Raw genomic sequence first — 288,358 nt, 5'->3', positions numbered from 1 at the left:
ACTAATTAGCAAATATTAGCATGCTAACACGCTAAACTACGAAGGTGAACATGGTAAACATTACACCTGCTAAAAATAAGCATTTTAGCATTGTGTTCATGGGCATGTTAACATGCTGATGTTTGCATTTAGCTCAAAGCTAAGTACAGTCTCACAGTTGCTAGCAAGATCATGTGTAGAAACAAAAACAAAGTTGCATGAATTAGGTTTGAGCACCTTTTAGTATAAGTAATAGACACAGGTATGGTGGCAAGTGGCTCTAAATTCTCCTTTGAGATTCTAAATTGATTACTGTGAGCATAGATACCATTTAAGCTGAGCATCAGCAATAGGAATCCAATTTGTCATTATATTGGAAGGGATGTGGCTACAACCTTCATGTATCTCATCCTTGTTAGTGTGTCCATTAGCTAAATACTGTACAGTTTTGTGATCGTAAGACAGTAAAAGTTGAATGTACATCCCACCCATCATCCAGCCACCACTCCCCCCCCCCACACACACAGACAGATTCAGCGTTATTACAGTGTTCAACATATCTAACCACAGTAATTGAAATCATAATATTCGGGTGCCTCTGACAGGATTTTTGATGGAGTTTCACTAGAATAGGAGGCTAATGGCTTCCACATAGATTTGATCATTAGAGAGAATGAAAGCTAGCTTTTGCAGGGTGCTGGTGATTATCCACCTGTTCCATTTTGAGCCGAAGAAAAATTGGACCTCCAATTTGAATCGGCATGGTTAAGGTCCACGATGTCATCAAAGGATGTGGAGTGGTGCTTGTTCTCTTGTGGTGGGACACAAGAAAGCCAATAATATTACTACACAAAGCATAATGATGGCAGCTGATGAGCAATTTATACAAACACAGGTTTTTCAAAACACCCCCCACCTTATCTGTATTTTACCATACAGAGCGATGATTCACCATCATTATTATGAACATTATTCATGTGACACAAAGCTTTTGTGATGTTATTACAAAAGAAAAGGCCTGAAATTATGCTCAGCAATTTTTTTTCAAGACTCTATTTTTACTCTATTTTACCTCTTCGCTCCTTCCCTTAACCTTAATTTTTTTCACTTTTTCAACATTCTTCTAAGTCAAGTTTCAGAAAAAAAAGCAAATACATCAGGGGAGATACAAGAAGCAGGATAAATGATCTATCCCAACAAGAAGTGGATTCCAAAACTTAAGTTCTGAGGCTTCCACACTCAAAGCAGGATGTGTTTGGAGAATAACCACGACCAGCGGCTAGCTGCCTCTCTTCAAAGGCAATGAACCAGGAGGGGAGGTGGTGAATAAACCCTAAGTTAGGCCATGTTTTTGGCATGAAAGTTTTTTTTTTTATTATTTCCATAAATTGTCATATTCTCTGCTTATTACGCTTCATGGGTATTCTAAAGGTAGCCAACTCAGGTTTTACAAGCTGCGAGGTATCCATGAGGGGCTGAAATCTCTATTTTTTTGGCTTTGTAGTAAAGAATGTAGCAGGGCTCACGAGCTGCGCCTTCCCATCCGCCGGGTTGATTGGAGTAGAGGAGCTGATTCCCCCTGTTTCACTCTCAGTCTGACTAGTTCTCATAGCGCTTTGAAGTACCTCACCCAGAGCTCTGGCAATCGGCAGGAGACAGATCTCCAGACATGCTGAAAGAGGAGGAGCAGTAGAACTGAGACGCACGTTCGGCACGCGCTCACACATGCACAGTGTGCACATGTAAACATACCACACCATGCCTTTCTATATGAACATCTTCACATTTGAACACGCTTTAAGACTTTTTCACATGCAAGTACTTCCTCGAACCTGAATCCTAAATAAATGTCTTTGCTCATAACTGCAGGCAACACTACCTGCACTGAATTCGCTCTCAATTAATAATAAATGTAGGTAGAACTTAGTTCATTATGACAATAATGATAATAATTTTTCAATTTTTCATATTTAATTTCAACTTATTTAGAATTTGAAAAGTTTCCAAATTGCTTGAAATTACTTAATTGACTCCAATATGTTGCCGCACTTCAAAATCTACACTGATTCTCTGGCTTGAGTTTGACTTCCAGTCGGCCCCGCTGCAATTTAGCCTCGTTCTCCCCAGTAATAATATTACCATCATTACACAGATGACTATTCCCTCCACTTGTCAGCCTCAAATGTTCCTAAAATCCCCAAATCTCTACCTTGAAATGCACTTCCACAGAGCTGTGAGCTATACACCCCGAGCTACAATCCATCGGGGCAATAATTCCATTACTATACAGAGCATAGCATATAAGGGCATTGCTTCTGCCTTAAAACACACTGACTCACCGGATTGAAATGTGCCTTCAGTCTGCATTACTTCCACAAAAAATAATAAATAAATGACAAAGTGTACAATAAGAGCTGAGCTGAACTTCAGCATGGGACTTATGGTAGATTCATGTGCATGTTAGATGCCGTTTCCCCTATTTTGTGAACTGGAACACTGCTTTCTGGTTGGAACTACTTATGCATGATAGATTTATTGTTTCTTTACATATTTTATTGGCCAACACCCTGCTAATATGCACCTGCCGTGCTGCTGTTAGTTAGTTAAACGATGAGATCACTTAGTGTGAATAGCGTACTTCAGTACTGGCATCAGGCATTACTGTTGTCAGCATTGTTTGCAACGGCAGCTTCATCTCAACTCACCTCAGACTTGACCCGCATACTTGTAATTACAAGTGCCTGTACTGTCGGCGGGATTTTCCTATATAGTCCTATATCTACAGGATTTTCGCACTTGTAAGAACATAAAAGCAGTAAACAAAGCAGAGAATCCACTGATTGTGGCGGTTTAAGGCATTACCCCAACCTTTAACACAAATCAACCAAAAACTTATAAAGTGAGAAATTGCTGATGTAGATCTGTTATTATTAATTATAAGCTCTATGACACAAAGCATTCCAATGAAAGAAAAATATCACTAGTGGTAGTGTGAGAGCAACACTGAAAAGACCATTATAGTAGGAATGCTGTTATAACTGTTAACCACAGCTTTTCAAAGATGTGTAAGTACAGTGTAGGTGTTATTTTGTTGAAAGACCATTTTCATCACTGGTTTGTTCAAACTGTTGGAGATTACATTCACTCATTTTGGGTGTATTGTGCAGCAGCCGTGCCTTAAGTCTATATGTTTTAAATGTTAAAGTTTGAATACCATCGGTGGTCATGCTGGTAAAAAAATAGTAAAATAAGGCCCTGGTTGAAAACTACCAGAATTCTGCTTTGTCATGATCAGTGACACAGCAAATCTAATTATAGTTGAAAGCAATTATTCAAACTCACCAGTCAACTGTTGTACTGTCAGAACAGATATCCTCACAGCTTTGTGGAAATGAACTGAAAGACTTCTAACCTCAAGTATACCACTGTCCATCACGCTTTGAGCAGCAATTCCTCCTCAGAATTATACCATCACTACAAATAACCATCCACTTTGCTCTTTTACCTCCAAATACACTGACTCACCCAACTGAAACCCCAGCACATGTTTTCCGTCACAGCTTTAATCCTACATGGCAGTTTTTCAAAAGTTTATGGGACAGATTGTTTGCCGATACCAATACGCTAACACATAAACACACATACGCCCACATGTATACATACATGAACACAAACTGTTAGAGGATGCCCAGGGGCCATTACTATTCAAGGTGTTGCCAGTATTTATGCCCTTCCTCTGGTGTGCAGTTGACCCATAAAATTACTAAGCCAAATGGATGTTTGACTCAAACAACACCCTTAGGATGTTTATGCTGCACTGCAAAATGCAGTCAGCTTCAAATCGCCCTGGAGTAATTGTGGGGATTTCCAAAAAAACCCCACGATTGCTCTTACAAGCTCCAGCATTAACATGTCTGATTTGGAACTTAGCTATAAAGGTGCTTTGAATGTAGGGATGATTTGGTTAAGGGATGGTTAGAAAGGGATATGCGTGGTTACACAAAAATCCACACCTTGGGCGATGTCTTATGTTGGAGCTAGAAAGGGGTGGGTGGAGGAAGCAAGAGCTTTGCAAGCTATTGCACACGGGGACAGGGAAATGATCCCAGGCATCTTGTTTGCATTGTCTTGCGTGGCCATTGTTTGTGAATGTCAGGCAGCAGCTTCCAGCTCTCAGTGTGCTGGAGAGGGTTGAAGCTTAGTACTATGACAGATACACACATGTACGGGTGTGTACACACACACACACACACACAGTTTCAGCTCCTCTCCGTTCCAGAGGGTTGAAGTGTAGCTTACAGCTTTCCCCCAAAGCCGCAGTCTGGAAAAGCTCCATTATAATGTGTGTACCACTCTCTGCTGGCCTACTGTATGAACTGCACCTACACAGCTCCACTAACTGACCCATATTGTCTCATCCTTAATCCTAGCATTGCTTATTTCGCCCATGTTTTCTCATAATTGCCAGTTGAATTCACCAACAGGTCTTTTTGAACCTTACATTAACCCCAGTGTTCTGTTTGGGGTCCTGGAGACCACGAGTCCTGTTTAATAGCGCAAAAAACATACTTAACATTTATTATCTCACCTCAATTTTATGAGAATTGCTAATAAACGTGATGTTTCAGAAATCTGCTACAGAAACTGAAGCATTACTTCTTTTTGAGTTTTTCAAGACCCCAGTCATAAAATATGGTTAAATATAGTGCATTTTCACATGTTCTGTATCTGTAATTGGTGCTGTCAGAACTGTTTACGCAGCACTGCACCTCCCAAATCCTAAGTAAGTCTATTTGAATTTCTCTTGTTTGAGTTTTCACACAAGGAATTTAACCTCGCTGGGGTGCAATTTACCCCAAGCATAAGTAACGTCACCATGTAGGATAAAATACAGTACATTTATTTTTTTTTGTGAATTACGTTTTTGGCAAACAAGGAATATACTGTATGTACTGTCATGTATAGCCCATATAAGATATAAACCATATATACTTTATTTGGTACAATGTTTCATGGTCATTTCTGTATTTTGTCACCTTCATCAATTGTGCAATCTCAATTTGTGGCAGAGGAAAGGGTTACTACTTCAATTGTCCACTTCTCTTGCAATTATTAGTAGGTCTGTGGGAGTAGGAAGGGGAAGTAAAGCCAATGTTAACTAAACCCAATGGTTAATAGTACTGCTTACAAATGTTTCAATAATGTTAAATGTATGAGTTAGCAGGAAATAAATCAAAAATAAGTTATTTAAAGTTTGAGGATACTTAGTTCCTGCAAGAAACTGAAGATATGAGCCTTGCTTGTAAAAAAAAAAAATAATTCAGAACAGGTACCATATCTGTGTAGTGGTAATCCTAGATCAGCTGCCCTGCTGTGCAAATCACTGATTCTCTGTGGGTCAATCAAGGAGTTCCAGGGGTCCTTGGCAAAATAAGGAATTTAAGGAATCAATAAGAAATATAAGGAATTGAGGGATTTCAGTATTATTTATTCTCATGACAGAAAGATGTTGGCATTTACAAACCTAAATCTCCTATTTGAATTCTCAAAATGCAAGCGTTACACACAATTTAGAAGTTTTAGACCTTATTTATATAGCATTAGTGTTACCAAAGTCCATACTGTTGGTATAGTACATCAACCACACTGTGATTCTGTGCTAGTAAAAATACAAGGACCACTGAGTTTTGAGCTTAACCCTGTCACCCATCATCTACTTCAGGCCCACCACGGTTTGATGCATACTGTGTGTAGAGAGGTATGTAATTGAATGTTACCTATACCTTTCACTGTGCACAGGATCCCAGTGAGACTCAAGCTCTATCAAATTCCCTACTCACAAACAGCCTCCTTGGCTGTAAAGGCATCCGTCAGTATGAGCATTGTCCGCTTTGTTCATATCGACTGTGATTTCCTGGTTTTATCTTTGATAACAGGTAGCATAAAATATGAGGAGATAATACAGCTTGCATTGGACATGATAGCTATTTATTTCCTCCTTTTTTGTGACAAGAAAGTAGACTCATTTTATGTACTCATAAGTCTTCTTCTAGGGTCACATGAACTTAAATTGAATCAACAAAGCTACACTACAGTTAACAAAAATTATTGACAGATGTGAAAAAAAAATAGTTTTAGACATGTGACCTTTACCTGATTGTTTTAAGTTCACTAAGGTAGTTTTTGAGTGAGGTGTCTGTGTTGTAAAGGTATTTTTGAACAAATTTCTTTCTGTCATGTAGCCCTGATGAAGGGTTTTCTGCCAAACTGCCTTGGCTTTTATGTGACAATAAAAACATTTGTTGCAGAACATTTATCACCCTCCATTTGTAGCAGAATCTCTTTTTTCATATTTTTAATGGTTACACTGAGCCAAGAAAGTCCAGAATTTTTCTACAAAGTATATTCAAGTAAATGAGGGATAGTGTTTAATACAATGTGTGAACTCAGGGACAACCTCACCAAGAATTACACATTGTCATTCACTTCCCTATCTCACCTTGCAGTTGAGGGGCATTTATTTAAGTCAGTCAATTATAAGGAAGGTACTTGCAAGAGGACATATTTCACTATCAAATCAATAAATGTTCCAGCAAAAAGACTTCCATTCTCCACTTTCATACCAAGTTGGATTATATTTTTTCTTTGTCATTATTGCAAAAATGTTTTATTTGAATGAGTAGAATGACCTCTACACTTTCTACTCTCTATAAGCATGGCAATATTGAAAACCCTCCCGGGGAGTAACTGTTGATAGCGGTAACTGTCACTGTTTGAAATACTAATTTGCTGTAAATCAGAAAACAAGCTTATCGCCGACTGAGAAAATTGCAGCAACCTTTATTTTTCCCTCCACCGAGCATAAATCACGGCTGTGATAGCAAAGAAAAGTAACAGTAAATTTGTGGATTTGAGCTTTTGGGGTGACATACTCCATACCGTGAGTGGAATGTATAGTGTGAGTTACTGATTTCTAATGGCTTAATGAGATTGCATTATAAAGAATTAATTGTGTGCCCAAAGCTAACATCAATGAGTAGAGGAAAAAGTAGCCTAAAGGGGAAAAAGTAGCCTAAAGAAAGTGTTAGGCTAGTTTTCTTTAAGCTGGAAGCTTGCATACTGGTACATGTAGAATCTGTTAGAAAGGCTATCTGAGCTAGAAAATGTCTCAATGCAGTGGCACTGAAGTGATTCTAGTTTTATTGGAGCACACAAACCACCTGAATATACTGTATGTCAACATAATTAGCACCAAAATGTTCCTGTAATAAGTCTGTCAACTGTTACCACATGGAATTGAGCTGAGTCATAGATGATAGATTTGGAGGAAGTATGTGTTTGGTGTGCGTCTGTGTACACTGTCAGTGTGTGCGTGTCATAAACAGCTGTGACGTCTTTGGATTTACTTCTGTGTGAGTCAGTGAGATGATGAAGAAGACAACGTATCCCCTTGGATCTGCAAACACTCACACACAAGCACAGACACACACACACACACACAAACAGGGACGCATACAAGGATACGCGCACATCAGGCAAAGCAAAATCAAACTCTCGCTCAGACCGGATATGAACATGATTCAAGGAGTCACCTGGGAGTGTCATTTCTAAGTATCTCCAGTGGGACTCACCTCAGGTAATCCATAAGCAATTATTCTGGGGAGACAACAGACAGGCCTGTCATATCCGTTCTCCTCTGTGCAAATGCACTCAGGCAAGAACAAACGCTGCCACCAGCGTGCACACACCCACACACATACACACTCGCACACATTTGCAGATCCATATACAAATGCGCATCTTCCTCAAACCTTTTCTCCCTCCTCCTCTCTCCTTCACACACAAATACACCTAATGTCACACATACTCTCTTTGCTCCTCTTCTTGCTCACACAAACACACCAAATTCAAGTTTTCTCTCTACTCACATTCTGTCTCCCTCTCATCCTCACCTTCTCTCCTTCACACATGCACACACACTCACACACTCACATAGGAGTTATATTTCAGTCCTAATGAGGTCTTTCCACTGACCACATTCATTCCTTCTAGATAAACTTAAAGGGGCACTCCACTGATTTTACGCAGTTTAATTGTCACGAGGAGTCACTATTCAACCTGTGAAAACAGCTGTATAATGTCTTCTGCGGCTCTGAAGGGAACTTTCTAAAGTCTGAGGAAATAACGCATGTCATCAGGGTTATGTTGGATGGGGCTTGAGATAAGACTTTTTTTTAACAGAAAGCCTGTGTTAAAAACTTGAGGCTTAGAGTTTCAAAGACGAGAGCATAATGTCATCTGATTATGGGCTTTTGCATTGACAGCTGGTATAATTAAGCATTATCTTGATTCTGTCCACACTGTGATGGGATCTCAGTATGGAAATTCCACTAGACAGATGGAACCGGTAGACTAAATGTGGTGTGTCCCAGGTCCCAGGCTGCTGTATGTGCTGTACTTGTACTTGTTTTTCCTTTGTTGAAGAAGGTTGTCTGTAAAGAAGGAAGAGTCAGGTTATGCTCTAACAGAACTAGTTCATGCGACATGTTGTCCCACCATGTCGGAAAACAAGAATGTTTATAGCTGATCCGAACACTGGAAGGTAGAGTGAAATCATCATAGAGAGGGGGGAGGCACGATATCGTTCGACTATGGGGATGACGGTGTACATTTTCAGACTCTCTCCAGAAAGGCTTTCATAGCGTTCACATAGTAAGTGACAGAAATAGTAGTGTACAGAATTTTTTAAAAAGCAAGAGAGGAGTTCAAACCCTGGCTCCTTTCTCAGTTCCACGCAGCTGACCAATTACAGCGTGAGGTGGGTGTGAATGTAGGATTGTCGGTTTCAGAAAGTAACAGAAATGGTGGGACACAGCCCCCCCCCCCAGTCCGACCTCGGAAAGGTGTGGGGGGAGTGGGTTTCCGAAGCTATTCCACCATCTGACCAGCACTTCTGAAGAAGCATACTGGCAGCTTTAGGTGGCTTTTCAACTTGTTCAACTTGCATATTTTTTTCTTAAGAATGTACACACTATAGAGATTACATTTACACCTGACTGAGATCACAAAACAGGTGAGACCAGATCAGTGAACCTTGTTGAGTTTGGCTCTTCATACTGAAATCAAAATGTATCCCTAAGTCTGTTATATTTTTCTATAAATATATATATTTTTTCTGCTTTTCCTTATTAATTTCAGTAGTGGGGAAGTATGTGGTCTAGCTGATCAGATAGTATTCTGGTTGCAAAGTGTTTTTCAGGCATTTGCACCTTGCATTAACATGCATTTTTCTTCATCCAGATAAGATATTCAGATCAGATGATAATACCATGTATAAATGGAGTTGACATCTTTTATATTCAGCCAAATCTTTAATTATACATTTTTAAAAATAATTTGCACTAATTCTGCATGATGAACAATGAAATACTGTCAAAGGGTGGAGTTGTCCTCTTATCCTAAAGGTAAACTACCCCAAACATATTCTTAATGCTAGTTAACTGTAATCTAAAATACTAATTCTACACTGAGGACCAAACAAAATCTACTCACGTCTCAGAAATGTTGTCATTCTAAAACTCAATTTGTTTCTCACAAGTACAAAAGTACGAGAACACACAAACACATACACACAAAGAAGCACAGCCGTGTTTGTTCTTCCACCTTGCCGGGTCAGAGACCCTCTCTAGTACTTTCCTTATAAAAATGAAAGGCGATGTGTTGCTGATACAAGCGACGCTCCCCTGAATTTTAAAAGCAGATATGAAAGACACCTGAGTCCTTAGACGACCTGCGTTGCACGCTGCCCCACTAGGACTCCTTTAGAAAAATATTCAACTCTTGGTTCGAATTTAGTCAAGGGTTAACCCGCTGAACAAAGCCTAAACCGTGCCCGTGTCTGCTACCTTTTAATTCATGCCTTTATCGTTTCTCGTCGCTTGGTTGCTCCCCTCTCTTGTCTCCCTTATATATTTTTTCCAATTACTTGAGTGCACAAAAGCCCTTGCCCGTTTGGAGAGCAATAAATTACCGTCTCTTAATTAGGCAGCGAGGCAGTAAAAGCGTGTCTGTCCAAGTTTGTTTCAACCTGACTGAAGATTTTATGATTGAGAGGCGCAAACTAATTGGATTCTTGACTGGCTGTCTGGATAAAATTGCTACAACATCAAAGAGGGATTGAGTGAGTGATTGAAAAGGTAGGAGAGAAATGCAGTGTGTTAGTGAGTTTTAAGAAGAGAAACCTAAGAAAGGGAGAAGTGCTGAGAAATGCAGATTGTCAGAAAAGAAAGAGGGAGATGGCAAAGGATGAAGGGAAATGGGAAGCAAGAAAGACATAGGCAAAGACACACATTACTGTTATGAAACTGTTTCATTAGTAAGGAAAGCATAGTTAGAGGGTACCAAGATCAGCCAGAAATTCAGTCAACAGAAGGTAATCTCTTATGATCAAAATCAGGGTCACACAGATTAAGTATTCTTCTAATTATTATTTTTTAAATGATATTTAAATTTTGTAGCTTGTGGACTGAAAGTTCAACTTTCTACTTCCTCGCTGAACTTTCCAAAAGCCCTATCATTAGTAAAGTGGTCATTCCTTCCGTTGGCTTTAATTGTGCCCCAGGCCTTGTCTGATCAATAAACTAAATTGTTCATCACAAAAGCCTTTGGTGCCTTGTCTGGTGCAACAGATTAGAATGCAAGACTGGAGCATACAAAATAAGTCTCTGATTAAGATCAAATGCATTAAAGTAGAAATGAGGGGTGTAATTCCAAAAATCGTATCAAGGTTTTGGCAAGAAGGGGTATAGTTGGTTGAGCGTTATTTGGGAGGTAGTGAGAGGTACGGGGAGTCCTGATAAGAAGCTGCACCGGACCTGATTCTCATTAATGACCCTGTATCTGTCTGCTCACCTGTCGGGGGATGCTGGGCTTGGGAATGAGACCAAAGCTAGTGTGGGAGTAAAGAGTAAGCCACAGTTGTTTTTCAAGAAGCTAATGTTGCTATTAAGTTATGAGCCTTAAGGCCTTTACACACCGGGAGCGTGACGAATAAACGGCACGAAAATGCAAAGTACTCGCCTGCATATTTCGCATCAAAACTATTCATACCGGCAGCGATCCGAATTTGCGACAGTTGCGACACTTGTTTAATAAAAGATTCGCCCCAGCTCGTACTAAAACTCACTTGGAGTTGGAGCTGTTCCAGTAGACAGCGTGTCTGTCAAATAGGATCTTCACCTCTGCCCACACACACACACTCAGGACACGATGGTCAGCAGCACCACCTCCATCACACACTTCTGTCCGAGCTGTCACAACATCATAGACATCCAGGTGGAATCTCTTTCTCTCTCTCGCTGGGATCAGGCTTTAACTGCGCTGCTGCTGCATAAATCCTCTCTAGATCATTAACAGTTAAAAAACTGTTTGCACTTGGACAAAAACAAAATCAAGCACAACTCCCATTGCCATTAGGAGTTGTGACATCTGTTCCGCGCAACTTCGTTGGATGATGCCTTTATTCACCATACGAAAACTCGTCCTCGTTTTTTTTCGCTGTGTAATATTTGCGTTCTGTGTGAACGTACTCATGACAAAAACAACAGTTTTAAACAATATATTGACATGTGAATTAACCGCACGAAATAGGCCTGTGTAAAGGCCTTTATACCTGAAAGGGAAAGACGAATTTGTTGTTAGAAGAACTGTATTGATCAGTAACAAGGCTTCGTGGTGCTGAAAGCCATAGATGAACAAGCAACAATGGAATTACCTGCTATCTTCAAATTCCCCAACAGCTGGCCTACAATTAGCACAGACTGTGAGAGGGGTAATTGCAGGCTAAAGAAGTGGACTGTCCTCTTTTTAGCTGTCTAACCTCAACATCTTGAGAATAAAGCCAGGCAACGAGCTCTGAGCTCTTGGAGGATTTTCCAGAGGTCAGCAGTAGGTATGACTGGCCAGAAAGCCTTTGGGCTCTTGTGGCTACTCCACCTCCTCACAGGTGAGGCCCAGCTAGCAGCCAAAAGCCTTGCAGCATCCTCCCAGATGTACTTAGCCAAGTGAAGAGAGCCATTCTACATCCAGACCAAGCCCTGAAGTGCCAGAAACCTGGCCTTCACGGGCGTCAGCCAAGTTCCTGGATTCTTGCTGGCAGCAAACTTTACAGCAGTGGTGGTCATCAAGATGCAGACGCTTGACCAAAGGAGATGGCTGACTGCCTTCAGTGGCAAATCTCTGCCCTACAGCAAACAGAAGACCATATCGTCTTCTATTCACTGTCAGAGACAGCCAGAGCCCATGGAGAGGTCTGCAGCTGCTCTCTCCACCTCTCTGCTAATGATTGACCTGAAACGTGTTAGCCACAATAGCTAATAACTTTCACATAATAATGGCAATTTTACCCTCACACTAGCAATTATTTTGTCAGAGCGGGTGTGAGATTTCTCAAATAGTGGCTATTCAGTATGTAATATTTAATAATACTGTGATAGAGTAAAAGGCACAAATCACAAAACAGCATCTCTGGAGGTGGTACGGATTCAGTGTCTTGCTCAAGGACACCTAAGAAAGGGCATTATGCTTGCTGACATTGCGCATGGAACTGTTTGTGTCTGGTTAAGGACTGGTTGAAGGAGGTTGAAAAAATGCTGCTGCTTCAGGAACCTGCTTTCGTATAGCTCGGAAACACAAATAATAATAAAATGACTGAGTTTTCTACATAAGGCATAAGGCAGATCTGTGATCCCATGAGATATATACAGTGTCAGCTCAGTCAAGTGCACAAAACCACACCAAATTATTCACCTCTGTTAGATTTGCTGTTTGCATATGATGATACTGATTGGGTGAAATGATGAAGTTCCTCCTTGCTAGACCTTTAGTTTGAAAAATGTTCTTCACTTCACTTGTTAGGCTAGAAAATGTATATATTTTTTCTATTACCTTTACTTTTTCGAAGCCGATGTATGCCCTTTTTTTTCTGAGGCAATTATTATGAAAGCCCAACCACATGCTTGCAGTTTGTACCAGATATACATTCTGTGTTCCTTGAATATTACGTGCAATTAGGAAGTGAGTGCAGGTTGCGCTCTTACACAGACACACAAACACACTCAGTCTAGCAACTGAACCCCCTTTAGGAATAAAAAAATGGCAGATGCAAACACCTGATTGCATATTGATCTTTTCAAAACACTCATGGAACATTATGACTACAGCTTCATGACTGATTCTAGCACATTTTTTTCTGCCCATACCTTAAAATAGACCCAACTATGGTCTCTATTAGTGCAATGTGAATAACAGACCTTCCAAATTGAGGATTTAATAGATAGTGACTTAGAGGAATCAGAGAATGCTTGATGGAGATCCTAATGAGTTACTGACACCACAGTGCTTGTATGCTTATTTTCCTGAATCCTAACAGTGACATCTGCTGGACATTTAGAGGATTGATTATCCTATGCTACAAGAAAACATGGAGAGAAAAGCTTTTTGCATAGACAGCCACATATGAAACATTCTTTTTTAAGCTTAAAATAAGTTGTGTAATAATAAAAAAATCTTCTTCTACCACCACATATTTCCCATTAGTTCTTTACCATATGGATTGGATGTGGTGTATAATGGCTGATCAGAACTTCATATACACAAAACTGGTGTTGTGCAGCATTTTCATGCAAAACGGTCGAGTTAAACCTAGTAACACAATAGTTAGACCTTGCTTTCTTTTGTCTTTGTTGTTACTGAATGACAACAGGTTGGTGCTTCTGTACCAAAATCTGTCCTATTTTCCAGAGCCATCCCTGAGGGAGTTACTATTATTGCTCCTCTGCTTGTGTCTCAAAATGCTGCCATTGCCTATTTGCTTGAAATGCTAAATTGTTACCAACAAGTAGTTACTGTCTGTGTTCACTTACCACACACACACACATACATCAGGACGGCAAGTGCCTATAGAATACATGCACAGCTCCCCCAGGAGCACAGAGGCTGTGTCTTTTGGAGTCTTGTCTCTGTGCTGTGACTTGGCTGTTAAAATCCTCAGGGGAATGCAGAGCCTCAAGACTGCCCATACAAGTGCAGTTGCAGTGGTAGCAGCACAAACAGCAACACACTGAACCAACTCTGGCCTTATGTTATGTACAAAAGTGGGACAGTGTTTGCCTAAAGGAGAGTAGAGGGGTCTTGTGAAGGGAGGTCAGTGGTTCAAATTCCGAGGCTCATGGGAAAAGACTGTAACAGTAACATTTTCTGCTTCGTGCTAAAGTATATTCAAGGTGCCCTTGAGGCAAAAAAAAAAAAAAGGCCTGAGCTGTTTAAGCTGCTGGACCTTCACACCAGTTCACACCAAGTGTGAATACAGTGGTACATTACTGTCTGTGAACCAAGGCTGTGTAGAAAAAACAACACACAAGCTCAGCAAATCCTTCCCTTGATATAGGTTAATAAAATAGTTGGTCCGCAACCTTTTGTGGTACATTTCAGCCCAACCGCAAAATCCCAAGACACATTAAGTTACTGTATCGATTGTTTGAAATGTCTCACAAAGTCCTGTATGAGAACACAAGAGGGTCAGTAAGCATTTAACTGCTGAACTCGGTTCAAATTGTATTAACTTGGAGGAAAAGGTCAGAATTAGGGGTCAGGAAATTTTATTTTTCATTAAATGTTATTCTTTGACAGTGACTTCAGAAAATCTCAAGGCACACCTGCTGTAGGCCAACGATGAGTTAATTCTATCAGGTCATGTAAGGGAACAAGTAGACATGTCACTTAAGAGCAGAGCCGTGGAGTGTGATATACTGTGTATGGAAAGTAGCAGGTCTTCAGAAGATAATTGCTCTTGATGGACATCCAAATTTCAAGGAATGACACGATTTATGCTTGGCTTACTCCTTTTTGAGAAGCACAGATGGCCTCATACTGTGACTCATCATTTTATACATTTAATGTGCAATGAGTATAACTGTCATGGATGTAACAACTTGAAACTGGTTGTGATGACACATTCTACTAATTAAGTCAGTAACCCTGATTTATTAGCTGTGCTTTCATGTTTAATGTTTCTGTTTGGATTCCTACACACATTTATAAGCATATATGCCAAAAGTAAATGCATATTGTGTATCCAGCAGCAGTTGTAGAAAGTAGCACTATGCCTGGTGTTTAGACAACAGTCTACCCATGCTATCTTCACCATATCCTCTGTATTACAGGTTGAATTACAGACACACCTCCATTATTTACGGATGGTGACCTGTAAATTGTCTTTGTGTCCTTGTATTGTTTGCTCAGTGGAGCGCTGGGTAAACTCATTTTTGCCTGCTCACACCACTGAACCGTGTGAACGACACACACAAAGCTTCAGCTAATGCTAGCAGTTCAGCGGCGATACCCCAATGAAGCCCGGCGTCTACAAACAATTGCTCCTGGAAAATCAGGAAGAGCCCCTGATGTCCGCGGGAAGTTCACGTGATAAACTCAGCAACTTCCTCTTCCGCAAGAAAATTCAAAAACTCAAGTTAACTCTACAAGTTGAGGTATAAACTGAGTTTGACAGACATTAGCATCTGCCTGGATGATTCATCATGTGGAAGAAAAAGTGCAGATGCTCTGTGCAGCATCTGTTCCCATGGTAGTTGAAGTTTCCTTTATTTTGTAGTCAAGATAATTAGAACCCACTTTGATAGATAAAGCTAACTAAATCTAACTACTGCAGATTCAATGTTACAATGATTCAACACCTAGGGAAAGTGGTTTCGTGACCAAGCTGATTGGAGAGAGATTGGATACCAGAAAAACACGTTTCTGCTACACAAAATTACACTTATTGTCTTGTGAATTACTGGGTAATTTTTACCTCATTGGGCCTCTAAAAACGAATTAAGACAAAGCACTCTAAGAAGGAAAAATCATTGTTTGATTAAACTGCTCACAATTGTAGACAGAGACAACCGGTGAGGAGTTGCAAGTGTAAATAGGCTTGTTTTTAAGTTGTCACCTGCCACAAAAACTTTGGGAACCACTAGTCTTCAGGAGGCCATCCATTCAGAGAGGTTTATAGTGCATGTCTGGGAACAAAGATGCTGGATTTTGGCTAAAATTTAGATTGGAAAAAATTTAATAATGATTTAAACATCTAACAAATCAGAAGAAAAGCTTTTAGACATACTGTTGCTTTTGTTTATGGCAGATTTCACCACAATCCACAACCAAAATTTCCAGCAGTTGTCTCCAGATATGTTTTCTCTTTATAAACAAATAAAATTACAACTGGGTCCATGAGACTATGTAAGATAATATTGTTTTGTTTAAACCTCCAATAGCAGACTTTTTGGCTACTTGGGGGCAGCGGAAACTAGCTGTAAACACAGCACTGACATATTATCACCTTTTATAAAGTTGATATCCCAATTTAGTTAGCAAACAGTTGCATATTTACACATCCAGCAGAACTTTAGCATTCATTTGACATGGTGTTTCTGATCACCTGGCGAATATAAGTCCAGTATTCACTCTTCTTTTACCTCTGTTTTGATCCAGGTGTTGAAGGAAATATCTGGCTCTTTAGCTGCTAAATACACTGCTATGTTCACCAGCTGTTTTCAAACTTTGTGCAGTGGGTTCTTAGAGCTTTTGTGTTGAGAACAGCTGACCGCTGTGTCCAAAAACAATGAGCTGAAAGACGCTATAAAGCTACTTAGAGCTGAGGGAAACTGCAGAGTTGGGTGACAATTATCTGTGCATTAATCACTTCGAGCGACCCCTTTCACATACAAGTAGTCATGTGATCCATTGTTAATATAAGAATATTGATTATAGCAGCTTTAAATGTCAGGTGACTGACAAAGTGTCTGACCTGAATTTGACTTTTTAACTGGGCAGGCAACTGAGAAGAAGAACATTCATGTTTATAGCAATACATGCAGTGCCTTCCTGAAGGGCAACAGTAACTTTACACAGACCAAAATGCCATAGCCTAAACTCACTGAATTCGGGACTGTGCTTGAATTTCCTGAAAATGTGAACTTTGTTTCAAAAAGAAAGAAATGGCTTCTGGCATTTCACCCTGTCCTGCTTTATAAGATCGGCTCTTGACATTCTCACACTACTGGATAACAAAAAAAGCACACTTTAATGTGAAAAGGAACAATGTTTATTTTTGACCTTCTCATAGACTTATCTCAGACGACAGTGATGCAAGCACTCATATCCTGTTTTCCATAAAAATGTCCACAGAGACAGAACATATAATACCATGGTCATAAAGTTCAAATGGAAACATTAAATTAAGCACTACATATTCGCATCAGTTACAATGAAAATGTACAGTTCAATTAATTGCAAAGGAAACACAGAAATTAAAGAATAGATCGTTATTTATCGTCATACAAGTTTACCAGGTATTGAAACAAAGCGACAGAAATACAACCAAATTTTTGTATTTACACTTAGGAGCGCCGTTTTTGTTACTATTAAACATTATTACATATAGAAAAAAACTGAATTATAGGATATAGAATTGACAATATCCCTTTGGGAGGTTTGTTGGAAGGGGTCTTGACCTTTGAGTATCTCATTTAGGCCGTTTTGTCCCTTTAAAAAAGCAAGGAATTAGGGAAAATCCAAATCAAGATTCAGCCAATGGGTGAAGTGAAGAGTGATGTGAACCCTACTGACATCATCAATGTGCAACAAGTCTGAGGACAGCCCCCTGTGCATGGCTATGTTGTCTCAATACAGTGAAGGAGGTGTGTGTTTTTTATAGCGAATTCAACCTTTTCAATAATATTGAGCTCCAATAATAACCTGGAGCTACAATTGTAACACAGCTCACATATTATGTATCACATAAAATGGCAGGACTCTGGCTGCCAAAAATGGAAATGAACACTATTTCAAGCAGAACACGACACTTCCCCAATATTAATGCATCTTAATTACACCAAAATGAATTAGATTTTTAGGCTACAAAACCATGAATAAAGTATGAACAATGTGCAAAACCAAGGTCTACATTTAAGGGAATCCTGCATTTAATATTAGCATGATGCTATTACCTCTCTGTCACTTTTTTAAAAATAATTCAGCATTAATTACCTTAAGTAAAATGTATGTAAAGACATCTGAACAGACAGCAATGGCTACTTTGGTTCCTTTTTTAATGAAAGATAATGGGGGGGATGCGATGAATTTACAAAATATACATCTGTTATTCTGCTCTTTCCAGCATCTGTAATTGATTAAAGTTGGGGTGGTATGTGTGTATTCGTGCATGTTTTTGTGTGTGTGTATGCAGTGTAAGTGTATGTGTGTGTACTTTGAGGGATTTTCAAAGTGCTATATCTGATAAGGTGAAAATTAAAAATTGATTTGTGGCTTGTTTCCTAGTTGCCATGGTACAAATATACCCATCATGGCCCAAAGTGCTTTAGAGTAGGAATTTCTGGCTCAACTCTGTCCATTTGTCCAGGTCTCCTCTGGATCGACACCAGCTTACTGTCATACATCTAGAATACATTTTCACTCATATTTGATTTTAGAAATCATAGTAAACAACTGAAAATCACTTTTGAGAAGCATGATTAAGTAATACCCCAGGCATCTCTTCTTTTTTCTTTGCATATTAAAGCTGCACAAGGTAATTTTGCACAAATGGTAGCAAGTGTTTCAATTATTTGGATTGAGGCTACACACACTCCTTATTACCAAAACGGCCGGTCTGTGACAGCATGTGCCAAAGAAAAACCAAATGGGAGAAGAAGAAAATATCTGACACTGATGAGTGTCAATTTAGGTAAATAGAGCAGATCTGTAAGAATTTAAAAGGATAGGACACTCACTCTTCTGTTCTCTTTTCTACAGATGATCATTTTCACAAATCTTGCCCAGTGCAGCTTTAAGATAATTAAGACCAGTTTATGGTGATTTCTTCTTGTCTGTCTGTAGTTTTCAGTCTTGGGTTTCCAGTCCCTCTAGATGGTCAGGGATGGGTAAACCAGTGAGAATCGTCAGACACTTGTTCCACACGTTGAACACAGGACACACGGGCTGGACGAAGGAGACGTGAAATGTGTGCAGGTGCTGGGAGCCCACGGCATCGTAGAAGGTCACGTAACCAGCGTCGTAGTCCAACAGGACCCCGACGCGTCGCAGGTGGGGCGAGGGCTCGATGGCCAGCTCTTTGCTGTTGTGGCGAACCACCCAGGAGTTGTTGCAGCGGCAGAGCACCCAGGAGGCCGAGTTCTTGCCGATCCACTCGTGCTTGGGGGCTGATTTGTAGGCTATACCCACAGCGTACCTGAGGAGGAGTGGAAGATTCCGTTATGTGAAAATGACAAACCTTGAACCTTTACTCAAACAGACTCCTGAAATTAGGACTAGAAATTTGTGGCTCAGTAAAACTCACCATGTGCTCCCTCCAATTAAAGCCTCCCAGTAGTGACGACCACTGTCGATGTAGACATTTCCCACCACGCCGTAGCTGCTCTGGCTGGTGAAACGCTCCTGGCTGTGGCCTTTCTTGGATGTGGTTTCGTCCCGCTCCACTGTCAGGTTGTCGTGGGACACCTTCAGCTTCTTGTGGGCAGATTTGGGGTCCAGCTTGAACGGCTGGCCTGGAAGAGAAAAAAATATTTTGAAATGTATTGAGATCTATGACAGGCAACATTCTTTACAGAACAAACTAATTTATTTTCAGTTAATTGAATTTCATATTTGCCAGTGAAAAAAAATATCTCAAGCACAGCAAGTGGAGCAAGTGAAAATAATAAAGTCAATAAGCTACTTCTGTGGAGGTGTTTAAACATAAGTTTTCAGTAAAGGTCAATCCTATATGGAGTGTTCCTTTTCAGTCTTGTGCTTACTGTTGGTCTTCAGAGTCCCTGGTTCACTGCTCCTGCTTCCCGCTTGGTTAATGGCCTTAACAACAAAGATGTACTTGGTGCCACTCTGCAGACCGTGCACTGTGTAGTGGTTCTGCTTGATGTTCGGAACAATCATCCAGCTCTCCAACGAGTTACACAGACCTGGGAGGAGAGAGGAAAGGAAGGGCGAGATAAGGAGAAGGAGGCACAGATGAGAGGGAGGGAATGATACAGGGTACAGTCAGTTAATGCAATGAGAAATGATTCAGGTTTTCAGTTGTTTAAGGTACCTAAAAATGCATTTCAGCAGTTATAACAAATTTCATGTGCTTTATTTAAAGACAAAGCCTGAGAAGAATAAGAAATCAGCGGAAAAGATATTTAATTAAAACTGCAGGCACTTTCGGCACAAGAAAAACAACACCCAAACAGGAGAAAATCTATTCACTTAAAAGTTTCCTGGAGAGGAGAGATGTACAGCTGTGTGAAAGGATAGGGTACTAAAGGATATGGGTGTGAGCCTGTGGCAGTGGGAACAGGTGAGAGGTTGTGAAAAGACACAAGTGGAAACCATTCACACCTTGTTGGCTTCATAGCTGCACTATGCTCTCTCTGCTTGGTGTGTGTGTGTGTTTTATTCAATGGCGCTTCAGTGCTGCAGCACCACCTCCTGAGGCATGCATGTATAGTTCCCTTCCATGTCACAGCTTTCTTTGCCTGAGGAATGTGCGTAGGAAGTTACCACTATACTGCTGCTCTTTGTTGGCCACCCATAAACGAAAACAATCTTCCATAATGAGCACCCTCAGTTCTCCTTTTACTGGTACAATGTCACATGCCACCTTGACCATAAACCAACCAAAAGAAAAAATAAATGAATAAATAGAAATATCTTGACTTGAAGTTATAATCTTCTAAGATTTCAGTCCTGGTTGATTTAGCAACACCTGTGGTTGCTGGTGGTAACAGGAAGTGTGTATTGACCAGTGGGGGCAGCAAACACACCTGGAGGGGCTACTCTGTCAGAAATGCAACAGAAGAAGAGCTTCTAGAAGCTGTGGCTCTTCTAGTAAGAGCCTTAGCTAAAGATAAAACCTATTGACTTGTCTCTATCTGTTATTTGTTATTAAAAAACATCAACTGGTATTCATCATCTTGGTATTTCAGTACATTTCTCATAAGCTAAATCCAATCATGATGGAGGAAAAACAATAAATTGCCAAACTGCTACTTCAAAGTAACTAGCTTAGCAGAGTAGCAATAACCCCGATGTGAGCTTTTGACTCATGTAATTTGGTGTGGTTAAACTGTCTTTAAATATTTAATGTATTAAATTGTAAATTAATGCATTACATAAACATTAACAGTAAATGTACAGACAAACACCTAGCAAAACAGATACATTCTCTGTGAGAAAGGTGGACAAAGTAACAAAAAAAACCTCACTATACAGAGCCAATTACTGAATGCAAATCCATTAATTGATGTAATAAAAAAATCTTAGAGAAGAATTATGACTTTAGATAACCCAAGAAAATACTAAATATGAATTTATTTTTGTTCTAACCAACGACAACACTAACCAAAAGTGGGGTTAAGAGCATCATACTGTATAGGTACAGTCAATTGTTAAAACTTAACCGTTGAAGTACTATTACTACTGCTACCATTCCTACTGGTATACACTTTCAAACTTAAAGCAAATACATTTGATGAAGCTTGCATATCAAACAGAAATAGCATTTTGAAAAGAGAGAGAGTTCTGACACATCATATTAAGACACAGGAAATCCAATTCAGAAGGCTGTACTGAACAATTACGCATAGGAATTAAGGATGTTGTTTTTGTGTTTTTATTAAATTAACATCAGAAGACCTCTTGCATAGTTATTCATCTGAATTGCTCCAGGGGGAATTTTCTGGCACGTGACTTTGATGCCAACAGCAACATCTGACATTATCGGATGTGAAAACAGGAGGTGAGAAAAATCACAGCATCTTAGTGAACAGACGGAGACAGGGATGTGAAAGTAAAAGGGGAAAGAAAGAGGGAAATAAATGTCACATTAGTTTAATGGCTGTCGGTTCTCCAGCTGCTTTAAACTGTAAAGTAATGAGAAGGCAGTGACAAAGGTGTAACCTCAGGAAAATGGGAAGAAATAAATAAAAGAAGGAAGCAATGCCTTAGCATACAGAGTTGAAGCAGAAGGAAAGGGAAAGAAAATGAAGCAAAAGGGAGGAGGAAAAGAAAGGAAGGCAGGGGTAAATCTATTTGAATCTGAAAAAAAGACTTCTATATAAGAATAGATGAAAACAGACAGAGAAAAGGCAGTTTGATTGAAAGGGAGCAGAGGAGCTCGTCTTCAGATGCCCTGACCCCATTTTCTTCCTTGTAGTTGTTGCTCACTCGAGTGTGCTCATGATTTTCAGGGTCTTGTGTGTATGGGAGTAAGTGTGTGTATGTCGGCGTATATTCTATGTGTGTTGTTGTTCTACAAGACATTGTGTCACTAAGTGTGTGTCTGGGATGCTGATTCATTTTACAGCTGTCATGTCTTACTCCTTCAGTGCTACTTACGTCTTACTACTAAACGTCTTGTATGTATAGACATGCTGTATGAACTCTGTATATCCACTGAAGTCTCGTCTTTTACTGAGTACTCTGCACCAAATGTAAATTCTGTGCTGCACTATCATCAAATCTTTCTCTCCTTCCATCTCCTTCACAAGCTACAGTCATTTGATGTGTGACAGCATCTGAGGGTGATAGTAGCATAAAGGCTAGAGGCTTCACTTCAGGAGGTTCCACTTCCCCTTAACTGCTATCTCAGCTTTTAGAAAAGCACTTCAACTCCCAGCTGCCTTAGGTAAGCTAGCAGCCACCAGTGGAGCACCGTGATTGTACTGCGCAGATCAGGTCTATAAATAGTCTATAAATAGGAAAAATTTAAGTCTGCATAACAAATCATTGTCTAAATGCTGTTTAAAATAATGTGGACTAGACTTCCACCAGGTTGTTAAACACTCAAGTTTCCCTAAAAACATCACATGACTTCAGTTTCTTCAACTGCAGCTACAACCCTGACAATGGATACTAGAAAAGATTTAGAGCAGATTGCATTTGGCTTGTGTTTCAGGATGCATAATACTGCTTCCAAAAACCTGAAAATCCATTAATTTCCTATCTGATTCGAGCATTCCTTTTCAGCCACACATACTTACTGGCAATGTTAGACTGTCCAGTGAAGATGGCGTACTGGAGCTCATAGGACACCACTGTGAATTCATCATCGGACGTCCAGTGGACAGCGATGGTGTCGTAGGATGCTGTGCACAATTCCTCCCTTATGTTTGGAGCACTTGGAGCTACAGAGGATAAAAAAAGGAATGTCATCCAACAAGATCTCTATCCTATATTCCAACTGAATATAATTGCAAATTACATTAGTAATATTCCAGAATGATAACACACTCAAAGGTTGTCAGTTGTTACAACAAACAGTAGCCCCAATTAACCTTGTATGTGTTCATTTGGCTCAATTTAGGAGTGTAAAGGCTTCATTACACACAGGATTGAAGATGTTCTTTCTAGTAGAGTGGTAGGTTGAGCATTAAAAGCAAAGCAGGACAGAAATAATAAAATATTCAGATAAAAAGCAGCTCACATTAATTCAGCGGGAAGAGTAAATATCACAATCCTTTTAACAGTAACAAATGTGAGTCATTACATAACCAGTTACGCTAGATTGGCTTTCTTACACTCATGTATTGATTCATGTGCACTTTATTAGTTTATATTTGTTTTTGTTCTACAGTGAAATCCATAAAACAAACCCTTCTTGTATTCAAACCATGAGGCCTCTAGTAGAAAGAGAATGGACTGAGGTAAGAAATAAAGATACAAAGGCACAGCTTAAATTGATTGTAAAGCCACTTCCTATCTCTTTCTGTGTCTGTCATTCTCTCCCTCTCCCGAGCCTTCTGTCATGAGTGGCTGCACATAGTGGAGTGATTCAGACTGATTCACTTAGTGAAAAGGCCCTCCAGCGAAGCCCTCATGCATCGCAGAGAATAAATACAAGCCAGCCATTTTCAGACCCTCAAATCCACTACACATGATGCCTTGTTTTTGTCCCCAGCGTGCTCATAATTCATGCGGTGACATGTTGATGGGGCTTCGCAAATGGGACATCAGAAATTAATGTTGAAAATTACTTTTAGAGTTAATAGCCTGGGGCCTGTTCCTTCAAACGCAGTGCTTGAAGACAGCAGAGACTTCAAAAGAATTTTTCAAAAATCTGAATATAAAGCTGAAATAGATTTGTAATTAGAAGCAATGTTTGGTTTCATGGTTAGGGATGAGCTGATTTTTTTTTAAAAGTGTAACACTGTAGATCCAACAAAAAGGGACATTTGGTTTGTGATTTTAACCTTGAAGAAAGTAAATATCAAGCGATTGTGGTGCACATGAATTGAAATGCCCACTGATTTTGACAACAAATGAGTCCTCTGAATTTAAAACAGGGGGGCTGAAACAGTTCAGTTATGAACTGTTTTTAGTTTAATAAATAAATGTGCCTCTGAACGGAAAGACATGAAGGTTTACCAGTAAGGTAATCCAGATTCTCCAGCAACTTCTTCTCTCGGGCGAAGTCCAGGGCAAAAGTGTCGAAGGTGTCTGTTAGGTGTATCTCAGGGATCAGCACTTGGGTTGATGCAGTTGCCATGGAAACCCTAGATCAATACCAATCAAAATTGAACAGGTTTTTATAAGTATCATTATCTTTAAAATAAAATAAGAAATGAGGCACATAAATAAGAATTTATAATCTACTGCAACATGTAGAATGAAGGTCTTTTAGCATTTTGCACCAGATCAGAATAGCTGATGGAATACAGTATTAACAAACTGCTCAACAGATGCTAAATTAGAAATACTGAATCTGAATAAAAATCAGCCCCGTAGTTATTGAGGCTGTGCAGATTAGATTCTGATTGAAACACTACTTTTGTTTGAAGGACTAAAGGATAATGATTTCTTTTTATATCTCTCAGCTTTGTTTCTCTTGAGGATGCACATATTGGACACCGGGTTTAGTTCTCAATTGCCAAATCAATTAGTCAGAAAGCTTAAGCAGGGAGTGGAATAAGATTAGGCTAAATAAAAGATGAATTCCCTCTCTACTTGTCTTTGCTGATGGGTAAGTCAAGCATACAAAGTTCTGAAATTGTTTCTCAACATCTATGTGTACACTCTTTGCCCTTTCCCCAAAGCTAGACCTTAGTTTGCTAAGCTGAATAATTCCAACATATGTGGCCAGTGTGTGGGCTGTGTGACCTCTCGTTGATGCTCTTGGCAGTCTGCAGGAAGCGAGCGTGATCGGTTTCTTTCAGTGTCTGATCGGCCTGTGTGATGAGGGCCGAGGACCTCTCGATGCACTGCTTGCAGTTGGAGATCTGTTGGGCGAGCTTCCGAAGCCTTTGTGCCTGGAAATAATGGAAAATGCAAAGAGAAGTCTGAGAACAGTGCTGTTAGGCTGGATCAAAATAATTAAACCAAGAATGCGTGAAAATGTCCTCATCCAGGTTAAGATGTTGTGGATCATTAGGGATGAGAACATGATCAGAGCTGACAGCAGGAAATTAATCCAAAAAATGGGGTTTTATTGGTACAAGGAGACATTTCAAAGTCACTCAAACATGAAAAGGTCAAACCCAGGGTTGACTGATGCACATAGTCACCTATTTCTTCATGTTTTCTTAAGAACATCGAAGATGGTAAATTATAGCAAAGGGCATGAATGTGTCCATCATGCTTAGTTTACAGGGACTGGAAGCTGATTTGTTTTGACCTCTCTACTTATTTCTTGTTCTATGAGATTTTTTTTTAGAAGCCCTGCGTCTTTTGTAACTGTGAAGGTAAATGAACCAGGCACTTCAAGGTCAACTTTTTTCCTATGTTGTAGACCAAATAAAACATACTATGGGTGATTGTATAACTAAGCTTCTAGGGCTGCCCCCAATAGTCGACTAAACCGTTAGTCGATGAGAAGAGCCTTAGTCGACTACGTTTTCATTAGTTGGGTAGTCGCAGGCATAAAATTTTTTTAAAAAACCTCAAACTCCATTTGGGAGCAGCGCCTTGTCACCGGGACGAAACTATCAGGGGATTTTTGCAACACGGACCGTTTCTCTCAGGAAGTTACTTACTGGCGCACTGCTGCCAACTGTATAGTTGCCATTAGCTTAGCTAGTTACCTAACTAATTATATTAGATGACTCTATCCGGACTGGGAGCTTGGAGTACCAGGGGGAGTATTGGTGTTTGTTTACACCGCTAGCACAGGAGCTATGGACCACCGGGAGTGGAGAGGAGTTTTCAGCCCCGGGGCGGGGGATGCTGCCAGGTAGTGGGGCCAGGAACACAGTACCAGAACACAGCCTCCAAGACCGATGGAGGCCAGTTTGATGACAGGGAATACAGTACCGAGATACAGTACCGTGATTTACAGCGGCTCCGACCGTGATTCTCTGACTCCGGGGACGAAGAAGGTAAGGCGGGGACCGGAGAGGAATGAAGCGGCAGAGTGAGTTTATTAAATTAATTTGTAAGTAACATTATACATCATCCATCATATTAAGTCGCAAGTATTTGTTTTGTGAAGTTATTTAATCCCGTGTTTTTAACAATGAGACTTGTATGATGTTATACTGTGTTGAATTATTTAGCAAAATGTTCAGTCTCCTTGCTGGTTGTTCCGACACATTCAGAATCAATCGTTTTGTATTTCTCTTTAATGTAGCACAGCATGAATAATGTTGCTTACAACATTCTTTCTCAGCCCCGGAACTCAAACCATTTTCTGATTCCCTAAAAATATACATTTATATAATTAAATTAATATAATAAACATTCAACTACTAGTCGACTAGGAAAATCTTTAGTGGGGGCAGCCTTCATACGAAAGTTGAGTAACCAAGAAACAGACAAAAGGCATGACAAAAATGTTCGAAACAACATGAATTAAGCTTCTCCCATGTCCCTGCTAACACTACATTTTCTAGGCGTGTCAGTGATTCTATTTCACCTCGTTTGCCCGTCAGATTCATTCCCTCTCCCCACAGTATGAGCAGAGATTTTAAGAGACAGATTGAGGTCAATGGACATTTCATCAGCAGTTTGACTTGTAAAGAGCCCAAAACACAGCAATCTCAGTCCAAATGCATTGAAATATGCAAAGTTATCATCATGTTAAAAAGTAAGGACAGGGAAGTAAGCAAAACAGGCAGACTAACAACAGAAACTTGGTCTTGGAAAAAAGCATTCTGCATCAGTGCTACTGATCTAGCATTCCACCAAAAAGCAATTTGTAGAAATCTGTTGGCCTAAAAATAATTATCTCTGTATCCAATCCTAAAAGCCTACATTACATGGTGAAAAAAAATCCCTAGTGGGTTCCAAGTCTCACTAGATACAGCTTAAAAAAATCACCCGGGTTTGGAGTACAAGTAAACGTGCCCTCCCATATGCTCTGGGATCTACTTTTGGCCAGTTGGACTGTTTTTCCCGTCTGTTCAGGATGTGTCAAAAGGTTTGAATTTCAGGCAGCTGAACAGTTTGCCGTCTGTTCGAGATATAAGGATCAGGTCAAGTGGCTGTAATGGAGTATTGCATTTGACACAAAATGGGGTCTGATGTTAGTGTATGTGTTTAACTACTGATGATTAAAGGTCAGCTGTAGCAATCCGGACCTTGGACTGTGAATGCCTGTCATCCAGATACTGATTTGTACCACATTTGCACATTACATTGTATATACTGCAGGAATAAGGGAGTTCATTTGTTTTTATTGTTATGCATGTGACTGTGGAATATTAGATTTGCAGACAGTATTTTCGCCTTGTTGATCATTATACCTGCTGGAATGGTTCACTGATGGAAGAAAGTATCATTTTCAATGATTAAGGAATTATGTAAATTAGTAGCTACAAAAACATGGCTAAACTAGCGTTAAGCAGCAATAAAAAAACGTACATTATGCTGTTTCTGGTGGAAGAACAAAATAACAAGTGGGCCCATGGGTAGCTTTAAAATGGGCTACACATTTTAGTTTATTCACTGTTTGGCAGGCTAAAAAATCATTCAGAGGTAAGAAAAAGTGAGAGGATATGAAGTGAAAGATGGGTATAAAAAAAGCAAAGGAAAATAAATGGTATCTGATATCATACTCCTCGCCCCTCTGAGTGTTCACCTCACCTTCCCCTCCTTGATCTTGCTGCCAATGATCTGCCTCCTCTGCTGAATAATGTCAATCAGGACATCACACTCCTCCATGAGCTTGCCCTCCTGGCGGGACGCGTTCACCTGAGAACCAATTCGCAGAGAGTATTAGATAAACAAAGAGATTGATGGAGGCTGGGGATGAGGGATATAGAGAGATATATGTTTAGTGGCTCCACATCATGGTGACAGACGGACAGGATGTCATTTTCATCCATCAGCTGGCCCTCCTGTCTGAAGCAAACACTTGAGGAAGACGAGGCATATTCAGCCATTTTGCCTCCTTCTGGCTTAAGTGCTGATCGAGTGACAAGTAAAATAAGCAGGAAGCCCTTTGGCTGGTAGAGAGCAGACATGACACCCAGCAATATGCCAAAGAACCAGACACAAGGACTGTGTCCAAAATCATCCCGTATTTACTATGTAGTGCACCCCCCATCATTTTAATGAATGAGTGAACAAGGGAGTGATTTTGGATGCAGCCAATGAGTATCCCTCATTCCCATGGTAGCCATTTTGAAGTTAGGAAATCCTACTGTTTAACAAGATGGGAATTCAGGGATCAGGCATTTTACACATCCCCCATTGAAAACCATATTAAAATAAAAGAAATGTGGGTTATATATTGGGTAATTTACATTTTATGGTTATATATTACAGTTTAGAAAGTAGAAACTAGCTAACGTACAAGCTCCCAACTAGATTCAAGTAGCTCCTGTAGTTACTGTTATTGAGACTCTTAGACTAAACTGAAGTCCTATATTATTATGTCCCAGCAACCACTGATTTGGTAACTTGTGCTGTGGTCAGACTAAGTAACATTCATGTCAGAGAGGGGTCAGAGACAGGCTTCTGGGATCAGGAATGTCAGCCACCACAGCATCAGGTTGTCAAACCAGCCAAGAGAAGGCACATGATAGTTTCTTCATCAGGGCCTCGTGAGGTGTCCTATGGAACACTTCAGGGGATAAAATGACAAATTGTTGTGCCCGATGCTCATTTTGGTTTACATTTTGGATACACCCATTTTTGTGTTGAAATCATGCAGTCTAGTCCCTGCTTTACAGGTCAAAAATGGTCTAGACGTCTAGGTTAGAACCAGGCAAAATTTGTTTAAAAAAAGTTATATCTTTATACATGACTATATTTCAAACTGAAGTGGGTTCTAACTACATTACATTGTTACATAAAACAATGATATGTAGACATTTAAAAAAAACTTTTAAACAAAATGTATTCCAGTTTTAATGTCCAGACATTGTTTGACCTGCAAATGATCAAACTACTAAGGTGTTTAGAGTTAAATGGTGCAGCATTACCCCTCCCAGATCCTAAATTAGTCTATTTGGATTTATGTTATCGGAGTTTTATAACATTTTCTTTATAAGAGGTTTAACAGGGAGTGTGACCTCGCTGAGGTCTAACTGACTCAAAACATAAAAACATCACTATGTAGGATAACATACTGCACATTTCTTTGTCTGTGAATGAGTTTTTTGAAAACAAATTTGATATTTTCTCATGCACGGCCCATATAACATGGTCATTTCTGCATTTGCCACCTTAATCAAATGTACAAGCCCAATTTGTGTTGACTGTGACTACAGTAATCGTCACATTGTGGAGAACATAAAGGCCAGTGCTGTCCTAACTTTATATAAAAGCATATTTAGTTTTCTGGCAGTGGGTTCAAACATCTGCTTGGCTCAAAACCCACTGATGGCAATTAAACTTTTAAAAAAATAATTGAATTTATTTGGAAGGTGTTTGGGAAAAGTGCAGTTGATGCTGTTGATTACATTTAAGGTTATTTAGCCATGAGGGTCTTTAGAAGAAAAATGCCATCCAGCTCCATTCTCTGAGGTATTTGATTCACTTTGCAGTTGGAACCTTTACAGTCTGAGCAAGCTATAAAAGTTGTTCCAAGTCCAATTATAATACTGTAGGTCCTAACATAATGTGTAATTTCTCATTGTGGTCATTTCCTTGCGGGCCTTTCAGCACCTTGTAAAGTGTTTTCTTGCTGCAGCAAAGTGATAGCACAGGGAGCAATGAAAGAGAAGTCTGCTGTGAGTGTTGCCAAGCCAACGAGGGATTGCACACATACACTCTCTCATACACACACACACACACATGCTGACAGGTGTTTTAATAATGACATCATGGGGAGTCATTTGCCTTTCCTCCACATAACCAAACAAGGCTGGAAAGGACTTCCTCAATATCCTCAACGTGCCCTCCTAAACAGCATTAATGCATTTTTTTCTGGGATCGTGTTGCCAACAGAAACTATTTGCCACCTGGATTACATCTCAGTGCTTATGTGTGACATGCTAAGCTGAACGCCTGAGCTCTGCTGTACAGAGTAGCTGTAACAATGCTGGTGCATCTGTCTTTTCAACACTGCTAATTGGTTTCTTCGGCATCACTCTGACAGCTCTGGGGAAGCTTGAGATTTAAAACTGCTTACTCTGTGAAAAGCTTGTATATATGTTATCCCTTTTTTGGCATTATGTACACCAATTAGCATACTTATACAGATCTAAATACAATGGTGTTTTGGGGTAAAAGCTTCTCTGGTTAAAGACTAAAAAGACACACATTGAAGTTAATGTTTTTTTTGGAAGTTAGCTCTTTTGCGCTCAAGCAGATTTTGCTTATTTTGCTGGTTTTTAATGTGCCGTTGGGTCAGGAATACTTTCCAACTACTAATAAACAACAGTTCAACTAAAATGGAACTATATGTGAACAAGGGTGACGCTCTCCGATATTGCTCATCTGACTGAAATAACCACCCACAAGGCTGCCTGGAAACATCACACACACACACACACACACACTGTGGTCACTCTGCCTCCAAATTTAAGCTTTCCAGTAAGAAAATATATTTTCAAATTCAAAGGAAGCCATTTTGTAGTCTAAAACATTAGAATAGTCATTCTGTGAGTAAATGGTTGACTAAAATTGTAATAAACTAGACAGTGACATAGACACATGCAGAGTTTGTGACTAGAGTGCATCATGTGCCATGTCAAGATGTGAAGCATCTAATGACTGTGGGCAGAGCCCTCTGGAGCATATGATCAGTATGACAGAGTGCACGCTGGCAGGGACATTAAGTGATTCATTTAACCACAGAAAAACATATATAAAAATGACTCAGTCCTCGAGGATATACTTTTGAAAGTTTGTATAGAACCAAACTTTCTGCAAGGGAGGTGACGTTAAACTTTACATGTCTAATATATTCAGTGACACTATGTCTGCTTGTACAGCATCAGAGGTATTTCTTCTTCTGTGGCTTTTGCTACAGTATAAGTATTAATTTTCCCAGCAAAAGCAGTAAGCCATGCATTTTGTTCGAGTGGTTGTTTCTTTATTGCATTTTATAAATAAACCAATTAACTGCCTATAATTATCCCTCTTTGACTATGTGTGATTATTAAATTATACTTGGATTCAAACATAATAACGCCGTTCCCCACAGAGGGGTGCAGATATTGTGTGGCATTAAATTCCAACAATTACAGCATCTTGATTCTATTAGTCGACATGTTGTCAGCTGAAAAAGAATGCTGGGATTTGACATAATGTGGTGCAGGAGCATTTAATCATGAGCATGGTTAAACCACAGCACAGAGAGTGACTCAGAGGAACTGGATGTGAGCTTGCAATCTTTTTTAGAACATCACTCGCCTCCTTTTACACCACCATTGCCCTTGGTATTGGAGGAAAAATCAGAGGATGTCAATTAAGGTTGTCATTCATGCCAACCAGTCATGTATTTGTAAAAAAAACAATCAGAAAAGTTATCCAATTCAAGTTTTCTCTTCTAAGTATGCATGAGTTTTTATAACATCTGGAGTCACGAAGATGTCAGACTCTCAGCAGCCATCTCCAGTGAAGCTTTGGAATAGATAAATCTGATGTGAAATATTGAAAGAGCTGCCTGTACAGTGCTTTTCCTCTGTGACCCTCTTTTTTTAGCCCTGTCACATTCACCCCTATCATGGGCAGCCGAATGTCCATTTCAAACAGCTTCATTTATTGAGGTTATACGAGTTTATGCATTTATTTTTGGCTCATGATCACCAGTTCAACATGAATTTTCCATCTTCTACTTGTGCAATATGACTTTTCTCACCTAAAAACAACATGCTGTACACTCCACAAGCTATTCTAGGGCTTTAGAGTGTGTTGTGAAACCCTACTGTATGTGTAGTTGTGACCATAATGCACTGGGCGGAAGAAAAAAAACAGGTCGAACATTTTTTTTGCCCCTTCTTATATGAATAATTTATTAATTCCTGATTTTTGAAGTGGAGTGTTTTGCTTTTGTTGGTCCTTTTTTGATGATCGAAAGGATCAGAGAGGTTGTTTTTCCTATTTCAAATTCCTGCATCATCAAAAATGTCCCCTCAAGCTTAGCTCACAGAAGACATCTTTGCGTGATGGTGACACAAAAACATACTCACAAAATATCCACACAGCACTTTAGCCAAAAAAAACTTAAATCTCCTTAATAAATCACAATCCTCTTTCCTAGCCGTAACGTCCGTGCTTTGCCAGGCAGAAAGGCTGTTCTCCATTATTTCTCAACTAAGATGTCACAGCCTTTTTAACCCTGTGGCATTGCTTTATTTAAAGCTTCTTAGTGGGCCAGCGTAACATGAACAGGCTTAGCACAGAATTGCCTTCAGTAGAGCTAAATACACAGACATTCACACACATTGTTATTATCCTTATACAGTAATAAACATATAATGGCAAAAAACAATACAATTTCTGCACTGAGCACGCCAGTTTCTATACAAATAAAGCTGTTTGTGAAAAAAAGAATTAATCTTTATGCTAGCATATTGTTTTAAAGATGGAATATATTATGCTAAAGCAGTTTCAACTGTTTTTTCACACCTCATAAGCAAAAGCACAGAGTACAGCAGATATAATTAAAACACAGCACAGTGACTCATAATTAGTCCTTTCTTAGCATTATCATTGCATGTGACATTCATTACAACTCTGCAGCTCAAGTTGCACCTTCACATCTGAAATTTGATATTTAAAGAATAGGGCTGCAACAAGCAATTCTTTTCATTATCGATTAATCGATAATTGATGTCAGAATGCACAAGCACAAGACTCCAGAGCCCAAGATTACATCTTAAAATTTTTGTCTGACCAACACTCCTAAAACCTAAAGATATTCCATTTCCAATTGCAAACAAACGAAAAACAGCAAATCTTCACATTTGAGAAACTGGAACCAGATAAATGTTGGCATTTTACTTTTGATAAATGACAAAAACGACTAATAGATTAGTTAATTTTCTGCCAATCGACTAATTGATTACTTGACAATTCTTTCAGCTCTAAAATACAATACTTTTTCAAATTATATAATAATTTCATCCAACCTCTGTAGTCTTAGCTAAAGCTGCTAACCTTAGCTACATGCTAAGCTAAAGGATACTGATCTCACTCTTGAATCTTTATATACATATTCAGTGCCATTATACATTTGAACAACAGATCAATAAATTCTAAACAAAACTGGCATATTGTCTAGACAATATATAGGTCAGTTGTGACCTCGGAGGACCACGGGGACTCACCTCTACATGTTGACAAGTCTGGATCAATTTCCCCATAAGTGACTCCAGCTCGTTGTTCCTCTTGATCAAATTGCTCAGGTTGGAGTCCAGGGCTTGCTGTAGCAAACACAGATAAAAAGACAACAGAGAGAGTGAGAAAAGAAAAAGAAATTGCTGGGACATAAAGAAACAGACATGAAGGGCAGAGCCGTAAATCAAAGGGGGATAAAAATGCAACGTATTTTCCCCCTTAGGTTTCTCCGCTTGCACAAGTTAAGGAAGTTGTAAGACAACCTGAGGCGCTACATCACAAAACAAAACAAAAAAGTTGTAAAGCAAGTGGAAAAAGACTACATTCTAGAAAACACAAGACAAAATGAGCAAGAATGTTTGATTCCTCAGTGCAGATTCACCAAAAAACAGCAAACAGAAGGAATGTTTTCCCCCAACTCTCCTTCTTCACAAGCATCCCCGGGAGTTGCATAGCTTTCTTTATTCTTATTGAAGCGGTGAGTTTAGTGTCCACGTACCTCTGAGCGCGGGTGATACCCTTCATCCCTGTACTGCCTCCTCATCCTGCCCCGTCCAAGCCTTCGACAGAGGATCCTACTCTAGGAAAGGATGTGACTGGGACAGCCACCCCACTGAGCACCAAGCCATGCGCAGACCCGGCCAAGCGGCAAATTAGGCATCAAAAGCTTTCCCTATGAGAGCACGCAGCAGCGCTCTCGGCTAACGAACCGGCAAACAGCTGACAGCACGTCAGCTCTGTCCCTTAATGCTCCTCCCTGTTTTTTCTTTACCTTCCCTCCGCCTTTTCCCCTTTTTTCTCTTTTCCTGCTTTTCATCTGTCTGGGCACAAGCTTTCTCCTTTGCTTCCAAGACTGTCATATTATTGCCAAACCGAGCGTGCTTAAGCCGCTCTGCTGCCACGTCTCCACTGTCCCGTTGAAAACTTTTTTTCCAGATAAATTTAAACTCAGACTTGGTGAATGCTGAGATTTCCTGCATGTCTCGAAAAACAGTGTGAAGGTGCATTGGAGCAGCGAGGCCGGAGCAGCAAAAGATAGCTTCACTGGGAAAGCACAGGTTTCCAAATACATCTTGAATTTGGGTAAATCATATGCTTCTGTTAAAACTGCAAATTGCTTGACTTTAAATTGAAAAAGCCAACTAGCTTGATATGCTACATTACAATTCACTGAACCTTTCACCACTTTTTAGCAGCAGTGTAAACAAAGCCAGGTTTGGATGTTATGTTGAGGATTAAAAAGGAGCTACCCCAGAGGGAATATTAAATAAACAACGACAGTAAACACAGAGACAGTGAGGGTTTCTGTGTTTTTGTGTGTGTGCTGTAGTGGCACTGGGGGCTTAATGGATGACCTTAATACGGCGATGACACACAAAAGCAAAAGCAGCATACAGGTCTCCGAGAGGAATGTGACGCTGTCATCACTAATATCACCCGTAACGATAAAAATAAACTAAACCTCTTGAAGGATGATGAGGAGGACAAGCATCACAACAATAAGTCAGCAGCTGTGTGACTCATGCATAGAAGGAGAAAAACATTCATAATTCTGTCTACATACTAGCATACTGCATAAAAGCACATGTTCAAATGCAAACTTTACATCTCAGCATGCACGCGATCTTCAGTACATGAAATATACTGTGACATGTACACAAGGGAACAACATACAGCATCTCAGGGATTTAAAAGAATGGAACCTGTCTCCATGCCTCTTTTGTGTGTGTGTGTGTGGGGTTGCATTCCTGTTTGTTTGAATGTGTATACAAAGCAAACACACATTCACTCTGTGTGTTTGTTTGTGGTCAGAATTGGACATGAAAGGGTTAACCCACATCTACAGCGTCTATATTGCCAACTAGCATTAATCTCTTGGAGCCCGCCTGCCCATCAGGTTGATCACCTGTCAATCATCCTGCTTGTTTATCCGCAGTATCTCTCTCTCTCTGTCCGATTATCCTCCTTTTCTGCTGCCAGTCCGAGCCGGATTTTCACCCCCCCAAAAAAACAGCTACTGTGCAAAGTTAATCTCTGCTCTGAACCAACTAGGCTAAGCCATGTTGATTTGATGAGTTTTTAGATATACAGTAAGCCAATGGATTCAGATTAACTTAGCGCTGAGCTGCATGGATGCTAAATCATTTCACAAACTAAAACCAGTGGCAGAAAGTACATGCACTCAAGTACAGCACAATTTCGAAGCAAGTCCATTTTATGCAACTTCCTGCACTCTACTCCATTTCAGAGGAAAATATTTTACTCTACTGCACTCTCTACTTAATATAAAATGCAAGAAAAACAAGAAAACATTTAATTACAATAAGTTTAGAACAAGACATAGCCCAGAAAGAGACAGAAGATAAGCCAAGAGTCTGCAGCTAGCTGCTCTGTGAGGCTTTAATGCTCATTGTGAAGAGAATCAAACTGTTAGATGGATAAAAGTTGAGGTCCAAAATTTGTTTTTGATCTTTAGCAGTCAAGTGAAGGAAAGTGGCCAGAGGGTGGTGTCAGAATAAAGGTCTATATCAAAAGGGTTTTTCATGTTGTGAGCATGGAAGTGTTAAGATATACTGTATGTATTAAATAGTTTATTTGTGTAGGCAGAAAGGTCAACATGTTACAGTCACTTGTGAGATGTTATATCATAGTGTTGGGTGAGCAAATATGTGGTAAAATGAGCTTGAGAGATGTAAGAAATGCAATCTTTATTTTATCTGAACATTTAGGCCTGAACTATTTATAATATGTATGGTACTGGTTTTCATTTCTGTACAGCTTAAACATCATCTGTGTCTTCATCAGAGCAAAGTAGCATAAACTGCAAGTTAATTTAATACTGACAATGTAGAACTAATCTAGCACCTCTGTTTTAAACTTACTGCAGCTTTTGCATATCCTTCCAGTTTGCAATTACTGTATGTACTTGTATTTTTACATTGCGGTATTGCAACTTGTACTTAAGGACTAACTTAGCTCCAGGCTGAACAGCAGTGTTTTGCTGTTCTCTCTGGCTGAAAGTTTCAAGTCAGTTTACTGACAACACCCATTGCATGTGCTTCGTGGCACCTGTAACCACAACACACTCTGGAGTACACTTGTACATCACTGCAACAAGGTGAGAAGACCACTGGAGGTTACCAAAAACAAGATTTTTAGCTGTTTTTTAAGTAATGGATCTGAATACCCAAAAAATTTGAATGAAACATATACATAAACATATATTTCTCATAGGTGGGGTAGCCTGCCATGCCTTACCTTTTAAAAAAGAAATCCTAATAATGACAGGGTGGTCAGTCTCTAATCCACACAGTTAGATTCATGGCCACTTGGCAGCAGACACAATTCTCCCTCAATTGTAGGAGACGAGACGAGTAGTGAAATTGCTTGAAATGTAAATATCCTTCTAAAAATAAGATTTATTTTCCTAAAGTATGGTCAGCTGACAGAGTTAGTCAGTTTGCTGAGTTATTGTTTTGGGGGTTTTTTAAGAAAGCTGGCTCCTTCAACAGCATCTGCTCTTAATCAGTGGGAAGCTGTTCTGCTGCAGCACACTCAGGTCCTCTCACAGCTTCTTCTTATATCACCCAACAAGAATCCACTCTTTGACACAGAGGCAAACTTTGCATATGTTTCCTCACTTAACGTCTCCCTGTCGGCTTAAAAAGAAAAGTTGCGCGGCTCTATATTCTACACTGTATCAGTTTTTGTTTTTTTCCTGGATGATTTGTACCATTTCTATCTAAATGTGTAAATCCCATTGTCATCTGCGTATGTACTGTTCATGTGTGCAAGAGCGGCGGTGGGTGTAGGCCATGAGTGAGCTAAATCACTCTAAAGCAGTGCTTGATAAGCTAAGAATGTATGCAAGGGGATCAGACACACACACACACACACACATTCAACCATAGATGGAGACAGGTAGGCAAGTGAACTGAAAACTTCAGAGGAGCTACTTCTTTTCAAGATTTGCTGTAACACTGAGCAGGATTGTGTTCTCAGGAATCCTCACCTAACTGACAGAATTTCACTTCATTTTTTTCTTTGTTGCTAGTGTGTGTGTTGGTGTGTGTGTGGTGTGTGTGTGTGTGTGTGTGTGTGTGTGAAAGAGAGAGATCAGAGAAACCTTAGTCATAGAGATGAAGACAGAAACAGTGAGACAAATACAGAAAGGTGGACAGTTGAACAGCAAGACAGAAATTAAAGAGAGCTCTAATCATAGGATTCATCATTTATTTGTTTACTGCTGTGCTTTACAGTGTGTCAACCCATCTTTACACACATCTACACTCCATTCTCTTATTGCTAAGTCATCATTGTATTGGGTGTTCTGTATCTGATGGAGGGCACCGATGTGTTTGCTCGACACCCAGACCAGCAAGCTCCTCTGTAAATTGGAAACAATACGTGCGAGTGTGTGTTTGTATCAGTCTGAGAGAAACAGAGATGACTCCTGCAGGGGGAAAAAAGTGGCCCTGACTCAAAAGCAAAGCACAACAGAGAAAAAAGAAAATGCAGCAAGGAAGGAACATTGTACTGGGGGAAATTGGGAAAGGATGTGTGTGTTTGATTGAGAGACAAGAAGGCCCCAAGCAAAAGGAACATTCAGACAGAACAGAAGGAAAGAAAGTAGACAGTGAGTGCTTAACAACGCACTGTAATAATGTAAATCCAAATAATGGTTTTTATTTACTTCAATTTAAGAGGGGGGGGGGGACTGGGACACATTTCATGATACCTGAGTTTACAAAATGAGTATTGACGCTTCACTTTAACACGTGATGGAGAGTTAACAGACAATGTACCAGGTTAATGGTAAATATATCCACACAACAAGAGCAAACATTAGAGTTTTTCACTCCCATTGTTTATATCCTGCAGAGGCTTTTTTTATTTGTCCTGTTTGAGTAATATATTACCAGTGATTGATGACCTCCTAAACACAAATATCTGGCAAATATAATGTTGTTTCCTCACTTTATGAGTTGGCAAAGATTCCCTGAATGCTCCCTTACACAACAGACATTAAAACATGGGATAATAAAGGTCTGCAAAGGATGTAAACTGGTTGTATTATTCAAATGAAGGCAGAAAAAGGCTGTATTTCGCAATTCCATTTGCAAGAGCCTTTGAAAGACAAGCCTTGTCAACCTGTTACTCTTTGATCTATAAATGCAGACTTTGCAGGATCCCGCCCCTAAATTAGCACCCTTACAGTGACTACAATCAAGATTTGTATATTAACAATAGATCACATGGCTACTTATGTGAAAGGTGTCGCTTATAGTGACGAACACAGAGAACTCTCACCTTTTCTTTTCATCTTTTAGCTTATTTTTTGGTTTTCGAGCCTGCAACTTTACTATGTTGGTTCGCTCTCACTGCTTCCAACAGCAGCAGGCAGCTGAATTATGCTGCAAAAAACCCACTGTACGCTACAGGCACAGCACCAAGCAGCACACAGATAAAGTCAGCGACTAACTGGTGAAGAAACTAAAGCATTTAGCAGCTAAAGCGAGAGTGAATATTGGACTTCAATTTGCCAGGTGGCCAGAAACACATCTCCAAATGAATGCTGATGATGCATATCTGCTGTATGACTAAATAACAACTGTTTGCCAACAAGTATTTTCACCTTCATCAGATGATAATATCAATGTTGTGTTTACAGCTTGTTTCCACTGCCCCCCAGAATCAGCTATTGCAAGTTTAAGGGACCTTAGCTATAAGGGGGGTTTGTGATTATATTAAAAGATGATTGAGCCATTAAGCTTTATTTTAAAAAGTAACTTAATACCAGACTGAAAAGCTACTTTTCATTGCCCTCTGTGATTCAAAGTTTCAAGTCTGTTGCACCTCTAACCATGACCTAGCACTCATGGATTTGATGCCACATTGTACTGACACACCCTTAAGTACACTTACCTACATCACTGCAGCAAGGTAAGCAGTTAAACCACTGGAGGTCAGACAAACAAGATTTTTAGTTGGTATTGCTCTTTAATGATTCACTTTAAAGGTCCAGTGTGTAACATTTGTGAGGAGGTACAGAAATGGAATATAATATGTAAAATAAGCCACTATTATTTACATGGGGCGTTTTTTTTTTTAAATTGTCAACATAATACCATGAACTATATTAAGGTAGTAAGTAAGAAAGTGTTTTCACAATATAAAAGATGAATGAGACAGCTGGAGCTTATCAGCAAAGCTGTGAATCAAATGTTATGTTTTGTGTCAGTTCATGTTTTATTGTGCATGTTGGCACTTGGCAACCTAAAGTATGTCACACTAAAAGGCAGCTGATTAAACCAAATGGATTACTACATAAACACAACAAACCTATGATTTGAAACTAAAGCTAGCATACACACACACAACAGTGCCTATCTTTTATCCTCATGGTTCTTTCTCCTCAGACCCAGACCCAAGGACTTTAAAAGCTATTTCCAGCAGCCTTCTCAGTCAATTTCCTGTGACGAGGGTAATTTTATCTCTGAAAAGAGATGGGTGTTCCCACAATAACCTCCACAGCTCTTATCAGACACCCCACCACTGCCACTGAAAAAAGGAAACTATTCCAATCATCTGATAGTCTTTTTTTCCTGTGCCGAGTGGGGATATCTCAAATTTCAGTGGATCAGGGCAAAAAGTGATATGCATGAAATGGTCCGGAAAATATGGCCAAAACAGTTTCAACTTGTCAGACTCCAAAATGAAAGAAAAACATCATATCTGAGTAAAAGAGGGGGGGAAAGGACTGCCTGTAACATCTTAAGTATTTCAAGTTTTAACCATTTGGGTTACCTGACAAACAGAAGCTTCCGTGCCTGTGCTGTGCCTCCTCTTTTAAGAAGTTCCCCCCAAAGTTTTCTGTCTTTATGAATTGAAAATCAAATGTGTTGTACAGCATAAATATTGCATGGCAGTTGGGTTGTTTCCCATGGTAATTAGCCTGGATCGAGACCTCAATTTATTTCCTACCCTGTTTCTGTTGCTAGTTCAAAACTCTAACTGTATGCTACAAAACTTTACCTCTTAAAAGCCTCAACTCAATTCAGCATGGCTAGTAATTAAAAGTAATATATAGGCTACTGTACAATTAATCTAGTTGAGGAATTATTTCAATTAAAACTGACATTTTATAAAAGGCATAAAAAGATTACATTAACATTTGCTTGTTTAACATAATCATGACTGAAAGTGAGAATACTGTTTCAGTCAAGGTTTGTTTGCTTAAATAGTGTGTGGGTTTACTGCAAGCTTTTACTCTAAGTGTGCCACAAAATGTTGCCATGCACAGATAAAACAAATTAAGTTTATTGAAATGAATTAAGGTTTAAGTGAACTGACATGTACAGAACTCTGCTTTCTTCTTTGAAACTGAAATTAGCCTGAGGCTGAGATATAGTTAAAGCCTCACTGTTGTTGAGGAAGCAGCAAAATGAGTCAGTCAGTGATAGAAAAAAGTTAGATATTCATTTTGTTTGTTTGCTGTTATTTCATCCTGCTTAATACAGCCACCACAATGAAACTGAACTTTTGTCTTTAAAATTAATAGCTCCATGGTCATTTCTGACATTGACGACTCTGTTTCAGCTGAACAGCAGTGATGATAAAACCCATCTGCAAATATAAGAAAAAAATAAAAAACCTGATGGAGTTAGTGAGGAGGGTCAAAAAAGTGTCAGCTGATTACATTAATTCATCATGATGCCAAAACTTCGATCTAAGAAAGGCAATTATCAGGGTTTGTTAATAATGACTTTACTGTGCAAAATCATTGAAATAACACAATGTAAAGCCTGTTTTAGGGTTAGCTGTTCCTTTTAATAGAAAAAAGTTGCATGTTGAATGTGTTTCCTTCCCTTTAATGCTTAGCCTAGATTTTATGAAGGTCAGCTCAAGGCTAACAGGGTCTTAACCTCGTGGTTTGTGTCAAACTCATGTCATGTGTCAGTTGGCTGCTGTGAGGATTTTGAGGGCTTAACAGGTCAAATCCCCTCCTACTTTCTGCAGAAAAGGCACCTTTGTTTGCTGTGTGTGAGACAGGAGGTGTTGCCTATTTCTATCTTCAGATTAGTGTAAGGGTAGAGGGCAGATGGGGGGGTCTAGTGCATGCGGTTGCAAACATGCATGGCTTGCGTGTGTGTAAGTGTGTGAGAGAGCATGCTTAAAGGTTATGAAGCAGTCATACGTGCTTTGTTTTCCCATCTGCTCTTACTGTCCTCACAAGGTACAGTGACTTGTGTCAGACGGCAGCACATGATTTATTTACTTTGAGGATTATAAATAAAGCATTGTAGGCTACCAATAATTGGTGCATACTTATGACGATTACAAAAATAATTCATATCACTGTTTTTAGATCTGCCAACACTGTGGTTAAAGTTTGGTGAGAAGCACAAAACCTACTTGGTTAAGGTAGGGAAGATCATGGTCAAGGTTAAAAGAAACTAAAGTTGACTTTTGGAAGGAAACGTAATGTGAACAGCACTGCACAACAAAGACAGAGAGCAGACGCAGTGAAGTTTAGAAGAAAAAGTTTTAGTTCTGGTCAGCAAACTGTGACACAGAAGGGTTGTAATGCATTCATCTATGCCTTTTGGGGCGGATTATTTTACCTAAAAATAATTGCCACAGAACCTACGTATATTTAGCTATATTTAGCGGATAATACTTGAATGCAGTACTTTTACTTGTAGTGGGGTATTTTCACAGTGTGGTATTAGTACTTTTACTTAAGCAAAGGATCTGAAAATTTCTTCCACCACTGCCACTCTGGCAAAGCCTCCAGGCCCTGCTACCATTCAGACTACTGCCATACAGTTTTATTTTCATTAATGAGAAGGTAGTTATGTTAGCTAATATGCACTGAATATTTCAGTTATTCAAATTCAGTACAACTCAATAATATACAGTTTATACTGTAATCTAGTTTGTCTACTTCTTTTCCTGTGGTAATGGTACTATTTTTTCCTTTTAGAGTTATTAAAAAGGTCTTAAAAGTCATTAAATTTGTACTACAATTTGCAGATACCCTGAAGATGTCAGTTCATCAAAATGGATACTTTTCAATTATCGATGACAGCTGGGAAAAATCAATAAGTACATTTAGTTTTAGCTTTAGCTAAGGCTAGCTGTGGCTATCTCACCAGCTAGCTTTAACTTGATATAGCTCTCTTTCTTTAGCTGTCTAATGGGCGGTCTCTGAGTGCAGTAATATTGCAGAAGAAAGTTTTTCTCTGCAGTTCGTATGGACAGTCTCCCAAAGCTGTTAACCCCCAATTGCTTTATTTCAAAGACATGTTCTCTGTTCAGCAGCTGTAAAGGAGCCACCAGCAGGGATGAGTGTGTACATGAAGTCCTTAAGCAAAGGGTGTCACATACAACTTGCACCTGTGCTTCACACCCTCTCATACAACCATTCATGCTACTTAAAGTAGAATATTTCTTCAGGGGTGGGAATATACATGTACTGCACATACATGTGTACATGAGATTCCCAGTATGTCATGTGATGTTTGTTATAATGCATCTAAGAGGCATTATGGTTGTGCATCTCCTTTACTTACATTTTGCAACCTGTGAGCATATCAGGCGAGGAGGAATCTGCTATTCCTTTGTTTCTTGCGTTATAGCAGATAATTAGCCTGTATGATAACTGCTGGGTGCGCTGACCTGGGCTATGCTACGCTGTCTCTCCGGTTGAATGGCGAGAGAGGGGGAGAAAGAGAAGCATGGTAATTAGATGATGCACTGACCTGTAGCTTTCCTGCTAATTATTCTCCTGTGCTTAAATTAGCTGAAACACGATGAGAAGGTACAGACACACACATCAACTGTGATGACAAAGGACATCACACCCATCACTGGTGGCAGTGATGTTAAAAAAACAGCATTTTACAGTTTTACAGTCATCACAGTTTTTGAAAATACTAAGTATTGGAGGAGAATTTTATTACAAAGCTGCTATTTTCAAATTAGGCACTAATGTTTTAGTAATCAGAGCATCAGTACCTTTCCTTCTGTGGGTACCGCACCTTGGAATCAGTTATGATTCAATTTCTTCCATCACATCACTAAAGGCATGCCTCCTCTCTGAGGACGTTTTACAAACTACTTCACACTTGAACATGTGTTGCAAACCTCTGGTAAAAGGAAAAACCTGTTTCTCACAGGAGTCACACCATGGCATTTCATTTAAAGACGCTTAGCAAGGCTGAATAAACACTTTGAGTGAGCGTGCAGTCGGGTATTTCTGAAACTGTTCCCCGGCGCCTTGGAAAAGTTAGATGCATTTTCTCGCTCATCATTCGGCGAGAAAATCTGTAATGTGTAACGAATGTGTGGGGTAATCAGCATGGTCGAAAAATGTTTTTGTTGGATGAGTTAATCAACGCTGTTTCTGAACCTGAAGAAAACTTTTGACTTTGTTTTCACCCACATGGTCAAGTTTGGCCCTAATAAAACTGCAACTGCTGCATGTTAGGGGTTACATAACTGGAACCAAGAGATGAGTGTATATATTACCCTGCGCTAGCCAACTTAATATGGCTCCCTGGTATATTTTGCATTGATTTTAAAATTCTTCAGATTACTTTTAAGGCATTAAATGCCCTTGCTCTAAAAATATATCATTGATTAGTTGACCCCGTGTCAATGGATGGGGCTGTGCTAGTCTCACATTTCAGCTGGTCAACAAGGGTGAGCAAGCAAATGCAGTTAAAGCCCCAGACTTTAGAGCACTCTGCCTATTGAAATTAGACAGATCTTTTGTCTTTTTTTCCCCTAAAACATTCTTAATCTACTTAACATTATTTCTATCCACCTTGAGATTCATCATCTCATTGTTGTTGTTTTTTTGTATTAAGACTGCAACCAACAGTTATTTTAATTATCAAATAGCCTGCAGATTTTTTTTTCTCGATTAATGGATCAATCGCTTAGCCTATGAAATGGTAAAAAGAACAATTGCAATTTCTCAGAGCCTTTGGTGATGTCAGATAGCTTGTTTTGTTCTACCAACAGTCCAAAAAAAATTGAATTTCTTTCAATTTACAATGATATAAAACATAGAGAAGCAGCGTTACATTTGAGAAGCTGAAGTAATTAGTCAAAAATGACTGAAACATTTATTGATTATCAAAATAGTAAAACAAAACAAAAAAAACTATGAATTTTCTGCCAAATGACTAAACTGACTAACTGTTGCAAAGCAGTTAGTAACTTTGGAAACTCCACCAATTTTTTACATTAAGGTCAGCTCACTAGTCACGGGGAGTACGAATCAGCCACAATTTTGAGAAAATAACCCTGATGATGTCATCAGGAGGGAGGGTCTGATGAAAAAATGCTATTGGATGCATTATGTGAAGTGTAGGATGTAGCATTTTTGGAGCTTGAGGCACTAAAAGTCAATTAATCTCAGCCCCTGGTTCTATGATTTAGACCTTTTTTTAACCTGTTTTTCGCAAGGCCCCGGACTTTATCAAAGTACAATTCTAAATCAATGGAGCAGCCCTTTGTGAAAAGCGCTTTATTCTCTGGGGGCAGATTATTTATTAGAAGAACGGCATTCGGTGGATATTCCAAGTAACATTTCCTTCTGCATGAGCTCTGGTGTAACACACACATCTATGCACACACACACACATACTGCCTCTATAGCCATTTTCAGCACACTCTAATAGCCATGCTCAATTAAGCACACCTACACCCAGCAGGCAGTTGGCGCTTGTTAACCTGCAACCTCATTGAAGACACCATGCCTCGTCACTAATGACATTCCCATATTCACTCTGTGTGCATGCCTCTGAATACCCTCCTGGTACACTGGCATGGTGTAGTGATTATGCTAATTGCTTAATTATTCAGGAGAGATAATAAGTCAGCATGAGATGATAAAATCTCACTTGATAATCGAGTTAGATACCTGGGTAAGGATAATAGGAAATTCATACTGCAGAGCAGCATAAAATTAAAGTTTAAAATTCATTATAGGTGATAGACAAATAAGGGAGAAAATCTATTAGCCTGATATATCTGTCGTTAGAGGCCACAGGTTAATTAGAGCTGATTTACAAGAGTTCAAAGGCAAAATCACTCCAAAAAGCCATTATTCACATAGAAGCAAATGTAAAAGAAATTGCTAAAAAATTAAAAACAGTCAACTTCTGTGCTTACCCTGAGTTTTTCATAGCGGTCGCTCAGTGCTGCCACCTGGTGGTCCCTGTGCCTTCCGACCAGTTTGCACAGCGAGCAGATCAGCTGATCATCACTGACACAGTACATGTTGACCTTCTCCTCCTCGTGCTCCAGGCACTGGAGCCCTCTGAGGTGGGAGTCTGGCATGGGCTCGATGAGCCGGTGGCCGGTGAACGGCTTCTTGTTTGGGTGCGTCGCTCGGAGGCACTCCTCGCAGTACGACACCTCGCACGTCACACACGTTTTGACGGCATCCTGCGGCGGGTCCTGCTCGCAGAACTGGCACTGGACCGGTTCAGGAGGTGTTCCTAGGCTGGACATGGCGGCGCTGACGGGGACCAGCGCCAATCGGTTGCTCCCTTCCTCTCCGGGAGAGTTGGGCCCACTGTGGGGCGCAGGCAAGGGCAGAGGTAGAGGCAGCCCAGCTGAAGATGAGGCCCTCTGAACTCTATCAATAATGTTCTGCAAGGTCACGTTTCTCTTAAGTCCTTCTAGTCCACGCTCCGGACTCAGGGAAATGACATATCTACAGGTGGGGCACTGGAAGGCGCCGATGCTTTGAACAGATTCGTTGGTGGTACAGTGGGAGATGAGGATGCGGTGGGCGCAGCCGAAGCACAGGCTGTGGGCGCAGGGGAGCAGTAGAGGGTCTTCAAAGAGCTCCAGGCAGATTGGGCAGGTCAGCTCTGACTCCAGAGTGTCCATCCTGCTCAGAGGAGGCCAGGCGGGACCAGGCGCAGCGTCAGCGTAATCCAGAAGAGCCGCTCAGCTGTCTGTAGGCCAGACAGATAGATGGGGGAAAGCAGAAAGAGAGAGGAAAAAAGGAAAAAGAAAGCACAGGGATTTGTGATTAAATGGTGTGAAACGGCTTACTTCTCACTGCCTTCTTGGGAGGGCTTATATCTCAATGGAGCAGACCACTGAGTGGACTTAAAGAATGGCAGTGTTAAATGCTGGATTTTCTGTTTCAGTTTATCTGCGTGAAACCTGAAAATGAGAAATGATATCTTCAAAGACCAGACAAACAGAATACTTTAAAAAGTTTTGTATGTTTTATCATCAGACATTTAGATATTTTAAACCAACAACAATGATGGAATAATTCTGTATAGATTTCAAAGAAACAGTGAGAAACACACCAGAAAACAACCACGTAGGACTCACACAGTGCATAGTACCAAACTTGATATATCTCTTCACCAATGGCAACAAATCTATTAAAGAAGCAAGATTCAAGATCTTACAAGTGTTAGTGTGTATGGCGGCCTCATTTTCTATGGAATACCCAAACACACCCAACTGCACACTGAAAATACATACATCACATCATTGTTTGTCTATTGGTTCAGCAATAAGAACATCATCAGAAGACCACACATTTCTAAGTTTCAACATTATACACACTAGTGCAAAATTAGAAGTAGTGCAAAAAAATAAGATTAGTACCAAAAGAAGATACTAGAATTAGAACTAAAACTAAATGGAGCATGAGCTGTACTGACTCTTACTGTACTGAACACTGAGGGCCAAACATGCAGTTACCCTACAATTATCCTGTGGCTTTTGTTTCAGTTACAGTACTGACATGCTGTTGACCCATTTTTTCCCTCTCATCATCCTTACTGATGCTGGCTCTGCAAGAAGTGACACTTTCATTTAGAGTAAGCTTGGATTAACAAGACTGCTGTTTCGCAGCAGATGCTAACATTTCAAACGTTGTCATTTTGTTGAATGCACCATCAAGGAAGAGTCCATGCTTACAACTGTATTGCCACAAGCCAATAAAGCAGTCTTTGTAATGGATCTGCATTCGCATTTGTTGACCAATGACTGCTGGGAGGGAACTATTTTGTTTAATCGTATACCCCTAATTTAGAGGTTTTCAAAGTGGGAGGCGGGCCTCCCCAGGGGGGCTCAAAACAGTTCCAGGGGAGGCTCAGTGAATGGAAGTGAAGAAATATTACATTAGTTATCAAAAGGAGATCACATAGAATAGCCTAAATGTATGTTATTTGGTTAAAGAGAGAGTTCAGAGATACAGTAGTTTTGGGGAAGTTAACTGTTTTTCCCACTTTCCCACAGTCAGAAACCAATAAATGCCTTAGGACAAGCCTTTTTATGTATTTGGTGTAGTCTGAACTTATGTCAAACAGCAATATTAGGCTATCTTGGCTCAATTGTTGAGTGTCTATGGGATCAAATAACATCAATCATGGCCCCATAGGTATCCAGGAATTGAGCAAAACTAAGCAAGTAAACTAAGCTTTGAAAACCGCTGGTCTAATTTATTGTGCAAAAATAGCTGCGGCAGCCAAATAAAACCAGGGGCGCTGAGAACTTATTTCTATCTTGGAGTGCATTCTTGCTCAAATCATTTTAATACAACTGGTATCTAGTTTTTAACACTGAGCACTGGTGTGGCAGTAGGGTGTGGTTTTGATATTTGGTGCAGCAGTGGCAGCTGCAGGCACAGCTGTAGTCAATTGGTAATTAGTGCATGTCCGGTTATCCCCCTTGCAGAGGAGCTGAATCCTGCCATGCGTTCCAATACCCATATTTAGTCTGACTCTGCATGCTGTCCTGGTTAAAAGAAGAGAGTCGGTTATTTAGAAGTGGTGGCTGGTGTTTATTTAGTTTGTGTGCGCCTGCAACTTAAGACACAAGTCAGCTAACCTTATTACAACTAGACTGACCAGCCTGCGCTTTTTGCAGTGGATATTCTGAGCTCAAAAAAGTAACAGAGCTTTTGAGAAAAGTTCTCCACTTTAGTTACACCAGCTTTAATTTGAAAGTGCTGTGGCCAACATAATGCCTCAGAGGGAAACCCACACATTCACACAGGTGACTTCAATCTACCTCAAACAGCACCCAGTAGTCAGTATCTTATGACAAGATTTCCTGGTTATCACAGCCATGGTGAGGTTAGAAGATTTTAAATGGGGAGCTGTCTGCTGTTTTGTTAATTGTAAAATCTAATTAAAAACTGTCCAGAAATATTAACATTTAGTGTGATTAAATACATTTGTAAGCCCATAAATAAGTGTGGCTGGATTGGATCTTGATTACTTCATTCAGTTTTATCAATCAGTCCAAAAGTTGTCTTACTCAAAGTTAGAAATTCAATGCTGCATGCAAGTTCTGTTTTCTTTGTTTCATCTTCATTTCTGAACTTAGCCAGAGGGCTGTTGATAAAACATCTGTCAGTTAGTTTGTGGCAGCAAATTGGGATTTCACAAAAAAAGCTTTCAACACACAAAAAAAATACTTTATACTAAACAAATACTTCAGGGAAATGGGATCATTGTAAGCTGAATTAAATGGATCAATGCAGAAGCAAAGAAAACAATATAGATAAGACTAGCCTAAGTGGAATCTATTGAAGATAATACAACACAATTAGAACTTTGTTTTTGAATGAGCGTGAATGTATTGAAGGAAAAGCAACAAACATAGTGAAGATTTGTTTTTCTTAATCTAAATATTATCACGCTTGATCATAGTGGATGTGCAAATGAATGCTATAAACAATGCTCCAATTAGTACTAATTATGGTAGTAAAACCTACAAATCATAATAATGACACTGACAAAAAGTCATAAGGCATCCGCTCTAAACCCTACAGTGTGGTATTTTCAGCAGATGTCACTGTTTACTGAGCTTAAGGCTTGTGTGCATCTGAGTGGACTACCACACTCACAATATACCTCCTATTCATTCTCTAGCCATCATTATGCATGGTTTCCTTTCATCCTCTGAAAAAAGAAAATGAAAAAACAAGTGCAGATAAACTAAGTCGCCCGTGATGTCTGATGCAGTTATCATTCATTTGCAGTGCAGATAAGCTGCAGGATCAGAAAATGGATGGAAGGAAAAAATATTGATATTATAATATTAACAAAACATTTATTTATTATAAAAATATTAACTGATGTGAGTCAAGCAACTTTGATCTCTTCTTTCCAAATAAGAAAGGAAAAGGCACATTTTGAATTCAAATATGGAAGGATACGGAGGGAGAAGAGGACAGAAATGGAGTGGGAAAGATGGAAGGGATTCAGCAATCACACACTTCAGATGAAATGAAATGGGTATGTTTGGAGGGACTGTAAACACAGCAAACCCTTAGAGACACACACTCACATTTACACTCGTGCGCGTCCTCATATGTCTATACACATTGATACACACTCATATTCCCACAAACACACAGCAGTCTAATAAACATGTGAAATGCAGTTCCTTCCACATACAATATTTGCAAAGCGATTTTTTAAAAGTATTTTAAATTCAACATTGTTTACATCCATTATAACTAGCTTGCGGTCTTCTTCCCTGTCTTTGTTGGTCTATTGAAGCATATCTTGGCTTGTTACCGCCACCTGTATATCAGTGGTATAATATGACACTATTGGCAGGATTGTGTATTGTCTCATCTGCATGCGCTCGCATGCGTGCAAGAGCAACAAACTCGGGAACCTGGTGGGAATGAAAAGATGACAAATGGAATTAAATGTCCTTTAAAGCAGCACTAATCAATATTCATATATAAACAATGAATCAAATGTCTATGTATGATGTTAAAGGGGTTGCTAGTAGTGACAAACCCACAGAGAATTATCACCTAACTTTGCAGTTCCCCTCAGGTCTGTGGAGTGTTTTTTAGCTGCTAAAGAGCCTGATAATTCATTCAGAAGATGGTCCAGATGAAAACACAGCTAAAGGAGAGTGAATATTTGACTTACATTTGTTGGGCGGCCAAAAACATGACTCCAAATGAATGCTAATGTTACTTTGTGTGTGCTGGATGTGTAAATAGGCAACTGTTTGCTGCCACGTTTTGCGATAGGTATGTGTCACTGTTGTGTTTTCAGCTTGTTTCACTGCCCCCAAGTGGCCCGAAAACTCAATTAAAGCAGCTTTAAGTGTATTGCAACATAATGCCAAAAATTCAAAACTTATGGCAAAGCTAGAGGTGAGTAGTTCTACCAATAATGAAGTTGATATTAACATGCTGCCGGCCAGCTCCAGCAATAAAATGCACCTGGTTCGTTAAGTCATACTCCACTGACAGTAAAGCTGAGGACAAAAGTGAGCAATAAGCTAAAGTTAATATTGCTTAGTAGACAACCTGGGTTAAATTACTCTTTTTACTCTTCTTACATAGTTAATTTCCCTTCTAATGTGGTAACACCCTATTTTAACTTGTAAAGTCCTGCTCCACAGTATTCTCCTTTATATTACCCACTGTTTCCAGTTAAAATCTTCATTTTTATACCCATGTCTATAGGCTGATCATCAAAACGAGGAAATAAAACGGCCTCTGTTTAAGTCTAAAACTTTGAACTGTTTTATTAAAGCCAGAGAAATCTCATGCAGTAATGTATGGGGTGTGTATTGTACACTGAGCATTGCACAGACTGAATGTTGGTGAATTAACAAAGCAGATTTGAGTCATAAAAGTCCAAGGACATTTTATGTAGTCCATCTCTGTGCACAGCTGTCAGCCGAGTAACATAAACAGCATTTTACAGAAGCAGAGAAAGTACAGAAAAAAAGTTCCCTACAAAGCCAGGAAAGTTCGACATTGATGGAGCTCTGACAGGTTACTGCATGACAGGAGGGAAACCTGGAGGCGCTAAAGGATAAAGAAAATAAATCCACTTCATTCTGACAGACAAACACACACACACAAACCTAAATTTGTGCTTACACATAGACAGACATTGTCACACATATCGAATTTGGCAGGTGAGATGGGGTGAAATGCCTCTCAGCACACCATAGGTGACACTGTTGAACCATGCACTGAGGTGGCAGAGCACTAAACAGAGGAAATAGGAGGAAGAGTGTTACTGAGGGAAAGAGGAGCATAGAAAACTGCAGTAGGGGGGAAAAAGTGGAAGTGAAAACAGGAATGTGAAAAGGGCATTCAGACTGGAGGAAGACATTGGTAAAACCCAGGCGTAGTTGTTTATTTTTCCCACCATCACTTTGTGCCACATGACTGTCAGAGCTGCCACTCTGCTGGCACCACTCAAACGTCAGTACCAATTCTCTTCAGTGGGGGGCAATACAAAGCAGAATGAGTGGTGGAAGAATGCTCCACTGTCTTATTCCTCCTTTTCCCTGCAGCTTCTGTGTGAGCCATAAACGTCTCTTACTAAACAGAAAAACAGCTTCCATATACTAAACATACTATTTATTTAAATTATGTACTGTAGTAGTATACTGCCCCTATAGAGATGGTACAAACAAATTATATGTGATTTGTTGTTTTGTTCTTCCTTCCTTCCTTCCTTCCTTCCTTCTAATGGTTGATACTTTACTCTTTACAAGAAAATATACATCAAGTAACCTCAATGGTTTAGCATTAAAGCCACTTAACAACAAATTGAATATACTGCACATTGCTGCCAACCATTTTCAAAAGCATACCATGACATGTTTATTTGGCTTTATGCAACTTGAAACTTAATAGTAATTTCAGACCCTGTCACTCACATTCCGTCTAACAGTTAGCCCTCAGTCGGTCTGACTAGTAACAGAGTGTTACTTCCAAAGCCAAAGAGCATATCAACATCACAGCTAGCATGTCTACTGTGTAGTATTTCCCCAGTGTGTGGAAGCCAGTTCTGGATGTATAGACTTTAGGCTAGCGTTAGCAGCTCTGTCCTGCTCTTTAATTGCTTTGAGGAAGTTTACATTCCAGCAGCTCGAGCCAATGTTACCTGAGACAGCGTTAACATTGCCAACACATTGGTTGGTCGTCATCCTAAAAGCCTTTTCTTTTGTAACGTTAAAAGTGGATGCATACTGGTTGAAAGTACGAACAAGTATGTAAGCTATAAGCAGCCAAACAGGGTCATGTTAAAATGAAGTCTGCATGTCTAGGAGAACAACTAACGAAGCCCTTCAGAAATTAAACCTCTTTCAACTTTTGATCTCTCTTCCTGTTTATATTTGGGCAGACTCCCCCATTAGTCTGCGCTCTACTTTTAAATCTTTCATTAACTTTGGGTCCAAGGAGGTTGCGGCTTTCCCTTCCACTCATAGTTTAAGCTGTTAAAATTTTCATAGGAGCTCTTTCTACCCATTTTCTAAAAACTCATTCGACAACAGCACGATGCAGACAAAAACAGTGGCGAGAGAGAGTCTGTGTTTTTGAAATGGGAAAAGAATGTGAGTGGTTCTTGCGGGTCTCCATAATACATGGAGCCGCTCATAATGCTGATGTACTGTTAATAATTGTTAATAATTGCGGATATACCCACACTTTCTTCCTCCACTGTTTTTAACAGTAAAGGCTTCTGACTTAGTGATATTTTGTCCTCTTTAAACTCTGCTTCAGGGGAATTTTATTTCACTACTGTTTTAGCTTTTCAGCAAAATGAATAATTCACTTACACCATCGCTTGATAAATTGAGCTGAAAACGTTATGCTCATCCATGGCAGCGGGGAGTGATTCCATTGCCAGATCACTCCCAGTGAATGATGTGACACAAAAACACTCAAAAAATGATTATAGTATGCAGCCAAAAGCTATTTACCCCCCCCAAAAAAACACATTTGGGTGGGTGGTGGGGTCCATTTGGTGAGTTGACGTGAGCGGCTGTGGCAGTCCACGGAGCACAACTGAGAAGTAGGTCATCCCCATTGACCTGGCTCACATAATCAGCACTGTGTGTGTGTGTGTGTGTGTGTGTGTGTGTGTGTCACTGTATGATTGTGCTGTTCCGATTCTCTCTTACCTCACAGGAGGCAGAAAATAGCCAACACACAGTGAAATGTTGGAACCAAGCGAAAGGGGGCAAACCATCTGAAGCAGAGCGTAAACATTATGATTGTGATTTTTGGATCCTGTCTGGTCAAAATTTTACAACTTGCTCTGAAATAAGTTCACAGTGGACCTAAAACTGAAGGTGACCATGACTTTAAAAATACAATTTCTGACATTTTACAACTAAGATTTAAGCTCTTTACAGCTAATTGCAAATATGTCATCATCTTGAATATCAGATTTTCCCCACTAACATCACATACTTTCACAGTAGGGACAGACAGAGAAGGAACCAGTGCTCAATTATTCACATTTCTGTGAAAAAACTAAATAAATGATTGACACTTTTTGTGAATTATAAAACACAACCTCTACTTTTTTGTGTTTTTTTTTTTTTCCTTTTTTAAAAACTTACCTTCCTCCATATTTAACAACACATAAACCTTTCGACACCTTGTTTGCCTCAATCTGTCAAAGAAATTTAAAGATCCCTCAACCGCTTATGGGATTTGCAATTCAGAAAAACCATAATCTGCTTTCATAGCAGCAGGGGATACCGCGCGCTGTGAGAGATTAACCCTCAACCTCACTTAGTCGCCTAGAACAAGTTGTCTTTTCAGGGTCATGCTTTCCGTGCCAAGGTCGAAGGAAATTTCCTCTGCAAATTGATTTTTTTTTACGAAAAAAAGGATTTTATCATCTTCCATACACTGTATAGGTACAGCCATGCAGAAATAGTGCTGATATGCTCCCACGCCATGTGGAGCAAAGTCAAAATATTTTTTTACAGCATTGCAAAATATTTGTCTTGAGCGCTGTTTGTAGGAAGTATGTGATAAATCTTGCAGTGCACTTTTATGTAGTCCACAGCATACTGGCTTGCAGGTGTAGGGGCTAAAAGTCCAATTAGGACAGAGGAAGAGAAAGTATATTTGGGTGATGAACATGCCCAGGGCTAAAGCTTAAGAAGTCCAAACTTCACTTTTAGACTAGTGATAAAAAGTGTGGAGCTTTAAAAGTCAAATTCAAAAGGAGAATTACATTTTAAAATCTCTGTCATCTCTTCACATCCCTCCTTCTCGTCTCCTCTACCTCCTTCTCAGTTTTCCCTCCTCTCCCCCTGTACAGTACAAGGCTGCATTCTCTGGATTGTTAGAAGTTAACACTAACTGATGCCACCCCCCACCCCGCCCCCCACACACACACACACACATAACGTCTTTGTCTGATTCCAGACACCCTGCCATGTTGATCCCTAATCCGCTTCCTACCACACTAGCTGTGACCAATCATGGCCTTTCATGTTCCGAAGCGGTCAGTCACACCTAACAGGATTGGCTGGTCGTAGTCCGGGATGCCGAGGCTATTAATGATTATGATAAAGGGTGACATTTGTGATTATGGGTTGTGTGTGTGTGTGTGTGTGTGTGTGTGTGTGTGTGTGTGGCAGGGTCTGTCTGGAGTCTTGCTTGTGTGACCCAAATTGGGTCGAGTGCCGCACGTGAAATTAGATGTGATGTTTGGGGGCCAGAGATTATAGGGGACAAAAACAAGTCTGGTGTTGTCAAGGAAATATTTCATCAGGGTGAATGATCTTCGCACCCACGACACACACACACACACACAGAGACAAACACACACAGTGACCAGAATATTGAGTGAAAAAATGTCTTGGTGCTTGTTGTAGCTGGAATAAAGCACTGTGGTGGTGGAATTCACTGCACTGCAACAGTTTGAAGAGCCAGTTACTGTGTCAGATACTGAAAGCTGAACATGCTGCACTTCAAGGTTACTTCTGTTTCACTTTTCTTCCTCTTCTTTAGAGCAAAATCCCTCAAGTATTTGGTCTATCACTTACTCGCATGTCTTCATTTAATCTTACATTGGCAGGGTAGGAAAACAGATGTAGAGTGTTACCTGGGGAAATCCATTTGGCATTCCTTTCAAGACACTACAAATTTAGTTAATGCTTCCTTCCATTATTACAATTATTCTATAATGCATTAATGTTGCCTCAAAATATGTGCTCAGGATCCCCTAGTGGAGATGAAAGTGATTAAATAGTGGTTATTCCCCTGAGTACTAAATTATCATTGCAACTTTGATTGGATAATGAAATGTTTTCAACATGAAAGCGGCCCCAGAGAGCTGGGGTAAGCTCGTTTATGCATGTATGAACAGAGCACTAGTGGGATAAATCTAAAGCATGCAACATCTGCATGGTTCATATAGTGAAGCTGCAGGGGAGTCATGCAACAGAGGCAGATTTTCTCATTTGAAGTGAACTATTCAGGTGTGTACGCTGTAAAAATATCCCTCTCATCAAGTTATTTTTGTGTGGTATTTGAATCCTTGAAGTCTCACTTTCGTAAAACAAGTGAAATCTGCCAGTGCAGCAAGAATATTTAAACTTGTTTCCAATATTTCCAACATCAAGTTGACTTTTTCTTGATTTTAGTGCAGCAACCTGATTTTTTTTTTTAAACTTGTTTCAAGATACTTCTAGAAAACAAGATATTTTATTTTATGGAAAAGGTTGAAATATTTTTACTGTGCTGGCAGATTATTTTTTTTTTGTTTGAAAATAAGGATTTTAGGTCTCAGTTATTGTACAATGTGGTCAAGGAGGTAGCTTGGAGTTCTATTTCATCATTAAAATGTTTCTTTGCACATGTGACCTCAGTTTAACCTCATGCATGCCTAAAATGACCCTGCTTCATAGAGCACCTTGCTTGTCATAACACCTAACATATGGCAGCTTTGGAATATGCTTACAATTAGACATGATTTTGAACTGTTGTATTTTTTGAGGATGAACGAGGATTTTGCAGAGAAAAGCGAGACTTGACATGACCCTAAGGAAAGGAATGTCAAAATAACATGATGATATTGAACTCGAGAGGCCTCTCGAGTGGCGGATATTCCAAAATGATGTGACTTTTTAACATCTGCCGGTCTGCAGCAGATTAACCAAAACCCTCGATGCATATCAAATGACTGTGACATATCTTCAAACTCACAATCGGAAGAGAAAAACCAAGCCATGTCTGACACCTGTGAAAGCTTGTTTATCTGGCAGCATTCTCAACGAATCAGTGATTATTTTGCTTCTAATTGAAAAACTGTCAAAGGTTATGTTTTATCAAAGATTTCAAAGGAAGTGAGCTTTGCTTTTGTGGACAGTTTTCTTTGCAGTGGCTTGCAGAACAACAAGTGAGCACTGCAAGAAAGTTATAAGATTGCAGGTCTACTGTGGTATAGTTTGAAATATGATGCACAATGCAACTTGTTTAGCACTTCTGCACTCAAAAAAGAAACAAACATCATTACTTGTATTGCAAATCATACAAAATCTCTTCATCTCTAAAATTACTTGAAAAATGCAGCAAGGATGGAAAGAAATGGACAATGATAATATATTTATAGTTCAAATGTTAAGTTTTGGGTAACACCACACTTGAAATTTGTAAAGCAGCCTACTATAGAGGCTCCTGACAACTGAAAAAAAAAAAAAAAAAAAAGTTTGAGGAGCCACTTATCCTCTCTACAGCACTGCGCAAGCTGCCAAGTCTCACTGAACCGATTGTGCTCATTGTCACAAGTTTCCATGGCAACATTGCACTCTCATCTTATTCGGTTGGTGATTAAAGAACGCACTGGGGTGAATAAAATGAACTGAACTGGAGTGGAAATAGGGGGAGGATAAGAGAAAAAAGTCTTTGTCCTTTTTTGAAGGATGTTTAGATAGCAATTAGCAGTTTGCCCCTCAAGCGTCTGAAGTGGGAGACTGCTGACGCTTTGAAGATCAAATTAACCAATTAGGGAGAGATAAGAATCTCATGAGTTATACCTCCCTATTTTTTTTCATGTAAGCTACACGCTGGTGAGATAACAGGATATTTGGGGGGCAACGTAGGTGGCTAATGCTATCAGCAACCAGCAACAAACTTCTGAAAACATTTTTTCCAACACTCAAGCAACTCCTTGGGTTTTTAATAAGAGCAAGAGTGCATCTTTCCCTCCTCCCAAGCTTACACAAACTGACAGATGCAGGAAAGGAATGACAATACTGCCTTCGCTATATTTGTCTACAAGGTTCCCACAGTCAATTTTCAAATTGAAAAAAAACCCCAGAAGAGTCTGAGAGCTAGGATGCTTTTCTCAAGCCCGCCGGAGCTGACAATGTCAATGAAACGTGTCAGGGGAAACAGGAAAAGAAACAGCAACAATGCTATTGTTGTTATATTGGTCGGCAACGTGACAAGTACAAACCAAACATCAGACAAAGCCTTTTTGTACTTCATAGTGACTATTTGTCAAAGCGAATGTGGCATATGGCAAACTGCAAACTTATGTGTATTGAAAGTATATAAATTAAACTTCATGGATAAGTGAAACATGTTTTTTTAGAACAAAGAAATTATTTAAATGATTATATGATTTCCACAGTCACTGAAGGTGAAATCTTTTCTACAAACACTTTAAGCCTTTTCAAAAACTTTACTGCCACAAAAGTCGCACATTTGGTCAAAGTTACACTCATCCTTCCTTAAACTAATACTATAAATTGCAGTTACAGTACAGTAGCCTCCCTTCCTTGAGTTTCCCATAGTCTCGCAGATCAAACACTGAACCTGGATTTCCTTGATCCCTGTGACCCATAGCAGGTGAGAAGGATCGGCAGTAGCACTGAGCCTGTGGCAGCCAGCTGTCACACACACACGCTGCGGCACATATGAGACGCATGCACACTCACACACACATGCACAGATACGTACTAAACATGCCTCAGCACACAAGAGATGCTGTGAAATTGAATAACCTGACCTCTGGGAGGCTTAAAAAGGCACACAATGACAAAGTTGTACAAATGGATGAATGGATGAAGAATCTCATGCAGAGTGTGTAGCATGCACTCTTGTGGTTGTATAAGCATAAAGGTGTGTTACATTCACATACACACAGAAAATTTAGAAAAAAGTGTCAAACTTCCCTTCCCTCTTAAGTGCAAAAAAGACCAAACATTTGGGACCTTTGAAGCCACCTATACTCACACACATTTACAGCACTCAAGTACACACACATTATAAGCATCCCTCAAGGCCCTGGTTCCTGTCTTTATGCATCTTGAGCTTCAAGCAACCATCAAAACACACAGTTGCTCTTTGAAATTGGGTCACACAAAACAGACTCTCACATGTGACATTACCCCACCCACACACACATACACACACACACACACACACACACACAAGTGTTGCAGTCAATACCTGATCGAAAATTCACAAAAACACAACCATTCCACAAAATTCATCACATGCAGGTCGCACGTTTTAGGGGCCAAACATGGAGAATGAAACACATAATTAAAGTAAAGCTAAAGTTGCTCAGAACTCAGAGAATGACACATTTAAAGTAATCAGGAATAAACGACTCATGCATAATCATATCCACCACATTGGTAAAAACAGACTCCTTGTAATAAATGTAAATTCAGCAACTGTTTCTGCAGAAGTTTCTCCTCGACCATGATACAGATGGCTCCACAGCACTCATTGGCTGTCCCGAAGCCACTGCTCTATCATTATCATTCCAGTAATGCTGGCACTCAACGCTTCCACTCCTCATTTCCACTGAGAATACAGCCTGAGCTGAGATGGAGGGTGAAAGCATGCGGGAATCCCCCAGGGACTCACAGACTTAAGTAAACTAAGAGGAACACAAACTCCCACTGAGACAGCCCCTCAGCCCCTTATATACAGTCTGCATAAGAAAACAAAACAAGCTCCTCACTCCTCCTCTTCGTCCCCTCTTACCTTCCACATGATTAAAATCCCATCATCCACAAACAAAGTGAAAAAGAGAGGAAGAGAGAGAGGTGGGGGGGAGAATGGAGGCTATCTTAGGCTCTCTCTCTCTCCTCTGTGGGACGCAGTAACAGCAGCAGCAAAAGCAGCGGCGAGCAGCGAACTTGGGAGTCAGTGAGGATGTGGATACGTCTCCGTAGCTGTGTCATCACCTCTCATGACATGTTTCCTCCCCTGCCTGTGTAAGCCTTTCCATCCTGACCCGGCAGAGAGAGAGAGAGAGAGAGAGAGAGAGAGGACAAACTAGTGCACCGCCCCCTCCCTATATCCCCTCCCCCCTTCCTCCTCTCTGTCCATCCCTCCCTCTCTGTTTCCCTATATTCAAATCTGCCAGTGGGCTGCCCTGCCTCTAAGTAGGCCAATCACTGAACCACTGGGGGGTGGAGTCTGGGCCGGCTGTGTGCAAGTATGAGTTTGCAGTCAGATGTCTCATGTCTGTATGAGACACGTGTGTTAAGTGTGTGTGCATGTCAACTTGTCCTTGCTTATATGCTTGCTTGCATACAAACTCATATGTGGACGTGTGTATGTACACATGCAAAGTCCAAAGCCAAGTTACGTTTTGCTCTGAGTAAAAAGAAGACCTTACTGTGATCTTCATCCCTTTTACTGTTATTTGTGGAATAAAATCTGATATTCAAATAATAGCTAGCAAACCATGACATCCATTTTCAGGGTTTAGTGTAGGACAATTTCGTTGAACTGAAGGCTAGTGAACAGAAGGCTTATGTGATCACATCTTTAAAACCTGAACTGTAACAGCTTACATGGTTAATTTAGCATAATGCATTAACTTGATCAATACAAAAACAGAGTTATACTCACCACTGTTGCTCTGAGTTTATCTTTTTTAGAGAAACAGTTTTCATTCACTCATATTCCAAACATTTCTACTGTTTTTTCGTTCTTATTGTAGATGTTTCACGTTAAAAGTCCTACAAAGAAATAGAGGGACTGTGCCCATGTAGCTGCTGGAAGTGTTGAGGTCATTGACAGTAACTTATGTTGTGTTCATGTCATATCAAAGTTATCGTAATTACAAGTTTCCAACTTGTAAGAAGTGTTCACCCCAAAATCCAAGTTAAATTTAATTACAATTAACAAAAAAAAATTACAACTGGGAGATTTTCTGAAAGCTCAAATATATCGGACTTGGCACTGAATAGTACGGAAGTGCCTGAAAACCAAACAAATATGTGTTTCACATCAGCCAAAGGCAGTCTTTCAATGTATTTAAACAGAAATGGATATGGTGTTATATTGTAAAAGCACAGTATTTTAATCCTCACACAACCAACTCTGTAATTATACATCCATTTTGATAGTGTGAATGCTCGCAAGTTAACATAGCCATCTATTATGGCATTAACACCATTTGGGGAAAAAGTAGAACTGATTGCAATTAATGAGTGAGTGAAAACAGCATTTCTGTTGGAGAAACTCAAAGCAGAAGTGTGGTGAGCATGACTTGACTATGTAGTTGTAGTGATGGAGTTAGTGCTGTGGAAATGTTAACTATCCTCAATTTATCAAGACAACAGGAACACATGGAGAAAGAGTTGGGTTTACATTAACAGCACCATCAACAACAATATAAAATGGAAACAAATCAAGAAATATAAGATGTCTAAATGTCTCTATTATAAGCCTCTTTCAAATAAAGGCATCTCTCCAGTTTAGGTAAATAACGGCCACTATTGGTGAATTTACTGTATATCAACTTTCATCTGTCTCCTCTTTTGCAGCCATGACACGTCCTCAGCAGCAATTCACTCTGTAATTTTTTTCCCCCTGCTGTCTCTCCCTCTACCTTGAAACCTCAGCTGTTTTGGCCGCCACTTATAAAAACAACCCTCCTTTTTTATGTGGCCCACAAGGAAAGCCGCTTAAATTAATCTTCAAGATGCAAGTCAGTCATTTACCCTCCCACACAAGGCACGCTGCCCTGCCATAACTGCAATCTTTGATCAGAAATCTTCAGCATTCATCAGCTGTCTTGCTGTAAACTATACCTCCCTGTCATGTCTGATTCACTGTGGATGGTGCTCTTAGTCCTGGCAATTGTACATAACGGAAAGCTGCATAAAGCCAAAAAAAGGCAAATCATCAGCCCTAACCATTATTCAGGACTGACTTTACAGTCCATGTGATGTGGAAGCTTTGAAAGTTGGCTGTTCATTGGTAGCTAGATCCAAAATAATCCCTAACATTTTGCCCTAGGGGAGTGAGTCCTGTATTTGGAAGTGTAGAGAGGGTTGCTTCGGAAAGGTTTTAGTTCCATCCTGTATCCTGGACTGCAGGATTGTAGAGCCAGAATTGGCATTTTGGCCCAAAATTAAGTTTTAAGCATCAAATGAAACTGTTTGTTTGGGTCTGATAAGTTCCAGAAAGCATGTACAAAACTGAATGTACCACTGCCAAGCACTGACAGAGATTTCATTTAGATAAAGAATTCCTGTAAGGTCAATTAAAACGGGCTTTTACCACTTTGGCTGTAACATTTTAAATAGAGGTTGTTTAGTTTCCACACAAAAAAAAATCCCTAAAGTTTAAAAAATTCCCAAATTCCAATGATCATGGTTACAGAGTTACCCAAGAAAAAAGGATTTTTTTTCATGGTGGTGGATGGTTAGCACCCTTTGTGTGTGTGTGTGTGTGTGTGTGTGCATCCTGTGGTGGGGAGTGTGGCCGTGTGTTTCTGGCGGTTGGAGTGGGATCAGTCGAGGTGAGGCTGCTGCTAAAGAATGTTCTTCTGGATGAGGAAAGAGTTTCCATCTCAGGTCAGTTCTCTGCAAGAGCAAGACCACTTACTTCCCGAACACTCTATCAGTCCACCAAGATATGAAATATTCCCTCACCACAGCATAATGTGAAAAATAAATCACATTTTATAAATGTTGGGTTGTGAATTTGTATTTCTGAAGGTCATACTTTCAAGCAAACTAACACTTTTGTCACACCATTTTCAAGACTCACAGATTAGCTACCTGTAGACAGATTAGTACAATTTCATATGGAGTCCCAAACTGAAAACACCACTTAACATGTTACCCAAAAACCATAGGTCAGTCACTTTCTTTCAAGTTATCTCTTTCGTCATCACATTCAAAGCCAGCCAAACTACAGTGTCTTCTAACAGGTTATAATGATAGATAGTTTGGGGCCTATACAGAAGATTGATTTTTAAATATTAGACATTTTAAATAGTAATAATAACTATTATTGGTTGACTGTAAGTTTTCCAGCAGCTATACAGTAAGTCAGCTGCTCTATTTCTAAGTCACAAACTAAACTGTAAAGGCATGTGTATGCTCAAAAAGTTGTTTGTGAAAAGCCATCCATCATAGAGAGGGGCAAGATGCAATAATCAATTAAATATGGGGATAATGGTGCACACTTTCAGAAAGTCATTCCTGTATTCATAGTTTTGCAGTTGGTTTAAAAGCAAAAAGTGGCAGGAATAGTTAGAATGGGGGGGAAGAGATCTTTAGTGAGAACTTATAACCCTGCTTACTTTCTCACCTCCGCTCAACTTTGTAAATGTTGGATTCTCTGTTTTGGAAAAGTTACAGGAATTGTTGGATGGAGTCCCTCCAATCAAGATGTCAAACAGATGTGTGGGGAGGGAGTATCAGACACTGTTTGACCATCCAACAAGCTCTACTGTTGGTGCCTTAAGTCAGCGTTTTAATCATAGACTGTATAAAATAGACTGTATAAAAGAACTGTATGTAGCCACCGTGACGTCCCCCACTGGTTTGTGGACTACCATTTTCCTTCATTTTGCCCGTCGCCATCTTGATTTTTTGGAGCCAGAAGTGACCATATTTGGACGAGAGGGTAGAGCTGTGGTAGCAACTTGTCAATCACAAGGTAGCCACGCCCTAAAGCATACCCTGCTTTATCATCTATTTTACACTAAATGGGACCATCATTCACAAAATGAACATCACGTTGTATTGAAGAAGACTTGAAAGTATCGATTGAGACCATAAACTCATTAGGAAAGTGTTTACTGAGGTAATAAATCAAGTAGGGTCATTTTCTCATAGACTTCTATACAGTCGGACTTATTTTTGCAACCAGTGGAGTCGCCCCCTGCTGGCCATTAGAAAGAATGCAGGTTTAAGGCACTTCGCATTGGCTTCACTTTTCACGGCCAGAGGCTTCGTCCACTTCTTTTATACAGTCTATGGCTTTCACGCAAAAAGTATGGTGGCCCAGAGAGCACTGCAGCTACAGAAAGCTTGCAAATATACAAAATACAATCTAATGAAGAAAACATCTTCACTAATTTGACAACAGTTTGTGACAGTTGTGGAGGATACAGGATTAAATTATATTATTTCCTTGATGCCACAATGTAAATAGAGATATTATAGTCATTTCATTAGCAGGTCTTCAGTTATATTTCCCCTTGTAGTTCATTTAACAGCACTCTTCAGAATTAAAGCACACAGACTCAAGACCATTTCATTCATTCGTGTCTCTCAGCAGACGCAGTAGCTGAGAGACCTCAATACCTCAATATACCACAAAGTCGAGTGGCTGTTTTTCACCTTGAACTATATGTTCCCATCTTGCCCCTGGTGATATTTCAATTGTGCTTCAAATGACATTGTGCACATTTTGAGAGGATATTGAGTTCAGAAACATAATGACTTAATTTGCCCAGCACAATGGACACTTAAAGGTACAGTTAACCCCCAAAAATACATATTTTTCCTGTTACCTGTAAAATCAACATTGTTAAACTTGTTTTTTATCGTTTGCTTTTACGTTAGCTGCTACATTTTTTGTGAAATGTATGATAAAAAACATTTGACTCCACTCTTGCCTTTCATTTCCAACCTTCCCATGACAACTCTCTGAATTAAGGTAAGCTGGCCTCTACTGAGTTTAGAGAGGTTTTATTTTTAACGACCAGGAATGAGCGGAATGCAGTGGAGTCCATCTCCTCTCTCGGGGTGAGACCATTAAGGGGATAAAACACAACAGGGTTATGACCAAGACCCTTGCAGAGGGCACCGACGCTGTGGGTAGCCTGGGATTTGTAGGATTTATAGCACACATATGGGCAGATGGACACGTGACCCCAACAATCTTCTAAATGGGTCTTAGTCAACCTCCTAGGTAAAATACATGCAAATAGATACGTACTGTATAAAACAATGCAAATCAGCATCCTTTTATCTGAAAACCCATATATTTTACACTCATACATCAAAACTTTGAAAGTTCATTCAGCATATTATCTTCAAGAAGCATCTTTATGACTTAGATATACAGCGTCTTAAAACCTCCCCAGTCAATGATCACTATCTTGGACAGTACATTAGATATGCATTCATGTTGCATGACTCATGGGAGACTGGAAGATTTTCTGTAGAGCTGTTCTTACATATATTTGCTTCTGAGTGCGACCATGTCTCGCTTCGGAGAGAAAAAAAAAATGTTGGTGACCTTTTTAAAGCATCTTGGTAGTTGCAGCTAAGGGCCTTTTGGAAAATGCCAAACACATTTCCCCTCAAACTGACCTCTGGCCTTTTAAGTGAGTTCACATGCGGGCAGTAAAGCACTGGTTTCAATCAGTGAGGGATAGATGTACAGCTGGTACCAGCCGAGCAGAGACACAGCAGCTGCTTTGAAGCACAGTTTGGGATTAGGCGGGAAGAAAAGTAGGAAAGAAGTTGTATTCAGTATTTCAAAGCATTTTCTGTTTTGGTAAGCAGATTCTGTTGTAGAGTCTGTGAGCTATCTGTCTCTGTCAAGTGACCTCAGTGAATAAACTGATCTAATCAGAGAGAAACTAATACAAAGAAGAGCCCTGAAAACAGATTTTGAGAGAGGAGGAGAGGGAGCAAGAAAAACAGACAGATTAAGAGATATGGAGGGGGAGGGGTGGGGAGAGCAGGAGATAAAGAAGTCTAGGTGATAAACCTTAAATGTAGCTGCACTATTTACTCTGAAATAGATATTTTTGGTATGCAGTGTATTGGAAAATCAACATGAAAAAGAAAATTGAAACAATCTGGACAGAGATACCACTGGGGTTACCTTTTTTTCTTATATTTTGGGTGAACTGACCCTTTAAACATGCCCACTAAGAATAGTTGCAACCACCAAAGAGACATTATTACTCATTATTACTGACAATCACGCATTTACTAGGTGAATCAGCAGACTCTAAACAAGGAATCCATAGGTGTGTGTGTGTGTGTGTGTGTGTGTGTGTGTGTGTGTGTGTGTGTGTGTGTGTGTGTGTATGTGTGCAATCATGTCTCTCTGTGTATATGAACAGTCAAACCTGACAAATGTTCCCTCAGATGCTTCAAGAGAGCACAAACCATGCGATTCTCTGAAAAAAGGACATGAAACATTGTGCACATTACTTCAAACGTCATTGTGAGTCAGAGAATCAAGCAGAGGTCAGCCGATCAACAGAAATATTTTGATTCACTGCTGTTTGTGAAAATCTAACAAGGAACATGAGGCAACTGAGGTTAGAGTGAGTAATAATAAACTCTGAATCAACAGTAGTCAAGGACAACTTTACTCTGCTGGCTCCTTTCAACCATGACATCCAAGTAGATGTGATAAAAACATCATCCAGGATGATGAAGAAAGAAAGTGCACTGCTTGTTAGATTTAATAGTTTAGATAGAGTTGAGAGCATCCAGTAGCACTTCTGTTCATTATGCATGCACAGACACATCTAGATCCATTGCCTGAATCTGACACATTCACCAGAAGCAGCGGCTCAAGGTCATTCTCTGTCACACCAAAGAAATTCACTGCAGCATCATCCAGGCTAATGCAAATATGCCCATGCAAAGTCAAACACACATAAATGCCCAAAAGCACACAAACAAATCCATAAATGCAAGGACGGTCACACACACACACATATATAGATACTGATAACATATACACACAGATGGACTCACACACACACACACACACAAAACACACGCATATACTGTATATGGGTGTCAGGCAGTATCATCATTAGCTGTCAGCGGGCCCACTGTGTCCTCAAACTGTCACAAAAGGAGTCACGTCCTCACTGCTCGCCCTCAACCCAAACCAACACCAGCTGGCACACTATGACAACAACACATAATCCCAAAGAAAACAGACTCAAAATCATAAAAATCAATCATAAAATACACGCCTGCATTAGCATACAAGTCATCTAAAAAACAAGTACAAGTATCAAGAGAGCTAGTGATGAAAACTTTTTCTTAAATTGAGGGGGGAAATAGATGGTAGGATGATTTTATTTCATGTCAATTCACTTGCTCTAAAAACAAAAGCCTCTATATCAGTTTTAATGGACATCTTTACAAAGCAACTACCTTTGAGGTTGTACGAGGACTAGATATCCATAGAAAAAGAGCATTTTAAATCACTAATCCAGGTATGTGGGTATTGAATCTCAGTCTTTTAAATTCTTTAGCTTGTAGTTCTTGCCTGACAACATCGAACATTTGAACACCCAACTGGGCAGTTCCCCTCAGCTACAGCCCGCAACTTTCACTCTCGCCACTCTTATCATCGTCATTTCCACAGACGGCAGGCAAGTGTTTTGCTGAATGTGTAAATTAGAGGTGTTCAGTACATGTACAAGCGAATCTTTAGCAACAAATCTTTAAATTGAACTGACTACGCAGAATTAACACTGTCACTGAATGAATCAGAACCTTTAGCAGTGGAGCTCCCCTCACTGGTGACTGGGAGCAATGTGATACACAGTATGTTACTTCTTCGTTAAAAGCCTATTAAAAGACCTCAAAAGCCACAGAAACAATCCGATAACTCTTTTCTAAATGAGGCTCTTGAGCTATTAACCTTATGTGCAGTGCTTAACAGTGATGCGACCGCTTTGCTTAGGAAAAAAAGTAAACATACTACATAGTCAGTGACTATGAATCCTTGAACTTATCTGAACAATATGATTAGATTTCTACCTCTAGTGTACATAAGCTGTTTTGCTAACATGTTTGCCATAGCAACTTTATAAGATGATAATGTTATTGTTACAGCTTGTCATACTGCACTGTAGCTCAAAAAATCTATCTCAGTATGTGTGACAAAATAATCTTAGCCCAAGTCCAACTGCTATCGTTTCTGGAGCTTTCAACTGCATCTCATGGTCTTCATCGTCAGCTTCATCATTCAGCAAATGGAACTGGCTGAGGTGTCATCTGTTGACCTTTGGACCATGATAACAAGTGGTTGTAGAAAATTTTATGACCAAATTGTAATATGCATTGAACCATCAAAATGGGACCAACCTAATGAATCATTCAGGATGTTACTGACTCATAAAATAACATTTTGTTCATTTATTATTTAAAGCAAATCTTGACCTGTAATAACATTACCAATCCCAATCAATAAATCAATCAATATCAAGACGGGAAGTCTTGACGAGACAAATGGACATCGACACTGTGTAATAAGTCACTGGATACCATACACCACTCCATCAGAGCATCAACCAGTTCTCAGGCAGTCACTGTCACACACAGCTGAGTTTGTCTTCAAGCTAATGTGCTATTTCAAGCGTCACTACATTATATATTAAAATTCTCACACAGAGTAGAGTGCGGTATAGCTGCCATCTTGTATTTAGTGAAATGAGGGTGTGATGAGGCATATCAAATTATCTTCACTTCCCTTCCTTTGAACCCATAGTAAAAGCAAATCTAATTTAAAATATATTTGGAGTTCATAGCAGAAAGGAAGATCATTGTCCACCTATTCTCCTGTGAAATACAGTCATATAACACACAGCTTTTCAAGCTAAAATCCTAAATATGTCCGATGTCTAACCCTCCAATTAGTGCACCTCTCTACAATGCTCTGCTTGTACTTTGCACCCAGTCACCTCTCCATTTTTCCCTGAAAGTTGTACAGCTCAATAACTCCTCATTCTACGTTAAATGAAGGTCAGCACAAGCTCAGTTCAAGTGAACAAGCATTGCCATTCAGTATAATCACAGTCCCTATGTATAAAATCTGAAGTGCTTAACCCTCAGCTGGAGAAAAACTAGCTCAAGTAGAATTAATGTCATTATTTATAAGACCATGAAATAGTCTAATAGTCAGGCTGGAAGTTGATCTATTAGAATCACTTGAATTCTCACAACATGTTACAGGGTCTACTCAGAAAAAAGGCCACACACTTGACCTGATTATCTCAAAGGGTCTAAATATTACAGTTACATCCACTGTAGATGTTGCCATCTCAGACCATTTCTGCATATTTTTTAATATGACCTGGCTCCCTAAGCACGACAATGCAGTCACAAGTAATCATTTTATCCATATGATGCCATAGTGGATAACTTGTGTTCTTGTCAAGTTTTTGGGTTTGTGTCTACTGATTTCCTGTTTTATTTTAAAATACTCTCCTTCCCTCATGTGTCTGGTAGTTTTGCTTCCTGTCATTGATTGCTTTAATTGTTTTCACCTGTGTCAATTAGTTTCAGCTGTGTCTCGTTGTCTCCCCTACCTGAGTGTATTTAGTCTGTGTTCTTCATTTGTTTGTTGTCAGATTGTAGTTTATTCTGGTGTCATGGCCTTTTTCCCCCTTGTGTTGTCTTGGACTTATTGTGTGTTTCTGGACTTTGCATTTTGCCTTCTCTCTTCTTGGAATTATTTGTTTGTTCGGACTGCAACCTGGTTTGCTGCACCTGACGTGTCTCCCAGTTTGCATTTGGGTCAAGTTCCCAGTTTTTTCCTGTTGGACACTAAATGTAACAGTTCTTGGACAAATTGACAGCATTTCACCCACAAAAATCAAAAAGGTATCTATAACACCAAAGGCTCCTTGGAGAAATGGGAAAAGAATAAGTGTTTAAAAGAACCTGCCAGAAGACTGAGCATAGGTGGCAGAAGACAAAGCTGAAATCTTTAAAAATGCATTTAAGAGCTACAACAATGAAGTTTTCTAGACAATCCTACATTTCTGAGATAATACATGATAATTAAAACAATGCTCAATCTCTGTTCTCCACTACTGATAAACTGCTAAATTCAAGAAGATCAATACCTGCCGAGCTCCTCCTCGTCCACCAAATGTCATGAATTTGCCACCTTCTTCCAGGAAAAAGTCTCTGATATTAGAAAAAAATCTAACAATTTGATATACTATGCATCATTTTTCACCTACTACCTCTAATGATTTAGGAGATAGAGCAGCTAAACTCCTCCATCTGCTCCCTTGACCCAGTTCCCACTAAACTCTTAAAACATGTATTCTACTATCGGTCACATGACATACTAAAAATTGTAAACAGTTCTTTACAAGTGGGAGTCTTCCCCTCCTCCCTCAAGCATTCTGTTATCACATCATTACTGAAAAAAAAAACTTAGACCCATCTCCAATATCTGTTTTCTTAGTAAAATAAAATCATCAAGGTTGTCTACAAACAGCTGCATAGTTACCTATCACTTCTGTATGATGTGTATCAATCTGGCTGCAGGACTAACCACAGCACTGAAACAGCTCTCATAAAGTAGTCAATAACCTAAAGATCAACAGTGCTGCAAACAAACCTTCCATCTTAGTATTCTTAGACCTGACTGCAGCTTTTGACATGTCGATCGAGTGACGTTGATCACAACATTCTACTCAATAGACTAGAAAATGCAGTTGGCCTATCCAGCCATGTCATTAACTGGCTCTCTTATCTAACAGGCAGGACATTCTCTGTGTCTCTTGACAACTTTAAAACTGGCAAGTTTAACATTTGTTGTGGGGTCCCACAAGGCTCAGTTCTGGGCCCATTACTGTTTAATCTCTATATATTGCCACTTGGCTCCATCATACAGAAGCACAATGTATCTTACCATTTATATGCTGATGATGCATAATCATATATTTCACTTTCACATGGTAACCTCAACCCCATAAATGACCTTGTCAACAGTCAGTTGACACCTTGTCAGTGACATTAGATTACCAAAAACTTTCTGCAGTTAAACAAAGACAAGACTGAGATCCTTCTGGAAGGCGCTAGAGGTCAGAGACAGGAGATCCACTCCAAACTGATCTCACTGTCTCTGAAACCTGTGAGCAGGTTACAAATCTAGGTGTTATCTTGGATTCAGAACTAAACTTCACAAGCCACATTACAAGTCTAACTATAACAGCATTTTACCACCTAAAAAATATCTCCAAAGTCAACTCCATCTCAGTCTCAGTCAGACTGAAAAAGTGGTTCATGCATTTATCTCCTACAGGCTAGACTACTGTAATGCCTTTCTTGCTGGACTCCCCATAAAGACTGTGAGAAGGTTCCAGCTCATTCAAAATTCTGCAGCCAGAGTACTCACTGGAACAAAAAAACCTGAACATATTACTCCTATACTTAGATAACTTCACTGGCTTCAGATACAGAATTGAAATACTGAATTGATTTCAAAATATTGCTCACTATTTACAAATCACTTAATGGTCTAGCTCCTAAATACATCTCTGATCTGCTCACTGCTTACAAACACTCCAGAACCCTCAGATCATCAGACACTAGTCTCCAAACTGACCTCTGATCAGTAGTAAATCTGGTGAAGGTGCATTCAGTTATTATGGGTCCATTCTCTGGAACAAACTGCCTGATGATATAAGATGTACCACAACTGTGTCATCTTTTAAAGCCTATGACTAGCTAATGCTTCTGTCTGTCTGTCTCTCTCTCTCGCTCTCTCTCTCTCTCTCACTCACTCACTCACTCTCACTCTTTTTGGGTATATGTGGGTAGGTATGTTTTCTTGGTGGGTGGCCAGGAGATGGGTTTATGGTATTCATGTCTTATTTTATTTAGTTCACATTTGTTGTATGTGAAGCACATTGCACTTACATTGTATGAAATGTGCTATATAAATAAATTTGACTTGACTTGATTTGACATCACATATCACGCACATGCGACCTTTGAGGGCGAATCTCCAATCCAATGCCAATGACTCAATCAGCTGAGCCTGAAACTGCTCCAGCTGGGGCACTGATTCCTTCTGTAGGCACAAAAAATGCACTGATAATACTGTACCGCAGTTTGGGTACATTTTGAGCCCTGAAGGAGCTAATAGGAAATACTCTGTGACGATGTTTGAGGAGCAAGTTATTTTAAAGTCATATACTGCTGCTTTTGATGAGCCTCCCCACTGAGAAAAAAATTGACTTTTTCCCAGGTGTGCCGAATGACGGTGTAAAGCATGAATAAGTTATAAGTGAAAGTCAGGCTCTCCGACCTTCTCTGCTCTCGTCCCTGCAGTGTAATGGAACTCTGTGTGTATATGTGTGTGTGGTTAATGTAATGCAATGGTTAATGTGCTATAGTCCACCTGGCAGTGAGAAAATATTCAGATTTATGGGCCTGCCATCACCTGTGACAGGGAGAGTGCACACACTCACACATACAGAAACATACACACAAAAAGTAGGAAGTGGGAACATCTCACTTTGCTCATAGTGAATATAAAAGCTATGTATCTGCTATGGCCATAAAAAGAATCAGAGATGCTAGCTGAGGATGCAGATGATCATGAAATAGAGTGCAAAGTCAGTGAGAGAAATCGAAAGCTGGAACATTAATCAAAGAACATACATTTTGTATGAAGGTGATGAGGGGGCTCCATACAGTGTGATGGCAGTGTGACTACAGCATAAGACAGCAATGAATTATAAATGGAATAAATGATGGTCTCAGTTGGATCATTAATGGTTTCAATTATTAATCAAGTCTTTTGGACTCAGGTGTGATTTGAATAATCTTAAATCATCCATTTAGTAGGTTTAGGTTTAAAGGAACAATCTGTGAGCCAAATGTAAATAAAGGAGTTTGTCTCACCTTTAAAAATCTAAACCCAAGACTGGAATCTGCTATCAATCTTCAAACTCTTCAATAATATATGTTTGGGAATATACTTCAAGATTCAGCCATTTAGGAGTACATATTTAGTCACACATTTTAAAGAGGAGTGTAATGATTTTTTTTACTTGTACCCTTTCATCTGAGCTTTTGAATGACATAGGCATATAGCACCTTTTGATGACTGACGATTGATGCAATAGCAAGGCAGTGAAAAAGGAGACAGGGTTGGCATATGTCCAGACAATGACCACTAATGTTCCAAATTACAAAAAGGCAAGATTATACATCTTTAAAGATTTAAAGAAGCCAGATTTTTGCCAAATGAAGGAGGTTCAAGAGGCAGATACAAATATTGAAGTCACTTCTACTGCAGTATTTAGACAAACAGTCAGGCACACAGACAGGTAGTTTTGCTGGCCCACAGAGATGCATCCCAGGTGACAATGCCTCTTAAAGCGAATGACATTTGCTTCCAACATGGTTGCTTGCCCTCTCTACGTGTCTTGTTTCTCTATCGAGCTATAGCTTTCCCCTCAAGCCAAGCCAACACCTCGTCTCTATTCTTCTAACATCAGCACAGATAAATACTGCCAGCCGCAGACACACAGGGCCAGGCTCACACACACACACACACATACACACTGACCTCAGAGGTTCAATCAATAAACCACCCACAGCACTTTTCCAAAGCTTAGAAAGAGACATTGTGGGACTGTCTGTGAGTGTGTTTTTGTGTGTATTTTGTTACTACTCTCCCAAACAAACAAGGCAATCTATAAGATCATTAGTGTTATTGCATTACTCTCCCTTGGAATGCACAGCTTTATACATCTCAGCAGTGTTATCTGTTTGCACAAAGGAATCCATTCTTAACAATGTAGCTAAAAAGAGAGAATCTCAGTGATTTGTTCAGGTGTTGTGACGCTTCCTTGGAAAGAGCATTGCCTCCTATTTAACACAAATCAAGTTGTAGATGCAGTAGCTTATGAAGAGGCCAACACTGAATGGATCGATCAAACTGAGCACATGGGTGGGAGATAAGCATTGCTTGAACCACAAGTTGACTGGCCATTGCACATCCTGAAGAACATCACATTCAGATGCACAAATACACAATATTTGACTTTTCTTATGCATAGGCAGCATACTAGTTTCCCAGATATTCATAGAACAAAATAAGATGATACTGTAACTTCTTTCATTCTCTGGCCTCTAGTTTCATGGCTTTAAATTGGCAAAAATGACCAATAACGTGCATTAATTAAGTTATTCTAAAAATATTCCAGTAAGATTTGACAAAAGAATATGTTCAAACAGTGGTTCCCAAAGTGAATGCCACGGCACACCAGGGTGCCTTCAGGAGTGGCCAAGGTTACAGCAAGATTGGTTCTTTTCCATTATTTTTACTACACATTTCACTACATAAAAAACAAAGGGACATTTACATTAACTGCATTTTTATGCTGTGTTTTTAAACCTGTCAAAATGGAAGAAATTAGCAATAAACATTAAAAGTAGCATAGGAAAACTCTTGCAAAATATCCTGCTAAGAATGGTGGGTTTTGTAGTTTTACAGATGCACAGCAGTCAGAAATAACTACTACCAAGCCATGGAAAAATTGGTCTTTATAAATACAGTTCAGCTCAAAGAAATGTTGACATATCTCAGAGACTGAACCTGAGCTGGCCAAAGTAAGTAAAATCAGGCTGCACAGTGAAAGCTACTTGGCTTACAGCGTATAGCAGAGAGGAGAGACTAGCTGTCCCACACTGAAATGGCTCATCTGCAGGGAAAAGCTATCAAATGCGGCAATGGTGCCAAGTAACCTCATAAGGCAGTGGTCTCAAACTGGTGTAGTGCCACTGCATGGGGGACATCGATGTTGAGCAAACCTAAAGTTGCATGATGAGTCATGTGGTGACATAAACAAAAGTGCTCTGATACTAACAAGGCTATTTTGCTAACTGGAATCTTTTGTTAATGAATGGTTAATTTTTTTGGCTTCTGAAGGGCGGTGTGACAAAAAGTTTGAGAACCGATGTGTGAAGAGGTTACTTGACACCATTGCTGCATTTGATAGCTTTTCCCTGCAGATGAGACATTCCAGTGTGGGACAGCTAGCCTCGTATCTTAAGACAAAACACAGATGACTTGCAGTATGACCTGTATACAGGAAGTTCCAGTTCAAATTCAGTTAACAGTAAATACTGTTGACTCTGGTGAAGTAAATTCTTAAAGTGGTCATATTATGCTCATTTTCAGGTTCATAATTTTATTTTGGGCTTGTACCAGAATAGGTTGACATGGTTTAATTTTCAAAAAACACCATATTTTTGCTCATACTGCACATTGCTGCATCACCTCTTTTCACCCTGTGTCCTGAACCTTCCGTTTTAGCTACCGAGTGAGGCATCTCACTTCTATTTGAACTTTGTTGGGACCTAGTTAAGGACTACTAGCCAATCAGAAGCAGAGTAGTACAAGTAAGAGAGTGTGATCCAGCCGCTTCAGCCGGTAACTATGGCTTCAGTTCAGCTGTTACGGTTCAGCTGTACATGTTCTAACAACACGAACCAGCTTCACAACTGAGACTGGAGCAAGAGTTTCAGAGTGGTAAGTTATTAATTTGTAACAAATTTATGTTTCATAGGTAACATTTTAACTGTGCACTGTCTCTACATCACAGTAACAACTTTATGCCCACTGACTGCCTGGAGGGCATCTAACATTATAATTTCATATTTAGGTGTACTTGAGGAAACTGCTCAATTTGTGCATTATGACGCGTGCTACAAAGTGACGTAGATACATTACGGAAGTAAAGGCTGGACTACAATCAAGCTGTTTTCAGGCAGTTCAGAAGCAGTGTCTGTGGGAGAGGCTAACTCTCTTTGGGGTGGACTTTGGGCCTTTTCACTTTGCAAACCTATTACATGCACAAAAATACATATATAACAGAAGGGGAGCCATGGTTTAAAAACATTTGGGAACCACTGTGTTAGCAGAATTTATTGTAAAAATATCTAAGTCCCTGTCTCTAAACCACGTCAGAAACAAAATACGAATTAGATTTTTAAGATGATGGACCAAGTGTTTGGTTTTCTGTTCTGATGATCTCAGTGGTGATTTCAAATACCCTTCTGTCAGACTGTGATGAGGTTCATAGCTGATATGGCTGAAACAGAGACGTTATTTTAACTTTGCCCCACCAATTCAGTCTCTTCTCACCAGCTTTGAACATACCGGCTCATATCAAGTGATGCAAGAGGCCTTGGCTTGTTATTTATTTTTTATGCAATAGCTAAAAAAAAATAATAATTTAAAAAAAGATTCAGCATTTTATGATGTCTCCAGTAAACATCTATCAGACCGCTTTGCTTTGTTCAGACAGCACACAAATCCAATTGTTTTTTATAACCGGTCATAAAGGCTGACTTCTCTACTTTGTATTTTACAAGCCTCCACATTGGAATTGTGTTTGGACAATGTAATCTTTTGTTTTCATTACTATATTGGTTGCCTTGGTAACAATACATTTTTACATTCTGACTAAGATTGTGTTTTCTGAAAAGAAACGCTGGATGCACCACAATGTTTGGATTTTTGGGGATTTCTTGGTGGCTGTGAGATGTGGCATGAAACATCTCAACTTTGTCTCCATGCCTTTGCTGGCTAGTCTTCATTTGTGTTGTCCTGTTGCTGTTTTAGTCAGATCAGATTTTTATCTTCTTTCAGTTGGGCGGAACAAGTCGGAGCATAGCTTGAATTTTTGTTGTCACCCCAAAACATAATGAATGAGAGCACACTGAGCTTTGAGGTTTTGGTTACAACTCAATGCTGCACCTGGAAAACCCTCACCCCATAATTAGGCAGCATCTTTTCCTGGAATCACATGGGGGTGCATGATGTAATATCATGATACAGTGATAAAAGTGCTCATTTGTAGCTGCATTTGTAATGTTGAACTAGACTCTTCCAGCTCTGGGAACAGCTCTACCAAAACTGCTCTGCCAGTTTATGAATTCTCCACAAGGACTCATCGATCCACTTATGCTTGTAGGCCAAGCATTGACTCTGAGCTTCAGCTAATCAAAGAGCGAATTAATGCAGGCAGCAGTATGCACGTCGAGCTGCACCGTTAATCAATGGCATACTAAGCTCCAAAGGCACAAGATGAGACAAATAGTGTCAGCTATTATGTTGTTGAGAATGATCTTTGAATTACCCTCTGTTGATATTTAGGAGGTATTTTCTATTGTATTCTATTCTGTTGACCATCACAGATAAGGTTTTGTTGACTCCAACGGCAATGAAAAGGATCAATCAGTCAAATCAGTTTCTTCCCTCAACACTCTAAACACCACAGACCATTCATTAATTCATTGTCTATATGTTGTTTGGGGTCACATGGGGCAGCAAACTATTGCATGACCAAGAAATGGGCAAAGCAATGGAGACACATGTAAAGGTTGCAATTTAACCAGAAACCACATTTTGACAGAACATGAAATTACCACTTTCCAAAATCATGAAGTACAGGACATTGTGACATCTTACAATCCACACTATTCCAAGAGATGTGCGTCAGACTTGACCTCCTGTTTTTTAACGCTCCAAGGTTTTCTCTGGTGCACTTGTCTTCCCGTTCACGCCTCATGGAGCCACTCATTTATTTCAATGAGACTGCTGAGTTGGCTGAGCAGGGGTGCCAATGCAGAGGGCTCTAAGAAAAAAATGCTGAATCATCTGTCAAAAAAGTCCATTAAAATGTTTTCGTAATGCAATGCAACGTTACGGCAACTGGCCAAAGAAATACGTGCAAGTGCACATCCCTGGTACATTACTTTGTAACGTGAACCCTGTATCACTACGGTTTACCTGATGATTGTCGTAATCAAAGAGAAAATGATTACGGCTGTGATAACTTTCCAGAGTTGTAAAATCCTGTCTCATAGTATTATAGCCGCTGTGTAGTGTTCTGGAGTCTGATTCACACTCATAGACCTGCTCCTCAAATCGGCCTTCCTGGGCTGTATTTAATGTCTCACCGGTACCAGAAACAAACAACTGTCTAGAATATTTCACCTTATAATAAACCTTGAAAATAATAATTCATGGTTGATCTTGGGAGCATGTTTTAACACTTATACTGACCCTGGTAATTGTTTATGCTTTGCCTCAGTCGCAGGTCCATTCATAGTAACATTATGTCCTGTGTGTGTCTATGCGTGTTAGTATCTGTATAACTCTGTTATTTCAAATTGTATTCTATTTGAGATTATAGTCATTCTGAGTGTGAGTTCTCGTAGCGGTAGTGCTATCTGTACAAGGTTCCCAGCACATTTAACAATAGTAAGACGCCGCTTTTGTCCTGTAGTCGCTGGCACAAGCACAAAATGCATTGAGAGAAGTTGGATCTCCAACACAGCCAAAATTGTAGTACAGCCAAAGCTCTATGTTTAGCAGAGATGGAAAAGAACTGGGCACTTGACTAGTTCACGGTCCATCTCATCACCAAGTGTCTTTGGCTCTCTCAAGCTTTGTCATTGTGCAGATAAACATGCAAGTGCCATGTTTGGTCACCCATAGAACAAGCCAGCCCATTCATACAGTCCAATATCCCCAGGGTGAATGAAAAGGGGTCATTGCAAATAAAATGCCTCTACTTGCATTTAAACTCCCCCTACTTCTCTCCAAACTCTCCAAACTCTCCCCCTGTCCTTTCTCTCTATTCAAACTAATTTTCTTGAGCTTTGGTGTAAGACAAGGAGGTGGCCGGGAGCCAGAGTTCGGCTGTTGGTGAGCTGGAAATTGAATGCCAAGCCCTCGAGTCCTCAGCAGAGAGATGGGATTTTATAGCTGGAATGTGGGGGGTTTGGCTGGACATGAAAAAGACTGGACGCATTGGTGGCCGCTGATGCCAAGGCCTCCTAGCTTGATACCCTGCTGGGCTCCAAATATGGCAAAGAGGGTGTTCAAACTGAAAAGAATTTGAGCATACTGATAATAGTTAAGACTTCAGAAGAGACATTTTTAATGTGTGTTAAAGTAACATTCTTTTTCATAACAAAAAAAGTGATTGAATCTACAGTCTTTAACAGGGAAAAATTAAAAAACAGCAGTGTGAGGAATAAAGAGACAAATACATGGGTAGCTGCAGCAGCAGGAGCTATGGAACAAAGAGTGTTACCTCCAGAAACTCATACAACTCAGGTCAATGTCACAGCACTGGGCACACACTTTGATTGCAAAGTGGTCACGGAAAACAAAAATACCAGAATCTTGAAGATGATTGCCTTAAATTACACAAATACCTCTGCTTTTAATTCACTATCTAGCCATCTTTGGCTTTCTCCACCACCTCAACTCCTCACTGTGACTAGCACAAGAAGTCACATCTATGCTCCAGGTTAGTGTCATGTATCCAAACCTTCCTCCACACACCATTTCACTTCATTTTAGCTCAGCGCCAGTAGCTCCAGGTACGCAACTGTCACATCCTGCTGCATTCACCAACACTTCCCTCTCCACATGTCAGTACTGATAAGGGAATCGACTGTGTGGAATCCATAATGGAGAGGGGTAGGGACTGGGAATGTTACGAAGTGTGAATAACTCAATGACCACAGCAGTAATGGCTACCTCAAACGGTTTCTGTTGGCTCGGCTAGAAATGAATAATGAAATATTTCATCCATCTTGAAGCAAAAGGTCAACACACTACCAGGACTCCTGAAAACCTTATGTTCAAAAGATGAGCATCATTTAAAGTGCCTCAGGCTATATGGAAAAAGTAAAATAGTTCCTCAGAAAACTCAATATTGTTACTGTCATGTGAAAGGTCAAATTTGGATGATTCATTCTCACATTTTTTAGCTTTTTGTCTCACAAAAACATTTCAAAGCCCACTTGCATGAAGTGAAACATGAAATGCCATCAATCTAAACTTTTCAGTCCACAGCAAAGTGTTTCATTTATCTTGCACTTAAGTTAGTTGTAGATTCATGCTGCTCAATCAGTCATAGATAAATCCCACTGACTGCACCAGCAGCTAAATGCATTTTACATCATTATTCAGTATTTAGAGCTGGAACCAAACTCTTTGCAGAATACATTGCTACTGTGTCAAATGTTCAAAAAAACAAACTCCTCAGTAACATTTAAAGTAGGAAATCACAAATATAACCTCCTAAAGAGTAGTGTAGGTAAACACACATGTTCACCATAGACCTCTATGTTCAGCATTCAGCTTAGCAAAGTTGTCCATAATTGATAACAGCATGTATACACTATTTGCATTATTCATTGGCCATGTCAGTTGCAATTCATTTCAGACACATTGCGTTGCAGTGGGAATGTTTAATGCCGAAACCTCACAGAAATTCATGCAGACCTGAAGGAATTAAACTACTTATCATATGAAGTGGAACTGTACTTTTTAATCTTTGCAGAGAGTGAGTACATATTTGCATGCATTAAAACCCAGTGGTACAAAACAGGGGAAGAACTGAATAAATCCACAGAAATCATCATTGTAGTAAAATATAATGAGAAACATACCCGTCTGTCAATCAAAGTTGTTGCTTTCATAGAAGTTAGGAGTGTGCTTGTGCTTTCAAGTCACTGCTTACATTATTTAGCATTAGCAACTTTTGACAGTTCATGGAAAAAGCTAGTAGATCCCTTGCCTTTGTATTTACAGTGTCTGTCCTAATTAATTTTTTCAGACATGAAGACTTAAAAATAAAACATAAGATAGTACATATACTTTAATTTGACTAAAACGTAAAATGCATCCTCATAATTCAAATACTCTGAAGTCACCATAGAGACTAACAAAGCCAACAAACTAGGCCTATTATACTGACTGGCGGAAGATTTTGCTTTGTGATATATCCAGTTCAAATGTGAAACATTGGCTTCCATAACATGGACATGAGTCCAAACAAGCAATTTGTCCATTGGCTCATGTGCATGGAGAACAAAGCATAAATTGGATAACATTTTACTATAAATTAAAAAGACTTGCAGGGTACACTAACAAGCTAGTAGCAAAACACAAACATGGCATTCTGTAAATTTTGCATGCAATACAGAACAGATAGTTCTTGTCTTCAATTTCAGTTGGTTGAACTATGTTTCAAGCAGTTGTAAAATACTCAAACACACACCTTGACAATAGTTAATTATATATTACCATAAAATACTACACAGGTACGAATGTATGATTGTTTAGTTAATGTGCAGGGGTTATATGTGGACAAATAGCATTTATATATAATGAAATGGATGGATGGAAATAAACATGTCTTTCTTGTACCTTTTTAAAATTGTGTATAACCATTGTTAAGTAATAATAAAAAAATTAAAATAATAATAATAATAATAAGTCATTCAAGTCCCTAATTTACAGTTATTATATTTAAATAAACTATTGAATGTTATTGTTTACATATGAAATAGCTCTTTTGTGTTGTGCTTCTACTGTTCATTTCAGAAATTCAGTGCATCCTTCACTTACAGTTAAATTAAGAATCTTGTACCTATAAAGAAGCATTTTGAGTTCCTGTTTACCAAATACAAACAATACAAAGCCAATCAAAAGTCAATGAACAACACATGCAGCAAATCGAGTTTAAAACTAAAGACAAAGCCGTGCAAAAGCTACGCTGAGACAATGACAGCAGCATACACGTGCATTCAACTACCACGCTTGGACCACATGGAGCAATCAAGCCCCCTAAACCCCCCCACCCGACCCACTCCACGCCTCCGATGTATGACATCCCATTGTGCATGTGCTACGAGGAAGAAGAAAAAAAGACCCTAAACCTATTGCCTCTAAAGGAATGGTCCCAATGAAAGTGAATTAAGCAACAAAGGAGGAACTTACATTCAAGAGCCTTACATGGTCCTCCGGCAGAAAAGAAGAGAAGCGTGCAATGATTCCAGTGGTGAGTAACCTTGGAGAGAGACAGAGAGAGAGAGCGAGAGAGAGGCAGAGAAAGTGAGGGGAAAGGAGAGAGAGTTAGAGAGATGGAAAGGAAAGGTGAGAGAGAGGACGCAGAATCATGCATCCACACACCCAGCACACAGGCAAATCAAAACACTTAGGATCTTTTCTTGCATCTCCCCTCCTCCTCCTCTTTAGCATTTCCCACCCCCCCACCCCCAACTCGTGCCTTTGGGTTTTTACTTGTCATGTGTTCAGGCTCAGGCAAGCGTGAAGGCAGCTGAGGAAACCAGCGCTGCAAGTGCTTTGTCCAGCAGTTGGGAAACTCGTGCTTCCATTACGTGGAACATTGAGCTTCTTGGCCCCTTCTGTGTGTTTGATCCACAGCAGATGGATGGTGAGGCAGGAGACGATATCCAGCATCTTGGCTCGTCTATCACACCTTCCTGGGATCTCATCCTGAAATAAAAAAAATTAAAATTCATGTCTCCTGTGGAAAGTGTAGATAAATCTCTTTCAGAGGCGTGTGTCCAGTTTCCACAAACTGTTGGCTATCCCAACAAGGATAATGAAAGTCCCAAGATGCATTTTGAGTGCAGAGACACACTCACATTACCTCAATTCAGTTAAATGAAGCTCTTGCTGTGGTGCCATTTGCTGATTACATAAGATATTATATTCCATGTATCTATTTTTTTTCTCTCACTTAAAGAGCTGATGCAAACCTTTGCAATTTTTCCCAGCTTTTTCCTTGCTTTTAACTTTTAGTGGTTTTCATCCATAGAATAGAAGCACACAGCAGGGGAATCAGCTGATGTTTTGATATTCAAACTCAAACTCCACAGTTTAACTTTGAGCACTTTAGTTTGAAACTGGGCAGACTAATATAAAGTATTTAATTTACCACTTGGTGGTGTTATATTTTCTGGCATGCATTTAGACCATCATGGGACAGTGAAGCTCAACATTTCAAGGCAGACGAATGAAAATACTTCACTTGGGTTGTGTCCAGAATCTAAGAGTTTGCTAACTGTGCTGATGTGCTAAATGCTAACATCAGCATGCTAACGTGCTCACAATGACAATGCTAACATGTTGATGTTTAACAGGTAGTGTTAACCATGATCGCCATTTAAACTTCACGTGTTAACATGCTAACATTTTAGCTCAAAATACAAAGTACAGCTGAGGCCGATGGGAATGTCATTAGTTTTATTTCAGATATTTCAGTCTGAACCAAAGTGGTGGACCGACCGACTGACATTGAGAGACACGCCACTACCGTAGCTAAAAACACTAGCATTAGCTCTAGCTCATTAGCTCTGAATGTCTCAAAGTTATATATTTAAGAGGATGAATTAATTATGTCTCCTAACCAAGGGCACTTCTACAGAGCAAGTCCCTAATGTTAAAATGTAGGTATTACCACATGATCATAAAATAGTTGCAAAGATGGGTACCAATTACAGGAAGATGCTCCCCATGTCTTAACTCGGAAACGTACCTTGCAGATAAAACACCCTTGATATTGTGAGCATGGAAGTTTATTCTTGACCTTTGGGAATTTTTTCTGGGCTTCCAACCACATCTCACAGTGTTCTTCAGGGAACACTGGTTTGGGTTTCATCGCGTGACCCAAGTGTGGAAACTCCGTCACATGGTAACAGGTGGTTGTATATTGGGGTCTTAGTTTTCTGCAAATGGCCAGAGAAAGATCAAGGAGGCCATTCACATCCTACGCCAAAGACAATCCTTAAACAGTGTGTTCATGTACAACCCCATGGCTTATATAAGAAACTGATTGAGAAAATAGGATTTCAGGGCCTATAAATTGCAATTCCGATAATAGCCACTGTTACCACAATAACAACAGGAACACTTGAAAATATGATATCTAGAAGTATAAACTTATTACAAACAGCTGTTACTTCTTGTGACATGGGTGTCTTGGTGGTGATTTAAAAGGTTTTGTTTTTGTTAATAGAATAGCAAGGGTTAAAAAGTGGTCTGTGGGCATGCTTGATTGACAGGTGTCTCAGACTATCACACTCAACTATGGTGTTTACCCCAACTCAGCTTCACCCAGTATTTGGATTATTTTGGTAGCTCCAGCAAAGATGGTGAGAACAGATACACCCAAATCCAAGCTTCAAAACATTTAAACCTCAAAAATGTCAAAACTTCAAAACATTTCTCGACAGCATGAGGCAGAAACCTTTTTTTGGCACGCACTGCCCTGTCTCTGAGACCTCAGAAAATCAGGCTGGAGGTCAGTATACAGATTTATCCAGACAAACCAGGCCAATGACAAAATGAATGAAATGAAACTGAATGAGGATCCTTTCCACTGCCATTATACAGCCAACACAAATGTGTCTGGAGAGGAATACATATGGCTAAGTCATATACAGATTAACCCCTTTGCCCATATTCTGCTTAAGGAAAGCAATTTGGACCCCCCTTACTGACAGTGGTTAGGATTTGAATGACCTAAGATGTTCCAACAGCCATGATCAGCAGCTAAGTCAAGTGCCACCAGGGAGCATAAGACCTGCTGATGAGGGCAGGCATGCCTAATCATCTGCTTCAGTGCTAATGAAAAAGAAACAGATTAAAGTGAATACTGAATGTGCCAAGCTTTTGAGTGATGACTATTTCATACTCCATAAAGATTACAGAGGATGTAGAGCTGATTTTCATGTCTGTATCTTCTCTCCTTCATGCCCATGGACGTGTAGGGAGATAATCTTGAGATGTGCTAGCTTGTGTTAGGATAATATTACAATCCACCCAGGAGAAGGCCTTTGGTCTTTCATGCGTATTATCTTAATCAGATTATGCATGTGCATCCATTTTTGTAGTTTTGCTGAAAGGGTAACTTACCGAAATGGCCCTCTTGTTGCACATTGCTTTGATAAGAGCTGTTCTTATGTACTATAAACAATGCTACAAGAGCATGATCATTGAGGGAGGAGTAGACAATGTACAGTGTAGCTCCCATGAGACATTTCAAAGGCATATTGCTTTTGTGTGGGTTGCAGCTGTCTCAATATCTCCCCAGAACTCAAAGATCAGTCAATATATGTTCCATGCCTCTGGCACTTTTTAATACTTTCATCCTTTCCTGCAATGGAACATATTATGAAAGGCCTGTTGTGTCTTACATTACTTCAACCTAGAGGTGAGTGGGGCATTTGCTTTCATTTTATTACCAGTGTGCCAGCTGTGTCAGGCTGTTGTAGTTAAAACCTTTTTTTACATTTTTGTCACCCAGTTATGGTAAAGATGGAAGTGGTGGTAAATATACCTACGGTTCAAAATGAACAAGATGTTTATGTAAAAATACATGACTGCGGGGCATCCCGGTGACCTAGTAGTTAAGACGCACTCCATATAATCGCAGCTTTCCTGGTTTGATTACATGTCTACATACATTTCTACACCTAAGAATGGTGTCTGCTACATCCCACCAAACAGACTCATGACGTACATGAAGCATGTAACTTAAACATCACTCGAGCTTCCATTGAAGAGATGAAAAACAAACATCAGATCTGTGGAGAAGACTAATGTTCCTCAAATGAATACATTAAAAAAAACTAGTAAATGCCGTATTTTGATCACGTTTTCATTGTTTTCCATTGTTTGAGGTTTGACTGGCACTCTTTTATTTACATCTTCTTCTGCAATGATTTAATGGCACCTGACTGGAGAACTAGCATATGTTTATCTTGATGCCCTTAACACCTAATATTCACATAGTGGATGGAAATGCACAGTAATTAAAAATTTGTACTACATTTGGATGGAAAGTAGACTATTGTCTAAAATGGAAGTGCGTCTGTTTGGTCAGATACACATGAGACGACTGTGGCATAGGCAAACAGGAACGCCTTTGCTGCTACATCGAAACGTGGATCTTTATTCTATAGTTGCAAACCCATCTGATAGAATAAACATTTTTGTGTAATCGCTATGTTGACATTCAAACTTAGCGATCACAAAGTAAACTTTACCACACAGCCGACCACATCTAATCAGATGATTAGATGTGCAACATCTATGTTGTTACATATGGTGTATTGGGCTTTATCCATTATGGAGAGTCTTTGAAAAGCCTTTCTGGGTGTGCAAAAAAGCGAGCTTAGTGTTGATAGAAGAAAAATGTGTTTTCAGATTTAGCCAACTTAGCGTGGACATGGTCAAAACACTTTTCAAATAACAAAAGTTGGAACAGAAGCTCTGCCACCAGCCACTAAGGAGAAATTTAATAGGAGAATTCAAGGAAACTGCAGCTTAATTACATCTTGTTAAGTGACGTCTGGCTACTCAAGTGTCACAGTTCACTACCTCGCTGCCTCAAGGTGCAAACCTGCCCTCATACAGCAGGAGTTTGGTTTATAACCTCCAAAGCATTGTACATCAAAGAGAATAATTAATGGGAACATATGTTCCAAAGTGAGGTTAGTTTATTTCAGTGCCGGCACACTGTGCACAGATTCCAGCTGTGTACTGTATACAGTTTGAAAGTGAAACAAACAGGTCAAGGCTGCTTTTAAGTGAGTATCAGCAGCTTTTTTCTCTGCTGAATCTCCACAGGCAGGAGGTCAGCTCTGTACCAGAAGGGAATCACTGACACACATCCACCGTCTGTTGACCCATTTAGCCCATCTGTACAGCAGAAAAAGGCAAAAAAGTACATTACCGGTATTTGGAGGTGATAGAGACGGGCCTTTCAGGTCACTGTTATCAACATTATGTCCTAGTTACTACTGCCTCTCCCTAATGAAATTGCCTATTTCACCAGCATCAAAAAAGAAAGAACATGGTGGTGACAAGTTTTTAGTTTGGAGTAATTTTTGTTTTTAATTTAAAGGGAAGATTTTACAATAGTGTTTATTGTTGCCCTCCTTACAGCAAAAATAAAAGCATGAATATAACAAAAACAGTCAATGCTACACTACAGCTATGTTCCTTTTCTGTCTTCAGGGCATGAAGAAAATTGATACCAGTTTGTTATTGTCATATTCATTTACAGGAAAATTTGGCAGGGTTATATTATGCCCTTCCACTGAGTCATTTCATAAATATTCACATACTGTATCAACTGAACCAATAACAACAAATATTCTTTTCTATTTGAAGAGCCAGTACATGGCTGACTGCAGAGCCATCGGAGCGTCATGGCTAGGGGGCTGCTCAGTGCAGCAGAGGAAGTTCAAGGGGAAATTAGTGTTAGTTAACATATTTTTCTGAAGAATTGAGGGAACAAAGAGGGAGATGTTTTACATAATATGTTCTAACAAGGCAGATGGATTGTGATCAACAACTTGAACAAGCAAGCTTCCCCAGTTACCTCACTCTTTTCCACAAGGACTCTCCTTATATAACGCAAAGAAATCAGCAGGAGTCAAAGGCTATGATGGCTGAGGGTTGATGCAATGTAGAAGTCGCAGTGTCCTCAGGGACTAATCATAGTAAGTACAATATCATAGCAAAGGACAAATGAGATGAATTCCCAGATATTTAAGTGACTGTGTTGCCTGTAGCCCATGCAACAGCGCATGGGTGACCTATTTGCTTTTAGTAGTGCAATACAGTATGTCTAAGTTTATAGTATTACTGTGAAAACCCTATGAATCCAATGACAATATTTTGTAATAATTTGAAAGCCCTACTCTCCACTACCAAAACAAAAGGGCGACATTGGTAAAAAGATGTCAAATGGGGGAAAATACATGAGCAGTCAGACTATCATACAAGCTTTAAACAAACCCCCAGGTTAGCCAAACTTATTTGGAAGAGAAAACGAAGGCTACTAGTAAAATGATGAGTTTACAGACCAACTTCCCAGGTCAACTCTGACCTACCATGCTTACCATAGGTGTGCACATATACAATTCTTCTGTGCAATAAGGATTTATTAACAACATTTTGGCTGCACTCACTTTTGGTGTTACCTCCAAATGACAACCTAACTCAGACTTCATGTTCATGTTTTATGCCGCATCAGTTTTACGTTGCAACAATGTCACCATGTTCCCAGATCTCAGCACCTACTTTGGTGAGTGCAAGGTCATCAAACCCTATCTCCAAACAGGCTGATCACACGTGCAGAGTCAAAGTAGCAGTAGCTCTCACTTTTCTCTCACTTCTCTCTCGTCGTGGTGCCTGCCTGGTCCGGTCGATCGGGCTCAAGGTCCGCTGCTCTTTAATCGAAACCCCAGCTTCCTTTTCTGATGATGAGGATGTATTTCTGTCATAGGTAATACGTGTTTCAGCAATAAAGCTGAAAAATTAGACTAGATTATACTAAATTACACTAGAATTTAAAATAAATTTCTGTGGATTTGAAAAGTGTGTGGCTGCACAGCATTTGTAATGACTGGCCCATTGGCAGATCAGTTTAATTTAATATAATACAGATTTTAATTTTGAGGCTTCATTACTGCCTTCATAGAGCAGGTTGTGTGCATTGCTTATTCAAAGCGAAGTTGTTATGTCCTGACCTCTCCATGTCATGGATGTTTTGGCAATGCTGCTCTCTCCTCATGTTTTCTCCCCTGCCACTGTAATGCAACACCACAAGAGAAATTGGCATTTACACTCTGCCTCTCCATGCCCAGTCTTCTGTGGCTTGTCCACTTGCCATATTACTCATTATGCATCTGGCACTTCCCTAAGCCTTCATAACCTCGGGCGATCCTTCCGGGCTTTGGAATATATGTAGGGGGGAAGGGCTAGCATGTCATGACTGCTTACTCCTTCCGTGCCAGCTTCTCCTGCCCAACTCCTTTGACCCATGGATCGCCTTCCTATATGTGCTGTGCTAACTGTAGGCAGCGAGACTCAGCTGTGAGAAGGAAACAAGAGAGCTGACCTGGAAAAAGAATGCCTTTACTCCGAATGGCCCAGAGAGTTTAAAGGGCACTATATAGAAGAGCGGCTGACACGGCTAGGCAATATCGCTTCCATCAGCCCTGGCTGTGTTTGTTCACCATGAACTGCTGTTTTGAAACTCATGTGCAGAAACACGGATGCTAGCCTTCATACACAAGACAACAGCTGTGCTGCAGTTTGCCAAAGACTTTCCTTTTCTCTATACTAAATCCAGATATTAATGTAGTAAGTGAAGGACTCAGAGGACACTTACAGACCTTTGAGCATCCCCACAGCTCTCATTCTCATTAGATAAGGGATGGAATGCTCGCAGGGCTCTGTTTTACAGGGCTACTTCCTACTGCTTCCTCCTCCGAGCGTGCGTGGTAATTTAATTAAGTCCACTGACTTTTTTAAAGGGCACTGCTAGAACCAACACAATTAATAAAATGGGTGACTCCTCTGCTCTTTGTTGCTCTTTGTTCCCCTTTCCTCATTTGAGTAGCTCAGCACAATCTCCTCACAGCGCCCGACTTGATTTGCATTTAGAAAAGTCAAATCTGGCCTCTCGCCTGTAATTATTCATAAACTTTAAGTATAAAGTAAATAGCACAGGAAGAATTCAGCAAGTGGAGTTCTGACTAAATTTTTTTAGGAATGTATACAACAGCAAGAATCATTTGTATGCACGAGGCAGCACATGGAAACTACAAAACTGAAGCTTCATCATTACATTTTTGAAAATACATGCAATAAAAATTATTATTATATGCTCATTTGTGTGAATGCACAGCTCAATAGCATGCTCTAAAATTTTTTGGCTCAATGACAAGTGATGGTGTAAATGCTGGTGTGTCAGATTGTGGCTCCAACACATCCACAGTCCTTGGGGAGTCTACTTATCCTTCTCAAATGTCAGTGTTTAACTGATGATGTCGCTTCCAAAATGGTCGCTTCTCTTTGGGATTTCTCTCTAAAACTGAGGGTTATTAGCAGGCTGGCTGCGGCTCATAGATGGCTCGGGGTCCCATAGGACAGTTCAAAGTGTAACGAGGTTAATTAGCAAGAATCACGACCTAGACTAAAGAAAACTGCTCATAATATACAGCATAAATGTGTGGGTAATTTATAACTCATTAATTTAAGACTTTAGAACTATATAAGTCAAACAATATAGTTTTATCAATCTAAAGTAGGGTTTGACAGAAATGGGTTTTTCAAGGCCAGTGCCAATTTATTTTGGTGATTTACTTTGTTGAAAGTCATATTTTGTTGTACTGTATCTTTAAATCTTACCATATAAATCTCAAAACAAACCCAGATCTGAATAAAATAACAAATTGCAAACCATTTTCACTGACAAATGTGTAGTTTTGATTATTTATTAAATAAATATGCACTTAATCGGTATGTTATACATCTTACCAGACATGAATTATTACACATGAATTTTCTTTACACTGGAACAATATGTGAAGGCACATTTGGGATTCATCCATGCCAAACCAGGAGAAAATCTAATTGTGATGCACAAGGCCACACTTCATACTGGATACACGATGTATGACATTAATACTAAAGTTCTCATGATTCTCTGCCAAGGCTGAGCAACTATCCAACTTGCTGTTACACCAAAAGACATCATTTATATCATATAAAGATAAATTTACAGCTTGACCTTCAAAGAGCACAAAAATTATTAAAATGTGTAAATTCCACTTCTGGAGCTTCATGAAAATTCAGTTGCTTTTGTTGCCCCAAGTCCGATCTGACCACTAAATTGCATGGAAATCTGTGGTGATAACAATCAAAAAGCTTTAAAGAAATCATGCAGACAAAAAAAATCTGGGCTGCTCATTTATTCAACATCCCAGAAATCCCCCCCACACACACACACACAACCAACCACATAAAGGTGGTTTGAGGATACATTGGTCACGCAGTCACCAGTAGAAGGTCAGCGTCTAGAGGACTGTTCCCCACGGCGGTAAAGAGAAAGGTTCTAAGGTCAAACACAGACCAAACACCCACACAGAGACACAAACAGAAAATTAGTGGTATGTGTGGGTGGCTGGGTGGTTCATGTATGTAACTGTGTGGTCAGTTATGAACACAAATTCAAATTATTTCATTTGTGGTCTTATCTGGTCCGTTCTACTTTCTGTACATTTCATCATCTTGCTTTTTCTGCCTGCCTGATTTTATGCACTCCACATGTGTGGCACTGTTGACACATGCGAGACATGTTGGGAGGATTATTGGTCTCCCAACTTCGCAGTATACCAACATCTGTTTTCCATTGCATGTCTTGCATTATGTATCTCCTCACCTGCTTTTAGCATACAGTCTGTCGCACCGCTTTACATACATACAGTACATGTGACGCATGTGAGTATTTCTGTATGTCTGTGATTTTTTAATGTTGTAGTGCATGAGGAGGTCACTTGTGTAGATTTCATTCAAATTTCAATTAATTATTTAAAATTACAGAAGTCATTTTCTGGAGGCTCATCAACCAGCCTTTGGGAGGTTTATTTTAACAATCTTGTTGAAAATTGGAATATTTACAGATATAATCTTTATTTTCATTTTATTTGCCCTTTTTTGACTTCCTTTGATTGTGATGTATTATATAACAGCCATTATGTATCTTCTGACTTCAAGTGCACCCTTTGTTTCTGTAGTAAGTCAAAAAACCATAGAGGTGTTCTGTTATCCCATAGCATAAAATAGCATTTCTATATTTGCTTTATCATCTGGCTCTAAATTCCCAATTGAGATCATGTTGAGAGCTTTTCAAATATAAAGGCAAACCACAGTGTCCACTTCCCTTCATGTATATTTCATGCTCTCTGATTCTCGTACTGTATTTCTACATCTGTATAAGTCTATATTTTTTAGCCTTTTATACTTTTACCAAGCAGGACCTCTGAACAATGCAGCCTTTGGCTCTTAGGAAGCATTAAGGTCTGTCAGATGAATCGGAAAAATCACGCTTCGAGAGGGAATGAAAAGCTCTCAAAAGCCACATGAAATCTTAAACACTTTTTCAGTGCTGTTTTTTCTTTTCATTTGGCGAGCGGTGCCAGCACTGAACAAACAAAAGGTTTCACTCAGTGGGTGTCCAACACTTCTGTTTGTAGCTTGTTTTCTGATTGGGTGAGAAATGTTGACTGTCAACAGGGCAAAACCCAAAAGCGTGAACACAGTTTAGAAAGTGGGTGTTGAATGAAAGGCGTTTGGTTTTGTTTTTGTCACAGAAAGTGTGAAACCGGTGAATGTGCATGGTTTTGTGAATAAACTGGAGATCAGGGTGCACTCAGTCACACTGATGCCTCAGAAAATTGTTGTTTGAAGTAGTTTTTTTTTTCTAAAAGCCACTTCAAGTATATTGAGGGCCAAGTCTACTCATGTGCAAACTTTGCACTTGCAGAGATAAAAATCCCACTTCACTGTCACATTATTCTCTACCTCAGTTTTCCACCTATCTTCACTCCTGTGTTTTAAAATATAAATTTGGGTTGGATGGTGTCTTACCTACTTTATTTCGACTGAGTGGCCTTGAGTGTTTAATTATCTTTGGCCCTAACCCTACTGTTTAAGCTCTGTGCATCGTATTTTGGTATTTGGTCTGTTGAAGTTTGTGCCGGCCAATTTTAAATGAACCAGAAAAGTAACATGAACTCAATAGCTCAGTTGGTAGACAAAGCCATGTAGGACATGACAAAGACAAATGTGAACATTCTAAAGGTAATTTACAATCTCTGATGCTCATAACAGTAGGTGACATGAGAAAATCGCCCGCTGTAAGCATCATGGTTCATTTCATTACAGTAAGTTCAGTCTTTTAATGGCTGCCTGTCAAATGTCAGCCTCAGACCTTTTCTACCAATAACCCTTTGTGTTTTGAGTTTGTCTTTAAAGCTGCATTAAGTGATCTTTTAGCAAAAGCTAAAAATACAACATTTGACATATTATCGTTTTATAAATGTATTACCAAACAATTTTTTATTAAACATCCAGCAGACATTTGAAGTTGTCCAATATTCACTTTCCTTTTAACTCAGTTTTGGTTTCCACCAACTCCTGAGAATTTGGCTCTTTAGCTACTAAGTGCTCCACTATGTTCACCAGTTAGTCGCTAACTTGGCTGTTTGGTGCTGAGCAGGTAGCATTCAGTGTTCTGTTTTGCTGCCTGTTTCAGTTGAAAACAAGGTTGTTGAGAGTTTTATGACCCTCACAATGAGGGCCAGAAAACCAAAATAGTTAGCTAAAAGAGGCTAAAAAGCTCTGTAGAGCGGAGAAGAACTGCAGAGTCAGGTAATAAATCTCTGTGGATTTTTTGTTGTTACACATTTAACATTAAACACAGTCATCTTATCCATTGGTTATTTTGAAGGGGGGGGGGTGCCTTTATTTGAAGAGAGACAGGAAATGTGGGAGAGACAGCGAGGACGACATGCAGCAAAGGGCCGCGGGTCGGACAAGAACCTGCGCAGCCACGGCACATGGCGCGCGCTCCACCAGGTGAGCCACCAGGGCGCCCTATCTGTTAATAAAAAAATTTTATTGGTGCAGCTTTAAAGCGGCTTGATGTTCTCTATCTTAATGTGGCTATTTGCTTCCCCCAAACTGCCAAATAAGCTGACCTGAAGAGGTATACAGTGAAACTACTCCAAACATGCTTTACTTGAACTCAAGCTCATACCATCAGCTTTAAGCAGTTGAATTATAAATCCTTTGAAATACCTACAAATATCTTAAAACATTACTGGTGGGTCATTCAAAGGCCAACTTATGCAAACCTGTCCTAAAATTAGTTTTCTGAAAATCCTCTTGCAAGTGTTGATTTAATGAGCTTATATTTTGTGCTGTTGCCCCCGATATGGAAATGTCTTTGGCAGACGGTGCACCTAAACATGTTGTACTTTCTCCGGGCATGCAGGTCCTGTACAACAGTACAATATGCTATTTCCACAACTATTGAGGATGACACACACATACAAGGGCACATTTGTACATGCCACAGGACAGAGGCGAGCAGATGCGGCCTGTTTGAAGTAAATGCACAACTTAAGTAAATGTGGAATTGATGATCAGATCTGTTTGTAAAGAGACAAAACATCTGTTTGTTACACTTACCAGCAAAATGCCATGGTCCTCTGTTCCTCTGAGGCATGTGGACCCACAGCACAGAGGATGTCATGCAAAGCTTTTTCTCTCAAACACTTCGGTAGAAAACCAATCTGTGAAAGATGAAGAAAAAACAAATTACAGAAGAACTGAAAGGTAAAATCTTTCAATGACACCTTCTATCAGTGATCAGACCAGAGTTTTATGCTCATGAGGACATAATCCTTTTTTGTGACTGATCCTAATATGGGATTGAGATCTTTGGTTCTTTGGGCATGACTCAAACACACGCACACGCGCACACACACACACACACACACACACACCATGTTAGTCACTTTTTCCACTGTATTTCCAGGAGCCTGTGGCTATCGTAAGCAGTTTTCTGGCAAGTCTAAAGCCAAACAATCTTCATATGTTCCAACTTTCCTGTAGTCATCTTCTGTCTACACATGTAGCGTAGAGTCTTACATGAGGGAAATATCACTAAATTTCAGATGTCAGTTTTTGGCAACACTCCGTAAAACTCATAAATCTAGAGCAGATATTTACCAGCATGTTTGGTAGAGGTGGCACAAAAGTAACAGTGTGGCATGACCAGCATGATAAGTGTGAAATGACTTTGAACTTGTGCGACACGACTGCCCTTCACATGACTAGAGCAGAGTTTTCCTGTCTAATACAAGGATTTGCATAATGGGAGGTGGACAAAATGTGTTATTAGCCATGCTAGTGGCATGGCTGTAGTTGTCCAGTAATACCTGAAAAACTAATGACATTAGCTCTTTGTGTTTAGTAATTACTAAATGTCAGTATGCTAACACCCTAAACTAATGGTGAATATGGTAAACATTATATCTGCTAAACATAAGCATGTTAGCTTTGTCTGAAAGCAGCGCTGTGCCTACAGTCTCACAGAGCCTCTAGCATGGCTGTAGACTCTTAGTCTTGTCTCCCAGAGACTGAAAAAATGTGTTAATTCCAAAACAGTTATAATGCATTCAGTCCTGCCACCTAATTATGGTCTGATGTATTGTATCTGAGCAAAATATGTCATCTGTGTCTGTAATGTTACCTCAATAGAAAGCTTGATGAAGCACAATCTAGAAAACCTTCACTGTAATTCTATCCAAGATGGTTTTTCTCAGCATATATAATTTAGTTAAGTAAAAACTTGAACTATCACAGAAAAATACTAATTTGCATGAAACTGCACAGTCTGTGGGAGTCCACAAAGTCTCATTCTTTGTTAGTACTTTAAACAGATATAAAACGACAGTAAACTGAGGTCCTTGGAAAAAGCACATTGGACTCAAATTGTTGGCAGATGTGACTTAAAATCGGTGGGTTTACCCTCTAGAACTCCGACCAAATGATCATTTTGGATTTCCATCAGCAATTGACAGACTGAAAGTTTGACATATTCAAAACTAGAGCATCATATGATGGCGGTCATGGGGAAAACAATAAGACAGTTGCACTCTGTCAGGGAAATGGAAAGGACTGGATGCTGATGCAGTCATTTCTGACTTGGTGAAAGACCACAGATGTGGGCCGACACGCCCTGCTCAAACCACACACTGGATATTTCCACTCACTGAGGACATGAAGAATTTTAACTGGGCTACTTCAGGCAAAACTGAAAAAGTATGATTTTATTTAACATTGAACATACAACTTTTGCTTTGATGCATAAGGGATATGAATAATACAGCAGTGTTCTTGTAATGCTCTTAAGGTATTACAAGCTGGGTTTTTCTAAAAGTAACTTTAAAAGTATCTCTACTGAATATGCCTTTAGCATACTGGGTCTTGATACAGTAGCACAACATACTTAATTCGGCTCTGCGTTCCTGCTATTCATCATCCAAGGATGAAATGCTGTCCTCAGGAATATGGCAAGAAATATTTCAAAAGCTTGTGTAACTATAAACACTATGCCATCCTCCATCAGCCTTGAACACACCTTTAATTCCTTACAACCTGCATAATTCTGGTATGATTCCAGTCGCAGTTATCCTGCGGGTTCTTTTGAGATCTACTATCCAAGGCCAGGCAGGTCTTTTTTATAGAGCTATAAAAGAGAATACAAGAAGAGGTGCAAGATTAGATGCTTCTTGAAAATAAAATAAAGGTTAGATCAAGCCAAAGGCTGTATTTGATGATGACTTTAAAATCCGTCTACTGGAATTTACAGTAGATATAATCTGCTTCTGTGCTGCTGAAATGCAGAAATCCTCAGCTCCTACAGCACACTCCTGCCACAATCTTGTCTCATTGACACAGACACACTGTCCACATAAGTTGTAATTTTTATGGTGCCGTGCATAGCATTTTAATGTCAAGACATTCATTCTGAAACGTTTGTAAAATTGCTGTAAACAAATAACACTCTAGATTATCAGCAGCCAGAATTCTGCTAGGTTCATTTATTGCTATTTTACTATGCAAGTAATAAACAACTTGATTTTCAGTTGCACTTCCCTAACTGCAGAGTTTCAGATTCACTTAAGTTGACCTTGTCTGTGAAAATCCACTGGAGCCAAAGGCTCTTGTCATTTATTGTCCTTGTTCTTGCTCTTTAAACCAAAAGCATGGTACGGGAAAAGTAGCACAGTCTGTGCACTAGAAGAGCATTTATGGGAAATGTGGTCTTATTTTAATGAGAAACATAATATTGTTTCCTTACAGGTGATCTGGATTCCAGCAGGGTAAGACTCCTAAAAGACTCCTAAAAGTGGTTGGTAATGTGCAAAGTGCCAAGGTATCGATGAAAATGAAAGGCACTGGTGCACTACACTGCCATATAATAAAACCAGACTAAAAGACTAGTGTCACGCTAGCATCCCCATGAGGCTGATTGTTGGATGGATGAAGAATGAAAGAAAACATTTCTATTCATCACTAGTCCTTTACAATAGAGTTCTGTCTAAGGATTACGTCAGAAGAAGGCCCATATTTTTAGCTAAATCAAATCAATTTTTTCAATTTACACCTCAGACTCAGCCTGTCGGGCTCAGCTCGATCCGACCTTGTAAGGGTAAGTAGCCTATGCAGAATTCCAGCATGTTAGTATTTCAGCATGCAAACTTTAGCATGTTTGCATGTTTATGTTAGTATTCATTTGAAAGTAAAGCTGAGGTTGACAGGAACTTGGTGATTCATTTTATAGGTATTTTGTCATAAACTAGTGTTAGATAACATTAGAAATGTCAACCCTATTGTCAGAGAAAAAGTTGATACTGGATTGTTTTGCACAAGCCCGGATTACGTTCAATTAAAACGTTTTCTAATGTCCAAAACCAGGATTTGGTTGTGGTTGTGGCAAATAAACTATTGTTAGGGTATGATTAAGGTTAGGCAACTAAAACACTTGGTGAAGTTTAGGTAAGATGGTGGTTACGGTTAAAAAAAACAAAAAAACAACCTTAATTCAATCAGGAGAGACTTCATCATGAGTGAACAAAACTTTTATTGACATGTGCATAATAAAGATGAGAAATGTGAAATTTGGCAATTAGACCCCATCATGACATCATCATATTTTAGGGGGGATGTGAAGTCGTGATTAGTATAGGATACCACCAAGAAAGAAAAGGGAGGGGAGAATGACAAGAAGGGAACAACAAACCAACACAATATGACTCGATCCTTACCTTACCAGGCCGAGGCTACTAGCATATTAAATGAGAAAATTAGGCAGAGAAATGCATAGCTGAAAAGAAAATTACTGTGATGGTTACACTATTACTGTGATGGTTACAAAGCGTGAACGTTGCCGGCAAAGATCTGAATGAAATTATGACCAGGATACAAGAATGTAATGCAGAGGTCGCCATGACCGGAAATAACAGATAAAAATCTAATCAAAGGAGACAGCGAGCAGCAAGATAGCAGAGAATGCCAAACATCACCACTGTAATGAATGTGACACCACTTACCAGAATATGATGGATATGAACTGAAAATAACAGAAAATAAAATAAGAAGGGAAAGTAAGCAGCAGATAGCCGTGATACCAAAACACCACCGCCAGTTACATGCATTTTGTATAGAGAATCTGTGCAAGCCACATTACAGAGCAAGCACCTTCATATTTACACTTGAGGATGAGAATGACCAAAGTTCCCCCCAAAACCCATGAATGGATGCATCCGTGAGAATTCTGTTGCAGCTATTGTTTGTGATGTTTAGTGATGATGTCAGCAGTGACCCAGACTGCTACATGAGGTCAAATGACCATAACTAGTGTTGGGATCCAGGTAGGGCAGGTTTGGTTATTAGAAAAATATCAAAGATATTTAGGAATATTCATAAAATGATTAATATTATCATAATTTTTTATATGGAATAATAATTATGGCGCACCACCCTGGGATCAGGGACCAATAACCAAACGGGAAAAACAGTCTCAAAAGGTGGCTGTCCATTGAAAATGCCGATATTTAAAGTACAATCTTAAATTAATAGTGACAGAAAAGGACCCAGCCGCTATTATAGAATTACGGTAACTGTTCCTCATCTTTTGTAGTTGAGGTAAAAAAAAAAAAGAGGCTGGACGGCTATTATAGGCTTTATGATAATTGATTCCTCATCAGACAGGTGGATGCCAGGTGAGAAGACAGATGCAAACATTTAGTGGTGAGGAGAGAGGTTACATTACATTTTGAACCAACGTCGGTTCACTTGCAATGAAGGGATGCGGATGGAGTTATGCACAAGGGGCAGGCTGGAATGACCAGAGATGAGGCTCTGGGATATGGAGGCTGAAACCGCACTGCTGTGAAACTTGTATTCCCACAGATACTTGGTAACCTCTGACGAGTATGACCAGTATTTCAGTGTCTGAAGAAGACCAGTTCAGAGTGTTTGATTGGGATTAGAAAATGGCTGCTGGAGAATGATTTGAGATAGTGATACACAGGCCTATTTAGGATTAGATCGCCAGTCAGTGCCGAATAGAAATCAGTTCTTGCCTTCTCTCAGGATAGACTGAGCGGATCACATCATGGTAGCTGATATTTGCTGCATGAGGATGTTTGCCCACCTGTGACAGCTGAGGCGGAGGAGGCCAGAGAGGGCTGAGCAGCTTGGATATGAAGTGCTGTTGAACACGGAGGCAGGCTGCATCAAGAGACCTGGCAGTGAAGAGGGCCGCTGATGCTGTGGCAGGGGCTGAAGCATTTTCCAGGGACTGAAGGCGTGCGTGGATAGCTTGGATGGAATTAGCCAGAGATTGCATGGTGGTGATCACTGTGAGCAGGAGAACGAGTGAAGAAGAGACATTTCTCCTCTTAGGCTGAGGTATCGGACATCAGCTTGATACTACAATGAGAAACTGAGACTTTGCCATAAATATAGCCACACCATAGTGGCTAAAAATAACATAGCAAAGGATCGTATAAGAGATCATATCCCACAGGGGAGATTTGATTTAGTTTGCCAGAGCGGAAGCGGGAGCAACCCAGAGCCATGTAGAGAGCTGCATTGATCCGCCATTGTTGTAAAAAAAAAAAAGGGGGCCATGGGAGAGAGAGTTTATTATTGAGCATTGTTTGTTTATTGTGTTTGTTATGATTGTATAGTTTGTATTAATATGCTTTGGCAACGTTGTATTGTATGCAGTCGCGCCAATAAAGCCACTTGAATTGAAATGGAACGGAGTTGACACAACATTCTCTCTACATGGCTCTGGAGCAACCGACAGAGTAGGCTAAAGCAACTAGGAGTCAAACCTAAGAAGCGTCCATGAAAAGTGTCTGATGCTCCAGATACAAAAGAAACCTGGCGTTCAGAGGAAGGATTACAGTCAAAACAAGAAAGTGATGACGAGGACAAACACAGATAACCACTGGCTTAGCTTTAGCTTTTCCTTGTTGGAGAGCACTGAGAGAAGACACAGTGTCCCGTTACTGCTCTTTGACGGGTTGATAAATATTTGGAGTAGGCTATGTAGCTATTACATTTATTTTACCTAAATAATGGATAATTGTCTTGGAACTGTGGAAATTTGTAAAAATTGTAACTATTTCTGAACATGAGCCTGGGGTGAGCTCACTGTAGGCATACATCATAAGCATGCGTCGACAGTGTTTATGTAATTACTCTCACTGCCAGAAGGGGGAGACAAAAGTTCCACACTCCAGCTTTAAGTTATTCAGTTATGAGGAATCATTTTCTTCTCTTCTGTGCTAAAGTGGAGGAAGATACTTGGAGAAAAAGAAAGGAAAAGCGGAGGTTGGAAAAGAAAATTCACAGCGCAGCAATGAAACATTAATATGCCAACTGTGTATGTCATAGGCATCTCTGCACTTTTCTGTCAGACTCATTTCCTGTTGTAAAAAAAGGAACCATGCTTATAATACACTATGTATGAATCGGTTAAATACATTCTCACCAATTTTTTACTGCAGGCATGTACATTTTTGTGCAATTTCCTCAGGCTTCATAAACACAAGGCCGGCTGGCTGTGGAACAATGAAAATATCAGTAAGTTTCCCCTCCGAAGAAAAGCAAAAGCAGACACTTCCCCTGGAGACCAGCGGTGAATTCAGCAGTCCTGTGCTGGAATGTTAATTGTGAATGTTTTGTGGCAATTGATTTTTCTGAAATGCCAGGCAAAGAGAGTGGGAGGAATTGGCAGTCGTGGATGAGGAAGACACAGAGGAGGAGGAAGGTACTGAGTTGCAGAAATAGAGGCGGACATCAACTATAAGCACAATCCATATGCTTATTTAACTGGTACAGCTAACTTGGCTTTGTTATCAGTGCCTCTTTATGCTTGTTAGCATTATGAAATTACTATTTCTGAATAATTTTATAGTCTCATAACAGCAGAATATGTTAAAGTTTTCATCATTGTAGAGAAAATTAATGGGTAGGAGAGGAAAAGCAACAAAAAGAGTACAATATGCAACATCATCCTCGAAAAACTTTCAGGAAACTGAAAAGCAGAAGGGAACAGGCTCTGGAGGAGGAGGAGGAGTAAGGAGGTGTAGCAGAGCGGGTAGCACACTGCTAAAAGAGGAGCAGAAGTGACAGCCAGGTTCTCATATCCTATAATTATACCACTGCCATCACTTCTCCTCTCTTCACCTCCTGTCCTGTTATTCCTCCTTTTTAACCCCCCACCACTAACTTCCCCTTCACAATTGCCATCCCCTCACCCATTTTCTCTCCCCTTCCCCCCACTCTTGCCCCGTCAAATGTCATTTCCATACCACTCTTCCTTTTGCCTTCCCCCTGCTCCTCCCGGAGAGATCTGGGCCATGGGTGAACACGTTTGTGTTCACCTATGGAAAAGGCTTGGCTGTTAGCTCACCCAGCGGGGCAAGTTCATTTCCAGACTGCAAGAGGACCGCTGTTTTGTCACACACAACTGCTCTAGCAAGGCAGAAATCGAACTGAATTCAGGCTGAGAGGTGCGGTTAACTCAGGGCTTGCTGTCTCTGCTGGGACATTGCTAGGACACTTTTGTAGTTTTCAAGGTGCCATGTCTCACATTTTGATGCATAGACATAATATTAAATTGCCAACTTATTATTAATAATAATTATTAAAACAATACGTTAAAAGGCCATATAAAAATTTAAATAAAGATGAAAATAAGACAATACAATACAAAATAATATACTTACCATAGCCACACCTAGCTAATACTGATGCAGTCTAATACAATAAATCCTGCCTTATTAAAGGTGCTATTGATAACATCGATAACATCCCAGCCACTAGACAACCCACTCCCCTTATACCCCCTTATTGGGATTATATTGGGATCCCAATAAATGACCAATGTGTCATGTCGAAGGTAAATTAAAGAAGAGCAACTGTCTTTTCATAAGCGGCCCAGTCTGCCACCGGCCCAGACGGACCAGTGACTGGTCAGTCAACTTGCCCTGCATAAACTTGTACTGGCCCCGGGCCATCAGTTATGTTGGACCGGACCTTGGCCCACTTCTAAATCCCCTCTGATAAGCATCTTCATTATAACGTTACATTGTTTGAGGGAATTATAACGTTAGATAATTGGAAGCAACCGTCACTAATGTAACGTAGCTCCTCAGGGATTGACGCTGTTATTTTTCTACTTTTGACAATCTAACCGGTGACAACACATTAGTTAAGATTTTAAGGACTATGGCTGTCGGTAGTTGTTTATTTTGTTTAAATATGCAGAACTGTAATTTTATGGGTTATTTTTATTTGGATGATTAAGCTAAGATAGCTAATATGTGCTAATGTCAGTGTCAGTTTGTTCCACACTTCATGGCAACTATACCACGTGATACCAACGTCATTATACTATTGGCTCACAAGCCTTGTTAGAAGCAGGAACCAAACGTCACACAGAGATAAAAAAAAACATTCATTTTGGACCTGTCAACTTTTTAAATTGATTAATTCACAATCATATTTTTTTTAGGAAAAATGATTCTGCACCTTTCTAAAAGTTCTGTGGATATATTTTTTTTAAATATTCGGTTAGCAATATAACCTTTAAGGTTGTAATGTTCAGTTTTTGTTGAAACAGTTTAAGGGAGTTGTTGATTCAACTTTATGGTCACTGGCGATCCACTTACTAGATTTCTCCCAGAGCTTTCAAAACTAGTAAGTGGACTTTGAGTTGGGTTCTGAGTTTTTTTTTTTTTTTATCACACTGCTGTTTCAAAGGTCAAGAATCAATTTTCAACCTCAACTTTATGGCTGTTTTGGAGTTCATGCGCTGTTGAATTGTATTGCATTATACAGAGAGGTGTTTCAGTATTTTGTCCACCCAATTTATACACAATATTCCAAGTACATATTTACACATATATTATGTACAATCATCTATTCCCACTGACTTAAATCAAATATATATAAGCATGACTTAAATCAAATATATATAAGTATATTCTTGTATCTTGCACCTCTTTCGATGCCTGTTATTATGCAGCTATTCTGCCAAGTTCTGAAAACCAGTCTTGACATAAAGGACTCCTTGTGATTTGACTGTGTCCCATAATTGCACGATGTACCATAATATTGCAATGAATAATATCTGATGCATCAGTCTGGGCCACCTCCTTAGAGCCTTCAGGTATGTGCAACTTGAGACAAAAGCCAAACTGATCAAATTTAGATACTCTCAAGAATCCGGCCCCTAAATTCTAAAGTATTGGATACTTCCACAGTATATGTATGAGAGTGTCTGCAGAGTGTTCCAACAGAAAGTACATTTCATTTTGATTTCCTTTTTATGTTTTCTTCATCATTTATACATTTACTATCCCATCCCTTATTACATTAGATGTATTTGTAAAATTATCAGAGCAATAATTGCGATTGAGAAAACAATTTCACAACTAGATCTGTTTAGTAGCTGTTCTTGAGCTTTCGACAAGAGTTTTCCTAGTTATTATGGAACTGTAGATGATTACGTTTCCATTTTTTCTGAGCAATTTGAGGAGTTCGTTCTTGACCTTGGAAAAAGCAATCTCACCACGAGGTCCATTTAGTTGCTGTTGTTGAGCTTTCGATCATATCGCATGATCTTCATCAGCAGATAAATTTTGTCCAGCTGTCAGTTGTGACAGTTGCTAGCCTCAACAGTGGTTCTGTTAGCATGTTTCTCAACAATTTCCTGTACGTCCAGGCTTTTGTGCTATAAAGCAGATACATTAAATGCAGCACAGAGACTGATAGAGGGTGAACGTCAAGTATCAATTTAGTTTCATCTGTAACATTTCCAAGGTCTATGTCTTGTTTTGAAGTGTGGAGGAACCTTTGGCGAAAAATGTTGCCAAATTGACCTGAAGCTTGGTTACCTAACCTGAAGTGTGTCTTTCATGTCCTGTGGTTCCTCAGTCTATCCAGAAAAGAAAAGGAAAATCTCTGTTCACATCCTACAAGCCAGGCAACATCCACACAACAACTTTTAAGTGGTGAATCAATATTTCACAAAGTCTCCTGTGCTGCGCCCTGGGCTGCAGAGGGCCTTCACCAAACAATAGGATCCTGACCTGCATTATTCATCCTTCACTCATTCACTCCTCTCTGACTCAGACACAGAGCGCACAGGGGAATTCAACTTTCCCAAACTAAACTTCAGATAAGAAAACCTTTCACAACATCTGCCTCTCCGTCCTCGAGTCTCTGTGGTATTTTGAGTCACCTCTTACCACCCCTAATAATGTTAACCACGTTGAATAATGCATCGTTGATTTATATCTCACAGTAGGGCCATGCCAGAAGCCCTTCGGTTCGACCGAATGTCAATGAGTAAAGCAAACAAAATTTATAGGGAATTTTTACAATCTATAGTGATTTCATTTCCAGATGGTGAAAAAAACCACATGATCCCATCACAAATGTACAATTGTGTCACAAATGAGTAAAAACCTTTCATCTAGCATCAGTAATAGATAGAGATCTATATTTAGAAGTACTCCTATCATCATTAAATCTAACTTTGGGGATCCAATAAGTGTAACTCACTTATTATAAAATGGCACAAATACTGGCAGCAGATTTTTAATGAACTTGACATTTAACGCTGCATGGCTTTTAGAAGGTTTCCCCTAATGTCTTTTCATAACGTGTAATTAGGCATGGACTTTAAATAACGTGTGCGTGCAAAGGTTCCTAACAGAGGAGATGAGGATAACTCAGCCTCAATCAGTGTATTATCTCTGCTCCAGACCATTACTGAAGCTAGCTACATAATAGCCTCTGAATTAGATGTGGAGCTGATTACACTTTGATTATAAATGAATGAGGGCAGGGGATGTCAATCATAACATCCAAAGTGACTTCAAAGAGCATAGAGAGAGACACCAGAGGAGGACTTTGTAAAGTCTGTCACTGAACTTAACCTAATCTTACAATGCGTCTTGTAAATGTGAGGCACCAGCCAGAATTACATTCCCAAACACACCCTCACACCTCACGCGTGCTGAAATCTTTCCACTGATCGCCTGTTTTTAATAGCACCCTAAATATGTCAAATACGTTTTTATGGCATGATGGTGAAAGAGTACTGAATTTCTTTGTTCATTTACATAACTATAATATTACTATTTGCATTTCAGACAATGAGTTCTAGTTATATCAATATCTAGTGTGTTGAGGCTGTCCTCGCTCAAAAAAGCACAGCATTTGCTCAAACACTTACAGCAAAATAACCAGACAAGTGGGTCATGTGAATAATGACTGTGCCTAATGATGTCATCAGAGTTATCTCTATTTGGGCTTGGGGACTATAAGTCTTTAATGGAAAACCTGCTTTGCAAACTGTGGGAATGGAGTCCATCACTTTGGTCTAGAATGAAATATCTCAACAACTATTGGACCAATCAGCATGAAATTTTGTAGAGACGTTCATGGTCCTCAGAGAATGAATCTCAAGCCGTGTTTCCTTTTTCTCTTTCTTGTCTCACTCACACACACTCGCACACAGACCAACCTCAAACAGGAAATTGCAGTTTTTAGATTGTTCCCTTCAGTTGTGTCATTGCAAACCCACTACCTACTAGAAATAACTCAATCGCTGGTGAATGTTCTACACAGTTTCCGGGGCTATGAACAGGTATCACTCATGAGAAATCAAACTCCTCCAGGACCAAACAACCAAAGGGGAACCAAGAGGAAGCAGTGATACTGTTACGTCAACATGGCACCAGTCCCTGCTTCCTCTCAGTATGACTGTGTCCTGTTTTAAAAGCCAGCAGGTGAAAGAGAGGTGAAGTGACCTCAGAGGAGCTATGTTTGGACGGCAGTATCGCAGGACACTGCGCGAATCGACACCAAATGGTCAGCTATGATAATGTGCCAGGGACTAACTACAGACAGGATCTGCTCACTATTGCAGCTCTGCACACAGCACAGAGGAGGATTCAAAAGAAACCAGCTGGCAACTACGCTTAGAAGCTCATCCACTAAAAGCACACTTGGATGCTCAGTTCATAGAAATTTTCAAAAGGCCCTTTTGGAGATTGTGTACTCAAACAATCTGCCCGACAACATTTTTGCAACAGACCAAAAAGTGCTAAAAGAAATGTAGGAGGGGATGTAATCACATGCACACACTTCAATTCATTTGTCTGGTTACACTAAAAATAGCATCACTGCGAGGAGTGTCAGTTTTGCTAACATCAGTGTGCAGCAGCATAATGTTGTATCTTGTTGCCTTCAAGTGCTGTGGGGAAATTGTGACAGCATAAGCAAACTAAACTAAAATCCAAACCTTGCTCCTAAATTGTGTTCAGAGGAATTTTGATGAGCTGTTTGTACAAATGCACCTCTTACAAACATGCATACAGCAGCTGCAGGAAGAATCCCTTAAAGTAAAATGTAAGGCTTATAAATGATGCTGCTCCTGTTCATTTACACCACTACGCATTTTAAACTGTGATGACATAGCTGACTAATTTAACAGCCCCAAAATGAACTCATCTACAATTTATCATTTAAATGTTTGATTCAGCTACTATAACTTATTCAAGCAAATTTATGAATGACTAACAAAGATCTCTCACTTTCTCTCTCCCACACACATACCTACAGTATGAATCACCAGGCACACAGATTTACAGGATATGGAGTGAAATTACAGTCTTCAAGGACAGCAGAGTTTCAGTGTGATGTCCTTCACATCTGACTTAAAGTATTCTCTGCATATGTTCTTATATTCAACATTTAGAGGGTATATAAGCCATATATCACCAATTCTTCCAGGTTTTTACCCTAGGTATACATATTTATTGTTTTTAATAATAGATATTTTATTTATTATATTATGTTTGTTCATTTATTTTATCTTTCTCCCTTCCTTTTGTTCTGTTTTCCTCCCCTTTTCCACTCGCATCCACTTACATCTGTAGTGCTTCCTCTTTCTACTGAATTGAACTGATGGCTCATTGATTGCACCTGCGCCTGGCATATTTAAATGACCTGGAACCATGAATCTGTAAGCACTGAGGGAGGGACGGAGGTCTGACGGACTGAAATGTTTGCATCATTTCTGCATAGTGCAAAAGAATCAGTGACAAAGAAAAATGTCTCCGTTGCATGTTTTTTTACTCCTTTTTATTTGGTCTCGTTTGCAGAAAGAATGTTCTAATGCGAACATTGTTTCTGCAAGTGAGCTTGCTTGCCAGTGCAGAAAACAATGAAGCACAACCTTGTTAGAAATCCAGATGAATGGCTGTGGCTATTAATCTGTCAGAATTCTCCTATAGAACTGGGCCATGTGGTCGATGGATTGGCGCATTAATTTCTATAAGCTGCTAAGAAAGGCTGTGTGTGTGGGTGTTGATGTGTGTGAACATGTGTACAACATGCCTGTGCATTTCCGCTCCTGAGGGCAGATCAGTATATGTCATGGTTGGCTGGACAGTGTCCTCCTGTCACATGGTTACAATAGTCACACTCATGAATAAACACACACTGGTAAGAATAAAGCATCTTCTGGCTTCTTACAGTAGCTTTTCTACAGTTACCTGAGGTCTAACACCACATATACAAGCCTTGAGTGCAATTTAGTACATTTTGAATAGTCCATTTGTGTTGATTATTTTCCCACCATTTTTCAAGTTGTTGTGACATTCGTCATCCCAGTCATCTTGACTCATCTGCACTGAAAAACAGACATGCGAATGTCGTCATTAGATCATAGTTTTTTCCATCTACAGCAGCAGCTTATTGTTGATTGACACATGGAGTTCATATTCAATTTTGGGACAACTTCCCTTCATTTTTAGGTTTTGCTGCACCCATACAGAAGCAAAGGAGGCCTGAAATCTCTAGGTGATGCTCATTACTCCACCAATGAGGTTAGAGGTCAGGTCCCATTTGCTATTTTGTTTTTTTGTTTTTTTTAAGTTAGGAGGATATCTCAAAAGCTACAGTAGATTACAGATTTTCATGAAATGTGGTAGAAGGTTAGGCCGCATGCAAAGGATTAGGTGATGAGTATTTGTGAAGATCAAGGAATTTAAATGGTTTAAAGAGATTCTTCAAGAATGGAAACATTTTGTATTTCTTAAAACCAACAAATCCATTGAAAAGACCAAAACCAACAATGAATTTAACCTACCAACAAGTATTGCCTGTGTAGCTGAAGCCTCTACACCACTTAACCTTTAGCATTTTGATAGGGCATTCTTGAACATTTTTATTATTTTCTCATGAACTACACTTAACTTAAACTGGCATATTTCCCAGAGTCGTCTATCGCTGAGAGCATTTTGATGCTGATCCAGTTGTTTAGAACAGTCTTTGTTGAATTCACAGGATAGTGCAGCCTTGGTGGAGGTAGGTGATCTCAGAGTATTTTTAAGGTGAAACATGTGATTGAAAATGCACTTAAAAACCTAAACTTATCATTTGTTGAGCCTTCCCGTGGTAGTCATCGATCTAGTTGTAGTTCTGTAGTTGTGGGTGAATACAGGATGATCTTTGTATTTTTTATTTTCTCAGGCACTGATGTGATTTATCCAACAATGATTTACAGATGGGTTAATTCAGGTCAGAAAGCGTTTTCCGCGTTTCCTAACATTTCTGTCTTCAGGCCACTTTTTGGACTGCATGAAGCAACACATGATGAGAATGAACCGACTGTGCCTGCTAATGAGGACCTTGTGGGTACGAATTCCTTTCAGGACCGTGTGTTACTGCATGTGTAGGCAAAAGAAAAGAGTATTGTGCATGCGCTGCTCAAATTGTTGCGCTCATAAAACATGCACTACCTCACACACCCCTCCAAAATGTGATCAAACAAATTGAAATCTACATTTTGTTTACTGACATGCCTGAATTCTTAACTCCCTCCAGGAGTGAGGCTGAACTCTTGTACTAGCAATTACAAGTGTCTCTGTGTGGATGAGTTCATGCATACCTATTTGTGCATGTGTATTTTTCTGGCAAATTGTCTGTTAGCTTGGCTGGACTGGATAACGTTACTCCGGGCCAACTCATTAGCCACTGAAATAAAGCAGCTTTGTTTTGTTGTCATGGTCCACAAAAATTCTATTTAAAATCAGGCTCCTTTCCAGAAACCAACTTAAGGGGGACAAAAGAAAATAGAAGAAGCGCACTCAGAGTACAGTATCTGATACAAACTGCCTCTACGCCTTCACTGATCACAATTAATCAGAACCTCCTTGAGCAGAACATGACATGTTCATTTCAAACATCACTGGCACACAGTACACGGCAAAAGCCTTAATTGGTGTTGTGAGGGATGGACACTGGAATGAGAGTGCATTTCCTCGGATAAATAGTGGGAGAGCAGAGTCGAAAGAGGTAGCTGACAAAAAGAGAAGAAAAATCCAACTAACAAAAACGTCCTCGGGTTGCTCTTCGATCGAAAGACGCAAGAAAAGATTTTAATTACTTTCCAAAGTTTCCAGACTTGGTGAGAGTCGATCAGAACTCTGATAAGCTGCTAGTAAGAGAATGGTTAAATGGACTTTATTCTCATTATTCCCTGAGTCCATTGCGAGGAATCAGAGAAAGCAAGTGTTCATACTGCACGTTATCTATTTCAATTATTAGCTCACTCCCATCTTTCAGTCACACCCTCTCTCATTCTCTGTCACCCCGCACAGAGTTAGACGCCCAAATGCTCATCCATTACCTTTTTCAATGTGTCTAATGGTCTGCTAGCAGTTAATTTCACTTCTCTGGTGGTCTGGAAGGTGATTTAATATGCTATCAGGCGGGGCCCAGGAGAAATGAAACCAAAAGCCATGAAATCTTTTAAATCTTTTCTTTCTTTTTCTCCATTCCCTTTTCGCCCTCACAAAACCATTAACATTACCACAATGATTCCCTTTTTAACTTTGTTACAGCTTCGACTTACCTCTAGTTATCACCTTCTATAACTAGTTTTGTGTAATTCATTCATTATCAGTTGTGGTTTGGGTGAAATACAATGAAGAAAGAGGGGAAAAAAATCATTTGGCCTTGAGAGATAAAGTATCTCAAACTTTGTATCTGTTTCAAAAAGCTATTCAAGGTTCTTGACTGACCTCTAGTGGTTTGACTGAGAAGTTACACTCAACACTGAAAATCCAGCATGAAGTAAGGTTTTCTGCACTGTAAAATATTCCAGACGATTTTTTCTAGCATTACAGATGCATTTAATAAAGCTGCCAAATAATCAAGAAAACACAAACTGAATTGAGTTAATAGTGTACCATGGACCACACAGATCACTAAAACAGCTACAGGAGGCCTTGGCTTGCAGTTCCCCTGCAGAACTCTGCCATCATTTTTCCACAAGAAGCTCTATTATTTGGTGTTTTCATGATAGTCATGGAAAATGCCACCTCAGGCACATCTATGTAATTCCCTGAGAATGCTGAGCTGGCTTCAAATCTGCTGACTTATGGTCGTATTTGCAGCTTCACGCTCATCAAACCATTAAGTGGTCCGGTGAATAGTGGTGTTTCCATCCTGGGCGATCCCCACATCAAATGATGCACATTTGTACTAAAATAGCTTTGTGCTCCCAGACTTGTTGACTTGCTTTGGCCTGAGCCCTGCATATACTTTTATGCCTTTTTGAGAGATGACTCATCTGACCATGTGATATTTTTCCATTGCTCACTAGACCACTGCCTCTATTCTTTGCAGCACTTCACTCACAGTCATGTATTTTTCAGGTGTAGGGATTTACGCACTGTAGCTCAACCTCTATACCCGCACTGTCAGGTTTTTGAAGGTGAGACTTTGAAACTGTCTGCTCACGCCTCACTTTGACATTTACAGTTGAGTGACTCAGAGTTGCTTTTTTTCTGTTTGTCCTTGCATCTCAAGCCAGACGCACAGCAGTCAGGGTTAAGGGGTGAGAATGTCCTCTTTCTCTCAGACTTTCAGGATTAGTTGCTTTTGTCACTGCTCTGCTGGCCGGTGGATGAGCCTTCATGAGTGAATCTATCCTCTACCTCCGAACTATCAGCAGCCTCTATATTTTGCTTTGATCTCTTCTTGAAGCCAAAAGAATGGAGACAAGACTCACATACAGAAGCACTGTATATCCTCTATTTTTCAAGTGTTACTCAGGCTTTCAACACTGCATAGTTCTTTTGAAATATATGAGTTTGTTTTTCCCCTTCAGTTTGGAATTGCAAATTGAATTGCATGTAAAACATATAAATTCTTCAAAATGAAAAATACCTCTTCAATTCATAATGAAAAACGTCTTGAAAAGTAATGTTCCATTTATCTTTGATGAAAGCAAACCCTGATTAGTTAGTGCTCTCAGTGTGAGTAAGGGAGTAAGTGAGAGAGCTCCATGAATCCTTGAGTGGACCACTAAGGGGAAAATTACACTGCTGTAACTACTCACTGCACACATAATAATGGTAAGCCACCCACCAGCAAAAATGTCCGAGCTATCCCCGAACCAGCTTTGCACTGCAGGCAGACACGCCCAGGACTTAATTTGGGGCTCTTTAGGGATCTTAAAAAGTACCTAACTGGTAACCTTTCACTTAAAAAACAATGGTGTCATGTGCCTGTATAGATATGTGGCCACGTAGTTGTATTTTCTACAAAGAGGACAAGACTCAAAGAACTCAACACACTGCTCATTTACAAACTAGAAAGCTCTGCTCCAGTAGAAAGAATGACTGGTATTTGCTCTGCCACCTGAAGATAACTGACACTTGCTTTATTAGATAAAAATGAGGGAAATCACCATCAACACACCCAACACAACAGCTGTGATATCTTGATTTGAATATGGCTGTGGAGCTCTGAACACAGTAGACACACACATGTACACGTATGGCTGTGAGGACGTATTTAAATGATGCAGCGAGTGTGTCATAGGGTGTGGCAGCAGTCAAGACGTGATCTGAGTGACTTTGAACATTGTGTGATATGTGATGAACAGACTGGCTCCAGGATGTCAGAATATCTACTGTACTGTTACACACCTCATGGTGGAAACACATCATGACTACATACCTGATATATTATGTTACTGCATGTATGTCATACTGCAGCATGTGGTACTATATACTATCAGCATAGCAGGAAAAGTACAGGTGGCATTAACACTGTTGATGATTGCTGCATCCCACGGAGTGGGAACATGGGTGTTTTCAATTACCCTGACTGATTAGAAAGTGAAAGTTGGGTGGCGCTATGTCACCAAACTCTATTGACCAATAAGAGTGATGATGGTGAAAGTTGTCCAGCCCTAACAGGCGCAACAAAACTAAGAGGGATAACTAATGAGAACTAATCAGGCAGATGTCATTCAAGCACAATTTGTACACGCCCACAGAGACAGGAAATGGCATGGGAAGGGTTGTAAACATAAACTGCAGAGCTAGCAGAGCGAGCAACAGCCGTCCGCAAAGTTGTAAATTATACCGCGTTTTATCGACCTCTGTTACTGCCCCTCTCTCAAACAGGCTAAACATGCACGTCAAAATTTAATCAGATCAAAGTCTTTGTGCACTTCATGAACAGAACTGAGTGTCTCCCTGTTCCGCATAGAAATGAATGGGAAGCGCTCTGACTGCAGCATTAGACGAGGCCGAATTGAAAACACCTGAGTGGGTGGACTATAGGTGTGTTAAATCTGTAGTAAGTAAAGTAAGTAGTAAGTAAGTAAATCAAAGTGAAAGAGGCAAGTCTCCACTGGTTGTCTGACCTCATGGTGATGAAGTAGGGTTTGTTTTCCATGTTTTTTACACTACGGATTTTGAACAGAATAAACAAACACAATATAGTATGTTAATTAGAGGTTAGTTAATTTAGAGGTGCTAGTAGGTGGACTATTTTTTAATTCTGAGGACTAGCTGTTTCCTCCTGCCTCCAGTTTCTATGCTAAGCTAAGCTAATTGACTCCAGGCTATTTATTTACATCCCCCGCACAAAGTACCTTAGCACACTTAGCATTTGCCTTCACACGCAGTTCAGCTCTCAAAGGTCAAAATGTCTCCTGTAAAAAAAAAGACAAAAAAAAGGCCTAATGCTGCAAACTATACTATGTTATGTATGAAACTCTCTACTAGGCATACAGTAATATTACAATAACAAATTCCATATCATACTATAACATAATCTATAAAAACAAACTGTAGGGCCTATATAACATAATGCATTTGTACATATAACATACTGTATATGACAAAAGACCGTACTGTAACATACCATACTATGGCATATTATAATATTACATACTGTACAATGATATTGTATATTATGACATACTGCACTGTAACATGCTATATTATCTAATAATGTGCAATGATGTATTACGTACTAAAACATATTACTATCACATATACTATCACACTGCTAGTAGGCCATTATATACTATGATATCAGTTATATATGACATATTGTGTTATGACACACTTGTTTCTCTTTCCTTGTCTGTTTCTAAACAGGGTCAATACATTTTTCCAAAGCATTGACTTTAACAGCAGGTGTAAACTTTATCAAATTTAATTCCATTGTAGCATATTGAAGATGACACACAGTACAAAAGCAATTACCAGACATTCCATTACAACTTGGACCCAGTAAACTCCACCAAAAATATCAACAATAAACACCATAACACTAAGTTTCTCTTAGTTTCATAGTGAAGTCAGCGAGACAAACATGATCTTGGTTTGGGGAGACAAAGCTAGGACCATTAGGATCATTCTCTCCTCTTTTTTTCCCCCTTGAATAAAAAATGTTATATTGTATTTATATATTACAACACTCAACAGAAAAAGTAATATAAAAATTCAACAAAATATGAACCTTGAGCAATGCATGGAGAAACAACTTTTAAGAGCAACACCTATGGCACGTTTATTTATTTCCTCACACAGATTTACACATTTTCACAAAAGGTGCTTATAATCACAAGCTAACTGATTCTAAACTGAGCACAGATGGATCCCATGGTAACAGTGAACTGTGGGTTGCAGCAACATGCTCATGCACATGGTCTGACAATAGATGGCGCCTTAACCCTTACCACAATCCTTCCACTTCTTGCACTTGTGCAGCTCTCTTCCATTGACTTCTCAAAGTCACATGCAAGTGATGAGCAAATCAAAGAAAAAGAAGATCATACATAGTGCATCTCCAGATTTATTGCTGAAGTGGCTTCAAATGAGCAAATATTACACCATAACTTGAGAAAATGTGAAATATTTGCCAGCAAATACCCACTTGACTGTGACATTTGAGAGGATTTGGACAGGTTGGTGGTGGGTGTATTCAAAAAGTTTCGTTTTTTTCCCACCTGAATTAGCAACAACATTGGAATTGAAGTGACAAAATATAAGCAAACTTTTTTTTTCCCCCAGCACCTCAGTTGGACCACTGCACAATCATCAAACTGTTGTGAATTTTAATGATTCCTAGAAAATGCATCAAGCCTCTTATACAGGCAATGAGTCTGCACCCAGATGGAATATTCAATCTAGAATGAAAGACATAATAAAATGGATCAGTCAGAGAGTCATTCATGCGAATGTATTACTGTTGATATCAGCTCGAGTTTCTTTCAGAAATGAACTGGATGAACACAACTGTACGATAAATATCCTGAAGTAAAAAAGAGACTTTGGCACATTGTGGCAAGAGAACATATAAGCAAACTTACAGTCGAGTGCTTTATAATTAGGTCGAAGCATTTTGCCATAAATGAAGTATTTTACATTCAATATTAAAGACAAACAACAGCAGTCTGACAAACACCAACATTTAGACTGCCATTTAAAGGGCTGACTTACTTTTAGTAGATTGACAAATTATATACTTTACATGTCAATATACATATATATATTGTTTATGTATGTTTGTTAACAGTTTGTATATATACAGTCAAACATAATCTGACGTTGACAAGTAATTCAACATTTGATCTTTTTAGATAGATGTGGCTGAACTACATTACCAGTACACACACAAAAATTCTACATTTAGCAGCAATTACTAATGTGCACATCTTAGTGTCTGTATGGTGAAAATGTTATTTAAAAAAATGACATGACATGAAAATATAACAAACTAAATGAACAAATGTTTTCCTATTGTTCTCCATTGAGATAAGAAGACTGAACTCTGAAGAGTTGTGAAAGGATAGTTTTTTGAGGTATTTCTGGTGGGCATTTTTTTAATGGACAAAACATATGGGCTAGGAACAGAAGCAACTTAAACATCCATACTAAACAAGAAATACTAGTGGCTCTTGGATGTAAAAGTCTGTATAAGGCAGCAGCTGCACACGTAAACAACAACGCCATGGCGCTAAGATGCAGGAGAAGCACAGAACGTTTATGGAAAGGATGAAATCCGTGGATGAATGAATGAAAGGCAGGCTGAGAGAAAACATGACAGGTGAAATGAAGGTAGGGATAATGAGTGATTGTCATTGGAGGGGTATGATCATGCCATTGGTTGGCTAGCAGAGCAGAAACTCTGCTGGAGTTCATGGTCTGAGATCACACCAGCGTTTCAGGCAGTGTGTCGGCATTGTCCGAGGACAGCAGTTGCCAGATCTGCCACCGTTCCCTCTGCCAGTCCTGCCACTCTGGGCTATGCGGCACCATTTGGGCCTCCGTCGTTGAGGCTGAGTTACTCTGCGCTGCGCTCAGCCTCCCGTGCTGCAGAGGGGGTCGCTGAGCTGTTGCGAGCTGAGGTGAACTTTGCGAACTAGCCAGTCGATGGTGGGCGCTATAAGGGGGAGGAGAGCGGCTGTCGTTAAGCATAGCAGGGCCACCATCTGCGGTGTTCGCCCCGCCTTGAGGTCTGGAGATCGGGTTAAGTCCGTGTCCACTTGCTCGATGGAGGCCTTGCGTGCTGTTGAGGTGTGACGTCACGGAGGGGCTGACGTTGAGCTGCAGGGGTCCCGTCTCCACATGAGGGGTGGTACACACTCTGGTGACCGGGGGGTGGGGTCTGCACTCGGTGATGCCAGGCGCTGTCTGAGTCCGATGTAGCTTTGCCTGCTGTCTGCCTTCGCCATGGAGTCCGTCGAGACCTTCCTGTGAGCTGCGGGAGCTTCCCTCTGACATGTTCCCATGGGAACCTAGAAACAGAACATCAACTACATCAGTGACATTAATATAGTTTAATGACTAGCAAGGGATACACACATCACTAGTAGGTGCTTGACATAACAGACTGTGTTGCATGATCACTAAACTATTGCAACTCATGTTCAATCTTGTATCAAAGTATCCCAGCTAGTTAATTAGTTGAATGCATTCACCTGGCATCGCAGGTGTAAAGTAGTTGCTAAATGGATTACTAAAAATTAATAAAAAACTAGCAGGACTCTGGTTTCTGACGACCAGCAACAAAATCACAGAAACTTCAGTGATTTTTAGCCTTAGGTCCTTGATTTTAAGTGTCCCTCAGGTTTTTATTTCTCCCTCATAGTTAATAACCAGCACCAGCTGTCAAGCACTTACTGCTCTGGCTAATTAACCACTAGGAACAACATTTGCAGGGCCTGGATTGATTGAAAACATCGGTCATTACCTGTGTATGGTTGGTCCTTGAGTGTTGGTTTCAGAGTAGTGTGCCACGTCCCCCAAATGTTAGCATGCTCCTCTGATACAGTGTCTGAAGGAAGCAAAAGAGAGGTCAAAATCCTCTCCGTACTCAGGTACACAGTAAACAAAAGCACACAGAGAATGAACAGACTTGCTTCGTAAAAAACTTTAAGTTTAAGAACAGTATATTTCTATATATATATATGTATACTGTTATATTAAAATCCAATTATCTATCACTGTACAGTTCACCTTTGGCACCCCAAGTGTCAGCTCCAGGCTCTCTGCTCCAGCCGGCCACCTGCCCCACCAGAGTGTACTGTTCTGGGACACGGAAGAGCTGCTCGCCGCCGCTTCCTGGCTCTCCTCTCCGCTCACTCAGGACCGGGGAGTTGTTGTCATAAGGAGACACCTCGCCGCTGGATGCCTTGTTAGAGTCGCTGGAGGAACGGCGCTCGCTCAGGGTGAAGGGCTCCTCTGTCTGCAACAGGTCGGGACTCCTGTGGTTAATTACAAACCCCAAAAATAAGAATAACAGGCAACGACAGACAGTGGCAAACAGCAGACCACATGTATGTGAACACCTCATGTGTTTACATGTGTAACTCACTGTGATGCTTTTCTTCTCAGAAGATAGTCCACCACATCTGGATCAGTCTCTAATAGACTCATCAAAACCTCATTTTGCAGATCAGGAGGCACCTAAAAAATATTATTAACAAAACAACAATTTCAGTGAAATAAATGAAAAAAGAATGTTCTTTTTCTGTTTTAGAGGCCTATGCCATTATGCCATGCCTACTCCAATGCCTATTTTGGATCATACCTGCACAGTAGAGCTGTCAAGCTTCTTAAAACAACTTTACAATTACCATGCATTTGTTTTCCAAACAGAGGGTAGGTAATAATTCTATTTCTATTAACATAAATTGCATTAACCTGAACGTCTGACATTAAAGTGTACTTGATTTCTAGTAAATAAATCTTACCTGTTCCGTGTAATAAAACACCTCATAAAACATGGATCTCTTTCAGCATTTCCTTCTTCCTCTTTTATTAATAGCCTGGTTTTTTTCTTTATAAACAAGATGTTTATAAGTGGTTTACTGCTTGTTCAAGGGCTCAATGTGAAAACAACAGGAAGAAACAATGAGACAGCTGAATGTCTGTCTTGTTACCTTCATTTCCAGTGCATTTCTTAATCTGATTTTCAAGTAATTCACTAATTGTATGCCAAACATGTGAATTAGAATGAAAAACACTGCCCAAACACCCTCTGTCTACGAATGACTCATCCTCAAATGCTTTGAAAGTAAAAGTTGCCAGATATAGACATAAGCAGGTTACGGAACAACTTTCAGATGTCATTCATAGAACTTGAGCTGCCTATAAATCTGTTTTTACTCACCAAGACTGAGCAAGTCAGTCCCAGTTCACTATAAGCGATTAATAGCTCTTCATTGGCTTACTGCAGGAATGTAAGTCTTAGGGGAATGGCAGTGGCACATTGCAAAACATTACGGTATAAGGTTTCGGACCTGAAATGACCTGAACTGCCTGTCTGCACTGTTTGAGAATCCCGGGAACAGAAAGGAACAAAAGCAACTGATAGTTGACAGTAATCCGTTCGAAAACGTGACCTCTTCTGACACCACATGAAGGATTTCATGCCTGAACTTTCTGCTTTTATTTTGGAAAGAACAAGTTCAAGTAGATGATGAAGCAGAAGTTGTTATTGCCAGCTAACTGGCAAGATTTTATTTGTTATATTTTCTCACACGAATTAAGGTATGATTTTGACCAAAAACACTCCTCATCCATCTGTCATCTTGCACTCTTTGTTTTTTCTCACTTTCCTCCTTTATTGTCTCTTTTTCTGTCTCTTCTTTCTCTCCACTGAACTAGGCAAAGCTTTGCTTTCATTAACTAAGACATAACCATTGTTAAACCAGGAAGGATTGTTTTTCTTTAAGCTTACACAGAAATGTGAGACTGTGTGTTTGTGTTTAGTGGAGGAGCGAATGAATGAAAGCAGGAAGTGAGGATGAAAGTTAGAAACACACATGCTCCATTACTGACCATGAAGAGGGTTTGGTAGCTGGCGATCATCCTCTGCAGCACGGCGATGACGGCCGTGCTCTCCTCGGCCCTGGCTGAGCTCTGTACGCTGAACTCCTTGTCTGAGTTCTTCTGCTTGTGGAGCAGGTTGGGGCCAAAGATAGTGGCCAGGTTCAAAGACGTCATCTTGTTCCCTGTGATCTGTATTTGGAGAAAGAAACCGTTTGGATTAAGACACACAAACGTACAGCCCTGTCAATGCTAGATCATCAGGTACATCCTCTGTAACCCAACTCAGACTGACTCTTCCACCATTGAAGAGGCCTTAAAAAGTCTCTCCCTATGTTAAGTTAGTTATTTCTGATCCACCAGAAATAATTTTCAAAATAAAACTGTAGAACGAGAAAATGTACTTAGTGTTGTTAACTGTTAACTGAAGTAAATTTGATAGGGAAAACACAAAGAGTCTACGGACATACTAGCAGTGGCTCTGTGAGGCAGTAGTTAAGCACAGCAGGGCTTTAAGCTAAATGCTAATTTCAACATGCTAACATGCTGACGTAAAGCAGGTATCATGTTTACCAAATGTACCATCTTGGTTTATAGTGTTAGCATGCTAACAATTGCTAATTAGCACTAAACACAAAGTACAACTGAGGCTGACATCATTAGTTTTGCAGGTATATGGTAATAAACCAGTTGGACAAACTGAAATTTTGACATGATGATGGTGCTAGATGAAAAGTTAGGGGTTCATCAAAGTTATTATAATTCATCCAGAGGGGAACATGGAAATCCATCCAATAATTGTTGAGATATTTCACTCAAAACCACAAATGTCAACCTCATTGTGGCCCTAACGGAAAAAGTCATTAGGAAGCCTCCTCTGGGAACCATGAACGTCTATACAAAACTTCATGGCAAACTAATAGCTGTTGAGATATTTCAGTCTGGGCCAAAGTGGTGGACAGACCAACATTGCCTTTTAGCCATGCTGCTAGCATGGCTGTAATTTGCACTCAGTTTAGAAGCAGTTTTACATGTGATGTGTCATGTCATTTAGAAGTAATAGCAAAGTAATAGTATTTAGCAAAAAAATGTAAAGGCTTTGTAAGTTTGTCCTTCACCTTTGCAGACACATTCTACATTGTTGGATATATCAGGAACTGTTTCCCTCCCTTATAAGGAGAAAAATAAAAAAACCTGAAAAGTCCTTCAGAAATGGCATCACAGTGTTTTGCTGCAATTACACGGTCCTTGGAGACATTTCCTCTCCTCCCTCCTGACTCTTCTTCTCCCACTTACATCTCCTCCATCCTCTATCCATCCTTTCATGTTGATTTTCTCACCTCTCCCTCCAAAGTTCTGCATCTCTTGTCATGTCCCCCCTCTGTTTTTGTCACTTTGAGCAAAAGATGGATAAAAGGTGGCACATGGGGTTCGTTAACACACACAAAGTGTGTGGAGTGTGTGACAGCTGAACCTGTTTCTACTAGGGTTGTTGGTGTACATCCTGTGACACAGTTAGCATCTAAAATTATAAGCCCATCAAAGCTTGGACAACTTTTTTAGTGATAAATTCATTTTTCTGATTCTTTCCCAGCTTCCTCCCTTTCCACTCCCAGTCCCAAAGGAGAGATGGGAGTCACAAGCGGCCAAAAGTACTGATGTGTTGCTCCGAGTGTGAACCGCGCCGACTTCCTGTCACGATCTCAAATACAGATACTGGAGCCATGGAGTCGTGAAGGGAAAAAACACACACACATCAATGTGAGACAACGAAACACACTTCCATCTGCGCACAAACATGCGAAAACACACTCTCTGCTTCTCTCTCACAACACACACACTCCTTTGAACAAAGTGGTGAGATTCAAACCCACACACATGCAGAGACACTAAAACAAACTTTATCTCCTGACACACATAAACATGCATGAGTCCATGGTCTGGGAATTAAAGGCTAAAGGGGGTGTGCAACTGGGAGAGAACAGAGTAGAACAGAGAGAGAGAGATCATGATGTCAGAAAGCACATTATGAATGACACTTAACTGTACGAAGATACAATTTAGATAATAATTGTAAATTATACTTAGGGTCTGAGATCATTTGTCATTAGAGTTCCCACAACTGCAGTTTGTTCAAATGTATTGCCTGAACAGTTTTGACTGTATATCTGTCAAAACCACCAACACTGTCAAACTCATGATGGACAGTTTAAAAAAAAAATTAACAAAATCGACGCAGCAGAACCAGAGATATCGTCTTTTTTATTGCACGTATTCTGCTCGCTTGTCAAAACCTGGCACCTACATTAACCACAATCCAACTTGATCGCAGACAGTTTGATCTGAGATTTGGGGCTGTTATGCTAGCAGTGGCTAATGTAGCCTCAAGCTGCTCGCCTCAAGCAGAGACGAGGAGCGAGCTACAGAGATCTGTTAATCTCACTTCTTTCTAACTCCACACCATCAGATCTTTCTCATTTTCAAACTTGTAGTCTTTAGCCTCAACAGACGGCACAAGTGACATCACTTGAGGCAGTTCATCAGATTTCGTGCAGCTCCCTATAATAGGCTTTTCACAACTTTTTTCACATATGCAGTATAGTCCCTAAGACCTGTAAACAGACAGCTCGTGCTGTTTCAGGCCTGACAGGCACAGAGAGATATGTGTACATACCAGCAACACAAACTGATTCCTATCACTTTTTTGGTAATTTCCTCCCAATGAGGTGGAAACACAAGGTACACAAAATGCTGCCAATAAGCTGTTTGCACACGACTAAAAGCAACTACATTTGGATGTTTTGGACATGATCTTTTTCCTCATGTTTTTATTCTTTGCCACTTAATTCATGGATTTAATGAACTTTTTTTAGTCATATTTCCTGTTGATAAAAACTGGCGCTCACCTCCTGTCCAACTTTGTCCTGCCGGTCATGGGCGTGGTCAGTCACGGTGGACAGAAACTCAAGGAGGCGGTGGAGCGTATCACTGTTGCATGCTGGGAGCAGGTAGACCAGTAGCTGAGTAACATTCTGCTGCTCGTCTGGATCCAACACTGCAACACAGGTTAGGATGGATTGGGTGAAAAAGAAAAAAAATGGAGAAAAGAGTAAGAGAAGGAAGAAACAAGAGGAGGATCAAGGTCAGACAGAAAGGGGGGGGGGAATTTACATGTGGTGTTAATGAAGGCCGTGTAGAGCTCCTTGGTGAGGAGCGGGTCTGGCATGTCCCTGAGGAACTCCTTCAGCAGAGCAGCTACATCGTGAACGCTGTGCTCCTCATCCAGCGAGACATCAACGCCGCGATCAAACTCCTCGCGTAGCTGAAGGAGTCATGAAAAGAAAAGAGAGGGCAAAGGAGAAAGAGAGGAAGAGGGGGATTCAGAAACATCCTCCGCACATAACAAAGGATATTATATTCTAGGTAGCGCACACACCCACACACACTCACTTCCTGTTGGTCCTCCAAGTGACCTGGAAGACTCTGCGTTCAAACTAGTTTTACCACTATGCAACTTAATATCTACAATCTGACCTTTGAAAGACTTCCAGAGAACTACGTCAGCCATGATGATATACAGTGGTCATCTGCACAGCATATTCGCTTATATACCAGTTTTCACATTACATTCACAATATATTAAGCTAATAAGTTCTTATATCACAGTAAGCTGACAATGGTGTCAAATGCATAAATGTTGACATTGAATTGTATCAACACAGACCAGCAGAGAACGCAAAATGGATATTTACACTTGTCGCACACAGTATACAGATGTGTGAATACAAACCATTTGATTTAATGAGTTTATAGGTGTTATAAACACAGGAGTAGAGTGGTCCATTAACACATTACTTTTTAGTTGTTTTTAACAAGTAATTTGGTCTATTTAATTCTCTTCTATTTGCCTCTGGTTCTTTAAATGTTGTTCTGCAAGTTCCTACATAGTGACTATTGTGAATAATTTATATAAAGATTGTTGCCCCATAAGGCACCAGTATGAAAATTCCCTCTAAAGAAATAAAAGGCACACATAACACCTTTCATAACCAGAATAACCTTTTGTGAATGCAGTTGCTGGGTGAGTGACAGTTGAGAAGTTCAAACGGAAGGAGTGCAAAAAAAAATATATTTAATAGATTTTATCATTAAACATTTTCAGCTGGGGTGTCCGAAACCCCCAAACTGAAATAACGCGTCACTTCATGTAGCAGATTTCTGAAACATGTCATCTGAACAAAATCACGCTTATTAGCAATTCTCAAACAATTAGGAAAAGGCATTAAGCATCAAGATAATAAAACAATGTATCTTTTTTTTCATCTGTTAAAGAGGGGTGGGGTCTCCAGGACCCCAAACAGAACACTAGATAATGATTCAATTTAGACACATTTCAAAATATTTGGGACATGTAGGTTATTCTCCATTGGCACACAAATGATGACTGATTGTGCCCTGTGCCTCAGAGGGTTTTGTTTTTTCCTGATTGCAACGTGCTGCTCTGATTAATTGCTAAAAAGTGAATGTACGATGTGATCAAACAATCACTGTCACCTGAGGAACTGAATGAGTCCTAATGCATCTCATCTCGTGGCCTCACTCACTGAATATGTGGCCTGTGCTGTGTGATATGGCACCTCTGCTCTTTTTACCTGAAGGTCAGTCTTTCATTCAAATGTAATAACTTCTTATGAAGTAATTCAAGTAACCTTGGACATCTACCTGAAGGTCAAAGAAGTGTGCTTGTTGCGTGTTAGTGAATGAATAATCTCCCCTTCCTCAATAACCAATAAGTGTCTCTAGTTCCCTGTAACTGCTACAAGTGGAAGTCAGTGTTATAAAAACATGCAACAAAAAAAGATTATGTAAATTTATGCTGCCCACGCTGATTGACCCATAAAACCCCAATCTACATATTCTTTGGCTGTGTATTCACTGGAGTCAAAGGTAATAGATCATGAAAGGTGTATCGTGCTGGTAAGACTGTTTGCTTGAATAACTAATACAGCATTAGGACCAGCTCTGTTTACATTAATACAATGGCAAATGCAACTTTGGCACCATCAACAACATTTTGGTTGCACTGTGTTGGTTATCACACAATCTATTCTTAGAAAGGAGGTTTTGTTTGTTGCTGATGATTTCTGTGGATGGAAAAGAATGTGTGAATAGCATTTCGCACAAAAAAGGCATTTCACTTTCTGCAAAATTAGCCTTTGATTTGTTGTTAGGAAACAGGGTACTGCACGGCGCAGTGCGTCTAATCTGTGGGCATAAATGACACTTAATGACATAATGCTTCCATACCCTCGCAGTCACAACCCAACTGAACACCCATTTGAGATTTTGGAGCGTCACATTAGACGTCGCTCTCCACCGCCATCATCAAAACACCAAATGAGGGAATACTCAAGAACACTCACCTGTCGGACTCTCTTCTTGGAGCTTCCCACTCTAAAGATGCCCACGGTCTGCAAACCTGAGTGGAGAAGGAAAAAAAAACTCAATGACGAAAGTATCATTGTAGTAACAGAAGATAAATGAAAGACTGGATGAACATACATGTTGGCTACAGTGGTCAAGTAGCTGCTCACCGTTTTTCTCGATGTGCTGACAGCAGCTGTCGACCACCCGGGGCACCTGGCGGTAGATGGGATTGAGGCTCAGCCTCTTGTCCCGGTGCTTCTCCTTCTTGCTCGGCGTTTCGGCCGGCAGAGAGAGCTGCAGAGCCTCAAGCAGGCGGGACTGGTTGTCGTCCAGGTCTGTGATCGAGTCCACTGACATGCCTCCCTGGAGGATGATCATGCTTTTTTTTAAACACGGGTTCAACTGGATAAAACACAAACACCTGATCCCCAGTCTGTAGCTCAGACTGGGATTAATTATATGATGTTGTCTCACCCTCCTGCGTGATCGTGGTGCAGCCTCGGGCGTGTTGGGTGACGTTGACTCATTGGCTGTCTCCGATGTGGAACTCAAAGAGGAGTTACTGCTGGATAACTCCTTATTGGACGGCCGCTTGGTGGCAAACTGAAGGACAGAGTTAGATTGATGAACCAAGAGTTAGATTTGGCTTTTCATACAGTACAAATGGGACAATTTGTCTCATTCTAGTTCAACATCATTTATTTTTGTCCTTAAAAATGTCTTAAATAAAAGGAATTGTCTCAACCCAACGAGAGGCATGTAATTGACAGATAATCTGACAGACCTGTAAAATGGACGAGACAAGGTCGGAGGAGTCCTTGTGCTCCTCGCGCTGTGGAGGGTCCTGACGATAGCTGTCCTGACGCTGCCTGTGTGTTCTGTCATTAGCAATGACCTGGGAGAGCGGTATACTGAAGGCCTGGGGTATGCATTCTGTGGGGGAAAAGGAGATAAAGGTGGAAAAGAAGAGGAGGAGGAAAGAGAGAAGAGGAAGAAAATAAAGGCAGGAAATGAAAGGGATAAGGGCAAAAAAAAGGGGAGGCCAGAAAATTGGATTTAAAAAAAAAAGATTCTGGATGAAAACTGAACAACAAAAGCACAACATTACTGTAGCTGCAAGAGGAAGAAAAAGCTCCATTAGCAACTTCTAGAAATAGCTCTTAAACTCTGTGAACTTTCAACAGGAACATCAAACACATCTCCAATTAGACTCTTTATGTCTTCTGTTGGAGCTTGCCTTTTACATGCGATAAAAGCCTCACAACACATGTTTACTATGGCAGTTAAAACTCTTATAGCATACTACATCTGTTTTCCAAAATAAGACATCAGAGAAAGAAAGCTGGCAAAAATATGGCTATGACAAACCGCTAATTCTAGTGCCTTTGACCAAAATAACACAACTTTGATTACTCTCACCCACAGGCAATGTCATGTTCTCCATGCAGGTCATTTTTAGAAGCAACAGCTGGCATGTTATCTAGCTAGCTCTCCTTTGTTCCACTTCCCTTTTTCACTCATGTTAAAGTATGACAAGAGGCAGAATGGAGTTTGCTTTGGCAAGAAGTTGCAAGAGACATATTTGCAAATGTGTGTTGTGCTACTGAGGGTGAAAGCACTTGAAGATATGCACAGGGCTCACTTCAGAGAGAAATGATGTCATACTGGGCCATCGCAGGCTATATATTCCATTATACAGAATCCCAAAGCATGAGCCAACAGCTGAGAAAAAACAGTCCAGCTGTTCAGTCGGTGTGTGTGTGTGTGTGTGTGTGGAAAGGAGGCGAAGGAAAACAGAGCGAGAGAAAGCAAAATGCATTCCACAACCACAAGTGGAGGGCTGTGGTTCGTGAACAACATGACCACTAACACTGTGACACAACGAATTTGCTCTGCAGCCTCGCAGCGTTAACAGGGCTTATGTAACCTGCACACACACAAACACACAGACATGCACATATGCACAATCTGGATCGCATAATGTACAGTGCTTTGCCAACGTAATGCACAGCACTTCACAGTACGTCCACGGCCAGACCACATTTATCAAGCCATGTCAGACTTTCGTAAATCTACATTTTCCAGGCCTACAGCGTCTCAGGAACAACAGTCTTGGTTTTCAGCACCGTTTTTTTTTTTTTTTTTACATAACTATTTCTTATTCATGTCCATGCAGAGTGTTTATATTAGCTGGATGGATTCTACGTTAATGCTGAAAGTCTCTCACAGCCTCAGGAAAGTTATAAATGACATGAAACTTTTGTTTTAATGTGCACAAAATGTCAAAGTGCCAAAAAAGTATTTCAGAGACCAATTAGTAAACCTTTGCTTTGACTGACAACTTGCTTGATACTATCTGAGGTAAAAACTCACCCATACGGTACTCAAAGCAGATTATAACAGCTATTAAACCTTATTTGCAAATATAGTTTGACTGAGGTCTGGTCACAGCTCAGATTACTGTGGTTGCATCAAAGAAGCCAGCATTGTCCTTTTTTCTCTGTTTCTCTCTTGCAGAGAAAAGGCTGAGCCTGCTTCAAAGTGAAACGCAGGGCTGGTATTCAGGGACCACGGGAGAAAATTAAACTTAAAATCCGTTTTGGCAAGTTAGACCACAGTTACATCTGAGCCATCTGCTCTGGAGGGGTAGAGCCAGGCATGTAGTGGTGGAAAAACCCACCTACACCTAGACTCTGATCTCTACCCCGACATAGACAGAACTCAAGTATTTGTCCTAAAATTAATGTTGTTCTGGGTTGTTTGCCTCATGATAATCATCAACTGGAAGTCTGAGGTAACCTACCAATACATTCACAGTTGCCTGCCACAGTTGCCACTGACGATATCTGGTTCTGATTGGCCATGTGCATTATTTTCAGACAACACAGCTGTGACATATTGTAGCAGCCTCATCATCATTCCAATATACAACTCAAAGCCTGACAGCTGTTTCTCGTATTTATTGGGGCAGGAAATAATGTTAAGTGCAAGGCTGACAAAGATAGCACTGACAAAAGCCCAATTTTAAGAACATATTGGCAATATAAATAAACAATACTTACATTCTTGATTAGTGATAATGACAAATGCAAAATGCATGAGTTACTTGGTTTTTGGATACTTTACTTGCCAGAGTCAGATGAATCATGTCTTTTTACGTCTATGAACACTTAGCTTAGTCATTCTTTACAGTCTATAGCATCGAGTAGCTGCTCCCCAAAAATTAATCCTACAAAATTATTGCATGTACTGTAACATGAAACAATGATAGTTAGACTTTACCATTACTTACTCATTGTACCATATTAGTCAGTTACTTGCGAACACTGCAGGCTAAGCAAAAATCAGCACTCGTGTGTGTATTCTTGACATTTCTATGTGTATTTATTGTAAATGAGACCTGGGATCAGCCCCCACACTCAAGCACACACAAATTTGACAAGAAAAGCCCAACTCGTTTTATCTCCTGCTCCTCTCTGCAACTGGGCTGCTTTCACTAAGATCCTTTTCTCTTTCTGCCAAATATGCTTTGCTTAGTGCAGCAGAGTGGCTGCTTCTCAGAGCCAGTCCCCTTACAAGGAGTCCCTTCACTTAAGCTAAATATAAACTGTCAAAGCCCAGTAAACAGAAACTGTTTTTATAACCTCGCTGTTCACCTGCCTGAGGGGTGGAGACCACAGACTGGGCCTCTGTCTCACTGGCAGGAGAGCGAGATGTTAGAGTCGTGACAAAAAAAGACTGAAAGAGAAGAGATGGAGAGGGAAAACCCTGTGAACTAGCAAAATGTCAGAGTGCATGTTAAACGAACTTGGCGTACCTTTGTCTTTGCTCTTCTCTTTTGAAAGAGAGTCCAACTTCCTCCTCAGCGACTTTTTCCTCTTTTGTCCATCTGCACCGGAAAGAAAACAAGAAAATAAATCATCTGAAACAAATGGCATCCATATCTGATATATCTTATCAGGCTTATTATATCTAATAAGCTTATGTCAGGAATGCAGACGTAAATTAACCACAGGGGGAAAGCTGTCTATGAACTGTAATGGGAAATCCATTTAACTGAAACCACAGACAGGGTCAGCTGTGGTATTAGTCAGCAGGAAAAACATCTATGAAAACATATTAAACGGCCTATATTGTTTATCTACACAAAGATTACTTGAAAAGAATGTTGAAATGAATTATTGTAAACCTGCACTGTAAGACTGTCTTGGTTTGAAGGTTATTAGTGTACTTTGCATACTACAAATAAACATATCTGATTTACTACTAAGAAACAGCACTTGAGTCAATGACACAAACAATCACATCCGTTGCTCTGAAAAGGAGGTTTGTATGTGCGTACGTGGGCGCTTCACATCCAGGTTTTGGACTGGAGTGCTCCGAAAGGAGGAAAGCCACTTTATAAGCTGTCAACATGATAAATGACTGCTGAATTTGCTGATTAATGATCAGAGAAATCTGGAAATCGTGGCACGTGCAACTTGAAAGCAACTTGGGCCAGGTTGTCAGTTCTTGAAACCTCAGCAACTTTTAAAGCTATCATTCGGTCACCCTGCTGTTTGGTTTTTGGTTTCCAAAACCAACTTTTTTACACATCAGATCATTTTGGACCCGTTCAGAGAGTCTTTGCCTTGATCTGTTGGTTTAGCAACCTCAGTTTAAACCCCCAGATGTTCCCTTCTGCTGTATCAAATGAGTCATTTGCAGGGCTCAGGAAATTTTATCCAACTCCCACAACACGCTCGATAGTAGCGTTAGCCTTTCACGTCAATGTCAGGGAGCAGGTCCAACCATCTCTGACAAATCTGAGTTCAGCATTGTTGCTGTTCTTTTATAATCAATTTATTGCCACTGTAGTGATGTATGAGAAATGTGTGTGTCCCTCTAAGACTCCAAGCTGTAAAGAAAACTGCAGCCTGGAGTCAGAAGGACAAGAAGTGAAATCTCAGGGTGTATGAGAGAAAAATAGGTGGGAAACAGTGAGGAGGTGGTGTGACATAGGAGAAAGAAAGCAGATGTTATGATGGAGAGTGAGGGCAGGGAGAGAGAGGGAGAAGTGAGAAGCAGAGATAGGAAATGGTTTGGATTTTTGACGGATGGCTCCCGAAGCTGTGCGGAAATCCCCCGAACCTCCAAACCTCCCTTGTGAAACTGTCTGAGGAACCTTTGCTTCTTTTCTGTCTCATCACACCCTCATCCCATCTCTCTTTGTCGCTTTCAGTTCTATCTCCCTGTAATCTGTTTTTCGTTCTTGAAGAAACACTAGAAACATGACCCCTGGCACTCAGATAAATATGAGAAACAGCAGGGCTGAAAAGCCCACATTAGTGGCGCTGCAATAGCACTCACACACGCACACACGCACACACAAGTTGAAATATTTCCCTAGCTAGCACATGGCGGCCGTTAGGGGCTCTGGAATTCATAAGCAACACAGACAAGTACGTATTAAATCATGGTGGGGAGAGGTTTAACCTTCAGCTGGAATGCAAGGCCCTGGATAATCCACTATACTGCTGCTATAGCGGCCACTCCACTACTATACAGTGCAGTGAAACAATGCTGCACACTGCGCATAATGTGCATCTGTGTGAGAACGGACTGATCATTCTAATACCAAGACTAAATATTAAGATGAAAGTTGAAGTAAAATTCTGGTTTATTACCACTTGGGTATGTTTTTGCAGCTTTAGCCATCATTTCTATTGATTTGATAACATTATATTGAACAAAAGTAATTGCTGAGGTCTGAAAACACAAGCAACAGCACTATAACAAAGTCTGGTGGGGCAAGAACCAAGTGTTCAGACAATCAGATGGGTTGTAAACAAACCAACACTTTACTGTATTTGGAGGTAAAACTGAAAATGAGCACACCCAAAAAGTTTGCAAAACTGTATGTATGGCAGGTCAAAGTTGAACCAGGAAAGTGGTCTATACACTATAATGGATGACTGCTCATGTTATACCCTGTAGGACTACAAAAATAAGACCCGAGTTGTATGAAACCAGAAATGCCCTTCTAAATAAATCCCACTTTTGAATATGATGTAAATTCCAGTATTAGTATTCATCTGAAAACAGCATTGTGAAGGTTATTAACTTGTTATATCTTGCCCACTTGTTTGCTTTACATTGAGTGGGATTATGTATATTTTTCTTTTCAATCGATAAACTGTGATGCATGTAGACATTTTTAGCATGGGAGAGCCCAGTGGGAAACAAACCACCCAGTCAACCAGTTTCATCGCAGTGCCCTGCCCATTTCTACTATATCTGGATTAATTTGACTAATTCTGTCATTTTCCAAACCCTTATTCACTTAAAAGACCATAATACAGTTGGCACAGGACCACAAGGACAAATACAGCCTGCTTTTGCAGCATTTATGACTTGTGAATAGAGTGCACGTGGTGACTAGTGGGTTGACTGCACTCAGCCTCAGCTGCAGTGGAAAGGGAGTTGCGTGTCGTTATGAGGAGGGGGGTCAACAAATACCACGTCAAACAGGAAGCACCCGATCCGAACGTGAAGCATGGTTTACATCTAAGTTCATGTGTTGTCACAACTTCCCCAAACATAGACCATACATGACTTCCCTTAAATACACTTGAGGGATGACAAGAGGATGTGGTCAGAGGCTGGAGCATTGGCTTTACTTTATGGGACACTTATACAGCAAACCTGGGTTACGAATATCAACATAGAACTGCTCCAGAGTTAATCACAGATGTCTTTTGCTGCGGTTAACAGTCACATAAATGACAGAGTCTTGAAAAACTGATGCTATCTTAAGTATGCTAAAGAAGTAAATCCTACCCATCCGGAACCCACAAACATAAAAATTATGTAACACTGTTTAACTCCGGTCTACAACATGCATAAAAACACACACATGCTCCCACCTTTCGGCATGGTTATCTGACATCCCAGGTCATAGTCCTGGTGTAAACGGGTGTAGGCCACTTCCTGCAGCCTGGCCCTCTCCAGCTCCGACAGGCTCTGGATGGCAACTGGCGTCAGACGAACGCTCCGTCCCGACAGGCTGCTCCAGGTGAAATCACCCTGGGGTAGACAAAAGTTAACACAAAGAGTAGGATAAGACTGTCAGAACATACAATGGATAAATAGAATGTGTAGTGGGTTTTCATGTCACTTTCCCTGTTCTTTGTGAAAATAAATTTTGGTGCGGCAAATTCTCTTAATCCTGCATTAACTAAGTTGAGGGCAGCAGAAACTAGCTGAAAACATATTTTAGATATTATCACCTTTTAAAGTTGATAGAGCAAACAGTTGTTTAGCTAATGGTTTCTTATTTACACATCCAGCAGATACGGAGCAACATCAGCATTCATTTGAAGTCGTGTTTCTGGCCACCTAGCAAATGAAAGACCTATTTCAAAATCACTCTCTTTTTAGCTCTGTTTGGTCTCCAGTAACTCATGAAGGAAATATTTGGCTCATTAGCTGCTCCACTTCCTTCACCAGCTAGTCGTTAACTTTGTTTGGTGTTGGACAGCCAGCGTACAGTGGGTTTTTCAAGCATTTCATTGTCTGGAAACAATACCAATGAAAGCGGTGAGACTCAAGCTAAAACAGAAAAGTTGGAAAACCAAAACAGTGAGATGCAAGGTCCGAAGAACTGAGGGGAACTGCAAAGTCGTGTGATAATTCACAGTGGGTTCATATAAACGAACCCTTTCATCTACATTGTCATTCGATCCATTGTTAACATAAAGCTATTGATTATAGCACCTTTAACAATTCTTTTCCTACAATTACAGTGTATGATTCTGTAAAGAAATTAAAACATCCATGGGCTTAGTAAGGAGAAAAGGGATATTAAAAGCCTTAAGTCATACAAAAAGATTTAAAAGCGCAGATCAGTTTTGACTTCACGGGTTCTTCATCAGGGTGGAAATATTTAAAAATTCAAGAGAAGAAATAAATGGGCCGAGGAAAAAAGTCCTGTCTTTCTCTAAGGAGCAAGAGAGGACATGAAGTGGCCATGCACTGATGGATTTGCAATATGCTCTCCACACACATAAACTAGCATTAAGAACCTATAGCATACATGGAGGAGGACATGTGGTTACTATAGGGCCAGAGCGTATAGAAAGCAGTCTGAGTCATCACACTCATTTTTCAGCCGCAGACAGGTTAACTTTGCAGCTTTGGATTAATCTGCGGTCAAGGTGGAATTGAACTGAAGTGAATTGTAATGAGTTGGTGGAAACACAGAGACCGCTATGGCTTTGATGAACGTTTGAGTCATCTGAATCTCTGGTCATGCATTCCTCTGTGTCGACTGAGAGAAGAGGTCAAGAAGAGAGAGAGGTTAAGAAGGGGGGAGAGGAGACATTGCTGCAATTTATCTAATGCCTTATCCAGACAGAGGGCTTACAAGTGTACTCTAATGTGTCTGTGTTTATGGTCTTGATTGTGAAACCATTTTACATCACAGTTTATATCTTGAAAAAATCAAACTTCATCATGTAGCCCCTTGAATGGTGTTTACTCTCAAGTCTTCTAGAAAAACAGGTTTCTCTGAGACAAACTGAAGACTTTATGTCAATAACTTCACTTTGCTTTTCATAATTAGGCCTATATCAACAATATTTTCTTGAATTCATTCCTCCTGCTCTCTTGTTATTTGACCCCACCCAGTGCAGTGAAGCAACAGAGCCATCATTCAGCAACGGGAGGAAAACAAGATGTGGACACAGGCAACCTGGAGAGCCACCTAAGTGTGTGTGTGTGTGTGTGTGTGTGTGTGTGTGTGTGTGTGTGTGTGTGTGAACGAGCCTGTCACAAGGCCAGCAAAAAGAAGTTGCCCCCTTTAATAGAGCATTTTATCCAACACAGCTGTTGTGTATGTGTGTGTTATTGTGTGTGCGTGCCTGTATGCCATTCCTTATCGCTGGCTGAGGAAACCCTTTTCCCTCCCGCTTGACCGCACACACACCTTGAGGGGGTGCACACACACACACATGCACATGCCTGTACGCACCCACGAGTACACACACACACTGCAAAAGAAAAGACTAACAGTTGGAAAAGTTAAATAAGAGGCCTCTCCTCGGTCGAGCTGGTTCTGCCCAGCAGGATTTCTGAAGGGGATGGATGAGCTTGAGTTCTTAAGTGTCGACCTATGAAACCTGTGGAATGCTGACAGAAGAATGAAGACTAAATCCCAGTATCACTGCTGGACTCTGGCAACAATGATCTTGAAAGCCCGTGTGACCTGCAGGGACGCCCATTCAAATTTACAAACCGAGGCATTCCAAAGTCAACCTGCACGGTGTAACTTTTGACAAAGTCGACTCTTGTTAAATGATGTTATATTAGTTGCTGTCATGTATGATTTGTCGTCTATATATTTTTGAAGGGGTCAAAAAGGCACACCACATCTGCAGCCACTGTGTAATCACTCCAATATATTTCTTCACAAAATGTCCATTTTAGAAAAAGTTCTTGACCTGATTTAGTTTTTTGTCATTGCCAGGAATAACACTCCACATTTTATATAACACATTTTTGGCCAAATCTAAACATACTGATATCAGCCTAAAAACACCCGCCACTTTTCTACACTAGCACTCAACTTAATGGCGCAAAAAACATTGCTTTGGGATCCATTTTGGCCTTCAAGCATTTAAAGTCAATGGCCAAGTTTTCCTAGTCAGACATCCAAGCCTGGCCTTAACAGCAGCAGACGCAGACACAGAAACTGATTGACGTGGTGAAAAGTCATTTTGAGTTCATGATTAAATCTTTAAGAGTAGAGGGTTTTTTCATCCTCCCCAGTTAGAAAACTTCTCACATTCAGTCATCTAATCAAATGCTAATTTTCTCACTACAATTATATACCATTTGTTTGTAGCTCATTAACTGATACAGCCAAAGCACATATGATGATATTACCATAACCAATCTCCTAATGATATACTCAAACCCATTGAGGTTAATGAGATCACATGTTACTGGACCACAAATCCATTCCTTCATTCATTCATTGCTCATATAGACTGTCAAGCCACAGTGCACCGTAACACTGAATTCCTTTGGAACATACAACCAAATATTTCATTATTGTGGATCTCAGTATGACGTAGATTCTGACTGAGATGTAACACTGTTTGAATAGCTTGTATAGAGACAAATCTGCCATGCAGCTACTGTCACAATCCTTTAACTAATGTTTATCTCGAAAAAATAGCTGGTTGCTAAGCCTCTACACAACTGCCATCATCTGTTTTGCTCTGTATTTATTTGAACTATTGAACCCCCCCACAGATGATGTTTGCCGGTATGGTTGCGCACATCTAATCAGATAATCCCAAATTTAACAAATGGTATTTTCAGCCAGTTTGCTACACGTTTTTTTGCATGAGCAGAAATGAATCACTATAAATCATTAATATGCTTTGCAAGAAAGAAAGGAAAGAAAACGATTAGACACGTGGGGTGAAAGAATGCAAAGAGTGATTTAAGTGTGCTGTTCATCAAAGCCAAACAACAGCTTGGTGAAAAGTGCATAACACTTTACTTCAAGTCTCCTTATGTAGCATTTATAAGCAAGCATATGAACATTTAATAAATGGTTTATAACATATTATAATGTAGTTGTAAGATATAAGGACATATTTTAAGTGTTTCTTGATGTACTATATCATACATATCTGCTATCAACATTATAGTGTTATAAACATTTATTAAATCTTTACATACCGCTTATAAATGCTAAATAGGGAGAATGTTATGTATGTGCAAAGCTTCTATTAAGCATGGGATTCAGCACTTCTGTTGTCATTGTTGCTGTTGCTTTGTTTTCACATCTGACAGATGTTACACTGGAAAGATTAATGACTTTGCTGACTGGACTGGCACTGTGCAGTTAGATGACTAATGCCATTTTGACGTACAGCGCACTGCAGCATGTGGTTTCTGTTCTATTTCAGACAAAGGGACAAATGGCGCAAAAAGCCACGGGCAAAATAATATGCCAGTTTCCGTGGCAACGCATATACAGAAAATCAGAAGGGCCAGGAAGTGAGAGAAATATTACTATGGTAACGCAGCTGGAGCACACAGGCAGTGGGACACTTGTTGGTGTGATGCACTGCGTAAATCATTCCCAATTCAAGGTGAAACCCATCAGTGTGAGGACCGAAAGCCTCTTCCACGTTTTACATCAAGCTGATCTGGAAACAGTAATGACATCCTTACATGTTTGTATTTACAAAACAACTCTGTTAATAATATGCATCATTACAGTTATACAGCATGTATATATGTATGTTTTTTACAGGAAAAAAAAGTTCAGTGCCACCTGATGTGACTGTCCTCTCTGGATCATTATTGTCCTTGATGACTTATTGACAGCATGCTACATTGCAGCCAATAACAACAACTCAGCTACTCCTTTCCCGCTCAATAGTCCATATAGTAGAGAGACATCAGCGTGACCATTATTGGCCTGGAGCGCTGTGGCAACGCATTGACAATATCCTCATCTGGTCATATGCATGTGACTGTATGACTGTGTGTATGTGTGACAATGGGAGAGAGAGGAAGAGAAAACAATCCCCACTCCTCAAAGAAATATTACTCGTGCTGCCTTCAAGTGCTGTTGGAAACACCCTTATTACAACAGAAGAAATTCATTGCTGTGGTACAGTGAAAGTTGAGGGATGCATGGACCTGACATTTTCTCTTCCAGTACTTAAACTAGGGAAATCTTCCAATACCTGATACCACTCTGATACCCGGGATTAGGTGCATGGATGCTGTGGTTCTAAATTTTGTCTGCAGCTAATGACTAGATCAATGTAACTGATAGCTGAACACACAAAATTGTATAATGACATTGATGAAGAAACTGTATTTAATATGGATCGACTGTAAGTACTATGTAGACTGATTTATCATCAGACACATACTCATACTCATTACAGGGTCTATTTTGTATCTCAACAGCTTTTGTATGGCTTGCCATGAGGATCCAGAGGATCAATTGTAATGACTTTAGTGACCTTTTTCTTTTCCTCTACTGCTACCATGAGGTTGACATTTACGGTTCTGAGTGAAATGTCACAACAACTATGGGATGGATTGCCTTGAAATTTTTGTACATACATTCATGTTCCCCACACAATGAATTCTTTAACTTTTAATGGAGCACCATTATCAGCTCAAAACTTTCAATTCTCCGCTACTTTGGTTTATGACCAAATACCTGCAAAACTAATGACATAATTCACATTATCCTCAGCTGTACTTTGTGTATAGTGCTAATTAGCAAATGTTAGCATGCTAACACCCTAAACTAAGGTGGTGAACACATTATACCTGCTAAACTTCAGCATGTTAGCACATTGTGAGCATGTTAATATTAGCTGAAAGCACCACTGTGCCAACAGCCTCTCAGAGCCGCTAGCATGGCTCTTAGTCTTGTTTACCAAGAGGACTTGAATGCGTGACAAGTCATACTTTACTTGAAATGTTTTTATTTCCTAATTAAGATGTACGGTTCACTCCAATCAGACATGTTGTATCTATTTATTTCCTGTAAAACTGCATCAATACATTGACAACAAGTTAGACAATAGAAATGACAGATTTGCCAGTCGGAGGAAAACACAGGTAGCCAAGCATGGACACTACAGTATATCTGACTTACTACAACAAACTACGATCAGTAATGACATGTGCTGTGATATGGGAGGTACCAGATACTAAAGGAACATTTCAAAATTCTTCACTTAGTACTTTTGGTTTGTTTTCTTTCCACTTTGTGTTGCAGCTGGCTTTAAATGACCCTTGAGCAGAGTTTCTGTGCCACAACACTGATCCAGAGGAATGTACAAGTATTTTTCAACACTTCTTTTTTTTCTTCTTTTTTGTATTTTACAGGTTGGCTTCATGCATGCGTGTGATAGATTGCTTTTGCTGACCTGGAACATCCTCAAGGTTCACATCTGCTTGTAATTACTGACCACCCTCGCTTGTCAGCCAGTGGTGTTGGTGTGTGTATGTGTGTCTGCATGTTTGTACATGTATGTGTCACACACCAACAATTAATAGATTTCTCCACCTGTTTTGGGTTGTTCCTGATGCTGCCGGAGGAGAAAATAACCACCGAATGGATCCCTCTCATCCACACACAAGTTACATAACCCAGTGCGAAGGTAATTCAACGGTATCAGGCTTATCATTGGTTGTAAAATGTGAGGTTATCAACCTACAGTATCGCAGGTCATGCAGATGGAGTATTATGTGAAGAAAACAACCTGTTATGGTTGTAAATGCAATTACCATACCATCCATTCCAATGCAAAGATAAGGGCAGCTGCTGTGAATTAGACATAACTGGTTGTGTCTATATGCAGCTATAACAGAAATAATTTATGTTTATTAGTGCTGATATTATTAGTCTGTATATTGATTAATTGATCAATATATAGCATTTATCAACATTTTTGATAGTAATAATAATAATAATAAAACTTTATTTATAGAGCACTTATCAAAACAAAGTACAAAGTGCTTCACAACAAGAGAAATAAAATACCACAGTGAATGACAAAATATAAAGAAATAAAACACAAGTAGGGTTTAGACTGAGTAGATTAAGTCATTTATAAAGTATGGCAAGCAGTTGTTGCTTCCAGCTTCTCAAATGTGAAGATTTCCTCCTTTGTATGTTTTATAGCATTGTAAATTTAAAATAACAGGGTTTTAGACATCTGAAGACATAATATAGGGCTCTGGGAAGCTGTGATGGTGATTTTAAATCACATGGTGGAAAGTGATTCAAACTTGATGCAAAACGAGCAGGGTTTTCAGTGATTTCAGCTTTAAACAAGCCCCTTTTCCACATTTGCGTTCCATTTAATACACTCACTCACAAATTAGCCAAGTTACACAACTTTAGCCAGTTTTGCCCTTTTCAGCATTCAGAAGAGAACAATCTGGCCAATGTTTTCTTCTGAGAATCACATTTGACAGCAAAAGTGGTGTTTACTTCAGCATATTGTGGTAGTAATTTATCTTATATTCTAAAAAGAACCAAAATGCAAAACTTGGCTAAGCATAAATGTCAAAACAGCTTTTGTGTTGACTTCCACACTTGATGCTCTTGATTCATTGTACAGTTACACAATTTCTTCCAACGATGCACAACTTGATTCATTGAAGTTTAAGAGCCCTTGCTGAATTTAACAGTTGTATGTGCACTTTATGGAAGTATTTTATCATGTTTTTTTCTTTTTATGTCTTGAGGATACAACAAGAGTAAAATAACAAAATCACCTGCCAGCAGAAGTCATACATTTTGACTTGGGTTCTGGGAAATTACATTTCCTTGCTGCATTTCTGAAATCATAAAATGAATTTTATGTATATAAAATTGAAGTTTTAAAATGTATTGTTATTGTATTGTTAATGTAAAAATATAATTTTTTTCTGGCAGAGGGGGACCACCACACATTAGTGAGGAAATCCATGATTTGAAAATTAGCACAAAAGCACTAATATGTAGGTATCAGCTTTCACTACATATTGTTTTCTATCTGCCTTTGCATTTAATGAGGCCTTCCTGGCTCGGTTACAAGAATGAGAATGTGCCACATATTCCCCCCAATCATTGGCAAGCACATCTAAAGCCTCGGGAGAACTTCAAACATTTTAAAGACAGATTAATATGAAGGGCCTGCAGCAATAATGAGGCCTGACCTTGAAGACTTAGGATCTTGCATAATGGTTACATAAGCGGCAAAAGCAAAGAAAATCAGGTATTGTATCAACACCACAGTTGATAGTAGAAGGAGAAGTTGAGGTAATCGGTCGGTTTGTGTGTGTGGTTTTGGCTCAAAGCGATGTGTCAGTGGCAGTCCGACCCCAGATTACAACCAAAAATCTGTCAGGGTATTTCTCTATCAGCTGTCATTGGCAGACTGGGTTTATGTCAGAGACATTTTACTCCTGTTTGCAACACTGAACTACACGCATAATAACCTCAAGTATTTAGTGTTTTTGTGTGTGTATTTGTGCTGGAGAACAAACTTGAGACATTTGAAGTCTGGCTACTAAGACAGGCTACTAACCTTTTCCCCCATTCTGGCCAAAATTACAACTACTATTTCTTGTCTCTTAGAAGTTGTCAGAACTTTTCAACAGTAAATATGACATATTTGTCATACTGTTTGGTCTGTTTTCTCTGTTTTGTCTCTTCTCTCTACGCTCTGATGCTACACAGTTCTTTCTGTAGATGTGTGAATTGTGGGAAGTGCAACATCACAGCTTAAGTGTGAAGATCCATAAAAATTCAGCTCCTGTTTCATATAAATGAGTCATTGCTCAGTGAAGAATGTCTTAAATGACATCATACACTGTATAGACGAGTGACATATCTCATACTCTCAATTCCTATAGTGATGTAGTACAAAGACATGCTGAGTCCTCTGTTCACAATAAGGTTAACTTGTCTTTACAGGGAAACCAGAGTGAACTAGAGTACAGTTGGGTTGAACATGCTAGTAATTGGTCCTCACACCTACTTTGCCTTGCAAACCACTCATTTGCTTGTAAGGCGTGTTGGGAAACCTTCAGATTGCTTGATATGCTCCAGGAGCAAACCAAGCCCTATTCAACTGTCAGTAAATTCTCCTCTTCTCTCTCTCTGGCCAGACTAGCCGGCTGAGCTATTGAAGCTGGTTAATCATTACTAATCTATATGGAGAATAGAGCCCTTTTAAGCCATGTTTCCACCCAAAGTACCCAGTCCTTTTATTCCCAGGAACTACTTTTCAAGGAATAAAAGGTTTCTTCAGCCCTTTGCTGTCTGCATTTTCACCACGGTCTAAAGACACGCGAAGATGAAAAAAATGAGTCTGCTGATGTATGAAAAAGCGACGGCTGTTTTTACACATAATTTTTGCGCACAACTATACAACAACACTCCACTCTAGCAGGTGGCGGTAAAACCAAAGAAGAACAACAGGAAGAAGACATGACGCCATATAAGCGACAGACAGCAGCGTTATTGGTGAGACACTGCAACAACTGTAAACAATGGAGGAGATTCAAGTCGTGCTGATTGTGATTTACTGCTTTGCAAATGTTGTTAGTGAGTCAACACTGGAGAAGAGAAGAGCAGTAGTAGCAAAGCGGATTCAAAATGCCCGAAATGCCAGACATAAAGTAAGCAAACAGATTTTACGAGCTATTGTAGAGATTGATCGTGAGATGACAGACAGACTCGCGCCATTGGGCACAAAGAACAAGAATGGTAAGCTGTTACTATATAAATTAAATCACAACTGTGAATAATGTTGTTGTATAGTACATCGACTTATTTATGGCACCTTTGTGTGTGTTTCAGATATGCAAGTGCTACAGAATGTGTCGTGTTTCACCATCCGTTTGGGTACACTGTGTACCCGTTCAAAAAAATAATCGCCATCGCACTGTGGAAACTTGAGACAAACTCAGAGTACAGGAGAAGGTACTCATGGCAGAAGTTATTAAGTTACCAAACAGCGAAAAGTTAAAGGACATATTTTGATTAAATGAATCAATTTGATTTAAATGCTGCAAGTACTTGACAAATCAGAAATGTTCAGCACTACAAGCCCCGCCCCAAAGTTCTACCCCCCGAACAGGGACCTTTTGGTGGGTAAAATAAGGCCCCCAGAACTTAATTTAGACCCTGGTCCCTGCGGTGGAAATGCACTGAGTTCCTCCAAAGGTTCCTAGTCCCTAGGGAAAGTTAATGCGGTGGAAACGCAGCTTTAGTGATTTGTGTGTGTGTGTGTGTGTGTGTGAAGGTGGTGTGGGGATCATGTGTGCTTTAGCATAAATAAGTGGAAAAATGCGTCGCTTGCTCCACTTGAACTGAGACAAACTGATTGTGGTCTGATGGCAGCTGTGGAGACTGAGACAGTCTGAGCAATCAGTACTCAGTCCTTGATCTGCATGCGTGTGTGTGTGTGTGTGTGTGTGTGTGTGTGTGTGTGTGTGTGTGTGTGTGTGTGTGTGTGTGTGTCCATATGTGTTATGGAGTGATTTGAAACTCAAATTAAGGTCACAACTCAGCGGTAGCCTAACCACTGCCAAACAGGACTGAGCAGATGACAATTGCAGTCTTTCAACCACCAGAGGTGAGAATGATTTTAGTCAACACGCTTACAGCTGAGAAGTGCTTGGGTGTTTTTTCCCCATTTGTAGTGATGATGGCTATAGATGGGTTTAGACATCTTTTTCATCAATAAATGTTTGATTCAGATACTGACTTTAGTTTAACAAATTGCAGACTTAATTCGTTTTCTGCATTTCAAGCTTCTTGAAAAATGGTTTTCTGTCATAGAAATCTCCAGTCGATCAGGAAATAACATTCTCAGAAAATGACTGAAACTGCAACTCGTTATATAGTGATGTAATGACCGTGGGTCATACATCCATTTTCTGTGTCCATCACATGCACAGATTGGATGGAGAGATTCATGCTACCCCACCCTCACCCCCTTCCCGATCCCACCATCCTCCATACAGGCACCCTGCAGGAGTCACAAGAATATGATCCCTCAATGGCTTCCCAACTAGACAAAATAGTCTCCAGTGACTCTCACAAGCTTTTTCAGTTTTTGGACTGTAACTAACAACTGATCTGCTGATTTATTTCTCAGTTAATCAATGAATCGTCTTTTCTACAAAATGTCAGAAAATAGTTGAAATATTTTCCACTGTGAATACCAAATAAAAGTTTGCATTTATGTGAAAATACGCAGTTTTCATCTGCTTTCAACAAATATGCAGTTGAGATAAATACTGAGCTGGATCTAAATAAGTATACAGTTACAACAATAGAATTGTTGAATTCAGTGTGCCTCCAATAACACAGATACAATAATATTCAATACATATACAGTACGTAGTGTGTGTGCACTTTATCTGTCAATCAGAGTCAAAATGGTTGTGTAAGTAGCCCCTTGGGCATTTCTTTCCCATCGAACCCTTTGCAGTCGGAGCGCTCTACAATGTCGGCACCGTGAGAACGAGATCTCACACACACACACACACACACACACACACACACACACACACACACACACACACACGAACAGGCTTCACAGAAACCACTCCCAGAGAAATATTGTGCCACTCCATCAATCCTGGAATGTTAAATAGATAGATTCAGAGATTAGAACTGCCATCTGTGCCAAAAAGCCGTAACGCATCGAGCCTCAGATATAAAGTGGGAATGCGACTTATGCGGCCGCGACTCAACCTTCTCTTATTCACCACAACTGCGAAGAGCAAAATCCAACATACCAGGAAACCTGCACTTGATACTTGCTGTCATGGTTCCTCAAGTTTCTTCCTCATACCAATAACACACACCTCCTAAACACCTTCTAAGTCGCCAAGAACTTTTTGACAATCAAATGTTGAAATATTTCAGTAACAAGCAAAAATGTACATGGACACACATACATGAAGATACAGATTAACAGTCACAACAACAACAATACCAGAGACCTAGAACACTTTGTCCCATTACTTCCTGCTGTCCAGACAGACACATGACAGCTATGATGCTGGAAAGAAGAGTGGAAGCCTTTTTTTTTTTAAGAAAAGAAGTGTGACTTCAACACAACCAAACAACCAAGTTAGAAAGTAGTAAGTTCCAGAGGTCTTAGATGTATCAAAGCACATAATAATATAAAAAAAACAAATAAATAAATATAAGTAAAAAGAATTTCTGCCAATTTTTAATTCCAAGCAACTCATTTATGTCATTCATCTGTGATTTTTGTAACAGCTGCTGTCTTCTGAACACTTTTTTTACACCCTTAAAAGCTTGACATTTTTCTCTGTTTGTCGAATGTCACGACAAACTTGATTTCACATTCTGGGAGTAGACGTTTCAGTTGAAGGGCAGTTTTGCAACCATGGACTGGGCCTTGACTAAGAAGATTTCCTCACTGAAAACGACCATGCAAATAAACTTACATGTACTTTTTTTGGGAAGTGGGGTTACAACTGTCATTTCAGATGAGTCTGACTTCTGACTGAGTTCAACAGTTTAATCTTAGCCCTTTCTTCACATATTTTCCGCATCTATATAGATCCAAACACCTTCCATTACAACAAATCAGAGTGCGAGTGCATTTACTTAACACCTCGGTCTTTATTTTTCATGGATGTAAGCGTGTGCAAGATTATATGTTGATCCTATTAGAGAATAGTTTGTTTATTTTTCACAGCAGTGGCGAGAACATTAACCGACAAAGGTACAGCACATTCCCTTGGTTTTCCCTCTCTGTGCTTCTTCCACCGTATCCATTTAACACAGCGGGATCAGAGTAAAGTCTCCATAAGACTCTTTATTTTCCACGTGGGTGCCGGATACCCCCCCCCCCCCCAGTTAATCCTGTGAGGTAGTTAAAGAGCAGGGGATTATAACCTGCTGGTCTGCTCCTCAGAATCCGGATGATGTTGATGATGAAGATGACAGAGTTAAGGCAGAGCTGTGGTCACTTTATGAGACACATGGCAGCGTTTACGCACGGGCCACGCATGCAGTCGCACATGTGTTCAGAAGATTGCACACGTATGCTACACTTGTATGTGCAGAGAAAATCTTGCATGGAAATGGTGCAAAATCAAAAAACATGTAGTTTGATGTATTCAACTAAAAACTATCAGCCTAGCAAAGGTGTAATTCATGTTTTCAGTTTATGTAGAAGGCTCCTGATAGGCGCTACTTCATTCAGAAGATAACAGCCACTATAAAAGATGTAAATGGAAAAATTGTTCTGTTTTGTGAGTTTGACAATGTGATGCCTTCACCATGTCTGGTCACAGCTAACCTTCAGGAAAGCTGTCTCCTTTGTTGTTGCTGTTTTTCAGTCTGTATCCCTGTATTTTCACATGACAATGTGATGATCAATGTGTTACACTTTATTCTTTTGCCCCCAAACAACTTAAGGGCCTCTTTTTATACAGAAGGGCTCTTCCTGCAGGAGGAGGTGGAGTCTGGAGTGACTTTGCAGCTTCTGATGGAGACTGAGAGTCTTCAGTGACTGGACTGGAATGTATGACCGGGCCGAGACACAGCAGATTTCAGCCCCTGGGGTTACTGATGGCTGAACAACTAGAGAGCACTTTCCTAATGCTTGATACTTGTAAATACACATCATGGGCTTGCATTTGGCCAAATACTTTTGTCACACATCTTACACCTCTCTGTTTCCATTCAATCTCCACAGGAAAGTGCATATTAAATAAAGGTAAAATGACAGAAAAATAAGATTATGCTTATTAAAGCAGAGAAATGGGCATTTGGTTAACTGTAGCATATTGTCTACAGTGTGTAATGTGTGTAATCTAGAGTATATTATGCACAGAATGAGCCAGTTATTGGATACAAAGAAACAAGTGTTGTGTTTCTATTGGACAAATTGGACTAATATGAGAATTTATTTTGTGAATGTAACAAAAGCTAAACTTTTTACAAATTAAATGATCAGGGATTTCTGCATGTAATACAAAAATCTGCAAAAGAATTGTATTTAAAAAATACAATTTGCAATGCAACCATTTAATTTTGTTTACTTTGCATAATCAACATCTTCAACCTTCCCTTTATATAACCATACATTTGCTATAAAATCTGGTGGTCAGCAGCTTCTTGCAGCAAAAAACACAACAACTTTTTGGTGCACTGGGACACAAAACCTAGGTGAAAATTGGTAAAATATATCAAGTCTTAAATATAATTGAACCAATGAGACCATAAACTGACTATTCTCAGCTGAATTTCATCAATAACAATGTGATGTACACCATTCAAAAACAATGAGCCACTGTATATAAGAGAAAACACTTCAAAAGTCATTGAATCAACATTTAAAACCATCTGCCTTGTTTGAGTCCAGGAAGTTTTAGCCAAGTGTAACTTCCTGGAGACCCACGCCACACCCGTCACTGCCCAGCGATGCTTTGTTCTCTCTGGATAGTGGATGTGACACTGCATGTGTGTATGTGTGCATGTGTTTGTGCACATGTAACACAGGTCATAGTTGGGTCAGCTGGTCTATTATTGATTTTCTAGCAGAAAGAGAATGAACACAGCGCTCCAGTGCCGTTGTCCTGCCCAACACACCAACCGACCTTCAACTGGCCGAAACGTGTGCGTGTGTGTGAATGAGTGCCAGTAAAGAATGCTATAAAGTGTTAACAATAATGACTAGGTGCAGAACACTTTAAACAGAGGCTGATAAGTGCTAATGGAGTGTTTAATTAACATGGTAAACTACTTATCGCCTTCCCACCGGCACTGCTCCGCGAGACCAATCAAAACTCAAACGAAGCCTGTTTCCCACTGGGTCTGTTAGGCGTAGGTTTGATTAGTGGTGAGTGTTGGGAAGCTAGATCAACAAAGCATGTGCCGCAAGGTTTAAATAAGATCCAGCACTGAAACATGATGACAACAAAATCATCAATCAGTCCTTTGCTGACACTTTGACAAACAGTGAGTGAAAGTAAATGCCTAGAATTATCCCACAAAGTGGGAGGGTGGGGATGAGACTGAATTTTACCCTCCCCAAAATGATTTATATTTGCTTTGAATCTCTTGACTTTGAAATTACAACACCCTCTCTACTGATATCTCAATTAAGCCTCAAACTTATATTGTTAGTGGAACTATCATTTTTATATAGCCCAAACAGCACATTAGGAGTGGAACTAGCAATTGCCAAAATTACAGAAAAGATAACAAATGGTTTCTATTACTGCTGTCACTGATTCAGCGAACAGGGTGCAGCTCTGTGGCTGTTGAGGGGCTTCAGCACCATAATATTTTCCCTTCACCCATTAGTAGAACAGGTTGGATTGTGCTGAACATGTAGTACATAGTAGGTTAAATTTACTGTAGTTCTGTTATAATGCAAAATGAAGTGAAAGTGAGTGTTGGCTAGTGATAAAATGGCACGCTCTTTGGAAAGATCACTAGCTATAAAGATCCACACTACTTCACAAAATTGACATGAAGGTTTTAGCTACTAATTGTGATGTAGAAAATAAAGCCCTGATAGAAGACATGATTGTTGTCCTCTGCATATGGTAAAATGCCCCTTTATGCCCCATGCTGCACACAGAAGGCTTCTGTTTGGACTACTATTCACTCTTTTTTTTTTTCAGTGAATCTTGCAAGACAACCAGACGACACTCCCTTAAGCAAAGAAACAATACATCACCCTCCCCATTTTCCGACCAAACCTTCCCTCCTAATAATTTCCGTACACTCCCTAACATGAAGGAGCTTTAAAGCCTTTTTTTGTCTGTGTTTTATCAGACTATTTAAAAATAAAACTATGGTGAACAATTTCAGTGAAATCTGGTGAAATGTGAGGCTTTAGGTCAAGGAACAAGCCACTGTGAATCCAAATTGAAATGGATTTCTTAACTTTGCTGTTTTCCCTTGAGCTCCTGCAGTAACTTGAATAAAAACAAAATCTGGTGCAGAGGAGAGTGAAACTGACACAGAACATCTCAGTATTTTCCAGGGACTAACTTCGCTGTTTTCACTGTTTTCATAAGAGCCGCACAGTGGTTTCGCTCCCCTAATTTAGTTTGAAAAATAAACACTGAGCTTGAGAAAATATTTTTAAAATAATGTAAATCCATTAGTAAAACTAAAGTCTTACTTTGGACAATACTACTTGTTAATGCCAACTATCAGTCAACACAGTGTTTATGAGTTACCATGGAACAGATGGACACAGGTGATGATGTTGATACATTCCCACTCTCTTTTAAGAAACAAACAAATAGTGCCTCATATGATCACTGCAGTCACTTGGATAAAACTAAAAAAACATTTTTCAAAATAAAAAGAAACTTACATAAATAAAAGGAGATAGTAGTTCCTGGAACATATGCTGCTGACTTTGTTTCCTCATCCAGCATAGATTAGGAAGAAACCAAAAACATTTCTTTACCTTTGCGAGCCCTGTTTGTTCTGCTCTTTTCCTGACCACAAACGTGAGAATTTTGTTTGTCTAGATTACCACCATACCAGCTTCAGGCTTTCATAGCTTACAGCTCACTTTAGTATTCCAGGAAGAATTTATGACCTGTCTGCCAGTTTCACTGTTTTGAAATTATAGTATAAGCTTTTCTGCAAACAACAAAATGTGCAAGAATACACATTTTTGTTTTTTAAAGACAGTAACGCTAATGTAATGAGAGGTGACACACTGACAGCGGCTGCATAAATGAGCGAAGATACAGCCTTGCATAAGTCAAACGCACACATACACAGTGATCTTATCTGTTTACATACTCTCATAATTTTACTATAAACAACTGTCTACCAGTGTACATGGTGATAACGCACCCTGAGGATTTCCCATCGATTTAACCTTTTAATTCATTCGTCCTTTATCGTTTTTTGCCTTTCTGTTCTTTTTTATTTATATTTTTATGGTGCAAGAAGCCAAATCCAATGCCACCTCTCGCTTTTTTCACAACTCTTTGAAAAGATACGGGGCAAAAGCACACTTTTAATAACATTTTTAAAAAGCTGTGAATAAATGTGAATTGAAAACATTTTTGAGGGCATTGCCGTACATTGTACATACAGTGAGAAAATGGACAGAACGGAGGGAGAGAAGGAGGGGAGCAATTAATAGACTGGAAGGTAAATAGTGAGTGTGCCACGATGAAATGAGCGTGTGTGTGTTTGCGCATGCACTGCCACAACAGACTTGATGTTGATGCTCACATTCCAGTGGCAGCCCTGAGAGCAGCTAATCCAGTCTTAGTCAAAGGCCCCTTGAACTCCTGGGTCACACTTCTCCTACACACACATGCTCACAAGTTAAAAGCATCGGCACACACATTAAATGGGTTTGTCCTGTGTGCAAATATGTGCATACCAGGCACATGAATGCACACACCCGCTGCAAGTATAAACTGTGCATGGTATCCCCAATGCACCAAAATGCGTGTGTTATTCCGTGTCACAAAAAAATCTGTGTTATTCCTGGCATCATCTGTGTTATTCCTTGTCTGACTCTGAATATTTCCTTCATCGAGGCTCTCTGAGATGTCACCAGACTGGAAATCTGACTTCCTGTCTGTCAAATCATCTGTCTCTATCTGTCTGGCCTTGATTCTATCATTCCATCTGTCTCCATGCATCTATCTGTCTTTCTGAGTTTTTTCTGCTAAAGATCAATGGAGCGAGCACCTTCGGGCAGGTCACATACACATGCACACCAGCGACTATCAGCTAATCCCTGACAGGCAGCAATCACCGTCATGACGCTAACTGAGAATGAGGCAGTTTATTTACAACTACATATGCTACTTGTTCACACTAATAATAACTTCCAATGGAGGGTGAATGATGGACAGCAACAGACTAGTTCCCCCTTATGGCTGTTGGGTCTGCTGGCCATCGGATCAAGGATACATTGGATTTTTCCAAACTTTGTGTTGAAACCATACAGTACAACCAGAAGAACCATTTTCCAAAGGGAGACGTTATTATGGTTTATATATGTTATGTTAATTATATTACAATGTAACTTGATTTTTTTCAACCCATTCCATCTAAAATTTGCTACTCATGAATCATACAATACTTCGACATTCGCCATTGCTGGACCATTTCCCTATTCATGAGAACCAAGCTACGCAAACCAAGCTTTGCTTTTTCGGTCACGATATCTGTTCTAGGCTTTCTTCCATGCTGTCACGGTGGTTCCATCCAATTCTGTCAAGCAAAGAGCTCCACTGTGCTGTTCCAGCGGCGGGGACTGCATCAACAAAAACAGTCTGCAGTAAGTTGTGCATGCAAAGTTAGTGTGATACAATATCATCAAGAAAAGGTGTGCGCATTCTTCTGAGGTTGTTTGCACTTTTTTCCATTGGATAAGAATGTTTGTTTTTCTTGAATTGTGCAGAAAGCATTATGAGATAAATTGTAAGCATGGGGACACAGCAGATTAACTGTGGAGAGCTGAAGTAAAACCACAACTTTCAGTTTCTGTTCCAAAAGTAAGAAAACATCATTCTAAATCACATGTACATTTGTAAAAATGCTAATTACTAAAAATCCATCCCTGGAAGCTAAGCTTGTTCAACAGTATTTTGTGCAGTTCGTCCTATTTGTTATTTGATGATGCTTGATGCCAGCCTGACTTGTTTTTTTCTTGTTGACCTTTTGTAAAACTTCCCTGGAAATTTCTAACCCCTAGCAAATGGAATGGGTCATTTCTCCTGGAATTTGTGGCCAGTTTCAATGCAGCCTCAAGTCTGCAAGGATTACTATTCCTCTTAAGACTGCTATGAGATACAAATAAACTGTTCTTGATACAAAAATGTGTAAGGCTGTGAAATGTATTCCACTGAGATTTAACAGCTTTGGCTAGTTTTGGCATAGCTGTGTTGCTAAGGTCAACCGGAGAGCAACAACTGTCTAAGGTGTTGAAAATATGAGCAGAGATTTCTCCTCCGGACAGCATAGTCTGTTCTTATTATTTAGCATCTAGTTCTGCTCTGTGTGCATGACTCATATGTATGTGTGCATCCATGTGTGGCCACATCAGAGTCTCTTAATACCCGGGATGGTAGCCTTGATTAGTTCTGTTTTGATTCCAGTTCATTACACTGTTTTGCAGCACAGGCAAATCGGGGAGAACATGCTGTTATGGTCCTTTAAAATTCCAGAACTATGATGTAATACTTCTGCACTTCACACAGCAACATGGTGCTTGACATCATGCCCTCATGGCTCTTACACAAACAGCCAGGAAACATGTCTAACCTTTTCTTGAACCTACTGACCAACCCCCTTAACTTTCCCCTCATAGAAAGAAACACCTCTGGATGAAGTAATAAAGAAACCAGGGCAACAGCTTCAGCTGTAAATCAAACTCCTTAAAACATCTAGAGCATATATTTTGTTCAGGCCCAGAGAAAGACTCCTGCCTCTGGTAGCACATCTCCCCCAGCAAACAGTAGATCAGATATTGCCAGAACTTTCTGCCTTTAGTCTGCTCTGTTTTCCCCTCAGCCTTCGACCATCTCCATAAAAAGACAAGTCTTGGGGAGGGCGGACTTCTCTTTCGCTGTTGATAATAAAACAAGTGCCTTTCCCTGACAGGGTCTAGAAAGAAAAAACGAGGGACGGACTGTGTTGTCATGACAAGCCAGAAGTGACGGCTGTGGAACGCGAAGAAGCAGTTTTGTTTTTCCTGCCATGCTGGATCGGTGCTACACATGCAATACCAGAGCAGAAATCCTTTCAAGTGAGAGGTTTCTCAATGTAGAGGAACGTGTGTCACAACACATGACATACATGATAAGAGGTCAACAATTAAACCCAATATTCAGTATCTGTGTGCATTCCTAGTAACTGCACTCCTGCGAACAAAATGTCCACTCCTGCTAAGTTCTCCTTCTGGGTCAGAGTGTGCTTAGGAAAACTTGTGATCAATGTAAATAAACGCACTGTGCTGATGACTAAGAAGCTGCATGGATGGTTGATGCCATCCACCCACATACACACATAAACACACTCAAATGACTGAAGGCTGTGCAGCTTTTTCTGCCAGAGCTGTTTGTACTGGGAGTGGCACGGGAGTAAAACAAACACACCTACTGCAATAGAACAAGGTCACACATTAGCAGGTAAGGAGAGGACATTGTGTCACATAATGTTTGCGCTCAGCATTATAGAGTTAGAGAGGGAGACGAGAGGGTGGAAAAAGAAGAATTAATTTGTTTCTGAAACAAAAGCGCACAGAAAACTCTCGAGAGAAACGGCAAAGAGGAGAACAATTGGAGACAAAAGCGGGGGATTTGGTGCTTGTCTAAACAGGTAGCTGTAGGCTGACAGTCATTTGGTCAGTGATGAGAGACTCAAACAGACAATGAGATAGAGAATAAGACAGAGTCGAAGATGAAACAAACAATAGCGAAGGAGGGTAATCAATCATTTCATCAATACTTCCTTTGTGTCACTCTCTGCCTGCCTTTTTACTCCTCAGTGTCAACGACAGCAAGGGCACATCTTTCAATCCAGAATAATCTGAGTTGATTAAAAAATCAATTGTAAATTGTTTTCAAGCTCTTTTCATACTCAGACTCTCTTGACACTGAACTTTTAGTCATTTCAGCTGTAAATGGACACAAAGGATGCAGCATTGGATTCTTAAATAAATCCTTTGTATGAATGATAGGCTCCTTTAAAGTGAACAAGTTGTAACAGTTTGCCAACACAAAACAAGAATTCGAGACAAAGACAGTCATTATTTGACAAAAGCCCCGGCGCTGGCTGGCACCTCTTCAGGATGAGCTTATTCAATTCACTGTTGTCATTCTGTGACATCCAGAATGCATATTACATCATAGTACACATGACCTACGACTCAACTTCAGTTAAGAACACTAATCAGCAGGTAAAAACCTTTGTTATGGTTCTACAGTTGTCCTTGCTGGTGCAGCTCATGCTGTATGAATCCAATATTTTCAGTGCAAATTAAGAACAGGCACCCCAGAAAGAACAGAGCACATGAGCCATATAACATTGAGATATGGAATATTCAGTTGTATGGGACAAATCCTACAGAAACAGCCTAAATAAACCACACTTTAAACCAGTTTAAAGTGTCAAATGTGATTTGTGTCAGTTTGGATCAACTGACAATCTCCTGATGTGGTGTGCACGACTTGCATTTCCTGCCTGAACTAAAGTTATGATTCATAATTTGTTCATAAATGAGTTAATAGCTCATCTGCTGAAGTTAAATCGATTTACTGTGCTGAACAGTTTGGTTGTTCAAATGATACAGACAAGATTGATTCATTTGTTCAATTGATTCAATTACATGTTAGTGTGTGAGTTAGTGGCCACACAAACCTTTCAGTTAAGAACACACTGGCATGCATTATTATTATTGCATGACCATGAGGTTGCACCATCGCCAGGTCATGATGATGCAAAACTAATGATATTCCCATCAGCCTCAGCTGTACTTTGTGTTTAGTGCTAATTAGCAAATGTTAGGTAGGCTACACATTATGCCTGCTAAAAATCAGTATGTTAGCATTGTCATTGTGAACAGGTTAGCACGCTGACGTTAGCATTTAGCTCAAAGCCCCACTGTGCTAAGTACAGCCTCACAGAGCCACCAGCATGGTTGTTGCCTCTTAGTCTTGTTTTCTCTAAACTAAACAAACTCATGACCATTCAAATGCAGTTCTGTACATACATCAGTTAACGATCGCTTCCTGTTCATAACGCCGCGATATTACGGCACTGATTCTGACTGTCTTCACTTCAGTGAAGTTTGGTCTGTTGCTGTTTCGTACTGATATTTTCAATGTTATTTAACACCAGATAATGAATATACTGTGTGTGCATTCACTAGTATCCTAGTCTTACACTGACATCTGTTAAGCAACAAGTTTGGCATTTCTGTGTCTGCAGATGCGCATTCATTAATTCATTAAGTCAGCAATGGCGATTGGTGGACATGTCCAAAAGAAAATAGAAGAACTAGTCTCTCACTGTCTTTAAAAGCCAACAAACATGAATTGAAGCCAAATCCGCCTGGTATTTTCACAGGACAAATACCTTTTTTTGATAAACCATTATATTAGGAATGATTTGTTCCTCTTGACAATTTTATTTGACTAAAAGTGGTGGCCTGTGTATCATTCTTATAATCCTCGTAATACCATGCAAACCTGTAATCTGCAATACTGGAAAACAAATTCCTTCCAAGACAGGAGCTGGGCGATCAATCCAGACTGCTATATGTTATCTCTGATGGTATTCCATTAGCAAAATGCCTTGACGTCATAAGCGGAATACATCACACGTCACTACAAGTGGAACAAATGCACGGCTGCCTCGAGGGGGGATTAAACGTTTACGCACTGGCAATCCGCAAGTTGCTGTTACACATCTCTCTCACTTGCTTTCTGGCTCTGTCTCTCCGTCTTCTCCATCCCTGTGTGACTCCAGTCTGGTAACCTAAAATCTGAAATATTTATCTGCCCTGGCACGAATGACGAAAGCCTGCATTTGTTGATCATCGGCGGACAAAGAGCAGCTTGGAGGGGCATAATCCGCCATTAACATAAATATAATTTTCTTTGGAATGGCTTCTTTGTCATATTTCACCTGCATTCTTGTACCAAGTTCAACTGAGTGTTGAGGATTTATGAGACGGCAATGAGCAGCCTGGCTGAAAGTCCACTCGTATTTGATTGTGATGCGCTGTCACGACAACTCTTGTGCTTTTACCTGCTGCTTTTTGTAATAAAGTGGTGGTTTAAGGTTTCCTGAGGAAATATTTAATATATATTATAATTACAATTATAATATACAATCAATATATTCTGTCTAAATGAATTTCTTACCTTATAAAGCCTCCACAAAGTAGAATACCATCCTTGACTTCTGTTTAGACAAATTTTCCAAACTATATTGACTTTTACAGCTTGTCGTGCCAGTGTGCACTCCAGACTTACTTTGCTAGAATACTAGATTTTTACTGCTTGCTCATGAAATGTAGAGCATCAACAGAAACTTTGCAGACCTCATCATATGCCTTCAGCACACCCACATACCCATAGTGTGTCCTCATACACAGGCTGGGCTGGGAAAGAAAGTAACAATCTGATAACAGCTGTAACACAGTCTCAAGGCCAGTAGCCCACATGCTCTTTTACCTATAAGTTCCACCAGCACTTCTTGGAGGATCTTGGGGCATTTCGAATGCTTGTATTCGCAATCTCATTCATTCAGCCACTACACAAAGTTCATTAGCATGGGTGAGCGTTGGAAAAGTGGTAAATCAACTGCATTTTTCACCAGGATTGTCTTAGGCCATCCAAATGATGCTATAATCATATAGGATTTCAACATAGTGTGGCTTTTAACATTGTGTTTGAAATGTGCTATATAAATAAAGCTGCCTTGCCTTAAATGCTATTAGTTTTGCTCTTTACGGCCTTCAGAATGGGTCATCTGATTGGACTTAAGTATGATTTTCATATACATATATATATATATATATATATATATATATATATATTCATATATTGATTGGGTTCCCAAAATAAGGCCAGAATTTCAATAAACAAATATGAGCCCAGTTACATAAAATGTCATTTCTCCAGAAAGATGACATGCACTGTAGTGGAGAAGTGCATCAAGAACAATTTGGTCAGTGCACTGAAGTCTCATCAGCCTGTGTTGGATGAATTTTAGACACCATTACTGTGGGCCATGTGGCTTTCGCACCACATAGCCTCGCTACAAAGCACAAATCCAGACCGCAACGTGCTGCCAGCCGAGCCAAAGAAAATTGTATTGTTTTCCAATCAATGCTTGTAGCTTTATGAGGGCTTCCAGCCACAGAAACATTGCTCATAAAGAGGAGACAGACCGCTGGAGCAGTCAGAAGAGGATTCCTCACCACTGGAGAGGAGGAGAAGGGGGAGATATGGAAAAAGAAAGGGCGGATGATAAAAATACTAGTCTGTGTGTGTGTGTGTGTGTGTGTGTGTGTGTGTGTGTGTGTGTGTGTGTGTGTGTTTAAATCTGTGTCCACTGCACAAATCAGCTCGATTCCCACATTTGAATGAACCTGTTCCGCAAGCAACCTGTTGCTTCTCCAAACCTTGAAAGCTTTCTAATCTTTGTCAGGAATATGCCAAATAGCCAAATATGAGCTCCAAAATGCTGAGGGTTTCATTTTAAAAGTGCGGTTCTTATCAGAGCCGTCATCGGTCCTCACGGCCTTGACCCATATCTGTGTGTTTTGCCCTCATCTGGCCACCGAGCTTTGCAGTGCAGAGTGTCAAACACAACACCTGTGGCTCTCTACCAGCAGTCTGCTGCAGGTTTCTGTGTCTTTGCTGAGGAGCAAAAGTCTCTTCTTTCAACCAGGAAACATGCGTGGTCTTGTGTGCCTGCATGTGTGCTTGCCCTATACACCACATGTCACTTCAAACGTTCCATCTCAGGAAGTTTTTGCATGTTGAGGCCCCTTTGCACTGCTCAGTTTCAAATTTCTGTTTCAGTCACTGACATTTTACAGGGAAAGGAAAGAAATTCTGCAATGGCACCTTTTATGCATAATATCAGCTGTACAGAGAGACAGAGAGGCTTTAAATTCTATATGCAAAATTGTCTTAAAGTCATCTTCATGCAGGAAATAAACATCTGTTTCTCTGTTCCTCACACAAGCACACACACATGCTAACCTACACTCTAGACGTGCACGCGCGTACGCTCTCTCTCTCTCTGACAACAGAAGATGTAAGCCCTCAAGCCTTATCTGCAACGTCCAAGTCATTATAATGAATTGATGGCCAATAAACCGAGTACTTACAAGATAGGAATTTTGCCTGTCGAGGAACACGGAGTCTCCCATGGTCCCGAATAAGTATCCACATATAGTAAACACCCAAAAATGTAGATGCAACAAATGATATCCTGTTAGAAAATATGTCCAGAAAACTGTGTGTGCGTCGGAGCAGAGCGTAGGAAAAAAAAGTCTCCACGAATCACTTGTGTCTTCTCCCTCCTCTGCATAAAAAGACAAACAGAGACCGTGGACTTTTTTTTACTGAGCGCCTGCTTTTAAGAGTTGATGTCTTTACACCAATCAGAAGCGCGTGTCAGAGAACCATCTGTGCCAGAACGGACAAGACAGTGCGTAATGCGTAACGGTTCCATACTGCGCGCTCCGTGGACTCCGTGGACAGATGCTGAACCAAGAGAGTAGAGGGAGAGACACTATTGTCAAGTCAACGACAGTACGAATTGCGGCTTCCGGTGGAGTTTTTCAAAATATAATCAGCTTTGTTCGGGGTTGCATTTCTACACAAATATCAGAAAGTCGGATGGCAACTTTATGGCTTGTCTCCTTGCAAATCAATAAAGTCACCCTAAAAGTAACAATAATAATAATGCATTTTATTTGTAGAGTGCTTTTCAAGATACTCAGAGATGCTTTACACAACAATTTAAAAAGATCCTAGAGAATTAATATCACAGTAAAAGCATAAGGTAGCACAGGACATTAAAGGTTCTAAAAAGGTGAGTTTTGAGGGACAAAAAGTGACTTTTGACACTCTTTCTTACTTACTTACTTACCGAATACTTCCTCAACACATCCTCACATATACATCATAATGATCCAAATGCATGTTATGTTTTCTACTTCCGGGCAGCATGAAATGTGACCAACATGAGCCATGACATATACTCCTTTACACCCAGCAAACCTGTTTGTTCACCTCAGCCCTACTTTTACACATTCATTATGCATTTATTGCATTTTAGCTACACTGATAAGCATAAGGTATTTGACACTGAAAAAGGGAGGGAGGCAGAGGGGGAGGGAAGGGGCGCTAAAGAAGGAGGACTAGCAGTGGAAGAAGCTTTTGATTATTAACAGCCGGGCTGTTTTCATGTCAGTGACCAACAAGTTGATAAGATTTGACTCAGGAAGCGCCATATAGGGAGATTTTAGTTTTTGGCTATATACAGAACTATAACTGTGTTTGCAGTGGGTGAGGAGGAAACACTGTGGAGAATGACACATTTGTGTTATTCTGCCAGTCATAACTTCAAATTAATGACAAAATAAATAAATCACTAACTATTCCTTTCATTCTGAGATGATTCATGTGGAATCTTAAATTTATCAAGGCAAAAAATTGAAGGAGACGGTGATGTTGCCATAAGGGGAAATCTTCTTTTTTTATGAATCTCCTGCGAGCAAAGTAATTACTGCCATCCTCACTGGAAATATTGAGAAATGCATCGTGGTCAAGCTAAAAATAAACCCATTTATCTTAGTTTCTGGAAAGTTGATATTTCGGAGATAGGAGGTTTCTTCTAAATGTGACAAATAGCTTGCTGCAGGCCAGCTTAATGTAGCAAATGAATCACAGCGGGGAGAATTTACTGGAGGAACCACAGAACAAAAACTGTGATTGCTTGCTTCCATTGTAATAATCAGTGGTAATTTTTATTTATGAGCTTTCCCCTTTTCAAATATGCTCTTAAGGGCAACCATGAAAGGCCAGTCCACCACTGGAAGATTCTAAACAGGAAGGGGGAGGCTTGTCTGGGTTTGTGTAATACTTGATGTGGAACCAGCATTTGGCAATCTGTGTCAAAAGACTCTGCTTGTGTCCAGCCTCATAAAAACACAGAAGTAAGCAAAAGAAATAGAGCACAACCCGGTTTTATCAAGGCCACAGTGGCTGAAGAATATGAGCTAGCCTTATACACACAAGTTAATTGTTTTCATTAACACACACACTTAGTGGGAGTTAATGAAAACCATTTTCTTTGCTCTGCAGGAGTAGGTTTATTGAGAAACACACACACTTACCTCATTCTTTTCTCAAATTTTATATACAGTATGTGTGAATGAATGAGTGAGTTAATGAGTCAGAGAAAGACAACAAATTCCTCTCTGCTTATCAGATAGTGCGGTAGCCATTTAAAGAATGCTGAGAAGTTAAGAGGAACACTTGCTTTACTCTGAAATCTGGAGATAACAGATAAACTGCTGAAGAATGATTCAGCCATAAACCAAGTGCTGTACTGAACTGTATGTAGTATCTCACACAGGCATCATCAAAAAGTTACGGGCAACAGCAAACCTGTTCTTGCAGAGAATAGCGCTTTGATAGTCTGGCTGCTTATCAGATATGACTAAATGAGGTTTGCGCAAAACATGTGAGGTGTTGAATAAAGTTTCTCAATACAGAAGGAAAAAAATCTTTGGATTGAATGAAATTGGGACAAAAGGTGGAGTTGTGTTTAAATGTATTGTGTTGATGTACACAGTGTTTGACTTTTGACTTTATAAAGTGCACTTATTTTGAACATTCAGTCAGAAAGGAGCTGGAGCATATGCCAAAGCACAGGTAGACACTCACACGCATATCTGCATACAAATCACCTGCGTTACATGTGTTTGGAACGGGGAAGAAGATGGATGCAGGACATGCAGACGCCAAATCAGTGAGTCATTTTTTGAATATGCAAAACAAAACTGAACTGAAGTTTTTTGTCACATTTTTGTTATTTAATCAGCTGCATACAAGTCATACTTCTGATGTGAGGATATGAAGAAATAAATGATAAACGTGAATGACTAATCCCGTCCAAATCCCAAATATTTCTGCAAAGTTAAAAGTTTCTGTAAAGTCATGTTTACTGTGACATTATTCTTTTGTGTTGTGACACGGTTTTCTGAAAAATTTTTAAACTGAGATTAAGATTCCAAACCCATCAGATCCAGTCATGTAATAAAAATGTTAAATGTTATTTCACTAAATAATACTGCAATAATCATGGACATCTAATGTAACGTCTAATATGAGAACATGACTTCCAATCCTACTAAACCACTTAAAACCCAAAAGTGGATCATAGCCCAGTTTAAATATTTTGACAAAAGAATCCCAACCTGAGGTCCCCTTACAAGCTGTTTCTCAATTAGTCTTCATCAGCAGATGGAGTTTTATCAGCAGCTGTTATGATTTTGTCAGTGTTAGCAGAAAATGTTGATGAAAAGAGTGTGATTTAGTCAAAAGCCCCCAAAAAAGCTTGTAAGTGGACCTTGAGTTGGGACTGAGTTGAGCTTTCATGCTTAACAATTTAATGGATTGAAAAAGCAAAAAACAAAATTGGTTATCACAAAAAAGATTAATTAATAATACAAATTGAATGATCATCATTTGAATTGGTGAGTTAAATAATTGTCTTGCTATTAAACAGTGATGTCTTTGTCCAGAATTCGTCCAGAATTCGTCCGATAGTCGAACCTCGGATTCAGGAGGAGCAGAGTGGTTTTCGTCCCGGTCGTGGAACACTGGACCAGCTCTATACTCTCCATCGGGTGCTCGAGGGTTCATGGGAGTTTGCCCAACCAGTCCACATGTGCTTTGTGGATCTGGAGAAGGCATTCGACCGTGTGCCCCGGGGCGCTTTGTGGGGAGTGCTCTGGGAGTATGGGGTCCGGGGCCCTCTGCTAAGGGCTGTCCGGTCCCTGTATAACCGGAGCAGGAGCTGTGTTCGCATTGCCGGCAGTAAGTCAGACCTGTTCCCGGTGCATGTTGGACTCCGCCAGGGCTAACCTTTGTCACCGGTTCTGTTCATAATTTATATGGACAGAATTTCTAGGCGCAGTCAGGGGCCGGAGGGAGTCCGGTTTGGGAACCACAGGATCTCATCTCTGCTGTTTGCAGATGATGTCGTTCTGATGGCTTCTTCAAACCAGGACCTGCAGCATGCACTGGGACGGTTTGCAGCCGAGTGTGAAGCAGCTGGGATGAGAATCAGCTCTTCCAAATCTGAGGCCATGGTTCTTGACCGGAAAAAGGTGGTTTGCTCTCTTCGGGTAGGTGGGGAGTCCTTGCCTCAAGTGGAGGAGTTCAAGTATCTCGGGGTCTTGTTCACGAGTGAGGGACGGATGGAGCGTGAGATTGACAGGCGGATCGGTGCAGCGTCTGCAGTGATGCGGGCGCTGTATCGGACCGTTGTGGTGAAGAAGGAGCTGAGTCGAAAGACAAAGCTCTCGATTTACGGTCAATCCACGCTCCTGCCCTCACCTATGGTCATGAGCTCTGGGTAGTGACCGAAAGGACAAGATCGCGGATACAAGCGGCCGAAATGGGCTTCCTCCGCCGAGTGGCTGGGCGCTCCCTTAGAGATAGGGTGAGGAGCTCAGTCACACGGGGGGAGCTCGGAGTAGAGCCGCTGCTCCTCCACGTCGAGAGGAGCCAGCTGAGGTGGCTAGGGCATCTGATCCGGATGCCTCCTGGACGCCTCCCTCGGGAGGTGTTCTGGGCATGTCCCACCGGGAGGCGGCCCCGGGGAAGACCCAGGACACGCTGGAGGGACTATGTCTCTCGGGTGGCCTGGGAACGCCTCGGGATCCCCCCGGAGGAGCTGGAGGAAGTGTCTGGAGCGAAGGAAGTCTGGGAGTCCCTGCTTAGACTGCTGCCCCCGCGACCCGGCCCCGGATAAGCGGAAGAAAATGGATGGATGGATGGATGGTCTTTGTCCAGAGTGTGAAATGAAAAACATACAGAAAGAAGACAATAGTCCTAAAAAATGGACATATGAAAATAGAGCTACATTCTTGGGGATGATGTGGAGGGACTATAGAAAGAAGGAGAGAGACGTAGAGATTGATGTAAGCTTTTTTTCCCTTAAAAACACTGACTGAAGTTCAGTGTATGGTTAGAAGCTGTGTTTTATGGTCCTGTAGGAGGAGCCCATTGTCTCTTAAGATGGTGTTTCAATAGTCCCAGTGAGACCATGGCTCTCACACACACACACACACACACACACACACACACATACAATACACAGAGCCTGTGGGAGAGGGAGGGAAGGCTGGAGGAGAGGGACTACAAGAAGAAGAAGAGAAGGCAGGAGAGGGGAAGAGGACAGACATTAATGTATGGATGTACGGTTTTACATGCATGTTGCAGTTGGCAGGAATCAGCTACTACTGCTCGATTCAATTATTTGTGAATGCCACTGCAAAGCAAGGTCTGCATCTGCACATCCCCACAGCTGGCCATCACTTCTCATATCATCTTGAAATTGTTAAAAAATGATGCTGAAATGAGGCTGCCGTATGATAATATATCAATTTCAAAGCCCACTCAGGATTTTCCACTGTTGAATTTGGCACGGCCTGTTTGTGTTAATAAATCACGTCCCTGCTATTGGACATGAAGAAGCAGCTTGGAGGTTAGGCAACAGAAGTGACAGTGAGGAGTATTTACAGCAATTTAGATCTGCATCTCTTTTTTTCTCTTTGCAATCCTAAATTACCTCTAATACACCTATCTCAAACAAAAAACAACAAAATGTTAAAAATATGTATGTCAAATATGAATACTTTGGACCCACACTGCTTACATCACCACCTATAAATGCACATCTTGAGATTTCCAATATTATTTTACAAGGAACATATGAGGCCAGCCTATAATTCCAGTGCTGTATGGTCAAGGCGGGCTGCAAAACGCTAATGTTTACATCGTTCAGCCGGGAGGTGCAGCGCCCTCCTTCCAAAGGCTGAATGCCTGAGTTGTGAAATCACTCCATCGAGTGGAAAGTATTCTGTTAAAGTGCTTTAAGACAATCCAGTAAATGACAGAGAAAAATCCTGCGAGGCCTTCGATCTGTTTAATAAACACTCACATAGTAAATGTAGCAAGCCCCAGATCAAAGTATCTGCATGTGTTGCATCACATACACAACCTCGCCTCGCTCTCAGAGGACACTGGGTGAAAACTGTGAGCAGAGGGTTAAGAATCATATCTCATTATAGTTCATAACTCATGAGGACAGTTGGAAGGTTATTCTCAATATGTTATAACATGTTTCCAAATAGCTGCTCAAAATATAAACTGGATGTCATCATGGCTTTATGGATGGCAATATCAGTCTGTCGGTTGGTCAGTCCATCCACCACTTTGGTCCGGACTGAAATATCTCAACTATTGGATGGATTGCATAAAATCTGGGTACATACATTCATGGTTCCCAGAGGATCAATCCTACTGACTTTGGTTACCCCATGGCTTTTTCTCTAGCACCACAGTGAGGTTGACATATTTATTTATTTGTGAAATGTCTCAAGAACTATTGGGAAAACATAAAGACAGCAAGGACAAAGTAGGAAGGGGGGAAAAAAACAAAACGGGCAACAGGTCTGCAACCTCCTACGGGTCTGGGGGGCGGCCTAAAGCAGGAGAACAGACATGTACAGACATTCATGGTTCCCAGAGGATGTATGTTACTGACTTTGGCGATCCCTTGAATTTTACTCTAGCGCCATTTGTGACATTTGTGGTTTTTAGTGAAATGTCTCAACCTTCAGATGGATTGTCATGAAATCTGGTACATATACCTTTGTTTATGACCAAATACCTGCAAAAATATTTTGACATTCCCATCAGCTGTACTTTGCAGCATGCTAACATGCTGAACTAAGATGGTGACCATGGTAATACCTGCTAAACATGACCTTGTTATCATTGTTATTGTAATCATATTAGCCTGCTGACGTTACCATTTTGCTCATAACATCACTAAGTACCACAGCACAGGTTCACTTGCAGGGGAGAAATAAATCCATGCTTGCTAGTTAGCAAGCTTGTCAGGAGAGAGGTTTTTGTCCCTCGTCAATATGATACATTTTGCTATACACTTTTGGGCCTTTGGTATGGTTTCCATAATATTCACAAATATAACTTCCTGCCTACAGTCATGTTTTTGAGTACATTCAAGAATCTCATAAAATATTTCAATAATTTTGCACCATGCCAGTTTCTAACTGTTGCCTAATCAGACACAGCTGATCAAATTCAACAAAAGACTAAACTAAATAAAAAGATAAACATAAAATATATGACAATGGTACAGTGGATAAAAAGGACAAAAGAGCAAACCTATGGAGTTTAGCCCCATGTTTTCCTGCTTATTAGCTTGTGGTCTTTGTGTTTTATTTCTCTTTCTTTCAGATGATGAACTTTGACCTCAGTTTCACAAGATAGCCCAAAGAACGAGTGGAAGAGAAAGAAAATGAGAGAAAGGGGAGAGAGAGTGGAGGGGTGGGGGGTAAAAACTGGGCACACATAAACGAATTTACAGCAAGAGCTGCACAAAGCAGCTCTGGGGGATGACCTCAGAACTGGGGAATGTGTGTGTGTGTGTGTGTGTGTGAGAGAGAGAGAGAGAGAGAGAGAGAGAGAGAGAGAGAGAGAGAGAGGAAAGGAGAGAGAGAGACAGTGCTTCTCCACCAATGTGGGTTCACTCCTTCACTTGGGAGGTAAATACAGAAGACACACACACGCAAACAAATATTAACAAATTATGCCTCGTCAAGGGTCTTAGACGCCGATCTCCCTGCGGAGACAGCCCTCGTCCAGCGGAAAAGATGTTTTTTTTAGAGGAACTGATCACTCAACATCCACCAAACACAGGACACACACACTCACACACCCACACAACGTGACGACAGCGTGGGTCTGGATTCAATCTGGATACTTCTATCAACAGGCCAACCCATTTGTCCTAAATCCATACTGTGTCCTGAGGGCCAATAGACAGAGAGAAGGGGAGAGAGGGGCAGGGAGTGTAAGTAAGGAATTTTGGGTACTAGCCCAGCGTGGCTATATTGCTTTCATCTCCATACCACCTCCATTAGACCATGCTTAAAGCGGTTGGCAGGTCAGGACTGTTCTGCAGTGGAAATGCTTGGCCCTGACCTGAAGGCTACTACATTTTGCAAGATAGAAAAATGTGTTTAGAATGTAATAAAATCAAAATAGAGAGGTGCACTTTGTTGAATTTCTAGCAATTTAGAAACACACACACCCTGCATACCTTGTGTGGAATATTTGAATTGGAGGACTTTATGTTGATGGTATTGTGCAATTTATTCATATTACAGAGCAAAAATGAATCGAGGCAGGATGTTTATCTTACTAAAAACAAAAAAAACCTGTGGTAGAAAATACATATTTAAATTTATTTATTATTCTCATCAGGATCGGGATCCTCCATTAGACAAAAAACTCTACTATTTAGTGTAGTCACTTCTGAACTGACAAACTCTCAAACATATTGAGTTTATCTAGCAGGGTCAGAATGACAAACTATTAGACTTTTCTTGATGGATGAAAACTATTCGCTCAGAATAGAGTTTCAATCTTATGAAAATAGGCCAGATGAGAGACCAGTGAAAGCACCATTTTCTGTGAAAAACAGTATTTTGACTTTATTCCTTGACATATGTTTGAATTTGTAATATTTTTGTCGCTTTTGAAATTACTTTCAATCATCCCCTCTGTATACAATGTTGGTTTTGCAATGTACTATTGTTATACCTTGATCTCAGGCTTGGAGGTGTGTACTTCCAGTCCAATTGGTTGTAGCCACGCCTGTGGGTGGGACTAAGGCTATTTCTTTAATGAGTCTGTTTGATTCCTCTGCTTAAAAAAGAACCAATTTGGGCTTAAAATGTTCTACCTTTCTTAATTTAATGACAACAAAATCTTAAAGGAAGCTGACTGTGTCACGAGTACAGTTTTTTTGACACAGTACTTGAACAAGATAGGTACTTCAATTTTTAATAATTTTACTCTTGTGAAGCACTTTGTGACCTTGCTCTGTGAAATGGTGCTCCACTCCTTCATTATGTGTAAATGAATGTATAAACATTTAACATCCAAAGGACCAAACCTGTGTAAAGTATCTAAAATCAACTGTGTCCGAGGTATTTGAAGGGAGCATCTGAACACAATTTATTCAAAACTGCATTTAGAAATCTCCTCATTTAAGGAACCAGGTGAAGAAACAGTAAGTCTGCATCAAACAGTGAGGACAAGCAATTCACTCTGAGCACTTTGTCAAAAATTCATTATGAGTAATCTCACATCATTTATTTTGTGGCTGCTGAAGAATAATTGATTGAAATCATGCGGTGGGTTGAGAATTAGGTTCTCCAGTTCTCTGCATATTTTATTGTAGTTTGACTGTTGTTTGCCCATAGTTCTTTTTTTTTTTTACACCAAGCTCTCCAAACATGAGGAACCACTTTCTATCACATGTCAACATTCATTCTCTTGTTTCCTGTTGTTGCTTTGGCATTTGTTTGTCTGTCCAATGAATAAAACTTCAGGAAAGTGAACACCACATTGAACAAAAACCAGTATTGTTGACTCTGTCACCTGGTAAGTGGACTGAATGAATTGCTACATGTATAACAACCTCTCAAATATCGATTATAAGGGCAGCACTTCAAGTTAAGTGTTTCCAATCGCACCAGATTCAAGTGGGAGTCACAAACAGTTGTTCATGCTTGTCAAAGTAGAATTGGTTGAGTCTGTTTTTAAAAGGACAAAAGTGTCCAAGAACATACTAGAATGTATTTCAATACTTTTTCGGTGGCATGTCACAGCTTTCTAGCTTTAGATAAAATAATCTGACATTGGACGGTTCAAAGTGCGAACATGTGTGCACAGGTGTTATTCATGTCAGCATGCATACCTCTAAGAGCCTGTGTGTTTTCATCACATGACTTTTAGTGACATCATCTCCAAGGGAGAAAAGAAGTCAGGTTTTTGTTAGTGAAGTCTTTCCACTCATATATGTTTATCTGTGTCTGGCCTCATATGTCTCAATGTCACTCTCTGGTGATCTGACCTTCCACCCTTCTACGCTTCTATCCATCTTCCTGCATGCTGCTCTGTCAGCTTGTTTGCCTGACTGGTTGGCTGGCAGCTTCATCCCTGAGAATCCCTATGTAATGCTGGGTAGGTTTTCCATTAGGGTCAGGTGCTAAAGACATAAATGGAGCATGCACAAGAGGGTGTCTTTTTTTTTGGTCCTCTGATATATTATAACCTATTTTTTGAAACTTTGTTTATCAGGTACTACAACACAAGACAGTTGAAATTCACATGAGAAATAAAGCATATATAGCACTCTCCGCAGCTAAGAAACGCATTAACATTCACTTGCAATCTTGCTATTTCTCTCTCTTTCACAATGGTGGGTTGAGTTCTCAAATTATTTGAAGCTTGGCAAGGATTATTATAAAATCAAAGAGAAACCCTAGGAATTTTACAAAAGTGACATATCTATGTGTGTTTTGATTTTCAGAAACATTTAGAAACCATTTTGAAAAGAAATGGAAAAGAAAATAATCTAAATCTGGACACACAGATCTTATAATTATTTTGTGTGTATATGTGTAACTCTGTATGTTGGGTTCCCTGTGGGGGAGCTTTTGTTTGGATGGCTCAATGTAGATGTAAATAATGGGTAGATATTATGTATGTGTGACAAAAATTGGTTGCAAAAAAACTTTTCTTTAAAAGGGGGCTAAAAAAATTTCCATTGCATGTTGGATAATTATGACTTATGAGCCTAGCAAACATCTTAAGAGCCAAAGAAAACTGATCAAATCTATGAGTTTGATTTTAAAATCTGATATATTGGTTGAGTTTGCAGGCATGAAGATAAAACTCCCAGTTATTTTGATTAGCATCACACACAAAAAAGTGGTGGGGCACTGTACGGTCTGACACTATGGAGCACTATGCTGTTTGATGTCTGTCTTTCACTCTAGTGCCTTTTGTTGTTTTTGTATTTGTCTGACAATTGCCACAGCCACAAAAGGAATTTCCGAAAGGATAATAAACAAAACAATTTTCAAGATGTACTCATTTGACTTGAAAAACTGTGAAAAGTTGTTTTGTTTTGTTTTTGAGGGAATTAAAATGTGGATTGTGCAACGTTGGCCCTAATATTTTGTATATTTACTGATATGCATCTTGAGGTATTGAGGAACATGAAGGATTTAATGAATAAATTATAGATTTTTATCAAAAAATAACAACTTTTGTGCTTTTGATCATACTGTGAGTGAGTATTGTGCTTTTCTTATGGTAATGTATGAATATGAATATGATGAGAAATGAAACCGTTCATATGGAGCTCATGCACGACAAATGTGTGCCTCATTGTCTGTATAATAAAGGCTGTGTTTCACAAATGGATAGCTAGTCTTTCAGCTCCAGCTCCCTTACCTTAATGCACGTGTGTCACACACAACACACATACACTGTCCTCCACCTCCCACGCCTCCTTAATGTTTTCTGCCACAACAGTTGCCATGGTGTCTCAGCTCGCCAGCTGTGCCGGACAGCACAATAACGGACGTGTGTATTTCTGTGATGTGTGTGTGTGTATGCATGTGTTTGTATATCCATGTGTCAGCATATAATAAGATGTCCAATGTCGTCTAATAGTGCATTTTAAACCCAGTAATGTGCTATGATCCCTCAGAAACCATCAATTATGTATTTCACATGTGGTCAAATATTTGTGTAATGTCAAGTCTGACAAAATAATTGCAGAGATTTCTGTATTTTTATGCTGTGTGAAACATTTGCTGGCAGCAGGAAATCAGAAAATAGCCTTTACTTGTTGCCATAGCACCACAGTAAAAGCGTCTGGATCAGTATGGGAAACAGGGAGAGCGATGTGAGATCAGCATGCTCACATGAGCTTAGATTTGGGATACAAAGTCACAGAATTGTCTGGGGTTCTTAAATAGTTCTTAAAAATGTCAAACTCCACATTTGAGTTATGAAGTCTAGACATGAGTCTACACATATTCTAGAAAAACAACAGACCAAACAAACTCTGGGTCAAAATAGTAAGTTTAAGAAGATAAAACTTCTTCATTCATGCAAAATTCATTTAGTGTCTGATCCAACACAGACACTAAACACAGTGAAACAAGCCATAACTCACACACTGCAAATTCAGACATTTTTCTTTAATAAAAAGTGACAGTACTTAAGAAAACACCAGCTCCACACCTGCTATAATATATCAAATGATCCACACTTTGAAAACTCCTTTTCACTTTGTCTTCTTTCTTTTGTCGCTAACACAGTTCTGCCTGATGTAGAGGGTTTAGACCAACTCTTGAGTAAACTAAAGCAATAGCCGATGAGGAGTCTATCTCTGTTGAGCAAATCTCCAGAGACATCTGAGTGGAGGAGTTTGGAGTTTGGAATAGCTTGAATAATAGAATAAAATGTCCACTGAGTGATGTGACGTGAGTGTGTTGGCTCAGCCTCCCTCAGCCGAAGGATAGCATCTCTCTCAGCACATTTATCCAAACACTTTGTGTGCCTATGTGTGTATTCGCACACCTATTATGCTTAGTGTTTGGCTCTGAGATCGAGTTAATGAGAGTATATGAACGGCATTATTCCGAGTCCAAGATGTTGACCCAGGCTAGATGAAGATGAACAATTATGCAAAACCCCCAGGGGCGCAAAAAGCCTAAGATCCACTTTCTGTCAATCAGGTTTTGGTAATTTGATTTATTGCAAATGTGTTAGGAAAGTTGCACAACTAAAGTACATTATGAGCTACATTATTGTCTACTCTTGAGGCCCTGGGTCAAAATCTAGTTTAATCACCTTATATGATATGTCAGACTATTCCTTGGCTGGGAGCAGCAACTTGCCTGGCAACTGCCAAGAAATAGTCCAGCACATATCACCCTGCAAAACGGTGAATTTTATGTTATTGTATGGACTGAGCAAACAAGATATAACGTGTTAATTAGTAAGCTTTAGAGGTACTGGTAGGCAGATTTAGTTACCTTTGGACCGAGCCAGGCTAGCTGTTTCCCCCTGTTTCCAGTCTTTGTGCTACGCTAAGCTAACCATCTGCTGGCTGTAGCCTTATATTCAGCAGAAAGATATGAGAGTGGTATTGGTCTTCTCCCCCTGAAAGCAAATAAGCATATTTCCCCAAAACATTGAACTTGGGAACTTGGAGGCAATAGGGTGCATACACCACGCACAGAGGGTAAGAGCTAGCAGGAGGGGGTCACAGCAAGTTGTGTCAGTTTAACAGTGTAATACAGCCATGATGTTGAGTGACGCTCAGGACTTAAGGACATAATATAATCAAAGTATGACAGATACCTTGAAGCACATAAGTACACCACAAACGAGGATATCTCATGTTTTCTTACAGTCCGCTGAGGTGATTTGCTGTATTTTGGTCTGATTTGCGTGAGCCTGGTGCCTTGCGCTGGAAATCTGTTTTAATGTGAGGGGGGCCAGACATATCAGAGCAAATGAAACATGAGCTCAGCAGATTCATCTGATTCGCAGGCTAGGGTGAGTGTCCATCCAATCACCTGCCGGCATGCAAATTTGTTTGCGTAGTGGTGCCAGTGCTTTGTCTAATAACTTGTTTTTTTATGCAAATCCAGTTTAAAGGAAATCACACAAGCACCTACAGAGGAAAGGACATGTGGAACCGAATGGCTGAGTATAACATACATGGCCTCAGCTGCCTTTATTATTCTGCTCGTTTTCTATGATAATCAGCTTCAATGCAAATCAACTTGTCTCGTGATTTTTCAGGTGTCAGGTGTTTCTTGTAGCTAGTACAGGACACAGGTTTCTGTACTTAAAATGATGCAGTTGTTAAAAATCCAAAATAAGAGAAACCATCTTAGAAAATGTGGAATTATTCAGAAATACAAGATCTGAGGCCTTTTATGGGATGGACATATTTTTCCGCAACCTCTGCCCTTCTTCTTGTCTTCCTCCCTAGAGTTGTATCTCTTTCTCTGCCGCACCTTCCTTTTTCTTTCTTTGTATTTTAACTCATCTCTCTTTATTCTTTGTTGTCTTTCTTTAGTGGTTTTGGTACATTCCGTCCAACCCTTAACTCCATTTCACCCCTTCCCTTCTGACAATTGTTTCTTTTATTTGCAGAATGGAAGCCAACCGATATAGTATATGTCAGTGGTAAACCAATGTTAGTTATATGAGTTTTAAGGAATAAATGCCACCAAATTCTTATGGAAATCAACCTTATTTAGCTTTAATATTGTTCAGAACTACAATACAGTTTACAGTTAACTCTGTCTGTCATTGTTACTTTGATCAGGCTTCGTGGTCTATGAGCTCATTTGAATCCTTAGAGCCATAACAAACAAGCACAAGTGACATTTCTTGGACATACCTTTCATGTGTTAGTCAGAGTGTGTGTTTATTTGGATTCCCAAATTTTCCAATATTAATGTTTTACTAGTATGAATGTATGCATAAGCTCATTACAGGCCTACACGTGCTTATGCATTCACAGAACTTCAGGTACACTATGTACAGTATGTTTGCGTAGCTCTTTACACACTCAATGAATGTGTCTGTGCGTGATCTCTGCAGAATGTAAGTCACCTGGCCTAAAGCATCACAAACCTTTATCAAAGTCAAACTGAGCAGCCTCAGTTCTTCTCAGCTCAGGGTATAAATATTTAGTCTGCAGTATAAACACAGCAGCCTTCTAGGAATGCTCTGTTCACAAACGACAGCATAACCTTCTACTGATAATATGGGTGAGACAAAACTGTTGATTCATCCGAATATGCAACATGCATAGCTATGAAGTTATGCCGCTCTGAAGCTGTCCTTTGAAATCATCTGTCTTTATCAGAGATATGATATCTTTGAGAGATGCCTTGAAACAATCTGCTCATTGGAAACAATTGTTGACACAAATCAACGTCACTACAGGACTATGGTTTTGACTGAGGTAAAATTCTGACAAAGGAATACACAAAGATGCATCCATATATCCTCACTATGATTATTTCTTACTATCCATACTAAAACCACAACATATGATGCATATGAAATGGCTTAAATAAGATTCAGAGTAATACTAGGGGATTACCATTATCTTTTAAGTGATAAAATGTGAATTTGTAGCAGCTTTAAAGCTAAATGGTAGGTATTCATAAATAATGTCTGACTGATTTGTTAAGTAAATTGGTAGATTCCATATGGAAAATAGTCTGCTGATCTGAACTCCCAGGAACTACTTTCCTATTTGCACTGGAGGACTGGACGGTGGTAGATCCGTCCGGTGGCTAAATGTCATCGCACAGTAGGTGCACACCTAAAATACTTCCAAAAAATACCCTGGTTACATCAGCCATGCTAAATGAATGATGTTTTCTATTTACTTTAAATTCCAAGCAACCTTGATACAAAAGGTTTGATTAAAAATGTACTTACTACAATTTCAATCTTCTTACTTTGGGTTATGCTAGTCTTTTGCATTTTTTTTTTGTGCTAAGGGTTAGCATTTCGGAGTACCGAAATTAATTATTTACTACATGGATGAATTTGATGTTTATTAAAGGCTCAGTAATTTCCCATAACAGCTAGACACTGTGGGTTTTAGCAAACAGTACTCAAACAGGAGTAAATAGAGCATTTGTTGGGGACTATTTACAGCTGTGGATGAATACACATTTAGTGCTCCTGTGAGTATTTATGGCACCAGGCACAATAAACTACAGTGGCCGTGTTTATGGTAATGAAAGAACACGTCTAACTATGGGGTCTATGGCACAGAGGAATACACTATATCTGGCTTTGGTCACACAGACAATACTTGTTGTTAAAGGATCAATTTATTGTTGGTTTTTCATGGGATTTGTTGAAAATAAGAAAAATAGAGAATATCGCCAACCTTGTTCTTTAACAAGTTAGTTAACCTAGTTAGCCAACCTCCCAAAAACCTGCACTGTTGCTTTAAAGCACTCAAATGAGGCTTTTAATTTCCCAGACAGTATTGTCATGTGGTTTAACATGAGCTTCACCAAGCAGACTCAGTGTGTGTGTGTGTGTGTGTGTGTGTGTGTTTGGATGGAGGCATAGGATGAGTAGAAGAAGAAATAAGTGAAAGAAAGACAGGAGGTGGGGGTTGACAGATCCATCCCATCTCTTTTTCTCCCTCTCTGGAATGCAGCTGGAATCCAAGCTCGACTCCCCTGTTGGCGTCACCGACACTCCCACCACCTCATATCATGCTACAGGCACACACACACACACGCACACACTAGTTTGCACTAGTTATTCTCTCTGTTAGGTCATTTTAACCATGAAATAAGTGGTTGCCTGTTCTAACCTGTCCAGCTGATATGTAGCCTCATGCACACTGTTGTGTGTGTTTACGTGTGTGTAGGGAGTACTTGTCCAGTCCTAGAAGAAAGAAACTAAGCCTAAAGTAAATGTTTGCCAAGGTGTCAGCCAGGCTTCAAATTTTGGTTGCCATATTTTAATAGTTAATGTAAAAGCATGTTGAATGTATGTAAAATGCATTTTAGTCGTTTATTCTGTCACACAAACACAAAAGCGGCTCAGGTTCGCTAATACTTTTTGAAAAAATAGAGCTGTTCTGGATGTGGAGATGCAGTGACTGTTCAAATAAAAACAGCCCTTAAAATTTCAAGTTTACATGAACATGAACAAATTGCACAGCATAGCTGAAAATGATCCATATTTGATTCTCTGTCAATGTTTACCCTGCAACCTGCCAGTTATCCATATTTATATCAGCTTCTTAAGCTTTGTTTGAAAGACATTTTCCCTTTGCTGCTTTGCAATATTTAAATCAATAAATCGATGATATACATTTGTAAGTAACATAACATTAAACTTTGAAATCACAAGATGCGCCAAAATTGACTTCACCAGTAAAAAAGAGAAGCTGGGTTTGAGGTCTTTGAGGTCCTCCACACTGTCACTGCATGAATCATTCCTAATTTCTCCATTTTCTTTATGGAGGTCAATACTGATCCTTGATATAAGATCGTGACATACTTTCCACAGTTTATGAGTTACAAAGATATGTACTGAGACCTATACAGGTCACACATTTTGCACAGAAATCATTGCTGAGTTCCTCAAAAATGCAAATGTTCCCTGTAAATGCCACTCTCAGTCACTCGTACGTATACGTAACACCATACGGCCATAATGTCAGGTAAGGTATGAAGGATGTTTAAGGTAGATGTTGTTTTGCGCCTCTCCCCATTTTTATTGCTATTTTCAATTCTATTTATAATTTCAGTCGACGTTCCTCATGTCGGATTTTTCCATTGCTGAGAACTTGCACTAACTGCGTCAGAGCCTTCGAACATATAAACTATCTCTTAATGCTTACATTCAAAAAGGATGCTTCCTTTGTTCTCACTCTCACTGCCAGGGTCAGCACGGTGTTTACATCACTGAGTCGTTGCCACGGCAACAGACAGCACCTCACAGTCAGAAAGAGGAGAGTCTGCAATGTTAGATCTAGAAATTCTTGAAAGTCATATGAAACAAAGCAAAACAAGAACAGATCCAGTGCAGTTACATTATAAAAAATGATTTTGCAAGTAGCGACTCGCTCCCTGATAAGAGGACATGACTTAAGAAAACAAGTAAGCTGTGACAATGTTTGATAAGTAGAGAACTGAAGACTCGACTCGGGCTCTAGAAACTGCACCGTACAGTGATGTACAGTATACCAGCATCCTTCAATCCAGTGTAGATTCCCAACTAAATCCTATAAACACACTCAATGAACCAAATGTAAACATCTATTTTGTACTGTTATGATTGCACAGCGTGTTGGCTTTTTAAAAGTTGACTGTCTCCACTGTGAACAGAAAGCAAAATGGAAAGATTTAATAACTTCATAAAGCCAAAAAGCATGAAGACATGCAGGCAAACATTCAAAGTACAAATTCAAGCACACACTGCACATCTGCACACACACACACACACACACACACTGTATGACTGCAGTAAGTCATTTCAGAGCCTATTAAATCTCCATTAACACACAGCCTCCCTGCTAGCCCGAGCTAATCCAACCCAGGTGTGTGTGTGTGTGTGTGTGTGTGTGTGTGTGTGTGTGTGTGTGTGTGTGTGTGTGTTTGTGTGTTTGTGAGTCTTTTTACCCCATCTCACCACTGCTCCTATATTCTCCTGGCCTTTTCCCTTTCTTTGCCTCTACTTTAACTCTATCTCTTACTCTCTTGTCTCCCCATTTCATATCTCCGCTCCGACAAAAGCCTCCATTTCCCACGCTCTCGCCCTTAAAACTAGCAGCTCTGCAGCAGCAAACCTTTTCCAATTAGGTCAAATTATGGCAAATTGCAGCTCTCAGTGGGAAACCAGACTGACACACCTCATTGTTAATCTAATTAATCACAGTCATCTCGAAGTCACCTACAGTCTGGAGAAGACAGCCGTAAAATTCTCCTCTTTGAGTCCATTGGTCTCTCTTCATCATCAGCTCAGGTTAAGGCTTTAAGTGTGTGCTGATTCTTTAAGTGTGTATCGATGTGCTAATTTACGCCTGGGCTGCTACATTCATCCGTGAGCTATTTTCATCCCTTTGTCTTTATTTAAAGTGTCTGAGAGTGAAGGAGAAAAACAGATAGACTGAGGTGAACTCTAAAAGACAAAGCATCTGCTTTCTATTCAGCTGAGTGCCTGAATAATGAAGCTGAAAGATGATGCACAGTGACAACAGGGTTATAAAATAGACAGGGCAATGGACTGAATAGAGAGGTAGAGGATAGAAAGATGAAAAGATGAATGACGGCTTTATCTTGGGAACATAAAAGTGGTACGCATTAGTACACTTTCTCTAGGTTTTCTTTAGCCATGGTGGCTATCGCTGCTCATGTCAACTGCCCGCATCTTCCTCTGTTTATTGCAAACAAAGCGCTGTTGCCGCTGCTGGAAATGTAAAACGCATCCCTTGCTGCACTGGTGGAATTTTTCCAGGAAAGACCTACTAGACGCCAGGTGTTCGGAGAGGTAAAACCCTTCCTGAGCTGACATTTGGTTGATTTGCTCTTGTGTTATAGCAATCATCCATATAGTAGTAGCAAAATGAAGATTTATTTATTAGAAAAAGTAATTTAAATAGCTTTTAGCCTCGTAATTGCGTGCTTAAACTTCATTTTACTTTAATCTGAATGCAAACTCCTCCTTTAAACTTTAAAAAAAGAAAACATCTTTTTCCCAGTCCAAGTCCAAAAAGAAGGCCAACAATACTGCTTTTTTTTATCTTGTGGGGACTACTGGATCTCGAAAACTAATATGTCTCACACACACACACATTAATGTTCTGGGAAGGTACTCTGCAGGAGAGAATTTGATCTCTGCTTGGAAGTGACGCTGTTCCCTACTAAAGCAGTACAAACACACGTTGTTATGTTTGTGAGTGTGTCTGTGTGTGTGGGTGTTGGTGACAGTACAAACAATTCCACTCCTCTGGAGATCCCTTATGAGAATACTTTTCAAGTGTGTAATAATAACAATACAGGCCCACATTTACCAGAACATTTTATTATTTAAATGGTTTAAACAGTAAGGGGGGAGGAAAATCTATGCAGTTTGATTGTATAGGTGCTTGATCTTGAAAGGTTTATATGTAAATGTCTGCGGTCTAACATCATGTCAGGCTGTAAAATATCCTTTTAAAGTTAACACATTTCAGGAACTAGGCTCAGATTGTTGTGTTTTTCTCCCGTCCGATGCATTTTACAGTTTTATTTGGCCGCAGTGCTGTGAAATGTGATCTGACTGCAGCTGGTATCAGCTATTGTAATGTTTTTGTAAGATACTTGTGACATAGAGAGGCTGATGAGACAGATGTGCACAGCTGTGACTGTCCACAATGCAGCCCACCCGCATTTTTACTGTGATTCATCATTTGTGTCTGTGTTTGTGTGTGTGTGTCCAGATACTGCTGAATGTTCCCCCAAGTCCGTCCAACTCATGGAAGATGTATTAGAAGTTGACTGGCACCCTCTGGTGGCAAAAACAACTCTTTACATTTACTTTTAATCTGCACTTTCACAAATAGTCATGGAAAGCTTGAGTTAAATTCAAACAATAAATACAAAGCAACCATAATTGAGTTACAGTTGCTTAAACTGGATGCAGACTTACACAACTCCTGTTTAACTAAATAAATATCTTAATAGCATTTCTAATACTGTAGTTGTTTTTCACGTAATGAGTCATAAGAAACTCTTGCTATTTGTATGGGGGGTAAGGCATTTTTCAGTGCACTGAAACCACCAGACACCCAACAAACAAACAAACACCCTTCAGACCTTAGTTTGAGATTAAATTGAGAGGGTATGAATTCATTGATATGCACATAGTATAGGCAAGGTTACTTATTGCCCTGAACTGGGGAAAAAAGGTGCCTATTGGTGTATAAATATGGCACATTGTATGGGATTGGAAAAGTAACATGGACATGGAAAAGCAAGTCTATAACAAAATCTGGAAACCATCTAAGATATGGTGATGTTGGGGATCTTCTCATGCAATAACATTTTTAAAAGGCCACTAGATGGCGTTAAAACATTTTGACACTAACTCTCTTTCAGCATTCTCATTATACAGCCTTTCTCAAAAGCCAATGCTTCAGAAAGGCAAAGTGGTTTCCTCACATCTTTACCACAAACTTCCCAAAAAGTTCCACTCACTTTAATGAAACACACATCACAACCCTTCACCTAATTGTAACCTGTACCCTAAAACCCTAAAGTTAAAGTCTTACCCCTCAAAAAGCAGTCTCTACCCGTGGGGAACATGTATAAGAACATGAAACACACACACACACACATACACACCTGCAACCAATACGACTCTCCCTGCCTCGCTTCTGGAACTTGAGTGTTCGTCCGCTGAGCAATGTTTCTATTTATAGCAGCAGAGCTACGGCTGTTTCTAAAATGCCTGCTGTCTCATTCTGTTTTGCTTCCCTACTGTTTGACAGATTTGGGGGCTTTTCATGACCTGAAGTCGTATCCTTAGATGACAATTGAATGAGTTAGAAGAGTTTGTCATTTGTCTGATTCTATGCTAAACAGATGTTCAAGGGTACATCCATTAGAAAGTATAGTGTATCTGCATCAGTGTCACTTGAGTATGTCTTAACATGACTTCACTGGTAATCCTTACACCATACTGACCCTTAAAAGAAACTTGGAGCACATGTATGCAGCTAACTGACTCCTCAGTTTGTCACTTGTTTCTCCTCATTATTTTATGGCTGAACAAAAAACAAAATAAAAGCAGATGGCATTTTCAGAACTGCAATCAAAAGTTCTTTAGGAGGATAAAGTTAAGGCAAATACTAGTTACTTTTCAGATTACAATTTTTCATACCCTGTCCAGTGAAAACCATGCAGCGATCGAAATTTGATGATTCAAATTATTATTTTTCTGATGAACTGAAGGATAAAGTGTTCCTTCATGAGTTGAAGAATTTTAAACCAGTGAAACACTGACAGGGACCACTTTTCTGCAGAATGAATACTTTTACTTTTGATACTTTAGGTAAATTTTGCCAATAATACTTACATACTTTTACTTATATAAGGTTTTGAATGCATGATTTTTACTTGTAGTGGGGTATTTTTACAGTGTGGTATTAGTACTTTTACTTAAGTAAAGGATCTGAATACTTCTTCCATCACTGTCTACTAGTGGAACTTTGGCCTGATAGGATTCATCCTATGGGGACCATGACTATATCAAAACACTAACTCATGGCAATCTGGCAACTAGTTTTTGAGATCAAAATTGAGTTTAGGGAGAAAATAAGTGGAAACTACATAAACACTATAAAAAGGGAGTTTAGCGCAGCAGTTTGAAAGATGATACTGATTTAGCCGCCCATAGCTCCTCAGGCAGGTCAGTTCAAAGGAACCTCCATGTCAGAAAACAAATTGCTGCATGCTTTCAGTGTAGTCTTTGGAAGGGCAAAGCTGGACAAATTCAGGCTGTGATCCCAGCTTGGTTCTTGTTTCCTCAAAAGTAAAATCAAGCTGGTGTGTTTTTGCTTCAGTTGCATTTAGTGTAAGCTGGAGATTAGAAAGAAAGAAAGGGGTCTAGCAGTCCAAATGAGAAGGGGAACACAGCCAGGATGTCTGTAAAAGTGAGTCAATAAAAGTGAAGAATGGACGGGAGTGAGCTTCTGTGAAGAAAAATGAAACCAGGCAGAAAAGGGATGGGTGGGTGAAGAGGCGAGGAGAGCAGTCAGTAGCCACCCCTCTTTCAGTCTGAACCCTGGGGCCTCGGCATGAAGTTCTGACCTGGAATTCCAAATAAATAATTCCCTAAACCTCCCCACTGAAAGAGACTCATCCACACATACAGGAAGGGGGTGCACCAAGCAAAATGCACAATTTCTCCAAACCCATGGCTTATTTAAACTAGCTTTCCCAGTATTTGAGGCTATATTTGATAAACACACACTTGATAATTCCACAAGACAATAACAGACACACATGCATGCATGGAAGTGTACACACTCACAGGTATTAATTCTCAAAGCTTAGCTCTCAGAGCAGCCTAAATCCTGCATGTGTGAGCAAGAACATTTAATAATCCTTACTAAATACAGCATGAAACAATTTTATTCAGTAATAAGTAGGCATGCAAAGGGAGGCATGACACTAAGGTCAAATGCTCTGCAGTTTATATAAGTAATTAACAGAGAACAGAGAGTGAAAGAGAGACTGGGCTACCATCATGAGTAAAACAGGCAAGACTTTGCCATGTAAAACCAAGTAGAACAACCGAAACAACAAAGGTTTATAGTACATCTGTGAAGGCTGTAAGCAAGATGTACCAAGTTATAAACCAACATTCAGATAAAAAACAGAACTTGATCAAATCAAAAAACAATATTGGATTTTATTCCTTTGGGCTCATTTTTCCGCAACGGCACAGGATATAAACATGCATCTTGATGTTCCTTATGAAGATTGTTGCACGCATACACACACTCGCTGAAACACAGAACACTCAACATAATATCCATATTACCCTGAGTAAAGTGTCAGGATAGAAAAACTCTGACTAAAAATAAAAATGGATAATGAAAAATGCTGTAAAGTTGTCCACATTCATGATGAAGGTCAGCTTTTCTACTATGTTTATTGCTTTGCACCAAAATACTAAAGCAATTTCCTTGTATGTGTAAACCTACTTGGCAATTAAGCTGATTCTGATTCTGATTCTGAGCTACGACGACGATTATTTCTATTGATTTTGATAACATTGTGCTCACCAAATTGCTGAGAACTGGGAACATGGTGACAATGCAACAAATCAGATGGAACAAGAAAAATGGACTCAAACGGGTCTTCCTGCATAGTATTTCATCAAAACTACGTAAAACAAATGGTTCTTGGGGCTTGCTGACTTATTGACTACTCGCAGGGCTAGTTGGTGAACTACTGTAGCTGGCGAGCTAACGACTAACACACTAGCAAACTCAGAAATATGCAAGTGCCAGTCAGTCACAATAGCTATGATCTTTTTTCTATTCTCTGTACTGTCTGCATTTTGGTCTAAGTATATTCATTTCATTCAATTTATTTAACTGGGAAAAAAGACTTAAAGCTAGCTAGCTTGCTAATTGATAGCAAGCTCATTAGCTTGGTCGCTAATGGAGCAATATGTTCACAGTTTATTCAGAAGACATATTTGTACCATCGACTCCTGTCTCATGACTGTCTGCAAACCATTCCTCTTTTGTGGACAGCAGCTATTGGTGTGACTGGGCCTTTAATTCTTTAAGGCAAAATTGTGACATCAAAGTGTGCGCTGTTTGTAAGAGCACCTGCAAAGACAATAGCAAGCTACAAAATGGAAGTAGATATACATGGAAATAGTTTTCCAGAAATTAGACAGTGTGCATGGGGCAAATTTCCATTGCTTATCTGGTAATGATAAAAAAAATAAATAAACTGTTGCTGTTTTTCTTATTGCATGTTTCTTGGGAAAATGGGAGGGAATTTAGAACCACAGTATTAAAAAACCTTTGGCGTGACTTAATCTTTCTGTTACTGTTCCAAGATTAGACAAAGAGCGGGTGTGTTGTGAAACGTTTTCACCCAGTGTGAGTATCATATCACCAGAGTTTACACTGATTGAGACAAATACATAAATGGGAAGTTGTAAACTTAACACACCATAGCATATGTGAGAGGATCTTATCCACGCTTCCCCTCTGGCCCGTGACAAACCACATTAGAGAGAACATTAGTGGACACAGGGGTCACTGTAATGCACACAGACAAATACACAAGGGGACGGTGATTTTTCCTTCAGGTCTGAAAAGTGTACAATTAGATCATCCACCCACTGCCTTCAGATTCTCTCCTACACACATGAAAACACATTCATACACACTAAAAGTAACTCAACACTGCTGCTTTCTCACTGGAGGGGAGGTTTCTGCACCAGACAGAGAGATTCTGGCTGCGGAAATTAATGTTTACTTTTCAGCCGTCTCTGTTTCAAACTGCTCTCTTTTCAGTCATTGTTGAGAAAACATCCCAGAGGAGATGTGAGATTGCTAAACCAAAACACACCCTGCTGTTTCATATGGTTCTTTTCAACGGAATATCAAGGAAACTTGTCAAAATTTGCCCTGTGAGGTATCATGTTTCTGTACACAAAATGAGAAGAAGCTTTAAATATTGTTTGACACACATTATACAGTATGTTGGGGTCTCCCTCAGGTAGTTGTTACATCTCATTGGAATCAAATGTTGATGTCATATCCTGTTGGTCTCTAAACTGCATTTTACTGTATGCTCTGCTATGTTTGTTTGTCTGATTACTTTATAGCACAAAGGGAAATTGATTTACAGCACAAAACAAGAAAAGGGCGTTGTTACGTGTTGAGAATAAACTAAGTTAGAGCTTAAAGACCTTTTGAGCTTTTACAGAGCTAAAACAAAGCTAATGTTTTTTGAGTATCTAGTACATTCATACTGGTAAAAAAATGACTCGAATAAAGTGTTCTAGTACCAAAAGTGTACAGAAAATGCCAGAATTGCATACTAAAATCATCACATTTCTCATTGAGTTGCTGATGGACACTTTTCACGAGTAACATAGAACAAAGATGGAGCTGCTCACAGGTCAGAAAAATTGAATATTTGGCACATTAAATCATTTTATACTAACTAGCAAAATAGTGCACCGTCAACAGTAATCATATACTATACAACTGTAACAGTGAAAGATTTTAAATTCTTTAATGAGGTTTACATCATTTCAGTTGTGCTTCAGTGTAGCTAGCTTATGCACAGCTGCAATAGCTACACCAGAGCTGATGTGCACCTCCTCTAAAATGCAGCAACACATTGGGGCTACGGCGTCTGCAGAGATGCCATGTGGGGACCACAAGAAGTACGATTGGCTAGATTGGGCTGCTTGTGTTTTCTCCCACAATTGGTGAAATGTGACACTGAACTTTAAATCAAAACCCACGCAGTAGGTATCTACTGCAGGGCTGCTGTCACCACTGCCAAAACCCCTTATAAAGTATAAATCCAGCTTAACACTGTAGTGAGATAGAGGCTAACTGTCTCATTTGCTTAGTGTAATCATACAAAGCTACCACAACACATATAAACATTAGAAACCTTGAGTCACTTGCATTCAGCTTTCCCATCCTGTTTACAACAGAGAAGCCTTACAAAGCCTTAAAAAAGAGGAAGATGGTCCAGAAAGAGAGTGGACCTTACTCATATGTAATAAACATTTGAGTCTAGGGCCTAGACTAAGTCTTGGTTGAGCCAGTTTATGGAGAGCAATCCTGCAATATTGACCAAAAAAGAATTTCACTATAGCAATTACAGGATGTTAAGATGCAACTCTTTCAGCTGAAAGAGCATTTATAACTCTGTGTCTCCCCCCCCCCCCCAACACAGAAATCAGCCTGGTCTGTCAGTAGGTTATACATGTTAACAACCAGGCCCATTAAACTTAATGAGGACCATAATCAAACTACAGCCCATGCAGACCCACATTCATAAATCCAGAGCTTCTCCCTGGAGGGGAACTGTACTAGAATATGCTGCAGAGGTCATCTATACCATAACAAGGAATGCTTATCAACAAGAAACAACAGGTTCAATGGTATTTTTTGAAGGATATCTGCTAAAACTGATGATTTAGTGAACACAGAATTTCACCAGGTGTAACTCATTCTGTGAACAACACATGCAAAGAGAAAATCCACCCTAAAATCATTTCTGTTCACTTCTTACCAATACGTAAGTTGCAGAATGTTTTATAATTTAGCATATTTAATAAGCTCTCTGTACTAAATATTGAAAGTAGATCTCTAGTATCTTACCACATGTGTATTGGAATCTCACTCTTCAGAACGGCATGTATTTATAGCAAGAATGATCTTTAGATCTTTGACTCACAGCAGCTCTGATTCATGATGCCGTGAGATCAGACTAAGACTTTAAGACAACTGTGAACAGATCCAAATCAGAAACCACTGCTGTAAGCCAAGAAAAGCAACCTGTACCTCATCACAGTTTCAGTGTTTTGACGGATGTTCTTGCAACAGCGTGATGACATCTTATATTTGACTGCTTGACCTACATTATGGTCCAGTAGCTCTGCACTCTTGCTGCAGTGATACTGTTGGTTAAACCAAGAAACTGTGTCTAGATTTGCGAGACGTCTTGGCTGAACTGTCCAAGGTAGTGCGTGCATTTGTTTTTTAGTGTGTATTTTGGTACAAGCATTCCAGAGAAGTCGAACCATCAAGGTCGTGTTCCTCCAACGCAGCCTCCTCACTCTGAGGGAACTTAGGGAGGAAAGGCAAAATGGATAACAGTTAGGTTCACAAGTTCAAACTTCTCTCTTTCCTAGAGCATTTCCAATAGAAAATGTATTGAAACAGGGAATCTTGCTCATCCACATTTCAAATATACAGCTTTTTTTGTTTTGATTTTCATTGGAGTCATTGAGGCAATTCAGTAGTTAGATTTGTCTCATTCCTGAGAGTTTGTGACTGATGATGCAGCAACTCATCATAAAAGCCTGAGACAGACCATGTTTTCCTATTCCACTGGGAAACACTGGGGAAAGTTAGTCTCTGATTACTATATGTGCGGCTCTTTTTGTGTCAGTTAAAGCAATATGAATCTATATATCTACACAGTAGGGGACAGGAAATGTGCGGAAATGATTAGTTAATTAATTGATTAGTCTATTGGCAGAAAATTAAAAGCAACAATTTTAATCATTGATTGATTGGTTAAGTTATTTTTCAATTGAAATTGACAAAAATCCTCTAAAACTTTCCTGCTTTTCTTTGTTTCCTGTAATAGTAAACTAAAATATCTTTGGCTGTTGGTCGGACAAAACATCTAAACACAATCTAGGAAACTGTAATGGGCATTTTTGTACTATTTTCTGATATTTTATAAACTAAACAATCAGTTAATCAAGAAAATAATCAGCAGATTAATCTGTAATGACAATAATCGGTAATTGCAGCCCCAGAGAGAACATTCCAAAATAAAGTTACAAAGTGCTTCACAGCAAAAATCTTAAAATCCACACAACTAACCGGTGAAAAGATGCTAAGTCTCTCCTCCTAGTTCTGATTAGAAGCGTTGCTCCGGCATTTCTTTCCAATGCTCAGACCATGTGTTATTGTTGTTATAAACACTTCAATGTGGACCAGTTTTGGTAAAAAAAACACAACTGCTGGCTCCTGGCAGAGAGCCATGACCTGTGTCACCGCCCCAGCTTGTATGGTTCATAGCATAAGCAATGGCAAACATATGCAGCAGTTCATACTGCAATGTCTCTGAAATATGGAGGTTGAATCAGAACGCACGCTTTCTGATAAATGAAACATTACGCCAGCTGCTTGAAAAAATGTTTTTACAGGATGAGTAAGCTTGCAACACAACTTTTTTTTTTTAATTAGATGTTTCACATACCACATGGGGGATTCTACCAAAATATATCACAGTAATGTTACGCAGGAAATTAGCCAACAAACTGTCTCAGATCGATCAAATGTTGTAAATGTTACCTTTAAAGGAAAGATTTTCCCTCTTTCTTCACTAGGTATCTTTTTACTGGACGTGCAGATGGTGGTGGACTGACTGACCAACATTGCTACATAGAGCCATGCCGCTAGTATGGCTAAAAAAACTAATTTAGTGATCCTAAGAAAGCAAACAATAGACTGGTTAGACTTTCTCAAAGTGTGTTTCTCTACTTCTCTGAGCTCTGAGTACTCTGACGTAATTCAGCAATGATGCATAAACATTTATCAACATGGGGGCATATATAGAATTTTAAGAATGATAACAACTACATGTAAGCAACTGTAATTCTAAATGTTAGTTTTCCAAATGAGGACACTGGTCAAATACAGACACCTCAATAAACACTCAAATTAGGTGGGGGATTTTTCCACTTCACATGATCTTGTGAGACCAGAACAATCTGAAATAGGAAATACAAAATTCCAAATGGTAATCTTCCAAATTCCCAGTTGCCATGGTTAAGTTACAAAGTAAATAGAAAAGTGGGATTTCCTTTGTGCAAACACAGAAATAGCCACTTACTGTCTCATCATGGGTGTCACTAAAACAATCAAAACAGACCAAAATTCGGGAACAGTTTTTGCACACTAATAGCAGCTCTTTAGACTTTACAATTAATATTACCTTACTTGATTAGATTACTTGTGAGGCTCCACTGTGTTAGTGTTAGTAGCTCAGTTGTTTGTGTAATATTTTAATTGTGATTGTGAATACATGCAGATTACACCACCACAAGACAAAGCTCTGACCTCAAAGAAACACTGCTAAATAACTTGTTATCAATCATTTAGTAGAAATCATTGTAGTTTCATTTTGGAATGATTTTCTTCACTTGGTCTCTCTTCTAAAGCATTAGGATAAGTGGCTCTAAAAATAGACTCTACAATGTCAACATTCTGGCGCCCCATAAACAACCAGGATTAAATTAGCCGACCACTGTTTCCTCTCTCAGCCTTTGCGCGTGTGCATCTGTGTGCGCTTATATGAGCAAGGCATTGTCAGGAAGGCAGAAGGACTGTTCGGTGTGTGCTTCACATGCTAACGTTACAAATTCCAGTGTGTCAACGTTCCTGTAAAAACCTACACTGTTTTTGTATTTGTGCTGTTTTGCAAGAACATGTGTTGATGTGATGTCCAACTCTAGAGTCAATCACTCCACAAGAAGAGGAATTTCCAGTCACCGACCCTCCTACTGTAATAACACGGAGGGTGCTTTCTGATGATTTTTTTTTGCGTCATTGTTCTTTCAACATCAACAACCTGACCATGGAAACATAGCTATTAAGCAATCATGGCCAATATAACTGTCAGATGTTGCTTTTTATGTAAACCAATACATCTCCACTTTGTTTCTGCTTCTCCCTTCCACTCTTCCTCTCTCTGCCTCTCTGTCCATGTCCCCCTCCTTAAAAAGGCATAGCACGAGACTAATCCACACAGATTGCCCTACCCACACACACACACACACGCACACACACACACACTCACACTCCATGGTACCAACAAGCAAATCATTAAAAGTGGGATCTCAACTGGAGCAAAAGTTTGGACATTGAACAGATACACGAACTTGCGCCTACATGTAAAACTATGTCTATCTAAAATTAGTCGTCTATAGCTGCTATTTTCTTTGTTTAGTGAAATTGAGACCTAAATATAGCCATTTTTTTGCTATTCCATAGAATGAAAAAAATGTTGGTTTGGGATATTTTGGTCCAAACTGTCAACCTGGCATTAATACGATGATGAAGTGCCTCCATTTTCCAGCTATTTAAAACATGGGATTAGCCAAAAAAGACAATCCCATTTGGTTAAAGGGGCACTCCACTGATTTTACACATCAAGTTCAGTTTACTGTATTTGTCATTTAGAGTTCTACTCAGCTTGAGAAAATGGTTGTATAATGTCTTCTGTGGCTCTGGAGGAGATTTGTCAAGTCTGAGAATATAACCCTGATGATGTCATCGTAATGTCATGAGGCTTATTTCAACTTGGGCTTGGAGACTACAAATTTATACAGAAAACCTGCATTACGAACTGGAGGTGTGGAGTTTGAAAAAATACAGTTTACCAGACGGGGGGGTCAAATGAAAGTCTCTATCCAGTTGCAATATGGGAAATGTAGGATCCAATGTTTTTGGAGCTTGACCCATATGTAAAAGTCAGGATTATCTCAACCTCTGCAGCTTTGTTTTTGATCATTCTTTTTTGTTTTAAATCTGCCTCTCACAAGTCCCCCAACTAAATGAAAGTGACATACTTTATTGCTGGACAGTATTTCATTTCCAAATGTACTAAAATGACAGAGGATTTTACACCAATCAGCCACCATGCAGCTGTTGTCTGCCATTTATAGGACGCTATGAAAATGAACATGTAGAAACTTCATACAAACTCCAAACAGGGACAATTTGAAAGAGACATAGACAAGGGAAAACTGGGAATGTGCTTAGGGCCCTGGAGTCAGTAGTCAATGAGGATTTTTTTCCTCTGCTATCTCCTGATATAGACAAAAGTCCCTCTGACTACCTTTCAGCTCTTTCATTAAACCTGACCAACAGAGCACACCTCCATCAGAGCTAGTAAAAACAATGCCAGGTTGTAAATTATGACTGTATCTGACAGAATGTTCTTTTTCACAAATGTTAAGGATTAAAAACTACTAAACTAATGAACTTATGGCAGGAAAAGGATGGCACGGACACACCTGAACATGCGTGCTCCATCCGTGGGAAAAGATCATGTAAATTTCAACATTTCCTTAATTCAAGATATCTGTATAAAATGATGCGTTATGTGCTTGTTCAGTTTGCATTTGAAAAAAAGTACATTGCAGCTAAATCCAATCTAAAATCTGCTCCATTCAGTACATTCCCAACATAAAGTCTTTGTTTACACTTAATTTCAGGATTTTACTTCACACCCAACAGTGTGTGAAACCTCCCAGCAGACCAACAACACTTCTTGGCTCAGTATTTTTACAAACACTCTGAGGTGCAATAACTTCATGGTCCAGATTGTACTAATGATTCCAAACTGATGGCCTCATGTTATCCTCAGTAAACCGTAGAGGGGGTGGAGGGGGTGAAACGGCATGGAAAATAGAGTTAGAGCGGTGGGAAACTCTGCTGAGTGAGAGCTTCTTGACATCTCAGAGAGGAAGAGAGGGAGGAAAAAAGAGTGTGGATGCCTGCCTGTGTGTGAAAGAGAGAGAGAGAGAGAGAGAGAGAGAGAGAGAGAGAGAGAGGCACACTGCAAGAAAGTAAAACAGAGAGAGTGAAGCTGGAGCTGTTCTTTGTAATAGGAAATGATGGGAGAGCTGTGTGAGGGCTGCATGTTTCTGACCCTGTGACCGCTTGCAGTCGTGAGAACCGAGTCCCGGGCCATGTGTCCTTAAGACCCTCACATCAGTACACACACACGCTGCAGCACGTACACACACACTTACACCCAAGAGAAGCAGAAATATGTATCAGCTAAGGCAGAGAAAGAGACAGTAAGTCTACAAAAGAAGCAGGACAATGATCACACATACCTTTTCACCAGTGCATGTGGACTCATGCCAACTATGCAGTCTAAATAGCCCCCCCCCACTAAAAATAAGTCGCCCAACTATGTTTTCTTAAGGATTTCATACCTGCCTTCCCCTTATTCACACTTAATTTGAAGCCTATATGAAGACAAAAGCCCAACCAGCCCAAATCTGTGCACTTCATTGCACATTTTGTTGGAATAATTGAATCCTTAGAAGCTCCATAAGCGTTTCTTTAGCTTTACCAGAAGTGCTTTTGTGTAAGGTGTGACTCTCACAAGGGCTGGAAACAGGGGGGGGGGGGATCCAGGTGGGAGAAGAGAAGCAGTGCTGTCTGCTGCCCCTTCCCCCAGTTAATTACCCATGTGCCCTTAGGCAAGACCAAGATAACTGCTCCAGTTGTAGTGTACTGGTTTGATACTGGACAGCTTCCAGGTGCAGATGTCAGTGGAGGGTCAACACTCCCTCTTCAAACCCCATACATCTTCCACTTATGCTCTCTGACTCTATACACGGTCAGATTTCAGAAGCACAGGCAAATGATCAGCAGCAGATGTCTTCTGGCATACAGTGAATGTGCTTGTTTCTAGCAGAAATAAACAGTGTGTGAAGTCTGCTGATTGCTCTTTCCAATTGTTCCAGGAGCTGTCATATAAACTTGCTAGTGTGTAGTTGAGATCAAAGGATGGAGCTGAAGGGCACCTAAATTCTGTTTAGCCACTTTTCTATAGTGAAGTACAGCATGTTAGTATGCATCCATAATAGTGAGGAACATACAGAAGAAATGGGGAATAAAACATAAATGATTTAGGAAGAGGTGGTTGTTTGCCTTGTTGGTGGCTGGTTGCCTGATGTCCATATATTTAACATTGCGCTGAATACAAACTGAACTCTTCACTGCATAATACAATTAAATGCAGGATGATTGAATTAAAACCACAGAAAAAGAAGCGTGTGCACTGCACTGGAATCAAAGTTTAAAAAGTTTACCTCTGATTTCCACACAACGTAAGCGTGAGAGCTGGACGGCTGCACTTTCCTCTGAAGCCACCTCCGCGGGGAGAACAGCGTGCCGGTGCTCCCGGACTGCGCTGCACCGGGTCCCCTCACCAGAAACGGTAAATCCCCGGCGGTATTCCTTTTGGCACGCTTCACTATATCATAGTCAAAGTGGAAGTTGGAGGATGGAGAAACATCCAAAGGTATGGAAGGAGAGGAAAGGGACGGTGTTATGGGCTCCTTTAGTGTCGGAATCTTGGTGCGTAAAGCCGGTTTCGCAGCTAAGCGCTCTGGAGACGTAGTTGCGTCCGCAGCCGACGCTCCAGAAAACGATGCGCCACTTATTCCTTCAGTCCCGGTGCCACAGTGTCTTATGATAGCGGGGTCAAGGCTCCGGGTTTGGCGTAGCCTCCGTTTGGTTATGGCTTTGGAGGCAGGAGAGGAGCAGGAGAAGACGCTGTTGAGAAGTCCTTGAGCGGCAGACATGTCTCCTTAATTTGGATCTCACATCAGCGCTGCTCAATGCGTCTCTCTAAAGCTCCCCTACAACTTGTAAGACAGGAGTTTAGTGTTTCCCCATCAACAGGAAGGTCCACGTACAAGCTGGTGAAGAGCTGGACTGTGCTGCATTTGGCTGCAGACGCTGCGCAAAGTGGAGAAAGAGCGAGTCTTCTTGCGTTCCTCTGCACGTTGGTCATTCCTAAACTGAAGTGGAGTGAGAAGACAGTTTGAGAGTGTGTGGCTAGAGTGTGGGAGGGGGGTCAGAGAACTTGAGGTCAGTGCTGGCACACTGTATTCTTTCTTCTTATGAACTAATTTAATGTCAAAATATGATATTATTTAGCACTTGGATTTTGTTTTTTTTTAACCCTCCAGGCGAGTTTGCATTTGAAGAGTCAACTCTAGACCCCCATTGCTCCTCCTTTTCTTTGTTAATAAAATGGAAATGACCTTCAGATGATCATCAGCGGGTGATCACTAATGTCATCCACCAAAATCCATTCAGAAAACCATCATTTTGTCCTCATTTGCCAGAAACAATTTACACCACTGCTAAATTTGTTTTCTGCTGCCTTTGCAATTAAAAATGTGGGGTAATGTGAGTTTCTATAATTAATAAGTCCATTTTCATAAAGGTAATTAGACAGACACGATAATGAGACAGGAAGAAGGTCAAGCACACAGACAGACATGATTTAGCCGGGGATGAAAATAGGCGTATTAATCCTTGTCTCCCATTAATCCACCTCGCTGTCTGGGAATAATAGGCCTATCAGTGAAGCCTGCTGTGTGCTATTATTAGCTGAACAATAAGTGAGCCATAGGATTAATAGCCAATGCCTTTCTTCATACACCTGTGCAGGAGGCTATATTCCAGACATTAGTTTACACAGATGCTTGTGGAGGAGCTCAGCAATTTCAGTGTGTTAAGATGGCTGTGTGAGTGTGTGCATTTGGGAGAGTGTGAGAGAAAGAGAACATGTGTGGCCCAGTGTGTGAAAGTATGGGAAAAATGAAAAGAGACAGCAGGAGTCCGGAGAGGAGGGTGCCGGACGGCTGATAAAGGAGCTTATGAAGCTGCGCCGCATGACACACTCACACATACACACAACACAGCATGACATGACACTGATAACAGCTGAGATAGATTTGACCCTTCTAAAAACAGTCTGCGGGGGAAAGACTGAGACGAGGACTGAGAGAAAACACAGAAGCAGGAATTATAGAAAGAAAACACAGTGTTTTGCATCAGTTTATAAAAAAGTTAGAAAGAAAGTTAGGAAAGAAGCCAGCACTTGAGGCATTATTGCCCTGAACTGTGCCCACACTACTCCTCCATTTAGGGAAAAAGCCAAAAACAACAGTGATATGGAACAATAGTGCATAACATATTATACAGACATGTTCCCATACCACAGATTTATAAAGTATAAACCCTTGCAGCATCCTTGACTTTTCATCTGGGCATTGCATGACTCACTAATGGTCACTAATGTGTAACCATGGAAAACATTTAATGTGAATCAGTGATCATTTGACATGACTGTTAAAATACATCACGCGCTCAGCGTCGAAGGGAAGGAGAATATCAACAGGGCTACACTTCAGCCAGTCAAGTTCAGTGTTATATACACACTGTCCATATTTGGTGTACAATAGTAGAGCAGCGCTGCCTGAAACCATTTTAAGCAAAATGAGCCTAGATTCAGCTACAGCTGTAGAGGCATGGTTTCCTGTGCAGGGGATCAGTGTACATTTCATTGTCCAGGCCTTTTAGACAGATATGAATGAAAAAGTCACATGGTCAGGAACAAAAGAAATCAAATTACTTGTAGGCCTATATATGAAATATGAAACAATAACCCAGTGACACAGGGTTTATTTTTATCTGTTAAAGACAATTAATATTATTTATGCTGGAAAGAGGAAGGAACAGTATTATTATCAGATTTCTTCACGCAATCAAACTCTGAGATTGAACTAAGTGAATATGTTTGCAAACTTACAGGACAGTCTAAAATTAAAGACACACACGATGTGTACGCACACTGTTTGTACCCTAGAGCGATGTATCTTTCTGACCAAAGATTTCACGTGTTCCTGGCTGCACATGTAAACATCCCCATACTCTATATTTAAGAGCCACCATATTGTTACAATAGAGGAAGATTAGATTATTAAGACACTGGTGAATTTTCTTTTACTGTATTTTGCCTTAAGGAAAAGGGTCTTTCCCTAACTGTGTTAACTGATTACCAAAATAGCATGTTTTGATCCTCTAAGGCATGGGGTGTATGATACCCGGGTTGCTTAATTTGTATAGGGTGGTTTGATATGGATATTTAATCTTAGAGTACAATCAGCAGAGTTGTAATTGAGGCCATTTGCAATAGTCCAATATATCACCTGCAAGTTCTTAATCATTTTCATGTCATGAATCCCTAAACAGACGCAGATGGCTTTCTTCTTTGTTGAGATTTTGTCCCAGGGACCCTTGTAGACCGATTTTTTTCTTTAGGATATGGAGATTATAAAGATGAGAGTAAAATGTGTGATTAAATTGGGACAAATACAGGTGAATTACAGTAAAAATCTGTTTCACATGTTTGTTAGGTGTTGAAGAAAAACTTCACTGAAGAGATGTCCTCAATTGATTAAAGGAATAACTCCACGAGCCCCAGTGGCCGTTACATGAATATATGTTTATTACAAACAAATCTGTCGACAGAGAAGCAGTGTAGCAGCACGTACACATAGGCACAGCCAACACAAAACTTAACCTTGCATCCAAAAGGTACACTTCTTAAAGCAGAACAGTGGGCTGTGGTTTACAGGTTACATCATCTAAGGATGAAACAAAGAAAGAGACTGTCTGCGTCCCACCTTATCAGTATAAAAACAACAGAAACTTCTGCGGCCACTTCTATCTTATGTTAGGAAGATCTAGTGTCCCATAACCCAAAACAACATATTCACAGGGCTCGAGGAGGGCCTGAGGCCTCCTTTACAACACACCATTATTTGACCTGTTACTGTAAATTCTATTGCACCCCTCATAAATTCTATTACACACATAACCTTTATATTAGCCCAAGTTTTTCTCCCACATTAGGTATTAAATGGAGCCCTGTAAACGACCCAGGGTCCACCAACATTAGTTTGGAAACCTAATATTCATGATGCCACTCATACAGGAGGTCGATACACACATATTGTAGGCTAACCTTAGTATTAAGGCATGTGTTGCTTTATTGTTGCAAAGTAGTGATACATGCTAATAAGTAGACTATATACATGCATTAAAGCTAATTAAATAAATGGAACAGAAGCAGTTTGATGGTGACTTTACAACTGAGGCAAATAAGTTTCATATAGACTTTTTGTTCTCATATAGGCTACTGACATCTATTGGCCATTTTTTGAAATTGCACTACAGTACGGTGTCCGTGAGAGATCAACTCAACTCATTAAATTGCGTTTTTTTCATGCTGCCTTCAATGGTATGGAAAATGTTGTGCATACATAAATGATCCAACAAAGCAACAAAATGACACACAATGGACGAGGATGAACGGAGATGTACATTAATGTCTTTCTCTAGCTGAGTCCAAGCCAACTGCATGAATGGCTTAAAAATAATAATTTGATGAACTCTTGAAATCTTGGTGGCTTTACATAAATATTCAGTGGGCCTAATGTTGAAATTGTGATAATTCAAGTGTGTGATGTTCAGTTTCAAGATCGGTTTTGTAATGCATGTGTATGATAAAAACTGTTTTCTATTCTACCAAGGCATTCACTTGACCCCTGCAGTTTCGATTATGCACAATCATAGATATGCACAACCCAACGCTCTTCCCGCAGGCCTGAAGGGAGAAATTACGAGGATTCATTGAAGGCAGCAAGAGAATGGTTTCATTTATCCCACAACAGCGCCATCCCTCCATACTCTTGGTTTTGGTGGAAGACCCCTCACGGAAAAGTGTGTGGCAAGGAAAGGGTTAAGGAGTTTATAGGGTCCAGATCGATGCTCCCTCTTACACACGTCGCCATGAACAAATGAATTCGCGGGGACTTAAATATCAATTTCACAAAGGAGAAAGAGTCCTGTGCTTCGAACCCGACCCTACCAAGGCTAAAGTGTTGTATGACGCTAAGGTAAGTTAATATTTTGTGCAAGTAATTTAGCTCTTCGGTAGCGTATTTCATTTATACTGGAAAAGCAGGGTTGTTTCTATAAGTTGTGGGATATATGAATCGACCGGGGGAGGGCCTGAGAAAAATAACGTTAGCTGTTAATATAACGATTCTTGCATGGTTTCCGGGTACGTTTGATTGCACGTTTCTTCTTAAAGCGCATGATTTAACGTTACGTAGTACAGACAACTATGATATTTTGCAGCTGTTAGTTAATTTCAAGGGAGGCTGCTTGATGAGGCATTTCGGCCAAAACTCTTAACTTACCGATGCATGCAATAACGTTATTTAAATGAAATTAAGAGATATTTTATAGAACACCGAAGTAGTTATAGCTGGGTGGCTATCATCCCAGTAGTTTACTGCCATCACCTAACGTTAATAAACAAACGGACCAACACATCTTCCTCGCTAATTTGGCCGTCACTGACCATTGTAATGTATCAGTTATTGCTGTCTAGCTATTTTAATGCCATTGCATGCGAGCTAAGAAGATAATGTTAATGTGTTTCAAGCAGACAAAAATGCCGAGTATTATTTTCTTGTCGGCTAAGTGCGCAATGTGAGTTTCACTAGCTGGCTAGTTAGCTAGCTAATGCTAATGGAGGGCAATTTAGGGTAACTTAATGTTTACATCAACGCTTTCTAGCTTGGCTTTTGCTAACCAAGGTTAGCTAACAGTTAGCATTAACTGTTGTGTAACTGCTTGCGAGTTGAGAAGCTTCAAGTATTTAACTTAAGTATCTTAGCAAAACTACAATGTAATGTAAAAGTCATGCATTCAACATTTTTGTAGCAAAACGTAGCTACTTAAAGTATCAAAAGCAAGGAATGCTCCGTTTCATCATTGATAATTAAATCTGTAACATTCAGCATCATTTTAGTGTTATAGCCGGTCTAAGTTAAATAAGTGACATAGTGTTGTGTAATTGGAGTTGGACATACATTTAAGGTCAGATTCTTCTGATATTCCCTATTCCCTTGCAGTATGAGGAAAGCTTAGGCTTCCAGTTCCAAGCTTTAATTAGACGTAGCTTGCATCATATTTTATGAGGTTATGATCGTACTTCATTAGCCCGATAATAACTGACTGAATGAAAATGACTGAATTGCCATTTTGTTTCCATTTAACGTATACTCTGGAATCAGGCCAATGTTGCACTATGTTCTATCGTGATTTGCAAAGTAATTAGTAACTACAGCTAGTAGTATAAAAATAGTCCAAAAACTATAATATTTCCTGTTGAAATGCAAGGAACTGAAAGTTTAAAGTCTCAAAACTTGGGAATACTCAAAGAACATGCTTGACATGCATTCCACCTCTGCTTACTTGACCAAAGTGTTTGAGTACTGACAAGAGCTGAATTGTGAGTAGAATTGTCCTTCAAACCACAGGAGCCTTAAGAAAGACTGTACTTACTGTTGTGTGTTCACATTACAGGTCATTGATGTCTTGATAGGTGCAGATGAACATGGAAGAAGAATCCCAAAGTACCTGATTCACTTCAATGGTTGGAACAGGAGGTAACATTAAATTGCTTGCTTTGATTAACAGTTGTTGAACACGGAGTTACTGTCACCTACCTACTTAACTATATCAGACTCATTGTAGTGTTTATCGTTGCAAAATCTCATGTTCATCAACTTGTGTAATGGTGTAGCCATAAAACACTGCTGCCAAACCATGCAGGTCTGTGTGATTTTATTTTTTTATGTTTTATTTTTTTAATGTGTGTGTGTGTTTTTGGTTAGCTGGGATCGTTGGGCTGCAGAGGATCATGTCCTAAGGGACACTGAGGAAAATCGTAAATTGCAACATAAACTGGCTCGCAAAGCTCTAGGTCGCATGTAAGTTCATATTATGTTCATTCATTCAGTCATGGAGGTAAATACCATCAAAATTTATAACCATTGAGTATATTTTCTTGTATGTGTATCACTTAGGTCTGTCTTAGTGCTCCAGATAGGCAGGATGTTTTCCTGATTTCAGCAAGAATTCAAAGTAGAATCATTGAATGGATTTTGTTACTCAATTATCAGGCTAGAGAAAAGTTTTGTCGATTTCAGACAGGCGCAATGCTGTCAGTGACCATACATGACACCTGTAACTCAAACCACAAGTGTGTCAGTGTCTGGTCTGTGTCCACATGTTTTGCATTTGACCTTTCTATTGGTTTGTTCTATCTTTAGACGAGACTGATACAGATAGTATTGTTTTCTTTCCTGGCGGTAGGAAGAGAAAGGGATGGGCGAAGAGGCGTCGTCGTCAGTCTGGTACTAAATCTTCTCTGAAGACTCTCCCTAAGGAGGACGACAGTGATGACGCATGTGAGAAATCTTTCTCTGTCTTTTTTTTTTTTTTTTTTTTTTTTTTGCTCCCAGTCTCCCTTAGCAATCAAATGAATCCCTCTGTATTTTTCTGTTTCTAGGTTTGATTTCGTCTTCAGAGAACAGTGACGGGGACGATTCTGACCCTGAATCTTCAAATAGTGGGGACAGCACCTTCTCTGAGGACATCAACAAAATGGTGAAGTGGATCAGTTCAGTTTCCATCTCGGGACAAGGGCATATATAGACAAACATTTACATTTTAGGCCTGTAGTTGATGCCCTTACCTCGACCAACATGCAGTGAGTGCCACCAGAAAATGACCATGTCCAATGTCCATTTATACTAAACTCATAGTACACCTGTGGTCTTCCAGGTTAAATGTGTTCTTATTAGTTTGTGTAAACTAATATTTTGTGTAAATTGCCTGATAGGCCCAAATCTGGTTAAGCCTAACATGACTTTTATGACCGTGACTTCTGTCCATAGAAAACCACATCCTCTTAGTTTCTATAGACCATGTACCTGAAGGTTCATATCTTTTTTTTCTTTCAGAGGGTTGAGCCAGACATTAATGTTAAAAGGGAATGTGAGGAGAAGATCATCCACGTGGACATCAACATCCCGGATGTTCTGAAGAAGAAACTGGAGGACGACTGCTTTTACATCAACAAGAGGAAGAAGGTACATGCAGCAGATATTAAGCAGTGTTTGATTAGCTTGATTCTGTTAGGCATGGTAAGATATGGAAGTTTGCTTTAATTGAATTGACTTGAGGAATGTCCGTAATTGGCCATGTTTATCTCTCTTAGCTGGTGATGGTTCCCTGTCAGACGAATGTTGTGCACATCCTAGAGTCCTACGTCAAACACTTTGCCATCAACAAAGCATTCATGGCCAACGAGCGGTACCGGCGTCAGCAGAGCACCACACAGAATAGCAGCCCACAGCCAGTCCCTCCAGAGAAGAGGTGAGTGTACACACACTTAAAAAAAAATATAGTGCGAATCTATATTCATATTGTGGTAATTCTTATATTTATATTATGGTTCACAGTTCCAAGTCTACCTAAATCTACTTAAATGTTGTAAACATCTTTTTTTTTTTTTTTTTTTACTATAGGATTAATTGAGAGTGCATCCATGATTATGAACTTTAACTAATTATCCTTAAATTTCCTTTTGTTTTAAGCGAGGAGTTGTGTAAGGAGATGGTCGACGGCCTGAGGATCACATTTGACTTCACCTTACCCATGATCCTCCTCTACCCCTGTGAACAAGCTCAGTTCAAAAAGGTCAGCTCCTCCAGGCTTTTCCTGGCCATCAATGAAAGCTCCCCTTGTTCCAGCAAGTAAGTGTGCCATGAGAAATCAAGTCTTATGTGTTGTTTCAGAAACTACTGCTTGGCTGTGATATACTGCATTTGACTGTTGTGCTCTGACATTAAGCTATAATCCTTTTTCTCTCCATTTGTGTCGGAAGCGCCCAACGAGAGCGCAGCCCGAGCCCATTGGGGCACAACCCACCTACCCCCCAGTCCACAGACAGCCAACCGGCACTGAGCGACATTTCTGCCACAACGCCTACCGCCCCAGCCCCCATCCCGAAGCGCCGGCGTCACCCTGACATGGACTGTATCTCATACCAGTCCCAGTCGCTCAGACGCTCCACAAGGAACACGTCTGGAGGTGACAGGCCAGCTGAAGGAAGCAGTGGAGGTGATCATCATAGTTTTTACTGGATATGGGGCTATTTGGAAAATTATTTAACAATGCATTGTGTATATAAAGGGAGTGTATTCTATTCTTGTATAATTTATTCGTAATTTTTCTGATCTCTTACATTTTGTAAGGCATATTGTAGCAATGATTACACTTGTGAGTTATAAATACAATAAGTAATGTTCCAGGTGGAGGCAGTGCCACAGCGTCCCCGCAGCTCAAACGCCGTTTGGTCGACAACTCATCCCAGCCCAAGTTCTTCTTAAACCTCGACAAAAGTAAGCTGACACAACATTACTTCAAATAAAAGCTTCTGTGATATTACTCTTAACTGTAACGCTCAACCTGAATGTTTGGATTTTTCTACCACTAGTTCCACTTTTTTGGGGGGTCATGAATGAAAATTGTGAACGAGTTAGACATTTTTCTGTTCAGGACAACTGTTTTCATGGCCTGCAATTATCCAACCTTATTCTTATCTAAACAAGACAGTATTTCACTCAAGCTTTTACAAGGGTTGTTCATAGAATGGTTCCATGTTTATTCCTCTTTACAGTCTGACGCTCTTCCTTTATGACATTTTTAACAACACACATTTGACTTGTAATAGCAGGAAAATCACAGGTGCAATTAATAATATAAACAATGGCTCTGTTCTATCATTAGCATTATTAGTTACACATGTATTTGACAAGTCAAGATGTACACAGTGAGACAGGCCTATTGTCCTAATCAGATTAATATCAAAATATTGCATTTCGTGAAACATTCAGCATAATCATATTCAGTGAAGTGACAACTTTTTGTGTATGCAATAACCAGTTTGGCCCAGTAGATGGTGTTATCCCACTTCTTTCCTCCCACATTGATCACCTCTCAAAACTTTTTGTTGCTTGCATTAGTTCTTGCTGTCATTGGGTTGTTGTTTTTTTTTTTTGTTTTTTTTTTTTAGCCATATTTCAGCCATGATAAGCTACACAACAAGACGTTTATCTGTAAACATGTTGTTTTTCTCTGTTCTTTCTCTTTACCCAGAAACCCCAGTGCACAGTGGCTCATCTTCCCCATTGCCCTTGACACCAAGCAAAGAGCGAAGTGGGCCTTTCTATGGCCTGGAGAGCCGGAGAAACAATGAGCTAAATGAGGTGATGAAATTGTGTGTGATGAATGTACTATTGGCTGGAAGGGAAACAATGTCTTACACAAGGATAGTCACATAAATGGCCTCCCTCATTGCAGTGAGAGAATTCAAGCAACCTGTATGAACTGAAATTGTCAAACCAAGCAAAGCACCCAGGGTATACAAAAGTTTGGTCCTTTGCGTTTGATAATTCATTCGTACAGGCCCATGGTATTGCCAAGTTTACATTGACCAGTCAGTAGAAACATATTGAACATTGATCATAACTACATAAATGTAGTCAGTTCAACTGTTAATGGCATTTTGAAATGGTAGATATGTGATACCTCGGTTTCTGTTAAAAGCTTTTTCCTTTACTCTGTCAACCAGGTCCTAAGTTGGAAGCTGACTCCTGATAACTACCCCCTGAATGACCAGCCTCCTCCACCCTCCTATCTGTATGGAGCACAGCACCTCTTGCGGCTTTTTGGTTGGTGTCTCTGATCACCGGGAATCTGTGAAATTTCCCTCCTATTTTATGATTTTGATCACATTCATGTCCCTTTTGTGCAACTTCTTTCTATTCCCATGCTCACTGTCTTGCTTTACTTCAGTGAAGCTTCCTGAGATCCTGGGAAAGATGCAGATCCCTGAGAGGAATCTCCGAGCCCTGGTCAAGCATTTGGAACTCTTTCTCAGGTAACTGATTGTTGTGTTCAAATCAAATATATCAATATTATTACCTTTTTATGCATAAGATGTCTCAGAGGTAAGTGCTTTACGAAGCAAGAGAGGGACAGAAACTATTTAGTTAAAATGGTTTAAAGAACTATTCAACTTTCTTCATGCTGTGCAGATGGGAGAGTACCAATCCTTGGTTCACTCAGACCTGAAGGCTTACGGTTTCTTTTGCCTGAATCTTTTAGACATTTAGGCATAATATTGAAATTTCACCCCCTTCTTGAAAAAAGGTTTGTATCGTCAGGGGGACAGGAACTGTGTGAAATCATGTATAATTCCCTTGGAGGATAAATCATTAAAAAGATGAGGTGCTGCATTCAATTAATAGGACATTAAATAGGAAGCACTTCGGCTTAAAATGCACCTTGCTAAGAACCTGCACGGTTAATTAACCAAGGTTTGACCTAGCTAAGCGGGAAAGCTCAATAGTAACTGCCAGTGTTGAGCAGAGAGTTCACTGGCAGTTCTCATTTCACAAGGAGGGGGTGGGGGCCTGGAAGCTATCGGTAAAGTCTCTAGAACACCCTTGACAAATCCATTTTATGCCTTATGCCCAGTACCCTGATGTAGTGAAGTGTTTAGTAGCCTGCTTCACAGTAGAATAGTAGAAGCAAGAGATTAAAAGATGGAGAACAACAATAGAATTCATTCATAATTTAACTGTCGGGAAATTACCAATACACCAAAATAACCCAGAAACAACAAAACAAAAAGGCAAGGAAGAGTAAGTAAATGAGAACATTTGGGGGCGTAGGGGAGGGAGAGATGGAGTGAGAGAGAGCATGTGTTAGAGGGAGGGAGATGAGTGGGCGTTACACAAGCACGGGAGTCTAATCTTTAAATCCTCCCTAGCGATCTTCAGTTCAGCCGGTCCCAAACCTGGGGGATTTAGGTCCTCTCATTCTCTAATCAAACACATGCAGTACCGTCTTCTGCCACCAGTCAGTGCTGTGGAGCAGCACCTGAACTCAGCATGGAGTGTGCACAGGGACAAACCCGAGTCTGAGAGCCCAAATTACCTCTATTCCACTACTCAACCAAAAAATTTATATAAATAGAACTGGAGCTCAGTACTTGGTGCCACAAAAATCACAAGGTGGTCTTCTAAAAATAGCTAGAGCTGGCATTCATGTGAGTTTGTGGGAATAGAGTGGTGTGCAGTATGAAGGGATTACAGCATTCAGTGTGATGCATCACCTTCACCAGGTTTTTTTTTTTTTTTTTCCTCACGGCAGGACAGAAGGAAGCAAAAGGACATTGTCAACCTGAGAAATAGACAAATTTCTAACAACAAAATCAAATACTAATGTTATTCTTTTCAGCAGCATTAGCAGTTCCTCTTGGCAAAGCATCTCATGCAGTGTCATTAGTAGTAGAGGAAACAAATCACTGGTGCATCTCTTTTCATAGAACATTAGTCTGCAAAATGGCACAGACTATAAATTGGGTGCGAAGTGAAGTGCTTAAAAGTAAATTTCTTTTGCAGTTTCAATATCCTCTGAAGCTCTGTGAAGAACTATAATTGGTTAAGACAGGATTGATAATATTCAATACACAAAACAATGATATTTTTCCTTAGTGGTTAATATTTTGACCATGTTGGAGACTCTGCAGGACACTGGACACTGAAATACTGGTGTCTTTTGGGAAAGCCTTTTACTCTGAAATCAGCCTCGTGGCAGATTGTGCCGAGCGGGCAAAAACTGATTGATGTTGCAGAGACTGAAGTGCAATGCATTCTGGGATTTGGCCACAGTTGATCTCTCACTCTCCCTTTCTCCGCAAGAATGATTAAGTGTGTGTGTGTGTGTGTGCACATGTGTACGCACACGTTACACTGATTTACAATGTGTATGCCTAAAGCGGCTTGCCCTGCGTTATTACAGATCTAACAGCAATAAAGATTAGCACAAGCCTGAATTTCTGGCACCAAAGAGCCAAACAAAACAAAAAATCCCAATTAATAAATATGCATTGAAACCTGTTTAGTGCTTTTCAATAAATCTCCCGAATCACCTTTTTTTTTTTTTTGTTTGCAGTGAAGAATTTGGCTGAAATAAACTTTAATTTCTTTAATCTTGCTTAGCTTTGATTCATTCACTGTGGGGTACTTACATATTCCCTTTTATTGTCCCATTAGGTTGTCTTGTTTGTTATTCGTTGTCAAAGAGTTCTCTGATGAGGATAATTTGTTTGCATTGAGATTAGGAAGGCCGGTGGAGCTAAGATGAGATGGCAAGATTTAGAGGATTTGGCCGAGTAGCGGATACTAAGAAGATTCCGGATTAGTTTTCCCCGCTACTGATTAGATGGGAGGGGGTGGATTTTTCACTCTTTCCCTCTCTGACTGTTGGTCGGTCGTTCTCATGTTCTCTGTCTTTCTGTCATAGCGATTGGTTCTCTGGTGGTGGTGGTATAGGGATGGATGAGGGGGCTTTGTCTCTGACATATATATAAATACCCCGGGCAGAGGGCAAGGGGTCTAGGATTTATGTGGAATGAGCCAGGGATATCTAGGAAAACCGGAAGTCAAAAGTGAGCTGGGACATGACATTTGAGATGTCATTGCTTTTTGCTTCATATAAGCCTGTCGTGTCTGAGCTGTTTGTCATGTGACAGCATGTGTTGAATATTTAATATGAACAGAGAGGATTGCTGAACATTTTTGAAGTTAAAATATCTCACCATATTTCCCTCTCTTGTACTTCCTTTTCCCGCCCTCTCTTAGGTTTCTGGCAGAGTTCCATGAGGATTTTTTTCCTGAGTCTGCATATGTGTCAGCATCAGAGGCCCACTACAGCATGAAACAACCGAGGCCAATTTATTGAAGGAGACGTTGGCCATTGTGTTACTTTCCCTTGCTTGTCTCTACCCTGACCTACCCTTCAGCCTGTCTAGACTAACCTGTCTGGGCTTGTGTACAGAGGCATCAATAGCAGCTTTCTCTGGAGTTCAGCTGTATTGTTTTCCTGGACCAACTTTTCTTCTCCTATGGCCTAACGTTAGTTTTCCTGATGTTGCGTTGTGGAACCAGTTGCTTCTACCATGCCACTAACCCTCACCCATGCTCTGTTTGTGGGATTGTTCTGCATGTCAAGCCACCCTGCACTGCTTTGATGCAATGTACTGCTCCAAGGCACGTCGAGTGCTGTGTGTTGGTGGCGTGCGCTACCTTTTTGTAGGCCCTATATGAGATTTAATTCATAGGAGACAGCTACTGCTACGTCCCCCTTTACGAGCCTTTCCTCATTGTCTTCTGCTTTTTTGTTACCTGGTTTACACTTTTGAAGACCAGGCTAGTTCTCTAGCTTCTCAGATATTGGAGGCTGGCCAAGACAAAACTGTTTTGAATCACTCAGCTGTGGAAGCAGACACAATCAGCGCTGTTTGGTAAAGCCCCCCTTTTTTTTTTTTTTTAACTTCATAGCCACAGTTTTGGAATATTGTGGCCTGTTCATTTAAGGGAAAGGGACACAGGTTGATAAGCTGTGTTCTTGTTCTACCTGCCCAATAAACATGTTTTGGATACTCTTTAGGGCATTATATGCTGGTTTGCCTGGTTTGGTAGCTTGGCCCCTCTTTATGTAGTGACTTTCTGTAAGCGCTTCCCATGTAGCGCCGCCAGGGATCCTCTTCCGGATAGGATTCCTCTTAAGCTACAGTAGGACTAGCTCTTCCTATCCTGGAGCTGCTTAGCTGCTTTCGCTGAGTAATTCTTATTTACTGACTCTTTAAAAACTTTCAATCAGGAATGTTGTTTTCCTCTGGAGTTTTTCTGTTGTATTACACTTTTTGGATGTGTAATGTCCACTCAGTGTCCATTAGAGATTTTCTTATTTCTTGCTTTGTCTTGCTTTTGATGTTGTCCTGTGCATGTCTGATAAATGTCTAGCAGCTTTTTATTTGACGTTTTCTCTGCCTGTTCCTCTCACTGTGGCCACCTTCTAACAGAAAGGATAAGGCACAATGGTGAAAAATTGATGACAATGTGCTGTGTACAACATATCTGAGAGTAAACCATGTGTTGCTCCTTCTTATTCATACACAGAGCAATGTCATGGCGTAATGTCTTTTTTTTCTCAAGGTAATCTTAATATACAGTCAAAGACACAAGGCTGTTAGTATTTGCAAATATTGTTTTAGACCAGCTCAGTTCATTGAGTACCAGATCAGACAATAACTTGAAATGTGTCAAAAACAAATTTAGGATACATGTATGGGATTTACAACATAACGACTGATGCCATTTGCTAAACATTTTATAAGAAAGAATTCAGTTAAACAAATGCTAGGAATTATTTATAAATGCAACAAAAGCGATTGTTATGATTACTCGTCATGACATTGTGAAAATGTAAATACAAAACACCTGTTGATCAGTATGTTATTTATTTTTCTTTGCACACCACTGGATCACTCTGTTCATGTCTTGTTTGTTGAAGTGGTTATAAACTATATACTTGACAAGACCCATTCCAGACTTGTCAATACACAATTAGTTTGTCTCAGCTGTTTCTTGAACAAATAACATCTGTCTATACAGTATCATACAGTAAACCGCTGTATTGTAACAAACTTGTATGTATAATACAGTGCATCTATATTTCCTGTGTTATATACAGAGGTATAATTTGCATAGCCTGTTAGACTTTTCTATTGTGTTTTTCAATGTTGTCTGTTTCCCTTTAGCCCGGTTTTCTTTGTAGAGTTTAAATAAAGACTTTCTGAAGCCTATCAACTTGTTCACATATACATAAAGCACCATGATTGTGTATGCCTATACGGCCCTAGACGATTTTAGGCATGTCAGTTTTTCCAATGTGTTGTACTGTCTTGATAGATGCCTGCTCATTCCTGCGCCTTTTCCTGCCTTTGTACTTTTAACAGTAAGATGAATCAGCTGGAAGCATGCAAATAGATTTGAATCACTGAAAACCACACAAAGCACTCCTCTATTAAATGTTAAATGTAGACAGCAGAATTTTATCAGCCACCTTGACCTTCCATGTCCCCAGACTATAGCTTATTAAAACTTGGACCCTGAAAATGCTGCTTGATAGCCACAGCTTGACATTTTGAATCTGCTGTTCTTGTCAGTGTGGCTCTTCTGTTAGTCTTTGAGCTCCTTGAAAGCAATCTTTCTTGTCTAATCTAGTGCCTCTCATTTATCTGAAAACTTGACACCTCTTTGACACTGTTTAATCAAAGGTGATTTTTTTTTTTTTTTTTTTTTTTTTCAACTACCAGAATAAAAGCCACAGTGGCAAGACAGATCTGCTACTGATGTGGTATGATACTGTCACTGTTCCCCTGACAGGCATTGGTGAGCAGGTTGAAATTTTGATCTAATCAATGTACCCTTGTCGGGTGAAGATGGATGGGAGTCTTATAGTGCTTGTTGTTCTATGCAGAGGTGGACATGTTTTTGGCAAAGATGAAAGTTCAATATGTTACTCTAAATCAGGCACTTTTGGAACTGGTTGTCTTGAAACACCACTGTGTCGAGAGACTCTGGGCAAAGTTACAGTGCATACCAGTATTTTATGTCTACCAGTGGAACTGTTGTAGCTCTGTCACAGCTCTCTTGGAGAAATTGTTCAACATTTTGGGAAATGTGCTTTTTCGCTTTCTTGCAGAGAGAAGAGAAGATCATACTACTCACATGTCTGCTGAATTAACTTTGTTTGGCTCGAGCGGGGAGTCGATTAGTTTAGTTTAGCTTAGCATAAAGATGGGAAGCAGCTAGCCTGGCTCTGTCTGAAAGTTCAAAAATTCACCTACCAGCACCTTTTTGATAGCTCACTATAAATGAGTAAATTAGTTAGTGTAAAAATTTTATCCAGCACATAACTCCCTGTGCAACCACAAATGGCGGTTTTGTACATTTGTTTGTGTACGCATTAAACAAATTATATACCATGTGTTAATTAATTAGCTTTAGAGGTGCTACTAGTCATGCTTTTGAGCTCTGGAGTGCCCCCCCGCTACCAGTCTTTATGCTAAGCTATCATGTAGTCGTGTAGTTCTGATCAGATCAGTGTGTTTTATACATCGTAACTACAGTAAATGTCTGGCACTCAGTCCTTGCGTAGATCTTGGCGCTTTTGCTTCATGTAGAAGATCCTCGATACATGTGCACAGTAGCTACTCAACCTAGAGACGTTACAAGCCACACCTTTTTTAAACTGAGCAAGCATACTGTATATCACAAGCTTCTGGTGCAGTTGACCCATAGGCGCGTGCTTGAATACCCTGAAAAGGGTAAATACTAAAAGGAACTTGGATTTGATGTAAATTAGATGTGTGCAAAGTCTCTTCTTCTATACCTGTATACTGTATCTTTACTCTCTGCAGAACTATGCTCTTAGTCTATTCCCATTTTACCTGTGGGAGGCTGGCTAACATGGCCTTCCCACATTAGGGTCCTAATGGGTTTTAGTGGTGAGCCCTAATTGTATTTGGACTGGGTCAGACTTCTTGTAATGAACCGCTTATCACTGCAACCCAAGACAGCACTCTCTTGCCTGCTGCTATCACGTAGCAGCAGAAGCCACCAGTTCAAGCTTCTCCATGCATCTCAAATCGATTTCCCGTCCCGCACGGTCTCTCTCCTCTTACCACATGATTCAATTGTTGGGGGGGAAAACGGGTTGTAATGAGATGTGAGCTATCACCTCGCAAGTGCTGGTGCCCGCACCTTTCACCTGATTCCACCTCTTCTTTTGTTTGTGCTCACCCCCTTCCATCTGCAGCAGCTGGGTCCTATCTTTCCATCCCACTCTCTGGTCTCCGTATTTGGCTGATTCTTTAGTCCCTGAGTGGTTTTCTTTTCCTGCCCTCACATCCATATCACCATCTCTTTTGTCTAATGTTTCCTCTGATTGGTCTTTTGTCTTTCCATTCCTCTCCTCACTCTCTTCAGTACTTTGAGACAGAAGAGAAGAGAGTGAGAAGCTTTTGGCCAGAAGGAGTGCACAGACATCTCTTTCCATTCATTTATCTAATTGTGAAGTGTTTTCTGTTCATCCACTCCAAGCTTTTGCATACTTTGACACATTCATCTCCTTATCCATCTTCTTCCAAGTGTCTGGCATTTTTTTCTCTTCACACATCTTCATTCTCCAGTTTTTTACCCTTCATCATCCCATTCTCTCCATTGTCATTCTTGCACCGTGGACCTAGGAGATGGATTGCTAGAGAAGATGGTGGACACCAGCCCCTCTGCCTCCTCCGACTCTTCTTGGACATCATTTGACTTTAGCACTGACCTCACATCAGTCAGCTCTGACCAAGTCTCGACTCCCGTGAGAGCTCCCAGTGGCTGTGAACCATTCGAGGTCCAGCACCCAAAGATGTCCTCTTCAGTCGAGGTCTCTTCTGAAGCGCGAATCAGGAAGGTTGCATGGAGGGAGACATCTTTTCTCGGAAATGATGAGTAAGTACATCACTGTAATAACTAGAGCATTCATCAGGGACACGGTGACAATAAGTGACAGAAACACTTTAATGTTTAACTGGTGAGAAATAGGAATTTGGCCACATTTTTCCCCCCCCAGTATAATCAGATGACTTAAAACCAACGTATGCACATAATGTAGTGCAAAGTGAGTCGCACATATTAATATTGTTGCCTTGAAAATATTCATTGTCTTCACATGTTGCATATTTTACAGGAAGGTGGACTGTTTTGTGTGTCATTTTTATAATGGTGACCTACCAAAAAGATGCTAGCGTCAAAGAGAAAAGTAGTAAAGAGTAGAGAAAAGAGTAATGCTAGCAGTTCTGTGAGGCTGTACTCAGGCATAGCATCACTTTGAGCTAAATGCTAAAGTCAGCATGCTAACATGCTCACATGATAATGTTGACATGCTGATGTACAGGTATAACGTGTTCGCCATGTTATTTTAATGAGTTAGCATGCTAACATTTGCTACGAAGTACAGCTGAGGCTGATGGGAATGTCATTAGTTTTACGTGATGCAATCAGTTTTAAATATGCCACCTTGGTTCGACCTTGGTTTTAGGCTGTACCAGAATGCAGCATGAGATACATTACTTCCCACATTTTCATCAAAATTCAATCAGTGTATTGAATCTGTTCTCGTGTATCATTTTTGTGTCATCTATTATACTGATGTAGACTACAATGTCATATAATGAGTCCCTTGATACAAACATAAGGTCTGATCAATATGTTTTCATTAAGCCCACCAATGTCAATATGTGGTTCTGCATACTTTTTGAGCTTGTCATGGCATTCCATTGACATCTTAATAAAGGTGCCTGATCGCCTGAGTCATTTAAAAAAATAATAATAATAAGTTTTGTTCGTTCAAGGCAAGGTTTGTTCTTTCCCCCTTTCTGGTTGACAATTTAGCAGCAAAAAAAAAATAACACTAACCTCTCCAGAAAGGATGGGAGGGTAAAAGATTTCTACCAATAGTACATGAATGCAAGTGCTCTCAATACGCCTTAGCTTTCAGCCCACAGTGGCGATGATTATCTGTTTCATCTAGTTTTAATCATGAGTGGTTCTGTAATGGGAGTCTGATTCCCAGTAGCAGGCCTGCGAGAGCGGATAAAACAAGCCCTGCATTAGTTTAGATAGAGACCATAAATCACCTCTCCATGAATTCTTCAGAGAATCTCAGTCTTTGCCAAGTGGAAAAACCCGGGGTGTTGTTCATCAAGCCTTTCTTTTTACCTTTCCTTTCCACTCTCCATCCCTCCACCATGCCCTGATATATATAATTACCCTTCCACAGACAGACAAAAGTCTGAACACACTCACTGGCAGACACTCTCACCATGTCTTTAAATCACCCCGAACTCCCTGTGGAGTGTTCAGTATCTTTACACGGAGACTGATTAAACTTTGGTCGAGGAATATTTCAGAGCCAGTTGAGGAATATAAATTCATTTTGCTCTTTTTCTGTCTTTTTCAGTGGCTTGGTTTCCATCTTTAAAATGGAATGACTGAATTGACAATTCTAACATTTTGCAGTGCACTGTTGTTCTTGGGCATAAGGTATGCACATGCAAATGTAGTGTATAATATATACAAGGATATGCAGTACAGTATACAATATTTACAAAAATGCAGTACATGCAAGTACATTTTGTTTTATTTTTTAACAAACTTCATACTAATCCATTTGTTTTATTTTTTTTCTGTCTTAATTGAAATATTTAAATTAAATGAATAGTTTGATACTTTTGGAAACACACTGATATGTTTTCTTGCAGAGAGTTAGATGAGAAGATTGATACCACTCCCATGTCTGTTCTATAAGTATGAAGCTGGAGCCAGGAGCCTAGCTTAGCATAAAGGCTGGAACTAGGAGGAAACAGCTAGCCTAGCACTCTTAATGTTGAAAAATGCACCTAAAGTACCAACACCTGTGAAACACATTAATAAACATGTTGCATCTTGTTTGTTTAAACAGGACACAAACAGCAATTTGTAGTTATGTGCTGAAACTATTTATTGGCGAACAACAGCCAGGCGCAGCGACTTCCTTGAGTGTTTTTGTCTCTGAAGTTCTGGGCAGACAGAAACTGTCGTTCGTCAAGAAACAGTTACATCATGGAACTGCCCCAAAAACCCCAAATTGTGTCGTGCCCCCATTTTTTTCACTTCAAAAGCATTTTTAAATTTGTTGAGAACTAAGCTAGCTGTTTCCCCATGCTCCCAGTCTTTTTGCTAAGCTATGCTAATCATGTCTCTGCCTCCTCCTCCTCCAGCTCCCCCTCATATCTCCCTTTTTGCACTCTCTTTTCCTTGTGCTGATCTCTGACTCAGTAATGTGCAGGGAAACAGTTAATGTTCTTGTGCTGTATTTAAAGTCTAAAAAGGTTACAGCGGTCAGTGTGCTTAAACCCTATTGGCTGGTGCAATTAGGGAAGCTTAGCGATGATTGGACCATCTGGAACAAGATGGGATGCCTCACGTGAGAATAATAATAAAAATAATTATTTGTATTTCTGAACATAAATCACTGTTTCTCTGACTTGCAGTTTTTGTGAGTGCTATGCCGTATTTTTCGGAACAAAACAAAACTAAATATCACATTCCCAGATGTAAAGAGAGGGAGGGAGGGCTAGAAAAATAGAGAGGCAGCCAGAAGAGGATCATACCACAGAGGGAGAGAGCTACAGAGATGTAAGGAAAGGGGAGGGGGGGGGCAGATAAAGAGATTGAGTGACTTGCTGCTGAATCACCTGACCCCATCACCACTCTTTGGGACCCTCTGCCCTAGATTACCAGCTTTCTCCAACTCTTATTTCTCTTTCTTCTCATTTAGTTTTTTTCCTCCACTTTGTAGTATCTCAGCAACATTTCTATATTTTTTATTTTTCAATCGTCACCCCCACTCCCTCTGACCCAAACATAAAGTCATTTTGCTGCAGTTGTGGTTATTGTGTTTGCTGGAGCCTCCCTGCCCCTCTGCTGGTGGCAGCCTGAGGATTAGGATACAGTCGGGCAGAGAGACGCAGCATGATAGCACACTGAGTCATGAGGTAAGATAAGATATAGCATTTACTCACATCTCATCCTCCATGTCTGTATGATGTAATGATGAGCTTTGTAGATCAATGTACTGCCACTATGGAGGAGTGTAGTGAAGGTGCGGGGGATGTTTGTATGTCTGTCTGGAGTGAGTACATACATATTTGGCTTGTGCGTGGGTTTTTTAATTTCTGTAGTCATTTTTTTTTTTTTTTACATTTTTAGATATGATTTTCTCATATCCTGGTTATTTAATTCATTCATTCATTTTAGATTCTTTATTTAACAAGTTCAGACTTTTCTATTCAACTATCTATTCAATTTTACCTACTTACGGCACAGCACAGATAATCAAATATCACAGTGTGTTTCCATGTTCCAGTGCACTTAATGCCTCATTTCACCTGAGCATAGGCTGTAACTTCTGGAGAATTTTGGAGAAAGTTGTTTCCATCTCTCCAGGCAAGCACAGTGTGTGGCAGACAGACATTTTCACAGTTGGGTGGAGGCACTCTGATCTGAGCCCTCCCACTTATCTTACTGTAGTAACTGCATTTTCTACTTCTTTCAAGCTCTGTGATTTTGACATCAAATTTGAGAGGATTTAAAGTCAGGCTTTAGTGTTAGGCTCTGCAGTGCAGTCTGTAGGATGGCCGCTACCTAAACCCACATACAGTATATACACTATTTCCCAGCCTAGATTGATATAAGTAAACAATATGAACATTTGTCACGCACTTTATATTTAATTTGAGGCATTAAAATGTGATGGATGGTGGATTATTAAGAGTTTAATGAGCTATGTAGCCAGCAGAGAATTTTTTTTGGGGATTTTTGCCTCTATTCGGATAGAGATAGCTGCAGAAGGAGAGAGAGAGAGAGAGAGAGAGAGGGGATGAAACACAGCAAAGGGCCACAGGCTGGAGTCGAACCCGGGCCACCGTGGCAAGGACCCAGCCCAAATGGTACGCACTCTACCAAGTGAGCGACCGGGGCGCCCCCCCACCAGTAGAGAATCTTAACAGTGGGTTCGATTCTGCATTTCCCCTCAGCTCTACATTTTAACATACCTAATATCCATCTAAAAATGCCCACCCAGAGTGTGACTTTTATGATTAAGTCACACTAGATAACATTTTACGGCAGGTCTTGATGCATTAAAATCACATTTTGCTAAGACTGGATGATCAAAACCAGTTATGGAAATGGTCAGACTGGAAGCAGTCCAGCCACAATACAAAGGAAACATGTGAGAAGTAATGAGAGAGAAAAGGAAAGCATGTATTTTTTTTAACCCTAGAACCGAGATTAATAAATCACTGCAGTGTTGTCTGATGCATCACCTTGGAGTTTAGAAACTGACCTTTAATTGTAGTGCCCTCGTTGGACCACCAGCTGAATTTGTGAGCATAGACGGATGTGTGTGGAATACAGACTCAAGAGTTATAAATGAGACATTTTGACATTTAATTAGAGTGTTTTTATTGGGATATGCATGCAAGATTCATCAAAAAGCAGAAATTTAGTCTTGTTGACAAAACTTTGACCTTTAAGCAGTAATTAGATGTGGAGAAAAGTTGTCGAACTCAAGACACTTGAGCGACTGTATTGGTGCAAACAACCAACAATATGGAAAAGTGAAGCACAGGAGGCAGAAGCAACAGATTTTCTGTACTTGTCAGCTGTAGGCTGGGTCAGTTCATTCATGCTATATTATGACTGATAGGAGAGGGTGTAATTAAAGAGAGGATGAATCTCTATTCTCTTTTTAATGAAACAGTAAGGACCTTTGGTGCTCGGGTGAGAGCCGTCTGCTGCATCAAATCTCTTTTAGCTGTGAATGATACAGATTATGAGAACTGATGACAGGTTATTGCTTTTGTTCTGAATAGGGACGCTATTGTATTTTGCCAGTTAATAGTATCTGCACCTTGAATTTAAATTCCATCATCTTTTATTTTGCACAATGAGTCATCACCAAGATCCTCCTCCCTCCCTTCATCCCTCCATTCCTCCCTTCTTCCCTTGATCCCCCCCCCCCCGATTTCTCCCACCTCCCTATCTTCCTCCCAACAATGACAATCCACATAATACTGCATAAAATAGAGAATGGTAGGAAGTGGATAAAACAAATAAATTGCCTTTACTTATGAGTCTTTGCTTGCTATTTCCAGTAAACAAACATGGTTACATAAAGTCTAGAAAGCCTCCAGATGGACACGACCAAGGTCCAGTCATTTGGCCAGGAGTCATTTCCAGCATCACATGCACACAAAACACACACGTACACACCTATACAATTGTGGGTTTTAAGGTGTTTATTTGCATTCCTTAATCCCATATTTGTTCCCTACATGCTCACCTTTTGACATTCATCTTCATAGCAACCTTAACCTCACTTTAATTCTAAACATTTAACCTTTGAGGCAGGGTGACCTAGCACATTTATTGAAGTTCAGGAAAATACAGGAGAGCAATTCTACTTTTTAAATGTAGAACTCACTTGTAAACACATGACTAAATAAGTAAGTTAAATTAGAAAAGAAATAGGATTTGTTTGCAGTTCTTCCTGTGGCTGTGGTCGGGGAGGAGCCTTCAAATCTGCAGTGGAAAACGCTAGATGGCTGATATCTGATATTTTGACACAATATACCGTCTCAGCAGATATTTCAGTATAACCTTAATTTTTTATTGTGCCGTATATAAAATTAGACACACAGGGGTCACGGGCATGTACAAATCAGTAGTTCCATCCCTGTAGACATGGCTATAGATAGCTACTTGGCCAAGAGTCAGTACCAGGTGGCATCTCAGAGGTAGCAAATGGAGCTGGCGTCCACTGAACTGGAATGTGCAGGGCTAGCATTGTATCTGCAAATACACTATAATAATATGACTAATTAGTATGTGGAATATTATATAAAACAATCATTAATAATTACCACTGTCTGGCCAAAACTGTCATGTCTTCAAAAGCCAGCTGCAACTGCTTGATTTTCCTTTTGATTATAATTCACTGTACAATTCTGTGGAACATCCATTTGCATTTTGTAATACAAAGAAAACTGATATTGCAATATACAGAAGGCAAATTCAGCTGTCAGAAGAATGATGATCTCACCCACAAAGGGTGACTGTAGAGGACATCAGACCATGCAGTCATAAATCTGAAGGATAATCAGACAGGCAGCACTTTTCAACAGACAGCTAGATGTTGTAAAGTGGAGTGTTTGAGATTGTAGGTGCTGTATATCAAAGTAGCGCTTGCTGTCACAGATGTTTTATTAAATTAGGCCAACAATACCCCCAACATTCTGAACAGGAATTTCAGGCATCTCTGAACCTTCCACCTTAACAACTTAAGTCACCTCTTCTACCTTTTTATTCACTAACATCACTCAAAACTTTCTAAACTCATTATTGATCTTGACAGGAGAAAGCATACTCTGCTTGCATCACTTTAGAAATAAATATGTAGCAAGCCGAAACAGCATTTTTACAAATAAATGTTACGGGAAAACAATCAAAATCGAAGATACAAATGTGTAATGGTTCCTTATGACATATTGCTTTTCTGCTTCAACTGACTGCTATTTCTGGAAAGTATTTTTCTTTATGGACAAAATACACTTTTTTCTAGATCTGTAACTGTGCGAACTTTCTGATTTGTAACTTCCTCAAGAGCCTAAATCCTGTGCAATAGGTGCTGCACACTTTTTGGTAAGCTTGTACAGGACATTATTGGGGCTTGAAGCAGAGATCTTGCCAGTTTCACTACTTCTTGGCCTATTGTCTCGGTAATCTGCATTCCATACCTGCAGTTGGGCAATTTGAACCCTTCACTTATAGGTTGTGATCAGTTTTCTGGACTCGTACTGGTCTGGCCGAGATGTCAGGTTCTCCAGGACTGTGTGAGGCTTCCTACTGCAAGGTGGGATGTAGAGCACAGCATAGCACACAGGCACTGTGTAGTATAGGTCATTGCGTGCCAGGTAAAAGGGAAGTACAGGGAAATGTGTGAAATTAAACAACAACCCTATCAAAGAGCATTAATGAAATATATATTTCAATTTAACACAACTATCCTCTGTCAGAGGAAAAAGACAAGTAAAAACCCACTGATCAAGAAGGGTTTGGGAACAGTTCATTGGTTGCTTACAGGTTACTTTGTGGGCAGCATTAAAAAGCAATCGACAAGTAAGGTGAGCAAAATGTAAAATCTGTGCGGCACACAATGCATGAGGTAGCACTGTTAAGGTTTGGTGTCTTTGTGCACTCCATAGGAAAACAGTGGATCATAGAATAGTGTTTATGTCACTGATCATGTGTAAAGAGCCCGAGAATCTCCCTTTGTAGCACAAAATGCTAAGTCTGTGCACTGCACTATGCCTTCCACATCCAGACGTCAGCTTGATGAACTTGATCCCTTTTGCATTCTTGCAAAGTGTGTCCACTGTACTCGAATTTCTGTTGGTAGCTTCTTTTTGGAGGCACTCTCTTTGTTGACCGGCAGGGCTGTAGCTACTATTGAACAGACTGAGGTCATGTCCTCTGTATTTTGTCTGTGAATCAACCTCGGGGGAGTTTACATTCTACAATCAAAAACATACACATGGTGGTTATTTTACAAGCTGATACCAGTATGTTCAGACTCAATATACTTAAATAAAAAAGGGGCTGGGATTCGATATTGGTACTTTTTATGATACCTTTCATTTTGGGGGATGTTTTTTACCTATGTTTTGATGAAACTGCTTGATGCATCAGCGTTAAATAAAAAGCTTTACCTAAATATTGTCTAAAGATAGCAACGTTTTCTGATTTAAATCCGAAATATACTTGAACAAAGAATAAGTAAATTAGACTAAGAATCTGACTATTCATTTGGTACTCAGGTCCAACCCAAAGTACTACTCAGTATTTAGACCTTAATGTTGGGAAATATAATTTACATAAAGTACCCATTCAAAAATGTGTATCTGTGCTAGGTTTGTCACTAGAGAGCTGTTTACACTGTACACTTCCCTAAAATCTGCGATTCAAACCTCAGCACATGCTGCTAACGGCATACAGCTAAAAGTTTCCAGGTGGAACTTGCGCTCGCTTTAGTTCCGCATTAAGTGCATCAATCTACATACCGTGTAGTCTGCATGTGGCTGCGTGCTCCGGACCGTGACCGTTTGGCACAAATACACGAACTGTTAGAGCCCTACTACTAACGTTACGGAATAACAATGTGAATACACAGTAACATCGTAGCAGATATTATTGTATGTTTCACAACCACAAACGCTGTCGGTCACTGCCAGTTACATGCTAACAAACAACATAAACAAATAAAAGATGCTAACTACACTGATACATCTGCTAGTTGCCGATTTTGGTGCACAACAGACTCCTCATCCTTGTCTGACTGAGGCTCAAACATTTACGGCTGAATCTCGCTGATGTTTCCTCTAACTCTAGCCATCTCAACAAGCAAAGCTCTCTCACCATGGATGTATGTCTCTCACCCACATTCATGCTCTCACCAGCACCAGTCAACCTAACATGCAGCAGTGGTGGGCGGGGCATTCAGAGATGCAGGCTTAATCTTAATGAGGGAGAAAGGGTAGATGTGCTTCCAGCCCCCTTTTCAGAGTTTCTTTTTTTACTTTTTATGTGGGACAACCATGTTAAAGAAAACATTAATCGTGGATAGAGTTTTTACATACTTTAAAACGTGTCTGGAGGGGAACTTCACATAAAATATAATTGGGAAAAGTTGACTGAATAAATAAAATGTAAAAAAACTCCAAATAATACAAGAAATGGGGGTGGGGGTGCCCTGGGGGTCTCATGACTGCAGTATTTCTAAAACCCTGGCCACAGCTCTTTTTCCTGTCCTGTCAGTTATGCCCTTCTTATTTGTTCTCAAGTAAATGAAGAGGGTGTGAAGATTATCTGCGATGACCCTCCTACTCTGCCTCTGTTATAGAGCCAGTGCCTTACACCCCCACATAGACCAGACAGTGTTGATTTTACAGGGTGTTTAAGTAATTTCATATAGTTTGTGCTCATCCCCCTCATCACTGAAAGACGGAGAGAGAAAGGGGAGGGTAAAAGTAGTTTATGTGATGGTGTGTGAATAAATTTTCTTTCTCCCTCAACACAATCAGATTTTATTGCCACCAGTCCTTGTTGATTTCCTCCACTGAGTCAGCAAGGACGACTGCACTATTATGTTGTGTCCTTCTCTTATTGTATATACATTATTGTTGTGTTAATCTCCCGCTGCCTGCTGTGTGCCCACAGGCACAGCTGACCTCTGTCTGCTCTGACCAGAGAGAATCACTTCACAATCACTGATTCTCATGCATTCACACACACATATAAGCACATACATACAAGGAATGTCAACTATATGTCTCACACACACATCCTTGCTCTGTTGCATCAGAATTTAAGAATGGCATCAGACATCTTTGTGTCTGAGATACACACGCACACACACACACATGCTCTCTGTAAGTACAGCTGCTGATGTCTGCGCTTAGTAGCAGCTCTAAAGTTGGCACACATCTGTTCATGCATTGATCCACCCGCTCCGTGTGCAAGCAGTGTGCTGGGAAAGGGAGTGTGTGTGCGAGTGCGCAGGGCACTATATCACACATCTTTTCATTTCTCTGATGATGCCGTGTGGGGGAGGTTTTCCCAACATTGTCCCCTGCGATCTCATACCGCATGACACACTCTGCATGCATGCGTGTGTGCGTGCCGGTGTCCGTGCATTTCTTTGTGTGTGTGTGTGTGTGTGTGTGTGTGTGTGCGTGTGTGAGAGTGAATAGAGTTTATCCCCGCTGGCCCAGATGCCCCGGCTAAATCCATCACCAGCGGTGCTGCGCAGCGGTGCTAAGCTGGAACATTTGGCACCAAGCTAGGAATGGAAAAAAAAAACATAGAAAAACAGGAACACACTCACACATACACACACACACACACACACACACACACACAGAAAATTGAGTTTGGGGATTTTTAAAAAAGAGATCCAGAGGTGGATTTTTTAGTGGAGGAGTTGGACTCAGGGAGCGGGACAGGAGCTCTTTCTCCGACGCTCTGAGCCTTTTGGTGGTGGTGGGCCCGGGGCGTCCATCCCACTCTCTCCACCCATTCGTTCCTTCATCTGTCTGGTCCGGCTGACAGGATGGAGCCATGCGACGACGATGACGAACTGGGGATGTTAACCGCTTTCCAGTAGGTTTACCTTCTGTGGCCGCTGCACAGAACGCATGCCATCGCTCTTTTGGACTTATTTGGAAAGTAGAATTTCTTTGAGTTGTAGATGCATTTCCTCTTTCAGCACTTCCTAATCAGAGTGTTGAAGCTTTTTAGCGAGGGCCACTGGTTATAATTACACAAACATAATATGTGAGGTTACTGTAGAAAACTTACAGAACCATTTTTGGAGGGGGTTGTCTCTCTTGATCTGATTAAGCTCCTTGGGAGGTTTACATAGAGGTTCCTGTTGGTTGTTGGAGTCATTATTATGGGCCTGTTGCTCAGTGTCACCGATTCTTTATGAATACTGTTATGCGGTTTCAGGCCCATTTTTGGTGATTCATGGTTTGATGCCTTCCCTTCTTACTGCTGTTTTTTGTTTTCATCTGAAACAAGTAGTGTACATGGATTAAGTGCATGTGCTTTTTTTCTGTTCTTTTTCTGTTAGCCAAAGTCAGCTGATGTCAGAAGTTGAAACACTCTTACAGAACCATTTTTGGAGGGGGTTGTCTCTCTCTGCTGATACTATGCTTTATAAACCATTTTTATGGTTTGAACTGAATGGGATGCAAAATGCCAGTCACATATTGATAGGCTTCTCTGTGATGATCTTAAATATAAATCAGGTAATTGTTTATTGATGTGTTAAATACTACAAGTTGTACCTAACTGACTGACTGACTGACTGACAGCATTATTGCTAGTGATCTCCTTGGGGTTGATAGCATCACCATCTCTTTTTTCTTCATCATCTCTTGACTATCATTATAGCTCATCTGAGCAAGCTGATGATTTAATGCCGGGCTGTCTTGTTGCAGGCTTTAAAGCAGCCATATTGTAATCTTGCTCACTGAATTGAAGGCACGTGAGTCGTCCGTTACATAATGCTGAGGTGGCTCCAAGCAGCAGAGGAATCCAGGACCTTGTAATTACTGAACACACTTAGAGATTACATCATGGATTGAGGGGGTTTAGCTAGCTAGCTGGCTGCTGGGAAGTGTGGCTGTATGTGTGTGTGTGTGTGTGTGTGTGTGTGTATAGGTTGGTTGGTCTCATAAAATTTTATTATTTTGCACATACATTTGTGTGCTGCTTCCTGCACTGTGCATATTGAGTATGTAAATGCAGGCTGTTGTATGTATACCGTAGGTGTTTTGATGGCTGTAAGGTGCAGGAGTTGTCTTCACTTACCGCACTGAGTAACTGAGGCTCAGGAGGGGATTTAATTGTTTTAATATCATCCCTTCAACAGCAGGATGGTATGTTTAGTCTGTCATTTGAAGTGCTAATCCACATATAAACACGAGCACACATTTGAATCATGTGATTCAACTTCTCAGCTAAACAAATTTATTTTTGACTGTAGTGGATTTGTAATAGGACATCACATATAGCCTAGAGTGAGTCTAAACTAATATGAAAAAAGTTCAGATTTTATTAAAACATATATCCACATGTTGACTCAACTGTTACATCTGAACACCACAAGTGGAGAGTGTGTGAAAACTAATTAGCAAGCGAGCAGAGATGTCTAAACAGTTAGCCAGAAGTATTGGATAAATGGTTAAAATAGATAGCTAACAGTAATGAATTAACAGTTCAAATATTAATTAACAGTTAAAACAGTTGAAAGATTTAACTAAAAATATTTGCTAAATTGTGAAATAGCTAAAAGTAATAGATAAACGGTTGAACTGGTTCGCTAAGTAATGGATAAATGGTTGAAATAGTTATCTAAAAGTAATGGATCAGTGGTTGAAACATCTAGCTGCTTTCACTAGTATAAATGCAAACTTGACTGAACCAAAACACTGACCGTTTATGAAAAATCATTGTAGCAATAATATAGTTAATGTCTGTAGCATTAAATAACATCTAGTTTAAAAATGAATTCAAATCAACATATTTAGAACATGGGTGGTTTTGATGAAGGGGTACTGACAGGGCTGTGGGGGTACGTCTGAAAAAGAAAAGATTGGGAACCACAGACATATAGGATGTGATACTGTGTATAGTGTTCACATTTAGAGTTGTCATACTAAGACACTTGTCTCATAGTTAATTAAAAAGACTCAAGACAAATTTGAGGTGTTTTATTGTCTAATATCCTTCCCTGATTGACAACAGAACTCATGTATTTTCAGGAGTGGTGTAGAGGATTTTGTTCTGTGGTTAAAGAATAAGATATGAATACTCAAAACATATAACTTCATCGTATATTATTTTTAACTACAGCAGCTGAGAAAAGTGGAAAAGAAGTGAGCTTGCACTTCTGTCTCTTTTTTTCTTTCTGCCTAAACATAAACCCATGCAGCTGCTGGTCAGCAGTGGACTGTGAGATTGAGGAAGCGCCAGATCGCAGCATCATTGTCGAAGGATTACAGCAACAAGGTGATAGGTCATTGGCCAGGAAACATGTGGCCCAGAAAACAGACAAATGAAATTTGATTCAGATTCAGACTCGGCTCTGCTGTGTCAGTCAAACAGACAGACAGGCAGGCGTGGACTGATTTTCTTTCAATCTCTCCACCTGCTGTTCCTGGTTTTCAAACCACTGATATTCCAAATATTTGAATGTTGACTCAGCAGCTGCAGAATGAGTGACACACATTGTTATACAAGCGAAATCAAATGAACCTGCTGTGCTGCTTTTCTCATTCCTATAGCACTACAGAAGGTTTGCAACAAAACAAAAATCTGTAACTTTGTTCTGTATTCTGGAATATGAGATTGTCCAAAAAACTACCAAATTATTATACAACATAAACCAAATTGACACTGTTAAAAATATGTTATTACTGTACATAAAATAAAACAAAAGATTATAAAACAGAGCTTTAAGTAGTTTTTTCAAGCTCTGTGGAGCTTCAAGGAAGATGATTCAGAGGAATTTAGTGGCTGAGACTTGAGGCATTTCATTATTCAAAGGGAGATGCTTTAATCGATAACCAACACCAATTTTGTGTCATCTGCAAAAGTTGTGGGAGAAACTATTTTGGACTCTTTTGGTCAATCATTTATATAAATAACAAATAATAATGTCCCAAGAATGGAGCCCTGGGGCACACCACATAGTATTCATGCTTTGTGAGAATCACAACCCAGCATCCTAATAAATTCTACCCTGTTGACAATATATTTTTTACCATACAAATGCTGTGTCATGAAAACCATATTTCCATAATTTATATAATAAAATGTCGTGATTAACTGTAAAAACAACAACTGTTTCATCATTCTTTACTGCTGCGCATTCTAATGCTAAATATTGAGTCGAACAGTACCGAAAACACAATACATTTAAGACTATGGGAAAACTAATACCCATCATTTCATCACAATACCCAATTAAAGAATCCTTACATTCTGAGGTAATATTACATTTTGAGTACAAATTGAATGTGATGAAATTAAGAGGTTTCCTGTGGCCACTGTAGCTTTTTTATGTGAGCTAAATTAGACACCTTGGCTGCTTTGTAAGAGACCAAATCCAATTCTCTCATTCTCCAAAAAAGAGAAGTTGTGTGTCTATTGAAAGTGCTTTTCCTTTGATTATAATCTGCTGTTGTTCCACCTCTGTGCCCCGCTGCACTGCAGGATGTTTGTGCTCGGATTGGTCGGGTTGGGCTGGAAGGGCCTTCAGGCCAAATCGGTCATAGGCCGATTAGTTTGCTGGCAGGTGCTCAAAGTCTAGTCCTCCTCCACCTCCTTCTCTTCTTCTTCTTCCGCCTGTCAGATGGAAATACATGTAAATTCCTGTTGGCCGCAGAAAGCAGACAGAAATTATTTGGAATGCATCATGAAAAACACCACAGTAACAATCACCTACTCTGCTCTTCCAGTTCAGATTTCAAAGATCCAGCATCTTTGGAAGGAAATGTACAAAACATGCACAATAGCAAAGTCTTAAATATTCCAAATATTTTTTGAGTTTTATTTATTGCTGTTTCCTGAAAAGATACTTGTTTGAAATTAAAGTATTGTATGCATGTTGCATGTATGAAAATTCAAATGCACACTGTGAAAGTTTTCATAAAATTACATGCTGACATATCCTGAAAGAATCAAAACACTGTGTCGATGAATGCGGGAATATTTCTATGAACTGCACATTTTCCTGACATGGTGTGGTGCAGTATTTTCCTGATGTTTTCCAAGTTGCATTGTGATCCACCAACACAGCCACAATGAGTAACAAGGGTACACCTGCCCTAAAAAAAGGCCAGTAATTGTTCCCCCAGTTCTTCCTATAGTCCATACAGTCTTTGTATGTCACTACTCATAATGCGATAAAAAATAGTTAAAAAAGGCAGATGAAATTTGGAAAATTTTGGAAAAAAGTCCATTGTCGATGCTTTGACCATGTTCCTGAGCAGGTTAAGTGATGTTCTAATAGGGCTGGTAGTAATAAAATACCATATATTTCAAATAACCTTATTTGAGATGAAAACATTTCAGTGTTTTCTCTCCTCTCCTGTCCTTCCCTGAAACAGTGTGACACATTATCAGAATTAAAAGTTATTGCCATGCACCGCACTGTATTTAATGTACTGTAAACACTGCTACAGTTGTGCTGACGTGCGTATGTGTCCTGTAAAAGATGGACTTTTCTCAAGACACACCGTCCCTAAAAAAGCTGACCACATCATTGACCAACAAGGTGGAACCATCAATACCACATTACGAGCCGAAAACCCTGAGTGTTTGTGTGTTTGGCATCAGCAGGATGTTTGCGTGTTATTCTTGTTGTTATTCTCATTGTTGTTCATGTAGGAGTGAATGGAAGCAGATGATGATAATCTCACAGGGAATACCACTTATCACACACACACACACACACACAATAGCTGTAGTCTGAGTTATGAGTGTACGAGTTTGTGTGTGTATCTGGACATGTGGACCAGACGTGTAACACTGTTGCACTAAGTGGGGATTTGCAGCGCAAATCCATCCTCTGTTTCCAAACAGTCAGAGATCTTTCATAAATGTCAGATGAGCTAATGAGTAAAGCCACAATCCTTTAATGACTAAATGCAGATTTGGCAGTGCCCCTGCCAGTTAAAGAACGTTTACATTCAACACAGTTATCACATGATGCTTTTCTCTGCATGTCTACAGTCGGAACTGTGAAATTTAAAACTCATATGCCACTTGCATATGTTCTGAGCTGTGTTCCCTTGCATGTTAAGTGACTACAACAGATGAATCCGCAGACTTTTGATTAGTAGCTTGAGCTTTATTGCAGGAATGTGCTGAAAAATGTCTATTTCATTTTAATTTTGCTTTATTAGCATTCAGACCGCCACACAAATTCAGCGTCAGTGAGCCAGCAATAGTGTACATCATTTAAGACCTTTTACAGCCACTTCTCAAAATCAGTATTCAGTTTGTGAACAGGCAATATGATTTACTGAAAACTACCTGCAAAGCAAAATTAAATAATAATGTGTGTGTCTCCTTTCCGTTTGCACCATGCTTGTACTGTGTGTGACATATACTGTACCTCAGCCAAAATTGAGGTTGACAAGTTCATTAATTTTGAACTAAAAAAAACTAAATTCGCTCTAACCTAATATTCTCTCATGGAATAAAAAATATATGAAATATCATTAGTTGCATCTGCTTTGTTCTAATGGAAAGGCAGAATATTGGACAATAGTTCTCCCAAACTGTTGCTTCACCTCCTGCAGCTGCTTTACTGTAAATGTCTTTGAAACCATTCAGAGGTATTAGTTCCCTATCTTAAACACATTTTCAGGCACAGTTGAAGTTGGTATAATTTTAGATTTTTTAGAAAACACCAAGCATAGTACCTGTTAGCTGTGTAGACAGGACAAAGACTCATGAAAGTTAAACAAGTTAAATTCAGCTAAAAATAGCAGAATGACTCTTAACAAGAAATAGTTTCACATTTTGGGAAATACGCTTATTTGCTTTCATGCCAAGAATTAGATGAGAAGATCGATATCACTCTCATATCTGTCACCTCTAAAGCTCACTAATTAACACATTATGTCTCGTGTAAAAACCACAGTTGTGGTTTTATGGGGGGTTATGTGCCAGACTATTTCTTGGCCGGGCGCAGTGACTTCCTGGAGTCTTGATGTCGCACTGAATTACCAGGCAACCAGCAGAGACTCAAGGAAGTCACTGCGCCCGTCCAAGAAATAGCCCCGCATATAACCCTCCGTAAAACCACAACATGTCTTTTTTACACTTTGACTTTTGTATGGATTAAATTCGGACACAGCTAAACTGGCTGTTTCTCCCTGTTTCCAGTCTTTGTGCTAAGCTAACTGACTGCTAACTGTAGCTTCATGTTCAGAATACAGGCATAAGAGTGGTATCGATCTTCTTATTTAACTCTCTGCAAGAAAAATATGAAAAAGCATTAAGCATGTCAAGCAGCATGATTTACACGCTATAATAATGTAGTCATTATACAAATATTTGTATCAGTTTGTTACCACCACCTCTACATGCTTGCACACGTCTCATGGTGTTGCATTTTACAGTTTGCCAGTTTCTGATGCAGTTCTTATGGAAAGTTTCCATCATTTGTACTGTCACAATGTAAAGCTCCAGTCCAAACACACTTCAGCACGTAAAATTGCTTTAAAAGTGCGACACAGAAAACACCACAATGCGGCCTCTCAGTTATTTATTACTTCCACTCTTGCCCAGAACACTTCCACCATTACTCTGGCTCTCACTTTTTTTCTCTCATCACTGGAAGCGATGCCCACTTATGTCCAGCAATACTGGGACTGTTGCCCAAACAAGAACCCCTCAGCCCCTTTGTCATCACACATTATTGGTCCTTAGCCTTGTAATCACACTGTTAGTCCCTACATTTACTGAGCAGTAGTTTTTCACAAATAAACTCAATTGAAAATGACTGAAATTGGTTGTTAAAATTGTATTTCTGTATTTTCTCATTTCCATTTGATTAGGATATTCTGTTTTATAAAGAAATGTATAAAGAAAAGTACCACTATAATGCGTTCATTAATTAAAAGTGAGTTGTTTTTCACTGAGACAGACTTGTGTGCACAGATATTTGTATGTAATTGCATGCTTGTTTGTGTGCAAGTGTATTTGGCAGTCAGACTATTGGCTTTGCTGGTCGCCTCGAGAAATGTGGCTCACCCCCCCCCCCCCCCATCTCTCCTCAGCATTCTAGCTCAGTGAGTGTGTGCATGTGTGCGTAATTAAATGTCACGCTGGCCTTGAAGAATAGCTAATAGCATTTGATCAATTTTTTCAGTCTACGTGGGGGTATCCATCTCCGCATTGTGATGTGTGTGCACGCCAGGCATGATGAGAATATGTGCATGGCATGCAACCAATGAGTGAATATATATTCTAGAGGAAGACGTGATTGGAAGATGGTTTTTTGTGTGTTTACAGCTCCTGCGTGGAAGCGACCCGCACAAAAAGTTCAGGGGTCCAGGGCAGCCAGCAGCTTGCTAATATGCTGTGAGGTGACAAATAGCTCCCGTCGTTTCCCACATTCCTTATCTCCTAAGTGTCTCCGACAAGCTCCGTTATTGGAGAGGGATGTTTAGTAGGCTGACAGCAGGAGCCATGAGGAAAGAGGGAGAGACAGAGAGGCAGAAACAAAGAAGACCTGAGCTAAATGTATTATTTGTTTAAACCCACATGGAGCACTCAAGCGGTTTAATGCGTCAGAAACGGTCTGGTTGCTGCCAGGTACAGCAGGTATGCCAGGCAGATAAAAAAAACTCCCTGCTTTGGGAGAACATCAGACAAACTTTTAATATAAAAAGAGGATTCTCATGGGCCTGTGGAAAAGTTTTACCGTATATTATTTTGTGGAACACCAAAAAGTCCTTAAAGTTTACAGTGTTTTTGAAAATGAATGGATGGATAGAAAGTGTGCAAAATTCTTAATCAAACTAAAGCATTAAATTACATCTGTGATCTGACATGACATGTAACACAGGTCCCCAGTCAGAATTGAGCTGGGGAAGTTGCGATCACAGTTTATAGTATGCGTCTTAACTGCTAGGCCACCACACTCTATGCCTACCTTATCAAGCCATGCTTTTGATAAGGTAGGTTAATGAAACCAAGGAAATCCCATGAAGGAAAATGATACAGGAGTTAATTTTACTTGCTTCTGAGGCCACTTAATTATACACTTAAAAAAACCTATCAATTAGAGCTAGACCAACAAATCAGCCGGCTTATTAGTTGGCCAATTTTAACTTATTGCGGATATATCAGTATCGGAGTATATGTCGGACACTATGTAATAAGAAATTGCAGAACAGAAATGTCAAAATATGTTTGAGGTAGTTTTGAAATTGTCAGCATTACATACTGTTGCAAACAAACTCCCACACACTTGCAATGATACCTTTCGCAACGTTTCAGTGCTAGACCTTCATCAGGCAAATGCTTTGTGACAATGAGAGGCCATCTTATATAGGGAGTGGCTGTAAGTCTGCAACAAATCTTACAGCCACTCCCTATTTAAGATGCTCGTCCCTCTCTACGCACCTGTCTCATGAAATAGATGTGTGAAGTGTTCTTCTGTTCCAGCATTACAAAAACAAATTTAAGACCTTATCAAACGTATCGATATATGATTATCAGATTTTTTTTTAGACTCTCAAATATTGATTTCAGTATGAGCCTCAAAGATCCAACATGGATCGTGCTTAACTGTATAAACAAATAAAATCTTGGAGCAACATCATTTTCAAAGTTTGTGTTATTGTGTATATAAAGTGTAAGCCTTTTCATTTCTCGTCTCCTCCTCTTGTCACATAATCCCTTCCCCTCTTGCCCTTTTCCCATCTCTTTCGTTCATTCCATTCCAGTCTCCTTCGCTCCCAATCCATCATCAACTCCCATATCACACCTTCGTCGTACAACCCCTCACCTTCAAATATCCATCGCTCCTTCCATCCATTTATCCTCCCTGACCCCTCTCTCCCTCACACACTAATCATCTCTCCCTACACCTCCCTTGTTCCCACTTATTGTATCAATCCTCCTCTTTCTCACACCCTCTCTCCATCTATTCCTCCCCTCCCTCACTTTAGGGTTGTCTGCCCTATCAGATTAGGCATGTGTCATAAGGAAAAGAGAGAAAGACAGAGATTGATGGTTGGATTAAAGGGGGTGCGGGAATGAAATTCTATGATCTCATTGTTGAGTCACATAAAATTGGTGTGTATTTGTGTGTGTGTGTGTGTGTGTATGCGAAGGGTGGCGCCTGTTTTATCCCCTGTAATGACAGGGAGCTAGCCAGGAATGCATGCTGGGAAATCATGCATGTGTCTTTGGTGTGAATGACTGATTTGCACTTTTATTGTATATCATTATGATATAGTGTAGATTGGACAGCATATTAAATCACTGTATGATGATGGATTGGGCTACAGAAACTGGACACTACAGAGCAGTCAGGTGTACATACGATAATCAAAACAAAGAATTAAAGGACGAGGTAATATCATGATCAAATATCTCACACAGTGCTGTGATCCAGTAGAGCAGAGTGTGACACAATTTATTTATTTAAAAGAATAATGGTCGAATGGTCGGTGTAATATTACCATATTATTGGATCATTATTATTGATGTAAAGTACCTCAACATTGTACTTAAGAACAGTACTTGAAGATGTACTTTGTTAGAACTCTGTCCCCAAAGAAAGATTTTGTATTTTATCACCGTGACATGGAAATGTTCGAACATTGTTGTCAAACGTAATCCAGGTAGCAGCTAGGGTTGGCTCTGTATATATTTGACAGTGGTTGGCAAAATACAGAACAAGACGTGAGATGGCTCTTGCAAAGGTGACACAGACTTACATCTGGCTTTATCAGCCAGATGTTTTATTGTATGCTGGATATGCTACATCCTGCTCTTTTAAAGGAGACAGAAGAGATGTCTAGATACAGATATACACAGACAGGTTAATGATTAACTCTACGTGTGTGTGTGTGTCAACCATAGTAGACCACAAGGTGAATGAGTGCTGAATGCCAATGTGTTGTGTAATAATGCAGAACACACGCTTTGTCTTTCTCGGTTTTCTGTCTCACACACTCGCACAATCACTCACGCTTGAGTGATGACCTTGGGCTATATTGTTATTCATTAGTGGACAGAGGCAAGCAGACTGCCTTCTCTCCTCTTATCTCTATGGGACACAAACCAGCAGTGGGATGCTAGTGGCGTTCCTATCTGTCCTCACTGTAATAAGCATCGCTGTTTTAAATCAGCCAAATGGAGAGATCAGACAGCAGCCTTGAAAGATAAAAGAAAGGACCTGCTGTGCTGTCCATCAGGTGCTGAACACTTTGGACTGTAAAGATTATTACTTTTTAGAATAGAAATAGAGTGTTAAATGGTGCTGCAAAGGCATTGGGCCTCACACAAGAACATTTTTGATATTCTTATCCTAAATGTCTTACTTTTTCTTACTTTGAGGTTTGCTCATGTGAGTGTTCCGAGTCGGATTCACCAAACTCAAACAAACTGCACAAAATTGCACATTTAAACTTGACGAATGCCATCTGTTCATGCGTTTATGAGATGTGATCATTAGCATAAGCAACATCCCCAAATTGCTATAAAAGGCTACCTGATCTGCTCCATTTGTGGGCAAGAAAAAGAGGATTTTCACACCATGGGGCCTCAAGTAGTGCTGTCGGAAATCAGCAGACGAAAACATAACATATTTAGCAGTGTCAGTAGCGGTATTAGGGAACCCAAAACAATTAGAACATATTAATAGTGCAGCTGTTAATGACGTGTCACCAAAACATAGCTGTAATATTATACAGAGGGCGATGTTACATTGTTGTGTTACACTGGGTGAAATCATGGATGTTCCCATGGACAGCGACCTGCATAAAGACCCTGAAGCAGCTGTTTGAGTGAGAGAATTTTCCTAGCAACTACAGAAATGTATAAGTTGCCATGCCAAAATATGCCAATAAATCCAAAAAAAACAACCAACATACAACCAATAAAACATTTTATTTAGCTTTGTTTATATAGCAACTTTTAAAGACAGTTACTTCACAGTCCCATTGTTTTGGCTGTAAAGGCCTGAGTCAAGTCCCAAGTCAAGACCACCTAGTCCCTAGTCAATTCCAAGTCCTAAACTGTGTGTTTCAAGTCCTAAACACCTTCACCAAACATACTGCCATTTAAAAATGGCACAAAGGAAGAGTTAGTATAGGAGATTTACAGAAATAATGAATGCTTTAAAATTCTGTATTACTTTCAAATGAACTTTAGAACATTTAATAGCAAAATGATCATGTGTGCCTTAATATGTTTTTCTGAGCGGATTGTTTCTACTGTTGCTGTTAGTTTTTTGTTGACCACTGCAGAATCTTTCCATCCGAATGTGACAATCATCATCATGAGGTGTCATCTGTTGTCTGTCTGCTGGTCTGCACTGCCAAATGCACCTTTACCTTCTGCTCGCGGAACATGCTTTTGATATAATTTTAAGAGCAGGAAAAGTTGAAGAAAGAAGTTGTAGAAAGCTTATGTAGCTTTGTAGAGCTTATGTTTCATATTGCAATTCTGAGATGGAACACTGTTCAAAACATTTTCAAGGAAGCTTTGAAAGCAGAATGGGTGGGCAAGTTACTGGAGGTGGAATCAGTGAAGTGTGGAAGTAAATTACAAGTTTAGAAGTAAAAGGTCCTGCATGTCCTTCACACACCCCACTCAAAAGTTTCGAACGCAGACTTGTTTAATAAACCATCACCATTTTTTCGCTTTCTTGCATATTTATTATGCATTTCTGCTTCAGTGTGTGAGTTTTAGTGAACTGAAGAAGAAGGATGACGCATAACAAAATCAGAATCAGTTTTACTGGCTCTAAAAGATTAGATTTGTCTGTCTGCTGAACCTAAATTTTTACAGAAGTTATCAGATATCGCACAAAGGCAATAGCACCTCACATTCAGTTCAAGGGGGTCCGTGGAAAACATCATGGATAATGAACACACTGTGTCCTGTCTTGCAACCCTTGAAACAAGTCATAATAATAAAATGGGAATTTGTGGACCTTGGCAAAAATTCATTCTCTCTCCCCCCACTTCTTCATTCATTCCTTCCTCTCAGCCCTTATGCTCTTGACCCATATCCATTCCCATAGATCCCTGCTTCCCTTTATTATCCTGTCAGTTTAAAATTAGGCAACTCCTTCCTCAATCACTTTATCCAATATCTTAAGCCTAAAGGTACCACTTCTCTCACTTACCCACCCAGGAACCAATCATTAGTCACTGTTTCTTTTGCCATTCCAATCAGCTCCTCCTGTAGTGCACTGCTTCCAGCTTCTGATGCTGATGCAAACATCCAGCCACTACCTCACACACCAACACCGTCAAGACTCCACCTAGAACTACAATTCTTTGTCGTGTTCAGAGGCTTTATTCTCAGAATCTGATGCTAAAGGCTGACTTTCTGTAAATAAATTGAAAACTGTATGTTTTAGATTGTATAATCATACAAATATAGTACATATGGGAGGTTACCCACTAAAACTCAGCCTGACACAAGACACAAACATGATTTATTTAACAAAAAAGTTGCTTAATTTCAAAGCTCAAGCATCAGGATTGATTCCTGAAAACTGTTATCGAGAAGCTCCCAGTGATGCACACTAGATATCCCAAAATAGCTTCCATCTGTAATAAATTCTGACAGGAAATTGAATGTACTAACAGATAAAAGGGTCTTCATTCATTTGTCTCTTTCTCATCCTGAGATGGGATGTGACCAGTATGAAATTATGAGAGGGCAACAAGGCCTTTTGTATCCTGCCACCCACAAAGTGCGTTTGATGTGTGTGGATATATGTGCTTTTGTGTGTGCCTAAGGGAGGACTGGGGTCATCAAAGAGTCTTTGCATCAAAGCAGCCTGATGTAATTCTGCTGCCTTCTGCCATTACTGCTTTGTGCTCAGAGTAAGAGCGGGGACACACATGATGCCTTTTATTTGCAGACATACACTGAACGTACAGTACGTATCAGTTTATTTTCTATTCGCTGAGTGCATTCATGCTGGCATTGTCCTTAGATTTGTGTGCTCATTTACAGTAGATGTTTGAATTAATTTCTACCTTCCAGGAGGCCACTGGTTTCTATTTGATTTCCATGTCATATGAAAATCAAAAGTGTTTATACCAAATCCGAACGGCCATACTCGAAGGCGGACTGAAAAGCTGGCCGTCATGGGGGTGGGGGGGTGGGGGTGGGGGGGATGCGATATCATTTAAATATGGGGATAACGGCGCACATTTTCAGACAGTGTCTTTCGGAAAGCATTCATAGTGAAAAGTGACAGATATGGTTGTGCCAAGAATGAAAAAAGAGCGCTAGAAAGAGAGAAGTTCAATCTTTGACTCCTTTCTCACCTCCACACAGCCGGCATGATATGGGTGTGAATGAGGGATCATCGGTTTCGGAAAGTTACAGAAATGGCAGGACACAGCCCCCACCACATCCGACCTCGGAAAGGTGTTTCCAAAGCTATCCGACAAGCAGTTCTGACATTGTACACCGGCCCCTTAACCCTGAAGAGACAATAAGCAAACAGGGACATCATGGTATCAAAAGATTAAGTGACTCTTACAGCTTCTTGCATGAAATGAGTTACAGAACTGAAATGAATGATACCCCAAAGTCGGAATTTAGGAAAAACACAAATCTATGACACTATATGAAAATGATTGCTTTATGAAAATGATTAACAGTAATGTAACATATACATGATATGACGTGTCACTGTGTGATTATTTAAGATGAAGCATTATGTTACGTTGTTCCTGTATCCGAGGACAGTCTGAGCAATATTCTTGGAAACCTTTTTTCTTAAAAAAGAAAACCAAGACTCAAACTTTCAAGCAGTCTTGCATTGCTCCCTGGAGAAATGTTCACGCTCATAAATAGTGATTAGACTGTCCTAAACCATCAGAATAACTTTTATGAATTCTTATCTTCTTGTGGCATTCAACTTGAGGATATCTGCTTCCATTTCTCTCATTTCATGAGTCGGTTGACATTATGTCTCCCCTCTGCCTGTCCTGATCTGACAGCTGTGTAATTACAAATGTAAGAAAATGCCAGGACCCAATCTAGTAATTATTGTTACTTAAGACTGTCTGTTGACATTGGGGACAACAGGCCAGGTGAATAAAATTCTGTTACAGGCTTGTATCAACTGATAACACAAAAATGTACTCCTTTCATTCATAAGACAACTGAAAAACTTCCTTTCATTACACGCCCACATGAGTTGAGTTGGATTGCATGGGATGCTAAACATACTTTCCGCCCGTTTGCGTTCAATTAAAGTTTATCATTACCACTGAGGTTCGTGTGTGGTTCCTTGGCCCTTTGTGGCACGGGGCTAAGGCTGAACCATCTGTGCGTGTGCACACACATAAACACACACACACACACACACACAAGGCTCTGGCTTGTTAGGGTTTGATGACAGGCTCTGAGAAGGGATGTGTGTGTGTACATGCACAACAAAAAAATAACAGTCCTTGAATGTTCTTGTCAGAAACAAAAGGTTTGATCAATCTTAAGTCAATTTTCCTGTATTAAGTCTATTAAAACACATTTGGTTTCGGTCCAAATAAAGTTACGAAAGTAATAGTATGTCAAGAAAATTCTCAAAATCTTGTTTTTGCCAAGACAGCTACATGTTGATCAGGACTTCTATTTCTTCCATTCGTTAGAGAAAATGCAGTCACATTTTCAGTCTGAAAAATGATCGAAAGCCAAGTGTTCCTTCTGGACTGGAATGAACAAGGAATCCGTCTGTGGTCTTTAAGACTAATGCGTGCTTGCACCATGGTGATGGTGTATGCACACGTACAAGCTCACTTAGTAAAACCAAACGGGGGGGGTGAAGAAAAACCTGAGAGACGGGGTCTTGCTCCCATCAGCATCCCATTCTGCAGAGTCAGCATTCCTCTGCCCATCACCTCCCCCCCTCCTCCCTTCTCTGTCTCTCTCCATTGCTTTCTCTTAACAACCAAAGCACTTTTACTCTTCTTTTTGTCCCTCCTTCATCTTTCATCCTCTTTTACCCCTCCTTCCTCTGCATCCTCCCCACATCTTCTTCTCTGCCCTGCAAAGGGACTTGCAGCCCCGATGAATGGAGGGTAAAGCCAGAGCCAGAGAGCATCCGTCATCCATTTGCTTTGTCCTTCCCCCTCCCTCCCTCCGCCCCTCCCTCTCTATCCCATCCCTCTTCCTATTCTCTTTCCCTCCCTCCTCCTCTCTTCTCCCCAGCTTGTCGCGGCTAGGATCACTGCACTTCTCCATGCGCTGAGATGGAGAGCACAGTGGGCTTATTGCAGCTCAACTAAGCCAGGTGGAGAGCAGCAGAAAGGGCTGACTCGTCCCAGAGAGAGCAGAGAGGTGGGAGGTGACCCTCACTGTCTCTGTCATCACTTAAGAAAGCAACATTGTGGAAAGACAGGGAATTGGACTGTCTGCGCACCAGATGGGGCATTCAACAAGGGTGATACTTGCTGCCGTTTGAGTTTATTTTCTTAAGCTGTGAGAAATTCTGAATTGTGTTCGAAAGGCATTTGCTGACTCTTGATATGGATCCGGGTTGAAACTGGATTGTCTGGGTTTTAAATATGAAGGGATTTGGATGTGGATTAGAATGCTGATGTGGAGCACCTAAGATTTGGGACGTAGCGCTCTGTAGCAGGACCACATGGACATGTTTGGTTTCTCCAAGATGCCAAAGCTGTCTGGGTGAGTGAGTGTGTGTGTGTGTGTGTTCTTCTACTGCTGTTCTCTGGGGGCACTACAAATCATGTTTTTTACTTTTTATTCCAATTTCTTGACAAATGTATCTTGATTTTGTTCCCAGGTAAGAGACAAGATATTTCCAGGTGAAATTGTCTGAACAATGAAGGCGGATCAGTTTTTGCAGGGCATACGAGTCATGTTAATAGGCCATGGAATGCACTCTATATTCACTTTGTCCACTGTGTTTCACCCAAAAAGTTTTATGACTCTTACAATGAATGAAATGAAAGTGTTTCAATTGAGAGACTTTGTTAACAAGGCTAGAAAGAATGTTTGATGAAGGAAAAGCAAAAAAGGAAGCTGCATCTGATGTGTGTGTTGCACAAAACAGATTTGTATGTGACCTGTGGTGCCTTATTATAGGAAGCATTCATTGATTGGTGTATGTGTGAAGTTGTTACTGATGTATTCTGCTCTGTCTATGTGAGCAGACATAGACCTGGTTGTGTTTTTGTCTTGTTTTTTGTGTTATTTGAGTGTCTAAGAAATCAACATGTTGGGATCTATAACATACAATGCATACTGAGTTCTGCATAGTGACAACAGCAACAACAGAGGTGCAGCGAATGTGGGAAATGAAAGGACTAGAATCAGAGAGTCCAAGGAGCAACCAGATAGTCTGAGGGATTAAGGAAGATATACAGAAACAAGAGAGGATGGACAATGGTTACTAAAACAGATGAGAACACAAAGTGAAGCAGTGGAGAGCACAGAGCCAAAAGAAGTGTTGTAACAAGACTACTAAGTACTTAAAAAGACAGCTTTAAAACTCTGTTCCAGAAAAGGAGGTTTACCCCTATCCAATCCCCATGATGCACAACCATGCCCACAATTATACAATATGGGCAAAGGATTGAAAGATTACATGAAATTCAAGTCACAATGGGGTTTTATGTTCTTTTTTCTTCAAAATACAAATGTTGAGACAATGTTTTTCCTAAAGATGTTGCTATATCCTATTTTTTGATCCAAGTGAACTATCCAGTGTAGCAGTTTTACATACCGAACAAGTTAATTTCAGGTCTGAAATGTGAAGAAACACTCAGAAGTCTTAAGACAGAACAGACTCTATTCATAGGAGCTGCAGCGATAATGGAGAGGTCAGCACACACCAATGCCCGCTAACTGGGATTTTATATGCTACTCACACACATGTACACCCTACACGGTACGATGCGTGGACACACATGTACGTACATACGTGTTTGCATGTTCCTTGACTCCTGCGTGTCATATCTCAAAGCCCACTAAACATGACAAATTTTTTAAACCTATACACTCACACTCACAGATTAGCATCTGGATTGCATCTTCCACTCTTCTCAGAGATAGAAAGAAGGAAAGAAAGAATTTCAAGACTCCATAGTGGTTCAGACTTAAAGGTAGTGTGTGGAGTTTTCAGAAAATCCTTGTTATTTATGACACAGATGGTCGTTAAGTGAACTGCAGTCAGCACTCTGTTGCTCTCGCTCGCCGTAGGCGCGAGTGTGCATCCTTGGCATTCCCCAAAACAGTTAACACGGCTGAACCAGGACTGATCACAGCCCCCGAGACCAACGGAGACCAGTTTGATGACAGGGAATACAGTACCAAGGTGATTTGCAGTGGCTCCGACCAGGAGACGACCAAGACACGGCGGCTTCAGGCGGGGACTGGAGAGGCATCAAGCAGGAGAGGAGCGAGAGGGAGGTCGGGCATCAGTCAGCGCCCACCTCCGGAGGCCTGAGTGGGGGGTTACGTCGGGAGCCAAACCCGAAAAGCAATTCTGTAGTGTATTCCCTGTCATCAAACTGGCCTCCGTTGGTCTTGGAGGCTGTGTTCGGTCCCGGTCCAGCCGTGTTCACTGGGAGGCTGCTGAGCCCTTTTCTGTTGCCCGCTTGCCTGGCTCCAGTTCTGGTGCCCATTCCCCGCTGGGTATCGTTAATTTCCAAGCTACTGTAGCCGGCATGGGTGGGTGCCTGTCGTTTGTTGACGTTAACAGACCCCATTTCTAAGCTAACAATAGCTATATTGTTGTTGCACACTTGTCACAGCAGGAACACTTGGGGTATTAACTGAAAGCTAAGTTAGCGCTAACAGTTTAAAACACTAACCCGGTCTGATGTGTTCTTCTTCTTTCAAGTTAATTCTGAGACAGACACAGCCTGTCGTGTTTTGACTCGGCATCATATACTGTATACTGGTAGGCACACGCTGTGGTGTGGAAATGGATTAGAATAAGATGGTAAAATTCAAAACTTCAGCCAAAATCAAGTCACAAACTAGAGCACCAATCTCTATCTCACCAACAGTTGAACTTTAAACAGACTAAATAAACTCGACAATATAACTGTTACCGTACCATTTCGTACCGTTCTAAAGCATTGACATCCATTTGAAAGAAATGATTAGTGAGCATTTACATTCTAAACTTTTGAACATTTGTAGTTTGAGCAGTGACCTGCTCCTAACTTTGTATTTGGCTCAATCATGTCTGTGATTTTCAACAAAACTGAAGTAAATTTTTTCTTAAGCATATTATCACTTAAAAACACATAAAAAAAACTGGTGGCCCCAAAAATATGAGGAAAGACATATGGGTGGTTCAGGAGGCTATGGTGAGACTGTCCTCCCAGGAAGAAACAACAGCATCAGTCCTTTCAGCAAGTGCGATATATGTTTTGCGGCCGTAGTTTTAAACATGACCATGATCGTTTCCTAATCTTAACCAAGTGGTTATTACCATAATTATGATGACAAAGGTCCTAACCACGGTCTTTCCCTAAACCTAACAAAGTCGTGTTTGTGCCTAAACGTAACCTCACCAGTGCCTTTAATGCCTGTGAAGCACGGCGTTAAAATCCAGAATCAGTTAGTGTTCTTTAAATGAATTTTTCCTAGACCTCTTTTTAATGAGTATTCGAAACAACTCATAAAATGGAGAACGTTCATATTTTGCACATTATTGTAGATGAATGTGTCACACAGCACAGAAGCAAGTGTGCCTGTGTTGCATATTATCACATTTTTATCTTTATTTGACTTCTAATTTGAATAAATAGGTTCCATTTCTCATAAGAAGTGCTTCCCCTCCCCTTGTTTTCCAAGAGTTTTACCCTTCTGGGAAGCACTTGCACTTCTCCTTATGCTTTAGCATTTTGTCAGCCATAATGTTAGTCATAATGTTCGCCACACCCACTTTTACACATTTGGCTCCATCCGTTGTCAACAGACTGTAAAATGGCGAAAATTAATAAAGGCGTAACGCTAACAGGCACCAAGAGAGTGTTTGCATCACTGGCAAGTTAGCCACACTTTGCTTTGTACCCAGATGGCCATTGTGTATCCATGAGCTGTCATAATACAAATTTGGAGCCTTCTGTTTGCAGATGGCGTACAAGCCAAATTTGCTTCATAAACTTTAATGAGAAGTTGTGGATCATTTATCACCTTTTAATGCTCGTAATAAATCATTCATTGTAAGATGGGAAATAAAACAGCCGCAGCAGGTGAGAGGGATCTGTGATCTTTCCGTTTGTGTTTGTTTTGTTTTTTTTATTCTAACTATGGATTAATGAGAGTTTTGTCATCGCACATCTGGCTTTATTTTGGGAATATTAACCTAATCTCTCTTATCCATTCCAATCCATGCATCCTAAAGACAAAGACTGGACCTGTATCAGCATTAGTAGTGTGGGAAAATCTTGGCGGTAGTGTGTCGGCATTTGGCAGTGAAACTAGCCAGCAGGGCTTGTTTGTGTTCTGAATATCAGATTACAATAATGCGTGCCAGATTGCCTTCTGCTTTATGCCAATGCATGCTGCTACTTCAGAGGGCAAAGTTCCATTGTACTGAGAGCCATCTGACAAGTCGTGGCATCCTAAAGAATATTCTATAAGAGTGATTTTCAATTTCACTCATTACTTAAAATCACCTGTAACCATTTCATAACCACTTCAGACACTGTGATGAAAAACGTTTTACTCACACAGAACATGTGTGAAAGCGGTTTAACTTTGGGCCACAAGATCAACCTTTCTAAAAAAAAAAGAAAAAGCACAAGAAGGGGAGGGGTACTACAAATTCAAATACATTTTTTGCAAACAAAAGGAATATTTATTTGTTCAGCGCATATGACATGCAAAACATGAAATATTTTCTTATTTGTTGTAATTAAAATTCTTTATGGTTATTTACCAACCCTGTCCCCAGACAAGAATATTGGACAATTCTGCAAAACCCTGCAATATGTTCCATGGCAGCATTTGTTTTTGCATGCAATGCCAACATTTTTATATTCTCTCCTTTTTAAAAGATCTGCGCTTGGCAAAGGCATGGTTGAGGTTAGGAAAAAAGATTGTTGATGGCAAATAAATTGGTAGAAAATACCACTCTCACGTCTGTATGCTAAATATGAAGCTACAGCCAGGACAAAGTTAAGCTTAGCTTAATATAAGGAAAGTAGGAGGAAACAGCTAGCCTACCAGCACCTCTAATGCTCTCTAATTAACATGTTTATTTCTCTTTATCTTTGGACAGACCTAGGTTAGCTGTTTCCCCCCTGCTTCCAGTCTTTATGCTAAGCTAATGGCTTGCTTCCTCTAGCTTCATATTTAGCGTACAAACATGAGAGTGGTATCATTCTTCTCATCTAACTGCAAGAAAGCTAATAAGAGTATTTCCCGAAATGTCAAACTGTTCTTTTAAGTTCAGCCAAAACTAGTAGTTGAGCAGTTTGAGCTGGTCAAACCAAGTGTGTATCTTCCAAAGTTTACTGTCTTTTTAGTACGTAGCTCCCTTTAAAGCGACCATTGAGTATTGTGTTAAGATAGACTTAAAAATATCCAAACATATCCTTTAACAGCACATTAGATGTCTCTGTAGCTCCTAATATTTGTCAGCCGCTGCACAGAGCACATATGTCAAAACACACAAATCAGAGGCTGGAGAGGAGAAAAAATACCATTGGACTACAGGGCTACCACCACCCCTCCACTCCATTTCTCTCTTTCTCACTCTCTGCCTGTAACCCTTAAAGTTGCACGATTTTCTTGATTTGAGTCTGGATAATCCTCCTAAGGGATTTGGTCGGTGATCATTGCAGGAGGGGCTGGCAGGGTGAACACACTGTTGGCTGTTTCATTCACTATATGAAATCACATCAGACATCTCTCTCTCTCTCTCTCTCTCTCTCTCTCTCTCTCCCTCTCCCTCACCTATCTGTCTGCTTTATATGGCAGCACATCCATCCACTTATCTGTGTATCTATCCCTGTCTGTAATTGAAAACAGGTACAGTCTGCTTCATAGATGTGATCCATCTTTCAAATTGAGACTGATGTGAGTTTTGACTGTCAGGATGCTGAAATATATTTTAAGGCATGTTTTTATTTATCTGTTTAAAAAATGTTTACTTTTTTTCCCTTTAAGTGTAAAGCCACAGTAGCAACTGTAATTTCAGCCCAGCAGAATAACCAATGTGTTATCTCTCAGTGCTTATTTGATCAAATATACCAGCTCTGAAATGGAATGCTTTAATCAGTCCTTCATTCTTACCCGTGTCTTCTGCAGGGATTCATTTCCTGGTGAACACTAATATTCTGATATGTTATGATTACCACATTTTACTTCCCATAACAACAGATAATACTGAAAGACTGGAGCAATGCGCTTCATGCTTCCGCTCTCCTTTGACGAGAGACCAAATTTGATCAATTATGCAAATGAAGTAAAACCCATTTTGTTTCTTGCTCCGTGCAGATTCGAACTTCCTTCCCTCATCTCTGCTTCGCAAAAACAAATAACTTTTAGAACAAGCATAATCTCCCAATTACGCTTTAATTCTCAAACAGCAAGCACACTGAAATTCAGACACAATGTGCCAGCTGATCAGTGATGCAAAAAGTGATGCTCGTATTGAATTTTTGCCCACAGGGGTGCGTCACATGTTCTGTAAATGTTAAGAGAATTCGACACACAGCATGTGTTTCTGTGTTCGCGCTTTCGTGTCTCATATATTCTGCATGGAGCCTTGGTTAGGAGGCAACACTGCATTATTTAATGACACATTGGTGCATAGGCTTTTGCTGCATAAATGGATAAATTAATTGTTGTAACCAAACTGTGACTGCAGAAGTTCAGTTCGAAGCGTTTCTGTATGCTGAGACAACCTTCTTTTTTCCCTAACGCCCATCATAACAAGGCATGTAATAGTGTTTGGCCTTAGGTTGAACCCCATAATAATCCCTGAGAACAAAGGCACTAAAACTAAAAAACGTGTCCCGAGATGATTTACTCGAGTGACTGATCTTCTTTCTGAAGTTTGAACTTCATTCTAACACTAGACACTATGTTGAGTTAGCAGCTGGCTGCAGTACTTCAGCTTTTAACTGAATATTCTGTAGCTGATGTATTCAGGTTCAGCATAGTGCCAGAGACTTGGAGAATCTTTACCAAGGAGCACTAAAGCTGTTCTAGAGGCTCACGGTGGCCCAACACCTCACTGAGACACTTAATGTTAGTTTTTCCTTTTAATTTGTAGCTTATATAGATCTGCATAATGGAAAATTCCATGTTGACTCATGTGCTCATGTGATAAGGTAAATTCACAGCCCTTTTGTTCCCTTTTTTCTTCCTCAGCACAGCGGGAGCCCTGCTGTGAGTTTGAAAATAATCACAGAAAATCATCATGGAAAGTGTTCACACAGGCTACTTTAATGTTGGCATTTAAAACCTTTTTTCCGCATAGTGACGTGGCTTGATTGTCAACCATATACAGTGTATGCACCTTGCTTCCTCCCCAGTTAATCTTCTCAGAAATTTCATCCCTTTTCAGATATGACACATAGAATTCTGCTTCCAGTTTTACATCATATAGTGACATACAATAGTTCTGGCTCTCATTTGTTCCCTTTGCATTTCACATAATACAGGAGAAGTTATTGTATGCCTGACCAAGAAATAGTCCAGTACATAACTGACATGTACATAAAAGCACAACTTGTCATTTTTACACCTCAGTTTTGTAATGGATTAAACAAAGAAGATATAACTTGTTAATTAGTGAGTCTTTATGCTAAGCTAAGCTAGCTGTCTCGTGGCTCTAGCTTCACATTTAGCGTACAGACTTTAAAGTGGTACTGATCTTCTCATCTAACTCTCAGCAAGTGAATAAGTGTGTTTCCCAAAATGTTGAACTTTTCCTTATCAAAGAGTGAATGCTCTTGGCCATAGGAAAGGATAATTCCATGTGAAATGTATGAAGAAGGTGGAACAAGTTGCACATTTATACAAATAGGCCCTACAGTAGGTAGGCAGATTCCCAGCGCAACATTTACAGGAAAACAAACATGATGCCCACATGTTACATTTCCAGTACATTTACACAGTGAAGTGCACGTCTCAATGTACTGTACCTTTGCCCTCCGCTTCCCTTACCATTTACCCTTACAGCTGCTGTTCTTCCCTTTTCAGATAAATGCTCATGGAACATAGTGTATGCTAATGTGCGTAAAAAAACAAGGACACATGAGTGATTATGGCATCTGTGATCTCATTATATAACAAGTAACCTCCAAAACTGTGTATGTCTTTAAATGATTACTAAGCTTAAAATACATGGACGTCTCCACAGAGTTGTACTACATACACTGAGCATTTCTGTGGTTGTAGGACAGAAGGAAAATGTCTTCCACATCTTACATTTTAAATTCGCTCTCTCTCACTCACACACACACACACACACACACACACACACACACACACACACACACTGGTATTCTGATGAGGTTTGTAACAGGAAAGGAGACAGCACTGTGGAACAAGTGACTCAAACATGAGAGAAAAATTGTGGAAATAATGAATCCTTGTCATTTATGTTTAATGTCAATTGTTCAAGCGGTGGGACTTTACTTAGTTTTGCATTTGTATTGATATGGTATTATTCATATCAGTTGGGATTTCCTACATCTGAAAGTCACATAAGTTGTCAGTTATAATGAAGTAGACAAAATAGACTTTCAATTGCTTAGATCTTTTAACTCCTTCTGTCCAGCAGTCTGATAGATTGAGGGTTAAATGAAAAAGGGTGAGGGAGAAGAAACGGGACGCAAAGACTTTAACTTGGACATAACAAAGCAATATCTTTGCCGACAGTGTGCATTTGTCAATGCAATAAACAAATTGTGCAGTGTGTGGCCTTACATTTCTGTCAGGGGACTGACAAATAAGATTTAACTAAATATAGTTAAAAAGATGTGTAAAGATAACCGAGTGACAAGGCAGGCGATGGATGAGCTCACACTGAATTCATCCAGTTGTCTGTTTGCTGATGCATCTGTTTGCTAAAGAGGCTAGTGGAGTGATTAGTTCTGCTCCAAATGCTATCACATAATACGTAAGTGCCACTCTGTATTCTCAGAGCCACGATGTCACACACACACACACACACACACACAATGTAATGTAAACCTACAGTACAGTATTCATATGCATACACTTGCTCAGGCACACATGTTCAAACCTGGCATGTACAGTATGTATATGTGTAGACATGAGGTCAAGAGTCCTAAATCCATTCCTCCACTGATTGAGCGAGGCTATTACTTCCCCTGATTGGAGTGAATTGAATTTACTAATTCAATTTAAAGCAAATTGAAAAGCCAAACATCAGTTCAGCCTTCCTGGTTCTCTGACCATAGCAGAGTGAAGCTGGTTGGAGCTACAACTGAGCTGCACATCTGCATTTTTTCATGTGTAAGTGCAAAAAATTAGAAGACAGGAAGCACCAGATTGTCACTGGTTTAAGGCACTGAATCAGAAAGTGTTTGGTTTGGTGTTTGGTCAAAAGCGTGGCATTAATCCACAAAGTGTTATAGTAACATCTGGTGGGACTTTGGCTTCACGTGGTGGGATTTCATATTGGTGTAATGCAGCAAAACTAGGAAAACACCAATATATATTCTCATTTTAATTTGTCAATGTTTTGTGAAATGCACACCTAGATTCAGGTGTGGTTATGTACAAATTAAACAGAGACATGGTTGATATTGATCTTCTCATCTTACTCTAAGAAAGACAGCAAATAAGCATATTTTTCTTTGCTTTGTTTAAGGTTTGATGTCTGTAAGTGCTTTAGAAATCTGTGGCACATCGTACCCTACTGGCCTTTTTATTTTCTTTCTTCCCTGTTAACTGCAAGTGCACTCGGAGAGCAAAGCGATTTTCATTCTGACGTTATGATTCAAGAAACAAGCAGCAAGTGTTTCTTATTCATCCTAATGATCACCGTCTTCCTGTGTAATCTTATTTAGGGAGCGTTTAGCGACGCTTGTTCTGCTGTGGTATTTTTAGCCTGCGGAATTATGCTTCAATGTTCGGTGCAGATGTTCGAGTCGGCTGTAATGTTTTCAGCCTGTATGTGTTTTGACATGGACCGAATGCAATCAGTGACAAATTAAGTCACTCGAGTGTATTTAGTGTAGTCACACACTCTGCAGCCATGAATTCTTGTACACACTGCAAGCAGATATGCATGTACACACACTGTGCTCTTTCTGTAACCTTTCCAAAGAGACAAAAGTAGTCAATGCTTGGTCGTCATTACATCATGCGAGTACAGTCAACCAACCAGAAAGTAAATGGTAGTGAAACTCCCCATAGGCATGACCTCAGTTAAAGTACTACTCCCCAGTCAAAATATGAAGAATAAAGGGCTTTGACACAGAAAGCAAAATTAATTAATAAGGGAAAATCTAAGCCCTGATTTTTCAATCACTTTCTTTTCTTCATCACAGACTAGGAAAGTTTTGGTGACTGGTGACTAATTGCCTTCAGTCGTCTCTGGGGAGCCATCCGTTTGATCTTTAAGAGCTTATTCTTGGATCCCTTAATGGACAGCCAAAAGCTGCAGGTTGCAAAGGAAATTCAGTCTCTTATTATTTGTTTTGTTTTTCTCCTCGAGCTGAAAAACTGCATTTTATTTGACACTTACAATAAAGGTACAGGAATTTACTGGCAGAATTTATGTACAGACGTCGACAAATATTTTAACTGCAGACAGACAGTAGTGCGTGTTTATGTAGAATACAATAATACAGACAAAATTGCTCTACACTAGTATGTGTTTTGGTCTCAACAGTGAGTTCAATTGCTGTTCCAGTGGAGCTTTAGGCCAAACACCAAAATCATTGAATCGAACATGAAACAGCCTAAACATAATTCAAACAGCCACTCATCAGATTTCTTTTAAAAACATAATTTAAAACTTGCTCTGCTGCCCTTTGTATTTTCCACCCCTTGGTTCCACTGGGTTTTATGTGACATTTACAAAGTATCAATGGGGTGTTGTGCTCTGGACTGTGTTGTCCCACAGAGATGTACTGCTGTGCTGCAAAGGTTGAAAAGCAACACTGTAAAGAGTTGTAGGTCTGCTGCTGATATAGATACAGTGGGAACTAACAGTGTGTCACATAGTGACAGGCTGTAGACACAAGTGAACTACAAGCAAGAGAGCTTATTCCCTTAGCAACTTATATATATTTAATCCCTTTCATCTCGTCCTGATACAACTGAATGAATACCCCTCATGTATTTTTCCTTTTTGTGGCCTGCCCTTGTAACTCATTTAGAATTATTAGTTGATAAAGGTAGCTTTATCCCAAAGACCAAACCATGCATATCTGTTTTACATAGTTCTCAGACTTGTTTAAGACCAAAAAAACTAAAGTGAATATCAGATAAGAGGAGTGAAGTAAATGCTATAGTCATGATGCAGTTAATTTTTCTATCACTAATAATATAAAAGAATGCTATGAATTAATCCTAGTTGAGATTTCCAGACGGGTTCATTCATACAAGGTATGAATAAGTCAAAATAAATACCACCCACATGTGAAATCATCCATAGCAGATCACTTAAAGACTAAAGGGTCTATATCATCAAAAGCAATACTAATGAACAAGTCTGACCTCATAATGCATTGTAAGGATCATGCTACTTCCTGGTCTTTGTTTCAGCTTCCCCTTTTCCATCATACCAGCAATCCTGTCAGCCAATCAAAGCTTTGACTGACTTTTTACATTCATATACCCCCATCTATCTTCAATGCCGACCTATGCAGCATAGATGCAGGTAACAAATCCACAAATCTTTAAATCTCTTTAATTGATTTTCTTTTCGTGTTCTGCCAGATCCTATATTTTTAACTCCCCCCACTGGGATCTAGAGGTTCCATCTGATATTATCTTATAAATGAACACACTTGTAGCTGCACCTGCTTTCTTCCAAGCAAATGCAGCTCTCCTCTTGCAGAAAACTTTAAGCCTGAAGAGAAATGTGCCTTTTCGACACACACGCGCTTGTCTCAAGCCTTTACATGTCATTTGCGGAGATGAGTGTGTGTGTGTGTGTGTGTGTGTGTGTGTGTGTGTGTGTGTTATTTTGCTACGGTCAAGAGTCTGGCCAGCAGCCAGTGGAATAGTCCAAATCTTCGCATTGGGAAAGGACAGGGTGTGCCCAGTTTTAGTCTGGTACACTCACAGTGTGTGTTGATAATGATAAAGAATGAGTGAACAAATAGAGCTGAAGCCCTTAAAAGTATTTTCCAGATGGAGTGTTTACAAAGACTGCTCTCATATACTGTATGGTTGAGGTGATACTGGTGGGTGCTTCATTGCGAAATGAGGATGCAGTGGCCGGAGGTTTAACCAGGCCGGACAGCTGTGATTGATGCAGCTGACTGTGTACTTAATACATAACCCTGGCCTGTCTTTGTGCTTGTATATTGCTGTGTGTATGTCAGTAGATAGAAAGATCATAAATAATTTTTTTGCACCGCACTGACTTGAAAATCAGTATTCCCATCCTGAGCAGTGCTGTGTAATAGAAGGGGAGCTGTCCGTGGTCCTGAAATCAGCTGAATGAAAACCTCAACGAAGCAGCTCCCTCGCTCACCTACTTTAATGTCTTTGTAAGGAGGATTGCTTTTTATGGTGAGCTTTTAATTGATTCCGTCATCACACGCCGTTGGCATGTTTCCACATCAGTAAGACCTGCCAGTGTTTGTAAGGAGGACATAAAGATCCAAATTCCAGTACAGTTCAGTCTTTATTATGATCTCAGAGGACAGTTAATTTGCAAGGGAAAGACTTTATAACGCACAGTGCAGCACAGTGCAGCACAGTGCAACATGACAAATGCAACATTATCTGCAACCATAAAATAGCAGAATAGCGGTGACTCACTGCCTCTGCAGTTAGTGCTGATAGGCTGTGGATTTAGCAACTTGGTGACTGACGGGGAAATACAAAGGACTGCATATGGTGGAGTATGGTAAACTGAACCAGATGTGAGAGGACAGGGTAAAAAAATAAATAACAAAATTTCCTTTTGAGAAATTGGTTTAACATCAGCATTTTTTGCTTTCCATTTCAGATTAATGGCATGCTGAGTGAGTACACTAGACCCCTTCCAGACCTCTGAATTTCTGCAGACTTTTTTTCAGCAATTCAAATAGTTCTGGTGTTGTGCTCACTGATGGCTGTTTCCCTTAGCTTTGTTGGTGGAATCAAGAATGGGGACATCATCTTCCTGTGCCACAGCCTGAAAATACATCCATGAAAAATTGTGGTAGAAATAGTGGCAGAAAAATTGCAACTTAATGGTGAAACTGACCCAGCTGTGCAGGTTGTTTTAAGTCCACTTACAGAACTAACAAGTCTTAAATCAACATATTTCTTTCATTGTTGTGAGAAACGATAGCCAAAGTTGATGGGACGCATAAAAAACACTATTTATTATAAGGTTAGGGCACAAAGGTGAAAAGTGAAATTCATATGTGTGTCTTGTATGTGTCATATGTGTCAAAATAGGCATGCTAGAGGCGTGGTGACGTAGTGACTACTCGCAGGGCTAGTTGGTGAACTGCTGTAGCCGGTGAGCTAATGGATAACATGTTTGCAAGATGGGAACATGCTAGCTCTAGTCAGTCACAATAACTATCTGAGTTTCTTTCTGTCTCTGTACTGGGCGTCTTACTCCCTCTGGTATTTTGTTCTCAGGATTGTACATCATTTCACTCAATAAAGAGTTAATGAAGAGGTATAAAAAGCTCTCTAAGCCAACAAGCTTGCTAACTGACAGTTAGTTAACTGGCTAGCTAACAGGACAAAAACTTTAACGTATTTGCACCATCAACTCATGTCTCATAACTGCCTATTTTGTGGAGCAGTTCTTTCACCAAGGTCAAATGAAAGTAAATGGTTCAGCACACAACAAAATAACCCCCCTCACAAACAGAAATCAGCTAAAATGAACACAGTGTCAGACGGAATACTGAAGTGAAACAAAAAGGAGGTTCAGTCTGATTATCAGCCTTGCCATCAGGAGATTGAATGCTTTAGCTTTAAGAATGATGGACCCTGTCCAAAGTCTTGATGGCCTAGTGCGACTCATGGTTGTTGTGAAAGGAAATGTTTTCAGTTTCAGATGGATGGTTGGAAAAAGAAACAGGAATCATCTGAAAGGGTGGATCCATTAACCCTTTCAGTGAATTTTAATGGGTTTTATTTTCAAGTGTTTCTGAATCCTCTCAAATGAACAACTTTGTGAAACTCACAGTTTTTTTATATCTTTTTTTTTATTCCATTATGCTTGTTTAGCAAATATCCTCACTCTGCAAGATGTTCAGAGAGCATGCAGAATGGAGCAAGGGGTTACATAAAAACAAAGTGGGGGAGTTTCTGTGCATGTGTACGTGCGTGTGCGAAATGCACAGAGAGCCAAAGCATGTCGTCTTCAGATTGTAAAGCTATATAAAGTGAGAGCACTTCAAGGGCAACTTTTAACAACATGCACCAATGTTTCATTTATGAACATCACAAAGAGTCAAGGAGAAAGACTGAGTGAGTAAGAGAGAGTGGAAAAAGCCGACAAATGGAAAGAGGGAAGAAAGAGAATGTGGATTGGACGAGAGGAAGGTCGGCGATGGCTGGAGTTGTCTTGCTAGGAGCTTAGAGTGCATTAAGTTGGAACTTTAATGAGAATAATGAGGAAGAGGAAAGAAGCTCCATTAGCAAGCAATTAGGAAATTTCTAGTGACACATCAATGCCAAATTGAACGTCATATTCTACTGACAACAGCATGCAGCATGGAGCTTTAACATTCAAGGGGTTACATAAAAAGAAAGACGTGGGGGAATTCATGTGCATGTGTACGTGCATGCATGCTTGTGTGTGTGCGAAATGCACTGAGATCCAAAGCATGTCGTCTTCAGATAGTAAAGCTATATAAAGTGAGAGCACTTCCAGAACAACGTGCACCAATGTTTAATTTATGAACAGCACAAAGTCAAGGAGAAAGACTGAGTGAGTAAGAGAGAGTGGGAAAAGCCAAACAAATTCAAAGAGGGAAGAAAGAGGATGTGGATTGGACGAGAGGAAGGTCGGCAATGGCTGGCGTTGTCTTGCTAGGAGCTTAGAGTGCATTAAGTTGAAACGTTAATGAGCATATTGAGGAAGACTAAGAGGAAAGAAGCTCCATTAGCAAACAATTAGGACATTTCTAGTGACAGATCAATGCCAAATTGAACATCATTTTCTACTGACAGCACAAATCCAGTTAATTCAGCTTTAGGTGTTTATCAACTGTGTAATCCCCATAAAAGTGCCAGATTACATGCTTTTAATAATTAATATATCATGTGATTATTGATTAATCTGCCACTTATTTTCTCCATTAATCAATTAATCGTTTTGTCATGTCAGAAAATAGTGAAAGCTGACGTCTTTCAATAGCTTGTTTTGTTTGACCAACAATCCAAAACCCAAAGATACTCAATTTGCGATCACATGTGACAAAGAAAAGCAGCAAATCCTTACATTTGAGAAGCTGGAAGCAGAGAGGATTTGGAATTTTTGCTTGAAAGATTCATCGATTATGAAAATAGTTGGCAGTTATTTTTCTGTCGATCGACTAATCGATTAATCAACTTTCATTCCAGCTCTGATGTGATATTAAATTTGAGACTTCAGCATAATTCCGACATAGACACAGATCATCTTTGAGAAGACTGACAGCTCCTATCAGATTTTTACAGTATAACAGTGGGGTGGAAATTTCCCAAGAAGTCTGTTGTACTGCTTTACAATTGACAATCAAGAGAGAAACGTGGTGAACGTGGGGAAATCTTTGGTCAACAGTCAAACTGTGGTTCTAAATCAAACTGTGAGACACGTCCACCAATGGCTGATTCAGAGTTGTGGTGACCAAAGACAGCCTGCTTCAAAATTCTGACAGTGTCAGAAATTTAGGACCAAATTCTCACAATGTAAATGCCTGCTACAACCCATGTCTATAAACTTAACCAACTGGAATATGACATTAAATGAGGCAGAATACACTGGCCCACCAACATTTTAAGCCCCCACATTCACATGGATACCACATTGGTGTATGTCTATTGTTAGTGCTATTTTTGAATGAAGTTAGAAATGAACGCGCAGGCGCTATAGCCAAAGCTTCTTTTTTTGCTGCATTTTTTAATCATGAGAACGAGCTGATGACGTGTCTCTGCTTTTCCCCTATTCACATCGTAGTGCTATGATTCACCAGGCATTTATCACATGTACCTCACATGCCTCTAAATTCATATCGCCTGTCTGACAAAGATTGCAGCTGACATTTTATTAGACCTATATGGCACAGTGTGACATGCAATGAACCTGTAAGCTATTATCTCACTGTGTATATGGGGTTTTAAGTCAGTTACATCATATATTTTGTGTTTTTCTATGATACCTTTACCTTTATCCACCCTTTTTTGGGTGGGGGGGCTTTGAACTAGAACCAGAGTGTTTTTAATGGAGCCTTCTGCTGAGTTTGAAGATGATACTGCTTGAAACACGCACACATAGAGTTACTTCAGGCTAATTGAGAAGTTTTAAACAAGTTTTTTTTCTCTTTTCTTTCTGAGATTTGCGTGTTCTGTTGTGTGAAATCACAGCAAGCAGAAAGTTGTCTCTTTGCATCTCAACTCAAGTCCCTAGAGCTGAAATACCTTTGATTGGAGTAGCTTTTCCTAAGCACTTAAGTCATTATATCAGTCTAAAGGAAAGACTGAGAATGAACACTTCTATTTATTGCAGACTCAGCTGACATGTTAAAATGAATAAACTGAGAAGGAAGGGCCCCAAACTCTGATTTACATTGTCTATGTACATTTCAAACTGCTCCACCCACCACTTAACCTACATGTCCTTGTATGCTGAAGGGTCCTCAGCTCCACCAGCATGCAGGACACTCAGCAGCTGAGCTTTTAAAAAGAATAAAAAAAGTCTCCCATAGAATTGTGGTTGAGCTTAAATTACCCTAGTTGTTCTGTAGAGTGTAAAGTGGTGAGAATTGGCAGAGGGAGGTGGGTTTTACGCTACTGGCTGTAGTAAGCATTGTCATAATGTAGGCTAAAGCATCTTGGGAGAGCTGTTCGCCTTTTGTGCAAATTCAGTCAGTCTGGATAAAGATCTTGAGGGGTTTTACAAGATTTAATGTCCCGTGTGGAGTGTGTGTGTGTGTGTGTGTGTGTGGTCTATTCAAAAAAGGAAGGTCAAACTAAATTATTTTCACCCCAGCAGTAATAAGTAGCCAGGCCATTAGCAGAAACAGTCCTTTAAATGGCCTCATTCTTGAGGCTGGACCTTTGAATACTACAGCATTCTGTTTAAATTACAATTCTGCTCTCCTGATTTTCCAGTCCAAGTTCCAAGAGACAGTCGAACAGAGGCTGACAAATGTTAGGGTTAAGTGGCACAGTACAGTCCAAACTAGCCATTAGTCACATATCAGGACAGATCATAATATAAAATGTCCATCAGAAAGTCCCTGATCTCAAGGTAACGTCTTCAAATGTCTTGTTTTGTCCGACCAATGTTCAAAACCCAAATATATCCAATTTACAGAGAAAAGATGCAAATCCTCACATTTGAGAAGTTTGAACCATAGAATGTTTGGCAGTTTTGCTTGATAAGTGACTAGTCAATTATCAGAACTGTTGCTGATTAATTGCCAAATTGTTCTGCACTAAAATGAATAACTGGCACTCCATCCACCTGACACCTGCTGGGCTCTGTGAAAAAGACTACAGTTACCATTGGACATAAAGACCTATTTATAGTCGCTCTTGAGTTGCAGAATTCTCTTTGAAAGCCAAAACAATCATATTTACTGATGAAATGTAATAAATGTCAAAGAAAGGGGGATTATAATCTACTCTGATGGATAAACTCATGTGGATGTGATACTATAGATATTACCGTGGCTGAACCCTGTGATGGATTACTGGACAGTAACAATCTGAATCTGAATCAAAACTGCAGTATTTGAGAAATGAAACATTTGTTGAGATGCACCCGGAGCTCAGTGTTTGAGGCTGTGCGTTCTTGCTGACTGGAGCATGTGGTGGCTGAGCAGAAAGGTCTGCGCCAGCTGGCTCGACTGCTTTTTGTGATAGGGAGGTCTGACATATGATGCAGCAAAAAACAACCCGACTAGCTCCAGAAACCACCATCTTTGTTACTAAATAAGGATGGGCATTTATTCGTGATGTGGTGACATATATTCGGGTGGAAAGTTGCAATGGTGTTTCACTGACTGACTCACAGTGGCTGTGATTATGCAAGAGGTTATGCCTTGTCGTGCCATCACTGTGATCCAGTCTTTGTTCTTAGTGTTTTAAACGACCTATTGAAAAGAGAGAGAGGATCGATATCTGTAATCAGTCTATGAAGGACTAGCCATGACAAATCAATTAGGCAAGGGAGGTTTTACAGGGGAAACAAGCATCAGGATTCTAATTTAGTCAAAAACACTGATATGAAACAAAATATACTTCTATTTGGATTCCTTAAAGCTTAGTTACAAAATACTGATTGCTAAACAACCTAGAAATAGGCTTTCTTATTAGTTTGTCTCTGCTAATTTATTACCAACTGCACGTTTAACTCCTGTCTTGCTAGTGGCAGGTCATTTAGTCAGTCCAGCATCACCACAGTATTGGGTGGATTGCCATACAATTTGGTAGACATTCATGGTCTCCAGAGGATGAATCCTAAGAACTTTGGTTATCCAGAGACTTTTGTTCTAGCACCACCAGCAGGTCAACACTTGTGGTTCAGAGAGAAATGTCTCGACATCTATTGGAAGGATTGCCATGAAATGTGGTACACATATTCATTCATTCGTTTCCCTCACGATGAAATGTGATAACTTTGATTATCCTCTGACTTTTCATTTAGCGCCATCATCAGGTCATAGATCCACAGGTGTCAACCTGTTGCTGCCTTAATGTACCTAATGCCTCTAAATTTTAAAAAGCATTGAAAAATAGCAATTTAAATTCAATCGCATTTCACCTTTTCTCTAAAAAATGGTTCTTGTCAGGACATTTTTGTGGAGGAAAGAATGAGACGTTGATTGAGTTTTAATTTTCAGGAGAGAAACTGATCCCTGTTTCTGAGAGGAACATGAATTGATCCGTTTGAAATAAAAAAGTGCTTTTTGAAGTCAATACGCTGGCCTTTTCAGCAAAGGCGACCCTAAGAACAAAGCGCCCTGCCGCTTCTTTTGAATGCATATATTTGGATTCCTGGTATGTTGAAGGGAAACACATCAAACAGGGGGAAACAAGGGAAAAAGCCTTATGTCAACACAGCAAGTTTGTGCTACATCAGTTGGACAAAAACTCTGCCGCATAGCTCATCGAGAAGACAACTTTCATGATGTGAAGGCAGAGGTTACATTTCTCTTTTCTTTGCGTTGTGATCTGTCAATGTTTGTAAGTTTCTGCAGAGATTCTTAAGTCAGTAACCTTTTGCATTCACATTTTAGTAGAATACTGAGGGAGAAAAAACCAAGAGAAGCCAGAGAGAAAGCTGTACCATCCCAGCTGAAGGATAGAGGATGGGGTTGTTAATGCTACTTGAAGGGGTTTCCCTTTAAACATGCAGCTGTAAAATGGCACTGTTATGAATGGTAAACACAATTATCTGATTTTGTGCTCTCATTCAGTGCAATTTGAGAATACTTGAGCTTGAATCCACATGTAAATTCCTACGTTCTGCATGAAAAGAAGCAAGTGAGGGAAGTGTTCATTCTCAAGGTGAGCTTGGAGGCAAAAGGCCTCAACACTGAAGAAAATATCCATCCTAAGATGCCTTATTTCATTTACAATTGGGTCTTTAAGTATATTTTTTTGCCACTAGGGATGGCAATGTCAGTCAGTCAGTCACTTCAGTACGACTTTGTGTTTGGTACTAATTAGCAAATGTTAGTATGCTAACACACTAAGATGGTGAAAACATTACCTGCCGAACACTGGCGTGCTAGCATTGTCATTGTGAGCATGTTAGCATCATGACATTCACATTTAGCTCGTCATGCTAATGTTGGCATCCATCTCAATGAATTTTTCTGGACTATTTGTCTTAGTGGCAGAACCATTTGCCCTTTTCTGTCTCAAGAAGGCGGAAAAAAGATGTATTTTTTGCTGGAGGCAGACCAAAAGTGAAGAGTGAAATATTAATGTCATCCAGGTGGACTTGAGGAGTCAGTTTCCTCTTCCCGCTTTCCTGCTGTGAGGCTTCAGCTCTGAGGTGGAGTGGTGTTTCCATTCACGTTGTTGCTCTCCGAAAAATCCTCTTACTCCACGAACTCACACACATCCTTGCATATACAGTACATGCACAGTTCCACACACTGCTGTCTCTCCCTCTCATTTTCTCACTCTCTCTCTCTTTCATACAAACACACCAGTACTCATACTCTCACACACACACACACACACAGACACACGGCGTGGATTTGTTTTCTCTGTGATGAGAGGGATTATGGGATAAAGGAGGCGAGGCCACAGAGTTTAGTTCAGTTTGGACCAAAGCTGCTCTCAGCAGCAGCACAATGACAAACACAGATGAGTGTCTGGTTACACATTGGAGATCTGCACAGACGTTAACGCCACAGCCTCTGTATATTTTGAGCACAAGAGCCTCTGATTGGGATTCTGAAGTGGCGGTGGATCTGTTTTTCTTTTGGATGACTGGAGATCAGCAGAAAAACAAGCGTCTGCCTGAAATCCGTGGATGGCAACAGAATTGAGAGGAGTTAAACTCAAAAGCCCAAGAGTGTTGAAATGGATCTATTCCTTGAATATCAGCTGTTTTCGTGTTCTTTGCACTTGGTGGAAGCATGGAAGCTATGTGTATTTCGTTAGACAACTGAAGTATCATTAATAAACTTTGTTCTTTTTTTCTTCTACATTACAACTGCTCAGCAGGATGACTGAGAGTGTCTGACACGTTCACCAGCAGCTCCACTGTGGCAAAGGACAATTCTCTTTTTCACACACTGCAAGATATGACATGACTCATTGATGTATTCAGCCCATCAACAGCACAATATGGTAATCGATCGGCTGGATTCCTACAGTGATGACGTCCTCATCTAGTACGATTTTCTTCTATTTTAAGAATTTGTATTAGCTTATGACTGTTCAACTGGCGCTTTTACTCTTTTCAATGGTAAAGACTGTGATTTGTGACGTCTTTCTGATGTAAAGCACACAGTGGAGAATATGCTGTGTAAGAGAATATTAGTCTGAATTTTGGCACTGAAATGCTATTAATCTTTTCATTGTTACTGTAGCTATGCATCAGCTTGCTCTCATAGATTTGAGGTCAGTACAATAAACTCGTCCTTGTGGTTTATGGCTGTGGGAGGAAGTGTTCTCCAAAGTAAATCAAATGTGAAAATGAAGTGCATTGATGCTTAAATTCAGTGGCATTTCTCTGGCTTGATTATCTTTTATTGCATTTGTGATTATTTCTGTGGAGAGTTTTGGGATGGGCGCTTTATGATCTGTGCATAATTCGTCACTGTAGCATGTGAGACATTGGAGACTTGAATTTTTAACTAAGCGCAGTTGATGTGGGAGGATGATCTGTTCAATTCTCATTATAGGGTGAACTTTTTTTTTTGCATAGTTCACGCAGAGGTGACACATTGGCGCCACTCCCTTCTCCCATCTCCTCCCTGTGTCTCCTTTCATTCCCACTCTCCTGAAATCCTGAATGACATTGTTTGCGTAATCAGCAGTAATCGAATCAGCTGTCACATCAGTGCTTTTCCTCACTGCACGCGTACAATTTTGCACAGCCATTGATCGCTTATCTACGGACCCACTGAGCTGTTATTTGACTGCGGTCGATTGCACTAAGCAGTGCTGTCTCACGCTGCAAGCCACACACAGAGAGATGAGAAGTCACACTAATTGGACTGAGAGGGATCTAACCAGAACTGTGTCTCTAAGTGTTTTTACCCAGAGAGGGAAAATAAAAGATTTATACATTTTCCTTTGATTCTTTTCTTAAATGATTTAACTCTTGAAATAAGTAGATACAGGTGCTGTGATGTTTATGTATGAGTTCTGTTCTCTGTGGATCATCTCCCTGCATAAAAATCTTCCACTCAATCGCAAGATTTGTTGCAGTCTAAACCAGCAGTGGTTTCGTTTAAATGTTGTTATATGCTTGTTTTTTAGATTCTCTTGTGTGTTCACTCCCTCAAAAATTTGCCATCTTACCAAGTTCAGTCTGCTATCATTTGAGATATCGATCCTTGTTTGTCTATATTTCCTAAAACAAAAGGGAAACTACATAGGAATCAAGTGGATTCACTGCTTGAAGCTGTTTTTAGGGGGAAAAAATGTATTTGAGATTGAATCTGAGTCTAAATCATTGATAATATGTGGTGATCAAAAGCTGATTTTCCCATCCTTCATGTTGCAGCCATAAGAACAAAATGTCTGGGTGGCCGCCCCCTGGCCCAGGCTCCTGGGGTGGACTGCAGGGGCCTCCATACAGCTGGGACAGCATGAACAGCACCAGGGAGGGACGGGACTGCCTCACCAAGTATGTACAGTATGATCATAAACACCAGCATGCATGTGCTTACATGTTTGGATGATCATTATTATAGAGTTCCCACAGTTGCATATGGTTGCATCATGAAGAGCCACTGGAGGATTGTGTGTGTGTGTGTGTGTGTAGTATGCAGTATATTAAAAGATGTACAAAGCATGAAAAATAGAAAATAGACAAATATGGAGTATGTACAGTATGAATGTATATGAGCAAAGCCAGTATGCACTACAAGCTGTGCTAAATAGAGATCAGACAGTGCACGTACAGTGAGCATGAAGCCCTAAGTAGCAGCAGCAGTGGTAGTGCAGGGTTTCAAAAGTTGTTTTAGCTGACTAACAAGTTTTTTGAGTTTTTCCTTAAACCTTCCTATTCCCAAAATCATCATTCTAGTTTAATAACAAGCATACTTTCATGAGCCAGTGTTATGGGTATTGTTTCATCTGCCCCTTCCTCCCCACATGCACAAAAAGTAGCCATTGTTCAGGTAACTTTGCATTCTACCTGCGTGTGCAGTGCCTGTTGGCTGTGTAAATTTGTCCTGCGGGAAGAAACTTTCAGCCAGGTAAACATGCAAATCCTCAAGTTGGACTGGCATCAAGGGCTTGGCATAGAAAACGTTATGCACAATGAATCCAGCTACATGTAAACACTGTGGAACAGGCTACGTGCAGATCTCTGACTTCTCTGTCAGTATGAATAGAGCTACTTATTTTTCTTTTGTGCGGTGGTAATCAAAAATACACTACTAAAAATCTCACAGCCAGACTGCAAGACCTAAGACTTCTCACTCCTAAAACTTAATATACATTGTTGATTCCTGGCATCACTTCCCTTTCTACCAGGACTGTGGACAAAATGGGGATGAAACTTGGAAAACAGAATTAACTGTCTGCACAAATTGCTTCCACCAATTCTCTTTCCTCCTCTTTCTTCATCTTCTTTTTCACTCTTCTTATCATGTTTTCTTTCTTCTCCCTTTTTTGCACTTCCACTTCTCACGGATACTTTTCCTCCTGCCTTTTTTCCCTCTTCACCCTTCCTTAAATCTTCTCTCGTTGTCCCCTAGTTTTATCTCTTGTCTTTTCTGCTCTTTCCTCCTCTTTGCCACTCCCCCTCCTCTCCTCATGACAGGGGAGTCAAATACGACATGGGACAGCTCTGGTTATGTGGCTTTGTTCCCAGAGAAAAGCTGTTGGCTTTAGAGGAGGTGACACAGATTGAGTATCACAATTGGATTTCTGTGAGACAGAGAAAGAAAGAGAAAAGAGAGCGAGAGTGAGTGAGTAAAGCCAATGATTGATTTAACTATATTGGACAGACAACTCCCCTAACCTTACCTAACATGATCTAGCAGGTTTTTGAATGCTATTCTCCACTCAAGTGTCAGTGTATTTGAAATCCCTGAAATGTGTGCAGCTAGACTGTATTCATTTGCACAAACAGTGTATAAACTGGCCATTGTTACAGGTGAAGTCATGCAGTACTGTATGTCTAGTCTTGTTTTTACAGTTTTATTTGTTAATGGGCTATTCTCAAAACACTTTTGAAAATAGTGACAAAAGCCAAAATGGTGAATCAGTTGACCTGTATCGACAAATGCACACCTGGAATATTTTTCCTTATTTGAAGAATTTTAATTTGCAAGTTAAGTGGATACGTGATGTTGCAGTGTGTGTAGAGTAAGCATATGTCATTTTTTTAGGATGTTACTAAGTGGCGTATAGTCTGAAAAGGTGGGTTTTCAGCCACCTAGAAAAACCCACGGAGATGAGTGTCCTCACAGTGACAGGATGGCCAATCTTTCATAGGCAGAGGAGTGCAAGGTTTTACCATGGCTTGAAGGTAGGAGGGAGCAGTTCCAGTACTGGATGTGAGCTGCAACAGGGAGCTAGAGTAGTGAATGGAGAAGCGGAGTGGTGTAGAAAAACTTGATTAAGTTTAACACCAGACGGACAGCAGCATTCTGGACTAGTTGAAGTCCAGAACTCGAAGATGACAAGTGGCTGAATGACCTGGGCTACGTCCAGTGAGGAAGGGGCAAATCCTCCTGATGTTGTAGTCGTTATCACCACAGTGCACACCACTGCATCCCTTCCCTGGAAGGACCACAGGCTCATTCTTGACCAGGTTGAGCTTTAGGTGGTGTCTTAACATCCTCTCTGAGATGTCTACCAGACAGTCATGCACACCTCCACCTAAATGTCGAACAAAGTGAAATACCTGAAAAATCAAGGTGATGCAAAAATCCTGCAAATCCAACATTGCCATAATTTAGTCCTTCTCGTTGCAACATTGCCTGGATTGGCCACAGATAGAAAAAAAATCTCTTTCGCAATAGAAACAAAATAGAAAAACCTCATATTGGCATATTAATATAGTCTGACAGTATATACTGTATTGTAATATTGCCCAGCCCTTCTTATATGCACAGTTATATGGTGCCAGGTAGCCAAGGTTAGCTAGGTCTATTAAGCTTGTTATGTAACTCGAACATGCTACTCTTTGTCTTGGACTGTATTACATCTTTTTAGTCTCATGGCGGTTATCCATCGAAGTCCTTTGAAGCTTGCTTGTGATAAAGGATTGTTGTGTATAAATACATGGATTTAAACCTGACCTTGGCAGTACGTTAACCAACTGTACCTCCCAGGAATCATGTTCATATGCACTTATTTTGCATTAGCAAATTTGTTTTACAATTACTTCTTCAGGGACATGAAATTTAATGTTCACTCCCAGCATGTTTTCAGTTGGTTATTCCTATAACGTTTGTCAGTACCTGGCTACTAAAATCTAATTAAGCGTAGGCACCCCTTGGTTAAGATTAGGGAACGATTTTGGTCATGGTTAAATGATACAAACCTCAACAATTAGTACTGGTATGAGACAAGACGAGAACCTGGATTATCAGTGTGAATTGCATGGGTGTGCGTGCTTTTCCCATTCTTCCCTGACTAGCAGCAACACCAGGATTTGACCTTTTTGTATTCAGCTTTCCCCTGACCCCCTGACATCCTAGCTCTGCCCTCCAGTGGGATTAAACCGCACTGACCCTCACAGAGAAGATGAGCCTGTATCACAGATTGGAACATGCTTCATTACAGACAGATTTATTTGACATTTCCACACCGTTTGTACAATGCAGATCTATGCGATAATGAGACAGAGAATGAGAAAGCGCAAGAGGGAAAGAAGGTGGGAGGTGGGGCAGAGATTGACACTGGTCCGGATTGGTTGGAGATAAAGTCAAATCCCGGATAGCTGAAACATGCTTCATCATCAGGGCAGATTTAGGCAAAGCTATATATAAAAATAAAAATAAACTTTGTCCTTCACCCTCAGCGGGTGGTCTCATCCTTCGAGCTCGGGTCCTCTACCAGAGGCCTGGGAGCTTGAGGGTTCTGCGCAGTATCTTTGCTGTTCCCAGTACTGCACTCTTCTGGACCGAGATGTCTGGTGTTCTTCCAGGGATCTGCTGTAGCCACTCCTCCAGTTTGGGGGTCACTGCCCCGAGTGCTCCGATGACCACAGGCACCACTGTTGCCTTCACCTTCCAGGCCTTCTCCAGCTCTTCTCTGAGCCCTTGGTACTTCTCTAGTTTCTCATGTTCCTTTTTCCTGATGTTGCCATCGCTTGGAATCGCCACGTCAACCACAACGGCTTTCCTCTGCTGTTTATCAACCACCACGATGTCAGGCTGGTTCGCCATTACCATTCTGTCAGTCTGGATCTGGAAGTCCCACAGGATCTTGGCTCGGTCATTCTCGACCACCTTGGGAGGTGTTTCCCACTTTATATATATATATATATATATATATATAGACATTTAAAACATCAGTGAATATGTGAAGGTTAGGACAGATGAGGCAGGACATTCATATGCTCTGCTGTATGGACAGTAGAGGCAGACAAAGATGGAATGGATGTTGGCCAGGTAACAATAGACACCCTGTACTGGACTTAATGTGCAGAGAGGAAGCAATGGCTGCCAAGGGAGCTTTTTACACTGTGAAAGAGGGAGGGAGGAAGAAATAGAGACAGAGAGAGAATGAGTTAACCCCCTGAAAGTGTATATCACCTCTTAATTAACAGGCACTCTGCATTCTCAGTGTCCCGGTCAAGTACTTTTACATTTTAGTGGGGCTCTCATCCTGAGTGACTTGCAATAAGGCAAAGAAAAGGACACTGTGAAATTTCATGTTCATGTTAACCTATATTTAAATAATGCAATGCAGTCACTTTTGCTTAACTGGAAACGTTTTGCTTTCTTGCTCTGGCCATGCATCACAATTGATATCACTTTATCCACCTAAGCATAAAACTGAAAAACCTAGAGCTTCAGGGGAGTTTGTGATACTCATCGACACAGATAAAAATGACTGTTGAGAAAAATCAAACAAATGACACCCAGCGGAGCATGAACTTAAAAGTTCCAGTTCCAGTATACCTGGGAAATTTCATCAAAAGACAGATGGCGAGGATAGTTTCTCATAAAGTGTCTTTGCTGATCCTATTAACTATTTGAAGGAAATTACAAAGCAACATGAAAAACTTTGCCAGCTAAAATGACAGCTGACAGTAGCAGAGTTGCTTATAGCTTACAAACTTGTTCATATTTTAAAACCGTATGTTTCTGCTTTTAACGTTACAAGAGAAAAGGCTTTTTGGATGTGGACTAACCGGTGTGTTTTGTTAACTTAATGCTATCTTGGATAACGAGTTAGGCTGGAGTGTAAACTTCCCCAAATCCAATAAAGAGCAGGACAGAGCTGCTAATGTTACCCTTCATTCTGATTTAGCAGCATCCAGGACCGGCTTCCACACAGTGGGAAAATACTGCACAGTGTATGTGCTGTCGTGAGCTTTTCTTATTTTTTAACATAACCTTTTACCCCACAAGGTATGAAGCGTGGAAGTGACGCTGGGTTAGGTTACTGGTGTAGGTAGTTGGCTAGTTAGCAAGACATACTAGCATTTGCAGCTTACAGTAAAGCAGACAAATGCACTGTTGAATCACTTCCATGCTGTCTAACTCCTTTTGTGTTAGATTTATAGTTATATTTACCACATTGATTGTAGCGGTGGGAAACACCATTTCCAAAGCATTCAGGAAAGCTCAGATCAATAGAAATAAGCTGTTATAAAAGAGAGCTGCCAACTGTCCTGACCTCAGAAACAGTTCATTTAAACTTTATTGAAAAAGTGTTCAATTAGGAACAGTTTGGTCATATATTTTGATAACAATAGTAATCAACAGCAGCAGTAAAGAAGAGAACAGATCTTTATAGAGCACATATAAAAATACATGTACAAGTCCTTTACACATTAAAAATGAATAATTGTGACTTGATTAAATGAGCAGTACACTTTTATTTGGAATAGTCTGCAGACTTTTATATGGATGTAGGAGGCAAATTGGTTCCAGATTGCAAATCTGAGGCATTTTATGAATGCAGGACCTGTGCTCTCTTTTATAAGTGGCTCTTAAGCATAAAAGGTTGTGCTAATGACCAAACCTGAGCCAAGGCTCTGATTTATGAACAGCTGATCAGTTAACTCAAATCATTCATTCTAAGTTTAATGTTGTCTTTCATAGCTAAAACTTATTTCTGATGTAGGAATGAATGCATTGATTGCATTTTAATCTGCACTGTATCATATTCTTTAAGAGACACTCCTTTAACAAGCAGGACAAGTCACTACCAGCTACGTGTTTTCTTAAAGTGAATCTATTTGCTGACTGAATTTGCTGAAATTGTACGATGTCCTTTTTTCCTTTTATTTCTCTTACCACATAGAGATTTCAGTTCCTCCTCTTCTGTGTTTTCCAGCCAAATGTCCCAGAACAGCTCCCTGGAGGAGGTTCACCTGGATGGGGTCCCCCCCGCCCCTCGCCTGGTGGAGATGAGACGGGACCCAGTCCTGGGCTTCGGCTTTGTGGCAGGCAGTGAGAAACCGGTGGTGGTCCGCTCTGTCACGCCAGGTAAGCGTTGTATGTATGTAAAAGACTGAATGACCACTGATTTGTTTCTGTTTTTTTTAACTCTGTCTTGACTTTGTCTCGAGCCCATTCGGACCAGGTCTTGACTTGATCTCATAACTGCTCTGACGTGGACTTGTCGCGGTCTCACCTTAAGTGGTCCTGACTGAATAACACATGGATCAAATGACAGTGGAGTTTTTAAAACAACATGAGGGATTATTTCCAGATGCAAAAGTCCATTCACTCCTGTGGGTGTCAGATGATTGACAGCAAGAAGAGCAGTATGCAGTGCCTGCACTAAAAACACCTTGGTTGGATGACATAATGCGACAAGAAAAACGGACAGAAAATAAAATAACTAACAAAACAAAGTAAGGAAAACAAGCCCCGATACCTCCGGCTATGCCAGTATAGTACAGAAATTTTGAGTTTGCATGTTAGACTACACTGAGCGATTTCATTAATCCCTCCTTACTGTTTGAAGAGTGCTAATCAGTGCTGTAATGATTGTTTAGAAGGAAACCATGCAGACTGTTGGCTTCTCCAGACTATGGTTGCATAAGCAAGTAGTATTGACCCTGTCCAAGAAAGAAAATGAACACAAATTAATGTTTTTTACTGGAAGTATTGTTTATATTGGTTGACTGGCTGATTGCCAAAGTACCGCCAAACCACTCCTATCAACCGTCAGCTCCAGTGGCTGCACAGACACACACAGTGATTAGGTGTCTCAATAATTATTCAGCGCTGAATACCAAGCAGACAATTGAACTAATGAATATTCTATTTAGAGTTGGCCAAGGAAAGGAATATGTGCTTAAGGACCCTGCCTTTTATTAATGCTCACACATTACATGTCAAGAGACAGACACACCCAAGCTAATTATAAATAACCTGTACGCTGACACATTTACATGGACACAATCACACATACACACACGTTTGCAGTGTCCATTCAGCTGTTCTTGCACTGACTCATTCATAGACAATCTTTGGCTGACAGAATGAAACTCTTTACCTGCGGTGTCATCAACTCTGGCTTGTTTGCATGTGTTTTGTGTGTGTAGGTGGTCCATCAGAGGGGAAGCTGTTGCCAGGCGATGAGATCATCGTGATCAACGATGAGCCCGTCAGTTCGGCTCCTAGAGAACGAGTCATCGACCTCGTCAGGTGGATACAAAAACCTTGGGGACACTGATCTGTCAGAATCAAAGCTGTAATAGTTCAGTTCAGATTCATCGGGGTGGATTTTCTAAAGAAATACCAAAATCCCTCACCCAAACCCTGTACTGAAAGTTACTGATAACCTAAAATTTAAAGGGCCAGTTCACTCATATTACAAAAAGACATATTGTTCTACTGCTGAAGTGGTATCCAGCCATCCAGAGTCTTAGATATTCCTCTCTGAGCTTTCTGCACTCCACTCCACTCTAATACAATGGTAGTGAGTGGAATTCATTTGTGGTGCACACAGCAGTAAAAAATGACATCTCTTTCATGGTTATTCTGGATAATCCACAGACCTTCCTGTGTCATCGAAGAAATAGTCCCTATGGAAATGGTTGACAGTGAGATCTGTGGATTAACCAGAGGAATTCGGGACCCTGTTCCTGGAAAGAGACATCCCTGTCAAGTTTCTCAAATGTTTTTTAAATGTCTAAATTCCGTTCACCTTCTTAGTATTAAGGTGGCAGACACAAATATCTCAATCTCTGCACGTTCAAACACAACTATCTGCATGGGTAGATGGCTACATACATGGTGAGGGAGAATAACTAAACTGTCATAAACTATAAAAGCCAATGCTTCATGCAGAGGCATGTTCAGTTTTGAAACATAATGTGGCTTTACGTGAATGTGAATAGACCTTATTATTTCAATACACTGGCTGTAATATTGAATTTTGTCATTATAAAAAAATGTAAACCAGTTTGAAACATTTTAAATACCAGGTTTAATACTGATCATAGCAAAAGAAAAAAACGGTTCGTGCCAGGCAAAGTCACAATGAAACAAAGTCATTATCATTAATTTGCTTTTAAAATCTCATCTTTAATTTCACAAAACTATGTGAAACTCTAATGAAGTGCTTGCCAAGTATTAGTCATACTTTACACCCATCTGCATAATGCTTAGTTAATACAGTTCTGCTCATCAGAATTAATAAGAAGAAAGACAAATTAAAAGCTTATTACTATTTCGATGCAGTTTACAGTGACTGAAGTCGTGTTTTGGTTCATAAGAAATACTGTCATGTGTTTGTGTGTGTGTGTGTGTGTTCTGGTTTTAACTGCGTTGATTGTAAGTGGTGATTGCCAGAGGCATCTCATTCCATTTCAGCCAAGCTAATCAAGTTCCTGTTGCGTATCTGCCATTGTTGTTCGATGTGATAGTTGTTTTCTGATGATTTTGTTGACTCTGTGATTCGCTGTCTTCTCGCTTCAGGAGCTGCAAAGAATCCATCATGTTGACTGTTGTCCAACCGTATCCCGTGAGTAGATCAGCACACCACAAGGATTGTATGCATCAGATGTATTTAGTAAAAAAAAACTGAAATCAAATTTGAAATCCAAGTTACTCTGTATGTGTTGTTGCTCTGAATACGTTTTTTAAACTCAATTTTTAAAAATGGATACTTTCGTCACAATAATTGCTATCTTAATGAATTAGCAGAAACAAGAACATGGTCATGATGACCCTGTTTCATGCCAGGGATGTTGCTAGAGCTAGCATCCCTCTGAATTCGCATAACCTTCAACAACAAGGACATTGTTGGCCCTTGACATCATATTTGTGGAGGTATAGATCTGTGGCTTGTACCTTCAATTTTCTCTGTCGAAACTCTGCCCTACATTTAAAGGATAAGGCTGGTGATATTCTTTATTTTTCTTACTTTCAACAAATCCCATGAAAAGGTCAAAGCCAGCAACAAATTCATCCTACCTATTATGTTGTCTGTATAGACAAAGCCTGATATAGCTTATTCCTCCGTGGCATACGCCTCCAAAACTATTAAAACACATCAGCGAGTCACACCATTGCACTGGGTGACATGTTCTTTCATTACCATGAACACTTGCGCTTTCTATCATATCACATGATCTTCATCAGCAGATAGAGTTTTGTCAAGTGCTGTTTCCAAGGTCAGGAATAAACTGCAACATGGACACTGCTGTTTATGTCCTGCTGCTGTAAATGCTAACTAGAGAACCGAATGAGTGTTGATCCATCGCTAAAAATAGTCCCCAACAAATGCACTCTCTTCTCCTGTTTGAGCAACATTTGCTACAAAGTACTGTACCCACTTATTTTATGAAATTACTGACCCTTACAGACCATTACGGATCCTTTAAAAAAAATGTAACTATATATTTTTAAAGATGTACATCTTCCGTAGGAACAAATGTGCTTTGGGTTGAGTGTGAAAGACAAGGAAGGGAAGTCAGAAAGTAGTGAGAGATAAACTAACACATTGCTGGTTTTGGTCTTTTTATGGGATTTGTTGAAAACAATAAAAATATAGAAAAAAGACAGCCTTTTTGTTTAAAGGGGATGAAATTATGATCTTATATTCCACCAACTCAGGAAATTAGAGGTTATTGTGTTAATGTTTTATTGATTTTCCAATGTTACATGTAAAGCTAATGTGCCGGAAACCTGTTTTTTTTTCCTCTTCATGTGTGCATGTGTTAATGCTTCTTCTTTATCGCTCTTCCCCCATCTGTCTGTCTCTTTCTTCCTCTTTCCCTCCCCTCTCTTTCTCTGTCTCTCTTTTTGGACGGTTGCCTCTCAGTCCCCTAAATCAGCGTTCATCAGTGCAGCCAAAAAAGCCATGCTCAAGTCCAATCCGGTCAAAGTGCGCTTTGCAGAGGAGGTCATTATAAACGGCCAGGTTCCAGTCAGTTCTACACACACACACACACACACACACACACACACACACACACACACACACACACACACACACTTATTTATGACCTATATAGACAATGCCAGATGGTTGCCACTTACCACATAAAACAAACAGCTGAGTGAATGCCAGACAGATAAGACAATCACAAAAATGTGTTATGACATGACACTTGAATTCCTTTCACGTATTAAACCTCATCTGTCTTCTGTTAAAGTGACCACAAGTTGACTGAAAAGACTGATCATATTCCTCCTTTGCAGAACCCGGTGAAGGACAATTCTCTTCTGTTCATGCCAAATGTCCTGAAGGTCTACCTGGAGAACGGGCAGACAAAGTCTTTTCGCTTCGACAGCAGCACCTCTATCAAGGTTTGTGTGTCTGTGTGTGTTTGTGTTCCACCCCTTAAGGCACACTCGACAAAATTAGCAGTCTCTGCAGCATCTATAATTACAAAGGGAGAAATTCATTTAGAGTACAAATTAGTGTGCCTTGGTGCACACACATGGACCATGAAATTCAATCACTTTTTGAGTTCCATTTGTTTGAGCACCTCATTTATTCAGGGGAGGTGTCAAAGAGCATATTTTCAGTTTTTGACTTGTAGATTCTTATTCAGTTGTGGTTCACTGTGGCCCCCAGAGTGTAGTTTAGAAAGCAAGCGAGCTGAGTCACTCCTTTTCTCAGCTTCACTGCAAATACTCTGTTATCTTAACAAGGCTTTTGATTAATAATTGGGTTTTTTTATGCTATCTTCATGATTTAATAGCATTATTTAAAGTTAATTTGTAACAAACTTGCGAATTAGAGTCTATCTTAGTTATGCTACTTAGCTAGTTAGCTAAGTTACTAAACTACTTAGTTATGGCAACAGTTATCCACAACTACAGTAATGTTAGCTGAGAAGCTAATGTTAGCTAGATATAAAGAAGGGTAATTTGATTATAGCAGCAGATACTCTTTGACATAATTGTTATCAAAGTGTAAATGTTACAACAGCTGTGCAAGCAAGCAAATTTGTAGCTGTGCAACAGCTATCATTTAGTTTAGATTTTTTAAAAACTCTAGATTACGCGTATCAAATGTAACATTGTCCTTTAAACTGTCTGTGTAAAATATTGTATGTGAGTGGAGATACAAATGACAGGTGAGATGTTGTTCACAGTAAATATATACCTGACACAAGTAACTGATAAGAAGGAAAGGTCCTGATAAATCTACATTGGAAATGCATATTCATTTTTAACTCACTTATGGAAAATTTGGGGTAATGATACAAAAACTTGATAAAAAAAATGAATGGACAGAAAATGTTATTTTTGCAAAAAACAAACCAGCCACATAATTTTTGACCCACTTATGCATCTAGGTATAATATAACCGTTAGAACTATTAAAAAAGGGATTATTTTATTCTGTTCAGGCCATACTGAATTAGAAGCAAATACTCCTTAGTGGCTGAGATGACGTGATTAATTTGTTAAGGAGGAGGAAATGATTAATTATTCTACATGATGACCTTTCAGTCACAAGTTTGCCATGGTTGACAGCGGCTGCATTGTACCTTAACCTGAACTCGCCTCTCTGATCTCTGCACACTGCTACGAGCTATGTTCTGTAGGTATACCAGAGAAAAGAAAGAATGTTTTGATTATGTTTCCCACCTGGGAAAAACTATTGTTATAAGAAATTATCATCTGAATAGAAGATAAGGGTTTTCTCCACCCACAGTCTTTTCACATTTTCAGAGTTTTTGTTTGTGCATGAAGAATGCAAATGTTAAGCACAGAATCCAGATACTGTAACTTTGCGCAAAGGTCATGCATAGTGCCATTATATATTACGAATGCGTTTCTCCACGAGGAACTCTATAGTTGTGATGCAATTCCATACTACAAACTAGTTCTAAGCAGGTTTGGGAAAGTGACAAAATTAAGAATATCTCTAAAAAGTCAGTAAAAAAACACATTACTGATTAATTTACACTATCGTCCCACAATGTGTTGCACAAAGGAAATGCTGGAAAAACAAAATGGCAGTGAGAACACTTGAAGAACAAACAAAACAGTGGTATTCCAAAATCACAGTTTGATTGATGCGCACAAAATGCATAATTTCATGTTGGTACAAAACTGAAAAGTACATGATTTCTTGTATACTAGCTGCAAAAACAGTATTTTATGAGAATACATACATACAGCATGTGTCATAACTGTTAAGCAACTATTCTAATTAAATATTTATGTGGTGTGGTGTATTTACTTCAGGATGTCATCCTGACCCTGCAAGAGAAGCTGTCAATCAAATGCATCGAGCACTTCTCCCTCGTATTGGAGCAGAGGATGGAGGGCTCTGGAAGCAAACTGCTTCTTCTGCATGAACAGGAGATGCTTACTCAGGTACGAGATGTTTCCTCTTCATTCACTGTCTTTGTCTCCTTTTCGGTCTAACACACACACACACACTCACACACACACTCCTCGCACGCACACATTCCTGCTCAGTATTCAAGCAGCATTTGGACCCCAGTGTCATTTATCAGCACTGGCACAGCAGGGGCGACAGCTCACATTACACCTACCCTCCTCCACACACACACACACACCACAAATGCACAAACACCACGCACACACACTCATCCACAGTGCCCGCTACATTCTAATGAGGTTGCGGGATCACAAGAGGACAATTTTAATATTCATACCACACAGTTCAGATGTGAAGCTTTGCACGTGGCGCACGCAATGGCAGACGACTGTTTAAGAGTCGCTTTTCCCTGACAGGCTTGATAAAACATATACTGTACTGTAATATACCTGAGTGTCAGTCTTGGTGACAGGTGTGTAGAAAAAAGCTGGTAGTCCTTCAATTAGAAAATAAACTCCCTCGTCCTATCTACGCTTGCACATTAAATAATTTATAAAAAATATAATCAATATTTAAAAAGATGATGCTGGTCTTGTGGTTTTGTCTTGAATAGGAAATGGACTCAAATGCACAGACAACCTCCACAAGCAAGTTAGTTTTTTCTGGGTTACTGCTGCTGAATTACACAACCATGTCTTTAAGCTGTAAAGTGGTTTGAATAACACTCATATGCCACTAAGAACACACTAAGTACATTTACTCAAGAACTGAAGTATAAGTTGAAGGTACTTGTACTTGAGTATTTCCATTTTATGCTAGTTTATACTTCTACCACTATATTTGTTTGACAGCTATTGTTACTAGTTACTTTGCAGATTTTAGATACAAATCATTTTATAGAATATTTTGCTGCTGATGTTAAACCAGATTAAACCAGTGGTTCCCAGTTTAGCGGTTGGGCTGCCCCAAAGAGGTTACAAAGTAAATCTGAGGGGTCTCAAGATGATTAATGGGACAAGAGAGTATCTAAAGCATAATTCTCCTACATTTTTTCTGACTTCTCTCTAATATTTCTTTTTTTCTTGTGAAATACTGGATGGTTTTAGCCTTTCAGGCCTCTTAAAAATCTGTGAGGAGAGGTCCCACGGAGAAGTTGCTTTGTTTTAAGGTTGGGAACCAGAGGACTCTCAGCTCCCTCTCTAGCTACAACATTAAAATACTGCTACACGTCAATGCATCAGTAACAATTAATCACCTAAAATAAGATACTATGACATAACACTGACAGGAGCCATTGCCACTGCTGCACTTTTACTTTTGATGCTTAAGTATATTTTGCTGATAATACCTAAACACTTTTTTTTTCAGCATAGTATTGCTAATACTCCAACAATTTTGTATTGCACTTCCTAGTATGAGTCAAGCTCCAAAAACACTTCCCATAATGCAACACCCTTCCTGCCTGGAAAATGCCCACATCCTCCATGCCCCCAGCTTGTAACACAGGCTTACTGTTAGAACCACCACTACTACCAGATAACATTACTATTCTACTGCTAGTGTAACTTGTATTACTGCTACTACTACTACTGCTACTACCTCCAGTACAAGTATACCTCCTCCTCCCACTTTTACATCTACTACTGACATTAATGCTATTAATACTTGCCAACTACTTCTTATTTTACTATGCCTGGTTCTTGATGAAACCCCATGCCCATGATTGGAATATCAATCACAAATTCACAATTCAGCTGAGCGACGTATTTTTGAAATCTTCTTTACTTTCTTGACTTGACTTTCTCGGCCACACCCACGTGTGCTTTGTATGAAACTAGATGCACAGGCGTTCATGTTTATTTAATTGATGTTATAAAATTACACATACCACCTTTACACCACTACTGATTGCATTGTAGCAGAAACCAGATTTTTTTTTTCCACTGCTATTTCTTCATCTTTGCATGTGTAAATGCTTTCTGTTCATCTATCGCCCTCCCTCTATCTCTTTCTCCCTTCCTGTCTCCTTCCTCTGTGTCCCCAGGTGACCCAGAGGCCTGGCTCTGACAAGATGAAGTGTTTCTTTAGAGTCAGCTTTGTGCCCAGGGACCCCGTGGAGCTGCTCCGGAGAGACGCTGTGGCATTTGAATACCTCTATGTACAGGTGAGCAAATGACCAGCAAAGTTCTAAAACTGACTCTGATTATTCCATTAACTAAAACCTCTTGACTCTAATAAAATAAAATCCTGAAATAGGTGAATAATGAAAATGAGTGTAAAATTGTTTGTCGGCTTTGAGAGCGGAACAATCTACCAGATAGTTTGGAAATGATTTTTGGTAATTAACAAAGTTACTCAGATGGATACAGAATCCTATCAAGACAAAATCCTCATTTGCAAATAGAGTCCTCAAATAAACCCACACTTGTAAAAAGCACTCTCTAAAATAATAAATAATAATGTTTCCCCATAGGATTCCTTTGATAATTAGTCAAGTGAAATAGCCTGAGAGAAGGAAAGCTGATCATCTTTTCTTGTCAGAGTTCACCATTTTGTGCTTCCGAGTCCTTCATCGGGGACTGGTATCCCTTTGAAGGAATCTCAAGCCACAAAGGTTGACAACGACTTATTTCAGCTCAGCAGGGATGCACTGCTGCTTGCATTGCTCGATGGAGAGACGAAAAATGCACTTCACAAGCCCCAAAAACTAACCTAGGGATCCTTATGTAAGACTGCTTCCTGCTTTGCCGTAGAGCTGTAACGATGTGGTCTTGGAGCGGTTCGGCCCGGAGCTGAAGTACGATGCTGCACTACGATTGGCTGCATTGCAGATGTACATCCTCACCATGACAACCAGACAGAGCCAGAAGGTCTCCTTCAAATACATCCAGTAAGTTTGTGTGTGGGTACGCGTGTGTTTTTGACACTACACGCTGTTCTGATCTGTAATGTTAAACTGTTGTACAGCCTGGAGCTGCTCCATCATTAATAAATGAGATGGGTTTACAGAAGTTTATCAGGGATAGATGAGTTCATTGTCCTATTTTCCCTCCTTGATTGGAGACATCTTTTGCAAACCATAGTTTCCTGGTTAAACATTCAAATCACATCATCTAAAGAAATATCAACAAGGCCTCCAACCATTGGGCCTCATGCAAGAACCACGGGTACGAACAGATTTCTAATGAAATTGCACAAATGAGTGATTTAAGAGAATTTGTGTCATGCACTGATTTTCTCGTTTTTAGAATTTCTTCTTAGGTACCAGCGAAACTCACGAGTGGTCCAGATCTCTCGTACGAGTCATGTACAGTCTACCTGTCGCCACAAGAGGAGAAACACTTGTTTAATTGCTTAATTATGATGCAGAAATTACCCAACTAAAAAAAAATATATTACTAAAACAAATTCAATGCAACATTATCAACATGGCTTGCCAAATTGCTGACAGTTTTTTTTAGATTTTGTGCTTTTATTGGCATATTTCAGCACAGAAACGTAATTAGTTCATTAGTAGTACATTTTGTAAATGAGGTCTTGTTGAGGAAGCACTTTCCACAGGGAAAGCTCTTCTGTTCTGTAGCTGACAGCTTGTCTGAGAGTAAACATCATCCAATTTCTAGCTTTTGACTACAAGTATTTAACCCAGGTCTGGTGGCAGTACTTTCTTCCAAAGGTGACTATATGCTGAAATCAATCTCCTCTCAACAGAAAGGAGTGGGGTCTGTCGCTGTTCCTGCCTCCGGCCGTGCTGTCCAGCATGAAGGAGAAAAACATCAAGAAGGCTCTGACACACATCCTCAAAACCAACCAGAACCTCGTGCCTCCAGGGAAAAAAGTAAGCAGCTGTCTTTGTCTTTCTTTGCCCTTGTTAATAAACTTCTGACACAAACACACATGCGCCCAAACACACTGTCTCTCTGTTTTCTGATGCAGTATCCTAAAATAGCATCGCTGCCATGCTCAACCTTGTAAAGGTTCTCACCCATGTCAACCTAAGACCCTTTGTCGAGCTAGACCTTGAATGCTAATGTGAATAACAAGTATAATGCATTGTCAAACTGTGTGCATAATAAGATATGCATATTCACACACACGTCCCAGTCAGGGGCCGCTGATCCAACTTCAGCTGAACTTTTTAGCTCTTTGTGAAACTGTTTTAATGATACAGGCTGCTGCTGGTCTGTTCACTCTGTGACACGTACAAATCAGCAGCACACTAAAACAAAATTTACCCACGCAACAGTTTCAACTTCAGCGAGTGATTTACTATCAGCTGTTGTGCAAATAAGGTTAGCTGCAAGTGAATCTCAGTTAGACAATTAGAATACAGGGGTGCTATTTTAATCTCGGAGAAGACACAAACTCTTCCAAATTGAATTAAAAGTGCTTCTGGATGAGGCAAAAAAAAAAAGTACCGTATATTGAAAAGTGTGTATGTGTTAAGCCAACAACACTCCACTTGTGGGGTCCTGCTGTGGTTGTGAATGAGCCACAATATTGCATGTTCCTTCATTGCGATGAACATGGGTAGTTTATTTTGAGTCGATCCCTAGAGCACCAAATATGTATTAACCCTTGCTGAATATTATTAATCCTTACTTCTAAGAACTACAGAGCCTAGCTGTTTTAGGAAATTACTTAGCCTTTTTCTAAAAATGACACTATATATTTTTGACCCATTTTTAAAGATTTACATCTTCAGTAGAAACAAATGAGCGTGGGGCGTGAGTGCCACAGACAGGCCAGGGAAGTAGGAAAGAAAAAATTAACACATTGCTGGTTTTGCTTTTTTTATGAGATGTATTACAATATGAAAAATATAGAATAACAAGTTGCCAGATCTCTGGGTCTGACTCTAAATTCGGTGAAGTCTAGCCTTTTTTCTTTCAGATAACCATTTTTCAAATCATTGTATGACATCCCAATTCTCTCAGTGTATCTGAGCTCTCTGTGTGTCTGTATTTGTACTATAAAATACCATGCATATTCAGGGTGAAATTAAACTAAACTAAATTCATAAATCAGACATAAAGGGGTCATTGCAGGTTAAAAAAATCTCCTCCTTCCCTTCATTTTTACATCTCATAGCTGACATACATAATAATAAGGTCGAAAGTGTATTCATGAGGGTATGTTTATAGCTGTCTGCTCATTTTTGACCAACAGTGTTAATATAGGTCAAGCTCCTCTGTGATTGGTTGAAGAATTACCATATTTAAAAGAGTGACAGAAAGTAAAATCATGTATGTATTCTAAAAATGACTTACAAGGTATGCAGTCTATGAGCCATGAAGCATTCACTGAAGCTGAACGTTTGGGCAACATCACTCATCAGCAGGCAAATAGCATTGCTCTACGCCCAACTTAATCTACCTAATACCTAATCTACCTAGCTTCATGTAGTGGATGAAGGAATGTAATTCAAGCTAAACACATGAACTCCATATACGCGTGTACAGTGTCTATCAAATGGAAGACTTACTGGAGGGATATTGATCTCTATCCCTCCAAGCCCGAACAGGATGATGTGCTGGCTAATCATTTGCATTCACAGTGGCAGTTGATATCCAGTCTATTCATTAGGGAGTCATACAGCCAAGCAGCACCAATGAACTGACATGCAATTCAAAACACTGACACTCCAAATTAGCTTTCTCATTACAGTCTTGAAGTCATCACTCAGCCCTCACCAAAAGAGGCTGCTCACTCAGTTTTGTGGAAATGCGGTGGTTAAGATTGAGCAAGAATTTCATAAAAACAAAATAATTTTTTAATGGAGATGTCTAGTTTTCAACTAGCAAGGTCAGACATCCCATTAGCCTTTTGTTTCTGAGACTGATGGTGAGTTCAAATATTACTGGATTATACTGTGGACTAGACGAATTCTTAAATTTAGGTGTAACATCAGGAGACTGTACAGAAGATATAGTGTACTATAAAAGTCTGATGAGCATTGTAAGTGGTTGTAAAGGCAGCTTGATATATGACACATATATACATAATTTTAGTAATTTTTATTCAACTGATTTTTCATTACAAATGTATTGCCTTCCCTGAGCATGTGGTGCTGAAATATAGGGACACTCAAAAACACAAAATCAATTTTTTTAAAATGCCAGTTGCATATAAATAAGACAAGGGGTAAATTAAAAACATCATCTGCGTTGTATAGAAGTGAAGAATTAACAATGAATATATAAAACGTGTCAGGTCCTAGATATATATGTCTCGTTGCCGTGAAAGCATCAGTACTTTGTAGAAATACATTTTTGGTGCTTTCAAGTTTGAATTTTGAAAATCCCATTGACCCTAAATGGCATGAGAGGCACACATCCACACAAGCAAGCCATAAAGAGCACTGCAGTGGAGCAGCTCGTCAGATTTTGATCAGATTTAAATTATATGATGGGATATAATGGAAAATCAGTGGTCCAGATCAAAATGGCTTGAGAGTGCTTTACATCCTGACATTAGACGACAAATTTGTCTGTTCAGGTTGAAGTGATTTCGTTTTGGATGCTTACTAATGTATTTCACTTCTCTCTGTGCAGCTGACTGCTTTGCAGGCTAAGGTGCATTACCTGAGGTACCTAAGTGAACTCAGACTCTATGGAGGGAGGGAGTTCAAATCAATACTTTTGGTAAGGTCATTAGTTCTGGAAAGGATTTGTAAAAGTTTTAAAACAAACTTGAGTTTGGTTTAGAACCGCATGTCTGTGACTGTTAAAATCTTTTAGGACAAAAGTTTGACATAGCTGATTTGTTTTTGAATTACTTTTAACTGTTGTATGTATACACACTACTTTCTGTAGCAAGGGGATAAACAGACAGAGGTGACACTGTTAGTGGGCCCACGTTACGGCATCAGTCACGTCATCAACACCCGGACCAACCTAGTGGCCCTATTGGCTGACTTCAGCCATGTAAACCGCATTGAGATCCTCACTGAGGATGAGACCAACGTCCGACTGGAGCTGCATGTTCTGGATGTCAGGGTAAGCACAGCTCTGTCTGAAAACAGAAGCACCTGCAAATAGGATTTTTGTCCTACAAAAATTATAGCATGTTTTTCATTTCTTTCTTTTTTGTTTGTTCTCCCTCCCTCCCTCCACCCTCCCTTCCTTTCTTTTTTCACAGCCCATCACACTGATCATGGAGTCGAGTGATGCAATGAACCTGGCCTGTATAACAGCAGGCTACTATCGCCTCCTAGTGGACTCAAGGAGATCTATCTTCAGCATGCCCCACTGCAATAGCACTGGAGGGGATGACACTAGTGAGTTATTATTTATTACGTGTGCATGTATGTGTGTCTGGTTAAGATAGTTTGGATTAAAAGAAATTAATGAAAGCACAGGTCCCTCCAAGTTATGCTACTCGTTTATACAAAAATGCAATCTCACATAACAGACTATGTGGCAGTAGGTAATATTTTTGGATTAAAGCTATTTGCTCTTGTTCAGCAAAAGTAATAAAATTATGTCTGTAGGGCAGATGTTTGGACAAAGCCTTTGTCCATGAGATGCAGTAGAAATGCACACTGCACAGCAAAAACCAGTTCAAAGTTTAGTCAGTATTTAAATCTTTTCTTGTAACGAGTGAAATTTGGGTGAGAAAATGTGTGTTTTTCCAGTACAGTTTTACTTGTGTTGTGAATGTTGTAGAAACAGAAAGTGGCAGAAAGTGGCAAGATCTTTGTCTTGGCAGAATACCATTAAAACCAGTTGAGAAGTTGAAAACTACTCTAGGTTGGATTAAATGGCTTAAAAATTGATGCTTTACAGTGCAGCATAAAATCTCAAAAGTCAAAAGTGTACCACTCAAGAGTCTAGTGAAGAGGAGGCAGCCCCATTAACATTTAATCAACATTAAATATAAAACACAGTAATAAGACCTGTGTATTTCTGCTGTCTGCAGGTCAGGATCGTGTCCTGGAGTGGCCATACAGCACATCTTTGGGGGACAATGAGGAGCCATCACCCAGCCAGGGAGAAGTCTACAACAGGGACTCTGAGTATTCAGACAATGGGCAGAGAGAAAACAGCATCTCTCCTTACTTCCATGAACCCCAAAACCCTGACAGAGATCTTGGGACACGGAGAAGTCCATTGCCCCCTCCTCTTCCACCTGCTACCAGACACAAACCTCAAGACTCACCTCGGAGCGCCAAAGTGTCATTTATTTTTGGAGGGGACCCACCGTTGAACAAGGCTAAGAACTTAGGCTATGAAAGACTGCTGGAGAGTCCTGAGGTACCCGAGCACAGACCGCCCTACTTGCACAACAACACAGACTTTCGACCACAGCATAGGGTGCCATTTCAGTTCAGCGGTCTGACGCATGTCTATAGTAACATTATAAGTGAGGAAGGTGGTGAGGAGCCACTGCTAAGGGATCTGTTTTATCGTGACACAACGGACGATGCAGAGGATGATGACGATGCTTCCTGCGAAGAAGACTCCACAGGGGGGACACCAGTGGGTGACAACAGAGGAGGAGGAGATGAAAACTGTGGTAACCAAGGAGGAGGGTTAGCCACGGCAGCCAGCAAAGCTACCTTTCTAACACTTTCTGGTTCTACTGACGACATCATCGACCTGACGTCACTGCCCCCTCCTGAGGGAGACTACGGCGTTGACGATGATGAAGACGACACACTGCTGCAGACACTCAACCTTGCAATCGCAGCTCCACCACCAGGCTTTCGGGACAGTTCAGATGAGGACACAGCACCCGAGGGAAGGCCACTAAGCACGCGTGACAATGATGATATCCCAGTATCGTTAATTGATGCCATTCCAACACACGGGGAGGGGGAAGGGAGCAGGGGAGGGGAGAGAAGGCTGGAGAATGCGGTCATGCACACTCTACAGGCACTGGAGGCTCTGTCTGTCTCTGAACAGAGGCCTCCCCCGCCACCACCCAATAGTAACAATCCAGGTCTGTTGAATACTAATGCAAGCACAGTAATGTTTGATCACCATCATTTATGTCTTTGTTTAGCATTGGTTTTAAGACCTTTTTACTCAGCGTAACCCACCCGAAATAAATCCTGTGTTTACAGTCTCATCATTTAGAGTTATTTTTTGTCTTTAATGCATTTTCTCTTTACCATTTAGCTTTAATTTTCTGTGACCACTTGCCCCTTTAAGTTAGCAAACTCCCAAACAGAACAGAAACTATTTGTATAATGTGCCATCTCATTAATTGCAAATATGATCATAGCTCTGTGTAATATTTAAAACAGTACACATTTAACAGAAGTTAACTTTTACTTGAATGACCCATGTTTAACTTTGTATCTCTTATCTTCTAGGTGTTTACACATCTCGAGGCTTTAGCCCAGAGTCGTCCTCAGATTCTGGCAATGAGACCAACTCCTCAGAGATGACTGAAATCTCTGAACTGGCTGCTACTCACAGGCTCAGTGAGAGCCACATGCGTCTTCTGGTGGCCACAAGGGAAGGGTACCAACCTTTACTTGAGGAGAAAACAGAATTCCCTGTCTCACCCTGCACAGGAGGAACAATACAAAAGAAACCCCGTAGTCCAACACGTCATCTTCAGCCTCCAGCAGTTCCTCCAAGACAGAGTCCCCAGTTGGACACCACATCATCAGGGCCAGACAGCTTGGAGGTGAGGTCCCAGACTAACCTCGCATCCACTCTCCAGCGCCCAAGTTCCACCACACCAGGAGGCAAGCATCACAGAAAGTCTGCAGACTCCAGTGGGAAGTATAACACCTTCAGCACAAGGGAAGGGCATCGAGGTGAGAGTAGTGGGAGCCGCAGCCGTCTGGACTTGGACCAGCGCACCTCATTCTGTGAGCGAGGGGAAAGTCAAAGAAGACAGAATTCTTTTTTGGCAGAAAATTCTGCAGCCGAGGGCCTTGGAATGAACAGCCTCCCCTGTGACCATCACAGAATTCCCCGCCCTCTTTCCTCTACCTCTGATCGCCTGTCGGATGTTGTCACCTTGGGGGACTGTGGTGAAGATAATGGAGCTGCCGTCGTTGAGCAAGATGAACATCTAGTTGTAGCATCATTGCTGTCCCCAACCAAGAAATCCAGATCAGGTGGGTCAGACCAGGGATCGGACATACAAAGTGACCATCAGCCGATTTCTAGACAGCAGAGTGTTGCAAGGTTGTGTGAGTACCATCTAGCAAAAAGGATTTCAAATTTGCAAGGAGAAGCCCACAGTTCACTACAGGGTTCTCTGTGCTCATCACTGGATGCTGGTGGCAGCACGAACAGTAGTGCGTGTGCAACCCCAACTGACTCACCACTTGGCCCTGGTGCGGTTGAATCAAAACACCCCCATTTGCAAAGGCACCCACTTTCTAATTCCTCCTCCTCCTTACTCAGAGTGCTAAACTATGAAGATAACAAACCTGGAATCCCTCGCAGTATAACTGGCCAGAGCACTCAGGGAAAAGACCTCCACCCTCATGCAGACCCGGCGCTCCTTCGGAAAATGCTGCCCAACATTCACCCTCCTGCTCCCGGGGCTGAACCAGGCCGCCCCTCCTCAGCCACACCGTCTAAGCATAAAGAGACCACAGGTACTGGAAGCAAGAGGCCCCACAATGATCTGCATGCTAAACAGCAGGCTTGTTTTAAGGGGATGAACCAGAAGGAAGGCAGTGAGGCCTACAGACAACTGATTAACTATCTAACAGTCAGCCAGATGCATCAGGGAGGGAAGCTGCACAGTGCAGGCATGGGAGGGGCAGTGAAAAAGGACACCAGGCGCTTTATCACTAGCAACCCTCAGCTTGTTGAAATGGTTAAGAATAGGGGAAACACCATTGCTCGCTGCCCATGTATGCCTTCCTCCATATCATCCCCATTCCTCAGCCCAAATTTAATAACCCCTAATGCAGCTACCATGCAGCTGGCAAATAAAAATCCACGGTCATACCATTCTGCAACACTTCCTGCCAAACTCAAGAGAAGTCCTGACATGCATGCTCAGAGACGGAATGACAGTCTAGATTTCAGGCCAGCTACTGCTGAGAGGAGAAGCTCCTTTTCTGGCCTGGAAAGTGAACTAGAGAGGAGTGGTATGGACCCAGATCATTTCCTGTCACTGTATAAGAGAGAAGGCTGTATCAGCCGTGAGGGGGGATTCATTACAGGTGGAAACCGCGAGGGTGGGGGTACCACTAATCGTCCTCCACCTCGATCAAGAAGCCAACCTAGTGGCAGCACAGAGGACTGGTTCAGATCAGACCCGCGGGCAAAGCATGCAGTTCGTCAGTCTCCTCGTCCTAATGATTCTCTTTGTTTCTCTGCTGCCCCCAGTGTAAGTGGTCAACGAGCAGACCTCAACACCATCTCACTCGGAAGGGGAGACCACCCTTCAGCTTTTATCAGGCAGGCATCTACTGGCACTAGGGTTTGCATTGCATCTCCAATTCCCAACCCACAATCTCCACCACCTCCCCCACCACCTCCTCCTCCTCCGTTGCCTCTTCCCATGCAAGCCAATGCTGGCTCCAGCAACTCAGGATGCACACAGGATTCCATCCATTCCAGCCAGTCCCGGCAGAATCAGAACCACATTCAGGCTGTTGCCCCAACCCTGTCACAGACAGATCCCTTCAGCAGTAACCTGCAGCGGGGCCGGGAGCTCAAACGCAGCTCCAGCAATGTGACTGCCAGTTCTGGTAGTGTGGAAGTTCTGTTTGATAAGCCCACCCGAAGCCGGAGCCAGCAGCCCTTGTCACCATCTGTGCCCCAGCAAGGTGAGACCAAAGTCCAGCGGAGGCCAACAAGGAAGCGGCTCTCCAAGAGCTACTCCCAAGGCTCTGTATCTTCCCACACCACGTGCTGGTCTACAGGCTGTAGGGTAGACAGTAGAAGGGCATCTGTGGCGTTACCATTGCAGAAAGATGCTAAACACATGAAGGGCTCTCAAAAACTGGACACCAGTCCCTGGAGATGCAATGGACCTTTTAGCTACTGTTTCTTTAAACGTAAGAGTGAGGGCGAAGAGGATGAGATTGAGTGGGAAAGGCCCAGACGAAGCCGTGGTGGGAAGAATATTGATAATGACGGTGGCACTTCATCAGCCATGTTGCCCTATGGCTCAGCAGTGGATGCAGCTGAGGAGCAGCTGTATGGGGAGGTCCTCAATAATATGAGCTTTAGTGACCGTCTTGCACGAATCAACGCACTCAAGGACCGCATGTATGGCTTCCCTTCTGGGTTCACTGATGTGCGCCGTGATGCCAGTGAGCTCATTGCACTGGTGAGATCCAGTGTAGGTCGCTGCGATCGTGGAGCCCAGATGCCTCTCCAGGATGTATCCCAGTACAAGCAGCTCCTCTCTGTTGAGTCGAAAGAATTAGGCCGGGCATGCCGGAGGATGGCACAGGCCCACGGTAGTCCTGAGGAGATGCTGCTAGCTGTAACTTGTAGCTTCCAGGTGCTATGCTGTCTCTGCGAAGCTTGTATGTGTCTGGTTAGGGGGCTTGGAGCCTCAGCCTCACACCAACAGAGAGAGGTTGTGGCAAAGGTTGACGAGGTTGTTATGAACTATATCTGTTTGCTCAAAGCAGCTGAGGCTGCTGCTGTGGGAGCACCAGGGGAGCACAGTGTGAAAGCCCTGGTCCGCCACTCCAGTACCATGTCGGCCATTGCTAACGCACTCACCCGCTCCCTTAAAACACTGCTTAGCAAGTAGAGGCTACTCCTTATGCTTTATAGTGTGGCCTACACAGTCAGTAGAAGTCTGTCTTTAAGCATCTTGTTATTTTTGAGTCTGCTGGAAGAGTCATATTTTTCATATAAGATCTGGACGGTCTCCATATCATAATCAATAAAGTGTAAGACTTGTTGCAGTTAGACATTAAAGTTACATAAAACCCACACTGAAAAATGAGTAAGATGCTGAAAGGCAGTCCTAACTGAACGCACTTGCTTTTTCTGATGACAATATCGTAATGTATATTTACAAAGCCATACTGTCACAGACCTTTGTAATATGATATGTACCTAATAGATACCCTTTTACCTGTGCATTATGTAACTTATTTAAAAATGTATATAATGTACATAAATACAATATAATTATATTATTTGCCGTAGCAGTTTCAAGAAGCCATTGAGTATTCTGCTTAATTTGCTCTAATATTGTACAGGGCTGGAGTGAATTCACTTTCAGTTCAATCAGTTCATAAAGTGCAGTCTTACTACAGATATTTATAATTGTAATTATAATAATTTACCTGTAGAAAGGTAAAAATGTGTCACATGTCAGTCCAGTGAGGAAATTGTTGCTATCATTTTATTCACACGATAAATATTAGGTTGAATTTCTTGAATTGACCGTGTAAAAGTGAACTGATTTCAACCCTGTTACATTACAATTTTTTTGCAAGATGACAGGAAAAGTTGTTAGAAATGTAGAAAATACAGGGACACTAAAATTGCACTGCATTTAACACTGCTTCATATTTTACCATGTAGGTTATTTTCAGATAAGAATAATAAACAGTAAATAATAAACTATTCCCCAAAAAACAAAATATCTAAAACTATATTAATGCTATAATATTATCAATTTAGAAAATTTTTAATTTAAGACATATTTCAGATTGACCACTGTGTTAATTATATCTAATTATTTTTATGTTTTTGTGTTTTATTATCAACTGTTTTGGAATAGGTTCTGTGCTTGAATGATTTATTATTCCACACAATGTATCAAGATGCAGTTATGTCTCTTGACAAGAAATTCAATTCCTGTTTGTTTTTCAATAATCCACCAACCTATTAAAAAACATTTTATAGATATTTTTGTCTCTTACCATGTGTCTTTTGGGTTGAATGGTTCACTGTAACATACAATCACCACCGATGGGTTCTGAGCATTATTCCATCTCAGAATAAAAATACAACAGCCAATAATTTTAATGCATTTCATAAAACTACTACTGTCTTCTTACATCAAAGCTATCATGTCAATATATAATGCATGTTGCAGAAGTATCAATTTTGATCATATTCATACAAACATATTGGTTATGAGGCTGTTGAATGAACCATCCACTTTTCAAGCTGAATGTAACATGCACATCTATTAAAACATTTTTTCTTTAGTCATATTTTTATCTAGTTTATCTAGAGATTTGGTTATTACGTGCATTCAGGATGCAGTAGAGATGAAATTTCAAGGTGCCTTTTATGTTCTTTTCAAGCACCTATTGTGTCTAAATGTTGGCCCTTAGTAGATATTATAAGGGGCAATTTGACATAACTGTAGCATTCATTTAGCCTGCATGACATGAACGCCATTATCATTTTTGTCAGTGTGTGTGTGTGTTCATATAATTCATTCATGTCAGTTCCACTCCTGCTCAGAAAGACTGCCCTTTATCCAGAGAATACAGGTGTATGAGTTGTCAAGCATCCCTCTTAGTACAGTAAAATGTGCAAGACTGAGAAAAGAATCCCCAGCAAATGGCATGCAGTAGTTCAAGCTGCACCTGATATTATCCCAACAAGGAATTCAAAAAGATCAACAGTTTGACCTGGTCCAGGCTAGTGGGCAAGCATTAAAACAAGGAAAATATACTGCCAAGCACAGGGCTTGGTTAGTATGCAAATATGATATAATATTGACATTATGAGTTTAAATTTTTGTTTTAGCAGCATCAAAATTCTGATAAGACACAAAATGAATGAGAGAATAGGGGTACTTGCAGTTTATGCTTCATATGTATGAAAAAATGAACATCCTCTTATCTCTGTCAAGTAACTGATTTGAATTATATGAGGGCAACATAAAGAATTTTATAAAAACAATTTTAACACTATAATGTGGCCGCGCGCACTTACTAAAGTGTCCATGCGTGCGCGAGCGTGTGTTCACGTGATCTCTTTCCCAAACAGCAGAGGAGGTGTGGGGGAGGACAGCGGCCACCTCATTTGCATATTGGGCGCCTGTTCTACACATGCTGCTACGTTTACCAATCAGGGCGGCACATGCGGCAAACCACGCCCGCGCGGCAACTCGTGTCGCGCGCCTCATCAGCATTGTACTGATGAAGCAGCAGACTGAAGTTGTTAGTTTCTCCTTACCTCCACCTCGGCAGGCTTCACAAATGTGGGGACTTTTTGTATCGCTTAATTAAATTCAAACAAGTTTGTTTTGTGGGTATTGGCGAGCTCGAAAACGGCATTGACGACTTTGAAGGAGCTGCTGACTGGCGAGTTAACCAGCTGAAGCCAAACTACTACTGTGGAAAAGTTATTGTTGGGCACCCCGTGGGATTTAAAGTTCAGCTAGCTAACAGTAGCGTCACTGGCTACTAGCAGGTAGTTAGCTCCATATCTTAACCGATTAACTTAGTTTGGTCACAATGGCAGCTGTGTGCCAGACACGACGTGCGTTGGTGGAAATACCTGCTCCACAGCCCAAAATTGCTGGTAAGTCTGGAAAAATTACAACTTTCTTTTTTAGCTGCGACAATTGTTGTAACGTTAAATTCTTTGTGCGGGAGGAGGCGCCACTTTGCTATCATGCTAATGTTATCGCAAGTGCGCGCGCGCGCCCAGGATTAACAGTCAGTTGATAATATATCACCAACAGTAACTTTAATGTGGACAACTACGTCAACCTTTCAAAAATGATGGGGGTATAACGTTCCATTTTACATTAAAAGCCATTTCACAGTCGGTTAATTCGGTGCGCTTTATACTGTGTATAGCAAATAACATTGTAGGAAATATTAACACGAGTTACTGTTGTTAAGTTAATCTTTGGGTGACAAAGTTTTAATTTCCACATTTTTACAGCTCGAATGAGGAGGTCCTACCTAGAAATTCTAAGTGCTCGTTTGGCTCCATCTCCACTTCCAAGGGGGAGAAACACAACTACAAACACAAATCGTGTGCGGTCATGTAAGTACAAAGCGAAACCGTTATCAGTTACCTGCAAAACTAATGTGTGGTGTGAGCTGACACAATAGGAAGCAAAATGGAAAAGAAGCTTGTGAGTGTAAAGACAGGTGGTTTTCAGTGTATTGTCCACTCCTGTTTCCCTTGCCATTTAACGTTAGGGAATGGGACAGCTTACATCAATGAAATAAGAACAATGTTCAGAGCAGTAAAAGCTGTTCTGCTTTTACCTGCCACTAATTACCAACTGCTGACAAGGCCCTTTTTATGTTAATTACTGGAAATACAACCCCACCGTGATTGTTGGTTTCCCCCTGCCCTTGTTTGCTGTGGTCTGTTATTGTCCTAATCATATCCCTTTGTTTTGCAGTGGACTTGTCCATTGGTGGGTTGTGGAGTGGGGGCATAGAGGAGCAGTGTGAGAAGATGAATGAACACCATACCCCCCTCTCCAAACAGCAGCTTGTACAGTTAATCAGATCCCTCATCTTAGTTGAACAGGTATGCATCCTGACCATTTCCTTTGACCGTATTAATAAGATAAGAAGGGAAATTTTTCATCCAAAGCAGAATTTTAGTAGCCAAGATGTAAAATAAAATACTACTCAACTCTGAGCCTTCACCACACAGAAAATAATATGAAATATGTGTTGTATTGTGTCCTAGAGCCAAGAGCCCAGGATCCTGGCATCAGACCTGAAGTATCTCCAGGAAGACCTGCAACTAAAGAAAGCAAATGTTTACAGATCCATACCCTACTCACGGCTTGGCTCGAACAGGGACGCTCACTGCTACAGAAAGGCATATCCTCACCTGGTGGCATTCAAAGTGAGTACCAGAGGTGTAAGAGCATGTTTGTATAAATTACACTTTTTGGAGACCCGCAGATTTAATTTTTCTTGTGTACTGTTTATTTCTCATTTGTAGGAAGTTGATGAGGAAAATTTTATTTTAGATTTTTAAAAGGAGTTGTTTGCTCTTCCTTATTGAACTTTTTTTTTTCTTCACAAAGGGAATTTGTCACTGTATGTATTAAAAACTGCTCCATATGTTACCTCTGTGTGGCTCTGTGAGTTGAGTGTTTCATTGTGTCATCCTAATCCGTTACCTCCTTATCCTCCCCCTCAGGTTTCGTGTCAGGAGTGGGGCCAAGTTCTTTTGAGGAACAAAGAGTGGGATGCTGTGTTGGAGCACACAATGATGGCGTGGCGCTACACCAGCGAGTTGCCGCAGTGGGATACAGCGAACCATAACGCTCTCCGAGAACAGTGTTACAGCATTCTGGCAGCTCACAGCCTCACTGCTCTCCAGCACTACCACCCTGAAACCAACAGAGGACGCGAGCTGCTCAGAAGGTAACATTGAGGGCCTGTGAACAGTCCACATATAGATCTTAAACAGTACATACATTGATAGTGTGTCAATATGCACACTAATTATATATCCATTATAATCAGATTTAGGCAATACTCAACAAGGAAATGATCATGCAAACATGATTTAGGTGTGTGATTTTATTTCAGTGTTTTGCCTTTATGCACACATCTTAAGTTCACAGCGTGAACCAGAAACTAAGTGGTGCGTCTGTACACTAATAAAGTTTCCATTTATTTTGTGGCTCTAACGAAATGTTTACTGCTGACATACTTCTGAACAATAACCTGATCCTTAAACAAAATAGGTCAACTCAGTCTATTGGGGAAATCAGGCTACAGCAAATCTTAGCTTTTTGTAAATTACTACCCTTTAATATTTTGTTACACATTTTTGACCACTAAGGCAGAAAAAAATCAAAACAAATTCACAGCTGAAACTTTCACTATCGGCTTACCACTTTCTCCTCGCTGACGTGTTAGCTACCTATTGCCGACTTAAATATCCAGCTGAAGCAATGCAACATGGGCATCCTGCTGGAGTCCTGTCTTGCTACCTGTTGAATGTAAGTTAACTTACCTTTTAGCCCTGGGTTGGTACACCAGCCCCTGAGGAAGTTAGCTGGATCTCCTTGCTAAAAGTTCCACTTTGTTCACCACCCAGGTGTTTACTTGAGCTCTGACTGGGATGCATAATTAAATCTGTTTGTGTATACTTATCAGTCATTTTGATTATTTTAGGAGCTAAAGTAACGAGAGTATAACCTCCAAAATGATGGTTGCTTCCATTCTGAGGTAGATGGTAAAGTAAACTTGCTAGCTACAAATGTGCTTTCTGTTGGTGCCAACTACCTAGTCTCTTGATGAGCTATAAAACCTAGATGCTATCATATTCATAGGTTTAACATTTTCTTACTGGTGCCCAGTGTTTTAGTTGTAGTTGGTTTTGGTAATCCGTTCATCAGCCCCAGAAAACCTAAATGCTGCATTGTTAGCATTAATAGAATTGAGAAGGCATCTAGATGAAACCTGTCTTAACAAATAACTCTTCTTTTGCTCTGTCTCTAGGTTGAAGATCGCTCAGTTGCACAGCCAGTCAATTGTGCCCTGTATTCAGGAGTTGCAGAGGATTATGGGATGCGCTGATGACTCCTCCATGGACACACAATAACACGAGAAACACTATCTAGCCAGCTGGTTACACCCCAGTGAAAAGTGGGCTTCATAGATCTAAATGATTAATGTGGTATAGGGCCAAAAACATTTTACATGCTGTTTGGAAAAAACCCTACAGTATTCTTCCAAAGGGCAGGGTAGCAACTGAAAATGTAAAGTGCCAGATAATGCAGGTTTCAAAAGGTAATGAAACCCAGATGGTTGAAAATGCAATAGAACCTCTTTAATTTAATTATATTGCATTTTTACATCAAATGGAAAGTATTGTTAAGAGGAGTGTAACATTTGTTGCATGGTACACCTCATCATATGTTCATATGTTACCTAACAGCCTATTACAAAAATGTTTTCCTTTTTTTAGAGGAACATTCACATTCTGAGAAATGTTGGGTTAGGTTGGTGCTGGCAGCGATATAATTAATGTTTGTATATTTTTAGAACTTTGTATAGAATAACTTGCATTGACCATTGACATGTTAAAAGTATGAAATGGCCTTGCTTGTTGCTTTGTGTGTGTGTATGTCCTTGTTACTTTTCACAATACTTGAAACTGGCTTTTGCTGTCTTTGACTGTAGTTATGTTTTATATGTATGTCTTGATTACAGAGAATTATCTTTGTCACTGATTGCACTGTTGCTGCTTGTCCTGAAAACTTGAAAATTTTTGATAAAATAGACCCTTAATTTCAATAAAGTCTTCACTTTGTATTTGCAAAAGGTTGTTCTGTTGTGTGTTTTGGCCTCACTCTGTCCTTGATCTCTGTATAGTCATAAATATCCAACAGCGCCTTTTTCCCCATGTAGTCCACCAAATAGGAAGTTAGAATGTTGTTTCATCTGTATTGTGTTTACAGCAGACATCACCTCTGCAACTTGTATGAAGGTTATGTTTTAATTCTACATTTAAGGTATTAATGTGTTGCTCAAATTGTCAGGTACTTGAAGTAAGCAGCTGGCGTTTCATGGTTGCTCTTTGATAGATATAATACAGTAACTGCAAAGAAAAAAGCAGTGACCATTCAGTTACCGGTCAGCCTTACCAAAGTTGTCAGTATGACAAACTACAATTTCACATCTGTGATATGCACCTGAACTTGCTGATGCGTGAATATGTGCTGCTTTATATATTCTGTTTTCATCACATCTGTGTGCAGCACTTTAAATACTAGTAAGTTCTTTCCAGGCACCACTAGGTGGAGCCCACGTTGCATTGTTTTCCAACATCCGGTGTCACTTTGGAGCCAGGCTTGTGACTTCAATGGAGGAGCAATGTTAATACCACTGTAGAAACAGCTGTTGCCATGGCAGTCTGTAGAGTGAATATTAAATAATTTTAAAATGCTATTTAGGGTTCAAGATAATGAATGGGAGAATGATCGGGTGAGAGGCTGTTGGCTGACATGCAGACTTCCTTCCATCAGAAATAAAGAAATTGCTGTAGTATTACTTTATTACTCATATTTGGACATCTATAGCGACATTGTTGTCCTTTGGGGACTTTGATCTCCTATGATAGCTCTACAATTTTCGTGTAGGAATATACCGTACCCTTAGTATTCTAATGTGATGTTTGTACTTTTAAAAATCTGGATTTAAGCTATTATTTGTCTCCAGGGTATTGTACAATGTAGTGAAACGTAGTAATACTACAGAAATGGAAACAATATATGTTATTGTAGCCAACCCACTCACATAGATATACGGTGTTCATTTGTAATCTGTAAATTGGAGATTAAATTGGTGGGCTGTTGGTGGTTCAGACTCCCGCAATTGAGCCCACATATACTGGCCTACATCAAATCTCTCTAGAGTCTTTCTTCTTTCTCTCTGTCTCACTCTATCTTTTGTTGCCTCTCATTACAGAAAAAAATAATAACGAAATTGGGGATAATACCACAGGGTGTTTGTCCAAGCCATCACAATGAATTAGCTATTATAGGTTGCTTTTAGAGAAACAAAATGTAGCAACATCGAAGAAGTTGTCGATGGCATCAGAATTACCACTGCAAATCACTGGAAATTGTTCCTTCTATAAATGTTCAGTAGTAGAACTAGAAGCTATTTCACATATGCTGTAAATGCATGGCCTGGTTTTCACCTGAGATTAGTCCTCCAAGCAAATGTGTTTCAAAGTGGTATCCTGGGGATTTTCTGAGCTACTTTAGAGGCTACCAAGAAGTCCTTAGCTACATCAGAAACACAATGAGGAGTGTTTTGTAGTAAGCACTGTAGCTTAGTGATGTTGGCACTGTAGAAGAAACAACCCTTTAAAGAGGTCCGAGGTACACTGAAGTAGTGTAGAAGTTAAAATGCCTTTATAATGACGTGGCTGCAAAGATAAAAAACAATCAATGCATTACAGCTCCCCCGTGCCTTGGATGTTTTTTTTAAGGTTGCCTTCACTACGGCACCAAGATCAGAGAGCTACCAGCTACAAAGACAGACCTCCCTGTTTGTTTGCCTGTCTGCATAGCTGTTGCCCTTTCATAGAGCAGTAAATTCTGTATTTTATCTCTGCACTATAAACACCCCAAACAGTGCTCCATTCAGCTTATCCAAAATCAGCAATAGTTTATGTTCCCAATACATTCTGTCACTAGAGGTTAGCCCAGGAGAGAATGTAAGAATATTTCACTATTTCATTTGCTCATTATCTCCCAAGCAGCTCCATCGAAAGTAATGCAGTTCTGTATTAAGCCCCATGTAACAAAAGAAATCTTAGTACTGGGACAGATTCTTAATAGAAGGTGGTCTTATGTACATCTTTTTGGTAATTCTTCATATGAAATGTTTTAGAAGAGACCTGGAGATAGCATCGAATAGCTGGCTTTTAATTTAGTAAATTATTGAGCCATGTTTTCAGTTTGAGTTAGTCATCTATTAGAGATGCGTGGCATCTAGCAATTATGCTGTTGATAGTGTAGTCTCTTTTGTACGTTTGTGGATATCTGTCTAAAAAGGATGGGAGTTATTGTCACATAGAGATATTGAAGATCACAGTACAGTAGCTGCTTTCTAGACTGTCTATTTTATGCCGATGTTTCACAACATGGAAATATCCATTTTAGAAGAAGCAGAGTTACCTATTTACAGTATTATACAGCCACAAGATATATTTCCTTTTGTGACGGGAGAAGCTGTTGCTGTTGATATTGTTCTCTCCACCTACATATGCAAACCAAATCTGTGAAGGTTGAGGCCTATGAATATATCAAGCCTTGAGAGGACTTAAAGGTCCAGTATGTAGTATTTAGTGGCATCTAGCAGTGAAATTGCAGTTTGCAACCATTTGAATACCACTCGCCTCACCCTCCCCTTCTAAGTGTGTAGGAGAAACTACGGTGGCCGCGAAACTCAAGAAAAACGCGAACGGCCCTATCTAGTGTTTGGTTTGTCCATTCTGGGCTACTTTAGAAACATGGCGGCGCAACACAGCGACCTTTTTGGAAAGGGTCCCGCTCCCTATGTAGATAAAAACGGCTTATTCTAAGGTAATGAAAACACAACGATTCTTATTTTCAGGTGATTATACACTAATGAAAACAACAAATAAATATTAAATAAATATTATATTCCATTTCTGCCACTAGCTCCTCACAAATGTTACACAGTGGACCTTTAAGGCAGGTGGGCTGAACCTGCACATCATTTCCAGATAAGATAGTTTAGCCCCACAGATAACTACACAAATGGTGTGTAGTCCTTTCCATTTGGAAAGTGACCAGGAAGTCAAATGAAGTCAGGCAAGCCCCATAATAGCCTAGTTTATAGTACGAGTTGTGACGTTTCATTTTTACGCACAATGGACACTAGAGGTCGCTGTTCGCTTCCCGTTTCCTACTGACAGTCAACATTGGTTTCTTCTAACCGTGACCACAATTGTAATTTCAACCCAAACCATGATGATTCTCTAATCAAGTAGTTATTTTAACTAAAACCATGGTCTTTCCCTAACCAAGTCATTTTTTTGCTTAAACCTAACCAAACCTTAACTATAGTTGTGCAAGATCAGGAAACGGCTTTATATTAGCATTGGTGATTTGTGTGATTTGGTTTTGGAAGGCACTGACGGATTATG

At 40.1% G+C, this 288,358-nt stretch overlaps 5 protein-coding genes across 18 annotated transcripts; 3 read left to right on the top strand and 2 right to left on the bottom strand.

The window, feature by feature from the left end:
* Nucleotides 1-17,117: 17,117 nt before the first annotated feature.
* LOC122872159 (E3 ubiquitin-protein ligase Midline-1-like) lies at nucleotides 17,118-81,586 on the bottom strand. Of its 2 annotated transcripts, none has more exons than XM_044188010.1 (10): nucleotides 81,386-81,586; nucleotides 45,943-46,736; nucleotides 33,747-33,842; nucleotides 28,108-28,215; nucleotides 25,189-25,337; nucleotides 24,457-24,584; nucleotides 23,073-23,216; nucleotides 19,851-20,012; nucleotides 19,394-19,601; nucleotides 17,118-19,285 (listed from the first exon to the last, which is right to left on the bottom strand). In XM_044188010.1, exons 2-10 carry the CDS (start codon nucleotides 46,666-46,668, stop codon nucleotides 18,937-18,939), a joined length of 2,070 nt encoding a protein of 689 aa, XP_044043945.1. In that variant the 5' UTR covers nucleotides 46,669-46,736; nucleotides 81,386-81,586; the 3' UTR covers nucleotides 17,118-18,936. The 2 variants fall into 2 exon arrangements, with proteins under 2 accessions (XP_044043945.1, XP_044043944.1); XM_044188009.1 differs by lacking the exon at nucleotides 81,386-81,586 and adding an exon at nucleotides 59,558-59,822.
* Nucleotides 81,587-112,893: 31,307 nt separating this feature from the next.
* On the bottom strand, nucleotides 112,894-188,101 carry LOC122872138 (rho GTPase-activating protein 6-like). Of its 3 annotated transcripts, XM_044187936.1 has the most exons (15): nucleotides 187,378-187,477; nucleotides 181,549-181,594; nucleotides 130,365-130,524; nucleotides 127,277-127,348; nucleotides 124,244-124,392; nucleotides 123,934-124,062; nucleotides 123,627-123,822; nucleotides 123,456-123,511; nucleotides 121,204-121,354; nucleotides 120,939-121,087; nucleotides 118,045-118,224; nucleotides 116,576-116,667; nucleotides 116,218-116,465; nucleotides 115,952-116,035; nucleotides 112,894-115,496 (listed from the first exon to the last, which is right to left on the bottom strand). In XM_044187936.1, the coding sequence occupies exons 2-15, from the start codon at nucleotides 181,549-181,551 to the stop codon at nucleotides 114,910-114,912; spliced, it is 2,256 nt and encodes a 751-aa protein (XP_044043871.1). In that variant the 5' UTR covers nucleotides 181,552-181,594; nucleotides 187,378-187,477; the 3' UTR covers nucleotides 112,894-114,909. The 3 variants fall into 3 exon arrangements, with proteins under 3 accessions (XP_044043871.1, XP_044043869.1, XP_044043870.1); XM_044187934.1 differs by lacking the exon at nucleotides 181,549-181,594 and having other exon boundaries at nucleotides 187,378-188,101; XM_044187935.1 differs by lacking the exons at nucleotides 181,549-181,594; nucleotides 187,378-187,477 and adding an exon at nucleotides 154,887-155,278.
* A 3,676-nt stretch (nucleotides 188,102-191,777) lies between these two features.
* On the top strand, nucleotides 191,778-202,727 carry LOC122871880 (male-specific lethal 3 homolog). 4 transcript variants are annotated; one of them, XM_044187409.1, is made up of 14 exons: nucleotides 191,778-192,045; nucleotides 193,526-193,608; nucleotides 193,837-193,932; nucleotides 194,318-194,412; nucleotides 194,514-194,611; nucleotides 194,968-195,096; nucleotides 195,225-195,382; nucleotides 195,604-195,762; nucleotides 195,894-196,129; nucleotides 196,321-196,410; nucleotides 197,168-197,277; nucleotides 197,643-197,742; nucleotides 197,867-197,951; nucleotides 200,722-202,727. In XM_044187409.1, the coding sequence occupies exons 1-14, from the start codon at nucleotides 191,947-191,949 to the stop codon at nucleotides 200,819-200,821; spliced, it is 1,638 nt and encodes a 545-aa protein (XP_044043344.1). In that variant the 5' UTR covers nucleotides 191,778-191,946; the 3' UTR covers nucleotides 200,822-202,727. The 4 variants fall into 4 exon arrangements, with proteins under 4 accessions (XP_044043344.1, XP_044043346.1, XP_044043345.1 ...); XM_044187411.1 differs by having other exon boundaries at nucleotides 191,896-192,045; nucleotides 193,545-193,608; XM_044187410.1 differs by lacking the exon at nucleotides 191,778-192,045 and adding an exon at nucleotides 192,268-192,519.
* A 142-nt stretch (nucleotides 202,728-202,869) lies between these two features.
* Nucleotides 202,870-279,625, top strand: LOC122871878 (FERM and PDZ domain-containing protein 4-like). Of its 8 annotated transcripts, XM_044187408.1 has the most exons (17): nucleotides 202,870-205,428; nucleotides 253,427-253,549; nucleotides 259,393-259,544; nucleotides 260,612-260,714; nucleotides 261,990-262,035; nucleotides 263,338-263,442; nucleotides 263,718-263,825; nucleotides 265,721-265,852; nucleotides 267,865-267,984; nucleotides 268,574-268,710; nucleotides 269,532-269,658; nucleotides 272,375-272,464; nucleotides 272,636-272,818; nucleotides 272,961-273,099; nucleotides 273,741-274,763; nucleotides 275,140-276,387; nucleotides 277,130-277,264. In XM_044187408.1, exons 1-17 carry the CDS (start codon nucleotides 205,196-205,198, stop codon nucleotides 277,132-277,134), a joined length of 4,074 nt encoding a protein of 1,357 aa, XP_044043343.1. In that variant the 5' UTR covers nucleotides 202,870-205,195; the 3' UTR covers nucleotides 277,135-277,264. The 8 variants fall into 8 exon arrangements, with proteins under 8 accessions (XP_044043343.1, XP_044043337.1, XP_044043336.1 ...); XM_044187402.1 differs by having other exon boundaries at nucleotides 204,440-205,428; nucleotides 263,338-263,418; nucleotides 275,140-279,625; XM_044187401.1 differs by having other exon boundaries at nucleotides 204,440-205,428; nucleotides 275,140-279,625.
* A 1,175-nt stretch (nucleotides 279,626-280,800) lies between these two features.
* Nucleotides 280,801-284,997, top strand: LOC122872343. The gene is made up of 6 exons (XM_044188448.1): nucleotides 280,801-281,260; nucleotides 281,630-281,734; nucleotides 282,102-282,232; nucleotides 282,398-282,559; nucleotides 282,860-283,086; nucleotides 284,173-284,997. The coding sequence occupies exons 1-6, from the start codon at nucleotides 281,194-281,196 to the stop codon at nucleotides 284,273-284,275; spliced, it is 795 nt and encodes a 264-aa protein (XP_044044383.1). The 5' UTR covers nucleotides 280,801-281,193; the 3' UTR covers nucleotides 284,276-284,997.
* Nucleotides 284,998-288,358: the final 3,361 nt, after the last annotated feature.

The sequence above is a fragment of the Siniperca chuatsi genome, linkage group LG24 (assembly GCF_020085105.1).
Source record: "Siniperca chuatsi isolate FFG_IHB_CAS linkage group LG24, ASM2008510v1, whole genome shotgun sequence".
Taxonomy (NCBI): Eukaryota; Metazoa; Chordata; class Actinopteri; order Centrarchiformes; family Sinipercidae; genus Siniperca; species Siniperca chuatsi.
This window is presented reverse-complemented; position numbering and strand designations above follow the sequence as displayed.

Bases quoted from the DNA above. Each gene is read 5' to 3' on its own strand.
- LOC122872159 (XM_044188010.1), bottom strand. From the start codon at position 46,668: ATGGACACTCTGGAGTCAGAGCTGACCTGCCCAATCTGCCTGGAGCTC. The intron at 33,843-45,942 runs GTAAGCACAGAA...TGTTTGCTACAG, and splicing joins ACCGCTATGAAAAACTCAGG to CAAGCCCTGGACTCCAACCT. The intron at 19,602-19,850 runs GTAAGCACAAGA...TTTCTCTTCCAG, and splicing joins AGGGACTCTGAAGACCAACA to GCCAGCCGTTCAAGCTGGAC.
- LOC122872138 (XM_044187934.1), bottom strand. From the start codon at position 187,872: ATGTCTGCCGCTCAAGGACTTCTCAACAGCGTCTTCTCCTGCTCCTCT. The intron at 127,349-130,364 runs GTGGGAGCATGT...TTTCCGGTGCAG, and splicing joins TCAGATAACCATGCCGAAAG to ATGGACAAAAGAGGAAAAAG. The intron at 124,393-127,276 runs GTACGCCAAGTT...TTTCCCCCACAG, and splicing joins AGAGAAGAGCAAAGACAAAG to AATGCATACCCCAGGCCTTC.
- LOC122871880 (XM_044187409.1), top strand. From the start codon at position 191,947: ATGAATTCGCGGGGACTTAAATATCAATTTCACAAAGGAGAAAGAGTC. The intron at 195,097-195,224 runs GTACATGCAGCA...TATCTCTCTTAG, and splicing joins ACATCAACAAGAGGAAGAAG to CTGGTGATGGTTCCCTGTCA. The intron at 196,130-196,320 runs GTGATCATCATA...GTAATGTTCCAG, and splicing joins AGCTGAAGGAAGCAGTGGAG to GTGGAGGCAGTGCCACAGCG.
- LOC122871878 (XM_044187401.1), top strand. From the start codon at position 205,196: ATGGTGGACACCAGCCCCTCTGCCTCCTCCGACTCTTCTTGGACATCA. The intron at 272,465-272,635 runs GTAAGGTCATTA...TACTTTCTGTAG, and splicing joins AGTTCAAATCAATACTTTTG to CAAGGGGATAAACAGACAGA. The intron at 273,100-273,740 runs GTGAGTTATTAT...TGCTGTCTGCAG, and splicing joins CACTGGAGGGGATGACACTA to GTCAGGATCGTGTCCTGGAG.
- LOC122872343 (XM_044188448.1), top strand. From the start codon at position 281,194: ATGGCAGCTGTGTGCCAGACACGACGTGCGTTGGTGGAAATACCTGCT. The intron at 281,261-281,629 runs GTAAGTCTGGAA...ACATTTTTACAG, and splicing joins TCCACAGCCCAAAATTGCTG to CTCGAATGAGGAGGTCCTAC. The intron at 281,735-282,101 runs GTAAGTACAAAG...TTTGTTTTGCAG, and splicing joins CACAAATCGTGTGCGGTCAT to TGGACTTGTCCATTGGTGGG.